The sequence below is a fragment of the Tympanuchus pallidicinctus genome, unplaced genomic scaffold (assembly GCF_026119805.1).
Source record: "Tympanuchus pallidicinctus isolate F22 unplaced genomic scaffold, pur_lepc_1.0 scaffold3, whole genome shotgun sequence".
NCBI lineage: Eukaryota > Metazoa > Chordata > Aves > Galliformes > Phasianidae > Tympanuchus > Tympanuchus pallidicinctus.
Genome location: NW_026294747.1, coordinates 1,250,782 through 1,481,801, shown reverse-complemented (window position 1 = coordinate 1,481,801; position 231,020 = coordinate 1,250,782). Strand labels below are relative to the sequence as shown.

Sequence of the window (231,020 nt, the reverse complement as noted above, 5' to 3'; positions counted from 1 at the left end):
CAGGGAAGAACTTCTTTACTGACAGTGTGACGGAGCAGTGGAGCAGGCTGCCCACAGAGGTTGTGGAGTCTCCTTCTCTGGAGATCTTCAAGACCTACTTGGACACCTACCTGTGTCCAAGAACCTGTTTTAGCAAGGAGTTGAACTCGATGAGCCCCAGAGGTGCCTTCCAACCCCCGTGGTTCTGTGATTCTGTAATAACTGACACACTGACAAATGACTTAATGGTCAAAAGCTTTTGCAGTCAGCCATTTGAAAGGCACGTCTATTCTTAAATTGCTATTTAAATTTCTCTTAGGAAAACATTGCAAAATTATTTATTATGTATGTGATGTTTTTAATCAATAGGATAAAAAAATGCACTTTGCATTTTAGTTGTATGTAACAGAAGTATTGTTTATATACCATGGAAAAAGTTGGCTGTAAAGAATAAGTTAAATACATTGTTTCACATACTGTTTGCAGGACTGTTACCTTTTGACCTTCCTTTTGAGACTTTTTAGAACATTTGATGCTTCTGACAATAATTTAATATTACTTTCTTCACATTGATTAAGTGCATTTCATACATCACTGAACAATGAGTAACATTCAAATAAGGCTGTCCACTGAACTGCCTGCAAAAATGATAAAGTAAAAAATTAATCTCCAAAGTAAAGTCAAGCCTGAAATTGAAATCTTTGACGCATACATTTCATAATTAGTTCATTCTACTATATCTAAAATGCAAATACAGTGCTCTTAAGATAATTCCTCTTACATGGAGCATTAATGAATTGTTCTAGCCTCTGCACCTCTGCCTTCTATGTATTCTGGAGTCATCTGACTTTTTTTTTCCTTGTAAAGTTGTTGAATTTTGTTTCATGTTAAAATTCCTAGAATAGTTGCCTTTATCTCTTGTGTTTCTCTGCTTTTTGTTTCAGTCAACAGATACACTTAATGTCAAGGGAAAAGAACCTCAAGAACGTATCCAGTAGACTCAAGGCATGAAGGTACAGTCCTATAGTGGTTTCTCCTTCAACAAAGCCAGCAGAAAAAGTCTCCCATTGCTCTGTCATCAGCTACTTCTGTCACGGTAACAGCCCAGCTGTCAGTGCAGCTATTCTATAGATTTGAGCAGTGGCATTATTCTGCTACTTTTTGGTTTCATTTGTTGCTTAGTTTATTGGTTCTACTGTTTGTTTTTACATAATTTTATCTGGGTTCAATTTTTCTGAAACGATGTACTTGAAAACCACAGGGCTGTTCATCAAGTAGAAGGTGGGGTTTGAGAATGGGCAGCTCCCTTGTGTTCAGAATTCTTCTGGAGGTGCAATGTTCTGTCTGTGCTCCCAAGACAGCGATCACGAAGGTTGTTTCCTCTGTTGTTTTAAAGTGAACACTGTACCACTTCAAATGTGATTCACTTTATATGACCTTTTCACTGACTTCAAGCGCTTTATATTCTTTAATAAAAGCACTGTTAATGTCACTTACACCTTAATACATCAGCGTACTCAGATTCTGTGGTGAGAAGGTTCCTGATTGCTTTTCTGGAATCAAAAGATCATCCTTCTTTTCTCAAAGAGAAACACAAACTTCTCAAGGTGAATATTTCTGAAAGAAGTTTAAACACAGTTTGACTGTGATTACAGATTTTGTAATAAATCAAAAACAAGAGAATCCCATGTTGCCTCATGTACATCATCTGAATGCTGCCAATACTGTACCTAAACAAAAGATTGCTGTTGTCGTTCCTAGAGCAGATAGATACCTTCTCATGTTAAGTAGCATCATGGTCTTCAAAAATATTTTTTTTTACATTTAGTAATAAATGCATGACCTCCCCAGCCTCTTCAAATACTAGCAGGAACTTGCATGATGTGTGTCGTAGATTTTATACCATGTTTATATAAAACCTGTAATACAACTTTATATACAGAATTAGCCTCCCAGAAAGGGCTGAGCATGCCTAAATTCAGTTTCTCTTACCAGAACAGTTTTCAGAAAATATATACCAAGGTTTCTGAGAGGAGGAACTTGGATCTGTGTTTCCCATCTGCAGTTGTGCAACCACAATGTATTTCTAATTTGTGTCATTTCCTTTGGTATGGTGAACTGGGGTAGCACTTCTTCAGCAAGACAGCTGGGCACTCCCAAGTGGCAGCAGGTGGTGTTCCACCCTCTGAACAAGAACTCTTTTGAATATCATATGCAGACAGCAATTCCTCCAGCCATTCTTAAGAGCCAGAATGTTCTCTGTTGTGTAGTCTGATAGTGTCCCTGTGCTCTAACAATAGCTGCTCGGAGCCCGTAGTCATGGGAAATGTAGAGTGGGGTGCATTGGCCCAGAGCATTGTTTTGCATTCATCTACATCTGCTTAGTTATGGATAATTCTGGGATCTTCAGGTGCCAAAAATTAAAAAAGCTGAGATGCATAAAATAGATTCAAATCTCCTATGATGTGCATCTAGAATAATGCCGTAGTGTTGCTAGTATATTTGTCTCAGATCTGGATATTAGGATTTAGATAGAGAAAAAAAGTCATAACTGTATCTTAGAAGTTAAAGAATATTCTGAAGAATGGAAAGTTGGGATAAATGTTTAAAATCACCAAGCTTCCTTAAAACAAAACAAAACAAAAGGATTCTCAGTAATTTTTTACAGTAATACAAGATCATTTCAGTCAATGCTTTAGCAGTGTTTTGTAACTGAATCATTACAGTGGTAACAAAAGAGATTTAGTACATAATAACTTCATGTGTCTTTGTGTTCGTAGTGTGTGTCAAATACAGTTGTATGCCAACTTCCTGCTTCTGAAGAAGAAAATGAATAAGGAACTGGAGGAGAAAAAAGGGACAACAGACAGTGCAGAAGATAATTTAGATTATTATCTGTAAGTAACCCAGAACAGTCGTATTGGCAACCACGATTCATAAATTTTAGCATAGCATGCAGATAGAGGTAGCTCTCACTGTGGTGGAATTTCTACAGTGACTGTTACACATTATTAATGAAAAGTGCCAAGAGTAAGCTGGCATCATTGTTGAAGTATTTGTACCTCTTCTTTTCTGTCATTTTCACATGCTAAGTGATAACTTGTCAAGTTTTCAAGAAGATCTACACCAAGACCAGAGGGAGTAAAATAGAGACCACAGCAAAAGATAAAGAATAGCAAAGGTGAGGATGGTGAAATTAAAGCAGAAGATATTTAATCAGAAAGGTGGAAGCAAAATAATTTTGAAAAATACTGTTGGTAGACGGTGTTAAATTTCCACTGATCACAGATTTTTGCTCTTCTCTTGAGAACTGTAATTTGCACCACAACCGTTCCCATCAGATGTGTCTATGAGAAGGGAAAGGCAAAGTATCAAATGCAGACAGCTACAGTAAAAGAGTCATGGTTCTCTGGATTGCAATCCAATTTTTTTTTAGCACTCTGTACCTTCATGTGCTAATTGTATGTGACTTTTATTAGTCAAAGAAAAATGCAATACAGCTACAGTGAATAAAGTAGAAGACTGTAGATGCCATGCATATTATTTGGGGTTAAAGGATTTTTGTTTTGCATGGATCTTTTGTTTTTATTTTCTTGGTCAGTAAGAGATTAAATGCTGACTTTGAAAGGAAAAAAAATCAGGAAAATTTTAATATATAAATATAAAATCCTTTGTTAGACATTTCATGTTAGAAGTTTAGAAAAAGCGTATGTTAGAGAAAGGTCATCATTCTTCAGATTCTTCTGTATTGCAGATTACAAACTGTTTCCACAACAGGCCATTTGCTTCCATTTAGTATCCAGGTAAGAGTCAAGGCCTTTAAGTGGCAGCGGCAGCATTGAATGCACTGATTTTTCTCAGCAGCCAAGTGATTAGCCACCTTAACAGTTAATCTCTACCAGTTATAGAAATCACCCTTTGTTCAATGACATGGTTCCCATAAATCCTTTACCAAGTCCACTGCTGGAAAGTTAAAGCATTATGCTCGTTTCAACATTTAACTGCCTAAGTTCATTGGAATTCATTAACCTACTTTAATGTGAAGTAAGAATAGCCCGGCATTTCCTGAAAACAGTTGAACAGTCAGCTGTTAAATCAGCAGAGGCAGGCAGAGGGCTGTGAGGTTCGTTGTAGAAATACTGATCGTAGAAAATAGCTGCAGTTACTGCATGGAACAACAGATGGCGGTGTATTCTTACATGTTCACAGCGTCATCGAATCGTTTGAGTTTGAAGGAACCCTTAAAGGCCGTCTATGTCAGCTCCCCTGCCATGAACAGAGGCACCCACAGCTCCATCAGGCGCTCAGAGCCCCGTCCAGCCTGACCTGAATTGTCTCCAAGGGTATGGAGCATCCACCACCTCTCTGGGCAGCCCATTCCAGTGCCTCCCTACCCTTACTGTAAAAAACTTCTTCCTTACATCCAGTCTAAATCTCCCCTCCTTGAGTTTAAAACCAATTTCCCCTGTCCTATCACAGCAGAGCCTGCTAACGAGTCTGTCACCTTCCTGCTTTATAGCACCTCTTTGGAGCCTGAAAAGCTGCTCTCAGGTCTACCTGGAGTTTTCTCTAAACTGAACAACCTCAGTTCTCTCAGCCTGATCTCACAGGGAAGATGTTCTGTCCCTTGGATCATTTTTGTGGCCCTCCCCTGGATGCAGTCCAACAGATCCACATCTCCTCTGTACTGAGAACTCCATAACTGGACACAGTGGTGCAAGTAAGGTCTCCCCAGTGCAGAGTAGAGGGGCAGGATCACGTCCCTCCACCTACTGGCCAGACTTCTTTTGATGCAGCCCAGGATGTTGTTGGCTTTCTGGGCTGTGAGGGCACACTGCTGGCTCATGTTCATCTTACCATCCACCAGTCCTTTTTGGCAGCGCTGTGCTGCATCCTTGCATCCTCCAGCTTGTACTGATAGTGGGGGTTTACCACAACCAAGGTGCAAGACCTTGCACCTGGATTTGTTGAACGTCATGAGGTTCACCTGGAGGCACTGCTAGGGCATGTCTAGGTCTCTCTGAGTGACATCCCATGGAGCATGACTAATAGAAGGGATTTTACCTGCTAAGGAAAGATGCAACACACAGTTCTATGAAGGCTGAAGAGGATAATCCATCCTTCCTGATCTACCTTCTTGTCCAGGAATATACATTATATTTACTTTTCTAATTTATCTCTCAGGAAGAAGTTAGAAACCTGGGCCATAAAATGGAGAGGCACTGAAGACTAATGTTGATATATAACACTTTGCAGAGTGTTTTATCAGTGTAAAATTCAGCTCTTTATCCAGCCCTCCACCAAAGCTCTCTGCAGGATTTAACAAAGTGCAAGATAGGAGTTTGAGTTTGACCTGTGCTTTAAAAATCATGCATTCCCAGGCCTTGTTTTTGGAATATAAGATTCTGCACTCTTGAGACTGAGGTTGTATTGGAAAAGACACCTGATGGGAATCAGTCACACCAGCTTTGAAAGAATGACAACTGAAGTTTGTATGTTAGCTTATGTTTTACAACTCAACGTTTATGAAGGCAGACTTTCTTATTTCTTAAAATATAAATGCAACTTCATAGGCTGTTGTCTAACTGTTCAAAGCCTTTATTGTATCTGAGAAACAATTAGGTTTAATGATTTAATAGGGCCTCAATATTCTTCTATCATTTCCTTACTTTATTAGTCACTATTTCCTGCAAAGAATCTCACAAAGGAATTTGAACAAGGCTAATGTGCCTATCTAATGACAGATTGCTTTCAAGACTAATATCAAGGAAATTTCTTCCTATCCTGTGAATGAATCATAGTTATTTCACTATGGCCTGTTGGACAGATACATGAAGTGCACTTTGCTTTAAAGCTTTCCCAACATTAGGAGTGATCTTAGGATCAAGATGTCAAGTACAAATACTGTACTGTTAACAGATGCTCAGATTAGTTTCGAAGAATCCCAGGCACTGTGTTTTTCAAAAACAGAGAACAGATGTCAGAATGTGTGCATCATTTCCTTTTCTGAACATGCTTGAAGTGGCAGTAGTTTTGTGGTTTGCTACGACCTTTACTACTCTTTTACTACTACTTTTCTTGACTTTTTTTCCCCATAAGTAATACAGTCCACTGCAGCAGCAGACAGAATATGCATTCAACCACCACGTGGACTCGTGACATAGAAATGTTATCTTTCTGTAGTGGTCTTGAATAGAGAAAAGTGTCTGACTGCAATGGTGGCATTCTTTTTGAGTCTCCTGTAACTCAAAACAAGTCCACAGCACTGACGACTTACATAGCTAGGGCTATATTTTCAAAGTATTCTGTACTCTTCTGTTAATCTAACTTTTCTTTGTATCTCAACTTCTGCAACTATTTGCAGAAAAACTAAAATCCAAAGAAAACTCATCAGTGGCCACCAAAATCACCCTTTTTAAAGCACACCAATTTTACAAAGAAGGCAAAAAGGTGTTTTTACCTTCTTCAGTACCTTTTGATTTTGCTCCTTCTCAAAAACAGCCACATTCCCTTCTATTTTTTTTCTACCTTTTTTTTTCCTTGTTTTTTTTTTCCTTTTTTTTTTTTTTTTTTTTTTTTTTCCTGTGTAGCATCCAAAACCCCTTCTTTTTTTTTTTTTTTTTTTTTTTTTTTTCCTGTATGAAATCCTTTTGTTTTTCAGAGACAATAGTTTGGCTGTTATTGCAAAACTAAGAATCGTGTGTTGGTTGCAGCTGTACATGTTGGATGAGCTGCCTCACTGCCAAATTGCTACCACATCTCAGGCAAAATTTCATTTAGCTAAGCAAGTTTCTGCCATGCTATACTTGCATCCGTTGCAGTGGCTTCTTTTTGGGAAACGAAATATGGTTGGATGAGTTGTTGCTTATGATTAATCTAAGATGAATATGAATAAAAGTATTGGAATACAAAAATGAAAATGAAAATGTAGAGTATACTTGTACACATCAAGCAGAAGTTGTGATCTGAAGGCTTGTGAGAGAAATGTGAAGAACATGAACTTGGTTAAAGTCAATTTTCTCTTTAATACAGAAAACAATGCAGTCTTGCATTTTTATGTTGTGGCAAAATTTAGGCCTTTTTTTTTTTTTTTTTTTGAGCTTCAGAAATCCTTTCAGATTAAAATGTGTATGGATAGAATCCAAAATTAATACAAAGTACCTTGAAGGCATCAAAAGATGCAATACAGGACTGAAGTATCACTGCCTGGTTATCTAGACAAAGGGTTTTAATATTGTTTATGGTGGAACAACCAAAACTTTGCCCAACCAATGCAACTTTTTCCTCCTTTGTTTTTGCAACCACTTTTCAAGAGGCCAAGTAATTATTACCTTGTTTATAAGTTTTCTTCATGAAGAGAGGGAAAATTCTGAGATGGGTGCTTTTCAAAAAGCTCAGTAATTTGACAGGATTATTTAATGCAAAATGTACTAATGAGATGTAGATTACTGGACAAATCTGAAACTGGACACCCAGGATAACGGATGATGTGTTTGTCACTCTGCAGATAACCTTTTTCCAGAGCTTTCTGCATGAAAGTAAACTGGACAAAGCTTTTGCCCAAGTTCTTCAGCTGTAAAAAGCAGTTAAGAAAAGCATAATCCACCACATTGCCATAAAAAAAGGCCCAATATATGGTATTTTAACATAGCATCAGCTATTTTTTTGTTAGGAACTTTCACCAGATGAATGACTTAAACCTGTCATCAGCAACTGCAATGAGAGCCAACTGTGTGTGAAGGGACTGAAGTGAAAATTCAAGAGTGTCCTGTGGTCCTTCAGGTAAGATGGGTATATTTCATCGAGCCGAGAATGTCATGTATGATATATATTTACATACGAATTCTTGTCCCAGCTGTACTCACTGGACTCAGTATAATTCATACTAGTATGTGCATGCATTTTATAAATACTTTATATACGTAGGCTGCTCCAAAAGTAATGCCTCCAGTTCTGTTATGCTGGCCCATGACATCAGAAGCAGATGCTGGTGTTATGGCAGTTGAGGCCGAACCTTCCCACCGATATGCAGTTACATTTTGTTGCCATGTGACAGATGGCAGCAGAGGGGCACTCTGACAAAATGGAGTCTGGCATGGAAGTGCAGATGAAGAGAAGTGTGTCATTGAATTCCTCCATGTGGAAAAAATGGCATCTACTGACATTCATCACTACTTGCTGAATGTTTGTGGAGATCAAACAGCAGATGTCAGCACAGGGAGGCGGTAGGTGGTGAGTTTCAGCAGAGGTGACAGTGACAGTGGGTCACCTCTGCTGGTGCAGATTGTCACACGCACAGCATGCAGGCTCTTGTTCATCTCTGGCAAAAAGGCATAGCTAATGGAGGTGACTGTAGAAAAGTAGTGCTGTGTAGCTAAGAACCTGCTCTGTCAAATAGTGTTATTGCCCTCTTTGCATCTATTGTAGCTTCCATGGAAATAAATACGAGGCATTACTTTTGGAGCGACCGCTGTACATTCTTTGACAGATTTTTGTATGCAGCATCTAAATGCTGGTTCTGTTATGAAAGTTTACATAGTTTTATAAAATAAATGATCTATCAAGGAGATTTAATTAACACTGTTAGGAAACAACGGGCTAAGGCATCACATGCAGTAGTTTTAAAATAAGGCACGTATGAAGTTCAGTGGGAAAAAGTGTATGGATGTCATTCTCATAAATTTGTAATCTGACTGATAAAAACACCCTGCCTTGTCTAGTTCTGTATGTATATGGTACCAATTACTTTTCTCAGTTTGGCAGTAGAATAAAGAGGGATACTGGAATCACAGAATGGCCTGGGTTGAAAAGGACCACAATGATCATCTGTTTTCAAACCCCCTGCTGTGTGCAGGTCACCAACCAGCAGCCCAGGCTGCCCGGAGCCACATCCAGCCTGGCCTTGATTGCCTGCAGGGATGGGGCATCCACAGCCTCCTTGGGCAACCTGTTCCAGTGCCTCACCTCCAACCTAAACCTCCCCTGTCTCAGTTTCAAATCATTCCCTCTTGTCCTATCACTATTCATCCTCACAAACAGCTGTTCCCCCTCCTGTTTATATGCTCCCTTCAAGCACTGGAAGGCCACAATGAGGTCTCCCCGGAGCCTTCTCTTCTCCAATCTAAACAAGCCCATTGTTTTTCAGGAATGTTGTACTTCATTTATGCTCCAAATGAAACAGGAAGGCTCACTTATTAGCCACATCTAGCTGTAAAATAGATCTAAGATGGCATAAAATATGTAGCATCAATTTCCTTATACTGTACTGGGTTCTTCAGAACAGCAGTCTGACAAAGGTGCTTAAATGAGTGAAACATCTTCATTTGTAAGTCCAAAAGAAAGCATGAGAAAATGAAACACAGGATGTATCCTGCCTTAACTTCTAACTTCACTCATCTTTTTGCTATCTGCTGCCTCCTGTAATAGCCATTTTCTGACATTTTTTATCTTGAAGTTCTATGAACTTCATTTACTTTAGAGTAGCAGTTTCGTTCCATAAGTGGCTTGCTGAATAACTTTGCTTCTTCTCTCCCTCCTGTCCAATCAGATTTTTATGACATACTGTCACTCTGGTCTAACTGAGAGAGCTGACTTCCTACCTTGTGCACCACATGGTACCATGTCTTAGATCTGTGACCAAAACTGTACTGATAAAGGACCAATGCTTTTGCTGCTGAACAGTGCTTGTACAGCACCAAGGACTTCTCTGTTTTTCACTCTACACCTGTAGCAAACTGGCTAGAGGGGGGCAAAGAGGCTGCACACAGCCAGGACAGCTGGCCTAAATTGACCACATTGATATTTCATGCTATGCAGCTTTTTGCTCAGCAATGACACTGGGGGAAATTTTCTGGAGCTGTAACTCTGGACCAGCTTCATTTTGCTCATAGGAATAGTGAGTGAGTGCTTTTGCATCACTTGTTGGAGTTTTTTCCTTCACATAGTATGTTGTCTTCATCTCAATCTGTAAGTTGTTCTTTTTGTCCCTTCAATTCTTTCCCTCACCTCACTGCATGGATGCAAAGCAACAGACTGGGCGGGTGTTAGCTGCTGGCTGTGGTGCAGCAGCACAGTGTGAGCTGCTACAGCTTAAATACCCTTTAGAGTAGCTTAGATTTACCTCAGAATTCAACCTGATGATTTTTAGTTACTTTTTTAATCCTGAAGAAGTAGGTTGCATTTTCCAGTCCCAAATTCCATGTGGCTACCTAGTCAAATTTCACAGAGCAAGCTGTGTGAAGGGTGGTGTTAATTAAGTGGCTATTTTATCCCTGCTGGGTTTGATGTTGTTTTAACATGTGAATTTCAATCCTTTTTTACACCAGTATTTTATTAATTTCTCTCATTATATAATATTTGTAGTATGCTTTCTAGAGTAGAGAGATTCCTCTGCTGCGTGTAAAATACTGTGTCTTAAAAAACGACATCTGAGAATATCAAGGAAAAAATAGCAAAGAGATGGGCCTTTTAGTATATTAATAGGATTTTGTCTCAGATATGGATCACATGTACTCAGTTCCATGTTTTTGCATTCGATACATCATGAAAGTTTCCTTTTCCTGCTGTCTGTGTAGATATCCAGTGCTTGGTAACTGTGAACAGCCCAGTCTCTGAAAACCTGTGACCTTCTGGGGAGATTCAAACAAGGAACATTTTAGGCTAGACTGTATTTCCTATATTTGTTTACTCCATCAGGAAATTTTAACTCCTCCTAATCCCTCAACTTTATAGCTTATTGACATTTTTACATTTTCTTTTTGTAATCAAAGTGTATTTGCTGTCAGTAAGAGAAGGAATGCTAATTAATTTGGGGTTGAACTGGGAAAGCTGTACATGTAGAGCCATTCCAGAACCGCTTAGAAACTCCTTTGTCTACTTAGAAAAATAATTCAGACTCTCCTGGGTCTGGCAATGAAGACAAAGACGACAAATAAAGCTCTTACACCTGGGGAGCAGATTCTCTTTAAGTCACCTTCTAGACATTAGTTCTGTCTACATCTAGTTGCCATTCGAAAGGCAAAAAAAAAAAGAGAAAGGAGCATGTGAGCGGGGACAATCTTATCTGATGTTAAAGACATTCAAAGTGAACCTGACGTGTTACCGCTCATCTTTGCACTAGGGACTGTGCTGCTGATGGCCCAAGCTGAGTGATTGTCCTTGACCACCCAGGGAATTAATGGATGCAGTATTACAAGTTATTTTTGCCTTCAAAAAAATGCAGCTGAACTGATGGGTGTTTCATTAGCTGAGCCAGTGCTGTTTTGAGCTACATGAAATTTGTTGTTTTCCACCTAGTTTTTGTTTTCCCCAGTATTAAAAAAAAGATTGTTAGAGGATATACCATCCCCTTTATTGCATGCATTTCATTCTTCTAGCACTACCTGTTTATTAATAGTAAGTTGATAGGAAGGACTGGGGGATTTTCCAGGAACTGAGCCAATTATTGCTCAAGTGATTCACAGTAACTTGCAATAATTCACAGTGACTTTAAGCTGTTTCCTGGTGGCCACGTGTCTCTCATCCATAACGTACATCTCCTAGTTCCTCATCACAAACACTGATTTTGTGGATTTAGTAATCATCTTCTAGCTGATAATTCACTGTAAACCTACCCAGGGATGTGTACCTGAAGATCAGGCAACTTGTATGAGATGTCCCGTGCTTTTCAACAGGTTACTGAATACTAGAGAGAGCACTTTGAGTGTCGGAATGTCAACTGAAGCAGTGCTAATCGCTGTGGCAAATAAGTGGCAATTGTGCTTCTGCTGGTTCATTAAATATGGAGACAGGTACTGAGCCGAGTAGGAAAAGCACTGGAATATCTAGTTATGGAAGTCTACAGAGTGGCAAAAGAATAGAATATGATTTCTCCTCTTCAAAGATAACTCCTTTCACAATCTAATAGGCTGGTAGTTCGTATCATTAATATGATTACACTTTCTCCAAAATTAATGATACTTAGTTATTCAACCCTTGAGATACATTATAAAAGTCAGTGTTAGAACAACAAAAAAAAGTAATCTAAGTGTAAATTAACAAAAAAAAAGGCTGGATTTTTACTTAATTTGTGGGCATGGAGTAGCAAGTAGCTTCCTCTCATCAGGATTTCTTGTGTTCTTCTGTCCATAGAGAGCAAAGCACAGCAGAACTCAAGTCTAGCATCAGACCTTGCTATTAAGATAAACATCTGGCATTTTGTTTAACCAGCAGCTATTCAGATGGGAAATTCATTAAAACAAACGAGACACTGTGTGGCATTGCATTTGACTGAACTCATCTCATGTCTTAACGCTAGGCTAGGTAAAATACAATTCATATTTACTTTGTGTCCATGTGCATGTATGAAAATAAATTCTTCATTTATGAAGTTCTAAAGTTATGAAAAAATAGCTTATGAGTGGAGGGCTGTGTGAAGTCTGGGTAAACTTCACGTGCAAGAGAAAGCAGAACCCTCTGTACTACCAAAGTGTGTTCAGAAGAAAAAGAGCTTAATAGCGTTTGTGTAATTAGTCATCTTCACCAGGCCCTTCTGTTTTTTTTCCCATGTGTGCAGAACAACTCGGATTTACCAGGAAGGCTTACAAACTGTGCACCAAATGTGGAACATCAGTCTGTTCTTTCACAGGTTTGTCACTGTGAGCTGTGAATGAGCATTGATTCCTTGGGGAAAGGTGTGTGAAGGAAGAGCTGAAGCCAGTGGCACTGCTGACAAAATGACTGTAACAGATATTACAGGTAAAAAGACAATTGAAAATAAGTCCTCGTTAAATCTTTTTTTTTTTTTTTTTAACGTGAGATACATTTTTGCCCCTCATCTTCAGCTTGTTACAGAGCTAGAAGAAATTGCTTTCCAAACAAATGCTCACATATATCTTTAGAAATCCATTGCCTTGCTTTTTGCCTTCTAACAGAAGAATTAACTGTTAGTAAAAGTACTAACACTGAACAAACTTTTGGATTGAATTTTCTTTTTCTTTTTCTGTTTTGTATTTTAGCAGGCTCTTTTTCACTTAATATTGTCTCCAGTAATCCCTCTTACAAACTAAGAATGAGCTGCACCGTGCATAGATGTTACTTTAAAACATTTGTGAACAGGTAGAGGAATGGACTTCAAAGGCCAGAATTCTATATTGTGAAAAGTAATGATGTGCCCAATTTGAGGGCTTAATTGATGTAATTGTATGTACAGATTATACTAGTTGCTGCCTAACTGACCATTACTTATACAATTTTTAAATCTATGTACGCAATTGCAGTCATTACACAGGTTAATTAAATGCTATCAAAAATCAGAGTTGGTGTAAAGGTTGAATTAAATAAATATGAAGCTGCTGCAAAATTACTAATTGGTCAGTTTTACATGCAAGCTGATGTGTATTTCATAATAAGTTTTTGAGGTATTTTTACGCTATTACTGTAAATCATTTTTACTTTGTTCACTTGATGTACCTGTGAGTATGTAAAGACTGATTATTCTTAATACATTTAAAATAATCAGAAAAAAAGACTGTAGGGACTGTGAAACCATTTTATATACTAGTTAGTGAAAAATAAGGAAAAATGATTTGAGATTAAAGGTTTAACAAACATTACAAATGCAAATGAATTTCCTATTCACTTGCACTTATATTTTTTAATATCATTAATTATTAAACAGATGCTAGTCGTTTATATTCTGATCCATTCAGACTTGTGACCCTCCCAAAATATTACTGTGGTTGGCTCCTGCACAGTAATTGGATTTGTGTCTAATAATTAAAACTTGTTGTGATTCAAACTGGAAAAATGTGTATGTTCATACATTGCAGTGATTTCCATCAGAATTCTCACAAAGCATAAATAGAAGTGAGCTTCTGACACAGCTTCCAGAGCATCCATTTGTGGTTGCAGAATGGCTAATGCCGTATCTGAAAATCACCTGCTGGCCACAGCAAGCTGATTGAACATTTAAAAACTGAATGCAGTCAGTGCCAGGAGCCAGGCAGTACAAGCAGGTGACTCAAAGCTCATCTATTTGCTCCCTGCTTCATATACTACACCAATTAATTAATTAATTAAGCTTAACACAGAATGACAGACGGTTTTGGCAAGGAGAGTTCAGAAGCAAAAATTTCCCATCTTTCTAAATGTATAACTGCTGTGGAGAAGATGCTTTATGGCTTTTGTCTTTGTCTGCATTAATTTTAAACATGTAATTAGCTTATTTCAGGGACCAGTGAAATTTCTGACCAACTGAGCTGTAGTTTGTATTTTAAGAGCCTCCTGAGAGTAGGATAAACTGGAGTCAGCCCTTCTCCTCAGTGAGTGCTTTGGCAGCTGAGCTACAAAGTAAAAACAGAGGAACAAAGCACCTGCCCTGGTTTAGAGTACAGGTCCGGTGTCTGATTTACTTCTGTTCACATATTGGAGCCTAATTGTAGGGACTTAGGAGAAAAATCTCTCTGAAGGATACACATGGAATTAAATCAAGTACCTACAAACAGAACTACTCAGAGCAATGTAAGCTACTTTTTCAGTGTGGGAGTCACTGCTGTATTGCTAAATGCCTTCATCTAAATCTCTGGGTTTTTTGCACAATTTCAGTTGAAGTGCAGACAAATGCATACCTGAATTCCTGCTGTACCTCTGACAGTCCCCACCAAAGTTATTTTTAAGCTTAGCAAACAATTTTTGATTCAAACTGTTTAGATCCATGCTTATCCTATTCTTTTTATTTTTTCATTTTTCCTCATTTTCTTCTTCCATTATTAATTCTTCCTTTCTTTGACAATCTTAATGCAGCCTTTTCCTGGTTCCAGCGACACTTGCACACTCAGATAATCAACACCATTTGCCCCTCTCTTAAACTTGATAATGTTCAGTGAAGAGTAGTTGTTGTTATGCAGATGTAACTGCAGGGGTTCCTTACAAAATGCCAGTGTCATTTCTTAATCTACTACTTCCATGCTTTACTACTTGTATGCTTTTGCCAGTAAAACTGAATTGATGATCTAAGAATGTATACTGTTAGCTAACTTTAAGGAGAGGCATTAATGCGAGATACTGCTTGGAGAAATAATTGATGGGAGAGAAGATAAAACAGATGCATCTCTTCTGCAAAGTTACGATACTGGGAAGAATGGTCATTCACTGTATCAAAAATAAATATGTGAGGGAAGTCTAGGAAGGGAAAGCCAAGCAAGATGAGGGGGGAAAAACCCCAAAATTATTGTAAGCAGTGGGGAAAAAAATATATCATTTTTTAAAATGTCCAAATTCTCTACAATTTCTGTCATTGGTTTACCATATTAATGAATGAAAGCCTCATCCAACAGCACCTCAAACAAAATGGCAGTACACTTTCTGAATTGCGAATTTAACAACTTCTGTACTTGGAATGCTTTTAAATGTTTTTCTGTGTATCAATAGGAGAGAGATTCTGTCAGTTTTGAAAACAGCTCGGCTTTGTTATTTAACCCTTTCAGTAGCAGTGGGAAATTTTTGGTCCCTAATGTGGCTCCTTAATAGTGTGCATTATTGAATTTTTAATTCCAGATCATTTTAAAATACCTTGCTAATGAGACAAAAGTTCCTGTGTTGATGTTCTTATTCAGATGAAATTCACTGTATCAGCATTGAGTGCGTGGGATTTGGTTACTTGGAAAGCTCTCTACTCTTTGTAAGTAAATCACTGTGATTCAGAAACAAGTTTCAAAAGGTTAGCCTCTAGTTAAACTACAGAGACATTGCACCTTTCAGTCTGCTTTTGTGGCGTTAAATTTGTTAAGTTTCATGAACATATGATGCATTCACATTTCAACATTGCACTCTGTGAACACAATTTGAGCTACACCATAACCCTGAATTATAATGCCAGAAAGCCATTTGTAGATTTAAAATCTGCCATCTTCATACTATAAATACTCACTGCTGTCACTGAAAAGCAGTAGATGAATGAGTGTCTTTTATCTCTCTCTTGTTAAAGCCAAGGTTTTAAAACAATGTATGCCTGGCATTGTGATATAAAATGTTCTGTTAAAAAAATAATAAATTGGGGGTTACTGAACATAATGTTTCCATCCTTTCTGTACTGAAGAGAATGGTAAGATATTAGTCTTTGTTGCTTGTTGTTACTGTTAATGCACTACATCCATGCACTGTGTTTGAAATAAGGTTGCTGTGACATCAAAAGTGAAATTTCATTCCACTGAAATCTGTGGAATCTTCAAAACCTAAAAAAGAAAACAAAAACCACCACCACCAACAAAAAACAGAAATGAAAAGATTTGACTATCAATAATAGTTTTTCTTCAATGCGTAATAGAGTCACAAACAGCTTATAAGGATCAAAAAAATATAGCAAAGGATAAGCTACAGAATTCACGGACTTGCTATTACATCCATATCACCACCCAAAAATCACGACTCTCTGTACGAACAGTCCTATTCCTGGATTACACAGCCCCATGCTTAGTAAGAGTGCATGTGCACTGCCTTTGTGAGCACACTGTGGAACATTCACAACTGTGGATTTGGGGTAATTACCAAGCTAGGACTCAGTGTCTAAGTACTGTATCACCTTATCGCTCAAACTGCCATCACCTGAGCAGAGATGTCTGTGTAATCAACCAGCTGCACAGACATGTGCTCATCTGAACTGTTATAAACCTGATCAACAAATCTATGCATCAAGAAGAGCAACTAGAGAAGTAAAGATACTAAAAAGGAGATCAAACTGCCAAAAGATGTTCCTGGTATCACAGTGCAGCTTATAGCACTGGAAATACATGGAGATTCAAGGATTGATTTCTTTACTAGATCAGTTCCACAGACTCCTGTAGCGCACTCACACAGTTGAGAATTTCAGTGGAGAATCTGTTGGTTGTTTTTTTGTTTGTTTGTTAACAGCAATCATGCAGTCCTGTCCCATTGAATCCAGAATGAAATGAATAATATGGACTGGAACGTGTAGACAATAAGGTATAGTTTGCTTGGTCATTCTAAGCCTCTAAGTTCTAAAACTCCCTTGCCAATGTGTATTTTTTTGGAGGCCGTTTTATCTGTATGGCTTTGTCTAGGACCATCTTGTTTCCTGCTTTGTCAGTTTCGTGGTCTTACAGCCTTCTGTCCTCCCTCATGCATTCATTAAGATATGGTCAGTAAAATTTCTCCCTGTAGCTGGAATTGTTCCTATTTCCAAAGAACTTCAACTGAGTGAGAGTCTCCTACTGCTTAAGAGGTACAATTCTACAAAGGAGCTTAATGAACGTATTCATGTGTCTCAGATGTATGCCAGGGCTCACACCTGTCCAAACCATTTCAGGGGGTTTGAAGTCATGCTCTCTGTTATAAAACATACTATTTTATATGTACACTTAAATATATGCTGTGAAAGGCTAAATAAATATATGCTGTGAAAAGCTAAAGGAGAGCGACAGCAACATCTTATAACTGTTAAAGAATTTAAGAAATTTGTTTTTGTTTTATGTGTGGGCAGGACTCATCCACATGATTTAAAAATAAGGTTGTGAAAAAAAAAAAAAAAAAAAAAAGTTGCCTGATAGAAGAAAATAAAGTAAAAAAAAGCAGTTATAATTCCCTTCCCATCTGGTAGATCACATCTAGTTACAATTCTTGAGTATTGGTTAGCTCCCAGAAATTGTGTTAGAAAGCAATTATGGCCTTGCTGGCTGAGTCTGCAAGATAAAGCTGCCTTCAATCAGCAGATCACTCTTGGTCTTATAGAGTGGAACAAGAACAAATACTTGTAGCTATGAATCTCATGTGTAAATCAGGTGAATTGTTCACCAGGTTAGCATCTTTTCTAATATTTGGATCATCTCTGTCTTTTACACTGCCATATCTGTGATTTTGTTCTATTTTATTTCTTCAGAAGATTTTTTAAGGGAAGTTTTTTTTCTCTATTGATAGTGTGAAGATTTTAAAATATGACTAAACTGCAGGAGCAAAGGTCAATTGTTTGTGTATGCATTAAAATGAAATATTATCTTCAATATTTGCTGAGTTATTACTGTATTTAATGCATAGATCTGAGACTTAGGTCACTGGGGTCACCTGCATTGTCAAGAGTCACATACAGCTACCCGTGAAATCACTGCTGTCTTTTCCTCCTATATATCTTATGGCCTCACCCTGACCTGCTGCTGTCACAGCTCCTCTCCTGAACTGCTGGATGCCTTTCCTGCCAGCCAGGTCCCGTCCATTGTCTGCTGATCCACAGAAAGCAGCTCCAGGGCAAGATGAAAGCTTTACTCCTTCTGCTCTGCTCCCAGGAGTTGAGGAGCACGCTGTCTCTCTTGGCTCACCCTGTGCAGCTCTGGGAGCCAAGGGAGCTCTGGCAGAGGCTGTGTGTGGAGCCCAGCTCAGGAATGGTTTCTGTCCAAGTCCGAAACAGTATTTCTGCATGTTTGGCAATCCGTGAATTAGATTGACTTCATGATTGAACACTTCACATCTAGTTAGGAATTCCTGTGCTAGGAATTACTGATAGCAATAATAGAAAACATGTTTGTTTTATCCTTTATGTAAATATATATGTCCATTCCTGTGCATATGCAGTTCAAGCATCTCTGCTTATCCATTCCTTGAATATCAGTTTCATTAATTTGGAGGGGGAGGAGATAATATGTGATGTTGCAAAAGCACAACAGAAGCTCTGTTCTTGAAATTTATCAAATAATGACCTACCCTCAACAAGGATGAACTATGCCAAAGTGTCCAAACTACTGCTCATGTTCATGTTGTTTGAGAAATACTTACTCTTAAGTGATGTTAGATGTCTGTTATAGAATCTCTCTGGTTATTTCTGCTAATGTCATACTGCATGGATCAAATCCCAACTATTTTCTTACTAAGCTCTCAATAACAACCAGCAAGGTTTGTGTAAGACCCAGAGTGTGGGCCTTGACTGAGAATCTGTAGCAAGAGGTATGTTAGCATTTCTTTGTCTGCAGTGACTTCTCCTATATTGCTATATGCCATTATTGTTTTAATTTTGTACTACTTAGAGACTTTAGATAGAAACCATATTTCGGGTGTCTACACCAGCACACATAATAATTATCTTTGTACTTTCTTTGTTTTATCTGCTAGGTGGCCACAACTTCCAGCTAAATGCACAGCAGCCTCTTAAAGCTGTTTGTACACCAGACAATGAACTGCATAAGAGATGTAGTTCTGTTTGCTTCTTCAGGAAACCTCCTATGAGCAGAAAAGGTAATTAATCAGATGCATCATTCTACAAAAATTATACAACTTGCCAAGTCTTGCCAGATGGCCAGTACATGTTATTGAAAAAGAAGGGACTATGATTTGAATGTACACAGTGAGTGAAATCCAAATCCTTTTGAAGGACTTCATCTCAATTTAAATTTAGACTTCAACTATATTTAAAATTATAGTAAAACTATCTTTTCTAACAAACTCTATTTTAAATAATAATTTGGCTTAAGCCAATGAACTCCTCACTTTTTATCTGAACTTCTGTCTCCCTGTAGTGGGATTTCTGGTATTATTAACTTTGAATTATAAAATAGCCTTATTGCGAGGAATTTGTCAGTTGCAGCTGGCTTCTAAACTCCTAAATTTCTGTTGTCTTCAACTGGAAAAAGCAAAGATTACAGATGAAGGAAGCTGTTTGTTCTGTGATTCTTTAGTTTTGAAAGGCAGTACCATCATTCATCAATTTGGATATTCCTGAATTATATTGTAATTTGACTTAACGGAGCAATACTGAGAGACTGAGTAGGAGAACAGGATTCATACTTATCTTGTGAAATAAAAAATAAACAGTAGGTATTAAATAGGAAGGGATGTAGAAATTACAGCAGATTTCATCGGTGTCTTATTCTGTAGCAAAATGAAATGTGCCTGTGGTAATTGGCGTCACCACTCATGTTTCAAAGGAGCACTGTATGAGATTTACCCGAAAAGAATACTGAATTAAATGACTGCATGTGAGGAGCACAGACAGAATTTCCCCCTCATTTGTTCAAGATTGAACATAATAACCAAGGAAAACTGATGTAGCTAACCACTTCTGACTTGTGTAAATTGATACGGGATGGAGCTGTCATCTCCTAATCAGATTAAGTCTTTTCTTTAGGCCGTTTTTTAATCCAGGTTCTTCCATGAGGTTTCACTTTAGGGAAGAATAAACTGCTTGATGTTCACCTACTAAATGCTGGTTTAATAAAATGAGCATAAGATAATTATTCACTGGTAACCAAGCATTTAATTGCGTGTGCTTTTGTGAATGCCTTTTCACATGTCCTTTACAATATTTTGGGTAGTGTAAGTAAAATAGGGTCCAATCGCTAATTTGCTTTGTACTTGGATGTAATACTAGAGCATGTTTGTTCTTTTGAATTGCTGCAATAAAAAGGAAAAGTTGGAATGCAGCCATTGATTTTCTAGCGATGTATCTTTTATATTAATTCTTACTAGTTGCCTTACAAGTTAGCCTCCAATTGGTGGAACGCTTACTAGAAAATGGAGGACATTGGAAAAATGGAGCCGTAATTCTTACAGCTCAGAGAATAGACTGACCTCTGCTATGGTCCTAAACTTCACTGAGCTCTACGTCGTGCTAAGACTCAATTATAAAATTTCCACTCATCCTAAATTATCAGTGATGGTTCCCAGTTACCATTCACATTACACTGAATTCATCTACATTCCTGGTGCATTATGGATGTCAGCATTTTTCTCAGTGTACTGCTTCATACTTCAATTGGGGGCTTACAGTTTTATATCTCCCTGGTTCTTCAGCCTCTATGGCTTATAATATTACAATTCCCCTTATGCTAACTTAAATCTACCTAATATCCTAATAATACTTGAATTCTAAAGCCTGATTATCCCTTCCACTTCTGCAAGGGATGAAATGATCCTCTTTTGAGAGGTGATGAAAGAGCAATAGCAATAATCCAAGCTTTTTGAGAACTCTGCCACGGCTTTGTGCAGTCAGAGGTCCCAAAGATTTTGGAAAAATAGACAAAACCAGAAGTAAATGTCAAAAATTACTTATTTCTGAAAGAGGTTTCAATACTAAAATGTTCAAACAGCAGGTATGATATTTGCTACATGAATCTCTGTGGTCCTTCCATTGTAGCTGCTCTGCAGAGGGGAGTAGTCTGTGGGAATGGCATCAGTGATCACATAGGAAGGAGGTGTTCCACTGTGCTGTAGGGAAGGGCTAAATACTGAATCCCTTTTCTCCTATATTTCAACTACTTTTCCATAATATTTGGGCCCAAGAGTTATGAATACGTGCATTCCTTTCCTTTTCAAGAACTTTTTATATGAGAATATAACAATCTGCAAATTCCAAGAGCCAATTTGATCCAGTTTTTTAGTCTTCTTTTTTACTATGATTTATTTCTCTTTATTTACCGCCTTATTTCTCTCTGCAGGCAGCTGTTAAAAAACACAAAATTGTAGGAGACACTGCCTGGCTGAAATTCTTCTTTGTTTTAAATTATGTAGCAGTCTTCAGTCTGTAATCTGTAGGCCAACTCAAGATATCTTGTTTCTCCTCCCAAGAAATGGAGATTTTTTGATACAAGCTTTATCCATACAGTCTAGGAAAGTTGTGTGGATACTATTTATTTATTTGGTGTTGTTAGGGGTGGTTTATTCCATGGCTGTGATCCGTCAGTAGTAGCTTTATACAGTTCATGTGCCATACACAGTTATTTCACAGCAATATGGAAGCAGTTAAAAGGGTTCGAGAAGTGTAATAAAGCCCATCTGAAAAGTTTGCACTAGAATAAAAGCAACAGGACACCTCAGAAACAAAGCTATTTTTTCCTTTCCCTTCTAGAGAACTAACAGGTGATTTAAAATGTTACATTATTGTTAACATTCAGTCAATAGAATCCGAAACAAATTTTGCTGACGCTGTCTTGGAATGAAGCAAACCTTGTGCAGCTCTGCCATTTGCTGTTGTACCAAGTAAGAGGGGAAGGTTGTGCATCTGTGGCCTGTCTCCCAGGGTCTTTTGTCATCTACTTTAGGACTGCAACTTCAAGGAACTGAAGCCATTCATAGTATTTTAATGCAGTATTTTACTTTTAATGCTTTCGGTTCAGTAGAAATTAGGCAAAAAATCTATTCAAAACAAAAACAACACAAAAATCACAGTAAGTGAATAAAAGAACCTGGTGTCAGTTTTTTAAGCCTACATTAAACTTGCTCTTCATGCTCTAATCCATTTCAAGAAACATGTAAATGGAGTTTCTTAATGAGCTAGGATTAATAATCAAAAGCTGACTATTACAAGTTCATTATTCTTCTAGTCCTTCATTTTTTCATCTCATCTGCAAATAAATTGCAGGACTGCTGAGGGGGTCCTGTCTAATCACTGTGCTCAGTTACAAATCTGATCTACTGTCTTCAGGTGCATTTTTTGGTAATGTTGTTTTCCAATGTGATTTAAGTAAGCTAAAATTTTATGTGTAAAGAAATCCCTAAATTACCCCTCCCTCTCCACTTGCCAAGACGTGAGCAGTGATAATTCCTATTGAACAACACGTATCTCTGGTTTTTAAGTCATAACATCCCAGATGTATGAAGCAATTCTTCTTTTTCTCCTAGATGGCAAAGAAGAAATCCCAGCTATTTGAAAACCACAGGTGAGATTTCAGTATTTTAGATGAACAAGAAACCATGTCGTTATTAAACTTGAAAGATACCAACATATCTGAGATTGACAGCAACCCATGGAAGACATATTTCCTGCTGCTACAGAAACATAATGGTGATCCAAAGGTAAATCAGCAGTGACAGATCAGTGACCATATTGCACACTCAGCATCCTCAAGAGAACTGTTTGTCTGAATAGCTCATACTTTTCTTATCTAAAGAGTTTTCTTATCCATAATGAACTTCAGGATTTGTTAGCCATAAAGTGTTTATTTGCAAGATGTTTTCAAGCAAAATAAAAAAAAAAATAGCTCATGCTAAGAGCTATCTCACTGCCTCCCTTTCTGTGAGAGGACTGCAGGTTTGGACAGAGTGGGGTATAAATTGAAGCCTGACACTTTAATGTCGCTGTAGCAGCTTCAAAACAAAATACACTGAAATCAATTATAGAAGGAGCCAAGATATGCACTGCAATATTGCAAAATATGTAAATACACCTCAGGAGCTGGTTGTATCTTTATCTTTATAGACTTCATGTGCTTACATTTCTAGAATAACTCAATTTTTATACTTATAAATAAGATCTAAAATATTCTCAATTTTAAATGCGAAGCCTTATGTCATGGCCTTCCTCCTTTGGGCTGTTTTTTAAAGACTGTCACAGAGAGGGAGAAATTGTTCTCCTATAAATAATTGTGTTTTGGAATGTTTGTAAATAAGGTGTTGGCATCTGCATGTCTGATGAAAGACGTTAAGAAAACAATTTTGTTCTGAACTACTGAATTTTCTTTTAAACAATGTCTATGAATATGGAAAATATCTATTACCATTACGATACAATTATGATCACTATCTTTTGCTACTAACGCCCAAACTCACAGTTCAATTTTAGATGATAGTAGCAGTAGCCATCTTCCTGTTTGAGACACTAGATAAGCAGTAAATGTGATCTCTGTTTTTGGCAGATTGCTCAATATGTGACTAGCCAAGCAACCAATAACTTTCAATGTCTGTGCATGTTCAGTAGTTTTTCACACCTGGTATCATGTTAGATTCAATGTTTTTGGGAAAAGAAGCTGAAGTGAATGTGAGCAAATGATTAGTGGATATTCAACAGCTATAACACATTCCAGGCCATGTAAATGATAGCAACAGCAGAACTGCTATATTCTCAAGGATTTATTTTCCATAAAATTGATAAAGAGGAAGACTCTCTGTGACTATCAAGCAGATTTGAACTTGAGAAGGGGAAAGAATTTGCTCAGTGCTGGCAGCATTATCTAGTGAAGTTACATATCCATGGTGCCACACAGTGAAGTTAAGCTCACGTACTTTGCTACATTGAAGTCTAAGCCTATTACCAAAAACTGAGCAAGTGAAAAGCATGGCATAAAGGATGGCAGCTCTAGTGTACCACTTATGCCCAGGGAAATAAATAAAAAGGGAAAACGCAAAAACAGGTACCATAAAACAGCTGTAGAAAACCAGGGGCAATTCACAGAACAGATCTTAGGAGAATTATTTTGCTGCTCTTGGGAGAATACGTCTCAGAATTGCATATGATGCTACAGGATTTATCCAGAGAAAGTTTTGCATTTAGGGACATGTGAGTCTTTAACAGTTTTTGGTGCCTATACACTACCATGGGATGGAGAACATGTTACACTGCAAGAAAAACTGATGGGCCAAGAGCCCATCAGTAAGCATCAGAAATTCTCTTTCAATTCCTGAGGAAATACTCTGTCTTTTCATGCTGAAACAAATTGTAGTACTCAGGGTCAAGGGTGATGCAACATTACCTTTTAAGATTGGCTGTATCTTTAGTCAGCTTGAAATTCCAATAGTCTTCTCTGGGACTCTTTCCTGCTAAAATTAAAGAATTTTTTAAGCACAGGAGAATCAAGAACTAATCTTAGCTGATAATATGATTTTCTTTACCATAATGATTAAGCACTTCATAGTTATAAAAGATAGCAGTTTTGCCCCAAGGCAGCTAACTGACCAGTGAGGCTTAGTAATTCAGTTAGTAACCTCTCTTTTTGCAGGGATATTGTGCTGTCATTGGTAGACTGACAGAAGTGGCCTGTGTATTTGGAGTACAAATAAAGTGAGCTCTATCCATGCTTTACCCAGCAATATTTCACTACTTCCTGACACAGCTGCATTCGAAGCAGGGTGTGCTTGAAATCTGCCCAGCTGAGGTACTCTGGGAGAAAAGGCAAAGCATCTGTACGTTCACTGTGAAAATAAATATGTAAATATCTGTAAGAATTCTTCTTATCTGAAGGTAATCTCCGTTTCTGATGGAAACTGCCATGAAAAATCTATACAATTCCTATGAATTCCCACCCAAATATTGGTAGTAGTATTAGAGAACAATTAGTTTGAGCATCATCTTTAATTAAAATCCCAAACCTTCTCATTATATTCTCTTGTAAAGGAAAAAATGATTCTAAGGTACATTCTATTTTCAAAAGATGTATAGAAAGAAAACGTAATGTTGTCTCCTCTAAAGATTATTCTTGTTCTTTTTCATTACTATTAGATCCCGAAAAAGGTAAGGATACTAAATTAGGTGACTTGAAAAGATCTAAAACACATCAGTAGTTTCTTCTTCAAAGATGAGACTGAAAAAGCTCCTATGATCATTACCTGCAAGAAAAAATGTTATAACACTAAAAAGGTACCAGATAGGATTTTTACTTGTCTTTCCTCCTTTGTTATTAAAAAAAAAAAAAATCTTTTAAGATGAATGTGGACCTAAAAACAGAGAAATTACTCAAGAAATAAAGTAGAAGACTTAACCTTTTGACTTCAGCCAAATGTCCCCAAATCTTCTGAAACTGTTCAAGGTGATTCAATGAACTGAGATGAAAGCTAACAGCTCATCCACAGCAGAGTTGAAATTGCCCTTTTGTCTGAAAAGTTTTCCTACTGCATTTCTATATTCCTTCTCTTCCTTTCTGTGACAGCCTCTTCTTTCTCTTCAGCTCGGTCTTCCCACAACTTTCCTATCTTTCAGTGTTGAAGTTCCTAGACTGCTGCCAGATGGCTTCTTTCTGAGCTGAGTCAGTCCTTTCTCAGCTCCAATTCCCAGCAATAAATAAGGAAATTCTGCTTGCAGAAATGCTCTCCTAGAATGCTGGAATCTTAGAAATACTGGTGCAGTAGAAGATGAAAGAAAAACACAATAAACAACACCCATAAAATAATGTTGTGATGTTTCATACCAGTTGTGAATGCTGAAATGAGTATTTAATATTGCAACTGGGCAAAAGCTTTAGAAATGGTTTGGAGATTTTTTGAGAGTTTTCTGATTAAGAATTTGACTTACGGAAAAAAAAAATCTCTATTAAAGGTTAGACCTTACTTTTGTGCAATGGAGTAAATATATTTCGGTTACCACAGTTACAAATAGTATCATAAAAATCTGCTCAGACTTCCAAGTAATGGCAGAGGGAAATAAGCTGCCTTGTGCTTCCATTCTAATTGAGTAACACCATTAATGAAATGGAAGTGGTGTTTGGAGATCAAAGATGAACAGAGATGTTGTTTAATGGTCATCAAATACTTGTGTATGCTTGTGCATTGAATCAGTTACCATAAGCTCTAAAATACACACATAGTTTCAGATATAATTGATTGTATTGCCACTGCTATCGCTTTCATGCTTTAAGCTAGTTCCCTGTAAAAGAAGTCCTCCTGGTAAAAAGCCCTCTAGCACGTATCAGACCACTCTGGCCTTTTATTGAATGTACAGGGCAGATCTTAGTCAGCAAAAGAATTAAGTAAAAACATCTGAAAGAAAATATTTTGGAGGAGCGGAAAAATGAAGTTCATTCTTGCAGAGGAAAAACGAACCAGCTCTGTAATTCAGGTGGATGCACGCTTCCTCGTCTTCACTCCCCGCGTCTATGGAGCTCTTCAGGTAACTCCTGTCTGGAGGTGCCATGCAGGTAACATCTGCAAAGCATGTTGTCATCACTAAAAAACAGCTATGGTGTTTTGTTGCGCACTAACTGCAAGGGTTTCCAATTCGAATTACAGCTCATCAATACTGCCAGCAGGCTTCTGAGAGGTTAAACCTCTGATTTTCATTCAGCTGCCTTTAGCTGGTAATAAAAGCTGTGTTTTGAAAAGGGGAAACTACATAGTATCAGTAGTTGGTTAAATTCAAGTTGGGCTTGCATTCAAGATAATTACATGGAGAGGGATCTAATTGATTTAGTTGAAATGTGTATTTTATTCACCAAAGTGCTGTAAAATCACAGAATCACAGAATGGCCACAGTTGGAAGGGACCTCAAGGAATGTCGTTCCTTTCCAGAGAGTTTCCTGGTTTTTTTTTCCATTTTCTATTCTATTCCTATTTTATTTTATTTTTATTTTTTTAATTTTTAAATAATGTTGTTCTTTTAAGAATAATTAACATGTAAGGAACAAGACAGAAGACGAGTTCGCTGGTTGGAAGCCAAGGAGCTTCAGAGTTTCCATACAAATGGAGAAGCTGTTTAAGAACTAAGCTAGATTCATAATATTCATCTTGTACTGCCAAAAATATTTAGCACGGTGTGAAATGTAGAGAAATATATTGCACTAATTTGTAAGACAGTCATACCAAAGGTCACTGGAATTTTTCCAGCTTCCTATGCCACAGAAGGAGCAAGGAATGAGCATATTTTTAAAAACATTAACCAAGCAAAGCATATTTTTTAGGACAAGCTGTCTCTGAGAACAACGTGGCAGTCTCTAAAGGTATGGAATCTTTCCAAAATAGTAAACACATCAGCCATGTCTAAGTGCAAGTATAAAATAATTTGGGGACGGAAGAGCTGTGGGGAAATGGAAACAATATATTCTTTAAATCTCATTGTATGATGAAGTTGTAAGTATTAATTAAATAAAATTATTAATTTAAATGGTAGTATAAGGGCACCTTTTAACTGTTTTTTTAATATTTGTATTTTAAACTCACAGGGTATCATAGGGGCAGTGTGAACCTGGCCTCAATTTTATGTGGTGTAGTGAACCTATCAGTGTTAAGAATTCAGACCATTGCTGTCCAGCAAAACAAGTAAGAACATTTAATACTTTAAATGCTCCAGCAGTCTCCTCGGTTACATTTGTTGTATTCATGATAACATGTAAAGGTGAGAAAAAAAGACTGCTTTGCCTCCTGTCTGCTTCATCATGCAGGCACGTCTGACAGCAAAATAATCTGCCTATTATGCCAAGCTTGCTTGTCCAAGGGGTGCCGTTTATCGAGAGGCCTAATTTGCAGCTGATCAAATATATGGACGTGTCATTATTTTTTGATGACGTGGAAAAAGTAATCATTGATCTCCAGTTGCAAAAGCAATATTCAGAGTGATAAAAGGAATTTTAAGACATTCGGCAACAGAAGTTACCAAATGCAGCAAAAATAATTCTATAAACTGTGCATGTTTAAAAACTTCTAAAAAAAGTAGATTTTTCTATTCAAAATAATCAGCAGTTGAAAACATGAGACATGATCCATCTTCCAACAAACTTACTGTAGTTTTCTCAGGACAGAAGTGTCTAGGGGAGGTCTGGAATACTGCTTGAGAGTTCGTGCTTTGGAATCACAGAATCGTTCAAAGTTTGTGTCTCAGATGGCAGAGTATCTGCCATGCAGGGTTACTGCAGCGTAAGTGTGGGTAGAGTGTTTTGACATCCCCCTCTGTGATGTTGGAGGAAGCCTAGGCTTCAGTTGCCAACTGTAGTAAGAAAGTAGAGAACAAACCACATAGAGAATATAATTAGAAATTACTGAACTTTTTCTTGACTACTTCAATCTCTTCTTTCTTTATGTTTGCCTTTTTCCGGTGTTCATTTTTGATGTTAATGGAAAATTCTTTTTTTTTAAAAAAAAAGATTATCCCATGAGGAAAAAGTAAATGCACTCAAGGGGAAAAGGCAAACATATTGATCAATATGCAGGTACACCTTACTTACCTGTCACCTCACAATGAAGAAATGCATTTTTATTACATGGCCAGACAGTTCCAAGTGCTGTTGATTCTTCTTTATAGCATTTATAAAATTTTAGTACAGTTATGAGAATAAAATTGGATCTCATAATTCACACAAGATCTTGAAGGGCACGAATCTATAAACTTGAAAATCATTATTTAACAGTGCATTCTGATAAAATGCGAGTTTCTTCTAATTTCTTTGAAATTTTTAACAGTATTTGTTCCTTCTTTGGACAGGTGAGAATTTCATCGGTATTCGTTTAAAAAGTAATTTGATTTATAAAACCAGAACTGATAATTAATTGGCATTATAAGTTAGTTAAAAGTTACAAGCACATTATTAGAAGAGACTTAAAAATTAAGGTAGATCTCTGTATAGCTGATGTCACCTGAACTCTCCTGTGCAATGGACAGCTTTCAGGAAGTTAGTTGCGTTCTAGTTAAGTGTATAGAAAGGAACTAGGAATAAATCTGTGTAATCCATGTAAAAAATTCGTTGTGAATTGGATATGTGCTGAATTGTGTACTGAGTTAATTGTAGAGATGTGAAAAGTCACTGGTAGTAAGAGACAGAAACACAGAAAGCGTTCGCAGCACTTGTGCATCTGCCTGCAGCACGGCTAACACTGCTGTCCAGAGGAATTCTGGCAGTGTGGAGCCCAGCTCAGACTTTCCGAATTAGCCCCAGGGGGTCCTGTCTCTGTTTGCTGTGATGCATCTGCAAAAGATCAGTCTCACAAGTGAGGGTTTTCAAATAGGTGCCTAGGTGGTGTGTGTGTGCTTACAGTGAAGTTCTGAAGTCTATCACAGCTCCTGTGCAGAGTTCTGAAGATTGCTATAATTGTTTTCATGTTCAAGAATACATGTTTTGTGAAAAACAAAAGGGGTATTCTCATTTGAAAAATGTAAGTGAAATAGGGTGAATTATGCCATTTACTACTATTAAGGAAACTTATTCGTTTTAATTTGGTCTTAAGTCCTTTGAACTCCTTTAGAACTACCTAACATTCATAGAGATAGCCTTAGGAGGAGAGGTACAATTTTTTTCCTGCTAGAATACATGAATGCCTCCCTCAAGCTAGCCAGAGAAAGCTAAATAGCTGAAGATTCATTGCCAAAAAAATAAAATAAAATAAAATAAAGTGAAGAAGCATTATAAAATCATCAGCATCACATCAAAGGCTACTTTCAACTTAGAGGTGCTAGGCACAGTCCTTGCCAAAAGTAGATCAGAAATGGCACAATTAAGTCAACTATACCATGACCTTGTAATGAAAACAAACCTGTTCTTTTTTCAAATTCAGATTCATGGCTCTGCCAACATCCTCCATTACAAATTTCAGGAACAAATAAAGAAAAAAAAGGCTAATCATGAAGAAACTTCTCTAGCCTCATTTTTATACCGGATGAAAATAAATACAGAAGGAGGGCATATCCAAAAGTAAGACCAAACACAGGAATTCGCAAAAACAAGATACTCGTTCACTGCAGTGGTGGATGCTCAGATACACCTGCCTGTAACTGCTTTCTAATCACAAATTTTCCAGTTTGGCAGTTCAACATTCTCAATCTGAATTATTTAACCATTTTTCTACCGTTTCATTTTCTTCTTTGATTATTAATTTTCTCAAAGTCTTTAATTATTATGAGAAAAAAAATAAATACGACATGGTGCATCCTTACACTAAACACTAAATAACTAATGAAATGTGGTAAGAGAATAACATAACTAATTTCACGTGTTAAGAAGATAAAATCCACATGGCTTAACACAGATTTTAATGTAGCCTCAATGAAGCTTTCCCAAATACACAAAAGACTTGGCTCAAAGCTATGGCTCTTTGGTTTATATTATTTAGTATGATTTCAGCAGATATGAACCCATAGTCTAGACAAGTAATGTTTGATTTTAAATAGTTTTGATCTCATTATTTTACATTTTGGTTAAAGTTTTGAGGGTATATCAGAAAAAAAAAAATAATAGAAAGGGAACAAATATGAAGTTCTTAAAAGTCCCTTTGATTCTTGCTATGTCAGATCCCATTATTAAAGTATTAAAGAGAAATCATTTCCTACAGAAAAAAAGCTACACTTGATGCCCACGGTGTTCTGTTGCGTAGATAGCAGCAAGCAGGCATTGCTACGTGCCTGATCTTTGAACTGGTACAAGATAATTGAAGTTGATGGGGTTATTCTAATGTACCTGAGAGGAGAGTGAGGCCCAGTCTACTGAATTGTCAGTTTTATAGATCTTGAATGAGAGCAGTTTTAATAACAGGACTTTCTGTAATGAAATATAATTTGGATTTTTCCAGGAGGCTGAGCTCTCTGATAGACAAGATATTTCCTGAAATTCCCCAGGCATTAAACTGGAAACGTTATATAGAGGTGGTAGGAGGAAACGTGGCTTCTCGTTTTGGAAAACTTTCTCTTGCATTCTTATTAAAACACTTAATTTCAAGATAATGATGTAGAGATTTGTACGCATTACAACATCCTGTTATTGGGCATTAACAGTTCTGTGAGGCTGATAGAACGTCGCACTACAGATATCTCTGCAGAAAATAAGAGCCATCAATACCTCTCAAATAACTTTTGAGTTGAAGCATAGATAAATTTTTAGAGCTACAGCCATGAGGTGTGGGCAGTGAAAACCTTGGCACATGTCTGTGCTTTTTCAAGGGTGTTCTCCATGTATTTTACCTACATCAGTTAAATAAAATGAATTAGTTAAAAGATTGACTTCCACCAGAAAGTGAATGCGAGTGTATGATTTGCTGTCAGTGGAATTGAACGAGGAGCATGCTTAAAAGTTTGGCTGAATCATGGTCTTACAACTTGATTTTTCGTGCGCATTAATTGAACGCTATCATTTAGCGACTTCTAAAGTAACCATACATGATATGTGCTGTTTAATTAATGAAGGAAAATGAATTGAATCTTTGGTATTTTTCATGTAACAATTCTGTAACCGTAGCTGTAATGTGAAGTCCAGTTCAGTAAATGGCAGGGTTTTTTCTTGGTTCACTGGGTTTAGATCTGGCTCTAGAAACAGTTTCACTGAAATTAGTTCATACTATGTAAAACACGTATGTATGTCCTTCCACAGTTAGTGCCTGTGCTAGTAGGCCAAATAATGAGTTAAACAAGCTTGGCATAGGTACTGAACATACAAAGAAATGTCAGTGTACATCTCAAAATCCCTTGTGTGCTGTGATTAATGCAGGAGTAGTGTTAAAATAGAGGAGTCAGTGTAGCCAGACAGCGAGGTGTTTGGCAGAACCTCTGGTGGGCTTTAATACACTGAGTGCTTTTACAGTACTGGACTGTTTTGAAGCAGTAATTTCATGGAAACCTTAAATACAAAGAAAAACCCCATGCCCTAGGAGGCCATGGCTTCTTGTACTTCTTTTTCTTTTCTTATTGAAATCATAAAAATAATTCATCAGGTTCAAGCAGAAATTGAACCTTTCTTCAGAGTTCCCGCTGCTCTGACTTGGGGTATGATTCTGTAGCTCTTTAAGTAAATACAAAACCTTAACATATCGGCACGTTTAAATCATGTGCAACAGAATATGTATAACATGAATTCTTTGTTTTATTTGATCTGTACAGTAGCTTTAGTTAATTAAATCTATTGCTTCAAAAATGCAATTAGAACTTGTTTTTGATACGAAGTAGTTTTTACTGTAAAAAAAAAGCATGCTCTTGATCCTAGCCACCTACCAGAAGTTGGTGAACTGTGCCAACTCCTTCCTATATTTTTGTTACTGCTTTGTTATGTTAATGATGCCCAAATTGGCAAAGATTAGTTTATTTCATTTCATTCCATTTCAGTTTAGAGGTTTCACCATAAGCTTATCTATAGTGCTATTCAGAAATACTTCAGTTATTAAGAACACAAGAAATGTACTCGTGCATTTCTGAAATGTTTATCTTATCAAGGCAGAATAGAACAGAATTCTACAAGCATATTACGTGTAAATATTTTTGAAAATAAGTATTGGGAAATAGTATTCTCCACTCCAGTATTTTAATTAATTTATTTTTTTTATAACAGCACACAAAAATGCCAAGAATGCTCAGAACTCAATAATGTGACACCAGTCCCTTCTTTCGTAGTCCTTAAGATACAAAATAATGATCATTATAGATTTTTGCCTTATGCTGACATCTAAGACTCGCACGGAAAATACAAAAGAGCAGCCTATGATAATAGCTTAAAGAAAAGAGGCTTTTAAAAGAAACCTTCTAAAACAAACAAACAAAAAAGCTACTGTTAGGAGCCAAAACAAATCCTTATTTTAATTGGCATGCAGAGAACAAGGAGGCTCTGCCATGCCGTGCTCCTTCTAGCTCAGGCAGCCACAGCGTTTCAGTAACCTTCACATTCGCCTGCTGTTGTAACAGGACGTGCTGTTGTAACACCACGCTCTGCTTGGTGGGATACACACAAAGCACAGCTCTGGAGAGCATCTCTTTGGAGTCCAGCAGAGGAACAGTGTGTATTCAGTACTGTATTGGTTATCGGGGCTCTCCAGGATCTTGTTCCCTTACTTGTCGTGTCTCAGGCCATCCCCCCACATCACAGCCTGATTTAGTGATGGGATGAGAGGGAATGGCCTCAGGTTGCACCAGGAGAGGTTCAGGTTGGATAGCAGGAAGAATTTCTTTGAAGAAGCAGTCAGGTGCTGGAATGGGCTGCCAGGGAGCTGGTGGGGTCACTGCCCAGGAGGCGTTCAAGGAACGTTTGGATGTTGTGCTGACGGTGCAGTGGGAAATACGGGTGATAGGTGAACAGTCGGACTGGAGCATCTTGGAAGTCTTGCTGTTTATTTGCTTTCTTCCCCATTTGCTCATCAAAAGTTCTCTGACCAACTTTTTGTTTCCCACTCTCGCCGTTCTGCTCCAGCCGAGTCCCTCGGACGGGAAGGAAGCGGGGAGCAGATGCAGGGCGGCAGCACGGGCACGAGGCGCAGCTCTGCTGGTGCACGGAAGGATTCGTGTTTTTCCCCGTTCACGAGAGTCGGTTCGGCAGCTCCGGGCACGAGCCGTCTGCCGCGCGGCCCGCCACGCGGGGTTCCCGCCGCCGCCGCCGGGTGGCGCCTCAGCAACGGCAGCCGCCGCCCCCGGTCCCCTCGGCGGCGCTGAGGCGGGGCGGCCCGCGGGGCTCAGGTGAGCCGGGCAGGGCAGGGCAGGGCAGGGCTGCCGCGAACCGCGGCCCCGCCTCGGCACCCCGGAAGGCGGCCCGAAAGGCGGGGCGGTGCCCTGGAGGAAGGCCGCTGAGGTTCCAGATGGAGTCCCGTGCGGCGCCCGGAGCTGGCACGCCGTAGCGGCGGCGGCGTCCCGTTTCCTGCTGCTCGTAGTGGCCGCCTTCTCTCACAGGTGAGTTGTGCGCCGTTACCTCGGCGGCGGCTTTGAATTCCGCTGTCTCCCGTTCCTGCAGCTCGGAGGGCTTCTCATGACTCGCTAATGCGTGTGTGCTTCTTGAGAGGTTGTCTGTAGTTCGGCCTGTGGAGTGCTGGGCTTCGCGTACCAGAGGTGCTGTGAAGGCTGGAAGGAGTCTGTAAGTGTTTCTAATTAATAGAAGGAAAAGAAGTCTGTATTAAAATTTCCGAATCAGCAACGCATTTGAAGCTGAGATAAATTTGATTCTGCTGGCTTCACCCAGGTGAAGTTGGGCTTTTTTTTTCATCCTTTGATGACACTTCGCAAAGCTTGAGGAGAAATTTTATACGCAGCTCTAGAATACTTCATTATTAAAAAAAAAAAAAGAAATCTGTGTATGTATGTATGTTCTCTAAAGGAAGAGAATAGTAAAGATGAAGAAACACAAAACTCTTTGCAGGCTGCACAGCTTGGGTGGAAGCACCTGAGTTGAAGTCACAAATGCTGTGCACAGTGTAATGTCAAATAATGTCTGTACTCTGCAGTAATGCATAGAGCTGGATCAACAGGGTGGGTATGAACACCTCCAGGTGAATGTTTCACTGTTCTCAAAGAAGTTTCTGTCCCTGTCAGGTGTTCCACAGCTGCTGTTGTATATGGCTGAGCTGTTCTTGCTAGATATGGTTGGATGAGGAAATCAGCTTTGGCCCGTGCCATGCAGACCTTTAGAAGAAAAGGCCTGAGGGGGAGATTTTATTTAACAACCCTTTGCATCCTTGCATAGCAAACTAGTGCTTCGTATATGCAAAAATGGGCTTGTGCAGCTCTGACATGTGTTGCTCACTTTGCCAAGGGAAGCCCTGCTCTGAGATGGGTTAATAGTGGCATATCCCTCTTGTCCTCAGGGGGTAGGAGTGGATGGAGAACCTGTGCAGCTCTTCTGATCTTGTTGCACACTGCAGCTACCTTTGCAGTCTTTTGTGGTTTGCCTACCATGCTTTATCTGTTGCGGGGCAACTAGCTGCTGTTTCACAACCTGTATGATAACAGGTGGGTGTCAGGAAGGGATGCTGTTCAGCGGAGTGTTAAGTGTAATGCGAGGTTCCTGTCTTTTACCTGTTTGTTTATGTATGTCCTCTGCTATTTCTTTATATTTGCTCAGTCCATTTGTCCCCAGTCATTGTAACTGACAAAGGGTATCTGGATGACAGTAATGGAGATTGTTTGCTTCACAGAAATGTGTCTCCTGTTGCTAGCACGGGTTACTGAACGTCAGCATAGTGAGTGTGAGTGATAAAAGAGGCTGAATGCACTCGCTTTTCGGATAGGTGGATTGTTGTGATGGCATTAGTACTCTTTAGAAGATCGGTTTTAGGATAAACATAGCAAGAGGATACTGTCTCCAAACATCTTGTCTGTGCGGAGATATTGGCATCAAATAAGGAAAGAATATGGAAGAGAATAAAGCGGGCGCTGCAAGCCTGTCCCAGGAAATAGCAGACAAGCATGCAAGCTATGCTAATTAGTACTCTGAGAGAGTCTATTTTTCCCCCTTTTACAGTAGCTGACGGCCAACAATGAGCCTAGTTCTGTTCCCTCACCCCAAGGGTTTGTATAAATATATCCACACAGCTTGACTCTGGTTTACTTTTCCCCCCTCTGTTCTTTATATTTAGTCTATTTGTAACTCTGACATTTCACTGGGACTTCTATTGCTTCTCTTCCATCTGTGTTTTTATTTGGAGTTATCTCCTTTTCCTCCCCTACATCCTCTATAAAGATTTTAATTACTGTCTTGCTAATTTTTGCACTGTTAGTTTCCTTCTCTTGTAGAGAGATAAGTTGGATGAAAAGAAAGCTACTGATTTGTCTTTGTGCCTTCTCCTATTTTGTGTCATTTTGTTCTGCTAGACAAGCTATCTTTGATTTAGTGGGGTTGGAGTATGAGTGCATAATAGATTATCTGTCACTGGACCAAATCAATCATGGTTAACAGTGTATTGACAAGAGCATATAGCAAGTATCCTTGACCTGAGGTTGAAAATACCTGTTATCAACGTCATGTGGCTCTTGCTGCTGCTTGGCCTGAACTCTGAGATAGAGTTTCCCGTATCAGCTTTTCTTATTCTCCTGTATTCTGCTGTATGTTCTTATTTTCCCATATTCTCCTTATTCTCCCTGTATTCTGGCTTTCTTTCTTCGAGCCTTTTTGAGCTATAATAGACCACCTCATTCCTGGGTGGAGCACAGAAGAACCCAACTCACATCCAGGAGTTCTTGAAAGAGAAACTCATGTGCTTTAGATACAAGTCCCCGTTTAAATGTTGAGGTTACGATGATATTTTCACTGTAGTTTGACTGCCGTTTAATTGCTCAGGTCAGGTTGGTTGGTTTTTTACATATTTATTTGTGGTAACTGATACTGTATGTTGTTGGAGGGAGGATGTTGAATCGGTCTTGCTATTACTGTGGTTCCTTTGTTCATTTTAAGCACTGATGCTTAAGCATTTCATTCACGTGGCCGTAGGCACTCCTAATAGCATATTTTTTTTAATGATGTTGCAAAATGTTCCTGCTGTTTGTTGTGTAACACTTGCTCTGTATTATTTCCTGCTGGAAGAGAAGCGTATTTTCCCTTCTTAATGGAGATGTTTAGTTCTTTGCCTTATGGCTCTGTGCAAATGAGAGTGCTGAGCTACTTGTAAAGCAGTCAGGAGATGGCAGGGTCAGCCTGAACCTTTGTTCTCCGTTGCAAACATACAGGTGAGATGTTCAGAGTGTTATTGTTGGTTACATCTGAATTCAGAAATCAGAACGTTGATTATACTTGAGCAAATATATAAAAAGCACAGCTGAATTTGTTGATGCTTAAGTTCAGTGTTGGCCGAAAAGCTTTCTGAAGAGCTTGTTTTGGGACTGCGTGTATCTTTACAAAGACAAAATGGTGATGCAGAGTAAGTAAAGTAATTACTGGCAAGTGAGAAATAAAAGACTTGGAGGAAGATTATTGATGTACTTTGCTACTTCAAGAAAAATGTGTTTGGTAAGCTTCCAGGCAAGCAATGTCTGTGCTCAGGTTTGGCTTGCAATTTATGGACAAATGAAAATATATTCTGCCTACAGTGTAACTAGATCATCTTTATCTTGCTTATCAAAACATGCATATATTCCAGCAAGAATGACAGAAATTCTACTGGAATGCATTTTTTTTCTTTGCTGCTTTTTAAAAATGAAAATATTTTATCATACTATCTCACAGGCCTGGCATCTGAGCGCCTTCTGGTAGCACAATCAACGGTGTGCTATCTTGCCTGCTTTTTATCTCTCGCAGAAGGACGATAAGCTTTTTGAGGAGCAAGGTGAAATGTTTTCCTGTGTGGGCCGAATTGTGAATACATGGTGTGAGAGGACAGGGTAATAGTTTGCTTTCCGGATGAGTCAGCACTGAGGAGATATATGATGACTCTTCATTGCTGCCTTTTTGTATTTGTTTCCATTATTTGTGTGGTCTATGCAACAGAGAGAAGCTTGGGCGTGAAGTGAGAAGCATGACACTCTTGGTCCACATACAGCTTCTTGTTTCTTTCATATTTCTTGTCACATCTCTTCCATGCACCATTTCTCCTTTTGAGAGTTCAAACGCTCTGCCTAGTCTATTCCTCAGGACTTGAGTTTGAACACATGCTCCTTTTCCAATTGCTATCCTGTAGGATCGTGTTGACATACAGCCGCTTTCTGTTACTACAGATATTTGATTCTGAAAGAAAAAGCTTAGAAAGATGAAATTTAGTCTAACCTTGGCTCAACTGAAATGCTACTAGGAAGCAAGTTGCTTGTTCCTGTCTGGGGCCAGCAGAGCCATACTGGAAAAAGAGCAGAATCAGATGATGAAAAAGCAGGACAGATGTGGGATGACTGCTGCCCACTCTGAACCACCACGTTTTAGAAAAAAAAGAATCATATGGTATGCGGGATTGAAAGCTTTGTCTCTTACCCACATACTCAACAAGTTCACCTAAGGCTAATGAAAAGTTTTCATCTCAGCCAAATTTAGTTAAAGTGAAGGTTAAAAAGATTAAAAGAAAAACTCTTTGTGTAACTCGTAGATGCAAAATGCTCATGTCATCAATGTGTCAGAGAAGCAAGATTGCCAAAGATATGAACAAATGCTGATTCTTCACTGACTTCACGGGCTGAACTCAAAGGGCAGTAACAAAGTAGTGCTCCTTTGCCATCCTTTGGGTTTGAGAGGGCTCCGAATTTTGGGGGAGTTTTTGTTTCATCAGAGTTTGGAGTGGGACGTGGCAGTATTGGAACTGAAAGAGTAATTGACATTTCCAGATTTTCTTTCTGTCTTCTGACCTAGAAAGAGAGCTACTTGATTAAGACACTAGCTTTCTTTAACCGCAAGTGTGAGGCTTGATTCTGGGTTTCATCTCCACTGATGCATTTTAAGCCGTGTTCTGCTTTGCCCCTTGCTGATTTCAGGCAAAATTGGGATTTAAAAATCAAGCGAAATGAAGCTCTAGATAGAGTGCAGCTACAGTAGGGATTTATAGCTATGTGTATTTTCCATTTTCTAACTGCTTTCCTTTACATGTTTCTGTGTAAATGTCTGGCATAGAATATATTGTATTACAAAGAGATGTAACTTCAGTTAAGAGAAAAACTTATATGAGATTTATGTCTATGGCTGTGGATACTCCCTCCCTGCAAGCAGTCAAGGCAAGGCTGAATGGGGCTGTGAGCAGCCTGGTCTAGAGGGAGGAGTCCCTTTCTGTAGTAGGGGGTTGGAACTGCATGATCTTAAAGGTCCCTTCCAACCCAAACCTTTCTGTATTTCTACAAACAACTTTAAACCAAAAGTCTTTCTGGCGGTGCAGGGGGGGAGAACGAAAATGAATGTGGTGAGCAAAAAAGAACCAAAGGACAACAGTGGGTGAACACAGGAGTTGTTATGAAGTCTCTGTACTTCTGTAAGCAGATGGCCACAGTGCCTACTAAAAACATTGCCTCCAAGTCCAGAGTTGCCTTTGCCTCCTTTGCCTGCCCAGCTGCTAGCATGTCCCATTGTTTTAAGCCTCTGCACTGCACTTGGCATTCGTGGGTTGTTTTTTTGCTGTTAGCTTTCCGTTAACGGTTCAGTGTTTTCTAGTGTTAACATCTGCTGAAGTCTCTGAAGTGTGAGGGTGGAAACAGCTGATTACGGAGAAGCAGTGTGGGCTGCTGGCATTCCCAGTGCAAGGTGTAGTGGCGAGGAGATGGTTGGCCTGGGGTCTCTTCTTGTGGTGGTTAAATGGCAAGACTTTCTACATCCTCATTTCCAGCTGGGTCGCTGGGATTCTGAACTATGTACTTCAGCATAGCTTATGGATTTTAAACCTGTCACACTGCACTTCTATTACAGATATGGCACTGTACTTGCAAGCTATTTTCTTGATCTTTTGCCAGCAAGGCTTTTGTAGCAGTCTTTGAAAGATATACTGTGGCAGTTCCCTTTTACAATATCTATCATTAACACCTCTTTGGCATCTGTAAGAGTTTCTTCTTTGCTGGAGATTGGAGCAGTTGATTAAGCGACCCTTTGCTGTCCGCAGGCAATTTCTCAGATTTCCACCGTGTTTCAAATCTCCCTTTCCTAGCAAAGGTCCTGGAGACAGGTTGTGGCAGGGCAACTGCTGCCCTTGCTTTCATGATAATAATAAACTGTTTGAAACATTTCAATCAGGCCAAAGCAGCGAGACAGCTTTAATGAGGATTTGTAGTGACCTTCTGTTTTATAGTAGGTGGATTCTGGCACGTTGTCAATTTTGATTCTTACTGATCTTCCAGTGGCTTTTGATACTAGAGATCATAAGTTTATCCTAAAATACCTGTAGAAGATTCAGAGCCCTCTGGGCATCGCTCTGGCTTTGCTTCGTTAGCATTTGCCTCGGCAGTGTCAGTTTGTCACAGTAAATATCTGCCTTTCTGATACTGCCCTGGTGAACCGCTGGGTTCTCAGGGCTATGAAGTGGGCGTACCCCAGGTCTCCTGTGTGTGCATGGCGGCAGCACCCTGCCCAAACTCTCACACGCCATGCGCGAAGGAGGCGCTTGGATGCATCTGTTCCATACAGATGTTTCTGTGTGTATGGCAGCAGCGCCCGCCTGCCAAAACTTTGCGTATTGCCGAAGTAAATGCAAACACAATGAGGTTATGACTCCCCGTCGTCTCCTTTTGATTGTATTGTTTTAGTCTTGATTCAGTATCTTAAATCACAGCGGCAGCCTGGGCATGGGGAGAAGTGTAGGCTGTTTCTGGTTACTCGTGTGATGCTGGGGAAGGTTTTCTGGATGCCAAGAGGCAACGTAAACAGACTGCTCTTGCTGTTTCAGGTAGTGGTGACAGTAAGTCTTCCTGATGCCAAAAGTCAGCTAAATCACCAGGTTTTCCTGTCTGAGAGGAACTTTACTCAGGGGACATCTGCTGGAGGCTTCTGCCTATTTCTTCAAAATCAAATGTTCAAGATATGCTATCTTCATATTTAGAAGGAAGGATAGTTTGTTGTTGTTGTTGTTTGTTTTTTAGAGTTTATCTGATGTAATTGTTCTGTTTTTCTTTACTTCCAGTTACTCTTCCAGTGATCTGAGGTAATCAGACTTAATTTTGTATTGAAGAAGCCAGTAGTTAGACAAAGAGCTACCTCTGGGCTGGATGTCTAGACTTTGGACTTCTGTCTGTAGAAAGACAGAATAAACCTGTATCGTGATTCATTTTATCTGTAAATGGGCTTGTATGGTGCAGATATTTCATAAGACTTCTCTGTATTTGTGAATTGCTGTGTTGTTTTGGTTGTTAAACACTTGGCCTCAGACGAGGAGCTGAACCATTGCAGTTTGAAGGGTGGGTGTAAATAGAAGGTTATGATCTGAACAGATGTAAGCTTGGGATGCAGAAGCAGAGAAAAAGGCAAAGTGCCAAAGAATCCCCAAGTAGGTTGTGCAACGTCTGTGTGTCACAGGCTCGTTAGCAGTGCTGCCTTCGGTAACCTTGCCCAGGCATGGCGTGCAGCACGGCTGTCAGGGGGATGTCCTGGCCCCAGCAGATGGGGTTGGGAGAAGAGATGAGAACTAGTTCCCCAAAGGGCTATTGTGTTGCAATGCAGAGGTCAGAACAAGCACCCAAAACGTGGAAGGTGCTTGTATTGTTGCTGACTGTCTCGGTTTCGTTTCTCCCTGCCACTCACGCAGTGGATTACTAACACTGTGTCTGAGCTGCTGGTTTGTTATGCTGTCCATTCAATTAAACTGTCTCTGTCCATCTTAGAAGAAGAGCTAGTTGATAATTTACCTTGTGATTTGGTGTATGTATCGTCAAATTGTACCTGCCTATTTGAATCATGTTTCACTTTGAAATGATTTCTAAGGTCTCTTATTCACAGCCTCTGTGGATTTCACTGTGGCAGCTAAATCTGACAGGAGTTATGAATTGGAGCCCTTCACCACCACAGTTCAGTCCAGGGTATTAAAGTGAACTGAAATCAATAGTGGTTTACATTATAATGCGCCTGGCTCTGAACTGGAAACTGCAGAATAGGTACATCACTTGTTTTGCTCTTCTGCTAGAAGGCAGCAGCCTCCAGCAGGAGAAAGGGTGGTCAACATCAAGAAAGATCTTGAACCTTGCTAATATGACTTGGAAGAGCTCACGTGGAAATGTTATTCCTTGATAGTTAGCTTTTTTTCTGCGTCGCTTGTTCTCTTTTTCCATCTGTGCTTTGGATTATATTTGCCACATGTATTAACTTTGCATGTGTTTCTAATTTACCTAGTTTCTTCAAATTTTGTAATCTCATGCATTTTTGCCATTTATCTCAAATTGTTACCAGCTGTAAAGATCACGAGTATGTTTTTTTCACACTGTAGTCCTAATTGCAAATGAAAATGCTAACTGAAACCAACAGGGCAACCCTCCTGTTGCTACAGGAGACAAGTTCTGCGTTTAATACCCTACTTCAAGTCGGTTGCTACACAGTGCTAGAGCTATGATCTGTGTAATTCACTGTTCTGTCTCCTCCGCTTGCTATGAGTAGTTGAGGATAGCAGCTTGCTTAAATGCAGTTTCTAGACTATAGTATAGACTAGCATAATGATTTCAAGTTACTCTTTGTTCCCAGTTTGATCTAGCTAGGTAGACTTCTAGTTCCTTTCGTCTAAACAGATGTAAAGGAGATGGTAGTATTGGAGGATTTGCTGAAGAACAAAAATAAAACTGAAAGGCTATGGTAGGCGAATGCAATCTCATCAGACAAAGAAAATGCGTTACTCATATAATTAGGCTTGAAGTAGTCCCTGTAAACCAGTGGTATCCAGTAAGTCCTGCTTCTTCCCTGGGTTCTTTTCAAGCTTGAAAGGCTATGAATGTTCTTCCTACGTAATGATGCTTTCATAATTGAAATTAGCAAGAGCACGCCTGTCTTTTTACTTTTGCCAAGCAATGCTTTATTGTCTTTTTTCTATTTTCTTGGTCTCTCTGATCTTTCTTTTCAAAAATTATTGTCAGTGCTGTGGTAAGTGTGGTGGCAGCTTTCTTCTAGAACCAGATGACATGGGTATCTGAACCAGTAGGTATGCTTATGCTCTGTTTTCAAGCATCACCTTACTTGCTCTTTAGTGTAGTTGCTTTTGATGAATCCAAGACACTGTGACTATCAGAACTGTGCAGTGATTTTATGTCCTATTTATTTCCACGAAGCAGAAAGACAGCAGCCAGCCTTATCTCCAGAACTAAGGGCTCACAGTGCTCACCCCCTCCCCCAAGGGCTACACTCACTTTGTGCTAAGTAGTGTATTGATTACAAGATTACAGCTCTTTGTATACAAAAAGTGCATGGTCATGGACCTTCAGCTTTCAATTGCCTATTTATCTCTGGAAAATGCCGTATGTTCACAGAACTGCTTGGGGTGGTGTGGCTTAAGGGAAATGACTTGGGCCTGAGAAGCAGATACGTGCTCTTCTGTGGACTCAGCTCTTTCGTAGCCCCCTGTGCCTCAGTGTGTGACAGCAGAAAAGGAGGCATGGCTTTGCCTCTCTTATCACTGATGCCCTGTGTGATGACGTTTCATTCCTTCCTTTCCTCTTCCTCTAAAATCATGTTTTACAAATGACAGAGTAAAACCATTTCCTATACAGCTTGACAAAGCCTGGGTTGTGGAGCATCTTATGTGTGGATCAGCACTGACACACAAAAAAAGTATGCATAATCTCAACAGGCTGTGGTCGACTTCATCTCTACTTACAATTTCAATTACTTGGCAGCTCGCTCTATGGATGAGTTAAGTATGGCTGTCTCTCAGGTGGTGTAATATTTTACACTATGGTGAATTAACGTAACATCCCATTATTGTTCTGAGAGTGCCTGCCTTGTATTCTTTGAAGTGTTCTGAGGTCTATCTGGCTACAGCAGTGTATCTATTTTACTTTAAAACAATAAATTAATTCCATATTTTGTGAGTAATGTTAGGCATTTTGGGTCAGTAATAACAATGCAATTCTTCACTCTAATTCTCAATTTGTAGCTAGTTGCTTATAGAACTGTAGAATGGCCTGGGTTGAAAAGGACCACAAAGGCCATCTTTTTTAATGCAGCCCAGAACACAGTTGGCCTTCCGTGGTGCAGGATATCCCTTTAGATAGTTGGAACCCTGAGCTGTGCAGCATCCAACGGGACTCTGACTGTAGTGCAGTGCATGATGCAGACCTATCTGTGAAAAGGGTTACTGCATTTTGATCATTCAAGCTGTGCAGGCTTGTCTAACAAGAAAGCAGCTCTATTAATCATTCTTTCTATCAAAAGGAAATCTGATCACATGAGAATTTCTTGCTATACTTTTAGATACAGACAAGGCTGTGCAGTGGTGTAATCACTGGTACCAGCTGCTCCTCTCTTGCCCTTAGCCGGTGACATTTATCCTGCAGCCAAGGGATGCACACAGCACGTCCCAGCCTGAAGGTCATGTCTGGAGGAAGCCTGGCCCCTATTCTGCTCAGGTGAGCTGTCCCATGGGCCACTAACTCCTCAGAGTCCAGCAGGCTGCTGCTCAGCATCATGGCAGGGACCATACCCGTTTTGTTCACAGCTCAAACGTTGCAGTACCAGAACAGGAAAGATAGCCTGCTGGCCAGATGCTGTCCATTGCTGCTCACCTTCCAAAAACCACAGTTTTGGTCTAGCTCAAATGCTTGCTCTTTCTTTTCTAGAAATTTGGGATCCAAGTGATGTTTGTAACTAGTTTACAAAATTGATTCCTAGTGAAATTAACACTAGGGATTATTAAAAAAAAAAAAATTACCTTTAGAATTTCGTATATATTATGGATGCAATACTTTTAAAGGAAAGGCAAGAATGTCACCAGCTATTGATATACCAGAAGTTAAAGCTTCATTAATGCATTTTATTAAGCAGAAGTATTTGAAGAATGTCCCACTGTGATGAATCTTAACACAGCTTGAATCGTGGAGAAAGAAGAATTAATTGAATCCAAAGTAGCTCTTTGGACAAAGTCATCAAGAGAGTTGTGCACGTTTAAAATCCTGACGCTGACTTGCCCAAGAATTTCAGCTGTTCAGTTTATGCTTTCTCTTCTCTGTATTGCCAAGCTCCTGCACAAAGGAGGTGCTGGAAAATTTGAAGTGGCAGCTCTTTGGGCAGTACGCGCTGCAGGACTCTAAGCTGTCCTGCAGGTCTCAGATTATCAGGTAACACAAACAGGCTGAACCATAAGGGTTCCTTCTGATTATGCTGATTTACCTGGATCTCAAAAAAGGTTTATTTTCTTAGTGTGAAGTATTGAAACAGATGAAATCCTTTTTCTTGTTCAAAGCGGTTAAGGATATTTATTTATCGAGGACTCCACAAAGTGATTATAACTGAATTCTACAACTGTTCCAGACTTGAGAAAACTCAGAGAGAGAAATTGATTCTTAAAATCTTAAATGAGAGCGGGTTGTACTTCTTTTTTTCCCCACCTTCTAGAAAATGTGGTTGTTTAAATGCCTATTAATTAGAGTAGGACTGTTCTACGTTAGATGAGTGCTTTCCTTCCCCATCCTGGTGTAGTCGGAGAGGTGTGTTTCAAGTTATTTACAATCTTAAATTGGTAAGATACTCCCAAATGTTTCACTGCATTCCTTTTCCTGTTGTTGTCTCAGAGTTAATGTAGGTTTCGTTAGGTCACTGGGGCTGATGAATATCCTGAAAGAAGTCTTTTAATCTCATGTGTAGTTACTACTTAGAACGTATTGAGCCCCACACAGTTAAGTAATGATATTTAACTTCATATTTTAAATTGCTATCATTTCAAATACATGGGTTACATTTTTAGTAATACTTAATGATTTTTATTTTTAACATTTTGCTTTGTGTTATTACATAGCAGTTTAATATCCCTTTAAGCTGTTTGGTTTTTTTTTTTTGTCATCTAGACAATGTGGTTTTAGACTCACTCCAAAAATGCACCCAAACCATGCACAGTGCTGTTGGATCTGTTTCTGTTTTCAAGAGATACGTGCAGCTTTGGATCCTGATTTGTTTGTTTTGTGAAGATTCTCTCTCTTCCTCCCTCCCTTGTCAGTCTGATTCCTTTCACTCCTCTTGGGGAGCGGGAATCATAGTATTAAAACTAGGATATAAGTTTTTTTTTTTTCCTTCCATGGTCGCATCAGTCTTCATCCAGGTGCTAAATGTTTTGTCTTGGTGTGACTCTATTGCTAGCCAGCTTATTAGGAAGTAGAATATAGTTTTGTTTTTTTTTTTTATGGTGAGATTTTTGAAGTTTGCCTAGAGGGTTGGGGTGTCCAATTAGGAATTAATGATCTAACGGCAGCTTTAAAAATCCCACCTGTAGGTTTGAAGCTTTTAAACGAGTCTGAAGTTAAGAGTGCAGGCATAATAAATGCGCAAATGGTGCGATATCTTGCTAGGATTGGAAGGAGTGTTACATGGCAGCTAGCTGGCGAATAGCTCAGGAAGTTGCCCAAAGTAGGCTTCAGTAAACTGCTCTGCTTTCTGTGTAACAGGGTCACAGGCAGTGACTTAAAAATACTAAGGCACAGTGCAGCCCCACTGTAATGACCAGTTTTGTCTAGGAAGATGTGTTGTATAAGTTTCTGGTGATGGGTAATCAGAATCTTTGAAATAAGCCTGCAGCAAAAATAAAAGCAGGAAATAGAGATTTTTTTATTTTCCAATGGAGTAAATGAAAAGTGGTTTTTAGTTATTTTAAAGAATTTCTAGCGGTAGAACATCAGCTGTGGGAATAAAATTAAAGCAAGGCTCTTGTGTGCCAAAGATTTTTTTTCTTTTTTTAATGATTCCAAGGGTATGGCAGGTGAATCCATTTAGCAAGTCTAATGACTGGAAAGTGGAATGTTTTTCAAATAGCATGGATGAAACGATCTGTAGCCCATCGGCTACAGCTGGAATGATGTCATACATGGTTATGCTTTAATTCTTCCTGCATTGCTAAAGGGGAGCGGGGTCTGTAATATCCGCAGACTGCCTCGCTGAATGCAATCCTCGTGCTGGAAATGGAGAGCCTTCTCTTTTTCAACATGACTAATGTTAATTTCTTTAGCAGAAAAAAAAAATTTATATGTCTCTCTAATGGTAAATTACCATTTATTGTAAATGTGCCACATAAAGGAAGTAATAAGTCATTATTATTGACCTATTACTGTTCCTTCTATTTTACCTCTAATTAAATAAAAATGTGCACTTGGAGTTAATATGCTTTTTGTTTGAATATTCTTTTATTAGTCCTTAGCCTTCAGCAACTGGTGCTGATACTCCAGCACACTGCAGTAATCAAAAGTTCTAGTTGGATTTTGTTTAATCTGGGGGTTATGTTTTTATCTTGGTTATCTCCTATCTAGCTGGTGTTCCTAGTCACTTGTGGGCTCTTCAAGCACAAAGGTGTGAGTCTTATTCTGAGGAGAAATCACCCTCCTGAGCAAATGATGCGAACTAGAATGCATTAGTGCTAAAAAAAAAAAGGTGGAATTCTAAGATAGAAAAATGTGTGAAAGTAATTATAAAACAAAGCCAGAAATTTGCAGGATGTGGACAACAATGCAGTGCAACTGCTAGAGCAGCCGCGTGATTGGGATAGTGAGGTAGAACAGTTCTGGGCAGCGCTAGAAAAGAGGCTCACTTCTCAAGACATTTACAGAAAACTGCCACTGGGGTGGAAACTGTCCCAGATGCACTCAGGAGCTGAGAGCATAACCAGAGAGCCTAGAGGCGAAGTGCCCTATCTTTATGGACGGCCACTTGCGCTCATTCTTTCTCATGCTTTTTTTCTTTGGTCAGTCTCCCTTTCTGCACAGAAGCACGAGGATAGCAGGAGGAATCGCAGGAATTTCTCTGTAGCTTTACGCGCACCCTGGAGGCAAGGCGCTTTTGGAGCTGGGAAGCATGGACTTGAGCTTTGTTTGGTAAGGAAGGCATTGAGCCTGACCTCCTACACCCTAAGCTATATGTGTTGTGGTGGGATGTGAAATGAAACGGACCAAAAAAACCCACCCCAAAACAAGAACAAAACACTAACCCTTATCAGAGCTTAGAGAGAGAAGTTGCAAAAGTCTGCCCTTGGGAGAAGGTCCAATACTCAGTGTGTTGGCAGTTGTCTGCCTGGCAGATTAAATGTACCAGCTTTGGCATGCAAGATGTTCTGAGAGTTCATATTTTTCGGGACTTCAGAGTGCTGGTTGTTTTGAATCCCACTCTGAAATGCTGCGTTCCTCCATGTATCGCAGACATCACACTCTAAAATCTGAATTCCCTCGCTGGCATCAGAAGCCTAGCAGTAAAATGTCATTGCTTGTTCTTTATGGAGCCCTGCGTCTTGCATTGGACATACCTAAACCAAGTGTAGGCAGAGTGGAAGGAAATATGTTACCTTGTGTGCCCTGAGCGATCCTGCAGCAGTAATTACGGGCAGGGTTACTCCACCCTGAATCAACTGAATGGTGATGGCAGTTCTGTAACTATGCTGGACTGGTATCTTTTGCCATGTATCTCTTGATGGATTAAAATGTGTTGATGTAAATGTAACAGTGGACCAAAATTATCATAGTATGATTTAAAAAAAATGCAGTTATTATTTGAGGGATGTTCAAGAGCTTAGCTAACTGAGGAATGTAAGTCTCCTTAGACTGTCACGACTGTTGATAGCTATGTCAGTCCGTGGCTGTTGCAGGAGGAGTAAGAAAACCTGTTGAACCACCTGTCATGCGTTTCTCCAGAAAAAATATCCATATGCAAGATCTGAAAAGTCTTCTGAAGTGCTGAATATATTTAAATTTATTTTTCTGGTATAGTTTCCTTTGTCACCTCTCCCAAATGCTCTGCAGCCTTTCTGTAGCTTTCCCAATCTTCGTGTACTTGTTCAGCTCCTTTTTTTTTCCTCTTAACCATGCTGTGACCTCAGTCTCTTCTCCCAGAGTTCAGCCTCTTCTTTTCACCAGTCCCCTGGTACTCTTCTCTGCATGCTTCTGGTTTCATTTGCTTTATTTTATTTTATTCATTTATTTATTTATTTTTCCATGATGCCTTTCTTACCTGAACTCTGTGAGGAGTGCTTTGAGGAACACAAGTACCTGAGGCCAGACAGTAATGAAATAATGCATTAAACTACTTGTTGTAAGAATTCTTAAAAGAAGACAAAGAAAAGGGAAAGAAAGATGTATTTTTCCTAGAACTCCTAAATGGTCAATCTATTCAGCTCAAACTTTAAATCTCTGATGATTATTGTTACTCTTCAGCAGTGTTCCTTAATAGGATGGAGAAGAAAAAAATACAAAATAGAATCTCTCTTTTAACGTTCTTTTGTATAAGAGTTCTGATGTAGAAAATCAATACCTGCTATTCGAAGGAAAGCCATTGAAACAAATAATATTACTAGTGGGCAGGCTTGCAAGGCTGCTGGCTTTGATTATGTCCCTCCTGACACAGAACTGTGCTGATGTTTAGAAAACCCAGGAAACAATGTTAAGTGATTATGTTATGAAACAGTTTAAGCAGTGTGGCGTTTGGGATATATCTGAAACGAAGGTCCAGCACAGATGAAAATGTTCTTGTATGTGCTTGAGAAAGATTATATTAATGAGCAGATAGGTTGTGCATGTCAAATGAAAGACAGCTACCGTCCCACAGGCACTTTATTTTGGTTGTTAATGGTTTAAATAAAAAACAACAACAACGACAAAAAACCCTCCTTGTGAAAGTCTTGAGAGACATATACAGTGCTTGGGCTTCTTAATTATTTTTTCAGATTTCTCTTACCCCATACTTGATCACAGGCATTTTCCTTGTTATATCTGGAACACAGATTACAGTCTTTCTTTGTCTGTGCCAGCTCATATAATTCACATTTTTATTACCTTGATCAATTGAAACATTTTATTAAAGGTCAAAAGAAAAGAAAAATTGTAAAATTAGAAATGGAAATGGATTTGATTAATGACTGAAAGCATAAATATGGAAGTAAATGATCCAATTTATTACCTTTTTCTGTTTAATAATTATCTTTGTCTTTGGTGCTAGTTCTGCATTTTATTCCAGCTGCTTTGACTATACAACTGGCTGTTCTTTTTCTATCTAATCATCTATAAACCTGGGAGAAATCTGCATTAACCTATGCATGTTTAAAATGGCTGCTAACAATGGCAGCACGAGACAGTCTTAAACTTGACCAGATGTCTTTTGATTTGCAAATTCACTGATACTGATTTTCATTCGCAAATCTAATTTTCCTGTTATTTAAACTGAAATTCTAATCATTTATTATAATTGAAAACCTGTTTTACAAACTATGTGTGTGTCCTGGGCTGGGCTGTGTGTGTGCTGTGGATCAACTACATTCAGTGGTGCACCGTGACTCCAGTGTTGGCTGCACGTGGTGGTGCAGGGGTTGGGACCTGTACTTGTAGCCACGGCTGATCTGAGCACACATCATCTTCCACTGCTCCTCCCAGAGGAGACAGAACCGTATGAGCACCAAGGGAACAGAACTGAAGAATGAATCTGATGATGAGGTGGCTGAGACAGTGGAGTTCTCTTGATGTCTGAATGCATTGCAGCACATCTGATCCACACTGCATACTGCATCTAGGTTATTTCACTCTGGTGCTGTACCTTCTGGGATCAGCAGTTGCAAAAGGTGCAAATGACTGTAACAGAGGAAAACAGAACTATTGTAGCTGAGCGTTAGGGGCATTCTCCCTGCTATTGCCCACATTCAGCAAAAATACTAGGCACTTGTTACTTTTTAAGTATGTCAGTAGTCTTTGTGAAGTTCATATCAGTTAAATGTGAGTGCATGTGACTTGCTGAACTAGATATTATTTTCCCTGATTAAAGCTACAGGGGCCCTTGAGTCCCTTGGATGGAACAAGGCAGCCCTCTCAGCAGTCAGAAATGTGGGCATCGAGCAGAAACACTTGCACTCTGTTCACAGTGCACTGCCTGAAGTGCAATTGGGTCATGTCAGAGTCTTGGCAGAGGACAGATGTAGAGGACGCTTTGTGCTTAGAGAGGGCAGCTGTGCTGCCAGTACAGATGGATGCTCCCCAGGAAGCTGATCTGACAAGGTTTCACTCCCCATCATCACCCAGCTGAGGTTTGGAGGGACAAAACCCCAGCCATCCTCAGGACAAGGACCGAGAGATCTCTCTTTGTAGATCTCCAAGGCACAGATCTCTCAGAAGTGGGCGTCCGTTGTTGTACTCCCTACACAAATAAGGGAGCAGTACCTGAAGTATCAAGTAAAGAATTTGCTGATAAGAACTTCCTGGCTTTTGAGTTGCACGCAACAAATTGACAGGTGTGGTAACATCAGTACTGACTAAAGACAAAAACAGACTGAACTCTGTTAGGAGTTATCCCAGGTGATGACAGTGTTCAAAAGAGCAGGGATTTTATTTATTTCTTTTCTCAGAGAATAGTAGTGGGTTATTTATCTTTATTATTTTAGGAATCATGATATGCCATTTTAAATTCTATTAACTCATGTTCCTTTTATAGTTCATATAAATATATTTGCACACAGTGCTTCATCTCCTAGTGTGAAGTTTTTGTCTTATTGCCTACTGCTTGTATTTTGCCCTGAGTTAATGTCTTTCTCGTAGGCTTTTGTTGATGATCACAGCATTATTTTCCCAACATAGCCGTGCCTCCAGCAGCGACTCGTCCTCCAGAGGTCATCTTTTGCTGCAGCAACAGCCCTGTTTATTCCCCAAGCCTCTGGGCTGTGGTCTGTCCTGGTGGCTAGGTGCTGTTGGTTTGGGTGAAGTGGAGGAGTGCAATGTGTCCAGTGGGAAAGGAGAACTGTTGGAAGTTGCAGGATGAGTAGGAAGAGAAGACAGTGCTTACAAGGGTTGTTCCAGAAGAGCTGGAAATTACTGCACTGATTTTCTTCTTAAACACTGAACGTAAGATGCCCAGGGAACCCACTTCAGAATACTTACTGACAACCGGCACTGTGAATGTTGAACGCTGCATTTTCACTGAGGTCGCTTTTGAAAGAGCTTCAATCACAAGCTGTATTCAGACTTTTGTAAATCAAACCCTACATCTCAAGTCAAATACTATCAGGAAAAAAAGAAAGAAAAAAAAATAAGAGGAACTAGGGACCGTCTGAAGGGGTAGAAGAGTGGTTTGAGTGATTATTTGAATAGCATTATATAGTTTCTGTGGCAGGTGATGAAGTTGTATATATTTTTCAGGATTTTTATCTTTGTCAGTGCATAAAGTGAGATTTTCTTTAGTTACAATTTCTTTTCTTCTCTAAGTTATCCACCATGTTCAATGGAGGAAGCAAAGAGACTTGATAAAACGTCATTGTAGTCTGTTGTACGTGCAAGGGAGCGAGTGGAATTGTTCACTCAGCCTTAGTCTGATGTGTCTCAGGTTTGGAATTCTTGATTTTTCCTAAACTCAATAGTACAACTGTAACTTAATGTTTTTTTCTGTATTTAGTTCTACAATACTTTGAATGTGCTAGTAGGCACTGGTTGAGAAGATTGATGGATACTAAACTTATCAACAGGAAATTAATAGAGAGTATCTCAAGGGATTATTTTAGACACAAACAAGAAAAGACAGTTACTTTGAGCGGCAATCATATAATTCTTTTACATACAGCCACTCTTTGAAACATGTCTGATTCACTGGTAATTAAAATTATAAATAACTCTTGTTTGGCCTGAGTGATTACGTTCATGCTCCAGTGACCGCGGCCTATAAGTACTAAGGCATATAATTAGACCCTCTTTTGACCTTTCAATATCATGTTGACCATATCTAGGCTATAACAGATCCATAGCCCACATACTTGTTTAGGGCCAGATGGTGTTTTCATGCAAAATTAACGCAAGAGGTTGCTTCAAAGCTCCTTGTTCCATGTGCAGTGCAAGAATAGATTATTGAAGCAGGATCTGGCATGATATGATGAACTGTAACTGAACTTACTGAGGATGGGTATCTTGTGTATCACCTGCCTTTCTGTCCATGGTTCTCTGTGTCCACGATTTAACTTGTAATTTTTAAAGAAAATTTTTCATTTAGAGTCAAGATGTAAACTTTAATCTGACCGTAGCAATAATTCATGTGTTTTACCAATAACAAGCTTTTATGTGTTTAGTTAATGATAATAACGTCCTTTTAGAATAGCATGCCAAGGTACATAATTCAAGGGAAGCATACATGTGCTTTTTACATCCAAAGTAAGCATTACATTACTGAACTGCAAGAAGAATACAGGATTTTCAGTCCGGTGTTATTATACAGCATGGCAGAATTTCACATATAAAACCCAATGACTAATTCCTTTTCCTGTAATTTTAGTTTGGACTATTTCCACTTCAAGCATTTTAGATTTTGAAGAAGGGTCACACTGAGGAAAATGACAAAAAACCACATGGTCACAAGTCTGTCACACACTGCTGAGAATTTCCTCAAGTTAGAAGATGACAACAAAGATAAGCATCGTTTTGAAATAGCCTTATGGGCCTGAACTTTCAGAAAGTAGTTAATGCTCAGTGTTTGAACATGGCACTTCTCAGTGCCAAGAATACAAACAATCCTTTCTGAAATTATGGACTGTGGCCATTGACCACAGTTACAAAGTTATAAAATTGAGAAGTGTGTATCAGCTCTACATCTTGACTGCAGCTGTTACTACACCTTACCTATTGATGAATTAATAAAAAATAATGAAACAATCCTTAATATTCCATGCAATCTTTAAATATGTGTGTAGGAAGGCAGAAGAGACATGATTTTTATACATTCATTGGTTTGATGCTAACAAGATACTGGGCTAAACTGTCCCTTCAGGCAGTGTTAGTATTGCTTTACCGAGAAGTAATTTTGCCAGTTGTGTCCAGACTCAGATGTAAGAATTTCTGTAGTGCACAGTTTCCTTTCAGTGCTTTCTGTAAGATTTTGGAAATGAGGTCCAGCAGTAATTTTTTTCTGGCAGCGTCTCTATTTTTCCACATATTCATTTAAATGATTTAGATCCCCTTGTACGCAGTCTGCAGCCAAAGCCTACGCTCTGCACCTTGCTTCAGATAATGGGCCCAAGATGTGTTTAGAATCCCAGATGGCAGGAGTTATTGAATTTACATACTTTGTGTATGAGGCACGCAAAAGTAACATAACATAATCTCTGTTGATAACCTAAAGGAGTATCTTAATCTCCAATTTTTGACTGTTTTTAACTTATTTTTAAATATGCCTTGTGGTGAATGTGTCTTCGGTTTTGATGTTCTGTGCTCTCAGTTGTAGAAGGGATCGTTGCTTTTTATCTGTTTGGGATTTAAAATAAAATACTACCGATCTCGTCTTTACAATGGCAGATCTTTTCCTTGTATTTATTTCAGGAGTAATGGTAGTAGTTGTAGTTAGAGTAGCTTTGTGTCGTTATAAAAAAGATGAAAACTTCGTTAAGCATCATCATTCTGTTTTCATAGAATGATAGAATCTCCAAGGTTGGAAAAGACCTCCAAGGTGACCCAGTCCAGCTGCCCACCTACCACCAATATTTCCCCACTAAACCACGTCCCTTAATGCACCTAAGTGTTTGTTGAACACTTCCAGGGACAGTGACTCAACCACCTCCCTGGGCAGCCCATTCCAGCACCTGACCACTCTTTCAGAGAAGAAATATCTCCTTATATCCAACCTGAACCTCACCTGGCGCAACTTGGGGTCATTCCCTCTTGTCCTATTGCCAGTTATGTGGGAGAAAAGGCTGACCAAAACCATAGAGAAGTTTGCTCTCTGTCGTTGGTTAATGGCATCTTTTTTTTTCCCATACATACTCTAAAGAGGTCCACTGCTTAGATTTAGCACTTATATGCTAGCAGCAAGAAAGGCAACTGGTAGTAGAAAGAAAAGAGATGACACTTTATGTAATAGTATCTTCTACTTCGGAGCTTTCCCTTCTTAGGAAAGATGACAGGAAAATGATGGATGCACAGCTGGATGGGGAAGGGCCTCCTATTGCCCAGTGGGAATCACCAGTGAGCTGGGTGTGCTGGGGAGCTGTGGCACACTGAGAGCTGCGCTTCCAGGGGCCGGCTGGGACCTGCGCTGCTCCAGAAGATGTCAAAGCAGTGAGTGCCCAGGAATTCACTCGGGGCTTGGGATCCTGTTCTGCATGAGGATGGATTTGATTGTGATACATTTCTTGTTCTCTTCCTGTCGCCTCTCACGAGTTCTGTGAACTCCCCAACTTCAGCTTTGAAATGGATATCTCCAGTTTGTTACTTGGTTATGCAGGGAATGAATGCAGTGTGATCTAGTAGCCCAGGAAAATCTGAAGGTCCTATTTGAGGAACTGAAATTAGTATGGGAAGTAATAGATGAAATGAATAGGGAGATTATGATATCATTCTCTAAGATCCTTTTTTTTGTTTTGTTTTGTTTTTTTTTTTTTTTTTTTTTTTTTTTTTTTTTTTTTTTTTTACCTGGTGCAGAATGTGCTTTAATTATCACGTGGTTTCTTTAATTCTGTTTTCTCTGGTTCACCTGTACTGTTGCTCAGTTCTTAAAATGTGAATATTCTCTTATTGTAAAAAGAAGTTAGAAAAAGACACTGTTCAAGTGAAGAATGCACACCTGCTGTGTTCAGACCTTGCCTTTTTTGTGGTTACTTTTCCTAAAATAACCCCTCTTGTAAGGTGAGTGTACCCGGAGCATCTCATCTGCACCGATCCTATTTTAACTATTGACTATGAAATCCTGTTTTAAATGTGAATAATGTGTTTTTGTTTGTTTGACGGCTTCTGTTTTGGTTTTGTTTTTCTGGAGTTAAATTCTTCTATTTGATTTTGTGTCTTTGTTTGCATGTTCTCATTTTGTAAGGCAGCTGTTTAGGCTTATGCAATGCAAGATAATGCAAACAAACACAGGAGGTTCAGTCAGCATTATGCTTTTGTTTTAGTCTGTACTTCCAAATGATAGGTTGCAGTAAGTATTCAATTTTCTGATGAGGCTTAAAAGAACTTAGGCTCTCCAGCGTATCAGCACAGAACTCCTGTTTCACCATGATAAGAAAGTGTTTGCCTTTAGGGAAAAGGAAAATGATTGAACGCGTGTGTTTTACATTACTTGAACCATGATCATTTTACTGAAACAGGCCAAGACATTAACAAGGGTTTGGCCATGAGGGAATTAAGAGTCAGCCATGTATCTAATATCCCAGGCTGATGTTGCTTTTTTCTTAAAAAAAAAAAAAAAAAAAGGCTGGAATTAAATGTGGTTGCTTATATGCAGACACACACAGATAAGAGCATGTGTGTGTCCATCCACATACACAGGTGGCCGATGCACAACATTTGTCTGAAAAGCCCAGCATTATCACTGTTAGTAGTGGTGATCAAATAACAAAACGCACGCCAAAAAGAAAATACCACTGCAGTGTTCACTTAATGGCCAGAAGTTACAAGGAACGCAGTTATACCGAGGTCAGTGTCATTATTCACAAAGAGCTGAAAGTGAATGAAAGGGGTGTGAAATACACATGTAAAGCTGTGCCTGGAAGCATTTAAGAGAATTGTTCAGAATTCCACATTTGCTCTTGCTGGGAAGACTGAGGAGCCACATGGGCGGCAGCCCAGGTGATAACCTGGATGCTATGCCAGTGTTGATGTTAGTCAGTCTGCTTCCATTCAAACAGAATCTGCACTGATACTGTCTTGAAGGGCATGATAAAGTGGCACTGGGCTACTAGCTTATATTTGGTAGGAAGAGATTTACTGAAACACGAGCATCATTTGCAGCAGTGGTCCCTAACCAAGTTGCATCATATACCAAAACACACCAATGAATGGGGCATGGAGAAGAAAATCCTGGCATCTACCTACTGAAAATGGAACGGTACAATTCATGATGCTTATTCATTTGGTGTTAGGCGAACTTTCTAACAGTGACATAGTAAAAAATAGGCTGAATTGAGTCCAGTGAAGGGTCATTTCCAGTAGCTGGTAGGGCAATAGTGGTTTATTCAATATTTAAAACTCTGCAAAGTGTCATCTGTTGTTTAGAGGAGATGCTGCAAGCTGTCAGAGGTACAAGCAGGCAGTCCTCTATGGCACACTGTCAGCCCCTGATGCTTGTGCCAGCTCCAAGTTCCTGGGCAGCTCTGCACTTAAGCTTAGCCAAGCCCTGGTATTTGGTGCATGCAGGCGAAACACATGGGGATGGTGAGTTTTAAAAGTGAAATGTTGCAATCTGCTTGTTTGCACTCATGAATTGCATGGACCAAACCCCTCGCTTGTTTAGATTGGTCCGTGCTGGTACGGTATGTGTGTCTGTTTATGCCTTTCCTATATACTTTTTCCAGTTCTAATGATAGACCTTATGAGAACATAGCTCTTTCTGTATAGCCAGAGATCAATGCTGATCTGCAGAATCAACTGCTGAGGCTCCAGGCAGGTTTCTGGTGGTGGGCTTGGGCAGCTTCCACTGCTTGCTATTCTCTCGGCGCTGCCAGCGTTTCCTGGTGGGACGTGGCATCTCTGGGCCTCATGGACATGTGGCACAAACCTGTGAAATCAAGATTTTCAGCGCAACGTAAGCTGTCACCCAGGAAAGCGGTGTACAATGCGTTTGTGAAATGTATGAAAAGAAGTCCAGGAATTCAGTTAATTAACCACATCAGTTTCTTAACGTGATCAATTTTAATTAAACTGAATTTTAATAGAGATCTGTGTAGTCTGTAGAGAGCAATTGCTAATTCTGCAAAGCATGTGCTGCTTTTCACTTCAGATTTGCTCCCATCTAATTAATATGGATAGGGCATTAAGCCTTTTTGGACTCTGGTGGTTTTCATTTCATGACTATTAATGATTTTAATGAACTGGACTAATTCAGTAGTTTTCATTCTAGTGTTTCAGAGCTTTGTTCATCACAATTTTCAGGTTTATAATTGGTTTCCAGGTCTTAACAGTGGTCATTGATCAGCTTCAGCAGTTTCTTTTACGACCCAGTAGGAACATAAGAAAAGTTTTTAACCCTTTGCTGGCACAAGGGCACACCAAAACTGCCTCAGTATCCAGAAAAAGAAGACATGATCTGGGAGTTCCTTGAAGTGCCAAATTGGGTCTGAAAGTGAGCTGTGTAGAATGTTGCCACTGCAGGTGTGAGAAAGATTGCAAACAGATGCACAAGGTGAAATTCTGTCGATCTTAAAGTATAGTTATGGCATGGAGTTTACAAAACAGAGAGCCTGCCTCTGTGCTGTTCCTCATGGTAGGTTTCATATCAATACTGAACTATTTTAAAGCGTTGCTACACTAAATATGTGTATTTATCCGCTGTATAAATCTGCTGCATATGTTCCAAGTGTCTGTGAAAAGATGGAGGTTATTTATTCGTAAAGTGCCAAGTGTACTCAAAACTTTGCATTAACATAACAACAGACCTCTGTTGGTACCTTATATATTTAGATTAGAATAAGTTCCTTTTGGACTGCACAAACTAGCACAAAGCATCTGTCTCTTAGTAGAGGTCTTCAGTGTGCTATTTATTATTACTAACAGTAAAAATTGTCTTTCTGTAGGATTTAATTCAACTGTTGAGAGAAATAAAAAAAAATATACCACAAAAAAATGAACAACACATATATTAGGTAATTTTAATGGGCTTTGAGCAAGAAAGTTTGTACTTATAGGGCAAGCTGTATTCTTGCTGCTTCTTGCACTGCCTTCGTGGTTTTTCAGAACCACAGGAACATGGATTCAGAGGAAACAAATAGTATCAGATTTTGTCTTTAAATTAATTGGCTGTCCTGGACCCAGGAAGTTGAGAAAAAATTGTGCTGTTTTGTTTTAGATGTAGACACTTTAATTTACAAGCTGTGTAGAATGCTTTGTTGTTGCTACAGACAACACGCTGAAGCATGGAAATAAGGAGCAGCTACATGTGTCCTGGTGTCACGATGATGCTACTCTGCTGAAAATATTGATCACTGATTGATGCTGAGCATACAGTATAGAAGGAGGTTAGCTCAGCACTGCCTGGCTACTGCTCATGGCCATGGGAAGGCAGCATGGACTCATCTCTGGGCTGCCTGTGCACACCGACTTCCTCTGAAGTGAGTCAGGAGGAAGCCGCACTTTCCACATCTCTTACTGAGTTACATGCCAACCTTTTTTCCTCTCTTTGTCATAGTCTGTGCAGAATCACAGAATCACACAGAATCACAGAATGGCCAGGGTTGGAAGGGACCTGAAGGATCATGAATCTCCAACCCCCTGCCTCATGCAGGGCCACCAACCTCCGCATTTCATACCAGCCCAGGCTGCCCAGGGCCCCATCCAACCTGGCCTTGAACACCTCCAGGGATGGACGGGGCATCACAGCCTCTCTGGGCAGCTGTTCCAGCACCTCACCACTCTCATAGCAAAGAACTTCCCCCTGACATCCAACCTCAATCTTCCCTCCCTCAACTTAAAACCATTTCTCCTTGTCCTGCAGGTTTGAAATCAGTGATGGTGAGGCATTTCACACCAGCAATTTCATAAATGCTTATACAACTTTTAAGCTCCAGTTAATTGGTTTCTAAGTGCTAATGACAGCTTGGAATTATTTTTCAGTCTTCAAAACCATAAAAGTAAGAAATGCTGCATATTTTATCCATAGGCAATTCAGTGACCCACGTGTGAACATTCAGCAAAATATCAGGAGGTGATGAATTAAGGCTGAAAAAAGGATTTATTTGTTTTTTAAATTTGAGTTTTCCTTTGAATTTTACCAAAGTAGGAGTGGTAGCTCTGGTGGAATGGTACTGAGTGGCAGTGTGTCTGTGCCACTTCGCTGCTATCGGTTGGCACCACTTGCCCATGGTCTACCACAATACATTGGGTGATTGTTCTCTAGTGCTGCACGGATAAGGAGAAAGTGCAAGAGACAGAGACTTGTGTGTGTTCACAAGATTAAATAATGATCATAGCTATCCCTTATGGTTCTGTAATCTCTGAAGGTATTAGCATAAAGTTCCCATTCCTTCAGACAGAAACCCCACTGTCTGACAGAAGGATCTGTTTCCTAATGCTGCCAGATGTAATCTGCTTGCTTGTACCTGAGATGAAAGCCTCCCATGCAGCTGCACTGTGGTTTGAAAATCTCTCAGTTCAGCATTAGTGCGGGAACAATCAGCTGCTTAGAGTTGCATCCTGCTTTCCAACTGTCCATTAATTCCCCTTCAGCCCTTGTCAGGGTTTGCTTTTAGCTAGTTCTGCTCTCAGACTGTCACTGCTGAAGAATATCACAAGGTTATAGCGTATGGATATGTAAGATTTGTTGAATTGTTAAACAGGAATGGTGAAAAAGATGTTAATGACTTGATTTATTCTCTGAAACAATGGTGTCTCCTTCAAGCTTGCTTTTCTTCCTCACCTAGCATTTTTAACACTTCTGACGTGTCTAAAACAGGGCTGCCTGGTGAGAGCTAAGCAGCATGGTGAAGTGAAAAGGGTAGTGAAGGCTTGGCTCAGTATTTCCTATGGAAAAGAGAATGGAGGCTCTTGTTTTATTTACTTGCTGTTTGTGAGGAATGAGATTATCTGTAGTCCAGCAAGCTTCTGTTATACAGTGCTGGGATGATTTCTTGGGTTGAAGGTAAATGAGAGATATAACCATATCAAGATTTCGAGAAAGAAGAGTTAACTTAGGTTTCTTCTCTGTTTTGAACATCTTTATGAGACTACTTGGATAAATGTGTGAGGAAGTACTTCTGGATGGTAAAATGCACCAAGTGGAATCCTTCTGACTCTTCATCCCTTCCCCTGCTTTCCTCCATCTGCCCTCCAGAGCAGAGCTGTGTGAGGGGGAGCAGGATCCTGACTTGGTGGTTGCTTGCAATGAGATCTGCATGACATTATCTGTGTCTGTGCCCCAGGCAGGATTTACTCATTTCCTGTAATTTACAGCTTGATGCAGTGGCTCTGTAAAGTCAGAAAACATTCTATATGAAGGGATTAAGAGCTAGGTTTACAGCTGCAAGAAATACAGATATGTAAAAATGTTTTGTAACCTGTTAATTCCCTTTAAAGTGATGAGCATTAAATATTAACATGGTGGTATAGGAATCTGCTGTCACTGAGATGCCACGATTGTGGGAACGGTAGAGATAAATGCAAGTTCTATAGTGAGTGTAAAGGAACTGACTAGAAGATGTTCCGTGGAGTCCATGTGTAAGGAAAGATGTTATTAGGAACAACTTGCCAACTGGCTGTTGTGTCAGCTGATACAACGGCATAAAGGTGTTAAGAAAACAGATGTCAGGTTATTCGGTTGGGTTGCAATAGATATGTATATATTGTTTGCATTTCTTCCCTTTGATATAGTACAAAAGAAGCTGAAGACAAGGAAAAGAATAAATAATGGGAAATAAAGACAAAATAACATGAAAATACAGCAAACTGCTATATATCTATGAATATAATTTTGTAAGCAGGAGTAAAAAGCACCAGAAATGGATATTAGAGTGCATATTCTATGCTTGATGTGCTCTTGAACATAACAAAAAAGCAGATGGGATTTAGAAAGTAGTCTCGTTTGAAATGTGAAGATCTTAGTTTTCCTTTTTCTTGCATCATTACAGTCAGTATGGTAACAAAAAATAGCTCTCATGATGTCATAAACTTTACTAAAGAAAGCTGTGTGTTTCTTGAATTATTTATTTTACATAAAGCATTTATTAAGTGCTACCAGACAACATGTACGAGCAGTATAATAAAATCAATGAGCATTAAAATCAGAATAAATTTGGGTACCTCATACATCCTGTAGGATTATTCTTTAATTGTGCTCTGTGTATGGCTAAAAACCACCTTTCCTGCCATCCTTGATCCTGCAGTGTCTGTAGGAGGTTGTAGGTGCTGGAGTCGCACAGCCGGGCTGCCCTCAGCCAGTTGTATTGCCAAGGGTCTGTCTCCCAGGTGGGAAGTGGATGTTGGTTTGTGTTGCTGGGCCTCTCGTCCCTTCCCCACTTGCTATTCTTTCTCATGTTGCTGAGCACCAGTGTTCTGCAGAGGTTTGAAATGTGGCACAGAGCTGACTGAATGAGCGCAGGAAGGACTGTCTCTGAGGAAGTGTGGCAACTGACATTAGATCACTTTCTCACACACAAAAAAAGTGTTTTGCAGCGTACATTCTGGTGTCATGTGTTCCATTACAAAATTTCCCTTTGCAATTGCGGAGTGACAGTTTTGCTGTGAGGTGATGCTGAGGCAGCCCAACACCTCCTTGGGATTGCAGCTTCATCCCTTCCCGGAGCTCTCGGCTCATCTCTTCGGTTCCCACTTGGACGAGGTCTGCAGCTCGGGAAGGCAGGTCTGTGCACTGCTGGCTATGCTGGGCTCAGGTCTTCTCATGTGCTCTCTCATCTGTTTGCTTCAGAGCAATTGTTCTGGGTGTCCTGGATTAGTACAGCATGGTTCTCCTGGGGCAATGTTGGCACTGTCTGCTGATAAGCTGTCGATATGTTTCCCAATAATAACCTGTCAGATGCTACGTGCTCTGATGTGATTTCCTGGCGTGTCATTTGTTGGTGGATGCAATAGTCCATCTAATTTCTAGACATCGTCTGCCAGCAGATGGGCCTCATACCCATACCTCTTCTCTTGGTAATCCTATCGGCTCCAGATCTCAGTCACAATTAAGTATCTGCACATAACTGATTTTTTTGGTTTGTTCAAGTCCTCAGGTCAGCAGCTGAAGAAACAAATTTGGCAGAAAACTTCTTTTGATTTTAAGCAAATCTCTACTATTTTTCATCTGAATGAAAGAAGGAGGCAAAACATAGAATTCTAACTGAACTAAGCAGATTTACCGCTTCTCCCACAAGAACTTGAACCTGCATCTCATAATGCTGACCCTGAGACCAGGCAGTACAGTTTCTTTCTTTCTTACATCTTTTTTCATTTGCTTTTGTCTCAGTAAATGTTTACATGTGTTGTACTAACTGAAGTTATATCAACAGTGCATACTGAAATCACATAGATATTGTGTATGGTCGTGTGGGGAGAAATGGAGGTTCAAGTTTTCCTAAGCAGAGAGATCTATGGCACCACCTGGCCTTGTAGTGCAGCTCCCAGACAGTGCTGCTGACAGCTCTGCTGACAGGTCAGTAAATTGGATTTTACACATCTCCTATTAATTCTGGCCCGTGTGGTCTTGGGGTGTCCCAAATGAAATCTTCCAGTAAACAACTTAAGTCATATTTTCCATTTTACGTGTGTAGTTGTCTAATTTCTGTTGTCCTGTTGTATTTTTTTTGAAGGATATTGTTTGTGCACGACGCTCCTCTCAGCAGTAGGCAGAAATAAGTGGTTAAAGCGATGTTTTGCCAAATTTTGCAATTCTTGACTGTATGAAATATTCAACAGATAGATGTTTTTAATTGTACAGAAGTTATTCACTTTTAAAATTGTACCAGTCTCTCATACTTATGAATGTGTTTTGCGCATTTTCATGAGACTAATCTGCTAATTTTTCCAGGGTGTGTTTTGCTATGCTGATCAAAGAGTACTGGTCTCATGACTGAACTGCTGGAGCATCTAAAAGGCCTATAAGGCTTCACAGAACAGCCAGTGTTGTGTGCAACTGCTGCAAGTTTTTGTGTACAGGCTCATCAAATGATGCAAATTCTAGTTTTTGCAACCTGACTACTCCATCTACAGCAGATCAGATGAGAAATCTGCTTATATTAGCTGTTGTGTTAGAGCAGCTTCTGTGCCACAGATCTCTGTGTGGCAGGAAGTACCCAGACAGCAACACGCAGTGACAGAGTTCTGAGACTTCAGCAGTGATCTTGTGCTCTCAAGTGACCGGAGGTATTTGAGATCTGCTCTGATGTAGAGAATTCAGTGCCTCCAGGTCTGCATTGCAGTCTCAAAAATAACAGACCTTCTCTGACTGAAGTGGTTTGTGGCAAAATGCCTCTTCTTTTTAAAAATCTCACACCACCAAGATGTCCGATGTGATGTGACAGTGAAGACTGGGTCAGATTCAGTGAATATTACATATCCTGTTGGAATCCTCAGCTTAGGAGTAGCAATTTTGACAGCTTCTTGTTGACAGAGAGCTGTTGGAGAGGGTCCAGAGGAGAGCCACAAAGATGATCAGGGTAATGAAGCACCTCCCCTACGAAGACAGGCTGAGGGAGCTGGGCTTGTTCAGCCTGGAGGAAAGAAGGCTGCGGGGTGACCTCACTGCAGCCTTTCAGTACCTAAAGGGAGCCTACAAACAGGAGGGGAATCAGCTCTTTGAAAGGGTAGATAACAGCAGGACAAGGTGAAGTGGTTTTAAGGGAGGGAGGGAAGATTTAGGTTGGATGTCAGGGGGAAGTTTTTTACTGTGAGAGTGGTGAGGTGCTGGAACAGCTGCCCAGAGAGGCTGTGATGCCTCGTCCATCCCTGGAGGTGTTCAAGGCCAGGTTGGATGGGGCCCTGGGCAGCCTGGGCTGCTATGAAATGGGGAGGTTGGTGACCCTGCATGAAGCAGGGGGTTGGAGATTCATCATCCTTGAGGTCCCTTCCAACCCAGGGCATTCTATGATACTGTGGTGCTCCCTTCCAGCATTCTGCTCACACAGGATGATGCCTGTTTTTCCCTTCTTGAAAAGTGCTGTGTGCTCTCAGTTTGCGTGGCAAGTACTGGGGTTAGGTGGTACCAAAATGGGTACCTAAGATTGTGTGAGAAAAATAATGTTAGTAAGTAGAACTGGAAGCGTGTGTCTGTTTCCTGTAGTACTCTGCTGCATGATACTCAGCTTTGTACAAGGCACACGGATAAACTAGACTGACCTTTCTGTAGGCTGTAGCATCGTACTGCTGTAATCTGTGCACTCAGCCTGTTCATGCCTCCACATTGCTATCTGTTCTTGCTACTGCCGAGCAGAACGTGGGAGTGCAAAATGGGATGACAAGCCAATGTTGTGAGCAAGGTCACCTGATGCCCATCTCTCACAGCTAAGTAGGTTTTTGCTCTTCACTGAATTCCTGGTGAGTTCTTTGCCTCAAAGTGTAGGTGGCCATGACAAAGATAAGCTTGGCTTGCTCGCTTATGGCAGGAGAGTAAAGGTGATGCTGGGTGCCTTAAAAGGAACTTGGAAAGCCTTATGCTTGTTGTTAAGGCGGTGAAATTCAGTTTTTCATGTACTATATGGAGCTGAGTGCATGACAGTCATTCTTCAGACATAATTCTAATAAAGAGTGAGGAACATGGAGATGATAACTTTGAAATAAGTGATCACGAATGATTCAGTTTAAGTAATGTGGAAAGATGTACGTAAATGCCAAAGAAATTTCAGAAGGGAAAAATTTGGGAAACTGATCAGTGGAGGATCAATCGTGACAACTGTAGTGCAAAATTGTAAGGAAAATTGCTCTGAAATCTCAGTTTAAAGAAATTCTGAAATGCAGTGTGAAATTTGCAACCAAGGACAGGGCTTCAGGATACAGTTGCTGAAGAGATTACCTAGGTTAAAAAGTGAGGTATGCAACCCATTTACAGTCAGGTTCTTTGCATGCCCTGAAACTGTCCTTAAACTAATGCAGATCTGGTGGGAGAACAAAAGCACATGATCTTGCTTTCAGGAAATTTTGATTGAAGAGTGGCTATTGAGATTCTGGCACGGCTCTCCAAAAGAAGCCATGGGGGACAGCGGGCCTAAATGGAATGGAGGTGGAGTCCAGCATGCTGTTCAGATGTGCTGCCTAAAGGGAGGGTGTAAAACAGACGTGAGCTGTGCGCTGCCTCTGGTGTTTTTCTGCACTGTGCTGTATTGCACAGTATGGGTTTGCCCTCAAAATTTGTCGGTTACAAACCTATTGTACTTTTTCAAAAGTCTCCCATTGACTGTAAATAGGCTTTAAATTACATCCCAAAGCAGCAAGTCGAGTTTAATTTGCGCAGTCCCTATTGCCTCAGCTCAAGGTATTTCTTATTTCCTTATTTTTGTTGCACAGTAAAGCCTAAAAGAAAGCAAAGTCTGATTACCAGTGTTTTACACATATCACCTGCAGGTGATACCTTTAAAGATAGGCAGGTGACTTTATGTGAAAAGTCTTAAGTGAATAGCCATACTTATACAGGGGTATTAAATATATATTAGGCACATATTTAATTTCAAAACCTGTCTAACGCTAAGCTAACGTAATGGTAGTTCCATTACAACCAGCAGGATTAGCTATTGGCTTAGATTAAGTAGTTTGCCTAGTTGACACAGAGAAATATCCAGTGTACCCAGTGCTGAAGCAATCAGTGTGATATCTCCTGTGTACCCTTCACATGTCAGGGACCCAGGAACTATTTTTTCATTGAACACATTTGAAATTAAATCTAGGAGCCTATTAGCAAAGCTATTATTCGGGATACGGTATTTAGGAGTCCAAGAACATTTGTTACTATTAAATTGCTGTCCACAATAGCTGTCTGTATTTACAGTAGTACCCCAAATATCTTCACCAGGTCTATCAGAGTTTTCAACTTTGCTTTCAGGTCTGTATAGTTAAACGCTTTTTAAATGCACTGCTTAATTTTTCCTCGCGCTGTAATTCATTGTTGGCCTTTTTTGCAATGAATTGTTGGGATTAGCCAATAAATCAACAGCAAAGACATGCCAATTTCCTCAGCAGCTGACAAATGACAGTGTGGACAAAGTACTGTTATGTTTTATTTATTTTTTTAATTCATTTCATAAGGAAGTCTAACATTCAGATGCCCCCCAAATGTGTTGTTTTGATTCGGCAGTACTACATTCAGCCCTGTTCCGCTGCTCCTCAAGTAGCACATGTAAATATATTGCTAATAGCCATTCCCAATATTTAAGTAATATTTTCCTCGATTTGTAAACATGCAGTTTAAAAGCAATGTTGTTAGAAACAGAAGATCTGTAATTACAACCTTTTTGTTTCTGTAACTTCCTTTTAAAAGAAGACCTTTGTCTCGGATGCAATTTCTTAGAATACATGAAAGGGAACTTTGAGTTTGAATACAGCAGTTGTGAATTATTTAAATACTTTCATTCTGATTTCCACCCATTCATTATTCCCTATTGTTCTGAGATTGTAGCTGTGCAGCCAAACTGGTACACGATCTGCACGTTCAGATCCTGTATCAGCCAGTAGAACTGGGCAATTAGCGAGCCAGCCGTAAGCCACACCTGATGTGTGTAACTGCTGAGAAATCTTGCCAATAAGCCCTTACTTGTACATTACCTTGGATTTCTTAAATCTTAAACAAATGTCGGTCTCTCTGAAAGTAATGCCTCCTATTTCTTTCCATAGAAACCACAACAAAAAGCACAATAACAATGTTTGAGAGAGCAAATTCTTAGTACAGACACTATTTCTTAACATTGTCACTGCTGTTAGCAATGCACTTTTGGCACCAATGAAGAAGAGCCTGCATGCCACTCCTGTAAAAGCCTGCATGGCTGTCTGGGATGTGGTTTGTCTTTCACACTGCTGTCCCCACTGCTGGAACTCACCACCCATCACTGTGCTCACATCCACTGTCTGTTTTGGTAGGACAAGGGGAAATAGTTTCAAACTAAAAGAGGGGAGATTTGAGTTGAGTACAAGGAAAGTTTGGTCTCCATATACACTCAGGAAGCATCCATGAATATCCGTGGGTCAAATGTTTCCCTCACAGAGGAATTCAGTGGCACACCTTTGCTTCACATGCACTTCCTTGTCAGATGCCATTCTGACAGACTGCCCCTCTACTGCCATTTTGTTGCATAACAACACAATGGAAAGGGGTATTGCTGGCAAGGTTGAGCCTCTTCTGCCCTACCAGCTGCATCTGCCTGTGATGTTGCGGGCCAGCATCATAAAATAGGAGGCGCTGCTTTCAGAACTGCCCTTGTAATAGCGTGCAACAGTTCAAACAAATATAATTGCTGGTTCAGAGCGTAGTGTCTTCTGTCTTTCTTGTAACAAAACTTTAAGACAAGGTTTTGGTAAGTGCTTAGAAAGTGCTGCAGCAGAGAGAGAACGTTCCCGACCTTGGCCCTGTACTACACTTCTGAAATTATCTTAGTTTTTATTCTGCATTTTATTCAGCCTTTTGAGATTTCGGTCTAGAATAGGTTGGTGGAAAATAAGCACTCGTGATCCATTCACTGTTTAAAGTTAAACATATGAAAAAGACAGGAAGGTTTTCCTCTATTGCAGTGTTCTGGGGCTTCTTACAAATGTAATTTCACCTGAATACCAGGTGAAGTATCAAAGTGACAGGGATACCACGATGCTTAAAAAACAAATGCAGCTTTATAAGATCCAGAATTGAAAAACAGCTTTTTAATTATTCTCATGGGAAAAGGTGCTGATCCCAAGTACCCGCGAAGGGAAATCCACCCTCTGTATGGATCTGTGATCTACTGCTCAAGGAAAAATGTTCGGACAGAGCATCGGCCAGGGCTGTGTATGCCTTCTGAGGGAGCCTCAGCTGTCCTTCTCTCTGTTACTCAGTTGGCATACATTTGTGCATACATCCAAGTGGGCTGGCATCGTAACTAAGACTCCATGGAAATCAAGGGAGCTCCCTTTTAAAATTTTTCTTATGTCCCTTTGCGGGTGCAGGTGCCTCCCCCATCCCTTGGGCAAGGGGCACCTGAAGGGCTGCAACTCCAGCAGGCAGCTGGCCAGGGCAGCCTTCACCCCATGCTGGCCAGTGTGCCTGTGGTGGAGACTGTCCCCTGGGAATGCTTTGGTCTTTTGTTAAAATGCTTTGGTATGCCGTTGTGAAATCCGCCAAAACTGGTGTATGTTCTGCGAGTTGACTCCATTAATGTGCGATAAAGTTCTTCAGCATGGAGACGTGTGATGATGACACTATGGGGGGCAAAATAGGGATAGGAACGAGGGGGACATATTTTAAAACCATCTAGAGAATATGTTAGGTATATCTGATTTTAGAAAGCGTAAATTATTTACCAAGCTGTGACAGGCATGCTTCTGATTGAAAACAAATTTGTGCTATTTGTTTAGGTACCAAGCAAAAATATTGTATATGTAGGAGGAAGTTTATACAATGAATTAATCAATGGTGCTATCGTGTGGTTTTGGGCAAGGGTTAATTGCTTCTGAAGCTACAAGACTTGGTGGTAAGATGCCAGCGGAGACTCTTAAATAGATGCAAAGCTATTTCTTGGGTATGGAGACACTGGCATTAACAAAAAGGTAGTGAACAAGAACATTATGAATTGACAACCCTTGTCTTTATATTCAAGCTTGAATGTGATTAGCTAAATTCTCTGTTCTAAGGAACTATACCTGCATTTCTGTATCATCATGACAAACCAAGACTGGTGTTTGGATGTAAGTATCACAACTGGTTAAACTCAGCCTCACAGACAACTGAGGGGACAATGAAGTGTGCTGCGTGGGATGGGGACAGGGAGAGAGCCTGAAGCTGCAGGACGTCATCCTCTGCGAGCATCTGCTCTAACTTGCATGTTTGCCATTGAAATGAAAGCTTATAAAAATGTTTTATTTGCTGCAAGACAGCAATTATTTATTTCTTTTTTTCCCCAGTGTTTTCAAAATCAAGTTTTAGAAAACTGTTAGGGAGGAAGATATAAAGATATAAAGGATATATATATATAAATATATATATAAAGATATATAAAGATATATATTAAGATAAGATAATATAATAATAATATAAGATATATAATATAATGAGATATATATGAATATATATGTATATAAAGATATAAAATAACTACGTTGGCAATACGTCGTTTCTTTTAGTCTGTAAACAAAATATGGCTCACAAAAGTATCGTACCAAGGAAATACACAAATATGCAATACAAAAAGCACATCTTTCTCCTCTGCACCAGTAGTAATATATGATGGGATATGTAATTAGTATAAACAGTCACAGATGGAGCTTTAGTTTTACTATTAGGACTCTCATAAGAGCGCTAATTACTTGGCATAAAGGAAAACACCGGGAAAAAACAGGGCTTAGTGAATTAGAAAGACAGAATCTGAAGTTTCTGTTTCAGAATTATCCATGACATTACGCTGGTGTGAGCCATGCCGTGACCCAACAATCTCTGAACACAAAACTTTTCGTTAGTAGGCTTCATAAAATAACCTGCCTGTGTGAAGGAAGTATTTGAGGGTTTTTTTTCTTGCTGAGTGTTACTGGCAGAAAAAAGTTCTTCCTTGTTCTTTTCTTCCCAACAGGCACATGTCAGAAATGACCTCCTGACAAAGTAAGTGTAGAGATTAACATGCAGACTTGCAGGGAAGTACAGTTAGGACAGGACCCAGAACTGCAGTTCCTAAGAGTAAACTCTAAGAGAATTCTATGTTTACTGCAATTTTTTAAGTCAGAGGTCTTTATAAATGCAAGCAATTTGAAATCTAAGTGATGAAAATTGTCTCAAACTGTGTGAGTTTCTTCCAGCTTGTTATGAGTTTTGCATAGACTAAAACCACCTTGCACCCCCCTGAAAGGCATGCACTCAAAGCCTGAGCTAAGCCACACGAGGGTTTGCCCACCGATCGTCCCCACACCTTGTCATTGTCTGAAAAGGGACTGAGATCACCTACACGGCCTGTGGCTTTTATTGCTACAAGAAATTCTTCTAAAACCAGTGATGCCACACTAAAGCGCTTCAGTTTCTTGCTTTTTTTTTCGTTTTCATAAATTTTACAGTAGCACATTGGTACTTGTTGGTAGAAGAAGCAAGTGACATTTTGGTTTCGAGGCTTAGCTGGATTCCCTCTGGCTGATGAACTTTGGCTACAGCTCTGTGCTCCAAGGGCTGCTTGCTTCTGATGTTTGCCCTGCTGTGCTTTCAATTCTGCTCTGTGACTCTTTGGATTAGAAAGAATGTGTATGTATGTGTGTTAATAATTATATCTAGAAATTAATAATGGCTGTGGAGATGCATTTAGGAGTGATGATCATTTGAAAAACATCAATTAACCAGTCAGGTTGAGAGCACTAGCCAGCTGCATTAGACCTACAGGCCTTTGATTTCTTACAAGTATTTCTATTCTGCGACTACATTTTTCTGCATCTCACTCTGGTTAATGTTTAATGAAATTTTCTCTAATTTCAGCCTCTTTGCTTTTGGAATTCGGTGGTCTTGTTCTGGTATATTAAGTAAAGGCTGTTTTCCAAATGCAGATGTATACTGAAAAGATAACACAACAAAGTGAATTTGCAATGCAAGGGAAATTAATTGATATGAGAACACTTGAAACAGTGACCTCAAATGGGTTTTGCTGTTGGGGTGGTTTATATTTTAGTTTTTGATACTATCCTGGTTCTCCTAAGGGGAAAGCATTTTTTGTTCTTAATCCAACATTTGTCTCAAGAATAAGCATAATGAGCATCTGAGAGTTGACTGTGGGTGAAATGATGTGACATGCCAATGACATTTTCATTAAAAAATATTTTAATGAGAACAGGAACCAGAAGGGGCAGAAAAACCCTGCAGGCTCTGATGGATTGTTAGCTACCCAAAAGTACAAATATTTACTTGGGAGTGCGGCTGTTGCATCTACATCTTACTTCTACATAATCATCTTTAAAGAGATGCCCAAGTTTCTTGTAATGGCGCACAAGTCATGCAGAGCATAGGCGTAAAGGGAGGCTTGGCTGAGTTTGGTGACGCTGCTGCTCCTGTTCCTCGCACTGCTGGAGTCAGGCTCTCAGCAGCGGCCATTTTAGCCATTGGCAGCGTGATGCCTGAGTGCGGAAAAGGGAAGGCAAAGAGAAAAATGTCGGACTGTTTAACCTACGCCTGACTGCTGGCTGCTACGTGTGCGCCTGAGCCTTTTTGTTTAAAATCGGTCAAGATGTTCTGTAAACCTTGGCGATGTTGTGTCAGCCAGTAAGAGGCTGAAAGGGTAACTCGAATCAGTGAATGATTTTGGTGTATCTCAGAACACTTATGCGGTTAGTAATTCCCTTGAAAAACATTTCTAATTTCTTGCCGGTGCTTATATTGGTATGAGGCCAGCACAGAAATCATTGAAAGGCCCTTATGTGTAAAACTATAATATGTAACAGAGTTTGGAAATGAGGGAAAGGTCTGGGCTCGTGTTTCAGTGATGTCATCCCAGATTTCAGATGCCAGGTGAGGGGGTGCGAACTGGAGCAAGGCCAGAGAACCAGCCCTGGCCCCCCATTTCCTCTCAGCCAGTGCCACGGTGCCAAAGCCTTTTCCTACAGGGTGGGAAAGTCCTGTTGAAATCTCCAGGTGCTCTTGTTCCAGTCTTTTAAAGCAACATGGAACTGTCTTGGTAGGAGTCTATTTAGACCAAAGTACTCATTCATATGTGGGTCAGATTCTAGTTCAGTGGCAGGCACATTTTCCTTCATTAATTTTCTTTCATTAGTATCCCTTCAGTGCCCAGTAGAGAGGGATCTTGAAGCGCCGGTATCAAAAACTAAGTGGAATCTGCCCACCAAGGTAGCAAGCTCCTTAAATAAGCGATGCCTTGCGTGACTCACTTCAAGCGCACAGAAAGGCAAGTTCCCTAGCAATGTCTGCGCATTATCTCAGCTTTACTTGCCACCTTTATGCTTTGAGTTCCCTGTCAACACCCCTCACGCTTCTGCTATAAGGTCTCTTAAAATGGAGACTTGCAAACTATGGCAGGCAAAAATTAGGACATGAATAATTTCACCCTGGAATATTTTTTACTTGTGCCTTTGGGTGAATATTTAATAATTAAATATCATGGAAGAATAGCCTCATAAAATCCGGAGTGAGCAGCATGTTGGTTACTCGTTTTAAAAGAAAGCCCTGGCTGCATTTTAACTATAGAGAGAGACAGAGAGAGCAGAAAGATGTACCTCATTTTTCATCTATTTAGTCTGATGTTTGGTTTCCATTTTTTAAAAACTCAGAAATTTATTTTAATGAAAATCCATTCTGTAGACCAGTTTCACAGCAGAAATAATGGCGTGTTTTCTTCAGTCTCTAACCTCCCAAGTGGAGCCACAGGGAGGCTTTACCTTTTTAGACAAACCAAGTATTTCTGTGTGATAAACTGGCAATGAAGGGCTGAAATTCATAATTGGTAATTGTAGTAGGAGACTTAAAGGCAACTTGTGTTCCCATCTTGACAAATCGATGCCAAGTTGCATTAAATGTATGCGGTGCACGGACATTGCTCTCCTATGGAGGAAATGGCAGACATCCTGCACCTTCCCAGGCACTGAACTTAGAAACAAAACCTGCCAAACAAGCTTTAGGATGAGGTGCTGCAGGAGTGCTTAAAAGAAGAGACAGGAGAAATGTAAAGCTTATAGCTTCTATGCTTATAGAGAGAAAGCTAAATATATAGAGGGATCGTAGAGTTTGGAGGGGGTTCACTGTACTGAAGAATTAGATTTTGATCCTTTTCCAGTCCTTAGGACTTGTGCTTATGTAAGGAAAATCAGTTCATCGTTCCAACTTTGACATTTAAGTTGGCTCAGACTTCAGAACCCAAAGGCTAAATTTCAGGCATAGCTGCTTTTCAAGAGGCTAGTTAGAAGTACCTCTGTGTGGGACTGAGTTTTTACTGCCTTTTTACTGTTGCTTTGTGAGTTTGGAGTTGGTATTGTCTGTAGACGTCATTCCACAAAGTCCTTGCAGATGAGGAAATGGGGCTTTATTATTATTATTTATAAAATAATTTTGTTTGATAGCTCTTTATGCATCTTGACGTATTAAGTTAGGGTATGTTTAAATGAATTGAATTAATTTCAATTCTAGAATTGAAATATTTTATTGACAACACTTCCAGTGCCATGAGTCAGCTGAGCTTTCATTTGCGGTGCAGGGAGTGTAACACTGATGGTGTGGCAGTGATGATCTGCCTGCAGGCAAGCAGAGCCCTTCGCTGCAAATCAGATCGCCGCTGAGCGCCCAAACTGCCCCTGTTTGTGCATGTAGAGGAGAAGATGGCTGCACATACACCAGACTAATGATGCTTTCCAGAAGAATTTTTTGGTTGTACCAAATGTTCAAGGAAGAATGATGTAAAAAAGAAATAATAAATATTTGATACTGCAACTTAGGTCTCATCTGAGAGCTGCAGAAGTGTGCGGATTCAGACTGAGATCAGTATGGTTGGCTTGGAGGCTGTCTGAATACAACTTGAATACCAATTTTCAGTAAATTGATTTAGAAACCAATTCATGTCTATAAACCACATCAAGCTAAATCAATTCAAGGTTCTCTTAAACTATTTTAAGAGACACTGCACCAGGAAGTTGCCAAGGTTTAACTAGATCTGTTTCTAAACTGCCTGAGTTATCAGTGCTCATCTAGTGTGTAAGTCAGCCTGGAGATGCAGAAGTTAAAGGGTCCCATACTTTATTGTTCTTCACCCACTTAATTAGACGTGTTTACAGAGGCTCACTGTAAAGAACTATTTCATTAGCAATAGTTAATTAGGGGTGCAACATGGAGTGGAAGCCATAATTTTATTTTAACTGAACTGATACTTGGAAAAGGAAGGATCTAAGATGCATATAACAGCTCTTACTGTTGAAACCTTCAGAAGGACGAAAAGATGCTGGATAATAATGAAATTGTATTTTGAGCTGTTTTCCATAAAATGAAGTAGTCATTCTAGTGTTTGAAGTGCTATAATTATAAAGCAATTTGCCACTCTTAATGGGAGGACTTTTATTTCATAAAATATTAACAAAATATAATATCGGTGCAATAGGTTAGGAACAGTCTTATTTTCTCCATAAAAAGTCAATTTGTAACCACTGCAGACTGTCTTTCTTAAGATGACTATATTAGAGTAACCGATGCTTTTGTAGAAGCATCAACATCTAAGCATTAAATTAATCACAGCAGATATCTCACCTTCCTATTTAGTAATCAAACATTTCTCACTCTCTCCAGTTTAGCTTAGGGGCTGGTGTTGCTTTCCCTTGGGCCCAACATCTGCAGAGAGATTGCTTGAAGTAGTAAAATCTGAGATGAAACTCCTTTCAATAAAAGATCATAATCTTGACAGAATGGAGCTTTGTCCCAGCGAGCCTAAAATAAACATTTCTCTTATTTCTTTCAGGCTAGCAAGTAAGGAAAAATCAAATATTTCTACAGTAAAATGAAGGGAAGGAAAGTGAAGGGGTTTGTGTAATTACGGGATTTCAGTTCTGATCTGGGCAGCTGTAGAACATATGTATCAGGGGATGAACAAAGGACTGGAGATGGCAGAATTAACTGAGCCTTAATGGATTCACTCTTTCTCTCTCTTTGTTACTATTTTTGATTATTCAGAAAATTTCTTTTTCTCTTTTCTTCTTTCTGTTGTGAGTGCTCCAGCGTGCATCCACTCAAGCAGATCACTGTCAGCTCCTAAGGAAGTTGTTAATCATAGTGCTTCAAAATCTGATAAGAATGGGATCTCTCTAAATAGTTGAGACAGAGATCATGGAGGAAACTACTTGAGCTGAATGATAAACACTTTTTTCTTAAAATAAAGGAGACCCTTCCCATCCCCCGGCCTCCCCAGCCTTTGTGCTCATATTAGCCAGGTTGGAAGGCAGAGAAGGAGGAATGCCACGAGGCACAGAACAAAACGTTTTGTTAGCAAAGGCAGAAAATAAAATATGAACCATAACATGTGGACCATCTCTTTCTCCAGCTTTCCAGTCTGCCTGGTCAGTCACTTAAAATGGGCTCAACAAACATTACTGCAACATATAATTGCTGCAGTGGGGTTGATGAGAGAGATTCGTCTGCCTCTGCTCTGTTCAGTATAAGGATCTGTCAGGGCTGCAGCCTGTGTGTGTTTGGCTGAAGCTGAAGGGCCAGAAATTGTCATTTCATTTTAGCAAGTCCTTTAGGTTTGGTGGCTTCAGTGCAATTACGCCAGTTTATACTCAAGGTGGTATGGGTCCTCTAGCTGACAAAACAGATTTTGGAATTTTCTCTTGTTCTCTCTATATGATTTGATGTTCTGATTTATTTATTTTTAATTAGTACTGTCTCTGTCGTAGTAGTAGAGTCCTCTGCTGCATTAAAAACTCACCAAAACATGAGCAGCCTGAGAGAACAGTCACCAAACTCTTGTTTTGAAATGTAGTCCCAAATCAGTTTGGCAAAATATATTGAGTATATTTGTAAACTTTTGTAGGCAGACTAAAACTTTGAATGCTGATATTTCAATGATGTTGTTTGTGTTTAAAAAACGAAGCAAATAATGATAATACCTATAGGAGTACCTAAACAGCACCACAACAACCAATCTTACATGTGTAGCTGCATTTTAAGAGTTTATTTTCCAAATGGAACAAAAATATCTTAAGGATATTGGGAAATTACAGCTTCCTGATCAAGCCTATAATAACAATCCTTGGTACATTAGCCACACCAGTGCCATGAGGTCCCATCTGAGTGTCCTTCATGTCAGCAAAGCTTCCATGGGTGTTAGATAGGCTCTAGTGGGACATTCATTAATGCAAAAGCTGGAGGCTGGGATCCCAGCAGTTCTGCTCAGCAGTGTGTTTGGCTGCTAGGAATTCAGAGTGCAGCCCAAACTCATTGATCAGTGAAGAGTCGCTGGGAGGTGAATGTTTAGTCAGCCTGCCTGTGCTGTTGATTGGAAAATCTGTGTCTAGCGGTGTCATTCACGCTGGAAACCCGTCCTGCATCTATTATCAGCAGGGTGGAAGCAATCTTGCTCACGTCTCTATGTATGTTCACAGCTGTCTGGCAATCAGGAGTGGTGGAAAACACGGAAGAAACATTGCCTGAACTGGTTGCTTGTGGGTTGAAAAAGCAGCGTGTTGCTATTCATCCCTGTCAGCAGCAGGCCCTATTAACTATTTTTAATGAATCACCACTGCTTTTACTTTTGCCAACAGCCATGACCTTCACCATTTAGAAACACACGGTCTCTCATAAACGATAGTCTATGACATATAAACTTGAGAAGGATTCTATCACGGCTCAAGCTACAATATCTATCACTAAAACAAACTGCTCGTTCCAGCTCAAGAGACACTCGTATATATCATGGAGCCAGCCTTCCATATTTTGAAATTTACTGCCCTGCATTGGTGCTTCTTTTTCTTAGCTTTCCTTTCTTTCTTTCTTTCTTTCTTTTTTTAGAAGAGGCCATGCAACCTTGCTCACTTAATACTTTTGATAAACTTCTACTGACAAGGAACTTGATTAATGATGGTTAAAAGAATTGAATCAAGAGTGGGAAAGACAGGGCCAAAAAAGCAGACTGCTGGGCTGATGGAAACTAACGTCTCTACAGAAATATATGATGGACCCTCCTTTTTGCCATGCCAAGTAATTACTCGCACAGGCCTGTTGTAATAATTCCTATTACAGCCAAAACGGAAAAGTCAGTAACTCACAGCCCAGGGACAAGGTGAAGGCAAGGCCAGAGTAGCGTGGATCAATATTTCATTTACTCACTGAAGTTAGCTTCTATCCCTGTATCAAATTCTTTTACAGAAAGCCATGAAAGAAATGAGGTTTGCTGAAAAACACCAATACAGGACCCTCATTTCCTTGGGGGTGCTCAGAGAGTACGCGGAGCAACAAAACCTTTCAGCAAAACAATATGCACTCAAGGTCGCTCATTACTTGCTACCGTTGGAAAATAAAGTGCTATTAGCCTGATATGAGTAATGTACATCAATCAGCTGCAGACCAGCAAAACTATGTTTTCAACGTGGTATTGCAGCTGAAAATGAATGAACCATGTTAATGCTTTCTGAACAGTTTGACAACAGTGAAGAATTTTTCCTTTGGCATTATCATTTATTTCAGAGTTTCACTGCAATACATCTCTGTGAAATCAAGCCAGAGCACTTCTGTTGTTTGCTGTGCTTTGGTACAATCTAATTAATTCTTACTAAGCAAAAGTTGTTATTTAGATGGGGACGGCTGGACGCTTTCCAGAAAGGTCCTGCCTGTGTCTTACAGGGCTCTCAGGCTAAGGGCAGATTAACAGATGTAAAAAAACGATCCATCATGTTAGCAATATTTGCTTAGAATATACACAGTGTACATTGTATACACAATACTGAGGTGCACATGCTTATACTTTACTGCATGCTAATCTTCTGCAAAGTGTTAAGTGTTGAGGAAAGGGAGGATTTGAATATCTCACTCAACAATTGCGTGCTGTGTTTAAGGCTACCGCTGTGCTGATCTGAAGGGCATGTGTGCTCCTGAAATAGCTAAACTACCCTGGGATGTATTTTTTGCTGCTTTCTTTCTCAGGCTTTGTTGCTTTCCCTGTAGCTGTGGGCTTTCTAGAGGAGATTGTGGGGGAAAGTGGTAAGCACTTGTATTCTGGAGCTGCGAGCAGACTTTCTGAAGCACAGACACAGTGGCATGGGTACTGTGCAAGAAATGTTCTTTATTTTTTTTCTTGGTTTCTGTCTAAACATAGGCTTTCCTTCTGGAGCTTTCTCATCTGTAAATATTTCCGTTAAAACTGGGGACAAAGCTCTTTTGGTTCTGTGTGCTGGTAGAGATACAGTAGTGGCTGCTTTTTGTAGAAATCATGTGTGAATTGCTCATATATTTGATGCAGATCTAAAATCTTCTTCTGTGTCATCTGTTTGGAGTGCTCTGTGTTTTGCTCGTTAGGCTATCTCCTTTGATTTTCTGTGCTATATTTTCCTTTGCCATATTTAGGGAACGAGTCTTATTAGAGGTTAGAATTCTCTGCTAAAAAAGTTGTGCTTGTCTTAAGGGAGTATGGCCCAAGAAATGCTGTGCCGTCCTGTCAAAACATGAATTATTATGAATTATTAGGAAAGAAACTGCTACAGAACTGTGAAAATGGCTGACAGTTGTCATTTCTTGCCATGGAATGTGCATCTTTTCCTTTTTTCCCCGTTTCTTTTATGTAGCATTCTCTAACTTCAGCTTTTAAAAATCATTTACTGAATAGAAATGTTAAATTTTTATTCTAAAATCTTATCTCAAAAACATTAGCATTTTGCACTCTTGGCATTCTGTAGTGGGAAATAGAAGGCAGTTTCTTTTTCTAGCACTCTATCCTGAGATCAGACACACAAAGCCAAGCACACAAGTCTGTAATGAGCACCGAGCTCCTTCCAGCACCTCAACTCTCTTAACCCATGTTAATTCCATGCAACACTGTAATGCACAGGTAAACAAAACCCCTAAGTGATGGGCCAAAGGGAAAATGAGTGGTTGAAGGTCATGTGCTAAGTTAAAAATGAGCATGCTCTTTCACGTTTGACATTTTGAAAGTTTCTGCTAAGTTTACTGCTGTTCAGTAGGGTCCAGGGACATCCAGTGAATTAATTTCAGCTCTTCTTTATAACTGTGTCCTCTCCATTCCTTGACTACTTGGGTAATGCTGTTAGATTTGTTGCAGTTGTGGTGTCCTGCTTTCTTACAGGAATTACTGGTGGTTTGGAAAACAGAATCGTGGTTCCTTGCAGATTTCTGTTCCAGTAAATCAGTTGTGTCACTGGTAAACATCGTATTGATGATGTTAACATCATATTGATGATGTCAGGGGCTTTTTCTTTTTTCTTTTTAAACTGTTCTTTAAAAGTGAAGGTAAATAGTACTGCAGAGCACTTGGCTCTGCTTCCTGTTGTTCTTCCTATCTGCTATTTCAAATATTTCATGTAAAGTAACGCACAGACAATGAGACCTGTTTCCTTCTTCACTTCTACAAGAAGGAAGACGGGCAAAGTTTAGAAGTGCCTATGAGATTGAAGAGAAGATAAGTCTGAAGACCGTCTTCTTTCTAGTCACGTAAAGGGGCTCTCTTGGATTAAAAAGGCCCACTACGTTTCATTTGCTCCACAGTTTAAATGTGGAGTCAACTCTATAAAGGGGGGATATTTCAGTTACAGAAACTCTAGTAGTTCCTCATGGAAATCTTCTTCAAGGCATAAAGGAGAATTAAAGAATCTGCCTCCTCTGCCTATAGGAGAGCTGGAATCGCAGATGCTTTTTATAAAATCCTGTTGCTGGCAATAAGTTACTTTAAAAAATGGCTTTCACTACAACTAGCAAGCCCACAACAGTGCCTGGGCTTACCTGTGCCCATGTTCCACTGGTCCCTGAGGCTCATCGCCATTATTTAGGTGGTCTTGTCTCGTTTGGTAATGCAGTCTTTTCAGTGCTTCCTTCTCCCAGACCTTCTCTGAGGCAGTGAGACAGCGTTACCTTCAGTTAGCTGGAGCATTTAGGTGCCTGTTTCCTTCTGGGTTTACTAGGTACCTTAATACCCATCAGAGGGCTAGGATTTACTTAGTATAAGTGAATTTGTACAGAGAAAATTTTAGAATATTAGAAATCTATGAGACTTCCTATGCTTACACGGTGCAATGAATAAATCTGTCAAGGATGTCTAAATCAGAGCAAGAAGACCTTGTGATTAGGAGGTGGAGTGCTTCAGTATGTTTTAATGAAGATACTCTAGCCTTATAACTTCCATTGCTGTAAAGCTGTTTGATTTGTTTGTTAGTTAGTTTGCAAACTAGCAGCCCAACTTCTGTCATTTTTTTCCCCCTAATTTTTGATTTCACAATACCCTCTGGATCTAGAGAAGGAGGAGGCATTGCTCTGTATTACCGAGCACTCTTGGGCAGCTTTCAGGCCAAGCAGGTTGCATGCTGCAGAATTACTCTTTGAACCAACGTGAACTGAGATGGGATTGCATCCCTCATACAGCGCTCTGCTGGTGCTCGTAGTGGTGAACTGCTTGGTCTGGAGGTCAGCACTTTTGGATTCACGGTGCACTTAGTTAGATCAAGGTCTGATCTGAGGTTAAAATCAATATCACAAATTGCAGATAAAATGACAAAGAATATGTTTCCATCTGTGTTATATTTTAGGTACAGCAGTCTTAATGTATAAGTAGGTCAATTTCATTAAGGTGTAATTTCGTTAAGGGACCATAACTGTAACTGGAATTTGGCCACTAAATGATTTTTTTTCTGTCCACAGTGAGTGTAGAGACATACACTGCTCCTGGATGCTGCTCACTTTGGTCATTTTATTTGAGAGCAGTGAAACCACTAAGTGTACTCTGAGAGGCTGAAGGAAATAAGTAAAAAGCTGCATACTGCAAACAGATTCTTTATTTGAACTGTCACGAGAATATCCATCAAAGCAGTATATTAAAACATTCGTGCACTTTAAAATAAATAAATAAATGATAATAATAATAGAATTGTTAGAAACAGAACTTTAACGCACCTGTACAGGTACACATGCAGCCGAGTTTTTAGCAGTAGAACCTTCAGGCTTGCACTTCTAATTTAGAAGGGCCATGAGGCAAAGCATCTGACTTGAGGAATTTTCACTCCAGTTTGTGTAATGTGGCAAATCTGATCACACGGTTAACCAGAAACACCATCACAGTCACGGCACACAGAGATGAAGATGCTCCGTTTGTGTGTTTGTGCTGGCTAAGGTAGAAGGTCTGTCCCCAGACAGGACACGACAAGGGTGGCATGTGGGGAGGAAGGGGGAAGTAGTCTGCAAATCCTGCACAATGAGGACGGTGAGATGGCTCTGTGAGAAGTGTAATTCCACGTGCCCAAAGCTGATGCAGAGCTCTATGGTTGGACCCTGGGGAGGGGGGAGTGAGAGGGGGATAAACATTGAGCTCACAGAACCTGCGCGTATTTTGCACAACCCAAAAAGCTCATTTGGGGTTTCAGCCCCCCTGCCTGTTCCCCTAGGGGCAGCGCACAGCGTCACCCAGCAGTCCCAGGCACAATGTGTTTTTTTCCAATTGCAGTGCGGAGTGGAGGGGAAACACAGCCAAAGCTGTCGCCAAAGAAAGAGCTGTGACTCATTGTGCTGTGGGGGCCCTAAGGAGCCCCAGCTTGTGGCCTCAGATCTGGTGGCACGTGGAGGAAGGCTGAGGAGAGAGGAGATCATGACTGGGCAGCAGCTGCTCTGTGTGACTTGCTTCCCTGGTAACCTGGCAGCGCTCCAAGCAGAAATCTGAATAGGAGTTAAAGCGCTTGAGGCGTTCGTTCCCTTGGAGTCTCCAGCCTTCCTTCTCCTCCCAGCTCCTGCTGGATCTCTGCTCAGCAGCAGTGGAGGCATCTTAAGGCCGTGCATGTTCGGCAGAGTTCCTGTTGGCAGTGGAGAGGCAGATGTGGCTGCGACTTGGCTCAGTGCTGCAAGGCACAGGAGAGCCAGGCTGCGGGCAAGTGGCTCTGCTGTCACCAGAGAGCCTGAGCTTAGGGGGATGGAAAGCTGCGTGGGAAAACCTCTGTGATTGCATCAGTATTTGGTGATTCCTGTTTACATGCACTGCTTTTCCGTGAATTTCCAGTCACAGGGGAGGTTCGTGGGATTGTTTGCTCCTGCCTCTGGTTTACTTGGACATCCTCCCCCAGCCCCCAGGTATCCTCTGTCAGCAGAGATTTCTTGGCGGCTTTTCAGGACTCTCCAAGTTGTTACTGGCTCCTCTTGAAGTTCAGAATGCTGCTCTGTAGCTACGGCTGATGCAGAAATGCAGTTTTATGTCCCTTGGATATTTATAGCAGTAATGTTTTAAATTTGCAGTTTTAATCTTTTCATGCGTTTCATAAATTGCTTTGTTGTTTTTGTTTTGTTTCGAAGTCCACTTTCCTTCCTGCTGCCTTTTTGGTAACAGTTTTGCCTTGAGTTTTCAGTTACTACGTAACATTAGTGAGTCATGTATTCCAGAATATTGCAAAAAGGAAAAAATAAATTTTCTACCAGTTGTGAACAGATGCAACTTTAAGCTAGATGCCAGTTGCTCCCTGTTGAAGAAATGCTGATCTTTCTTTTGTCCAGATAGATAATAGAAACAGTATAAATTAAAACTGGAGGAATGCAAACAGCTACTTTGTGCTTACCAGTAAGTTTTCTCTCTATGGAGGCAGTAACGACAGCAGCCCAGACAGTTTCTTAAGGCTTTTCCTGCTCTTCTGTGCCCTCTATTTGATCATCTGCCAAGGCCTATGAATAGTGCCAAATCAAACAGCACAGCATCTCTGTAAGTCTGCTCTTGGAAGCTAAGGAATTCAGCAGTTGGAGCGCAATGCCAGATATAAAAGAAGCAATTATAGTGGACTGCCAGGAGTTTAGGTTGAATAACTTCAATATTTGTGTAACAGATAATTTGAGGCTGCTTTTACTAACTGAACTTTTGGTTTCTGTGTGCTTTTTTTCCACCGGAATCTTAAGTGATGCAAATATAATCTTACCCAGATGCAAGAGAAATGTGTTTTCTTCTCTCTTTTTTTTTTTTTTTAGGTTCTGAAGTTCTGTAAAAACTTTGAAGCCTGTTTCTGCTAGCACTGGCAACTGAAGTTCATCTGTGAAACAGAACCATTGCAGGGAAGGAACTGCTGCAATTTTGGAATACAAGAGACCACCTTCATCTTTGCAGGTATCTCCATTTTGTCATGCCTTTGCACAATCCTTCCCTGAATTTATGTTCTCCGTGATTAGTAACAGTGAAGAAATATTTGATGTGATATTTCAAAGTTTATGCAATGAAAAGAAAAAATTATACAATGAAATGAAAAGATTTACACAGTGACAAGAGTTAGTGGAGTAGTTATATTGTTTAGGGTGAAAAAGAACTTAGATTTCGTACACTGAACTGCACTGTGCACACATGCCAGTCCTGACTGAAGTAAAATTCATCTTACTGTGATTGACCATCCAAAACCTGTTAACCATTTTTAATCTTCAGGAGCATGAAAGGGAGCTTTGCTTAAAATCAAGCTGTTGTTACATGCGCTAGCAAATAGTCATCCTGCTCTGGAGTCTAGAGAGCCAGAGTCCACTGATACCAATTTAACACAAACAGCATGCTTAAATTCCACACGAAGGGACAGGGAAAATCTAATTAAATCTGGAAGTTGATTGCTAATCTTTGCCAAGTTGAAAAGAAATGGGAAAATTCCGTCTGGATTTTACTACCTTTTCCCTGTAAAGATTCTTTTTGATTTTATGTGTAATTGCAAAATGCGTGTAAGATGAAGTTTAAAAATATGGTTAAATAAAGGATTTTGTTTCAGAAAAGGAATTATTAAGCTGTCATTGGCTGTATACAGAGTTGGATACAACACCATATTTGTAAAACAACAGAAGCTTAGTTTTGGGATGGAGTGCAATAAGGTGTTATTTTAGGAAGGGAACGATACTCAAAAATTGAAATTGAGTGACAGAAAACAAAACACGATGTGTGTGGCACTAAGTGAAGGTGGTGGAAACCAATGTCTGTCAGTAAAAAACATGAGCCTTTCATCTGCAAGAGGGCAAGATTAGAGCTGTGCATGTGAAGCAGTTGTGTAAATGCAAACGGTAATGTAAAGATAGCAGCAGGTCGTGCTGATCATTCTGTCAGATACCTCCCATTTCTCATTACGTGCCGTGTGATATCAGCTGTTCTGCTGCAAACTTGCAGCATTTTAAATGGTGGGAAAGAGGTTGTTTCATTGCGTGTGCAAGCGGTGCCGTCTCTCCACAATTCAGAAAGGGAGTCAGAAAGTTCCTCAGAGGCCAGTCAGTGTGCTTTAACTGCTTTACCTCCCAAGGGCCGTGCATTTATTTAGCTTCGTCTGGCAAAAGTTACAGATGGGTTTTCAAGAATCTCTTCTCCTAGCCGTAAAGATGAATAGAAGCCAAACTTTCTGATGTATCTTTGATATGTAATATGTTCCGGATTGCACAGGAGGATGACTAATTTTTATTCTAATGACCTTGGGTTTTTAAGCTTATCTCTTCAATACTTGGTGACGATGTCGTGTGCATTTGATCTGTAATCACAGTGAAGCCACAAATAGTGATTGATCCATCACCACCACAAGCAGGAAGTGGGAGCCCCGTCCCTGGAGACATTCCAGGTCAGGCTGGACGGGGCTCTGAGCACCTGGTCGAGCTGTAGGTCTCCCTGTTCATTGCAGCAGACCTGGGCTAGATGACCTTTAAAGGTCTCTTCCAACTCAAATGAGTCTATGATTCTTATTTTCTCATAGAGAAGCACTAGCTTATTTATTACTATTCCCATAACCCATATTATTATTACTACTCCCATAACCCAGACCTTCCTCACCGAGCCTATTACATTCACAACGCTGTTTTAAGGGGGTAAAATAATTTCTTTGTATAGCTTTAATGAGATAAACCTGAATTATGTACTGGAGCTTTTTGGTAATTTTTATTGCTTCCACCATTTGTACCTTGGAATACTTGGACCATTTGATAAAGGGGAAAATGGTTGAAGCCTTCCACTTTCACATGAAATTTATTGAAGTGACTTTTGATGAGCTTTAACAAATACTGAAACAAATGAATTTGTTTTTGTCGTACGTGGATTTTTCCCCTTGTTGTTTTTCCACGCAGGCTCAAGCATTCACTGCTTTAGATCAATAAAAGAACTTGTTTGGACTAGCTGGGATAACTTTGCGGTGATGTGGATGCCTGGCTGTGTGTACAGGTTGCTTGCACTGGAAATGCTGAAGAGAAATTATATCCCTTCCATCTGTTAGTTGAAACTAGAGATACCTTCAGTATGTAAAAAATTACTCCTTTTTCCTCCAGGGACTTAGTCCTTAATGGTAGTTGCTATAGCTCTGTTAGTCAAATTAATTTTCCAATTATTTCCAATTTTTCCTTCAGAAATACTTTGTAAATTTCCTCACTCGTGGCTTCGTTGCTACCTAAGCAGACATTTTCTATGGTAACTCCTCTCCCCTCCTCTTCATCCCCAGCAAAGGGTTCAAGCAGAAATGACGGTTATCAACCGACCAGACGTAGGTTTGAGCATATTTAGACATGAGGCTGACTCATATTCATTCAGAATGGAACGGGCTGTGTCACTCTTGTAAGCACTCAACTGATTACATGCGCTGTGTGTGAGTTACTTAGCACCCTTTCAGAGGGCAGTCTCTTTCAGAGCCAGTAGCTTGAAGGCTGGAGGAGGAGTGCATTGTGCAGTACAAAAGGCTCCACTGTAGGTTTGCGTGCCTGGCTTCGGGTTTCTGCGGAGCTGTGCCCAAGACAGGTGGAGAAAACGAGGAATAAGTGTGGTTAGCTTCTGAGATCACTTAAGTTCACAGCACATATTTAGTGCTTAAGATGCAGCTACTTGACTTAGGGTAAAACAGAGAGAATGAATTTTAACGTTTCATCTTCTAAGGCCTTTTGAAAAGTAGAGGAATAAACAGTGTTGTAAGGAATCTTTATGCTTTTGTGTGCGAATGTGTGCTGGGAAATTTTTTTAAGGAGAGGGTTTTTTTTCTTGGTTTTATTATTATTATTTTCCATTTAGTGATTTTATGGTTTAGGGAAACAAGTTTGCAGCTTTGTGTTTTCCTAGGAATTTAAATTCACACACACACATGTGGATGTGCTGCCCATTGGGTGGCATTTCCTTGTACCTTTTTCCTAGAAAAGAATTCCTTGGAGAGACATGCAGAAGGAAAACGATTCTGCTTTTCTTTGGAAAGCAACCTCTTGTAACGTGTAAACCCATGTTACCACTTCCTTGAAAAGCTTTCTTTTACCTAAAATAAACTTTCTGAAATACCTCTCACCATTTGGGCAGCTTTCAACACATGGTTGTTGAAAGGACAGAATTCTTTTCTCCCTTCCAATAACGCTTTGCTCTGTGCTACAGCTTGAACTTTATTTTCACATGTCGTGGGAGCATCTTAAATTCCTTGCCTCTTTATCTTGCTCTCCAAATCCTTGAATCAAAACGAAGATAAAAGGGTGCCCACATATACGCATCTTACAAATTCATGCATATGATAATTATTTTATAATGACAGTAGGCTGCAAGTGGAGCTTTGAAATCAATTCTGTGACAGACAGTAGTGGCACGTGCTACATGCATGCAGTTTGCAATAAACTGGTGCAGGGCCAGACCTGTGGTATTTTATGATATAAAACAATCTTTACAGAATGGATTTTAAAAAAGTTTCATTTAGTTGCAAATGAGGCAGGAACTCTTCTAGAGGAAAAAGAAAATAAAAGAGGTTGGTCTCTCTTACAGCAGGCTGTTCTAACTAGGCAGCTGCTGAGAAATGAAGGGCTGAACAAACCAGGCACGGCTGGTACGTGTGCTGTGGCACGGGTGCTTGGTCTGCTTGTCTGCCTTCTGCATGTTGAAAAACCCGTCGGCTTTGAGGGGATTGGTGATAAATAGTAATGGATTTTAAACTTTGTCTAGTTAGGTTTTTTGTTGTTGATGCCTTACTGAATGCAGTTGGTGTCTGTTTGCCAAAACCTGAAATGCAGTCAGAGCAATGCTTGTGAATTTGGTGTGTTTCTTGTGAGTAGCCCAAAATAAGCCTGCAAAATGGAAATGCTGTTAGAGCTTTCTCTGATGGATTTTTGACATGAAATTTAAATTCATATTAACCCGTATTATGTTCAAAGAGGGAAAAACACCCAACAAATGTAGGCCTGATCCTTACAGTCTTGGTTGAATTAAAGGCCATGTGATTGGGTTTTGATGCAGTAACAGTTAATGTTGCAGATTCTCGCATGCACCTTGAGCAATTATATGGTTTAAAGTTTATGCAGCAAATTATTAGGTTTGGCAATGACTCTGTCGTCAAGATTAGTTTTACACCAAATTGCTTTCAGATACCAAATGACAGGTTTTGTAATGAAAGGTTGCAATTATTTCTAATTTCTTCAGAGGTAGTCACAAATCACTGATGCTGATTCTGCCATTTGTGCGTGGCTTTCTAAAATAATATCTTGGTGCCTGCCATAGAACTCTTTTATTCTGTTCACAAAGTCGAATAAATCATGTAAAGTAACAAGGGTGCAAGAGGAGTTTTCAGATAGAATTGCTGCTGAATGGACAGAGTGGATGTTCTGCTCTTTGTCAGTATATTTGTTTCATATTTTTTATTTTCCATTCCTTGCAACGTGCGTTGCTTTTCCTCCTTCCGAATGGTTACAGTGAATTTCAAGCGGGGTAATTAACCGTGAGACAGCGTTGCATGGATGTGATTATTCTGCTCCTCGTTCTGCAGGTAGCATGCTCAGCTCTGGCTCGCAGATCTTTGCATTCTGCACTACTCAGAACAGCACAAACGCTTTCAGTCTTCCCAAGGCTCTGAAATTATTCAGCCCACAGAGACTTATCGCGTTGCCAAGCTCATATAATCTCCTTACCGTGGTCAGTTTCACACAAGTAAGAAGATGACTTATCCTTATGCTGGCCTGGCCAATATTAACGTGTTCTGTCCAAATAAAACAGCTTCTAATTGACTAAGCTGTGTGTGAGCTGTTGTCCACATGGGTACTACTGCAATCGCAAGGACGTAACGGCACTGTAACACCATGAGTATGAAAAACACCCTGCCAAAGAAATGGGTCTCTTTTCTGCCATGTTTCTACACCTTGCTGCAGCAGCACTAATGCAACTTCCTCCTTCATGCTTTTGGCTCTGGTGCAGGTGTAACTACTCTGTACCAGTGATGTGCAAGCTGCTATTGCCTCTTCTCTTGGGAAGGGAGGTGGATTATAAAACCCAAAGATATACATCCTGTCATTTCCCTGGGATGCAGTTTTTTCTCAAAGTTTTGGGATTCAAAACTTTGCATTTGCATTTGGGATTTTCTCAAAGATTTGGGAATAGATCATCTGAGATACTCAATTTCTTTGCATATGTGACCTTATCTTATAAGCAAGACATCTCTTCGTTACCAGAGAAATTTAATACCTGCAGTAGGATGCTGACACTGTGGAATAACAATGTCAGAAAACCAGTCAGTGCCCTAAAAATGTCAGTGGTAGGCCGTGACCATCAGACTAACGCAAAACTCTTCTGAGATATAACATTTCTGTGTGCTAATTATGGTAGAGTAAGCAATCTTCTGGCCATCTAGTGCAATACAGTCAATTTTAGGGATGCATTACAGAACCTAACTCTACCTGATGGCAAGATAATCTCTTACACTCCCTGGGAAGGGGTGGTAGCAAAGCTGTCTCACAGAATATTCTGGGGAGGCAGCAACCTTGTTTTCTCAGCATATTCTATTTGCTACAGACTTGCAATGGCGTTCTCACTCTGTGGCATCTTGATGCTGTACAGCTAACATGAAGCTTGACATTAAATGCAAAACGAGTAGGAAGACTTGAAACGACTTGCAGATGGGACATATCTTAGTGTATAATCTCTCTGACTTATAATTAGCAGGGCTTTGGCTAATGTTTTGGTCCCTTTGGTGTTTTGATTTTTTTTTTTTTTTTCCTTTTGCTCAGTTGTTTCTGGCTCCTAATTGCATTTAAATGGCTCTTGTATGACTTCTGTTGACAGTCAAGTTTGAGCATCTTTTTAACTGTGGTGAGAAAGGAATAATCTTACATTCTGATCACTGCCTAACAAGTAAGACTTTAAGCTGATGAAAGCTTTAAGTCCAGAGCTCTATTCCTTTTGTATTACTTAATTTTGTTTTAGGGCAACCACACTCATTTTCAATTCTCCCTGCAGACATGCTCTCCTAAGCTAAGCTGCAGTGAATATGAGCAGTGGGTGAAATGGTTTCTGTACGCCAAAAGCTTTCTAAGCTGTAATCAACAGAGATGGAAGCCTATTTATAAAAACATCAGTTAGTATTTAAAACGAACCTTTGAAATTTGCAGAACTTTTGATTACTCTTAATTCTCTTATTTAATGACACCACTTTCCAAACGTTACCATAACTTTTGTCAGATAGCCTTTTTGATATAGACTTGAGTAGATTCACGAAGGTGGCAGAACAGATCAAAGGAGGAAGCTGGCTATGTCTTTTCCCAACCTCTTCTTTTGTGCAGTTTCATACATAAGGATGAACACCTGTCACAGAACATGACTGTGGATGCTGCAGAATTTTCTCTCTTAAGCCTGGGTGGTTTCAAACGTATTATTTTGCTTGAGAAGTTCAATGGCAAGAGGGCTACGTCTCTGTAACGAGATTTCCTTTTAACACCTTTACTCATTTCCAGAAGTTGTCCCAAAAGCAGACTTTTCTTTTTAACCTAGAGATAGTTTCCTGAAAGACATGCAGCCTGCAATTAGCTTTCCTTCTTTACTTCTTTTTTTTTTCCTAATGTGTCTGTAAGAGTCACAGTGTAACGCACCCCTGACAGTCTGAGTTGTTTGATGGGGTCCTGCAAGGTAAAAGGGTCATGAAACATCACAGAAAAATGAGACTTCTTCAACAACTCCAGCCCTTAGCCTTTACTGTAACTTTGTTGCTTTTACTTCCTAAGAAGAAACACTGCTTCAAAACGAAGGTCTTCTATCATGTGGTAATAAACCAGGATCGAATGGGGAGCAGACATAAATTTTCTCCTCAGTTCTGCTCCTTTAAAGTCTGCACTGGGAAGAATAATTAGTACAAAGTCCACAAGGAAAAGGAATTAGTTTTTCCTATATCATATTCTCTCATCCAATCTCTTCCCAAATCATTTCTATTAGCTACTACTAGGAACTTCTGTACAAGTATTATTTAAAATACCAAGAGAATTTGCAAAGGTGGACTTAAGAACACAATGTGAGGATCCACCAGATGCCAACTAAACGGTACTTGGATCTCAAGCACTGAACCTTGCAGTGGCTCTACTGCTTGAATATATCACCAGCAGGAATGAAATCTTGATCCCAGAGCCACCAGTGGGGATTGGCTGCATTACTCAACGCCCAGGCTCCCAGCTGACCCTCAGCAGCCAGACTGTCACTTGCTTTTCAAGCTCGACAGTGACAGTAAGTTCTTTTTTTATAAAAGAAAATTATATAAAGAAAATCTCTGACAACTATGGCAACTTACCTGAGGGTGTTAAGATAGATATCTAGGTGGCCCTGCTAGGCAGGGGGGTTGGAACTACATGATCCTTGAGGTCCCTTCCAACCCGGGTGATTCTGTGATTCTGTGATTCTGTGAACTACTGGTGATCATGTAAAACACTTTTGCTCTTTAAGTGGAAACTAAGGAGATGCAAAATGCAGTAATCTATCATTAAAAGAAAATGAAACTTCAGGAGAATTTATGACAAAGCCCATGTCGGCATGCAGCCTCGTTATGAGCATTAATTAGGAAAGGCATAATGGTGGTAATAACAGCAGTCAGCTGTGCAGCAGGGCTGGTGAGAGAACTGTCTAATCTGGCTAGAAAACTAGCAGATGCTTTGAGAACATCTGAAGTGTTGATGGACTGAGGAGTGCTGTGGACCCCAATGCTGAAGATGCACTTAGCAGTGACTGGACACCAGGTGCTGTAGGGATTCTAAAGGCAAGCTGGATGAGCAGTGGTGTCTGAAACACAACTGTTGAAGAACGTGTTTTAGGCAGGAAGGACAGAAATTAAAGTGCTAAGTTATTTTCTATGGTATTGAGTTTGTGAAATAATGCAAAGGAATAGAGTGGCTTAAACAAGTGGTTTGGAAATAAACCACTCAGTTAGCTAATGGGAAAGCGTTAGCAGTGAGCTATGTGGGCAAGTTTTGTACAGGTTTGGGTTGGGAGTAAAGAACTTTGCCAAATAGTTTGAGTGAACATTGAGAATTGTGTCACTGTAGAAAGCTTTAATGTCCCACATAAAAAATGGGTGAAAAACTGAGAAACTGGTGGGAGGATCTAATTGGATCCATCCTAACTGGGTGTGACAGTTACGGCTTCACCAAGGTGTTACAGAATGAATAAATGGTAACATTGAGTTGTGTGCTTTTGGTAAGCACTAGGTACATAGGCAGTCCTTCAAAGGAAACTTCTTATATGCATACACTTCTCAAAGTGCAGGTGAGAACGGTCCTGGGTCTTTTGTACTAGCTTTAGCAGAATGCAGGGCTTTAAAACAGAAGTTAAAAGATGGCATTAAAAACAATGAAACAGAAAGCTCTGCAGATTGATATGAAATGGGATAAAAGAGACACAATGAATTTACCAAAGGTAAATTATACCATATCTGCCTCTCATATATTATATTATCCATGTATAGGATTTTTGTTTAAACTGACTTCAGTAAACCATTTCCTATGGATCCTGTGGGAAAAATTATGAAGGCTGTGGTAGAGAGAAAGAAGAGGAAAATATGTCAGGTGGTTGAAGAATTTTTTAAACCGTGCTCTACCAGGAGAAAAATTAGACTGGGAGGAGCTTGGATTCCAAGCTTGGCCAGCCTTGGAATCACTGTTATTTAATAACAGCAATAAAAAGCAGGTACAATATAATTAAATTATTGCAAAGCCCAGAATTATGAAGTCGTTGTTCTTAGCATAAATGAACTTCATAAAGGAAGAATTTTGTGACTGAGGATAATGGAAGGTGGCATTGAATACTGCAGAGGATGATGATGTACTTTCAAAAACTAGTAAGAATTTCTTTTACAAATCCAACCTAATCAATTGGAAATGACAGCACAGAGAACTCAAATATATTAGCATGTTACAGGATTAGGGTGAGTTACACTGTGACGTGGGTTGAAAAAAGCAATGGTTACATGCACCTGGAGAAGTATTCCCAGAAGGGAGAGCAAACTGCTAAGGTCACAATGTGACAATGCTACATGTCATTTAAATTACTGCATGCTGTTCTTGTCTCTGTGTCAGTATATAGTTCCAGCTGGAAATGGTGTAAGAAAAGGCTCCAAGGATTAGTGATGGGATGGAGTACCTCTCTGCAGAGAGCACAATGAAATAGCTTCATTTGTTTAGCCTAGCAAAGTGAAGCAGAAAGGTAGCTTGCTTGCTCTTCGCAAGTGTGTTAAAGAAGGAAACAACAGACAAAATATCTACTTCATAGAAAGGAAAATATTGGCACGAGAACAATTCACCTTCATATGCATACACTTGGGCTGGAAATCAGATGATTGCTCAAGGATCGGAGGAAGGAGATGCCAGAAGTTCTGCCTGGTAGTTAAAGTGGGAGGAAAACGCCAAGGTACTTCTAAGATGAAGTACAATTAACATATATAAACCAGATTCTATGATGAAGTGATTATGAGAGCAGGCAATTAATTTTGATTTAGAAGGTTCCTTCCTCTCCTGGGTTTGAGATTCATTATGTGATCTTCCCACATGGTGAGCAGGACAGCATGGCACTGAGGAAGCACCAACAATGTTGTTTCTGCCTGTCGTAAAAGCAGGGGTTTATCAGCTGAGATTGTTAAGGCTGTTCTCTTGATGTCTCACTCGCTAGATTGACATTTTTATACCTGCTTTCTATCTCTTAGCAGTCTTGCTATATCAACAGAGGTCAGAAGATATCTGGCCAGTTCTAGCCTTCTTTGTACAGCACCGAGGGACGAGTGAAAATCCACATTTCCTTCTCTAAGAGTAGGCCTGAGTTCCCTGCGTCTGTTCAGGTTATGGAGATGCCTGCTAGACACCCCCTAATGGAGTGGACATCTGAGTTGGAGGGTAATGGCTGAAGGGCCCTTGGGCTTTCCTGGTCAGTGAATGGTGGGGCATCCTTCGTGGGAAACACAGCGAGGTGATTCTGTAACTCCTGAGTCATGCTGGGACTTGGGCTGCTTTTCTCATCACGCCTAGAATTAAAAGGCAGTTGCCAGTTCCTTTTTGCAGTTTCCTTCTAGTGAGCTTCCTGTTTCTGTGCTATCACTGGCTGATAGTCAGCTGGTGAATAATTAATGCACTTTGTTGTTCGCATTAACAACTGGTGGCTGCATTCCTGTTCTGAAGTATATGTGATTTAACAGTGAAAGAAATTCCATTTATGAGTTAATATATCTTACACAAGCAGCAACTGATTTTTTACATAGCATTTAGTAAACTAAGAGTGTATATGATGCTGGTAGAATATTAACACAGCTCCAAGAAAAAAAATACACAGAAACAAGGTGTATGGTTTCTTAAAACAGAGATAGAATGATAATAGTAATAAGAATTGGATGTCTAACGGGATTTGTGAGTGAGGTTGGGTAGGAGCTAGGTACTGCCTTCAACAAGCCATGCAGCTGCATTGTTTACCAACATATCTTTGTGAGAAATCTTTAAAATAAGGAATCTATCTTCCAGAAAGTCTTTTCACGTTTCTTTCTATGAAATTGTCATGAAGCTTTGACTCTAGGTAAGGGAATTATAATGAAATAAAGGAAACATTGTTTAGTTGTCAAAACGAATTTGAAGTGTGACATGTGTGGGAAGAAAGAAACCACAGAAAATTGGATATTGGCTCCTTGAAATTTACGTATGTAATGTGATGACTGTGGGTGTCTAAAGAATCTCACTCTGCATAGTTGGTAGAATCAGCTATTCTATTGACCTTTTCTGATTTTATGTTTCAAAGAATATTGCTATTAAGGAAACAAATACCACAGGAAAGCTGAAGAAGTATTTACTTGTAATCAACTTAAAACTCAGTTTTCCTGTTTTTTTCCAGCTTTATAATCATGCTTGCTGAAAGCTCCCTGTAATGAAGAGGTAGATTTTAAATGAATGTAGTAGAATGTCCATGAAGCAAAACACTTCTTGCATCTGAAGCAGACTTTTGGGTTTACTACGATGATCAAGATTCAATTTTATACAGATATGAACTATTCACGTGCCATGCGCTGGAATCAAAAATCAACTGCTGTGGTGTAAAGAATGACTAATGTACTTCTTCCAGTCACTGCTCAGTGGCCTTCAGAAGGTTAAAGCACGCAGTGGTCAGGTATGAAGGCATACACAGAAATGCATCCTCTCTTTCTCCCTCTCTTCCCACCTAGATAGATCTATGTATGATATATATGAGAGTCAAATGATGAATGAGCATGTTTTAAAATACAGATACAAATCTGAGGCATTGTGCTGATCTTCTAATGGCCAAGCATTTGCATAATCACATCATATCGACTTCAAAAGAAATGTATAAAATCCCAAAGTCAGCTTTGACAGCTATAGTGAAGGGAGCTATCTTAGCCATTTGTTTTGGATGTGCCTTTATTACTGGAGTATGCAATAATGATGGCACAAATGAGCTTCTGTAAGAAAACTTGTTCTCCAAATGACACTGTACAATTCGGTATAGACCATCAGTCATTTTCTGAGCTTCTCTCCAATGCTCTAAAGCTTCTATAAAGTGGCCCAGAAAAATGCATATATTTTTATGTTGGTACAGCTGGGAATGTACAGTGAGGTGATGAGGGTCTGTTATCACTGCTCCCTGACAGAGGATACTGTAAAGCAGGAGATATTATCTGATGCCTGCTCTTTTGCCATTAATGCTATAAAGTGATGTTTGCAATCTAAGGATGGCACTGCTTTCCTTCGCAGATGCTAGTCTGAGTAAAATCTCGCTTTTCACTGGAGAAATGAATGTTGAAACTGTGGTTTATGCAGACGGGATCAGCAAACTGGAGCTCATTGAAATGAGAATTGTACTGAAACCATAACATTTAATGAATGCTGAGTATTTTGAGACTGGAAACAAACCCAGGACAGTGCGGAGAAAGGAAGCCCATGCCCAGCATAGGGATCCTGCAGTGGCTGCGGGCTGCGCTTCCCAGCTTGTGCCCTGCTGCTGCAGTGTGCCACATTAGAACAAAACACAGAGGATATTGAGTAAATAATATCCTGGACTTTGTGATTTTAGTTGTAAACAACCCTTTGCTTGTATCAGCTCTTATCAGTGAGGTGCCTACTGTAAAGATGCCTTTTTTAACATGTGAGGCCCTTCTGATGCTCTTGTTGGCATCGTTACACAGCGTTAGGAGTCATGTCTATTTCCTTCTGGCATCCGTAGGATTTAGCAGGCCTCTCGTTTTTGGGGTTGTTTTGTTTTGTCTCTGGAAAAACATGAATAATTTGGTATGTTCCTATTGTCTAAAGCTGTTGTGTCCTGCTGAAAGGCGTTTGAAGCAGGCACTGTTCTGGAACAGCACGTCTCTGATGTACTCAGTCTGCCTATAAAGCCTAAGTAAATCTTATCTATTAAATTAATGAGAATGTGAGGAGCAAGAAATATTTTTGATCAGCGGTAACCAAACTCCGAGACCAGGGAGGAAAAAAGATGTGCAAAAAGCTTCGACATACAGACGGGCATTGTTTGCAAAACGCCTGCTGCTTCCTTTATGTCTCGCTGATCCGTGCCAGAAGCCCTCTTGAATTTCTACAAGAATAGAGCTTCAGATCATCTGCATTCAGTGCCAGAGTCACGGCCCTGGAACCGATAATTGCCTCTGACAGGATTTAATTACCTTCTCCCGGACCTCTCCCGTCTGACGGCAGACCACCCCCTGCTCCGCGCCTCTCGCACAGCGCTCAAGCTGCGCAGCCAATGGGCGCCCGGCCCCGCGCGGTGACCTTGCCGAGCCGCAGCCCATTGGCGGCCCCGGCCCCTCCGCGCCAGGCGGCTGCCCGGTTCCCCGGCCCGCTTCGGGTGCGCGGCGCTGCTCGGCCCGCGGTGCGCGGCCGCCCGCTGTCCGGCGGCGTGCCACGAGCGTCCTCCGGGATCGGCGGTGCTTGGCGAGTCGGGGAGACTTCTCGGAAACCGGCGTGCCGACCCTCCGCCTTGGCTGGCTCCGCCGAGCGATCTGGCGGCAGAGCGGGCTCCGTAGCTGGGGAGATACTGCAAAGCAAAGGCGCAGGCGTGGCTTTATCTTGATTCCAAACTTCTCCGAGGGGCGTACAGGGGAGAGTGCGGGCCGCTGGTACGGCCCGAGGCGTCTGGTGGCCTCTGAGCTGCGGCTCGGGAGCTCTTCCATCTTCTGAAGTGGAGAACCTAGAGGTCAAATGCACGCTGAGCTGCAGAGCAGGTCCCTCCGGAAACAGGGAGGGAAAAGCACTCAGCTGACCTCTAAAGTAGAAGTAGAATGGACAAAACCACCCTATTTTTGATTGTCTCAGCTGCAGAACGAAGCTCGTGTGCTGGGGGGCGAGTGGGCTCAAGGGCAAGGAGCATTTGGTTTTGTCGGTGCCAGCCAAGACACGTGGGGTGGAGCAGCGCCTGGAGGAGGCAGGATGGATGGTTGCTTCGGGAGCGACCTGCTGCTGAGTGTCGGACTGCCACCGGCTTTTTTCACCTCCCTTAGACGTTAATCTAGAGCCCTAAAGGTTCTGTGCTAATGGGCATTAGGATTGGACGTGAGATGAGGAGAAAACTTAGAAATTATTCTTGCTGATTTCTGTTCAAGTAAAACTAGACGCCTCATTTATGTATTATAAAACAGAAGTAAAGTAAGACCTGGTAGTTGCCCGTGAAAGAGGCCATTGAGGAGCCAGACTGACTGGTGTTGTGATTATTTTTTTTCTGAAGAATTTAGTAGAAAACAAGTGAAACACCACCTTTAAAAAAAGTCAGATATAATTCTTTGTAAATTTTGTTAGAAACTTGTAGCGCATGTCTAATACAGCATTGCTTTTATAATTACCACTGCCTAAGTATGAGATGAATGACTGCTGCAGTACCCGCTAGTATTTGAGCTATGGATCCTTATGCTTTAGATTTGTCTTTCCAGGCGTTGGTGGTGGTGGTGGTTTACTGAAGATGAACTTCGTCTATTCCACGTGACACAGGTTGTTTAACAGGAAAATGTTTTTATTAGAAGAGCTGGGTAAAGGGCCCATCTGGAACCAATTGAATTCTCTAATGGCCCAAACTTCTATTTATGGATGGGAAGAGAAGAGAAAGCGGGGAGGAAATTCAGGCTAACAATGCAGATCTGCAGTGCGAATTTAAGAACGTTCCCTGCTGTCCTTCCTGCCTCCTGCTCCTGCACTCACAGGGATTTGCCACATCCTCAGCTTTGTACGTACAGACACTTCTCTGTCTTTCTGTAAATCAGTCCATTTGAATACCTGCTCTAAAAAGTCGTTGTCAGGGAGGTGTTAGGGGAGCACTCAAATAAAACAAATGTGAGAAAAACAAATTGTGCTATGGGAGGGAAAAAGAGCATGGGTCTATGACAGAAGGCAAGCACTCCTCAAGCTGCTCTCACTTGAGCCAGTTGTCACTAAAAGCCCACATGCTGTGGAAGTAGGACTTAGTTGTAGACTTTGCTCAACAACCCTTCTTAGGTTACTGAACTATCCCTGCATGCCTCCCAGGACTGCATGCGAGGGCTCTGTCAGTGACTGGAGGACTGTAAAAATGCAAGGCTACATATTGCAGCCTAATTCAAAGTCCAGTGAAGATCCCAGATGTCTTTTCTTTTGTTGTAAATGGCTTTGGACAGAACCTGTGCGTAGTATTTCCACATCAGATGGTAGGAATTCCACCCATCATGTGGTAGAAATCAGGCTGAGCTCATTAAAAAGTAAAAAGAAAAAAAAGGAAAGATGGAATAACTCTCTGCAGTTGCAGATAGATCTTTAAAGGACTTTTTCAGGTCAGAAATACATTGAGGCATCACTCATTCGATATGTTGCATTTATAACCCACAAGCTTAGCAAGCTCACCGTTTTGTAAACCTATCTCATATTCAGACACATCATTAAGTAATTTCTTTCTCAAATGCAGTCTGCCCATAAGAAAGCAAGCAATATCTACTTGTCCAGGACAAAAAGTGTTACGCTGCATATGCTAATATACATTGTGTGACTCCGAACTATTCTGATTGTGTTAGTTGTTTAGTTTCAAAGCCCAGTGTAGGAGTCAGTATTGATGTATCGCTGTATTTGCTGGTCTGTTTTTAGCAGTACAAAATAAGGTCTCTGCCCCAACCACCTTAAACACTGTTAGAAAGCTATGCAGAAGAATGTCTCCGTGAAGGAAGTACGTTTCCTTTTAGAAGGTGACAATTCTAAGCATTTTTTTGCAACTCATCTTGCACTATTAGCTCATAACAGGCTAGCAAAATGTATGAAAATATTACATTGTTAATCAAAACAAACAGCTGTGAACATTGAAGCTGTGAATTTTCTGTAGCTTCTGTTCCACAGCCCCGTATCTATGGCAGAAACATTGTAGAGCGTGTCTGGAGGCAATGAAGGTGAGAAGTGTTGCTTATAAAATGCTGGTGCATGTCTTTGTGCGTGTGTTTGGGGAGGCGATAACTGCGCAGTTTGTTGTAACCCCATCTGCTTAAGTGCACCGTGCAGTTGTTTGAAAAACCTTAGAAAAAAAGATAAAATCCTGAGTGCAGAGAGCCTAAAAATGCGTCTATGTTGAGAAAATGTCTCCAACTGATTATTCAGCTGGCAAAATGGAAATTTCAAGTTGCACAGACAGCTAATTGTGGCCTGCCTGTGGAATGACAGGTCTATAATTTTTAGTTTTGTGCACATTCAAAGCCAGTCACCTTGACACTTAACAGTCCATTATCTGCCGGCCACCGACCATATGATGATATTCAAAGAGTGACAGGTCTTTTCCATTAAAGAATGATAAAATGCACTATGCTTTATTTGGATAAAGCTGTCTTCACAGACAGAACAAGCCAGGTGCTTATCTGATCCTTGCATGCAACGATGACATTGGGACACCTCTTACTCTACAGGGCTAACCCTTCTTTGTTGTCATTGTTCTTTTGGGATTAAAATGAGGGAAATTGGTAATCCCTAGCATTGTTTTCTATTAGAGCAGGTAAGCTGGTATTCACATCTCTGCTTTGTTTCTGTATTAAATATGATAGATTGTAGGAAGAATTGCAACTCAGATCATGCAGCTGTGTGATTCACAATCAAGGAAGAAATAACTTGTTGTTGCTGTTGTTGTTTTCTTCTTCTTGATTTTGGTGTTGTTTTTCCATAAAATAGGCAGTTGTGTTTCCAGCATGAATACAAAGCAAGTTCTGGAAACAGGTCCTACAGTTTTTTGTGATCAAAGAATAAAAGTCAGAATCCCACCACAAAGGAGGCTGAGAGCTAGCATTTGAATTAGACTCAACCGAGGGGCTGGATGCAGGATTCTGTGAGTTCTGCTCTACCTTCCTGTGGTGAATCTGACCAGGGCTCTCACGAGGCTGCAGTAAGAATGCATGACAGAGGACGTCTCTCTTTGTGGGAAGAGCCTGGCTCAAAAAGGAGGTGGCTCTTACTGCTGAGCAGCTGGTCTTCTAGGCTAGGCTGAGTGTATCGTCCAGGCACCAGGGTATCCGCTGGGGAACATGAAGAAGCAGTACTGTGCACTGGAAGATTGAGCTGTGATGGACAGAGTGTCTCCTCCTCAGAGCTGTGAAGGGAAGGGCAGGCCTCCCTGCTGCAGGCGTTGTGAGTACAGGAGCCCAGCTGGGGATGGGCCCAGCCAGAGCCGTCAACTTCACTTTGGCCTCAGTGCTCGTTTCTGTGCTGAATGGTTTTCAGGGAATTGTGTTTACTTATTTTTTTTTCTAAATAGGAGGTTTTAGTAATGAATGTGGATGTGAATCTGAAAGTGCACTTAGAGAAACTATTTAAAAAATGTTTCTGAAGTTTTGTCAAGAGTCACTGGTGTTTTTCCCAGCAACATCAGTGCAGGCTGGCTGATTGGTGTGCAGGAGCAAGCATACAGGCAGCCATTCAGAGCAGGGAAAAAGTTTATCATGCTTCATTTTAGGATGATCTTCAAACGATAACAATCCCATGAATTGCAAATTTGCAAATGAATTTCTCGAGTTATTAGGGTTAGTGATAGTAACCTTTGCCTCTGCAAAAGGCGACTTGCAAATTTCCAAGCTGACACACTGCTGCCATTTCAGTACCACGCGTTATTCCTCTGGTCCTTATTCAGTTGGTAACGAGCAAATATAAATCTATGCTTTTTTTTTTTCCTTCAGAAATGCTGTGCATCTGCAAATGCAGTCTCCTATGCATGTATATGTGTGTGTATACCGTGTGTGTACAGAATATGAGGCATACTTATAGCTCTGGAGAAAAGGCTAATGAGGAGAGCATAGCCTGAAGTGAAGTCACGAGATTTCATTTGTTCCCTGCATGCTGCAGTAATACTAATAACACTACACCTTTTACTCTACAGAATGGCTTGTACTTGGGGAATTGTTTCATCCAATTTTCTTGCAAATAATGAATAAGTTCCCTCAGGTTTATTGGCACTATCTTGTGCACACTTTTTTGGTGTAAATTATTTATTCTACTAATTTAACAGCAAACAGTCCTGGATAGTGAGCTTAGTGAGGCAATTTCATACATATTGGTTGTAGGTTAATTATTTAGGGATTGAGATATCTCTGGTAATGCCAAACAAGTACAGACCTCATCAGAGAAAGCAATTGAATGTGTCTAGGTTTTCCAGATCTCAGATCGTGCAACCATTATATGATGGTCATTAAGTTTGGCATGTTATTGCAAAAGAACCCGAATGTGTTTTCCAGGTAGTCTATAAGTTAACCCTTAAAGTTCCCATCGTTTCCCAGGCAATCAATTCTGATCACTTGCAGCCAGCTATGCAGAGCGTGCAGATCCACATATGCTGTTACGGTGGAAATGGAGACGATTAAGGATGTTATTGGATATACATCTCGTGGGATAGCTCAGCGATTTGGGGGCTGTTGAAATATGGATGCAGAAGAATGAACAGATAAATCAAATTTGGGAACTAAAATAAAAATCCTCCATTCTTCGATATGCGTTTGTGCAGCCACAGAGAGGAGATAGTTTAACTGTTAGAATTTTTCCCAACTTCATAAAAGTAAAACAGAGAGAGATTTAGATGCTGATGGTTTGAAAAAAACATCACTGTCCAGTGTCACTTTAATGAAAGTGTGTTATTTTAAATTCAGTGAGGAAAACATTATTCTTAATTGATCGGAGGGGTTTTTTTTAGCTGGCATAAAAGCAGTTGGGCAGTTGGTTTGAGAGAACGGTAACCTCTGAACATGGGAAGACAGTGAATGAAAAGCAGAGTGAGGAGAAGCCTTGAGGAACGCTTGGTGTTTAGAAAATGTTGATGTTGAGGCATTTCCATTTTGTCATCTTTATTTCTATAATATAATTGGTGCTCTCTGGTATATTGTGCCTGGCTTCTTAAATGGCATTCAAACCAGGTCTCTGGAAGGGTTGAGAACTCTGCTACCCATGCTGTGCACCTTTTCCATAGCTTTGGGGTGGGGTGAAGGGCTGGTCTGGTTTTGAAGGTCACCGATGGAGTAATCTGCTCTGCAGAGCATTTGTTTTCAAAGGGTTTGGAAATGATCTTTCTCTTGAGTGTTGATTCATTGTAATGTTAAATATAAAGCAAGCTCCTAAACTTGTCTGCTGGTTAGAGCAGGTAGTGCAGAAGATTTTGATCATCATTTTTTTCCTAGGGCAGTTAATTCTACAGATTTAGGTCCACCTTCATGGCTGAGCCCTATCTGGCTGATTAAGGATCTGCTTTGTTGAAGGAGGAAAGTTGTTTAGTGCAAAGCTTTAGGATTCACAGGCTTTCTAATGTAGAGGGTTGAGGACATGGAGGTGAGATCATGATCATTTGCATTGTAGAAGGGATTTATTGAAGCATTCTGCACTAGTTGGATTTTCTTTAGCATGAAAGCCTTCGTGCCAGATGTACTGCACTGGTAGGAGAGGCAAATAACTGAAGCCAGATCATTAACAAGCACGGAAGGATGGAGTCACTTAGCTGAAGATTGAAGGAAACCTCTTTTGTTGCCACATAAGGGCATTCCACCCATAAAGATTTCAAGAGTGCAGCTAAATATGTTTCCTATTTCCTATTTGCCTGGTCTGAGATGCATCCTAACAGTATCTTTCCCTATTTCACTAAGTTAAAATAAATACTGTCCAATGAGGACGAGAAGTACAGATGTTTCACCTGTCTTCTGGTAGGAAGATGTGCTGATCTGACGGGTTCTCCAGTTGCAATGGGATTTTTGCATTTGTAAGGAGAGAGCTAATAAAACTCATGATGAGTGAAAGAAAGAGATCCTCCTTTGGACAGAATTTTAATGGCGGTGTTCCTTCAGGGAAGCAAGGTGGAGGCAGGAGCTAAAATCTAATGCTAGTCTGCTGCCTACGTTCTGAAAAGAAGTCCAGAAGATGGAGGTTAAAATGTGCCCAAGGTTCTAATGAAGCAGTGGGCTGGAATACACAGCTTAGGGATCATTCAGCAACTTATGTTTTATTGAAATATGGAAACTAAAAATTAAAAACATGAAAGGAAGACTGCAATTGTTATAAGAGCATACGAGGAATCTTGGCAAAAGTTTAAATAAAACTTACACAGCTGTGTTATGAAAAATACTTAATTCCATTTTAAATGCCATCAGTCTTTGTTTCAAAAGGCAAAAAAAAAAAAAAAAGAACAACAAAACCACCAAAGTTGTGGTGGAGAAGTCTTTAAAAGCATCCCAATTGGAGGAAAAAAATGAGGCATTTGTTTCACTAACGTAGATGGGAACGCTCTAGCTGGTCCTGTGCTTAGATTAGTTCAGTGAAGGGGCACCTGAGAGAGTGTACGTGAGCAAGCCATGTACTGGAAACAATCTTGCTGCTAGTAGTAAGGAACTCAACAAACCCTAATTTATCCTGTTTTAAGAAAACGCACGTTCATGAATTCTCCATTTTTCCTTTCTGCCCGTGCGTGTTAGATCATCAGTGTAGGGCGCAGGGAGGGAAACAGGCGATACAAGCGTTTTTGTTGGATGTGATCCACGTCTGGATGAATATTCGCTAACAAAACGCTGTACCCCACTCTGTCAGCTTCCTTGTTTCTGCTTTGCTGACCTGAGCTGAGCCGCTTGCTGTAACGCGACATGAGATCCTGCACTGATTGCTAGCAGCACACTTCTTCGTCTGCTCACAGATGGAGTTCCTCCTTCTCTTCATGGTACTGAGCAGAATTTTTGCAGAGACGATACTATAGACTGGCACAACAGGAAGGGTTTTTAATCTTTTTCCTAGCAAAACTCAGTGAAAATCTTCAGCAACTTAGCATGGCTTGTCTGCTAGGCTTTATGCGGTCGCTGCTTTTTATTTCTGCAGAGCAGCTCTTAAACGCAGTGCAAACCAGACCGTGCCAAACAGATGACACTTTCTGTTATGTTGTAAGCTGTTTCCCAGTTTACTTCTTGAATGGCACGAGAATGCAGCTCAGCCTATCTGCCTGGAAAGGAGAGCACAGTACTGCTTTGGACACAACCAAAATGATCAGGGAAGCTTGAAATAAGAAAGCCTGACAGTTTGGGGTTTTCTGGGTGGAATGTGGCCTTTAAAACTCTCTCAAGGGAGTTACATTTTCTCTTTCAATGACATATCTTCCAATAAGTCCTCTCATTTTCACATTGTTCTTCAATATGAATGTTCTTCAATGAAATGTTAAAAGGAGAAGCCACCTGCCTGATTCACGAGTAGTCAGCATTTGATGACCACATTAAGATTGGCCTTTGCTAAGTTGTCCTCCTCGCTGTAATACTTGCTGTCCCTTTCAGATTTCCTGTATTCTAGTACTCCATTATGGAGAAATAAGATGAGTCTTTGGATATGCATTTCCAAATCGTCACCTCATTGAAGTGTTTAGGTTTTGGTTTGGACTGTTTCTTCCCCAGAAGTTTGCAAGTTGATGTTACGGATACGACGCCGCATAGAAAAGGTGGTTTTCCATGCTAATGTGAAACTCTGTCTTCTTTTATTATCCTGCAAAAAATTCCAGCATTTTTGGCATGGGAAAATACCCTAAAGAATATATTGAGACTATGTAAGTGTATTTGGTAATGTAATTCTCAACCCTAACATCCAGTTCATTTTCAGTGTGGCCTAACACTTCTAGTGTGACATTACTGAAAACATTCTGATTAAAGCCAGCTCTCTTATGCATACTTTACCTCTGTGACCTATGAGTAGCTTGAAACCATTTGAACTCCATCTAAATTGGATCCCCCTGGTTGTAAGTGTTACTGTGTGTCAGTTCTGTGTCAGTTGGATGGAAATCTTGCTGCAGAGGATGAAAGTTCACAGCTCTGTATTAATCTACTGGGCACACTCTGTCTAATGCCTTCAGTTTCCTTGAAGTGCAGCTGCTGATGACCTCTGACAGGTAACACGCAATATAGGATTTTCTAATATTCATTTTCAGTGTAAGCATTTTAAAAGTGTCTTCTGGACAAAATAGATGATAGGAAAGATAAAATTAAGAATAGTGACAAGTAGGTTATCAGAAAAAGAGACTTCTGTTAATAAAACGTATCTGGGCCCATTGCTTCATAATTCTTTTTCTCAAAACAGAACATGCAGCCCCTGGCTTCAGTAAAGGAAGCTGTGCACCAATAAACTGCTGGCTGTGATTCTGTATGGCCCTGATGTCTGTAGGTTCAAACTGGTGTGTGAAGTGGAGTTTAGCAAATATCGTATATACATTCCTGAAGCTTCATGGCTTCTGGAGCAAACAGCATAAATCATTGCAAGGTAGTAGAATTTAACTCACAGATAGGAACTACTAATTCAGCACCAGCTCTGATTTAAAAGAGAATCTGTATACCTTTATCCAGCCTGAGTGCCACGGTTGTCAACATCCTCTGTTACAGTGCAACACAGCATCACAGAATGGTTGGGTTGGAAGGGACCTGAAGGATCATGAATCTCCAATCCCTCTGTCACAGGCAGGGCCAGCAACCTCCACATTTAACACCAGCCCAGGCTGCCCAGAGCCCCGTCCAACCTGGCCTTGAACACCTCTGCTGTCTCTCTGTTACAGAGTCTTAAATTGCAAGTACATTACATTTGGTCTTGCTTTTGAAGTGACTTTTTTTGTGCAGAAAATTCCAAGCTAAAACAAAGTCTAATGGGTTCCAGTCTGTAAGTTTGCAGCTTGATCTCATTTCCATTAAAACTACCATTAAGACCTATGTCTTTTTCAGTGGGAGCAGGATTTAAATATTGAGCAAGCATCTGAAAGGAAGCTAATCTTGCATTCCTTGCAAACCCCAGATTGTCTCTGAAAACAGTGATTTTTGGTAGGCGGAAGGAAGTCTGAGGTTAAGTGCTGGTTTGTGATGGGAAGATGATGACATTGGGAGGGATGCTTTTCAGGCACTAGGCATGAAGCAAATACAGCTTTCTCAAAGTCCTATGCCTGGAAGCATTCAAGGCCAGACTGGATGGGGCCCTGGGCAGCCTGATCTGGTGGGTGGCAACCAGCCCATGGCAGGGGGGTTGGGGGTTTATGCCCCTTGCAATCCAAGTCGTTCTGTGGTTCTGTACATGGGGTATTTTAAGACACTAGCTGTCAGATCACTTCTTACAATGGTTTGAGTGTGTTGTTTTTCTGTTCCTTCCACTTTAAAATCCAGACTTAGAAGATTTTGAGAGCCTCTTTTCCTGTGAATCACATGCAGAAATAGATTTTTGATGGCAACCCGTGAAGAGCTCTAGAGCCTTAGGGTTCCCCTTCCACCAGTGGCTCCTGGTGCCTGCAGGCTGAGTGGAAGGCAGGAGCCTGAGATCCTGCAGCAGCACTGCTACGCAGGTACGGACATGGCACATGCACACATTCTGATATAACAGTATAGGCATTATTGCAACTGTGTAGCAACAACAAAATTTAAGAATAAAGTAGCAGCAGCTTGCAGTCTGGCAGTCTTGCGGCTTGTGGTCTTTAAGCATTGATTTTTGCTTTGTTAATTTGGCAGTATTGAATGCAGGTAACTGGTGTTCTGACCCGACAAACATGGGAAAAGAGCACACGGGTGAAAATCCATCAGATGAGAGAATGCTTTGAAATCACATGGGTGTGTGCAGTTATTCAGATTTGGAACTGAAAGCATTCAAGTATGGACTGATAACGATAACCTCTTTCTTTTCCCTTCTTCTGAATTATAATAGAGAACCCGCGACCAGAAGAATAGTTCAGTCATTGAAGAACTTGTATATATGGCAAATTTTCATTGTAAGCCTTCAACTGTGCTGTAGGATAAACTAAATTTGAAAGAATAATAAGCATTATTGAAAAAAAAAGCCAGCAAGGCGTGAGGTGGTACAGTTTAGTAAACTTTGCTGCATCTGAAATAGCTGACTAAAAATCAGGTATACTTAGAGAAATTGTTCTATCAATAACAAATGTCTCATCTCAGATATAAGAGTCTGGTGTCAGAGCAGGACAAAGCATTTTCCAACTACATCACTTTAGCAAGAGCTAAAGCCAAGGACTCCCATGGAATGAAGATGATTCTATAGCTTCTGCTGTCTGATCCAGTAACACAAAGTATAGCCTCAGACTGAAGCTTGAGCAGAAACTCAAGTATATACTTGTTCATGTTTATTCTGGAATTTTACCTTCTTAAGGTTAACAACTGATTCTGAATGGTCGTTGTCTGACTGTTAGTTTATCTTGCATCTTGGCAGAGACATGAGCTAATCTCAGGAAGTCATCTGTCCAGATTTGACTTAAAAGCTACAGAGTTTTGTAGGTCTGGCCCATGGTGTGCCTGCCACAGGCCTTGTGGAAAGCTGGTGTCTAAATCCTTACTTCTTCCTTTGTCTTTTGCTCTGCTATTTCTGTATTTTAATTTTGTTTTTCTTTTCACTTCCCTTTTCCAGAGGTGACAGATCTCAATGGATGGGCCACTGTGACAGTGAGGGTGCTGCACATTGACACTGGGACTCTGCTTCTCTCAGCCACTGTCAAAGGCTATGGTGTGAGCAGATCAGAGAGCACAAGAAGAACCAGTGGGAATCTCGGATGGACGAAGAGGTACCCTGGTTACATTTTAAGTGAGATATATAATGATGTAAAAAAAATATACGTTTTTCTTTTAGAAGAGATCTTTTAAATCACAGTTGTGAATTTGCAGTAATGACATCACAAAAGATAGAATTTTGTCTAGCAAGTCAGAGGAGAATAAAGTATTAGCTCGGACAGAAGTCTCCTGAAGTCCATAGATTGGATTAACAGTAACTGACAGTGAAAGTGACTTTTTAACATGCAGATTTTGAGATCACCTCATGGGAAAGGATGATATCAAAACTCACGTAAATCATGCCTAGATTACTTTATAAACTTAATGTATTACCAGAAAATCCTCTCATGATGTCATTTACACTTTTTCTACTAAGCCTCCTATCTGTATATCCCCTAATAGAAGGAAGCCTTCTTGATATTTATTAACACAGCTTTCTAATTAGGCTTGTTGATAATTAATCTGGATACATCCATGTGCATGCAGAAGGATCTCATTATCATTCTTTTAAAGTTTGATGTAGGACCTTCAAGAGATGCTTGCTTATGGCTCTTCTCCATTTCATGTTTTCTGCTGCGTGCGTGCCATGGTGAGACTGTGGGTGTAGCTCCATTTTCAAATCAGAGCACACTTTAAAGAAATCAGCACTTGGTATCCACAGCTGCATTAATGTTGATGTTGCCTTTGGCACGTAGAGACCTTGTTATGGCTGTAATAAATATTTGGACACAAACATTTTCTTTTACAATAGCACACTTTCTATTATTTCTGGGTCTCCTCTGTTTGTTTGTTTGTTTTTCAATTTCTGTTACTTCCTGATTCTTGTCCAGCTCGACAAGCACTCTCTAGAGTGGCAGGAGGAATAATATAGAGCTTGCAGTCTATCATCTGCATTCCCTTTGCATTAGGTGTAACACTGGCATGAAAATTAGAGCCCTTGCTCCAATTTTTCCAGCTGTCTCTGTCTCTCTGTGATCTTTTCGTACGAATTTTCTGGCACGTCTTTGAATATGCAAGCTTATATCACTTTCTTAAGCATACATGTGTTCCTGTCTCAAAGCATGGGTACGACTGAATGGAATCTTTATTGATGGTTGTTGGCTCTTTTGTTTGTGGTTTTTTTTTCTTTTCAGTAATTCAAGTGTATTTACCCATCTTATCAAGTCAAGAAAACATTTGTTTTCTTCCCTTGTCCTCTTTTTTCCAGATTTCAGTGTAAGTTTGTCTGATTTTCATTCAAAATTGTATGAATAAAGCAATATCAGGATCTTTTCACTGCCATCTTCAGGTCTTTTTCTTTCACAGCTTCAGGAACTGTTGAATTTTGGGAAAGAAATGCCATCTTACTTCTGAGGTTACATTTCTTTTCTTTTCCTTAGCAATATTATCGCTTTAAAACTGTAGTATGTTTTCTATGTTGGTCTTTTCCTGTTGCCCCAAGAGATTACTAGGATTTGCACTGGCTGCAGTGCTGTTCTTATTCTGCACATGGTTACGGGTAGGCGGGCGAGAAACGCCAGGGCCAAACATGCTATGCTATTGGAAGAGCTTGTGCCAGCATTTGGGCTTCAGTAATCTGGGGGAGACACGATGTCACCGTCTCCATGAAGTGAATGAAAACAGGAATGTTTGGCTGTATTTTGGGTATGCATTTCAAAAATAACAATGAAAATAACTTCCTGTACGTTTCCTCAGTTTCTGCATTTCGTCTCTGGTTTCACAGTCCTTGCCCTGCATTTCTCATGTCCTAGAAGTATTTCTGTTTCATTATTTTTCAAGCAGAGTTTGATGACACTGATTTAGCAGTTTCTCACAGTTCACTGCTTCAGTTTTCATCAAATTATACTTCTAGTTATACTAGACACCTTCATCATCAATTTCCATATGCCTCAAAGACATGCAGGGACCGGTTTGCCAACACTGAATTCAAATGCTAGACAATAACTGGAATAGAGGATTTTTTTCTTAGGATATCCGAGACAAAGGATGTGGAATTGCTCAGCTCTTAGCATGTGGTTTCAGCCTGTATGCATTCAAAATCTAGACAATAACTGCTATGAAATATTGATTTTTACAGTGTCAAATCAAGGGATAAAGATGAATGCTAACCAGAGATTTCACCCCAAGATCTGACCCTTTTCTTCCCAGAGCAACGCTAGGGAACAACGCGTGTGAAATCTAACTTCTGTCTTTTGCCACAGAATGGAGGCTTCATAAACGTCTCGCGCTGTGTTTTCTGTGCAACAGAATTTGATAATTATGGTAGTTAACTAGTGAAGATTTTAGCTGTGGGCTTTCAGATGTACTTTCAGATCAGTGGTGTTGCTGGGGACATTCAAAGTGACAAGACTCTCAAAAACGACTGGGAAAAATCTTTTCCTTCCTTCAGGGAGTCTTGTTCTTAACTTCGTGCTCAAACTGAAAAGATGTCCATACTGGAATGCTTGACCTCTTTAAGGGCTTTTCATTATGTTCATCCTACAGTTCCCTGCAATTTTCTATAAAGGGAACATCACCTGGCCCAAAGGTAGTTTGGAGCCCACATACTGAAACTAGATGTAGATTTGCCATGACCATGACTCTTACATCTGTCAAAAGTTAATTATGCAAGGCATGAAGTGAAGCTCTGGTGCCTATTTGTTTAGAGGTAAGGACATTAACTCTGAGTAGCTGCTAACAAGCCAGCAGCAGCAGGTGAATTTGCAATTAAATGTATAGCTTTCCACAAACAAACAAGCAAACAAAACTTTCTGATACCACTGACTTCTCAGAACTCATGGGTATCCAGTTTGTCTTACATCCATGAGCAGAAATGTCTTGTGGACAGACTGCCATAGGATGAATTAATGCAGAAGGAAGGCAGTTGCTGCCTAAGTCAGAGGTCACACAGGGGAGAGGTTCGTGATACTGTGGTACTGCGTGCCTCTTTCCTGACAGAGTGTGAAGTTTTGAAATTTCTTAGCACAATGAGCTTTGTGTGGCTGAACTGCAGCTGAAGTAGACTGAAGGCTTTGGCTTTGGCTGGATGCATTGTAGATTAATGAGCTGGTAAAAAGATCACCTCAGAAAAAGGCATCTACCTTCTGCTGAATAGGCAAATTGATATGTAACAAATAGGATGTTTGACCACCTCATAGTACTTTCATAGTTGCTTATTCAGTACCACAGCTTGTTGACCAGGTGAACCCCAAACACCTTTCCTTGTCGCGTGTTCTGAACCTTCAGAATCTGGAAGCAAACCTTAACGTTCCTGCAGTAATGTCGTTGCAATAGCTGCCATGCATCAAACAATATCTGTATGTATGGACAAAACTGAAGTCCCTGCCTGTGCTGTTACGAAGAAATAAATCACCCAGACTTTGTTCTCCATTTTGAAACAAATCAGTCCTGTTCCCCAAGCCCCCATTTATTGGGAATGGTTTCTTCTCTAGGTACTTTGTCTAGCAGTTACATTGAGAGTTTCTAGAAGGGAAAATGATTCACCTGCTGCTTTTTTTGCATCAGTTTTTGTCTCTGCAGAGAAAGTTCCAATCAAATATTTTATTTAATGTAATGGGGGAAAAGCAGCAGTCATTATCCTGTGACAAGGTTCCTGTTCATCAAATAGAAAACAAACGCCCAGAGGAGAACTAGTGATACTTTCTTCAGCAGTCTTGCTTGATGCTCTACCAGCATTATAATTATGTGTTCCTCTCTGTCTGCAGATTCTGACAGAAGGCTTCAGTTTTGCTTCCCGAAGAGAATTGCCCTTCTTCCCAAAAAGCTGGGGTACTTGTGTGGAGAGGCCATGGATTCTTCCTGAAGACAGCGTGTTTGCTGGCGTGTTTGGCAGGTTAGTACATGGGCACATACTTGTGAGAGGAAAAAGTCAGAAAAAAAGTTGTTAACAGTGGAGGCTGCAAAAATTTGAAGCCGAGAGGTGATGTATTTTTTTAAATTCATTTTTTTAAGGTTTAATTAGCTGCTAGTTCCCATCTCTGATTTTTGGAAGGGAAAGACACTCTAAGAGCTGAAAGAACAGCTTGTATCTTCAAAACTGGTTTTGTTTGTTGGTTTTTATATCTAGTACCATGTTTTCCTGTTCTATATGCATTGTTGGCCACCAAATGCTTAGTGACTTCCAGGCTACAAATGAAGAAAGAGAGCATTGGAGAACTTTTCATCCATCCAACTACATTCTGCAAATTTGGAATGTGGTATTTGCTCAGTGGGGCATAAAGCCTTGACAAACAGAATGTTCCCAATTGTCTCTACTTCCACGGTTACTGAAGAATTTTTAGTTGAATGAGTGGAACACCCGTGTTAAGATACAGTTCTTGGCAGAATTGCAGTGGTGTGTGTTGAAATATGGTGAAGCTGGTGACTTAGTTTAGGTTATTAGCAGCAGCTAACTACTGGATCCAACTCTACGTACTTAATACTTTAACAAATCAAAATATGTGTGGTCTAGCACTGCAGGTGCTGCACACCAACACATCCCAATCTCTAAAAGCTGAAACTGAGTTCTCTGTGCAGTGCAAATGAGAACCCTCATTACCATGGTCTTAAATGGGTTAAAAATCCAGCTAAAACAAACAAATGAAAAAGCCTCCAAAGGGCAGAACAAAGCAATGAAAAACTCATAAAAACCTCCCTGAAACTGTGTCCAAACTAAAAGATAGTGTGAAACACTGGCCTGCCTTTTTCTGAAACTGTAACATCGTCTGTGCCAGCCTTGGTCCTGTGCTGCTGACCGCAGCATGGCACTGGGGAAGCAGAACTGCTTTAAAACCTTTTTGGCCTTCTCAATAGGAGGCATTTTTATAAAAAGGTTCTTTTTTCCCTGTGTGGTTTGTGTCCTTAAACAATGGAAGCAAAGAAATAAAAACGGATAGAGGAGTGGAAGAGTTGTAGGAACACCCTCAGGATAGCGTTGTTGATCATTCATTACTGTGAGGTATGGCCTTGCAGTCAAGTCTTGCCTCCTTGGGTCAGAGGATGGGGGATATTCCTGAGATGCCTTACTTTGAGAGTAGCTTTACAAGTCATGGAGCATGATAAGGCACCGAAAGATGTAGTGCATCCTAGCTGGGTAGGGTCTGTGTCAGGACAGTCCTTTATCACAGATCAGTGTCATGATGATACGCAGTTGCAAAATGTGCCTGTTTTATTTCCTTTTCTTTTTTATCCCTTTTATTTAAAAGATGACTCAAAAGTTTGTATTATAGAAGGAGCAAGATCTGAGGAACATGCTGTAAATGGTACCTTTCTTGTATTGCTTCACAAACAGGGAAGAGTTGGGGAAGAGTTTTTGCAATCAGGGCATGATAGACTTTGGAAAATCTCATGAGATTGTAGTATGTTCTAATTTTTAACATCCATCAGGTGCATCTGTGCATTTGATGATACCCGGCATGGATTTGTAAAAGTGAAAGAACAAAATCCAGGGCAAACTCTGACCATGACTGAGGCTTTGTGTACCATACACACCTTTAAGATTACAAGTAGGAAGTATTAAAGTAAGCAAAAGCTGCTTATTTTGGACTTCATCCAACTAGAAAAATCAGTCCTGTGACACTCACGGTAGGCAGCTTGGTTACTTTTTGATTTTTCGAATGTATCTCCAAAATCCTGTCAAACTTACATGAGTAGGTCTGCATCCCAGCCAAAATAAGGGTGTTTTCTTTGTCTGTACTCACATACTTGCATTTTGAGCTGCTCTTTTTATTTGAAAGTAAAGGTGGCGAATAGAACTCCTTTCCTCTGAACACCTTTCAATCAATGTAAGAAAGCTATTTTTCCCTCTGATAGCAACTCTAGGGCCAGTGCATTTCTAGAAGTAGGTGCTTGGAAAGCACTCTGTTCTCAGAGCAGAAGACAAGGAGTTTGCTGTGTTCTGTTACAAGTTATCACAGAGCTCTTTGAGCTTTCTCTCACCTACCAATACTTCTTCCATCTCTTTTCTGCTGTGCTAAGAGCTCTTTGGTTGTTACAGTGCTGGGGGCTCTAGACGTGCTAGAAAGGAAGGAAAAGCCTTGCTTCTGTGACTGTGGAGAAGGGATTCAGCAGGTTCTGGGTCAAACCCACTCACATCCCCTGGTATTTTTATATTTACCTGGCATCAGTAGCAGTGAAGCTCTCCTATCCTCTCTGTGTCCTTGGTTGCTCATCCCGTTCCCGGCTCTGTCCCAGCACAAGCATTAGTGCAGCTGGGAGGTGAATCAGAAGGGGAGGCTGTGCCCTGGCGCTGGCTGCGTGTCCCCAGAGGGGCTCAGTGCTCACACAGGCTGGCTGGGTGGGCAGAGTGCTGCGTTGCTGATTTTTCCTCGGTTTCAGTCAGCTAAAAATATGTGGCAAGCTACGGCCTCAGCCTTCATTGCATTCAAGGCTTCCCTGGAGATGTTCTTTGATTTGCGGACCATTCTGTCTGAAACAGGATTGTTCCTTTGGTCTGTGGTGCTTACTTCTGTAGCAAGGAAAAACAAAAGATCTAATAAAAATGAAAGATCGCTAATAAAAGATCAGAAAGATCTAACATAAAATTAGGAAAAAAAAAACCAACCCATGTGGTTCAGTTCCTTTCTCAGGTTGATTTTTCTTCTTGTCCTTCCAAACAGGACAACCCAGCCTGGTGGATTTCTGTCTGACAATGCCCGGACCCTTCTCATTGTTTTCAGCAACAAAGAAAATCCCCTCTAGTTGCCATGCATAGACGAAGGTTGGCCTGAGCTGAAATTATTTACTGGAAATTTATAGGACACAGCATGCTCTTAGAAGCCTGTTCCTACCAGGCTCTAATTTTTCTGCCCACTTCTTAGAATTTTTTTCTTCTTTGCACTATGGATATATGGCTGGAAGTCCTCTTCTCATTTGTTGTCTCGAAGCAAAGGAACAAACACATCTGCCTTCGCTTCTCTACTTTGTCACCATTGTGGCTGCTGACACAAATGCTGTAGCTTTTTTTTTAAAAAAAAAAAAGCCAAAAAAGCCAAAAAAGCCACAAGCAACCTCTCTGATTCTGCCTCCTTCGCTTCTGTGTAGAAAAGCCCCAGTTGCCCTAAGACAATGTTCAGCCTGAAATGACAAGCCCACGCTGCCGTTTCTGTTTTTCTCCCGGCTGCCGAGGTTAGCTCATCTCCGGCAGAACACAGCACTGCAGTGCTCTCCAGCCAGGAAAGGTGTGCAGCCTGTGGAAACCTTTTGGGGGGATTGTTTTTCTTTTTCTTTCTTTCTTTCTTTCTATTTTTTTTTTTTTTTTTTTTTTGGCGTGTGAATTGGCGACGTTGATGTTTTCTGTCTCCCCGAGCGGAGGAAAAGAGCCGCAGCGCCGCGAGATGCCGAGCTACGGGCAGAGCCGTGGGCAGGGGCCGCCCTGCGGGTCTCGGCCCCGGCCTCCCCGCCCTGACCCCGGCACGGAGCCGCCGCTCCCGGAGGCCTCTCCTCCCCTCCCGGCTCGGCGGAGGAGGCTTTGCCGCACTTGGGAAACGCAGCAGCGAATCCTCCCTCCCTCCGTGCCCGGGGGGGCGAAGTGCGAGGCAGCGGGAGGAGCTGTGTGTGCGAGTGTGTGTGTGCGTGTGTGTGTGTGAGCGAGCAGCTCCGCGGCCGCCGCGTTTCCTGGTGCCTGCTCCCTGACCCCAGTGGCAGCTCCGCTCACTGCACCGCGCCCAGGCCGCCGACACCGCAGCCGCCGCCGGGCACCGCCGCGGGTCGGGCGCAGGCTCTGCCCCGGCCGCGCCCCCGCCGCCCCATGGCGCGGCCCCGCCGCCCGCGCTGACGGCGTACCCGGGCCGCAGCGGGCGCCGCCGAGGGGAGGTGAGCGGGGGCCGGGATGCGGGCGGAGGGCTCCGGCGGGCGGCGGCGGAGCACAAAGCGGCGGTCGGCGGGGCCGTGCCACGGGCGAGCGCGGGGGGAGCGGGCGGCAGCTCGGCGGCGCTCACTCACAACAATACGGCACCGCCATCCCCCCTCCCGCCGTGACCGGGTCGGGTCGGGGCGGTGCGGAGCGGAGTCGCCCGCGGCGCGGTTTGCGGCGGCGCCGAGCGAGCGCGCCCTGCCCTGCCCTGCGCTGCTCTGCCCTCCTCCCCCGGCCGTGCCCCGCCGCCTCCCTCCGCGCCGGGGGCAGCGCGGGCCGGGCGGGTAGGCCGGGGAACGCCGTGCCGCGGCCGGGGGGCAGGGGGCGCGCCGCGAAAGTAGCGCTGGCGAGCGGCGGGCGGCCCCCGGGGCGGCGGAGTTCCCCGCTCGGGTAGAGAGCGGCCGCCTCTCGCGGCGAGCCGCGGATCGCCGACCCCGGAGGCCCGAGACGCTCGGGATCGGAGCGAAGCGGAGCGGACCTCCCGGGGGGGCGCGGGCTCGGGCGGCTCCTCCCGCGTCTCGCGCCGCTCAGCCCGGCTCGCGGGGGCCGCGCTGCAAAGTTGGCGCGCGGCGGCCCCTCCGCCGGCAGCCGGCGCCCGGGCGGGGGCAGGGCAGGGCCGGGCCGGGCGAGCGGGGCCGGGCCGGGGGCGCGGGGCGTGGCCTGCGGCACGCGCCGGGCCGCCGTCGGCCGGAGCGATTGGCCGCCCGCGGCCGTCAATCAGCGCGCGGGGGGGGGGGGGACGAGCCCGGCGCCCCGCGGGGCCGCGGCCGGGGCGGCCCGGGAGCCGGCGGCGGGCGGAGGTGGGCGGCCGGGGTCCGGTCGCGGGCTGCCGGCGGCTTCGGGCCTCCCGTGTTCGGCGGCGCGTGGACGTGGCTCGAAGGGAGCCCGGAGTCGTTCCGCGAAGCCGTCGTCGGAGCGAGCGGTAACGAGCGGTAACGAGCGGCGGGGGAAGGCGCGGGGCCGGGGCCGCGTCGGGAAGCGGTGCCGTGCGGTGCCGGCCGACGGGACGCTTTTTGCAATTGAAGTCAGGGAGCGTCAGCGTTTATATTTGAGGGAAGCGCGGGTTTTTTATGCATCGACGTGCGCGCGCGTGCCTAGAGCTTCTCCGCGCAGTTCTCCGTTCAGCGCAGCGCCGTGGTTTCATGACTTATCCGTGTTAGTTTTCTGATACTTCGGTGGCGCGTTCGATTTGAAAGAAGCCTCGTGTCGGCTCGTGCCAGAGCTCCTGTGCCAGGAGGCTCCCGGCGGTTTGGGGCGCGGCGGTGCCCGGCTCTGCACAGTGCGGCTTCGTGGCGGTGCGCGCAGCCGGCCGGGTTGCGCTGCTCCTGGGTTGCGGCTGTACGGCTGTACGGCTGTGCTCCGTGCCGGGCTGCACCTGCGGCAGCGCCTCTCCTAGGAACTGCCGTAGGGCGCGGGCGGAGCGGAGTCCCTTCACGGATAAGGGAGATAATGCAACTTCTGTTATTTTGTGCTCATCTCCTGCCTTAATCTTCGGAGAGTGAGTACGTTTAGAGAAAAAACGGGAGGGACTCAAAATAGCCTTAAATGAAAGAAGAAAACGGATGGCTTACGCTCCAGATGAACGTGTTTTTAAAGAGCAGGAGTGCTCAGCTCCTCCTCGGTGGTTGTTGTTTTGTTTTTTGTTTTTTTGCGAGGTCTCCGTTAAATAAGCACCCAGTTGGGCACTGGCAGTAGGTGAGAGGTGCTTCTCCAGCCCGGCGGTGTCTGCTGGGTTTCATTTCTCAAGGATGCTCCTCGGCTTTGTGTTAATTTAAGCACAGGGGTTCATTCTCAACATTAAAGGCTAGTGCAGTGGGAAGCAATTGTAGCTCCTATGCTTAAAATCATTCTGAAAGTCAACTTTGAAGTATTTAATGCAGCTATTCAAGTACCCCTTAATCATTTGTTTTATATCAGCTTGTTGTAATTTTTCTGCAATGTAGATTATTATGAACTTTATAAAAATGCTTATTGTCTTTATGTACAATTCCCTCTCGTGAACAAATTGGATTTTTTTTTTTTCTGTGAGCAAACTATAATATGGAATGTAATGCCCTGACCTTTCTTGTGCTAGATTACCTCAAACACTGTGAATTAGCTTTTCTAAATATCCAAGCATGTTTTCTATTGGTTTGGCGTGTTTTGTATGGTAGCTTTTAATTGCAAAAAAAATAACATTAGACATGTAATTTTCACTCGACTTAATTTATGCAAAAAGCAAAACTTGGTCTTTTTCCTCGGGGCCTGGATGGGGAGCCTGCTTGTTAATGACAGTCATTTTTCCAACAGGAAGATGTTTTCATTTGTATTTACTTTTCAGTGCAGGGCAATTATGCAGTTCTGTGTTGCGAGCACTTCGTAGTCTGTATCTCAAAAGAATTACAGTTCTTGGAACAGGGCTGCAATTTGAAGCAGGTGTTGTTTTTTTTTTTTTTTTTTATACTGTTATGCAAAATAACACCGAAATATAATTGTAGGGGAAATTAAGGAAACAGCTGCAAACTCGGGATGGTAACCATTTAAGCAGTCGTTGCATTATCTTAAAACATAGCAAAGATTTGGCCTAATAAAGCTCACCTTGCTGATTTTTACCCCTAAAACTCTTCTGCTTATCCTTGGGAGAGGGGGTTAATGCAAAGAGCAGAGCATAACCTCAGCTTCTGGGGAGTACTGTCTCACTGATTGCTCTGTTTAAATAGGAACTTTATGGTTTAGTTTCATCTGGCCTTTTTTTTTTTTTTTTTTTTTTTTTCTTTTTTCTCTCTAAGCAATGAAGGAGATGAGGAATAGAACCCAATTACTGGAATGGAGGTTGCCGAATGTCTTAACCCAGCTAACATATGGAAGCCTACGTAGGCCTGAGGTTGTAAAATAATAAAATAAATGGCCTATAGCAGGCCATCTGCCATTTGCAGGGCAGTTTTGTCGTACTTCATGCCAAACTGGAAATTAGTCTTTGTATTCAAAATATATTTTGAATGCAAATCAAAGGTTCGAAACGTTACACGTGGCAAACACGTTTTGGTCTGGAAGCTAAGAGAAGTCGGGAATATCACACTGGAAAAAACATTGCTCAGTTTGATGCTCGGGTGTCAGAAGTCTCCTCTTTCTTATCTCTTGCTGGTTCTGTAAATTGCACACCGGTGTGTGTAGAAACTGAAGAGTAAGTCAGCTGCTCCGGGGTATCAGCATTTCACTGAAGCGCTGCAGCTCTGGTAGTTTCCCCAGCTGAAGCTCTGCAACAGTGCTTTGAAGAGTTGCTCATCTTGAAAGTATTCTGCAGAAATCCGCTGAGCAATCTTCCCAAAGTCCTTCTGAAGGCAGGCGGGCCGTGGGGCATCCTGAGCTTATTGGTGCAGGAAACTGAGGCTCTGGTTCTGGGGGGAGCAGAGGGGAAACTCAGTGCAGATAGGATTTGGGAAATTTCTGGCTTTCTCCTCATTCTTGTGTCACAGGATGCTTCCAGCCTTAGTGCAAAAACGTATCTAAGAGCACTTTGAAGATGAGAAAGATAAGGACACGCATAGTGAGGAAAAACATTTCTTTCATCTTAGGCAGAAATATTTACGCATGAAATTGCACTTAAATCTATCCGATAAATCATTACTGCCTGCTGATGAATCCAAACCAGTTTCAGTGCTACTGGACCGTAATGTGGGTATTTTGTTAGGGTTCTCTACATGCTAGCCTTCTTCCAGGCAGATGCATACATCGTTTCAAAGGTATTTGTGTGTGTTTTTTGCCTCATAACTGTAGGACTTTCTGCCTGGTGTCTGCTTCCTGCAGTCCCTCAGCTATGGCTCCTTCTGTGAAGCCACAGGAACAATTCGTGTCCTTCAGGAAAATAGTCTGCTTGTTAGTTTTCATGTTTGCAATTAGGCGTCACTCAAAACAAAGAATTTTAAGTGTGGAGTGCTTAGCTGGGGCTTTCCACACAGTTTGTTCTCCGGAAAATAAAACCCGTTCTTAAGCATCCATGCTCCCAGCCCACGTAGTGGTGATGGTGTTCATGTGGTGAGCACAGCTGTGAGTAGCAACGAGGGGTACAGCGGCGACGGGGGCGGACGGACGGACGGACGGGGAAGGGAGATCTCTGTCTGGAAACGTGGAGAGGTGTCCGTGCGTGCCTCTATCTCCCCACAGCTGAGCATGTGCTGTTTCCTCACAGCTCGGGGCTGCTGGCGAGGAGCTGCTCGGCCTGGGGAGCTGCCAGGAACACGATGCCCTGCCCTGCTCTCGGCCTTGGGAAGCTGTGAGTTGCTCATGTCCATAAGGAGGAAGGATGGCTCATGGAATTCCTTCACAAGGCAAAGTTACCATAACGGTGGATGAGTACAGCTCCAACCCGACGCAGGCCTTCACGCACTACAACATCAACCAGAGCAGGTTCCAGCCTCCACACGTGCACATGTAAGTATTGCCGATGTCTGTCCGTCTGTCCGTCCGTCCGTTCCCGCAGACCCGGCTCTGCGCCGCTGCCCTGCTACCTGCCCGAGGCACCCGTGCCTTTAAAATCCAAGCTCCCTTCCCCCGGCCCTCCCGCTCCTTGCGAAATAGGTCTAATTGGGACTAATTGTCCCCCTCCCCCCGGTCACCGCATCCTTTGTCCTCGCGGCTGTGGGGATCGCGTGCCGCACTCCGCCGCGTAGCGCTAAGCGGAGCCACGACGGGTCGGAGCGCTGCTCGGAGCGGCGGGCACGGCCTGACCGCGGCCGGCCGAAGCTCGGCACCGCGGCTGCGTTTCTCAACCCAGCGTCGCCTTAACTCTCAATTTCCTTCCCATTGTTCGGGCGGGTCTGATCTTTATCGGTTAGCTCTGTTAAGGTTATTTTTCTTTCAAGGCTAATAGACTGAAAAGCACTTGAAACTAAAACAAAGAGGACATCTCTTGACCTGCTCTCTGCCATTGTGAGTCAGGATTCGGGGTGATGTCATGCTATTGAAGCTGATAAGGATTTTGCATAATAAGAGTGAAAAAGTTGTAGGCTACTTGGTTGCATTTTGTTATGTAGAAGCCTACCGGAAGGGACACAATGCGAGAGTTCAGCACCTTCTAATAGGATTTCATGTGGCTCCCATCTTCTGTAAAGCAACTTGCTGAGGAAGGATGCTGGAGTGGCTGCCGTGTTCGTGACCGTTGGCGTTTTTGTCAGTTACTTTTGGTTTATTTCTGCAGCGATGCTGTAATTCTGCTTCAACCTGCGTTTCCATTTCTTATTCGCTGTTCAGATCTTTTGTCAGCAAATTTCTGTTTTGCAAGTTTTGCACTCCAGACCGCGCTGCTGACTGACACTGAGCGTGAACTCAGGACAAACAATAGAGATTTGGAAAGCAGTTTTAAAGAGCCCTTGCTAACCGACTGGTTTGAATGGGAGCTGATTTTAGAACCAACGACAGCCAGTGTTCAGTGTCTTAAGAACTATTCTTCTCTTATGAAGAATTATTCATCCTTTGTTTCAAATGTGCGCAAATAATTGTGCTCCCCTAATAACTTGTGCATATCTTAAATGGTGCTGACTGACAGATATCCGAAGATATTTCACTTTTTTGGAGACATCATAAACTTGACAGAAATACTGACACAATAGGCTATGTCATAGTGACAGTATTTAAAAGACAAATAGCTGAAAGACTGCAGCATTCTTAAATTCATCTATGGATGTGTCATATGGAAAGGGGGCTCAGAATTTAAAAAAAAAAATTGGGAGAAGATTAGTCTGAGAAAGTCACAGCAGAACACAGATACAGCATTGCAGCACAAGGGATGAGTTGGGGCTGTAGTTGATAGCAAGTGATGGGTTTTGTAAGACCTGATGAGGAAAAGGTGATAGGATCCTAATAAGTGCCAGGAGCTGTGGGCAGAGCAGAGTGAGGAGTGAAGATGTGACAAAGTGGATGGCAGGAGAAGGGAATACTGTAACTTCAGAAGGGGGCTTTATTTCCTTATTTGTCAACCCAGTGTTTTTAATGGAAGCACTGTGTATGTTTCTGAAACTGTGTCTTCATGCAAGAAGTCCTGAACAGAAAACTGATAGAAGCAACATTAACAAGGAAACAGTGATTAATTTTTATGCTGTCGTCTTTGATAGTGCCCCGCTGCTGCAGCTGTCAGGGTTGTTACATGAGGTTTTGCAGTTCTGCTTTTCTGTTTTGCTGTCTGCATGCATTTTTATTTAAAGATGGTGTTTGAGGAGGTTTTCTTTTTTTTTTTTTTTTTTTCAGTGAAAAGTTAATATTAAAAAACTGTGGGCTGCTGAGTAATTTGCAAAGTAACACAGAAACTGAGCGTTATGACGTGTGTGAGTAGCTGGACAATCTGTTGCTCCAGGGCCCTGCTGCATGCCATCAGTCAGCGGCTGGACGCAGTTTCAGGACGTTGCTCTTCCCCAGAGGAACTAATTTGTAAATTAGTTATTTCTTTATGCATATGCATCTTCACGTGGAAAGTTAAGAGCTGTATTCTTGGCCCATATCGAGCCATTTCTGTTTGTGGTATTCGTCGGGTCGGATTCTCACCTCACATGGAGTAAATTAAGAGCCCTTGGAATTTCACCAGTGCAAAGATGATGTTTAAAGAAGTACTAGAATTACTTCTTTAAGTACTTCCTGCTCCCTGAGGCTTTATTTTTTTTCCCCCCTGCTTTTATTTTGTGCCTTTCACATAGCAGTGTTACGTAGTTTGATCATCATGGATGCAGTTCTCGTTAATTGTCTTAATACATGTTTTTACTCCAGTGCTTCTTAGTGTACCCATGTAAGTGTTCCATCAGGTAAATAACAGGGCATCAAAACTCCCTTCGCTTAGGCTGACTGATAGCAGTTTTGTCCATTGCTTCGATGTTGTGTGGTATGGATTCCATGACTTTGTTCAATCTTGGTGCTATTTCTCTGCTAATTAATGTTTGAGCAGGTGGACAGTTTTCACTGCAAGGTTATTTTGGATAAAGGGATAGAGTGCTGAGTTATTGGAGGCAATGAAACCCTTAGATCTCACCCATTTTCTGAAGATGTTATTGAATGTTTGCATTTGAATGTTCTGTACATAGAGTATTTATCTTTGCTTACTTTTAATTGACTACACCGCCTCAGTTCCCTGTTTTAAAGGGCAGCTGCAAAATGATGATGATGATGTGCATATATTTGCTTCTTAATGATGATAATTCTTCTGCAAATTGTAGCATTTTGTTAGGAATTATGATTTCCAGAGGCGATTGCTTCTTTGTTGCAGTGCTGCCCCCTCTGTTCTGCAGCACTATGGATTGAGGGGACTTTAGTATGAGACCCATCTGAGGGCTGGGAGGCTTTAAAGAGCAGGAAGGTGCTCTTTCTAGTAATGAGGTTTAGAAAGAAAACAAAAGGTGTGTAAGTTTGTTGGGACCCTTGATATGTTGTGCATGAGGCCGCGGCCAGTGGTGCCAGCAATGCAGGTGAGCAGCCATGGGATGCAGCCCTGGGGCAGCATCAGCACATGGAGAGGAGCTGGCAGCCCGTGATCCATCCAGAGGAGCAGTGATCATGCTCATCAGCTTTCCTTAGCCCTCACCAAAATGGCTGGGTAGCTGGCTTTTAGCATGCTGGGGGTACACAGCAGAACTCTGGTGTCTTTTAAATGCAGTACTAGTGAAGTAAGAAAGAGAAGAGGTTTCAGTGCAAGAGAAAATCTTCTAATGAGTTTATGCACACCTGGAGATACAATGAATGATCTGCAACTATATAATTTTACTGCCTTTTCTGTACTAGAGTAATTCCCCATGTGAATATTCTTATTTTAAAATAGAGTATAAACATTGAGTTTTATATAAGTAGAACTTTATGTACTTTATCCAACTATACATATATGTGTATGAGTGTGTGTAAAAGTGAATCTATATTAATAATGGTAACATAAAAATGCAGTTGTATACTCAGAAGAAAAAACATTTAACTCTGATAAAGCCTTAAATCCTTGAGACCCAAAGATCTTGTTAGGCTTCTCACCTTGACAAAGTGTCTGGTGTATTTTTTCTTTCAGGGAAGCCATCCTGCACATAATGGGTGAGATTAGTGGGACATTCGTGCATTTGATTTGTAACATTCTGTACTTGAGCTTCATGTAAGGTGTATGATATTTAGGGAGAAGGAGAAAGATTGGCAGTGGTAGAATACGGACTCACTTGACATTGAGAGAATAGAGGTGTTCGTACATTGAGGAATTTTGGTTGAGAGAATACAGAGATTGAGAGTGAGCTGGGTAGCTGTGACTGGATGAGGCATTTCAGGTGGTGCTGATGTGCTGAACAGTCACAGCTTTGGTGCCAGGTGTTGCTCTGTCAATTAAACAACATTTCTTAGAAGAGCAGACGGAGCTCGTGAGCATCTTAGTTGCTTTCACTCCTTCACTACAGAAATAATAATAAAAAAAAATAACAAACAGTACAACCCAAACCAAGTAAATTACATTGAAGTACATAGGAACAGGAGTACATTGAACAGCAGAAGTTCAAACTTGAGTCTTCCTTCTGTCTCAGGTGATGTTCACTGAGGGCTTCTGCTCACCTTCTGCAGTCTGAACTCCCGTCCCTCTGCTATCTCTGAGGCAAGCATGGCTGCTGAAATGCAACAGTTCCATCACACCACGAGTTACACAAAGCAAACCTGTTTCTCTACTCCCACTAAGCAGCCAGCAGCAGCCATTCAGCTGCCTCCAGAGCAGCTGAGCTGCCCATGGGAAGGGGGATTCCAGCAGAAAGGAGGGGAGGACAGCTGGAGGTGAGAATCCTTACAGCTGTCCCAGGATCGAGAGTCTCCCCTCAAGAAGAGGGCCACTAACAGACTGCTTTTTCTCATTCTTGTGCAATAGAACAATGGAAGCTGAGCTGCAATTGTCATTAAGAAAATATCTGTGCGTGTGTCTCTGTGGGTCTAAATAATGGAAGATTTCTATTTATCTTAATGATTTTAAATTGTGTACTTTGCAAAATCTAAGCATAAAATATGTTTTCAGTTTAGATTTCAAATGTAAAATGAGAGCTTTTTTTAATGAGGGTACACTTTAATTATATCTAAAGCCTTCTGAGATGCTTGAATGGAGCATGCTGGAAGTGAAACGTTTGTACAGTGGTGATATATGGCTCAGAGATTGCAGCCCTGTAATTAAAGCTCAAACTTAGTCCCCTTATATTGCGTTTATACAGTGTAGTCATATTGTGCTAATCTCTCTTGAAGAATTGATTAAGTTTCTGACCTTTCTTTTTGTCACTGTTAGAAGGAACAATGCCAACCTAGCTTTAAAAATATTTAGGCATCTCTGGAAGACTGATGCTCTAAAAGTGCCAATATTGTTATTATAACAAATGTAGGACAGGAGTAAAATAATGTTTTGTCACCTTTTCTCTGCTGATTACTCTATTTTCATCTTACATTGTCCTCAGATGGAAGCCACAGCTGGTTTAACTTGGTGATAGAGCCGTGCTGGCGGGAACAGGCTGACCCACACTTCCCACAGACCCATCAGCGTGTTGGTCAGACCCCAGGTATCATGTAAGGCCTCGTGCAGTTAGCCCTAGTGGTCAGAATGGAAGAACACAGCCCGTTGGGTGAAGCTGTATCACTATAATCAGTCACTGAGAACACACGGCTTCTTTGTTTAACGTATTAGGACAGTAGGGATGTCGTGGAGGCAGCAGATTCCAGATTTTCTTCAGCACGTGGAAGGTGAAGGTGTGATCTGGTATGCAAAACAACTTCTAGAATATAACTGGTTTCCAGACAGGGAGTTGATACTTTCTAGAATTTGCAGGCACCACATGGGGAAACCCATCCCTTTTTTCAGGCTCAAGATTTTTTTGCTAGTAGCAGAACAAGGACAGGCCTGCCTGCCTGCCTGTCAGAGGGGATGAGAGCTTGTTCCTTGTGATGCAGGGCGACTGCAAGCCCAAAGCCTGTGTGTGCCTACCTGTAACACATTTTATTTACAAACCCTTGTTTGACTATCGTGTTAGATAAATAAGAGAAAGGAAAGCCCTGCAAACAGTGTGGATTTAGAGGTCTGTGTTGTATGTCAAATGACCACGTGCAGCTTGCTTGCTTCTGTTTGATGTAGAACTGTTTTCAGATGTTAATGTTGAACGTCACTTTTGTTCTAAACGTTGCGCAGGAACATTGGAGTTTCCATTTCTGATGTTGAGCGTCTTCTGTTGGTGGCTCTAGTTGTACAGTCAGTTGCCTAGCATGACTTATCTACAGAAAAAAATGAGAAACAAAAGGACAAGCGCGTCTCCTTCCCAAAGGAGCACTTGAGGACTTTTGCTTAAGAACTCGGTAAAACATTTGGGTGTAGCTTGAGAAAATAGGCCATGCTTAGTTATAGCAGAAGTTCATGGGTGCAGGGAGATTTCTTTAAATCTGCATCTCTTACAGTGAGCTGTACAGTTATTTACTTGAAGAAATAATAAAAGCGTGGCCCATCTCTTCTCTTGTAGATCACAAACCCAACAGATAGCTCACCTGCCGTCTCTCTGCTGTCAGAGGAGTGTTTGCCCCTGGTTTTTATAATAGGCGTATTTTCTGGATACACATCATTATGTTCAGTAGAGAGACAAGCAGGAAAATTGCAACTCCTGCTTTCACCTAAAGATTGCTTAATTATTGTGCTGTGGCATATTGGAAGAAGCCTTTTTGTCCCAGATATTGGATTTCATATTCCGAGAGCCTCTATTCCCTGCACGCCGCTTGACATAGGTCTAGAAAGATTCCAGCAGATGTTGACAAGGCGAATTCAGGACTGGAGGCTTCCTCGCAGCAGAGTCCCCACTTACTGCACCGGGCATTAACTTCTATCAGCACATTAGAGGTAAAAGCACACGGCCATTAGCTAGCACTGCCTTCCCAGGAGGGAGCAGATGGAGAGAGGCTGGGGGAGGGAAGGAGTATGATAGAGGGACTTGATCTGATGTATCTGTAAGCCAGGAGACTGGCTATTTACCACGTTTACAATTTCTCTGGTATAAGGAATTGAATGTAGTGACTGGGAGCGCCGGGGTCAGCACATTACTCCTCAATGTTTAGCTATTGTATCAGTTTATGGAAAGGAAAAGGTGCTAGCCCAGTATATCTTCCCTCATGCTCACTTTCTATAGAGAGCACAAAGGAAAAAGTCATTACTTTTTAATTACTGTAAGCTTCTTTGTTTCTTAAAGCACATTTGCTTTTGGTTAGAATTACCAAAGGCTTCTTTTTCTCTCCCGTGAATGGTGAAGCAGTAGTTTTCAGGAAAATGAGAATTGTTCAGGATTGTAATTTCATGTGGGATGGCACATTTAAGAAATTGGAGCACTGTCCTATGCTCTTTGTAAACGCGGTGATTAGTGCCACTTACTGCTTGCAGTGGGACAGGGCTGGTTTCTAGGAGTTACCAAACTGAGTGGTTTCTTCAGTTTTAAGCTATGGTTCTTGATGGAGTTTCTTTCCTCTGGCTGTTGACAGTGTACACACAAGGTTATGATAATTAAATGATATTAAAGAAAAAGGGATTTTTGTCTTTGATTTGCTTGTTTTGTAAACTTCAGCCAGGCATTTGCTTTTCCTCCCTGATGTTAAGTAGAGAATAAATTAAAGCAAGTCAGTACAAACCTATTAGCATTTTATAAAGAATTCAAGAATTACCTTTGAAATTACTTGAAAATTGTTGAAATCAGTATTTTTCATTTTGATTGTGTTTCTCTTGACGTGTTTGATTTTCCGTCGTCTTTTGTTTGCTAAACAATAATGCTTGCAGCTCTGGAAGGGAGGCATGTTTATAATAGTAGCAGAACAGAATTAATTCTTTTTATTCTGTACCTTGGAACTAAACATATTTCCACTTGGGACACACGCTTTGGGTCACTGAGGGGGAATTATGGCTCATGTTACATTTTTGGATCTTTTTGATGGCATTTTAAGTGTTTGTGGAGATTTCTTCTATGGTTTCTCTGCTAGAACTGTTTCCAGTATAATGAGGCTGCACGGATCAAATCCTGCAATGCAAGTTTCAGACATCCTGGTAATGATAATCCTCTAGGGGTCGTATATGGTTTTTTGTTAGTGTGGTTTTTTGCTTTTGTTTTTGCGCTCTGACCTTTGACACGGTGTGCTGCTAGGCTGCTTTGCATTGCAGCTGAGTTTGTGGAAGGACCACGCATCCTATTTGTCTTGGAACCTGGTTCATCCTGGTAGCAAAATGAAGACCTTGAGCTCTTGAGGTTTTCATCGTTTGTTGTTACTTATCTGTCAGCATAAATGCTACACCTTCAAGAAAGCGGGGTGTTTTTAAACTGTACGTAAAGAAAGTGAGGCCTTTGTTTTCTGTGAACCAGAAAAGAGAGGAAATCCTGACATAACTTTCAAGGAAATTAAATGATCTTCGTTTAGGAGGGTTTTCTTTTTTCATTCCTTTTATATATATCTTTGCGTTCAGTCAAGATAGGCAAGAGGGGTGTTAATTTAAATTGAAAGTTAGCTTTGGATCGCCTGGCTTTCTTGGTCATCTGTTCATACCATCAGTTGATACTGTGATATGCATGAGTCATTATTTTGAGCGAGCAGTTCTCTTCAAAGGCTTTCAAAGCATCATTCTGCAGAATGGGGAGGACCTTTTGTGAATCATTTCAATCACTGTAAAGCTATAAGCTGTAAACTGAAACACTGAGTTGTATTGTAGTATTGTACAGTAGTGTTTTTGATTAATTAGATGAATCAGTTAAAAACAAATGAAGTGAAGGTCTGTCGAAGATTTGGTATAAGAAATGACAGTTTTCTGAATATCTAGTCCAAAAAAGACAATTCAGTTTCTTTAGGGTCCAGGCACTTGTCCAATAAAGTGCGAGAAGAATGTACTGGAGGTGAATAATGCATGGTGGTAAGCAGGAGGCATTGGAAATGGAAAATGAGAAGTGGAGAACGGAGCCCAAATATGCAGAAATAACCAGAGGTAAGATGTTGGCCTGAAGTGTGCTTCCTGGCACACCTTGCACCTGCAGCTCTATCTCATTTGTTAGGATTTTACTATCTGCATATGTGCTTAAAGGCAAACTTGTTCTTGCATGCAGTTTGGAAATAACATATGACACATTACTGCTACAGCATCAGTATCAGTCTCTTTTGAGCCTTATAATTATACTTAATTTTTCTCCACGTATGCACACAGAGCTGTTGTAGTTACTTTCAAGCTTCCCACATAAGTTTCCCCACAGATGACTGTCCTGTACCTGTACCAGGGACCTGATGTGCAGCTGCCAGGGAGATGTCTGTTCAGACTGCAGCTGCTTCAGAGGGCACCCGTTACAGTCATGGGCTTTGTTATGTGAACATCTTTATAGGAGCTAAAGCAGAGTCAATGGGAGATTTTCTCACTGTTTAGGGTTGGATTAGCCAATAAGCTCTAAATGAAAATTGGGTATCCTGCAGTATCTGTCCTGTGAGTCACCTGATCTTACAGTATCCTGTATATTTGTAGTGCGTGAGCAGTGCTGACAAGTGCTTTCAAAGGATGTATGGATTTTCCCCTCTGTTTTCCAAGCAGAAAAGGGCAGAGAGTGGGAGTTAAACGTTGACTCACCTATGGCATAACTGAAGTATGTTATATATTAGCTGCAGCAGGTATCTGCTTGGAGCTGTCATGCCCAGGAGTTGCATTAGGCAGCACTTAAACAGGAGTTCCTAAAGGCTGATCTCACTTCTGCAGTCATTTTGGTCCAGTGCAATAGGAAGGTTGTTACTACACGTGACATCAGATATGACTGCATGCGTTCTTTGAGCACGCTGGAGTTAAAGTCTGTTCTTGTCCTCTTTGGGAACACGATGTGTTTCACCCATTGCTATCTTGCAGCAGTCATACCACGTCTCCTAGATGCAGAAGTAATCGTGGATACGGCACTAGTTGCAAGCTGAGGTTTTAGTGATGTTGGTTCAGTGGCTCTTGCAGCTCTCGTTAATGAAAGGATGTTTAAAAACAGGTGGGTATAGTATTAAACCAATGACTGCATATGGCACACCTAAAAAAAGGTCTTCTATTTGTGTTCCTAATGCTGCTGCCTGTGTTTTTGTAATAACAGAGTGACCTGGCAGTTTAAGCAAGTTAGGAGTTCAGCTGTACAAAGCAAACATTAACCCCCACGTATCTTTTGGTAATTAGCAAAGGTGACCTGTAATCACCAGAAGTCTTGAAGCTGAAGTGAGACACATTAGTAGGTATTTCCCTCACAGTGAGAATCTTAATTTGAGATGGGATGGGGGGACACCGATCCACATGCGCTATTTAAATAGCTCTGTACTCTGCATTATAAATATGCACCGGATGCAGGGGAGAAAACCAGCACCATTCTCTCAGGATGCTGTTAGGGCCAAGCAGAATCTCATTAGGGACAACTTCAAAGATCGGTTCCTCATGTCCATAAAAAACAAGTGTAAATTATCTTCTGTGAGCCTGCTGTTAGCAGTTGCACTGTTACATTATGCATGATTCTAGACTGCACATAGTATGAACAAGCTGCACTATGCTCCATTAGTGCGTTTCTTTTTTGTGCTAAGCCTTGCAGTTTTGCTATTTATTGCTGTTATTTTGGCTAATACGCTGTTTGACTTAAAATCTCCTCTTCCGTTAGCTTTTAGTAGTGACACAGTGTCTGGGAAGGGCATTCAGGTTCTACAGCACTTGTATTTTTACATGGGTTAGCATGCAGACGGCTCTCTATCCACAGCTTTACCTGCTTTCTCATCCTGCTCTCTGCACTTGTGAGGAAGTGAATGCTCCTGAGCTTCCCGTGATGCTGCGCTGCAGCACTTGACCTCAATACTTATGAAAATAAAATGGTAGCAGGTCGAACTTCATTAACGTGCCCATTCACAAAGCTGAATGCTCCACTGTATGCATCCAAAAGGCCAGTTTGTTATCATTGCTGGGGGAATATTTCAAAATAGTGAAATGCAACTTCTGTGCAGGGAAGTTTTGTCGCTAGCTTCAGTGGGGTTGAGACTGGAGTTGAAGACTTCGTTACCTTTGCAGAAGCAGTAAGATGTTGCAGAATGCACTCTTAAACTGAGCTACGTTTCTAAAAAGGATGGAACACTTTTTTTTTTTAATATCACGTTTCTGCCTTTCTTGTTTAGCTTAAGTACTGAAGTTTAATACAAGCACAGACAAGACCAGTGCCACAGAACACTAGGTACAGTGATGGAGCCAAGCTAGGGAAGCGTTTGCACGTGTCCTCTTTGCATCCCTGGTGGGTTCAGTGCTTCCTTCTCTCGTGATGCTGATCCCCTGAGCAGCCAGCAGTCTGACTTACAAGTGGGCACATGAACAGGGGCACAGGATTGAAAGGAAATGCCCTCTTGGAGCTGGGGCTGCTTCCCTGGGGTGCTGTGTGAGCACAGCCAACATTGTCCCACCTAAGGCTGAGCTGAAGATTTGGGCAAGATGGGAAAACAAAGCCACCTAATCGAGGACAGATTGTACTGGTAACAAAGCTTTACTGTGACAGCAAGCACTAGATGGAGGAGAACTGTGGAAGCAAAAGTCTTGCTCCTTCCAGAGCTGAGGGTTTTAGTTCTCTGTTTCACGTGTACCAGACTTTTTACTGTGGTAAAACATTGCAGAAATAATTTTCTCTGACATCACCTTCTAATGCATGGTTGTCTAATTCTTAGCAAAATTATCAAAGACCAAGTTCTTTACTCCAGAAGACTTCTGGCCACTTCAGCTGCCTTTTAAAATCTAGGAGCCAAAAAAAGCACCTCCTTCAATTTTAATTTTTTTTCCCTCAGAGGAAAAGGCAACTCTGCTTACTTTCTGTTATTAATAAGTCAGGAAGGAATGAAAAACACAACGTATGTTTGTTTCTGTATTTTTACGTGTTGTTTACGTATCGTTGCTGCTGACTGTCACCCAGAATGTCTGTGTGCAGCAATACCTCAGCAGTTTGCTGGGAGCTTGCTTCCCCATGACTTTCTTTTGACTTTGTTTTTAAAGCCTGTGAAATCCCGCTGTGGTTCATTATCTCACGAGGGAGTGATCAGTTTCATTAGGAGTTCAAGACTGCCGTGGGAGGAAGTCTGCATTTAACATCATTGTTCAGGTCTGACTTGTTGTCCGACAATAGCAGACAATGTTTGAAATGGCGATAAGATAAGAAGTGGCAGTGATAACCGTGCTGTAGGGTGACTGGAAGGGCATGAAGCAGCGGCTGGCCATGGGACTTGAAGGTCTGATTCTCGGTTGTGATGGTTGATTGAAATGCTCTTCTCGTGGAGTTGGCAGTTAATGTGGCGTTCACGTCAGCGTGTCCCCCAGGAGAAAATGAAGCGGTCATAAGAAAACAACAAAAAGCAAAGGCTGCAGAGCTGAGCAGAGCACAGCCATTTTTCATGTGCAATAAGGCCATTGCCGATTTTCAAGTTCAGATAAATACACGAGACTGAATAAAGACACGGTTTAGTTCAAAGAAGATAAAGGTGGAGCATGAATGGTTAGGGTGGAGAAGGCTGGAAAAGTAACATGTGAAGAGGGTTACGGAGTACAGTACAGTGAAGAAACTCCAGTCAGAGTTCCTGTTATCTTGCTATGTTGAAGTTAATTGCCTTTCTTTTTTCATTCATTTTGTTTGCTATTAATTGTTCTGTTTAGGAAGTCTGTTTCCTATCCAAGCCAAATACTGTCTCTAACAAAATGAGTTGTCTAGCATTTGAACATGCAATGCAAGATTAAACTGCGTCTGGAAATGGAGAAAATTCTCATTAGATCAAGGAGTTTCCTATTTGTCTCTCAGTAGGAAGAAAAAACCAATTGATTAACACTTCAGAAAATTACTGTGTCAGTTCAACATGTTGCTTCTGCTGAGGGGAGCGGCTCCCAGCCCTCATTCCTGCTGTGCCCAAGTGCTCTTACTGCTGGTTCTTTTGCCAGCCCAGTGAGCTGAATTGGTTGGTGGTGGGGTCACAGCTTCCAGGGCTAGATCCAGGCAGTGCTCGTGTCCCTAAAGGTGGCAAGGCAGGCACAGGAGAACAACTAGGTACGGGTCTGGGTATGCTGAGCTGTCCTGTGAGTGCTCTCTTCTGGGCTGTGATTCCTGAATGTGAAGCCTTCACTTATGGTAATGGTTTCAGTTAGAACTGCACTGGGAGTAGGACTGGGTAGAGGTTTGCCTGAAAACGTGCCTGGTTCTAAGAAGCATCAGAGAGGACATGACCAGCTGGCTGCCTGTAGGGTCACAGTGTAGGTTCTGAGTTAATGGGACAGAAAAAAAAAAGATCTTTTTTTTCCTGAGTTAGTGATGTGAAAAACAGCCCATGACTTCTCAAACTACTTTTCAGACTGACTTTTAAGGAGGGCTGAGATGTGAGCTTATACGTTCTAATCTTTTTGCGTTAGAATTCTTAACCAGATCTGTGAAAGGGATGAATTGCAAAGGCAATAATCTCAATGGGTTTGCTGGCAGAAGTGGTCACCTCCTGCGATTCAGAGCTTGGTGGGGCCTCATGAAAGAGAGGATCACGGGCTGGGAGCCTTCAGGGAGAATCCAGGAGGAGGTAACACTTCACTCTGTTTTGCTTAGTGGTGTGAAAATCACAGTGTAGTTCGTGCAGTCAGCAGCACTTCCCTGTGCTTACTTCCAGATACAGAACAGGCTGCATGTTGCGTTATCTGCAGTGTGCAGCTTTGACATCTTGTTAAACTCGTGGCAGGCCATACTGAATGTCCCAAGGCTGAATTCCCTTTGTAACACGCTGCAGTTGTCCCTGCACATACAACGTGTAGCCATCGTGCTTGGACTGGAATTGCATTTTTGCCACCAGGGTGGGAACTGCAGAGTGAGTGGCACGTGCCACTCAGGGGGCTTGCTAAATTCCTGCGAGGTTAGATTCCCTTCCAGCAGTTGTTCTATCGGAGCTGAGCGCTGCCAGGCAAATACCCATACGTAGGGCAGTCTTGGGCTTGAAGGTGCATCTGGCAGGCTGCCCCTACTAAGAAATGGTTAAATGGCAGTGCGAGCTGTTCTCTGGGCATGGCTGTTTAGCAAAGGTCAAGGGCAAAGGGACGTATGGTTCGTGCTTTGTGTACGTGCGCTTGTGGATGCATGCATAGGGAATGTCTTCATCACTGACCTGCATGGGGTGGTTGCCAGCTGCTCTCACAAGCTGGTCAACAAAAAGGGCATGTAATTGGAGTTGTGTTTGCAGCTCTTCTGGTGGCACACCTAGAAGGGCATACAAGTGTGGGATCGTAGCAGCGAGCTATTACTGCTGTGAGAAATGGTCTTTGGGAGATTGTGATGGTTTGGACAAGAAAATATCATTTCTGAGGACGAGAAAGGTCTGGGTGTGTTACCATTTGGTTTCTGCAGCAGCCTTCAGATGAAGCCATGCTGGAAGCTCTTGACCAGAGCCTCTTAATTCCAGAGCCGGTGTTGCCCCACATTAAGGGTGTTGTTACTCTGAAATCTTCACAGCCAGCAGCAGGTGAGGGAGCTCAGTACTTGGTAGGTCAGGGTAAACCAGTGGAGTAGAATTTGGTTGAATAATCAATTGCAGAAGGGATTTCTGGAACAGGCTGAAGTATCTCACCAGATTTGCCCTCAGGGGCAGTATTTGTTGTGAGTCAGACTGTAAGTCTGTTCTTGATTGCCAGAAAGTTTGGAGGGGAGAAGGAGGAGAAGGCTTGCAGGAAATTAGTCACTTCAGTCAGAGAACTAAGAACCCTAACTGCCGATTTTGTTTAGTATGTATGACTGTTAAAGTACTGATGTGAAGAGAGAAGCTCACATTCCTGTACCATTACAGTCACTGTGAACTTTGACTTCAGTGACTTCGGTAAGCACAGGCGCTTCGTGCTGTTCAACTGGAGATTTCAGTGGCAGTGCTGCAATACAGAAATGTAAAGAAACCCCCCCAAAAAAGGAGGGGGGAGGAAGGGGAGAAATGAATCCAGATGTAGGGGAGAAAGTGGTTAAAAGACAGCTGTTCCCAGATTTGAACACCTTATGCTTTTGTCTCCTTGAGCAACTTAGAAAAACACCCGTTCTGAGGCTGTGGGGATGGTGGAAAATTTTAGTCAATTACTTTTTACAGAATGTTTAGTAATGCTTTCTTTATTTATTTATTTTGCTGAAAACTCACAGAGTTTTTTAATTACTAATTTTTTTATTAGCAATTTCCTGTAACTTTGCAAAGCTGTCATGGAATTCTGTCATAGGCTGTCCCTAAAGATATCTCTTCCTGCTCCAGAATGGCAAGAGAACTAATATTTCATTTGCGTGCTGAGCAGAAATTGCTGTGTATGGGTAGGTGGGTCCAATTTTATTATTGCTCTTAGTTCGATCAAAAATCGGTTTGACTGTATAAAAAAAATCCCCCCCAAAAACCATAATGAAATGCCCATTAGTATAGCTGATGGTGACTGCACCCTGATGCACTTTGTAGGTTATGCAGTTTTGCCTTTGACTACTTCTGCAGTTTTATTGTGGATTTTAAAGCAGTCAGAGATTTCCTGAAAACCAAAATACATACGTGTGTGTGTGTGTGTGTCTTTATCTCATAAATGCTAAGAGGACAATAAAAAATGGAAAGCAAGGAGTGTGACCGCATAGGATGACTGGTTCTAGGAGTTTCTACAGAGAAGACAGTCCTGCAGCTGCTGTTCTGGAATTTCTCTTGGTGTGGATGCTCATATTCTCTAAGGAAAGAGCTTAAGCTAAATCAGAAAACAGAACTGTGCCTAATAAATAGTCTCCCTCAGGACTCATGTAGGAAAAGCTATGGTACTTTGGATTCACACACTCTTTTACTTCAGGGATACCTCCTCATATTCTCAAGCTTTAAGAATCCGGAAGGTCAAGTAAGACAGTGAAGATGCTCTTGCATTTTTGTTTAAGCTCATGGTTTGGCGGGCCTAAGGTCTAAATGTCTCTGTCTTTGGCTTGTTAGTGACAAGGCTGGTGGAACTCGTTTCTGTGTATGAGGCCTATTGTAAGAACTGACTGCGTGACCTGAAATGTTCCGTGATCCAGTTCATGCATGAGTTACACCTACCTAGGTTATTCCCATCTTAGTGTGAAATGATGCCTTCTATTTGTTTCCGTGTGGTTTGGAAGTGAAGATTTTAATGTGGCCAATCCTATGGCTGAAACAATGAAATTCCCTCTTCTGTTTTAAAGTGCAATCAGTGAGATTGCATTTGCATTGCTTGCAACTGAATTGCATAAGAGAATTTACATTGTCACATCTCATTCTGTGTCATAAAACGTTATGTGGTGCAGCCTGTTTCCTTCCTTCCCGGCCATTTTCGTGGTGATATCCTTTCTCTAAATTTCAAAGCTACTAAACGTTTGCTTTTTGGATTTGGTGTAGAAATCACTTTCTGCACATGCCACAGGGACCAACGTTTGGTATTGCACTGCATGTGGGTTTGGAAAGTAGTTAAGATTTCAAAGTTTTCAAGGTCTTGTGTTCAGTTGCATATTGAGCAGTTACCAAGCATGTTTGTTCAATTAACAATGCCTCAGAGTCAGGCAGAATAACTTTCCAACTATTCAGGTGTAGAAGCAACACAGGGAGTTGTTTCGGCTTATTTGGCTTTGGAAATGACTCGAGGAAAATACTGAATTCAGAGTGATTCTGTAGTGCTTTCCTCATTCCCCTGCTTTTGTTACTGCCATAGAAGTGACAGTAAATTATTTTTAAATTGAGTTTTCTAAAAGTATTCGTAAGGTAGATTTATGCCTTGACTGTAATTTCTTTTTACTTGTGATTTTTTTTTTGGAGGGCAGAGGGGAGTGCACTTTTGCAAGTAGATGGTATAACTCAGAAAGTAATTGCTAACTGCAGAAGTCAGTAAGCATTCTGATAAATGTGATGTCCAAGTATTCCCACTGAGGACACTTAATTCCTTATTTTTCTATGATAAAAGTAGAAGCTGAAAAAAATTGCTCTTAAATAACCCGTGACACTGTGGTTCCCCACAAAACCTTTGCTTGTTAACTACATTATTGATGAAGCCTCCTGGTGGTACATGCAGCAGTTCTTCTCCCAGTATTCCTTGTTTAAATGTGATACGTGACAAACAAGTGCCATAGACAAGTTACAGTGCTGAAGAAACAAAAATGCTCTGCTGGATTTTATCCATAAGAATTGTTTTTGCTTTGCATAAGAAGGCATTGCTGCTGAGTTCGAGGACATGTAGCTTTGCCTGAGAAGCATTTCTAAATAATGAGTGAGGTTTGAAAAGGAATGGAGGAAGAAAGAACGCACCATGCAGTTGTAAGACCTCCAGCTGAAGTTCGTTCATGCAGTGTTCTGCTCATGCACACTTGAGATTTTATTTTCCTCTCCCTCTGCTGCAACTTTTATCTACCAAGCTTTCTCTCCTTCATACTAATGTTTGCATCTTGAAACATTCTGGAATGTGTACTATTTGACCTCCAGTTTCCTTGTCATAGGTTGTTTAATACTGGAGAGGAAGAAAAGAGGGACAGAGCTATCTGGTATAAGCTTTTTTAGCTGGGAAAATGTTTGGAACAGTAAAAGAAAAGAACCTGCTTTTAGTATCTACAGCCCTCCGTTGCACTCACCCAGGAACTGCAGTATTGTTTGATTGAATCCAGTTCTGTCTGCAATTGGGTTTCATTTCAGACACGTATGACAGGAAGATGATGTTAGCTGTAATGAAGACGATGGCCCTGGGAAGTTAAGGATAGTTAAAAGTACAAAAATCTGTCGAGTAGAATTTGTCCTTTTTCATGTTCCTGTGTCTCCAGCATAGGCGCCATAAAGTTGGAGAACACACTTAGGAGCAGAACCTGATGCTGGTGTTTTCATCCTATTTGGGAGGAAAAAAAAAAAGCCACCAAAAACATGCTTTTCTCTAAGGCTAGTTCAGATCTGCCCCAAAATCTAAATCTGGAGTTGAAGTTGAGACTAAGATGAGTGATTGGTGTCAGAATTTGTAGCCGTGGAATTAGCGGCAGGAGAGAGATATTGGGCCAGCTGTGTGAGCATGTAACATGAAAGCTTATGTCACCTCAGTCAACCATTGCGTATGTGCAGCTTTTGGCATCCAGGATGCTCAGTGGGAGCTTGTTCTTTGAGGTTGTATAGGTGTTGGTAGAAGCTAGCTATTAAATCGCCCCTCTCGTCCTGTTGAGAAGAAAGGACTTCAGGGGAGCTGAATTGCAGTCTATATTGCATTGTCTTCCCTGCAGAAGAATTCTTAAAACTGAAGAGAATCTGGGAATTGAGACATTTGACAAGGGCCAAAGTACTTCATATACATGAATATAAGTGGCAAAAAGCCTTTTAAGACAGCATAGCTGTTATGAAGGCTTTTCCTTAGTAGGAATATGGGTGTTAGATACCCAGATTTAAGTGGAAGCATTTTATTACTAAAATCTTTAAAAAGATTTTTAAAGCCTAGTTGCAAGGGAGGGAATATTCATCCTCGTAGAGACACATTTTTGTACTGGTTCAGATTCACAAATGGACTTTGTAGGTAATTGTCTGCCAATTTATTTCCTTAATGTAATATCTCAGGCCTGGAGGAGGATGAAGAAAATTCTTTTCTTTTGGTTTGACTTCTGCAGTTTGCTTACAGGTTACTAACGTTGGTAGCTATTTTATAGGCATGCTGAAGGCACTCTGTGTTACGCAGTAACTTAAAAATGGGAACCAGTGATGCTTGCCCAGCATGAATTGTCCTTCCTTTGAACAGATTTTTTGGGCTCAGCTCCATCATCCCAATGGAAATGAAATTACAAGGAAGAGCAGAAGAGAGATTCTCATGATTAGCATTGCATTTAAGGGAAGGCCTAATTTCATTGAGGTTGGATTGGAGAGGGAGGGTTCTGCCTTCAGGTCAGAAAGCAAAATGACTGGGAAGGCTTGAGAAGTTTCTTACTTGCACAATGTACTTACCTGTGGTTTAAAGGATAATCCCTGAGCTGAGTGTCAGCAGAATTTCAGGTAGTTCCTATGCTTCAGACCAAGCATTCATTGGAATAAATAAGTAGATCAGAACCAGCATCAAATGCTTTCTGCAAGCACTCTAGCCTCAGTCCTCCCAGATCTCTGCTTATGAGTTCTGTACGGTTTTAGGATATTCCAGATTTCATTCTTGATACGAATGACCATCAAAACCTGGGTATATATTGCAGTAATTAATCTTTTAAAAAAAATCTTTTTTTAAAAAAAATAGAATTTTGTAATTATAGATGATGGTGGTAGTTTTATGCATCTGTCCGTCTGGCCAAAATCATCCGAGTTTGTGAGAGAAATGGCATTTCTGATGTCTCAAGGTAGAGCAAAACCAATTAAATTTCCTCCATCTTGGACATCTGGTTCATTTTGGTTTTGGCATTACTGTTTGAAAACCTATTTTACCATTGCATCAAGGGCTAAAGCCACCTCTGTGTTTTCCACCCCAGAGGTAAATCCACTCCATTTTATGACTCATGCTGTTTAAATAATACACTTTATTTCAGCATCACTCTTGTTGTGATACATAAATGTGAATCTTTCAAATCCCATTGTCCTTAAAATTGGAACCTAATTTGTATCTTCGTGGAGGTTGGGATTCCAGATTATGCCTTCTGAATGCATTGAATGAGTCGGTGCTTGTAGACCTTATAGCAGGGAAACAAAAACTTGCCTTCTACACAGACAACTTACTGACCTTCCTTGCTAGTGCATGTTCAGATCATCAGCAATTGAGTTCTTGCAGGGTGTACAGAGGGTAGAATTTATTGCAGTCCCCCAACAACAAAAGAATGTGGGAAAAATTCTTCTTAATGACTTCTAATTGAAACCATACTTGCATAAAAATAGCGTTTTACTGTTTTATTTAAAGCACAAACTTTTGAGCCTTAGAGTGATGCCGATACTGATGTTGATATTTTTTGAGTTTTGGTTTGCTTTTGTTACCTTTCGGAAGCCACTTATACACAAAATTTTAGAAAAGTATTTCCTTGACCAAAAATAAATTTTTATCTGCAAAGTGTTCTTTAACAGGATTTTCAAAAGCGCTTAAGTAATTCAGTTTCTGAATTTCCATTAATATCATAAGCACTTCAGAAAAAAACACCAGACTGCTGTTTGCACCCCAAGCACACCATAGCAGATCTGAATTTTATCTCCTCCTGGTTTTGTTACTGACCAGCATTTGGGGTTAACAGAGTTTGGAGTCGTTGTTTGTCGAGGTTTATATCAGGCTGAGAAGATGTATTTGTGCAAATACACATTTGTGTCTTTGCCCTTACGCAGAGGGTTTTCTTAGTTTGCCCAAATTCTGACAGTGGATAATGTAAGCCTTTTCTGTTTAATCTCATAAATCTCACTAGAAGTAAACCAGCCCCAACCTGTAATAAAAAGATCCATCGTTTCCCTTCAGCTCTAATTGTTGGAAACATGAGCAGTAAGCTGCTGAAGCGTGCATTGGATCCTCGTGTGGCTTTGGAAATGTACTTTTTTCTTTTCATATTGCACCAAGTCACAATTAATGACATCTCTGAAAGGAATATCAGACCTCTGCTTTAGTTTCCAGAGCTCTCTCTAAGGTTTTGGGGGGTGACACATGTACATAGATGTTTCCAGCAAAGGTGTAACTTTTAAACTGTTTTGTGGCAGTCTGCTCTTAGATTTGTGTGCTTGTACAAATAAGGCTTACCCACGAGAATGCTGAAAGGTGTTTTGCATCTCATTTCTTTTAGTCAGAGGATGTTTTCTCAGTGTTTGACCATACTGGAAGATGGAGTCAAGCTAACAAAAGCACTCATACATATAATTTAAACAATCTATGACTGACAGTGGCCAAGCACATAATACTGTGTTTTGACATTCATTGTGTTTATTGAGAGGAAATGAATATTTAGCTTAGTTTCGTTCAGCACGTGTTGTATCACAAAATCAGCTCTGTCTGTGCGTGCACATACGTTTCTGACTGGAGATGCCAGGGTGTGCACGTGATGCACTGAACTTCTGTAAAACCTTGTCATCTTTCCTTCCATTGGAGCTTGCATTGGAGGTCAGTCAGCAAATCCACCTTTCCCTTCATCAAAGTTTCCATCTTTCCCCTTTCAAAATCAGAAGATCGGTTTGAAATATTGAGGAATTTACTCATTCCCCAAACGATGCAGTAAAATAGTTACTACAACTTGAAAATATTTGTCTGAAGCCTGTTCTGCATACATAGCATGCGATGGGACAAAATCTGGGAAGGACGTGGGCTCATGCGTCGCTGTTTATTCATCTGTCTGGTATGTCTGGGAAAGTGTGGAATTACATGGTCCTCTGATTTGTTCACCTGTAGCAAAGCCAGTGGCACCCAGTCAGCTCATAGTGGACTGTAAGCAGTGGCAGTGCTGGGTTGAGCTGTAGGGCTCTGAGGAGAGGGATGTCTGTGCATCTGTGAGTGTTTTATCCACTAAAGGTGCTGCATTATGAGTGATTTATTGTGATTTAGGAACTAGAAATTCTTCCTGGCTTAATGTTTAAGGCTTTTATTTCATCTTGGTGGATGAATTAGATTCTTGGGAATTGTTCCGTAGGAGGGATTTGGGGCCTGCATACCTCAAACCCCAAGAGAGTGGGAAAGCAAAGAGGCTGCGGGTTCAGCTCTGAGGCACAGGCCTTCCAGGGGACCAGGGAGTCGAACCAGAGCCTGGTGGTGTTGGCTTTTGAAGTCATCCATGCAGAATTATGCTTTGGAATCAAAACTTGTCTCTCTCCCAGAGAAATGGTGCCAGTGTCTTCGCTGAGTTTGCTTTGAAAACAGGTTCCCAGCGTAGTCCTCCCTGCAGCGATGTCTCCTGGAGGGCTGCGCTGCCCTCGCTGTCCCTGAGGTACTTGCTAATGCTTCTGATTTATAAGACGTCATTTTAAGTAGCTAGTGTATGGCTGAGCCGAAATACACAGCTAATGCATTTGTTCTGTAGCTTGGTGTCCTAAATCATGACCTTTCCCTTCATGCATGTGAAAGACCCGGTGTTTTCCTTCTCTGTGAGCTGTGGAATTCAGCCCTTCTGTCTTGCCATTAGAGTCTCCTCGATAATGTCAATGTTGAGGGTTGTTGCTTAATTATTTAACTTCCTGTCATTACATGCTTTTAGAATGTGAAACAGTGGTAAAAGTTACTGTATGCTGGAGGAGAGCAGTGCAAACCTCCATGTGTCTGTGGTACCAGCAGCAGCCTGGGCAGCACTGGTTGCAGGCTGCTGGCATGGGGCTGGTGGGATGCAGGGCAGCACGGGGCTCTTAAACTCCCTCATTCATTTTGATACTAGTCCATATCTTATTAGGTTGCTTTTCATTTCCTGGCTGTTGTTTTAGTCATTTAAATTGCTGGAGTATAACTGTATCTTTCTATGAGCGTTCTTTTTCAAATGTGGTGATAATCTATAAAGCGTTGCTGTCGGCCAGCTTGAGAAATCAGAAGAATTAGTGTTGTTAGTGATGGAATTTTGTCACAGCTGCTTGTATGCACATTGTTAAGACAAAATGGTAGACTGTGTGTGTGTGTGTGTGTGTGTGTGTGTGTGTGTGCTGATTCGGTAAAGACTGTGGGGTTGTGGGCAGAGGTGAAATAATTATCTTGTTTCCTGTTGGGTGGCAGGGAGGATTGGGCACGTAACAGTTACAGAGCTTTTAGAGATGCCAGGCTGTTATCCCTGTGGCTGGGACCGGAGGTGAGTTGACCCCACAGAAACAGATGATGATACATACTGTGATAGGTGATCTCACAAAGGCAGAGGCCAGTCCTCTCAAGATGCAGTGATAAAGACAAGTCTTCCATTAGTGTTTCCTGTACTGTACCTGCAAGTAGAAAGCAAACTTGAGCCTTTAGGACTGGCAATAACACTGCTTTTATTAAGTTTCTTTTGAAGGACTGTTTTTAGTAAGATAAATTGATGGGCTGAACACAATAACCTTCAGTATCTCACTTTCCAATACTTAGTGGGCAAACACTACTGAATAAGAGAAGAAATTAAGCTAAGATATATTTAAAAAAAAAAGGTTACTTGGCAACATCCCAGTGTATGCGAAGAAATGAAAGAAGGGTCAGGAACTTAATGAATTTCAATTATAGAATCTTGCGTTAGTAAGTCGTTACATGAATAAAAAAATTCTAAACCAGATTTGGGTGCTACAGTCTGGGAGGCATTGCCTAGAGCAAAAGGAGGGTTGTTAGGAAATAAAGTGCAGAGAATGGCAAAGCAGAGCTGCTGTGTGTGAACAAACTGGGCTCCCCAGAGGCACTGGTCGTGGCTCATGCAGAGACAGTCTGAGCAGGGTATGTGGCAGCGATGAAAGCTGGTGTTCGTGTTGTGTGTGATCTGAAGAAAACATGCTGGGAAGAGTGGAAATGTTGATTCAGGGACCCTCATGTTTAACGTGTGATCTATTTCTAAAATGCTTCAAATTGACCTAGAGCGAAGGGGGGTTTGTCTGGGAATAAACTACAGAGAATAGCAAAGCAGATACCAAAATGCTGTGGCCTATAGTTATTTCTGCCCAGCTTAGTAGTGTAATTTCAATGGATAAGTGAGTTTTCCTCTATAATAATGATTTTATTATTTTCTAACTCTTGTAGAAAAGATGAATCCATCGATTGCTTTAGCTCATGTTTTGCAGTGAGGCGTTTCAGTAGTGATAACTGGTTCTGTGACTCAACTAATCGTGTGTGGCTCTCTGGGAGGAAAAGGAGGTGCAGTACCAAAAAGGCAAAGAGTTCTCTGCTGAACTGCCCCTTCCCATACCGTCCAGCCCACAGCAATTTTGTTTTTAAATAAAGACCATATCTAAGTAAACACAGTCTTGTCGAGCCTGAATTCTACAAAAAAAAGTTCAGCGACCCAGTGGCAACCAAATGTGAGGCATGCATGGGAAATACAGTTTGAATGGAACTACTTATTCATGGTACCTAGGAAAATGCAGTCCGATCAGTAGCTCTCTCTGCACGCACAGTTTTCTCATATGCTGGAATTTTAGCTGTGTGTAAGCATTCTCCCAAATCTAAAATAGATTCAGTAAGGCCTTGTTAGGAAGTGCATTCACGTGGCCATTTTTCCATTGAAGCCCAACAAGCGCGTGTCCGCTTGGAGATTTCACTGTAAGCTCCTCAAAGTAGGGAGCTTTCTCACCTTCCTAGGGAGCTGGAGTTGAGCACATCAGCAGAAGTTATCACACAGTTCAGTGTGTAGTAAATAGTAATTCAATGTACTGACTTTCATAAGGTAAAGAAAAACTTACGAAGTTTGTATTTCCTTGTTTTTCATGCAGTACGAAGAGCAAAACTAACAAATTCTGTCAAATATTCTGTTCTACTTTCATGCACGTTCTACTTTGAATGCACGTCGTTGTGTTGGTTTGTTCCAATATACACCTATTGAATAAAATCATTTTAAGTGCTTTAAAATACTTGGTTTGTTTGCAGTGCTGCAATGATTAGGGATGGTAGTGGACCATAATAATTCCTGCAGCTCTTAGAATTAAGCTGAGCTCTGTCCATGATCAAAGTAGCACATCAGAGGAATGGATTGAAATTCTATATAGCTGCAGCAGGGTTTGATTCAATGTTAGGCCAGGTTCTGTGCTATTCCAATGTTGAATTATAGTGACGGATGAGCTCAGGATTTTTGAGAGTAAGGAGTTGACACTACGCTCAATTCTGCAATTTCCAGGCCTCATCAAAGCATTGTAGCTGAGTGTGTGAACAAACACCCTTGCTGGGAATGGTAGGAGTGCCTGTGCCCTTGAACAAAATCATATACTGAGCTCAGCTCAAGTGAGAGCCTTTTGCTGGCCCACCTGCAGGACTTGTTACCTAAAACCTGTGCACCTGTTTATTTACAAGGCAGATGTTGAAAAAAAATCTATATAAATTCTAAGTCCCCCAAACCTCTTTTTCCCTCCAGTGTTTAATTTTGGTATCAGGAGCAGAAACTGGTCATATCCTACATATTTTCTTAATTTTCCTTCCTTACCAGGTAAGTATTTGAGAATGCGGTCCCTCCTTGATTTTTGGCAGCGTTACTTTACAGTCGTTTCTTTCAGCGTGGTGTGTGCAAATGGGTGTGCATGCGTACTGATGTCTACTTGGATTTGTGTTGATGTTTGAAATTATAGATGTGAGGCTTTTAACCTTGTAACTGTTACGAGATCTTTGTGTCTGCTTTAGGGTCGACCCTATCCCATATGATACTCCAAAACCAGCGGGCCACACGCGATTTGTCTGCATCTCAGACACACACTCCAGAACAGATGGCATCCAGATGCCTTATGGGGACATCCTTCTCCACACGGGCGATTTCACCGAGCTGGGACTGCCCTCAGAGGTTAAGAAGTTTAATGACTGGTTAGGTAAGGAATTACTGCGTTTTGGTGACCCCAATTAACCTCTCCTGTCCAAGTGTCAGTCACTGCTTCCTAATTGAATTAGAGCACATGAGAATCCACCCCCCTACCTTTGCTTCACTTGTCCTCATGTGATGTGCTGTTTCTAGCTCAGTATGATTCTGTTGATTAAGACAAATAAAAGGACTTCACTTCATTTCTGCGTTATCTTGGGGAAACATTCTATCACTCCCGAGCAAGGACTGTGCAACATTCTGTGTGCCCTGAGGGAATGGTGGCACCTAATGTGAGTGCATTCAGCGTCCATGACGCTATGGGCTTTTATGTCCACATCCAAAACTAGTGCTTGCTCTGCCTTTTTTGGCTGACTATAATTTCAAGCAGGACTAAAAGCTATAAACTATAAGCAGAAATAGTGAAAGTCCTTTTTCTGAATGATACAGGATATTAAAATTTGAAGGAGGAAACTTTTACTAGGATAGTAACGTGATTAGTGCTTTGAGCTAGAGAACTGCTTTGCACACAGATGCTCAACGCCTCCTAAGCAGGAGGTGTTTTGTATTCTGCTGTATTGTGGCAGTGTCTTGCTATTGTGTAGCTACAGATGAAGACAATTAGCTTGCAACAGCAGAAGTCCGAAAGGTAGAAGGAGAACTTGTCTGTGGTGCTCCTGTTGCAAATGCAGCTGGTAGGCTTGCTGGGCACTGCTGTGTTACCAGTTACACTAGAAATCCTCAGAGGCGAAAGTGACTCAAGCCAGCTGATCCTCCAGAAATGTTAGATGAGTTTAGAGCAGTGCATAAAAACCTTTGAAAGCATGGCTTTGTCATCATGCTTTAACTCATCTCTACACCTCGTGATAGCATCATTTTATTCCATTGGAGAACACTGGCTGACCATTCAAGGGATAAGTAAAGAATATTAAGATTTGCAAAAGTAATTTTTAAATAAAAGAGCTTTTATAGTCTCAGTTTTTTCACCTGCCTTTGCACTTTGTCCATACTGTTCTTTCAAACCATCTGCCCTCTGATCTTAGGTTTTTCTGGTGCGATTTTAAAGAATGCTTTTCTGCCTTTTATGTGGTTGTGCATGCAGGATTGGAGCTTTGGGGTACTGCTGTATTACTGAAATTTGGTTTTATTGTTCATATTTCTAGAAAACAGCTCTAGATTTAATGGCTTCAAAAACTGTTTGGTTTTTGTTTTTTTTTCCCTCTAGGCTTCACTAGGCTAGGAATTCAGAAATGGTATGAGAAGTAGTTGTACATAAGTTGAGGGAAAACACATAATAGGAATCGTCCTCCTCAGTTTATATGCTTTGTTGCTTATGTACTTATGTCCAGGTTTGTGATGACGTGTACATGTTCAAGTACTGCAAAGAAGGAAGAGGATGAGAAAGCAGTGTAAGGGCTGGGTAGGCTGCAGGGCTCCCCTGAGCTCAGGAGGTGTGGTCCCACTCAGTTCCAGTCCTTGTGGACAAGTTAGGCAGCGCTGCTCTTCAGTGAGGTTCAGTTGTCACAAATGCCTTTGGTATCAGGCAGCTCCAGGCAAGGAATTGCTTTCTGGAGTGTGTTGATCTCCAAAGTGAATCCCTGTGGAAGTTCTTTGGCTATCAGGTCATTACACAAGTATTATTTTGTTACAACCAGAGCCTGTGTCCAGTGTTTTGTTGTTGGAAAATTCTGACTCAGTACTTACTGCTGAAAGCCAAAGCAAGTAAGTTGATACTGTGTTCCCAGATTTCTGCAGGGACTCTTACAGCATAAGCATTAGCATTTCCCTTGTGTATAACAGGCATTTCATGATGGCATTATTTTATCACATACATCCTTTGTTTAACAATTACAACAGACAAATCTTAACTCTTTGAATAGATTTTGTTCCAGCCTGAATAATATATCGTGGGGCTTTCTTAACATACATAGTTCTTGTAGATGTCAGCATGGTATTTATCTGAGAAAGCAGCTTTTGCATTCTTTGGCACTTGTTGTCACTGAAGCTAACTGGAAGCTATGGCTGCGAGAGGACCTGCTGGTTTTGTCCTCAGCCTTTTATATTTCAGGTGCAGAGAAAACCTCTTTTGGTGTTTAGTTGGTTTTTTTTGTTTGTTTGTTTGTTTTTTGACAAGCACTGAGTTTACCTGCTTCTCCATATATACAACAACACTGGTTATTAGGTTTCTAGCATGAAGTGAAGCTGCAAATTGATTCCTCCATGGAATCACATGAATATTGGCTCCAGTGCTGCCCTCTCCTCATTTGGAATCAAAACAGAATGAATTCATGGATGTTTTTTTGCCCTGTGTCTTCACTGGCAATCCTGTTGTAAAGCAGTGGTGGAGTCAAAGCATCTGTATCTCTTCTACCTTGAGGAAACAAAACAAGAACTTGACTTCCTTCTACATCTTAGTTTGCTTTCTTTGTGGTAAAACAACACTTATCTCCACTAGGATTATATAATGGAATAATTTTAAGATGCAATGCCAGTCAAGTAATTTTCGTAGTTGATAAGCCAAGGGAAAATTAAAAGATGATTATAATGAATTCCTGTATCACTTTTTCTTCTCTGTGTGTTACATGTGTCAGAGTTGCACAAGACTGAAGGCAGTTCTTGTGACTTTAAAGTTTGTTGGTCCCACACACCGTTGCAAGTCTTCAGTGATTTCACTGAAACAAAACGTTCGGCACCTTGAGTGTTACTGAAATGGGTGGATGCTTTTACTCCGTGTCTCTGCATTTGGATCACAGAGCATGCTTTCTACATCTTCTTTTCTGATCTTTCTAGCTCTCAACCCATCGTGCAGCTTTTACAGATTCTTAGGTTTTTTTTCCCCTTCAGCTGATAAATTTTCATTGTTGGTTTTCCATGAAAAGTCATCTAGGCTCATATGCTGAATAACCTCTGTGGTCACTTAGTGATTGCATACAATGGCTGAGTTAATTTATTCTCTTTGTTTTGGTGTGAACACGTCCCTCGGGTCTTGTAACTGCTGTAATCACTTGACCTCAGTGACTATTAAATGCTTTAAACACAGTTATTTTAAATTTATAATTGTTTTCATTAAAAATCTCTTATAGTAACTTAACTGACCTTGCAGTAAACACAACATTTTTTGCCGAGGAAGAATGAAGACATTATTCTGTGCCCAGTATAAGCCTCACTGAATGTACTCAACATATTGCTGTTACCAGCGTTCCTGTTTTCCCCGGCCTTTCTCATTCAGTCATATATGGGAAATGAGATGCAGGAGTGTCTTAATTATAGCTCTGTCTCTGTAATATAATGCTTCCTTTTCTGTGTGATGGAAAGTGATTGAGTAATTGAAATGAAGAGAAAGCAAAGATAAATTCAGGCAGATATATCTTTAATGAATGATAATATGCACGTGGTGCTCAATTAGTATGGGCCTGATTGTGCATAGCCTTACTTGTGTAAATAACTCACAACCATTCCAGTCATTTTCTCAAAAGTTTTTTTTGTTGTTGCTATTCGGATGGTTCTTTCATATTGTTGATTTTTTTTCAGTCATTTTTTAATTAAGTTTTCTACTATGAGATGTATTATTGGACAAAGCTGGCAAAGTTTTGTAGTGGTGGATATCACAGTATCCTTGGAATCGGAAGGGACCTTGAAAGGCCATCGAGTCCAGCTCCCCTGCAGAGAACGGGCACACAGCTGGGTCAGGTTGCTCAGAGCCCTGTCCAGCCTGGATATGGATGGATCCAAGTAGGTGAAATGACTGCCAGCAGAGTTAGTGCTGGGGGACAATTAAGGCATTATTCTGTGCCCAGTATTTTTCTCACTGAATGTATTCAAAAATAGATTTTAGTAGATTTAATGGATTTAGTAGGGTTGGTTTGTTGTTTTTTTTTTTTTTTCCTGAGTTATTTTGGGATTTGGCAGCTTGCTTATTTTATGGGGTTTTTTTCTTCCATGTTTTTTGTTTTGAATGCGTGTTCCAGTATTTTCCTTATTATTCTAGATTATTACTCGAGGAGTTGAGGAACTTTGTGAATGATGCTGTGAACAAATAAATATGGGTCTGGACTGTAACAATTTTATTTTTCTAAATTGCAATCTATTGTTGCCTTTGATATAAATGGTCTTGATATAGATAAAATTAAAATTGAGCTTTTCCCTGCTGTTTAGTTTCTCCGTCATGCTACTTAAAGTGAAAAGAAAATATTGATTGTACTATTTTAATGCGGTGTTTTTCTTGCTACTTTATACATATATGGGTATGGTTCTCAGAAATGTGTCATTGGCTCTTTTAAAGTTTATTTTTGTATTAGTTGGACTGATGTTAAGTAGCTCCTGCTCATTTATGAGTGTTTAGTTCTAGAAAATAGAAAATAGCTGCTTCAGATTGCAGCTGCTGCCTGTAACAGAACAAATGACAAAAGAAATGTACTGGAAATGTGATAGGTAAGGACAGTCAGTTAATTCTAGTCTACTCTTGGATTTGTGTATTTAGCACCTTAGAAACTGGAAATTATATCCAAAACTGCCAAAATAATCTTCAGAAAATAAGACCTAAGCTGGAAACAGACAAAGAGCTGTAACAAAATGGTGTACCACGTTCAAGCTCTTATCACCATTTAAAAATTTGTGATTACAGTCCTCGTGTGTTCTTCCTCAGTCTGGCTCAGTTGTTCCCTCATGCTATCCAAGCTTGATCTCTTATCAAGAAATATTTCATTTAGAGCTTTGTATGACTGTATTCCTTTTGCTTCTGTGCACTGAAAACAATGTCAGTATGACCAACTATTTGTCCTTCAGAGCTGTTGCTGCAGACCGGTGTGCTTCAGATGTGAGTTATCTCAGCATCTGACACGAAAGTTTTTCTATTGAGACAAGCCAGTAAGCTCTAGATTTCTCAAAATTCAGAGGGATATTAGCTCAAAGTATTCTGCACTAATTTAGATCCAAAAGGAAGCTTATGCATAATTTAGAGTAGCATTATGGCAATAAAAACAAATGTATTCCTATTTTTATAAAATGATTTATTTCTGATTTGTGTTTTTACCATCTGGAACATATTTTGAACCTTATATTGCTCTACTTGTTTTAGCCAGAATGAATAATTAAGTGACTAAACATAAAATACCACTTTGAACAAAACTCTTAACTGTTAGAAAAAAAAAATATTGCATTCATTGCGAGTGAAAGAAAATGCTGAGGTGGCTTTAATCCTGTAAGCGTGGGTTTTGCACAGCTGTTCTGGGAGGAAGGGAAGCGACTTCGTGCAAAACCTCCTAGCGTAGTTTTGAAGACTGCTATGTCTTCTGCGGGTGGCTTTGGTGAGGAGCTGAGCTGGGCTTCAGGCACCGGAATGGGAAATGTGTGTTTTAATAACAGGTCAGTGCTGGCATTTTGCTTTCCGTCTGCAGCTTTTACGAGCTCTGTGTTATTTGTAGGGCCAGACCACATTGGCTGTATACTTCAGAGGTTCTTACTGATTCCTCTTGGTATTACATGCAGAGTTGTTTTGGGTTTTTTTTAGCAATCCTGGATTATATTCATAGACTGGGAGAATAACTCATTGAGAACAGCCCCGAGGAGAAGAACTTGGGGGGTCCTGCTGGACAAAAAGCTGGACGTGAGCCAGTAGTGTGCTCTTGCCACCCAGAAGGCCAGGGGTGGCCTTCATCAACACAGGGGTGGCCAGCAGGGAGAGGGAGGTGATCGTCCCCCTCTGCTCTGCCCTTGTGAGGCCCCATCTGCAGCACTGCATCCAGGCCTGGGGCCCCCAGCACAGGAAGGACGTGGAGCTCTGGGAGCGGGTCCAGAGGAGGGCACTGAGATGATTGAAGGGCTGCAGCAGCTCTCCTATGAAGGCAGGTTGAGCAATTGGGGCTTGTTGAGCTTGGAGAAGAGAAGGCTCCGGGGAGACCGCATGGCAGCCTTCTAGTACTTGAAAGGAGGTTACTAGCAGAGGGGGACCAACTTTTTTATGTGGTCTGGTAGTGACAGGATAAGGGGAATGGCTTTAAACTAAAAGAGGGGAGATAAAAGTTAGGTATTAGGGAAATTATTTTACTCAGAGGTGGTGAGGTGCTGGTACAGTTTGCCCAGATGAATGTCCCATCTCTGGAGGCCTTTGAGGCCAGGTCGAGTGAGGCCCTGGGCACCCTGATCCAGTGGATTGCAATCCTACACATGGCAAGAGTTTGGATCCAGATGATCTTTAAAGTCCTCTCCAACCTAAGCCATTCTGTGATTATGAGCGTGGAATATTGATGAGTTTTTTAAAATGTTTATATGATGGAATCTGGAGTCTTAAGTTTTAGTGTTCCTTTATTTATTTAGCTTCCTGGGACATGCACGTCATCCCAACTTTATTTAGATTTTATTGCAGTGTTGCTTCTTGTGTTTAATGTCACAGTTAAACTCTCATTGGTACTTCTAAATTCTCATATGTCTTGAACAAATTAATTATTGATGCTTAGCTTTTGTTTGCATTCACCTTTTTTGGGCATACTGATTTATTTTTCTTAGAGGAAAAGAAAAATAATTTCAAGATTGCGTCTTAAAACTGCAGAAAAATACAGCCGTGTACATTTTTTTCATTGGTTGAATAGTGCTTTCCTCATGTAGTCATCTACACTGAAAAGGATATAAAATCCAAAAGCCCTACCTGTATCTTTCTTTCTAGTTTTATGCAACTGTTATTTCCGTTGTTTCCTTATATTCATCCTTTCCTCTGTGTCAGATATATATACTTTGTGGAAAACAGAACCCTGAAGGTGTAACATAAAAGGTAAAAGAAATCACTACCTAATACCCACTTCCATACAGGATTTCCACTGACTGACACTGCTCTCTTGATTTGTTCATTATTCCTGGCAACTTTTCATAAAGAAATTTCACAAGAGACTATTTTTATAATCTGTTAACGGCATGGAGAGAAACTTTGAGCTTTTCTTCTTATACTGTAGTCACCTAATTACTGGAGATGGTGCAGAATTCCCAATACAGGCTGTGTACTGCCAATCCCAAGCAGCCAAACCAAAGCCTGAAGTGTGAACAGCCACTAGAAAACAGCTCACGTTAGATATACTTTCAAGAAGAATGATATTCTAGGTTGGTTAGTTCTTCATGTGTCCTAATCTAGCATGTTCTTCTGGTAATTTTCAATGAAAGAAGGGAGCCACAGCACCGAGTATTGCACAGTTCTTGGACAGGACTGTTAATAATGATAATTGTTGGATCATTTCTTGGATTTGTTTCCCTGGACTACATGAAAAATGCAGGGAATGACTAGGTTTTAAATAGCAAACCGTTGTGAAAACAAATATTTAAAGTAATCAAAACAATTCTTTCACTTCCCTCTTTCTCCCAAATACACAGTAAAAGAGAAGATAGATGTATGGTTGTTGCACTGATGGGATATCAAACAAGTAGCACTATCCAAATAGAGAGTTTTATGGGTGTCGTCATCAGATTCTTTAGCTGTATATCAGCTCTGGGAATGATTTCAATAGCCTGCAGTCCAAGTATGTATTCACTGTATGCCACTGGTTTGTCACTTCGAAATTAAATCTTGCATCCGAATATACGGAGCGCAGGAACTCCCATCTCTCAAGTTTTCACATCATGCACACCATATTAACTACATCTAATTAAAATGAGAAATCTTCCTTTTTGCAGATCATCGCGTTCCTGCTTAGAAAGAACAATGGTTTCAGGGATGGAGGAGTTGCTTTGAGCCAGAGAGAGGCTGGGACTAGGGGCAGAAAGCACTGCAGATTTTAGTATAATGTGCAGTGTTCAAAGAAATTTTATTTCATCATAAAGATTAGCAGGCTGTGTAATTCAATTTAAAGCTGGTTGGCAGTGTCCTGCGTATTACGGAGCCTGTGGGTGGGTTTGTTTGTTTGTTTTTAAGTCACCACTCTATTTTTTAAAGTTGTATGTGACTGTAGAACATAGCAGACAGCAGGAATGGTTTCTGGGTTTTGTGCCTCCTCCTTTCAGTTTGGCACGTTGAGGAGTGTGTGAGATTACCTTAACCAGAGCTATAAAGCCAGTGAAATGCCAGATTGCTTTTTTTGGTTTGTAGATTTTTGTCTTTGTTTTCTTTTGTGGCCAGTCACTGAGAGTGAAGGTCTGCTACAAACATCAGATTGAGAGGTTGATTCAAGCTTAAAACCAAAATGATAGCATTTATTCACAGTACTGTGGACATTACTATGCAGTAGAAAAGCAACATGCAGCAATTTACTTTAATGCAAGACTGGCAGACCTTTATCTTACAGTAATTGCCTATACTGGGGGAGTTAATAAATGTTCCAAGAATTACTGACTTTTTTTTTTTATTAAAGGACAAAATAGACCGTTGCTTCTTGCTAGCTATAACCAGCCTCTGTAGCCTGTTAATTAATCCTTGTTCCAGCGGGCTGAAGCTGAGGATTCGCGCTCTGACAAATTCTGTGTGGATTTTATGTATGGGGAACGCTCCAGTCGTGGCACAAAAGGGCTGCAAAGGAAAAAGCTGTGCAATGCCACCTCTTCCCCTCTGCAGCATGTCTCATAGAAGAGCCTGAAATCTCTGTTGGCAATACTGGGAAACCATGCTGATTTCAGAGGATGGCCGCTGTGTTTGTGGGCGATCTGATACGACTGCAGGGAGAGAAAGGGGAGGAGAACTCCCGTTTCTGAACTTTCGTTGGAGAAGGAATTTGTATGTTCTTTGTCCTGTCAGTCACCCTGAGCACGGCAGGGGAAAGCAGCTGCTTGTTCCAAGGGGCTGTCTCTGTGGGGTGGGTGTGAGACCCTCGGGCTGCTTCTGTCAGCTCCCCTTGGTGCAGCTGGGAGCAACCATTTATTTGTCTGTGGGGAAATTTCTTGTCAGCATCCCGTGTAGGGGCTGATGGCAGCGCTGGGCCTGCACATGGCATGCTTAGAGATGGGCTGTCCACATGCTGCACCGAGCTTCTCCCTGAGCCAGGCCGGTCTCTGTTCTCCAGCATGCTGTGAGGTGATGGCTCTGGGAGCCTCACTTGCTATTGACAGCGCATTTAGCAGAGAAGGAACAAAGCAGCACAACAGGGGCTGGTGCTGCAAGGAGAGAGGCAAGGAGATGCAAGAGCAGCACAGAAGAGAGCGAAATCACATCAAACTGGGGGAGGGACGGCGTCTCCGAAGAAGAGAGACAAATGAGCGCATGGGGATATAAAGCAGTGAAGATTCACCTGCTTTTCCAGAGCTTGAATTTCTTTCCAAGTTAATACAATTAACAGATGAGAGCTCAGAAACAATTTGTACTTTTGAATTTCCTATGACTTTTGATGAGCGAAACGTCAGGGCCCCGGGGTTATGTATGTCTTCTCTAATGAACCAGAGTCTGTAATATTGCAGGCCAGGCATTGGGCATCATAGCTCCTTTTCTCCTGAATGCTGCTTTTTATTGTTCTGGGTAGCTACCAACAGAAACGTGGAGAGTTTTAGATTAAAACAGAGCTACAATTGCTAAAAAATTACCCACACTTCCTTACTTTCTCTGAACTGCCCTTCCTCATGTGATCCCCTTGCATCTCTGCACTCCCTCAGCAGCATTTGCTATTTGCAGTCCCCACTGTGAACGAGCAGCAAAGCTACGAGGCAGCCTTGAAATTTTCTGCTGCCTTCTGCAGGAGATTTCTCCATAGTGTTGTCAGGAGTTCATCCCTCATGTCCTCTGTGGAAGCAGTGCTGGTTGCTAGGAATAAAACAGCGTTGGCCATACTTGTTTTCCTGAGGAAAGGTTCCAGAATAGCAACCCTCCCCAACTGCTGGTGAAGGAATTACTGGGAGAGCACTGGGCTCTGTAGGGTTTACCATGGGGAAAGGCATTCCTCACGTGCAGTCACCTGGCTATAAATTATAGCTCCATGTCATTGGCTACACATGGAGAGCAGGGAGGGACTGAGCAAGTGAGGATGGCTCAGGAGGTGCTGTGCTGGGCCCTCACCTGGGCAGCCCTGCTACTCAGCACTGGGGCAGAGGGCAGGAAAAGCAACGGCTTTGGTGACAGGCAGCGCTGGTTATGTATGCTAAAATGTGGGCTGGCAACAGACTGAGTTCCTAGAGAGGATGTGCGTACAGTTATAGTGGAAGCAATATAGCCATTCATAAACAAATGTTTCCGTCAAGCCAGCTGTAAAAACAATGATGGTTGCCTTTGAGGTGAAAGGGCAAAACCTTAGCAGAAAGGAGTATAAATAAGACATAAATTGTTACCTTTGTGTAAGTGACTGAAATAGCAGTTCTGTTCGTGCTTTGTCTTAATGGCCAGCTGTGACTATGATCTCCTCTTTATTCAGCAAAAATTAAGGTCTGTGTATCATGCCTTCTTATGGCTTTTTTTTTTTTTTTTTAAGTCTGGAAATGGGGTCTAAAATGGTTAAGTCAAGAGAGACTCAAAAGAAAGCAAAGTAGATGCAAAATAAGAAATGCTGCATATTCCAATGGTTAATGATAGCATTTAATTGCAGAGGAACATTAGTTCACCTACTAGGGATTTTGGTGTGTTTCTTTACACAAAAGGAAACTACTGATGCTGCATCACAGAGGTTTTGCAGCATCTCACAAAACGGTTACTATAAATTCAAGTGCACAGACAGAAGAAGTATCACACGCACCCTGTAGCTTGCTTTAAAGGCATTTTAGTACCTCAGTAGGTTGGGCACTGTTACCCTTGTTTTAATAAGGAGCAGCGATGGCTGCAGCAGAGGGCCAATGGATTTGTTGTAGCAAGAGTAAAAGAGGCAGGTTTTACCTCAGTTCTGTTACAGAGAAAGCACGTGAACTTATATTGCAGAATGGAGTTATATTTTACACGGTATTTTCCATTCATCTGTTATGTTCACTTTGCTTTGTGAGGGTCACTAGGAGGTACTTCAGCACACTGGTTTGTCTGCTGAAAGCTGACAAGCAGCACGTTGGATTTCTAGAAAACTTTTGTCTAGACTTTCTTCCACGGGGTCCTGGGATGCTGTAGCATAAATAGTTTGGTGATGGAAATTCTGCAAAGCCTGAGGAAGAGAGGAGGTGGCAAAACTAGTTACAGAGGTGAGATTTGGAAATCAGAACTCGCTGGCTCTTAATTTCCACGGTTAATACTTTCAGACTTGAGTTTCCACCTTTGTCTTTTAGTATTTAGGGTTAGTATACGTTAAGGAAAATATCTGAGACTATGTGCCGTTCTGCTCAGACAACTGTAGATGGCTAGGGAAAAAAGCCTGGGTGTAAGAAATTCAGTTCCTTGTAATAAGATGGTGCAGCTGGAGTGACTTGGTTGTATCCTTTAGCAGCTAAGAAGTCTCTCTGTGGGCTGGATTATTAAAAGGAATTTCCTTAAAGGACTCAGGAGATTCCTGGTATCCAAGTTCATTGTGAAAGACTGTAATGGAATGTTTAGGTTTATTTAGAATAATAAATTTAGGCATGGAATTCAGAAAACGGTGCTGGAGGTTCACAGAGACCTGCCTGTGTATTTTTAGTTGTCTGTAATTTCTGTTTGCGTTCTCTCAGTACTTTGTCTTTGTTTTTTTATCCTCTGAAAAAATGTCAGGGAGGGACATTGAATGAAGGTAATTCTGAAATACAGTGCATACTGCTGTCAGATGTGAACTGGTCTCCTTCTAGAAATGGAGTTTAGTTCAGGTTTTAGATGTTTTCCTCTTCTGACTTGAAAGAGGAAGAAGCAATTCCCAGCCAACATCAGCATCGCCATCCAAAAACCTGTGTAAAAAATATCCCTGAAAATCAGACTTGCTTCCTATGCTATGTGTTTATAAGTAAAATCACAACAAATGAGCGCAGGATAGAACTTCCAAAGCAGCTAATTGCTTTAGCACATTGGAAAATGTTATGTTTTCAGAATTGCTGTAAAGCTGATGCCCTGCTTTTAGACAGCAGTCCACGCTTTTAAAGCCGTTAAGGTACTTTAAAAGGATGTTACCTTGTTTCTCTTTTCCCTTTCAGTTTATTTTACTTGGGGTAATTCTTGCTGCTCCTGCTTACTAGTTTTGCCTTGCCTTAATTGGAATCTGCCCATATTACATTAATGTTTGGTGGTCAGATCCGAGCCCTAGGATTTTTTGCAGTTTATCAGCACTGTACTCAAAAATCATTGTTTTGCCAGGAAAGATTTCAATTCCGCAACAGAAGCGGAGAAGGTGTGTAACAGATTCCTTATTCCAGAGAGAAAAGTAAAATAGTTTATCAAACGTTTCACTTACGTATTTGAAAAAGAGGTTTTTGGAGGAATACTCAGGACTGGTGGTGAGGCTTCCCAGGCTGCGAGGCAGAGGGAAGTGCCTGCTTATGCTTTGTGAGCCACACAGACGGCACCTTTTCTTTAAGGATGAGAATGCAAATAACAGGAACACATTCACTGAGGTGAGAAACAGGAGAGTGTTTCCTACAATTCCTCATTTATTTATGTATTTATTTTAAGGTTGTTTGCTGGCATTGGAGATGCTATGGCACACGTCAATTTCTTGATCATGCTGTTCACACAGAGCTCCCTGCTGAAAAGGCAGAATGATTTGGAGCAGGGTCTAGTTCTGGGTCTTGTGTCCGTAGTTCTCACTGATTTGTGGCAAGTTTTCTTTCAGCATTTGATGTCCAGAGCTTTATCTTTCTTAAATGATCTTTCAAAAAAATGATCTTATTTTATGTAGTGCCTTTAGCACTGTCTGGCCTTCGATGGTGTGAAAATATAAGTACATGAAAATTCCAAGCCTCTGTCTGTGATAATTATGAGTAGCTTAATTACTTGCTGTATAATTGTTCTCAAGCTGACCTCCTTATGGATGACTTTTATTCATTTATTTTATATACTAACAGAAAGACTTAATTGGAATTGTAAATTACAGAAACAAAGGGTATATTGTGAGAAGTAGGTCCAGAACTGTTTGTGTCAGGGACTGCTGGTTTTGATGCTCTTAAGATTCAGAGAGAAAAATCATTTAAATTAATACAATATGTCTGCGCTCGAGGTTCGTAATATCAACTACCGATGTATTATTTCAAAATCTGGAGAGTTTCCTTATAGAAGATGAGGTTATATAGCGTGGGGGGACTTTGGAAAGAAAATAGAATTGGGTATTGATGCCTTTAGAAATATTATTTGATGGCAATAAAATGTTCCCTGGAATTCCCTCCTGAATGAAGAAAATGGAGTTTGTTTGCAGTAATTGCATTTTCCGGTATTTGCTTTTGCACTTTCCAATATGAGTTAAGCCAATTGGAACTTGTGATTTCGTTTTGCTTATTGGCAAAAGTACCATGTAAATTGATCTGTGATGCGTTTATGGAGAATGCTTTGAAATTTTTGAAATAGAGATGGCTTTTTCTTATTAGATTTAGATAGTATTAGGTTTCGTTTCTATATTTTAGCCTAATACAATAGCAATCAAAAGTGTTCCTTTTCAATTTTGCCTTGATCGTGTTCAATAAGAACATTTCTCCGTAGCCCCACTGGTACTGAGAAGGCAGTGTTTGGTTCCGTTCTCAGCTTTGATACTCAGAGCTCAAGAGACTGAGCTCACAGTGAAAGGACAAGTAGTTCAGTGAGCCCTGGTGCAGTATTTCTTAGTGTACTGATGCTCGTGGTCACAGGACCTTTACAGACCTGAAACTACGGGCAGTTAGATGCAGATCGAAATGTAAATATGAGGTACACTCTTCAAACTGACACAACTGAAGAGGTTTTTGCCTGAAAACCCTATACGTTGTCCCACATGACCTCTGCTTCACTTACAGGATCTCTCTAAAAGTGTGCACACAGCCCCAAAGCAGTCATGCTGGTCCTTTACGTGTTGCTTTGTTTGTAGGAAACAGAACAGTAGGAGGAACTACCATTTCTGCAAGAATCGTTTGCAAAGATGAAAAGGCAGAACTAGGCGTGTGGTTTGCAGTGAGGATGCTGCTTTCAGAATTTGCTAAATTTAGAGGGAAGCTCCATAGCTGCAGCTTTTTTGATTTTAAGTTACGCGATTTTATTTATTTGTATTTTTAAAAGCTTCATCCTTTAGGTTGCATAATTACGAGCCTGCAAAGAAAGCCTTACCGGGGGCTCGTGAGCAGAGAAATCTGTGCTACTTATGTTCCAAATTTCCCTTTTTTTAAGTCAATTCTGGGAACTTTTTACACCTACAGCTGGCAGTGCTGTGAGCTGCAAAATCCTGAGGATTTCTTTCTTTGAGCTTAGACTAAACAAATCCTCCAGGTTCTGTTTCAAAACAAATAATTGCCATGTATTAATGGCTAAAAAAACTAATAGTGAAGCCTTCTGTTTCAAGGAAAGAAGTTTTGGTGACAGTACTCCAATGGAATTCAAAGTTTCTTTGAGATTAAGAAAAACCAACAAAAACAACTCTGTACTGCTGTAATCGTGCTAAAGAAGCTGCGCAGCATTCAAGTGAAACAGAAGGTTGCCGTTTATATGATGGTACTTTTTGTCTGTTAAAGAGAAGAGAATGATATTAATCACAAATGGTTACATTAGAATAATGTTACGGTTGAGACATAAATACATAAAAGCAAGGAACCGTTCCCCATGTCAGAGTGTGATTCAGTCAGACCACAGCTGACTGGTTTGGCACTGTGTACATGGCCCTGGCTCGGGGTTTGAGCTGCACTTGGCGATGTTGTGGCCCAGCATTGTGACAAACTCACTCCGTTTGCCTAGATGGGAGAGAGAACGAATGGAAGCACTTGGTGGTAGGTTTGTTGGTTCTGCAGTGTCAGACAGCTAGGCTGAGCAGTGCCAGTACCTGAGTTGCTCAGAGAAGATGTTACAGGCTGCAATATCTTGGCTTTGCACAGCTGAGTTGTAGGAGCTGAGGCAACATTCACTCCATACTTCCTTGCTTTCATGGGTTTATGACTCAACCTTGGCATTATTGTAACGTAGTTTTTTGTGTTTAATGTTTCTTAGACTTGGTTTTCCATTGCCAGCATGGAAGAAATCCTAATGCATGAGTTTCAGAGGAGAAGGTAGCAGTCTGAACCTGCTGTGTGGCTCGATCAGCAAGTGTGAGTATTAACGCTAGAGCTGTCAGGCCTTGTGAAAATTAATGAAGCCTGACGGTTACAGAGTGAAAGGTCAGAGGCAGAGCTTGCACTTACGTAACATTTCTGTTTTGTTGTGTCTAACAGCATTTTCAACAAAGGGGAGCTTTAATGTGCAAGCTTTAGATTTATCACTGGAACTCAAGGGTCTCAGCCTTTGCTTCTCCCTGTGCTGTGGTCTGTTTTCCTTGCAAAAAGGCAAAACATTTAAACTTCCATTCATCGACTTGCCTTGCTGCATTGCCTGTGTGTGTTTTGCCTTAGTTTTCCTTCTCCAAATGTTCTTTTAGAGTGGAAAAAAAAAAAAAGGCGTCTGAACTGATGCAATTTTAAAAGCTGGTGGAATATTTTCATCGTGAAGACTTTGCGAGCTCTTGTACTTTAGCTCTTTCTCCTTCTTTAGAATCTTGTTTTATTTTTGTGCATGTTTTATAATTTTTCCACTCTTTTTATTTATTTCAGTCTTTAAACTTGTACAGATACAAGGGGAAGATGCATTGGCATACGTGGTTTAGGCTTTCAATCCGTGTATCAGTTGGTGTCAGTATTAGCTTTTCCATTGAGGACTTTCTTTGCAAGCTGTTTGATCAAAACAGCCAGAAAATTTTTACAATCCATCTTATCCTAGACGTTTGATGTTTGTTTTTCTTACCCAATTTTGAATCCCTTTACCTACAGTGAGTGGGCTGTTACCCTTTTTGGTGAGAGAAGTCTAGTGTTTCATGAGAGCTCAAGCCTTCCTAACTGTACTTGTGCAGATTGCATTTGTTGCTGCTGAAGGATTAATCGGAGCCTTTCAAATGCTCTTTTAAAATGCTGGACAGAGTTTGTGTGTGTTGGGGTTGTACTGTAAATGCTGAGAAGAAAGTAGTTACTGTCTGGACATTCAGTGGGCTTCCCACAAGAAACCTGTGGGGAGTTACAGTGCTGCTGGACGGCACTGCTATTCTGTTCAGTGATGTTCGCTGGCTGCCTTGGGCACTTGTGCAGCTGTGGCTGGACAACTGATGGCACCCTGCAGTCACTGGAAGTCCATAGGAACAGCACAGAATCAGCTCATTCCGTATTTATCTCTGGAGGTGTATACAGTTGCTTACAGGTTTCATGGCCAGTTATGACTTTGAAGCATGTATGGCACACTGAATTGGAGGGAATTGACTTGTGCAGACATCTCACTTGTAGAGATTTTCCTTCTTTTTGAAGGGACAAAGATTTGTACTTCAAGGTTTCTAAGCCCAGTTCTTAGCGTATGGCCAAAGGGTCTACGAGTCTGTGAAACGCACATGAAAGCACTTAACCTTTCATAAAAGTGTTGTGTGGTTTGAATAGTTAATGCATGCATATAGTTATTCAGAGCTTCACTTCAAAAGTATTTATGTAGTAAATACAGGCTTCTACCACTATTTAGACAATTAGTATCACATTACCTACAAAATGCAGTGTTTAGTAGACTGTTTGTGTAGACACAGTGCTCTAATCATTTTTAGTACCTTATTGATTTCTCATGGAAAACAGGTAAGTATTTTTAATTTAAATCTAGATCTTACTTGGGGAGTTGAGGTTTCTGAAGAGTGTATCCCATCAAACACATCAACTCTTTTTCTAGCTTGAAAAGTACCTTTTCTAGGTTCACGGTATAATATGCAATGAATGATACTACTGATACGTGATGGAAAAATAATTGTTGGGAAAATAACGAAGACCAAGCTGGCAGAAATGCAGTCAAGAAAAGTCAGAGAATACCTTTCATCCTGTGTATTGTGCTGCAGTGGCTCTCTTACTGAACAGCGTGGAAGTAGTAATGCAGAGATTAATCTAGTCAAGATGGAAACTGAAATACCACAGAGTAGGAGACTTTGTGTAGCTGTTCATGCTCCTGTATGAAGCACAAAAGGTCAGCAGATTATAGACAAAGGGCAGAACTGTCAAAGGAAGAAACACCAAAATGTTTCATAAATTGTATCAGAGAGGATGAATGTTGTGCACTGCCAGCAGGTCTTTCTGGAAGGGAAAACCTAAATGCGATGAACAAATAGCTAATCCAATTGCAGGTAATTTATTACTGTGATTAGTACTAGATAGTCTTTCCTCTGGGAAGAGGAAAGAAATGGATGAGACTTCCTCTGGCTTCTCCTTTGCTTGGGCCTGGCCTTGGTACATTTGTGTTGTTGTCAGTTGTGTGTCTCATCTCTGTCCCTTGAGCCAGCACCAGTGGCTGTCACTCCAGAAAAGGAGAGTGTTTTAAACAGTCAGGGCATGGAGCAAGGGAGCCAGGTCAAAGCTTTGTCCCCATCCTGTGCTAAATATGTACAGCTATGGAAAGAAGCACGTCTTGTCTTCCCCCTGCCTGGGGACGTGGACCTGCAGCAAACACATCTCCAGCCAGCACTGCTTGCTTGTCAGGTGTTTGTGCTCTTCACTGTATGTGAACTACAGCAGAGCTGGAGCTCACAGGCAGGCACTGACACATTTGGTCACAATTGGGATTTCTCCTCGAGGACCATGTTTCTCAGGCTGTGCTGTTGATCCGTAGGGTTCATCGGTACAGCTCTGCCCTGAGCTCCATGCTTTTACCTGGCTCAAAACCTGAGGCTCCTTTTCCATTGCTGGCACTCACAACCTGACCAAGCAGGGCCACGTTCAGTAAAAATGAACAGCTTTTTGGACATCAACTGCAGCAAGTATTGTTAGATTACTCTCTGCTGAATTCAGGTGTTTATATAACATTTATATAACGAAATATTACATTTGCACCTTTCAGTACTCACTGATCCCACAACTGGTCTGTCTTTTCATGTCCTACATCTTCAAAGTAAGCCCTGTTTTTAACACAGCAGGATAGAAAGCACTGGCTTCAAACACAGCGGCCCAGGTTTAATTGAACATAATATCAGGAAAATGCACCAATTTTGAAATCTCTTACCAAAACAAACTGGAGAGAGCGTAAAATGCAGACATTTATCTAGTAAGACGAGAAGTTTTCTCTGCTAAAGCTGGCAAATGTTGATAACGTGGCAGAAACTTGAATCTGACATATTCATCCTACTTTTCTGTGAATGTAATCACATTGAGCATGTTTTAGGGGACTGGCAGCTCTGATGGGCCATATCACATTGCGTGCCAGTTGTCTCTTTTGTGTTTCCTGAGAAAAGAAAGCAGGGATTTTTCTTGTGCCCAGGATTGTCAGAGAGCAGGAATTGTAGCTACTTGCCACTTCTGGTGTTTCAATAAAAATGAATTGCAGAGATGCACGTAGCAGACATGGGGAAGGGAATAAGGTAGAGGAGCGTTTATTGCATCTCCCCCAGCCTTTAGTCCAATGTAGAAGTGCAGAGTTACGACTGTATATGACCTGCATTTTGTTCAGTCTTGAAATCTATGAAATTGTGTGTTTTTCTTTTTTTTCCAAGGGATTTATAACTTCTAGTTATTCTGTCCAGAATTAGCTGATTTTTGTGAAGATGATGCTTGTGTTCCGTGCATAGTTTCTGTGTAAATATTGAAGAGCAGAGTTTGGACTAGTTTTCTGTGAGCTTTTCTTAGGGGAAGGCTAATCTTACTATATAGGTGCTTACAGGTACTGTTAAAAGCTTCTTTTTAACAGAAGAAAAAACACTTTCAGAAGCTGCTTGAAATACAGTGTTTAAACTGTCAAAGCTGTGAAAGAGCAAATGCTCATGAATAGGGGAAGAATATTCAAGAGGAATACATAGCATCCAGGTCCTTGCTCCTCTGAGGCAGATGTTGAAGTTGCAGAACAGGAAGATGTACACATGAATTTCCACGTGTTTTGAGGACCTGTGTTTTACTTCCAAATTAGTGGATGGTAACATCTACTAACATCTACGTCTGTGTGTGTTTGTGTGTGTATGTGAGATCTGGGCTAACAGCACTAACGATTATGGTGGGTCCATTGTTGCTTTTGTGGTTTGTGTAAATAACAATGGACCTGTGAGCAGTACAGGAAGTGAACACAGAACGATATATTGAATCCATCTGCTTGTGCCTTTGTGGAAGAAAGAAAAATCAGTTTCTAAATGATTGTTAGGAATATGCACCAAAATAAAAGATTGGTTAAAAGACAAGAAAACGACTTGCAGTGATGGCAGAGGGGGGATGTTAGACTACTTTTAGCTTTGATGCAAACTTGCATGTGATTTTTGGCAAGTCTCAGTGAGACAGAATCTGTGAAAGCACACACTTTTTATTAGGATGTTTCTTTGTGGCATTATTTTACATTTAAACGGTTCAATTCAATGTTAATGACTTCTGCTCAAAACGGAGGTGCGCACAGATTTTGGGTATTTCATTCTGTCACTGCTAGCTGTCTACTTATTGTGCTGGCAATGAGGTGTGGAGAAGAATGTGCTAATTAAGTCCTCTCTTTTTGTTATTTCAGGAAACCTGCCATATGAATATAAAATAGTGATTGCTGGGAATCATGAACTGACATTTGATAAGGAATTCATGGCAGACCTTGTTAAACAAGATTACTACCGCTTTCCTTCTGTGTCCAAATTGAAACCAGAGGACTTTGACAATGTTCAGTCACTCCTGACAAATAGTATTTACTTACAAGATTCAGAAGTAACAGTTAAAGGATTCCGGATATACGGTGCCCCATGGTAAGTCTGAATTTAAACTTTATTTGCTCTTGATTACTTAAACCACACCAGGAATGATTCCTGCTGAAAATGCACGAAGCTGCTTTGTTGCTTTGCCCTGCAGAATTGTATAAAACCTAGCTGTCAACCGCTCTGAAGCAGTGGCTGTATTCTTTGTGTGCATAAGCATGCTGCGTGTGGCCATCTGCGTGAAATACGGGGAGAAGGTTGTCATCTCTCTATTCTGCCTGCTGGACACAGTTGAAAAATAGTGGACGCAGTATCTGTTCCGTGCTTGTGGATTAACTGAAAGGGCATCTTAATGTGTATTAGGGAAGGAAGTTCCATTATATTGTATGCTATTTAGATGTTTGTATCTGCTGCTCTCATAGATTGGTATGGTAGCATTTAGCACCACGTAGCACAAAGTACAAGGCAGCAGGTGCTTTGAGTGCTATTTCAGATCAGTTACAGGCAGTGTTCTCTTCTGCTTGTCAAGTTATAATAATATGATATTGAGACAGTTTCGATTTCAATTCCTGAACCAACTATATGCAAGAGGAAAATTACTGTCCATTGTTGTTCTAAGGAGACCCTGTCTTGTTTTTTCCACGTGTTGAATTGCAGTGCCTGTTATCTCTCTGTGGAGCCTTTGAAATCATCTTAGCTTAGTCAATATGGTTTTCATAGAATCACTGCGGTTGCAAAAACCTTCAGGGTCGTTTGGTAGCACTCATTTTGAATTCTTACACTAGCTACAATCACGGCTCCTCGAGTTTCCACTGGAAAACTGATCTGCAGTGGTGGTGATCATTATGCTACCTGGCATTCTTAATTGTCAGTTGAAGTGTTTAGATGCTGATTTGTGCACGCCTGTAAAGAGGGCTTATTTTAAGCTTGTAACTTATATTTTTGGTGTCAGGCGTGTTTTACAGGTGAATGTAGAGGAAGAGGAAAGAGAGACTATTAAGCCAAAGAATGGGGCAAATGCATGAGGACCTGAGAAATTTTCCCCTTTTCTTGTACTTGTCTTTTTCGTATTTCTCCTTACTGTTCACTTACCTCTCAGTCTTTGGTAGTTCATGTACACGGTGATGTTTCTGACAATGCTTTGTAGATAATGTTTTTACACTGGTGCTGGCTACAAAACAGTCATGGAGCTCTATTTGAAATTCTTCATTTAAACTAGCTTAAATCAACCTGACATTGCTTAACTTAACCCTCTAAATCCTGTAATATCATCTAATTGGGAAAGATGGTCTTAATTCAGCATAGGAACCATCTTGTAAAGATATTTCACAGTGTTTCTTTTCACTATAGCAACATAAAACGCACAGAAGACAGAGTCCATAAAAGCCCTACAGAGGATACCGTGGATTTGAGACTTGCTGCAGGATGATCAGCTGTATGAGCAGCAACCTAAGATTAAGATTGTGCTCAGTTTATTTCACGTGTATGTATGAGACAGAGGGCAGCTTGCATTCTGCAGGCATCCAGTGATTGCAGTGTGTGGGCATCTTTGCAGATTTATTTGAGACAGATTTCCTGGAGGGCTTTTTATTAAACAGTTCCTGAAAGTGGTCTGGATGAGAATGTAGAACCCAAGTCTTGGAAAAGGTATTTTTGTGAAAGAGAGAACTTGGAATTCTGAAATGGGGGAACCGTGTGAAATGCCTTTCATATGTGTTAATGTTTGTGTACTGGCAAAATGTGGCAATGTTTTCTGCCCTGTGGTTTCCAAATTCATAATGACAATTTGTTACCCTTCAACTTCCACCTGCATCTGAAGTGTTTCATTTTGCACGTGTGCACGGGAATTTAGAATATTTGTTCTGAAATATCAAGGGTCAAGTCGTCAGAGTTGATTTTAACCATAATGAACGAGTGACATACATATTCTGACCTTTTCATGGCAGACAAATCTTAATTATTCCTCCCTATCAATTCGTTCATAGAATCATAGAATCACAAGCATTGATTGATAACTGAGCTTTCCCAATTAATGATTGCTGGGAGATTAAGCTGGATTGCTAGAAAGACAAGCTGAGCTCTGCCCAAGTCCTGCTTTTGTTCTCTTTTGGAGGATGTTTCATCTGTGGTCAGCTGAAAAAACTTGTCAAACCATGTTCTGAAGCAACTGGTGATGAGAATTTGATTTGGGGCTATCACTTAGGGTGCAGCTTTTTAGATGAGTACATGGAGTCTCTTCAGAGGATAGATATGTTTGCTTTTAGCCTTAGAAAGTGTAAAAAGTAAGCGTTCCCTGCATTTTAATTGGTTCTTGAGAGGAAGGAAAAGTCACATCAGATACTGGAAAAATGTTTCAAATCTGATCTGTGCCTGGAAACTGAGACAGAATAATCAGACGAGCATTTTGGCACTTTTTTTTTCCCCTTCTTCTCCAATGACGTCTCACTCTACTACCTATAAATCTTTAGATTACCCCAAAGGAAGAGAATTTGTGGTGGAGTTGTATGTATTTATGGCCTCCTTACCCCAATTAGTTCTGTCACAGATGTGGAACAGTGGTCGTTAACCCAGAAGATGCTCCAACCCTAAAATGAGATAAGTTGGCACGTTCAATTTATGTGCATTTTTGTATTTCCAGAGGGAAAAAAATCTCATTTGCTGATAAAGCTACTGGTTTTAATTTAAAAAGGGGGATCAACCCAAGAATAACAGCTGTGATTCTGGAGGCTTCAGCCTGTCGGAGGATTCTAAGAAGTAATTGCCAGAAGACTGGGAAAACTGGCTATAAGTCATCTATCTGTTTAGAAAATGTGAATTGCTAACTCAGTGTAACTACAGAAAAGAAATATCAGTCCATATTCATTACGTCTTATTGCTCCTGGTGCATCTGAAAGCTTCCTAAAGACCTGAGAGAATTCAAGTAGTGCCTCCTAACTTACAATTTAGTAGAATTTGTGCGTAGAAAATAACTTAGAATACACAGGAGCATTCATGTGTATTTGCAATTGGAATGTGCAGCGGTGCATATCAACAGCCTCTAAGGAGCAGAAAATTTGAATTTAGCCTGATGGTTCTGAGAGTATTAAATGGCATTAGCTGAAGGGGACTTGGAAACAGAGCAACAGCCTCTAGCAGAGGAAAGGGCAGGGTGGGATGTGAGGCACGCTCTGGGCTCTGCTTGCTTTCAGAGGAGGAAAATCTAACAGATGTTTTCACACCTTGGGAAGGAGATGCTTGGATGTGCCCTGAAAGGAGTAAAGTGGCTGAAGGTTGTGCATTTAGTTTGCAGGTTATCCACCAAATGTTTCTCTCCTTTCCAGTCCTTCTGACTTTGCCCTAATAGTTTATACCTCATGTGGTCAAAACTCTTTCAGGACAATAGAAAGATTTTACCCTTCGTGTATGTGAGATTAAGGCTAGTTACTAAATAAGACAAAATTACAAACAGTGATGGATAACTGAAGTTTAAATTGTGAGGCTCTGTATGTCAAGGTCACATAAGCACAGCTCGTATGCTGCTGTATCTTCAGGAGGGCAAGCAGAGGCCGTGTGCTTTCATGCATCTTCAGGTACTGAATATGTCTGAAGTGATCACATATTTTACTTAAATTCAAATGTTGTTACTTTAAATTACATGTGTTTAAATAATGTTTGCAATTGTTGATCCGCGCTGAGGTCTGCATTTAATGTAGTGTGCTACTGACATTTGAATGCAAATATTCTAGCAATGTCTGGATTTGGATAAGGCTTTAAAGCAGTCAAACCACTGGAGAGCTGCAGTTAACAGGAGCCAGAGCTTTTTAAACCACATTTTGACAGAAACAATTGTTGAGGGAAAATATTTTCTGTCTTCTTTTGTCCATCTCCTCAGCTAGCTGTTTCTTGGTTTGTTTAAAAGACACGAGAAGTTGTAATGAGAAAATGTCGTGTTAAACTTGTGTGTGCTTAGAGCTGCGTGGTATGTAACTTCATGAACAGTTAGATGATAGGTTCATTTGCCAGTTTTAAATTCTGTTCTCCATAATGTTTCATAAGAAGCATCACGAGTGTGAAATCTCATAAAGCAATCAGTTACATTGTTTTTTTTGCTATTAAAATATGTGGGCAAATTCTACCCGTATGCAAAGTGAAACTGAAGACCAAAGACTTTCAGCATAAATATTTGTTTAAATTGCTGTAGAGATGAATCTTTTTGAGGAGCAGAAATGTTTTGCATAAAAGCTAATTTGGTATAAATGAATGCATTTTAATGGTTAATTGAATCAACTTCCTGGTAATAGTGGAAAAGCACAAACCTAAAAGGCAAAAATGGATGATTTAAATAATGGCTCAAAACCTGTGATTTGCATCACTGTGCATAAAGTGGCTTTGTTTTGAGTGAAGCTGGGGATAAAGCTCTTCCCTTCTGACAGGAGCAGTGCCATTGTCAGGCAATATCCTGCACCTTTGTCAGGTTGCAGCTCGCTCTGCTCTCAAGAAGCGAAGCACAAAGCTGGCCTCCCAGTTGCTTTTAATGAATACTGGTGGGTTTTTCCTATGTCCAAGAATTTGATCTGTAGGGTGATGCAGGGGTCAAGAACAAACGAGTGGCTGTCGCTCACCTCTGCGGAGCCAAGGCTTTCATTTGCTTTTTTTAGTAACTCTAGAGGAAGTGCCTGAACTTCTTTTTCAGAAGCACAATTTTAATTGGCATAGATAATGCAGCCTTAAGAAAGCCTTAAGAGAGAGACATTTGTTCATCTGCTTTAGAAATAACAATTTTTGCACTTCTCTTTTTAGAACCGTGTAAATATTGTGGGTTTCATCAAAAGGCTTTGCATAAGTTTCAACTTTCTTCTGAAACTGTTTCTTTCTCTGCTCCGTTTGCAATTATATTTTAATTCAAGCTGCTCTAAGTTAGCACATCTCCCTCGTTCTGATCAGCCTCCTCAGACTTTCTGTTTATCCTGTCAGAAAAGCATCAGATGTTGGTGTTTTTTTTTCCCCTTTTCAATTATAAGTTTTGTAATGCATCATGGATTTTGCTGACAGTCTTTAAGTTCTTGCAATAGCAAGCAAATTAACAGCAGATATTGAGTGTGAGGACTGGAAAACCGATTGGCAGCTCGTGTGGTAGGATTCAGATATACTGATGGGTTGGAATGGATCTCATTTCTTTTATTTCATAGTCTTAGCTGGCAATTAACTTGTGCCTGGAAAAGAAAAAAAAAAAAGAGGAATAGAGATTGAACTACTCAGCAATAAAGTTCTTCTTTGCTGTTTAGTGGTGAGGAAATCACGAGGGGACTGGGCAGCAGGCTTGGTGATGTCCCAGTTTTTCACAAGTTCTAGTTTACTCAGTAGAAGTCAGCAACCCAGCAAAGCGTTGGCAAAGACTGAAGTCTTCTGTCTGCGTGTTGAACAAACGCCCCGCCGCTGCAGCGTGCTCGTGTTAAAAGGTGCAGGCTTCTGTTTCGTTTTTCTTGGCATTTGTCCCTCAAGCTTCTCATTTTAAGATGGAAGAATGCGTTCCCCCAGGTCCAGATTGCTGTGTTTTGTTTACATTTTTTGCCTGGTTGGGAACTGATTTTTCTTCAGTCTGCTTGATACCAGATTTGCTCTAAGCTAAACGTTTTCCTGTTTGCTTCTAAAGGCTTTTTGATTTTATTTTTCTTTAAAGAAATATTGGAACGCCTGTAATTTGAAATAGGTTATTGCCTAAGTGATTTTGAATTCTGGAGTGCTAACCTCTCCTGGCTTATTTTGGAAAGCTCTGCACCCCAGCACAGGAACAAATGATAAAGCCTCAAGCTGTCCTTTGAGCTCGGCTTCAACACAAGTAAGAGCTTTAGGGTATTCATTGCTGGTTTAACATGCAAGCTGCTGATTTATGAGTGGAAGTCTAGCCAGTTCAAACAAACAGGCATAAAATAGTGGCTCTCCTAACTCTTGAATTTTCTCTATTGTGGAAGCAGGGATTTGAGCTTCTTCAGTGTAGTATCAAACTGACTGAGGCAACCTATGCTGTGTCTCTTAATTCCTGGAACATTTTCAGTTCAGTAGCTGCTAGGCAAAACTGCAGAGGTCCAGAACAAGTATCACCTATGCTTTTCAGAGGCTAGTTAATGCTGGTGATCTCCTGCTCATAGGTTAAACTTAATTTGCTCAATGGCAACATAATTTTGATGTGTAAGTTGTGCGTGCAACATCTACAAGTCGTGTGCGTGTTTCTAGACCAGGTGGAAGAATTTCCATTGCTGAGGCGATGGTGACGATGAGGCTCCATGCTGTGATGGTGATCAAAGTAGAAGAGAAATGGAAGAGCAATCAAATTTGAAAAGCAGTATATGAATGTAATAAAAGTAAGTCATATAGCAAGTGACTAGATTTTGTTAGCTCCCAATGAAGGCTGAGATTTCTCATGACTATCTTGAAGATTATTTGGGTTGTATTTATCTAATATTTATTGATCAGAATGCTAACTTTAACCAGTTTAAAATGCTTAATGGAGCTCACAGAAGCTATGAGATAAAGCAGAAATTGCAATGGCACTCCAAATAAGAGAACACTGATTGTGAATCTGAGCGTAGATGGAAAGGTCAGGAGTGACAACTACATTCATCAGATTTTCATGAGAATCCTTGCAGTAGAATAGATTCAGCATTTAATTTCACAAATGGTCAAGACTCATGGATTCAGCTGAAAATCAATGAGACCACTGGGTATTTACCACCTCTAAAATGTGTAGGTGCTAGTTAATTTTTTGGCCTGTTGTTTCTCAACTATGGGAGCCGCTGCCATTCCTGACTTTACCAGTTAAGCTTCCTCTGAGCAGGATGTTAATGTGGTCAGAAGGACTGGTTCTGGTACCTGCTGTAGTTGTGCACAAACAAGAGCACGCTGGGTGCATGCACAGAGTGCAGGGAGAAAGTAATCAGTTACCACCTAGTAACTCCATTCCTTGTCTGCAGTAATTTGGTTGAAGTATCTCTGTAAACAAGGCAGGGACCTTTAATAGATGTGCTTCGTGTGTCATGCCTGGGTAGCAATGGCAGAAAGCTGTGTGGTCTGCTTCCTTAGAAAGACAGTTTATTTCTGCACATGCACATCAGTGTCTCACAGTTGCTAACTGTAGTGCCTCATTGGGAAAGGCTTGTGAGTCTGTACCCTGACAATATACTCACAGACCATGCATTGCCTCAAAATCTGTATGGGAAAAAAGAAGAAAAAGCTTTTTGTAAGAAGGAATCTTTGTCTCTTTTTCCTGGCACAGATTTTAATGCATCTTGTTTCCAAATCTGGGAATGTAATAAAAAGAAACTCCAAGAAAAATGCTCTCTGTAACACCTCTGCTGGTGCTCCATCTGGGCTGCTGGGGACACTTCCACGTCCTGCATAGCAGGAAGATGTAGGAGAAATGGAAACTAAGCAGTAACCTGCTGCAAGCTGCACTCCTACAGGTTTCCAACGTGGGATGCCCTGGTACAGTGACTGATGCAGTGACCAGGAGTATGTGCATCAAAACTTGTTTTTTCAGCTCTTAGTGATTCCTCTCCTTCTGCTTGTGAACCCAATATAGGTTTTACATTTGCTGAAAAACTCAGAAAAGGCAATGTCTTCCATTGTCTAGCTTGAAGATGCTTTTTAATTAACTCCTAGATTTAAAAGTTTGAGAATGATACTGCTGGTGTCTGTGTGATTATAACACTGAAAGAGGCTGAGTTTAGGGAAAGCCTAGAAAATGTGGAAATGAGCATAAATCATTCTGGTAGGGCTTGATTTATCGTTTAATCTTTCTGTCAATAAAGAGATCCTTTGAAACATGAATGATGAATTGTATCCTCTTCGAAGTTAAAGGATTTCCTTAGTTCATCCAGGGTTTTGGATACCAGATTCCATGTGTGCTCAGCATCTCTGCTGGGCCTTAGCAGCTGCTGCTGTACTGCAGTGGCAACGGAGCTTGAGCCTTTGTATGCCAGCACTGTAATTGCTGAGCTATGTTATATAACTGAAAATTTTATAGCAGCTTTCTGCAAATTTTCTAATAACCTCATCTCAACAAAAAACAAAAGATATTTAAGAACAAAATAGCCTTTACTTCAGAGAGAAGTTTTGATTGTGTTGCATGAGTTTGGAGTTAAAATATAGGTTAGCCATTGTGAGATGCATACAAAGCTTGCCCATCCAGACATGAGCTGCTTTATCACAGAAGTTGAGATCTCCCTGTAAGGATGTGTCTTTAGCTGGTAATTACTAGCAAGCAGGCTACCCAGAGTTGTACACCTTTTCTTATTTATATTCCGATCCAGTAACCTTCCCTATTCTCATGTGCCTGTGTTCTATTAATCTGCAAAACAGGGCTTGACTTGTGATTAGTCCTTAGAGGTTGTTTCTATTAATCAGGCTGCAAAACAGGTCTACTTGGATGCTCTGCTGCAAGTGCTTAATGTGCTTTCCTCACCAGTCCATGGTGCAGGGCTGCTGGGCTTCTCTTAAATAGCAGTGAAATCAGAGATGTCTGCTGCACTTGTTTTTGCATCTTCATTGCATTGCTGTGGGCTGGGGAGAATGGAAAAAGGAAAATAATTGTGGTCCTATGGAAAACTGCTCAAGTTGGTGCCATTTGTGGCTCTGTGTGTTTGCTAGAGAGGTGAGCACAGCTGCAGGAAGGAGCTGGCACTGCAGAGTGCTTGCTGGGCACCCAGCTTTGTGTGTTAGAACTACAATCTAAGCTTTGATTGCAGAAGGAAGGTGAAGTTCGTAGCTCTGCTTAGAGAGTTTTAAAGAAGCACCTGGCCCTGTAATAGACAGAGTTGTTTAAGACACTCTATTTTTCTGGAGGAGGTAGAGGCTATGCAGATTTCTACTGATCTCAACTAAATAAAAATCAAGGCGTTGGTGGAATATAAATGGAAAAATCAACCCCACAAGCTAAACTGATCTATAACACTTCCAGTATTAGAACATATTGTAAAATTTGAACAATAAACAACATACGTGGCGAGAAACTAATTTAGTTTCATTATACATCACTAACTATAAAAGCTTAACAATTTATGATTCTAATTAAATATAGTATTTCCTCCTGATAGCATTAAAGCATCTATTTTCAAAATGTATTAGAGAGACAAAACAGATTCCTAGCTATCTCTTGCTGTATTGTTCATTTGGCTGGACTGCTGTTGCCTTTAAGTTTGTGCTACAAGTACCTATTTCCGTGTCAGATGGAGACTGTCACTGACCTGAAGAAATAGGACTGTGTGCTGCAGGGCAAGCAGGAGGAGAGGCAGCAGGGTTTGTCTGAGCACAGTGCTGCTCTCACTGCCTGCACGGGCATTTTTTTTTCATTTCCACAGCACGTGCCTCAGTTTCACCAGTGCCCGGGTTGGGCCCAGTGAAGTACACACCTGAATTGTTGGCTGTGGAGCAGCGCAGGTCCTTCATGGCGTCAGCTGCAGACTGTCTGCTGACTGACACGGCCTTGTGCTGCCTCCCCCCGACACACACTGCTCCATTGGGCTGTTTGTCTGCCGTGACCTCTTGGGACCCCCAGAGCAGAGGTAAATGCCGGACCGTGCCTCTTTCCTGGTGCTGACACAGTGCAGGTGTAATTCTTGAGGCTGCATCGCAGCACCGACGTGGTGCTGACGTGCAGAGCTGAGCGAGTGCCTTCTGCACACCCCAGTAACCTGTGTCAGAGCACTGAGGGCAAACGGGTCCCCAGTTGTACCATGCTTTGCAAACACTTTGTGTCCAGGCCTGTTTGCTTCTGTGCCTCGAGGAAGGGCTGCAGGGATTCTAGGTTACCTTGTTCTTTTCCCCGTGGCAGGTTGGAGGCGTTCCAGCACACTAATAACCCTTTGAAGGTACCACGCAACAAAGCTGGCTTTTGCAGGTTTGCAGAGCAGTGATAACAGTCATTTAAACCAACAAATTAGGAGTGGTTTATAGCATGGAAAGTGTTTTTCTTTGTGCTTCTAACCAGCTTTAGGTAAGGCTCTTTAAAGCCACCGTTGTGAAGGATCACATACATTGTCCTTACTAGGAATTCAGGAAGAAATAGAGCCTAAATGGTTTTCTATAGTCCCTTTCTGGTCATTTCATTTTCACCATCTCTTTCTGCTGATATTTTTTCCTTATCGTCTCCTCAGTTATCAGAGAAATCACTCTTCCTGCATTGATTCATTTCGACTGGAGTCTGGAAGGCACAGAGAATCAAATTAACTAATATTTTACTTTTGCATGTGATTAATGCTAATGCTTACAAAGAAGAAAATACTTTACTGTGATTTAATTTTCGTTCTCTAGTTGATTCCCAGTGATTTAATTTTGCAGAAGGTTGTCTCCCTGCTTATTGTCCCTTATGGAATCGTTGAAGTTAGAGATGGAAAAGGCCTATTAAGTCGTTCTGCTGTTGCAGGGTTGTCCCTGCACTGTGTTTTTGAATGTCTCGCTGCAGTTCAATGAGCGAAGAAAAAGACTTTTTAGAAACTTCCCTTCAAGATTATTCCTTCGTTTGGTAGGGGTTATGTGTGGGGACTAATGTTCCACTTACTTTCTTCCCGCATTTATTTTCTTCCTTTAAAGATCCAGGTTGTCTCACATTTGAACTGCCTAAAGGCTTCTTTCCCTTTCCCGATGTTTGTCTTCTCGTGCCTTTCAGCTCCTGTTTCAATTACAATCTTTGTAATCCTTCCAGGTTTATCTTTCTTGCTCTACCTTAATTTCTGGTAAGGTGGTCAGTATATTATACATGTATTTTTTATACACACATTTTCCCCAGATGGTCGTATTCTTATTCTTTCTACTTCTGTAAATCTTCACAAGAGGCTGAAAACCTAAGGCCCAGTGTTTTGCAGGACCATCACTGCTGCCATAATGGATGTTGAGTGGGGACTCTTGGCTAGTTGGAACGCTGATGTAGTGTGGCAACTGTGTGTGTCATTGCTTCTGCAGGAAGTCCAGTCTTGCATTGTGTTGTCTTTTTGATGTCTTGTGATACATCCGTGTTCATGTTGCAAGCTCATACATAATTTGCTGTCAGCTGCTGCCCTTAGGTCTTTTGTTTCAGCCTAACGACTTTCAGGTTTCTCCTTCTCTCTGGTTATTTACATTTTAAAATTCTTCTCAGTTGTATTAGCCTTTATTTTTTCAGAAGGAATCCTGTTTTCTGTGCTTCTAACCTCCTTTTACATGAATTTTTCTCCTCTGTCATGTTTATAACACCTCTCACTCTACTGAAATCTGTTAATTCAATTAGCGTTTTGTTTACCCATTCTTCCAAATCATTAATAAAGATGTTAAATAAAACTGATCCTAATACCAGTCCCTGTAGCGTTCTGCTAGCACCTCCCTTGTGCTGCTGCCCTCTATTTGTTTACAGCCCTCCAGCCACCTTGCATCTATGGGATGCTTCTAGCAGGCAAGCCAATTCTAGAGTTTTTCCTAAGGACTATATTGCGTTTTGATGAAGTCTAGGGTGATATCATCTACCATATTATTTTTGCACTTGAATTTAATTTTTGCAATTTCCCTGCTAGTGCTCTATATACAATTCTTCCACCAGCATTTAAAGCTTTGGACTGTCTTTTGTTTTGTTCGGCAGGCATTGTGGGCAGAGCTTTGTTATGCTGTATTTATGTATCTGCACATCTGAATTTTCATTCACGTGTTTGCAAAAACAACAGGAAACTCCTGACTTCATTTCCAGTGCATGCATCAATCCTTCTGAAATTCTGAAGATTTATGTATCTGCTTAAGTTTAATTTGGGCTTAAGTGCTTTCCTGCTCTGCAGCTTGAGGGAATCGCTGGGCAGTTCACTGAATTTATGTCCCATTTGAAATCCAAGATATTCTAAGTTGCAATAGGAAGAATCTTTTGCTTCATTTTTCCCTCTTACATGGTGTGCGTCTGTATGAATTTGAACAAGTTGCATCATCAGCAATTGAAAAATAACAATCTTGGGAAATTTCAGCTTCTTTTATGTGTTTTAGGCTTTAGTTTACAAGCACAGTACACAAATTTATTTTTACATTCTGAAGTGTAGTGTGGAGAGTTTATTTGTTGCAGCTCGGTTGGAGTGGCGTGCTGTTCAAATCAGAGCTGAGTTGTAATAACTGGAAGCAGAAAAGGTATTAAAATATGGGTCGCAGCCCTGATTTACGACTGTGCTAATCCAGAACTACAGTAACATAAAACCAGAGCGCTTGTTGTTACGTTTGGGCTGGGGGGCAGAGCAGTCTGAGCAGAGAAATCCCCCTCACCACTCACAGCGCTCATAAATCACTGCCGCCCCTGCGCCAGGACGCGCTGCTCCCCACACTGAGCCAAGCGGCCTCTCCAGTGACACCAGGCAGGGAGGTGCTGTGTTAAATGACTTTAAACACAGGGATTTTGATGTCACCCTGCCAGCATTAAATGCCGGTGGAATTGAGGAAGGGGAGGGAGGCTGAGGCGCAGAGATCGCAGGCCACAGGTCTGCAGTCGGTAGTGCTGGCCCTGAGATCTGCTTTATTTTACCTGCCGGTACAGGCTGCCCTCCGTCAGATGTCTCTCTGACTCACTGTGCAGAGTACAAAACAGGGAGATCTGCTGGCTGCAGGGGAGACGGGGCTATTCCTTTGGTTGCATTTAACAGTCTGAACTGGCTGAGCTTATGCTGCTTTGCTGTTTGGTGCTGCGGTGCCTTGTTTTAGGGTTTGTTTGGGGTTTTGATCTAGTTCTGGTCTGGTTCTTCCCTGGAATGGAGTTTACTGGCTTGTCGAACCATGGATCTGGACAGAGTGCTGCAGTGAGATCTGCTGATAATGAACGGTGAGAGCTGCAGGGGCAGGTCTGGTGTCTGCTTGTACTTGGAACGTAAGGCTGTTTCATTTAAACTGAAGTGCTCTGTGCATAAAGCAGGCATTAGGAGCTGGCCATGATATATTTTTAAACAGCATTGTTTGTCTGGCTTACATTTTTAGCGAGTTGAACTCGAGGAGAAATCCATTAGGAAGTTACAACACCCTCACATCAAAAATCCACGTGATTTGCTCTTATGCCATGTTATGCATCTCTGAGAGCCAGTTGTACACAGGTCACCTGTGAAATGATTTCAATTCAGACAGTTTTCAGAAAGGTAAGTAGGTGAGAGGGAGATGCAAAAAAAGCATCGGTTTATTCAGGAGATGAACTGCTGCGCCGCAGGCTCCTGGAGCAGAGGAGAGCAGGTTGCAGGAACATGCATTCCCTACAGTACTGGGAACCATGGTGCTGTCCAGGAAAACTGTGTTTGTCACTGCTTAGCAGTGTGTTGCCTTTATGCAGTGTTAAGTTGTAGTGCTCCAAAGGCAAGCTCTGTAGGAGCTATGACTAGAAACTAACATCTCTTCCTGCAGTTAGGCCCATCGGTGCCTTTAGTTAATGGGTGGTTTTCTGCAGCCTCACAACAAAGACAGTGCACACATCCATGTCAGAAATGCCTACGAATTCAATAGTTAGCCTTCCAAGTTACTATACAAGTAAGAGAAGAAGTATCTTCAAGGAGACCCGATCCTCCTGAGCATCTCTTGAATGATGCTGGGTTGGTTTGCATTGTGCTAATGATATGCCTATTTTTATTTTTCCTATTTCATCTGTATTAATTGTTGCAAACTGCAGCAATTGGTGGAACTGAATCTTTCAAGATTGTTTGTAGAGCTGCAGACTGCCAGGCAGCTGCCACATATGCTCACCATGCTCCCAGCTAAAGGGCTGCTTGGACGCCAGAAGGGCTGAGCATATGGGGAGGGTTCTGGCACTGCCTGGCTGCACAGGAACGGGAGGGAACTTGGTTCTTTGTCTCCGTTTCTTGAGCTGCAAACCAGGGCTATTCATGTTTGTTTACACACTTCTCTACTTGCTGCTTGGACAGTGGCATTAACACTGGAAGTACTGTGAAAATGCCAAGTGTTACTGTTCCTTATTTTTAGTAAGATGACCCAGCAAGGTACTGAGCAGGTGCAGAATTTCATGAATGATTTCAAAGAATCCGGTGGCCCTCCTTTTTGAAGTTTGTGTACTTGCTTGAGCACATTGCTGGATTGTGCCACTGAAAGCTAAGTAGGTGTCTATTTCTTGCAGGATAAGGGCAGATTTGAGAAGAGGAAGAGATAGCTGTGGTGCTTGAAGTGGGAACTGATAATGTGTTGTTTCAGGACGCTTGAAGCCCTCTTCTGCCAAAAAAGGAAGATTAATAAAAGTCAAGTGTTGAGTTTGCTTCCTGAAAATTTTGTTTGGGATGATAAAGGCACCAGTGAATAATAATTTACCAAGAATGATTAAAAGAATACAGACGTGAGTCTGTACTGCAGTACAGTGAAAGGATAACAGCTGGAAATGTGATGCCCTCTAGTTGGCTCCTGTGTGGCCCAAGGACCCACAATGCCTGAAGAATAGCCCTGCAGCTGTGGTTGAGGGCACGGTGCTCCAGGCCTGGCTTGCCTTCCTAGGTAATAGGGAAAAACAGAAGGCTGGCCCTGCCTTCAGCCATGCCCAGAGCAAGGTCTGTACCTGAATGCCTGTTGAGAACTTCTCTGAGCAGTTGGTGAGCTCACAACAACCACAGCAGCCCATCTCTGTGCTCCCAGTCTTGCTCCAAATCCAAGCCGCCCAGTGCTGCTTCATGCTGCCTGCTTCTCCTGTGGAGGATCTGGAAAGGGGAGCTGGACTTCAAAGGGATGTAGACTTGTATTCAGGCTTGGATCTCACATGCAAGCACCTGTGGGAAGCAACACAGCTTTGTAACTTACCATAATTGCCATAATACAAATACTCGCTGCTGTCTACTAATGCTACCTCCTGCTCTTTATTTAAAATCGAAGCAGGAGATTCAGTCTTCTGTGAAAGGCCCTTCCCAGGTATTTGTGAAAAGAAAGCTGCAATCCAGGCAGTGAAAACTGACACTTCTTCCTACCTTCTTTCAAAAGCCATGATGAAATGTAGGGCCTGTTATTGTATATTTATTCAGGCATCAATCACAATCAAGCCTCCTGCTTGTTCATCTGTAAGGGCATTGTAAGCCTATTTTTATCAGTTCCTTCCTGTACAACAGCCAGTTAAAATAGCATGAGTAGGGGGCAGAAATATCTTAATGGATTCGGTTCCCAGAGATATCAGTGACCAGAGGAAGAGTTCTGCCGAAATTTCTTCCTGAGCTGATAAGGCAGACAAGCAGTGGCGGGGTGCAGGAGGAGGGCATGCTGAGGAGGGAGCAGGGCTGGGGAGGATGAAGCACTGCTGGTACTGGGGAGGCCCATGGGAGGCTTGGCGTTGCTGCTCGCCCACCTACCTGTTTGTACAGGGCTGTTGAGTTGATTTAGAGGGTGAGTTGGCTTGAATGGAGCTAGGCTTTCTAATTAGACTTAATCTGGTTTTACCTTGGTGCTTTTTAAACTATAAATGACTGTTTGAAGCAGGTTTGTTTGCTGATTTGCCATGTTGCGTTCTTAGTAACTTGAGTGTTAACTCTCCTTACTCTTATTTGAGTAACAGATTAGCTTGCTGTGCCTTGGCCATTACGTCTTTATTTTACCACTATGTTGGTGAATGCATTTTACATTATTCTGGCTAAAGAATGGTTAATTATGCTTTTTTACTCTTTGGCATTCATTCAAGCAACTTTTGAGTGCAAATTAGAATGAATTTATGAATAAACACAGAACACTTAAACTTTTGCTAGAATGAAACTGCCCTACAGCTGCTGAACGTACAAAGTAAATTTGTCTCAACAATTTTTTTGCGTGTCTTCTAGACAGAGTATTACCTCTGTCTCAGTTTCTAACTGGGCTATTGTTCCTGGTCAAGCTAGTCTTTCCAGATTGCAGAGATAGTGGCCCTAGTCTTTCATTCTGAGGTTTTATTCATAAATTGCTGGTGGCGCCTTTACTTTTCCCATTCCCAGCCTATTTTTTTTCATTTTAGCTAAATATTAATATGAATTTGTGTAGGCTAAAGCTAAAAATGTATTCTCTGTGCACCAGAAGCAGAGACTAATTCAGTATAATCTTCCTCAGCAAACTGTTTTAAGAGTTTATTTGGGAACTTCTCCCAGTTCAGTGGTTGGACTTCTAAGTTTAGCAATGATTAAACAGTGCTCACTTCTTAGAATATTAATTATTTTTATATTGGAAGTTTAGTCTTCATATGGATAGCTACAGATTGCAGTTAAATGTTGAAAGTAAATAGATATCCAAAACAGCAATAAAAATGTACGTAATATAGGATAGAACTCATTATGTAAAAACTCTAAAATGAAATTAAGTAAGCCAGAAATGTAAGTTCATCTCTCCCCCACCATTTAGTGTTGTGAATCTTGGTAATTTTTGCTGCGTATCTGTGATAAACAGCACAGAGAAGCCACATGTCAAACGATTTGGTAAATTTATTTTGAATGCGTGGTCTGTAAGTTAATTGAAGGTTGGTCAGCCACAACAATTTTCTCTCTTTTAATGACAAGGAGGTAAGCGTTGGTGTGAACAGAAGATAATATCCTAGCCACAATAATAGTGGAGGTGGTGGGGATTTTACATATCGTAGCTTTCACGTCTTGCTTTTGAATGTAGTTACATACTGCACTTTCCTCTTGCCCCACTGTGATGGTAACGTTGCAGGCAAATCCATTTTACTTCAGCAAACACTGACAGGAAAAGGCAAAATTGGCAAATTTATCAAACCTCCTTGATTTGATACTCTGTTCCAGAAACTGAACTTTTTCAATAGTGTGGGGATTGTTAGAATGGCAGCAAGAAGTCCGTGGATTGTGCTTTCACAGAATCGCAAGGGTTTTGGAAGAGACCTCAAGACCATCGAGTCCAGCCCCCTGCTGAAGCAGGTCCCCTACAATAGGTCACACAGGTAGGTGTCCAGACAGGTCTTGAATATCTCCACGGAAGGAGACTTCACAAGATCTCTGGACAGTCTGTTCTGATGCTCCGTCACCCTTACCATAAAGAAGTTCTTCCACACGTTAGTACAGAACTTCCTGCGTACACGTTTCAGGCCGTTACTCCTTGTGCTATCAATGGATGTTGCTTCTAGGCTCGGTTTGTGAAATAGGCAGTCAGGCTTCTGAAAGTAAGCAGAGCAGCACGTCCTGCAGATTGCTGTGTGAGAGATTGCGTTTGTTAGAAACAGCCCCCTGAAGGTGTGTCAGTGATTGTACTTACTTAAGCACTTGTGGAAATAAAATCTTCCTGCTGTTCTTGCTTTCTCACTGTGTTTTCAGCATTCTTATATTTTCTTTTATGGTTTATTTGTTTGTTTTTTAATGGGGAACTCATATGGATAGTCAGTAACATGGCTGTAATTCCTTGTGTGAGATTTTGTTAGCTGTAAGGAAGATGGTGCTTTGTAAATGAGGTGATATCCAGAGCTGACTTCATCTTTCACTGAATTCTGTGAGTGTTTGGTCTCAGCCTTCTGACTGCGCCTTCATAGATTTCAAACGTTTCCATAGCATTACCATCAGCAAAATATGTTTGCAACAACCCTGCAGGAAGTGATTAGGCCTAGTCCGTATGTGCATGAAGAGCAGCAGGGAAATACAAAATGCTTTGCCAGTTGTCACCTGGAATTAAATCTGGGGCAAACTTCTGGTTTCAGTGGGATCTGTCATTGTACATAAGTGTCAAATCAAGGCATTGTTCTTATAGGGATTTTAGCAAACATATGCATAAAGGGTAAATGTTAGGTTATTAAACATACACACCGACAGATCACATTTACGAATGTGCAGCTCTTGTCTTGCAAGTCAGCAGGCTGGCCTGAGTGGGCTTTGCACGAGAAAATTGGCTGTGGTGGCTGTGCAGCATTGATGCAGCAAAGAGAAGTGTGTCTGTGGCTTTTAATGAGGTGTCCAGAGGGTGAGGTTACAGTCATTTTTAATCTGCCAGAACTGTAGAAGGCTTTCTTGGCTATGTAGTAGTACCTGATTGTGGTGCCATGTTATAAAACACAGCACTTAATATGAGTAAGTTTCCTGTAGTCATCACAGTGAACACTCAAATAATTATCTCTGCTAGTTACCCTGCGTGAAATGATTTCAGAATTTAGTATCTTTAAATATGCTACAAAAGAATATCTGTTTCCATGAATAGTGTGAATAAAAGACCTTGATAATTAAATCATTTTCTCTTCGAGAAGAATAGAATTACCATCTAAAATATTTATAGGAAGTATCTCAGAGACCATATCATGTATCAAGTCAAGTTTGAAATCACCATTTCCTATAGCTTGAGTTCAACAGAAGTTAAAATATCTTTACATAACGTGAGTAGAAGTTAAAAGTGTTCTTAGTCTCTATTTTATCATGAAGTTGTTGGAGAAAAAGAATCAGAAAACAGGTACCCAATTTCCAATGACACACAGCATAAATAAAATGTCAGATTGGTATGGTTCCATGTAGAAAGCTAAGATAACTGGGAGATTTCATGCTGAGCTGGCAGAATTGGTGTAGTTCAACTGAGAATCTGTTTGTTTTCAAAATCCATGCTGAAAGTGCTTGGTCATAGAGGAGTTTTCAGCATCTGCATTGGTTCTCTGGAGAACTTGCTAGATGCCAGCTTGCATTTTAGGTCCTGTGTAACTTTCTGCCTGTGGTTCTCTGAGGCTGAGCCAAAGCTTATCAAAGCCAGTAGGATCTCTTCCATTGATCTCAGTAGGCATTGAATTATGTGCTTGATCTGAAGATCTCAGTCAGACAACAGATAAGGAAGATTTAAATGCTGCACTTGAATTTTTGCTTGACTAAGGACTACAGATTTACATTATGAAGAGCAGGGGTCCAGTTCACCCGTATCTCCATCCCAGTGCCAGCTTTGGCATCTAAATAACTTAGAAGTCTATTTTCTGAATATGACTTTCGTTTTTTGCTAGCAAAAGTGTCTTATTTTAAAAACTGTTGCTTCGAGAAGGTATCAGTTTATTATGTAGGTGATAATGAAAGATTAGGGATGAAAGCCAGCTCCCTCTGAAATCAATATCATTGGCTCCTCAGTTCTACAAAGCCAGAGTTTCATTTCAAAAATTAATTTGGAAGACAAAAGCCTCCCCAGGAAAAAGCATAGCCAATAAATAGAGGACCCTTACAGTCCCTCTGCTTGTCGGCTGTGCCTTACATACTGGAGAGGGAAACATAGATATTTGAAGCTATATCTGAAATAGCTCCATAGCAGTTTTCTTATAAACTACTTCAACTTTTACCAAATAATTGTAATTTTTACAAGAGGAAAAAAAAGCTTTGAATTTTTAGCGTGTGTTTGTGATGGGGTTCAATGCTAATATACTTGAGAAAGGCAGATGGAAAGGGTAAAGGAAAACATCTAATCCACACAACACCTTCATAATAACCCCATTCATAATGTGGGCTGAAGATGGAGAGCTTTTTAACTTAAATTGTGTGGACCTGAAAGCACCAATGCTGAATATTTTATGTGAAGCTTGTCAAGGTCCTTTACTAAAATAGCTTAAAAGCAGTATCACAGTTGCCTTCATATAAGCATTGCACATTTGAAAGATGAAACATGCCAAAGGGTTTTCAGTTTTGCTAGTAGTTGGTGTATCAATGCATGGTTTTTTTAGGCTTCAAATGTTATATGCTGCATATATATATACACGCACACACACACAAACACTCTTATGCAAACAAACACCTTTCTTACCACTTTTTCTGTGGAAGTTTTATTGCATATATTCATGATGTTCCTTAAGGTAAAGTCAGTGGGATTGTTGAGGTTGTTTTGGTTTTGGTTTTTTGGTTTTTTTTACATTTAAAAGCTGAGAATGTAAAACAAACTGAGTTGCTCAGCTGCCCCTTTAGTTAAAGGGAAAAGAAAGCAGCCCCTGCATTCCTTCCCAGTCTCTTCAGAGATCAGCCTGTAGACAAGTTGAATTGCTCTTGGCAAGGGTTGGTGCTCTCCATTGCCTCTAAAGGAGCCCCAGAAGCTAGCTTGGACCAAATGTGTTAGCAGGCGTGCATTCACTTTACCTAGCAATAATAGCTTGTGTTTGTTCCTGATGCACTGTAAGAAATAAAGCTGCAGCAGGGGTAAAAGCACTTTGATAAGGAAAAGGTGCTGCAGGCACACAGCAGTTCTGAGCACTGTGGAAAACTTGCTCCTGATGACAAGCAGCAGCAGCTTATATTTTAAACACTTTGCTGATACATCTGATTGAATACAAGTTACAGCATTGAAACAGGAAGTGTAACTTTTCTTAAAGGAGAGTGGTATTTTCAGGCAGCAGTTCTACCGATCTGTCATTTGACAACCAAGATCAATGAGGGCTCTGGTGTTTTGATATGCAAGTATTTCAAACTGCTTTAGCATCATATGAAATCATACTCAATTTCTTTGTACTCTGTTTCTATTTGATTGCAGTTGCTTAGCATGTAACATAGAGTGTTTTTTGAAATACTTATATTTGATTGCGTAGACTTAATTGCCTTGCCTACAGGTGATGATGAAACTCTTCCTTTCTTTTTTTGTTTTTGTTTTTTCTCATCTGCTGCTTTCTGAGGAAATTATTTAACCACCAGTGTATTGTGTAAACTGAAGTCATCACCCCTAGCCTTCTGTTTCCCTCCTCCCTTCCACCTCCCAGCAGTAGCAAAGGGATGGTAAGTTTGGGCAGTGTATCTCCTAGGGCAGGCAACCTGCATCCCAGGAAGAGAAAGTTTTGAGATGCATCTCACATTAACTCTGAAAATAATGCTCCTGATACTTTGTGTATCTGACTCGTAGAAGATTCTACTCATCTGGGGCCTCACTTGTACTACACTCCTTACACGGCTGTACAATTTCTGTCTTCTGAGGAATTTATTCAAAATGTGCTGGTGAACTCTATTTTTACTCTATCTCTACCACTCAAAAGTTCATTTCCTAATGCTTATGAGAGTCCATGCTGACCTGTGGTTTTTTCAGCGCAGTTGGATATTGTCATAGTCAGAATGATCTCTTGAAGATAAAGGCAGATGAAGGCTGAAAAACCTCTTGCATCAGAGAATGGATGATAGCAGAGCCTTACATAGAGGGTGAAAAGTGAGGTTTTAAAGTGGATGTCGCTAGTGGAAATGCACCTTTTCATATCTCGTTTGCTCTCAGAAGCAAAGCACTAGAAAAGAGCAGAACAGCGAGACACTGCTTATTGAAAATTAGATCATGGGTGAAATTTTAAGTGTTGACTTCGATGAGACCAGCATTTCCCACGTATTGATACAGGTCCTGGATGTTTCTAGGTGGAGCATGCTGCATACAAATGCTCGCTGCTCCTTAAGCATTGCTCAAATAGAGTGATTGCCACAAGTCCCCTTACCTCTCTGAGGGAAATGGGAGTGTTGTTACTCACCTGGAAGAGAGAATAAGCAACTTCTAGGTGTTCACTGGTAGTGTTACCCCACCTCTTTTTCTTCTGGTAGTTCTGTGGCATGGACAAGCCTGTGGAGAGGGGCATTCATCTCAAACACATTTTTCTGAAGGATGCTCTAAGTTTTCCATCAATGCCATCCATTGCTATCAGCCTATTAATCCACATAAGGTATGCATTGCGGCTTCACTCCTCAAGCCTCATAGTCTAGGGGGTTTATTGCTGTCAGTTTCTTATTAACCTTACTGAAATACCTTGTGGTAGTGAAGCAAAAACTTTGCAAGGTGTGGCCCTATGTGCTGTTTTTAAAGATGTGTGTATGTATATAAATACATACAAAGCATTCTTAATTGCTGATCTATATTTCAGTCTGCATAAAGTTGCATTCCAAACCTCTGGTGCCATTAGCACCTGGGTGTGTGAACCAAGAAGCAGAGCAAAAGTAAATTTTTGCATTTGCCATGCAGAATCCATCGGAGAAACCAGCTAGGTTGCTTTCTTGTGCTTTTACTCATCTGTCACTGTGGCAATATGTAGTGACATTTCAAACTGCTAGCATGGAAATAAGATAAAAAGTGTTTGGGACAACTGGGAAATTTCATTTAGACAGAATGTCAGACCCCAGTCTCCAGTGTAAATGCTGTAGTTTACCATGTCCAGCTTTGTGATATCATTTGATGTGAAATTAAATCAGAGGCCAGCCTTGAAGAGGAAAGCAATTGAGCCTGTTCAGTTACAATTGGTAGCTGTTGTAAAGTATTTGGAAACCAGTTCCCTTAGAAATAGCTTTAAATTTTCTGCACTCCCTTTGAGAAGTTTGTTAAGTTTCTGAAAAGCTTGCCTAGCCCTCATTGTTCTTGTGAATCAAGTTCATGCTGGCTAACAGTTCTGTTGATTTGCACAGTAACCCAACACTGATATTTCAGGACAAATAGGCACCAGAGTGGCTCCTGAATGGGGTGAGTTGCATGTATTCATAAGCCATTCCATTCATTTCTCTGACATGGAAAAAAGGGCAGGGCTGCTTTCATCCTGCTGCCAACCCTTTTATCTCTAAAGAATCAAATTTCAGGAAACCTTTCTGCCTAGGTCAAAATTTCAAAGAGATGGGGTAATATTTAAAAACTTTAGCTTCTAAATTCTCATAATTTTAAGGGGGAGATTACTTTTCCCACTGGGAAGACAAAACAAAGCAATTGCTTCAAACAAAACAGAAACCAATGGGGGAGACAACTAAAGCAAAGAGCAGGTTTGGTCAGTAAGAATGCATTTAGTGTTACTTCACTTCCTACTATTCAGGACGGATCATTGTTAAAACTGATGCAGTGTTTATACACACTGAAGTTATGAGTATCGTGGCTATTGTTGGAGGATGTTATACAGACATTTATCATCGTATGTCACTAAACCCATTGTAAAAATGTCCTAGTAGTTAATTGAGACTTAGATTTAATGAGTCTGTAAGAAAAAACCTTTTTTTTTTTTTTTTTGTCATACCATAAATAAGGTTCCTATAGCAATGTCACTGGGATTAACATGCAGATTTTCCTTTGTTTCAAATTAACAGCAATTTCTCTGTTAGGCAAGCAGTTTTAAGAATGCACTTTTACAGAGCTGTTGAAGAAACATTTTCTAGCCCATACTTGGACTACACCAGCATCGCAAATAAAGGTGTGAGATTATAAAAAGTGCAAGCATGGCCCTCCCAGCCCAGTAATAATGTAACAGTACGATCTAGCTAATAAAATCCTGACACTAATAAAATACTGTGCTAATGGTAAAGTAATAATTGTCAACAGCAGAAAAAAAACACAGGCAGTACTTTTTTTTTCTAATGTTACTCAATTAACACAGTTCTGAGTTGATGCTACTTTCTGCTTTGCATGCTAATGCTGAAACAAATGTCAAACATAAATATAATTTGGAAAAACAGTGCTGTCCCTAAGGAATGCAAAAGTGATGCTCACAGCCATTAAGGTTTTACACAAAGTCGTTCTTGTAGCTGTAAGAGCAGCCGTTTAAGTTTCCAAAAGGTGGTCATTTGGACTAGACTTTATCTTTGTGTGTTTGTTTTCAACCTGACACGCTTACTGTGAAGTACAGAGTTGTGCCTCAATTTGTTTAAATTAGGAACTGTAAGGAAAAGTCAATATGATTTTAACCATTTGAAAGGGCATTATCAACAACAGAATGTTAGGAAATGTCCTAACTCCTCTTTGTTATTTTTCTGCTCTCGGAGGGGTGAACTGTTATCTTTAAAGCTGTTGTTTGATGGTATGGCTTCAAGTGGGCTTTGCTACCAAAGGAGCAGTTCCTGCCCTGAGTACCCCGTGCTGTGTGCAGTGCTACCAGTCCCTTATCTGTGCAGCTGAAGATCTGAATGCTGTAACTGAAAAGATATTCCTTTAAACAAACAATGCAAAACATGGGTTATGTGGTAGTTCACATCTCAGTCTTGGCACCAAAAAAAGGCAGCGGTGCCCCTAGCTGGAAAAGCAGGGGACGGGTTGGGAGAAAGGCAGACAGTTTTCAAAATGAGTTTACCACCAAAGAAGGAATTGTTATACACCTTAATGCTCAGCAGTCTAAAATCCAGCTGAGATCAGTGACCTTAGTGCATATCTTTCTGGTCTCTGTGCTAGGCCACTCAACAGGACAGCCATCCACACGACAAAGGCTCAGCTGCCCTGGACAGTGGCTCGTGCCTCTGTGTCAGCCTCCTGAGAGCTCGGGGCTGGAGCGTGGCTGCCCTGGAGGCTGAGCCAGGGTGGTCAGTGGCCACACATTTCAGTTCTGCAACATTTGCTTCCAATTTTAGTATTGCTGGCTCTAAGAGGAAGACCCAGACAAGGGAATGTTCTCAGGGAAAATAAAAACAAGAAGATAACTCAGGATGAGGTTATTTGGCTCCATAGCAGCAGCCGTAAACACAACAGCCTTCTTCCACCAAGAAAGATTTTGCCTTATCAGGTCACTCGTGTGTCCCATCAGTGTTCGAGGTTCCCCTTAGCAGCTCATTTCCTTTCCCTGCTTACGCCTTCCCAGGGGCATTACCAATTCTGAGTGCTTTATCCTACAGGAGTACATTCCTGCAGAACTCTATTTAGAAGGCTATTTAATGTTAGCTCTCTCTTCATTTGGAAATAATGGTGTTGGAAAAAAATTTAATTAAAATGGCTTGAGAAAGTAGTTAATTATAAAACTTACCATGGCCTGAAGTATAAAATGCATTGCAGACTGAGAAATTGTGTAGAGGCACATTACTAAAATAATTAATGTAAGGTTTTACATATATCACCCACACAGCAAATGCTGTGGCTGCTGCTAAAATGAGTCCAATGCCCTTCAAAAACTGTGAGCATCTCTTCTGTCTCCCACTCACTCCCTTTTAGATGCGCTTCCTTTATTCTTTACTACGGGTGTGCAATTTGTTTAAGATCATCCATTTTGTGGGAAGGCCACGTTTATGTTAGCAGTATTATGATGTGTAGCGGAGCCAGGGGTTAACTCTCTGAGTACACAAGCTAACAGAGTGAGAGGTGCGTGGACCTACCTGTTTCATCTGCTGCAGCCTCTGCACGGGCCTCAATTCAGTGTTAGCTGGTCCATGCTGAATCTCTGGCCAGTTCTCTCTAAGACTGCACCTGCATGCCAGCCTTATGCTAACATGGGCTCCCATCCAGGCGATCCCTTTGAGTTCTGCACTGCTGTACCAAGTTCAGGGATCTCTTCTGCCAATGTGACTACATTAGCTAATGTATTATGTACTCCAGTATCAAACTGGAGTGCAAGAAAACGAAACAAAACCCTCACCTTTAAGTCCAGGAAAATAGCTGTAGTTTGTTTGCTTGCTTGTTTTGTTGTTTGGTTTTGTTTTTGTCGTTTGGGGGTGGGGTTGCTTCTTTTTTGAAGAACTGAGAGTGCAGCCTGTGCAGATTCCCATTCTGTGATGATATCCAACCTGCCTCTCCTCTCGGTAGCTATCAATACACCGAGATTCCTGCCTCTTGTCAGTCTAATTTCTAGTTGGTGCAGGTTCTTGACATTCAGCACTTTATCAAACATAAGCTGCTTGGCACCTATTACCACTGATCTCAGCGTTGCTAATAAACAGCAACATCAAGGCCATATTTTCTGGTTCCTGTCAGACCACTGCTTTCCTGGGTGAAATAAAAGTCCTATTAACATGCTCCTCCTCATTGGCTCTGACAGTTTGATTAATTAGGCCCCCTCTTTAGATGACCTCTGCACTGACACGACAAGGAGGTGAATATAAAATGAATAGTTTGCCCACATAATGGCCTACTGCAAGTTCCAGATTTTTATCAGATCCGACTGAAGTCCAGGGCCTGTATTAAAATGGAGAGTACAGCAATATATGGCTGTGGGTTGTGAACCTCAGGCCTTCCGACATGGTTAAGGAATTCAAAACAAACCAATCCCAGCTATCCTGATATACTGACTTCTTTAAGAATTAATCTTTCCTTTACTCTCGTGACCATACAGTACAAATCTAATTCATTTGCATTATCAAATAAAATGACCTTTTGTTTTCAGTAGATTTTTTATTGCTAGAAAATACAGTATGTTAACTTTGTGGTTATTCATCCTCCCATAAAATACTAATGCAAAACCATTATTCCAGTGCCACTCTATTTAAATGTCAGTCTGACTTTCTATTATAAACCACCAGTTCATAGGCTTGTAACTCATCGCTAAAAACTCACTTCAGGTGGAAACGTGGAGTATGAGCTCACAGCTTTTCTTTGGAAATGAGTTTTTTGAAAAACACGAGTGTGTATCATGTAGAGGGATTTGAATATGTTGTTGTGAAGCTCTAACAGCAAAGGAGAACATCTGACGATGCCAGGACTTTGGCTACTGCAGAATGCCCCTGGCTAGAAGAGAGCGAGATCAGATCTTACTTGCCTCTTCTTTTTCTTTTTTTTTTTCTTTCTTTCCCTCTCCTGCTGCTTGCTTGCACTTATTTATGTGCCATTAAACCTCTTCTGAGGGAAATCAGGTGTTGCATGTTGCCTTGGAGGGATATGCAATGAAAATCCTCTCAGTCAAGATGAGAGCTGGGTAGAGCCTGAGGACCATTTTGTTGATCAGGTGGAGTCCCTGATATTGAGGTAAAGATTCTACTACATTGGTTTCTAATTAAAGTTTTCATGTTAGGTTTTTGGGTGTTTTTTTTTTTTCCCAAACAGTCAAATGAATCCTCGTTCGGTCTGTGGTAATCGGCATCTCCCACAAACCTCTTTGTAGGGACATCGTGAGGGTGGGTGAGCCTAAAATTAAATGTTGCATAAATTGCTCTGCATGTAACCTGAGCTCTTTGCTTAATGGTCTCAGAGATAACAAAAGCGAGTGACCCATGCTTAAACAGATCCTTTTCAATTAAAGTAATGCTGCTGCTGCTACCTCTGCAATGCTGAATGCTCTGCAGTCCTTTTAGCAGCTTCTGCTTCTTTTATGATCCTCATACGTTGTGTGTTTTTTTTTTTTCTCAGCCTTTGCCTTTTTTTTTCCTTCGTGTTCATCTGTTGATCAAGTAACTGCATTACTTTAATTGATTTGCTAAATTGACTCATTCATAAGACAGCTCCTCCAGGTAATAACCCGAAAATGTTAACTCATATTCCTGCTCTCATGCTTGAGTGTTGTTGTAGTACAAGTTTTCATTGACTTGGGAGTACAGTCTTCCATCTCCTCAAGTTATTTGCTGGACTCCTTGTCACAGGCAGAGCAACAGAAGATATATGTATTTATACTCATATATATCATACCCACACATAATATATTGTGTGTATATACATGCAGTATGCACCCATGTGTATTTACACAAGTTGCATGTAATGTCAACCACAGAATTTCTGTGTGTGCATGCAAAGCAAATAACCAGAGGTTGCACTTTTCCCCTGGTGACTTTTTTTGGTGGTTTCTTGGTTGACAGAATTTGGCAAGTATGTTGGTGGGGTGTGACTGGACAGAAGCTATTAACTGTCCCTTCCTGCATACTCCAGTGCAAGATCACAGCTTTTGGTGAAACTTAAGAGTGTTTCATGGCACTTATAGTTGAACGGTAAAACATTATTACCAGTTCAAGTCTAGCCATGATGATGCAGTGCCTACATGCCAAACAAATGTGTATTGTGACCCTGGAAACTTCTTGATTGTTTTGGTTGTTTTTATCAAGTTATGAAGGCTAAATGACTTTCCATCCAGCTGAAAATAGTGCAGACTTCAAACAAACAAAAAGTGCTGGTAGCATCCAGTGGTACTAGCAGATGAGTGTTTACCAGCGATGCCTAAAAACCTCACCTCTTCTCATATCCTTGTGGTTGTCTGTGTTCTTTTGTTAGCTTGTTTTTTTTTTGTTTTTTTTTTTCCTACTCTTTTTAGTTAGTTTTCTGCTGTTTTAGTGAGTTGGATCAGCTCATAAAGAACTGCAAGAGCTGGAGCTGCTGTAAGGAGTTGTAGCAGGGTAATATGGAGACCTCTCTGGCAGCAATGAGCTGCTCCCTTGGCTTAGGGGATCTTAAGGAGTCCCCAACCAGTGCTATTCCCCCCTAATGGGGGACAATTCTGTTTTCATGGTGCTGTCATTAAGTTACGTATATTAATAGCAAGGAGTACAGACATAAAGTTATTTAAGATTCTGAAGCACTGCGTAAATACACGCACAGAAATATATGTGGAACAAATCCAGTTTGTGTTTCCAGCACTTATTAGTAAATAAGCAATCATGCTTTTCTATGGCCAGTACAGCCTTTCAGAGGAACTGTGGAGACTCTAGTGATGGTAAAGAATTCTGATTTAAGTATCATCCAAAACCACGAAGTTTCTGGAGCCTGTTTCCTAGGAAAACAAACCAAATTTACCAATAGGACAGGCAGGAATAGCTTCTTTTCAGAGTGGTAATTGTTATAAACCCTTGTATCTGACAGTGTTTGTTTAATGGTTCACTTGCAATGTAGCTTGTTTGTGTTATAGATAGTATTTTGTAAATGCAACTTTGATTTTTACATGTATATATTCAACAGAAGCTACTAGAAGCAATTACATAAATGGAAAATATGCAGAAATATGTATGGATTGTGAGGGGAGGCAATTACTTCCCTTCTGTCTTCACTGTACCTGTTGTCAGTGCAGAAAAACAGCTACTAATAAAACCCTCTTTCAGCTCTGCCTGGGATTGAAGCTCTGTCCATTTACACTTCCTGCACGGATAGTAAGAGGCACGCGGAACATAAATTCGAGGTAACATATAAATAGCATACAATCATGTTTCCTAGGAGAAGCTGGACATCCAAGCATCATTCCAGAACACGCAAAGTCAGTGAGAAAAATCAGATCAAAATTTCAGCCAACTGCTGCTGGTTTTTCTGCTTCCTTCTTCCCTCTGTCCTTTCCTTCAGGGCAGGTGTTCACTTTGTGCTGTGGGAAGCTTCTGAGCCAGACAATCCATCCTCTCTTTCTACAAAGATCATGAAATTCTACCATTTAAATACTGAGAATTTCCAGCTCCTTTGAATACTGCAGCATTCTTTGACACGTAAGGGGATGTACCCTGCACAGAGAAGAAGTATGGGATGAAGGGGACAAGGTGCCCACTCTGGAAGAAGAACCAGTTCTGCAAATCAGGCTGCATGCTGCTTTGTTTCCCCATTGCAGTTGGGGCAGTGCAGTGTCCTGTATGGGCCCAACTGAGGCTGCCCCTAACTTACAGCCAGGTGTATCCTTCAAGCCCTTCTCAGTCATACACAATGCAGAAACATGCAAGGTCTAATAAATGCCTTTGTTAGTAGGTCTTTGTAGTCCCGTTCGTTTTAAAAGTGGAATGAAATTAGCCCTTGAGTCAAGTTTGAATTATTTTCATATTTTTGGGATATTAAAATATCTCCCAGATCTCATTAAGTAAAGCCCTAAATAAAATAATTGCAATACATCTAGAGATTGGGAAGCCTCAGAAGATTTGGAGATTTCCTCTTTGATGAGCAGTTCAGTTACTTATCCAAAATTTCTCTGAGGCAAAGTTGAAAATCTCAGCTATTGCCATTCCCTCCTGTATCACTGCCTTGCTTTTGTTGCCCCCACCTCTGCTTCACTGCGTGTTCTTTCTTCCCGTCCTCAGGGAGCCCCATGCTCTGTGTCCTGCTGTCCGTCATATCCTATGATCCTCCAGGACACTGCTGGCATTTTAACCTCCCATTAGCCAGCACTTTTGGCCTTATGCTTCTCAAACCCTTGCAGGTTTTTGTTTTCCTTTACATGACTGCCTTCTGCGCAGGAGTAGATTTCGGGACCAGAGCTCAGTCATTTGTCAAGAAAAGGTGGAGCAGCCTTGAGGCATCACAGGCAGAGAGATGTGAAGAGAATGAGACAGGGAAGAACTGCAAGATGAAGAATGGAATTCTTTTCACGCAGCATTTTCCAATCAGACAGACAGCTAATGCTGCGCTTATGCCCGCGTCTGTCTTGTTTTAGGAGATAATCTGGTCCAGATCAGCACATCTAAAGAACTTGCTAAATAGCAGCAGCTGAAGACCTTGTTTTTATTTCTTACCTCTCAAAGATCCAAGCACAGGTCTCTTTCTGCAAGGAGACCAAGTGAAAACCTCCTTCTATCGCTGTACAATCGAGGGTGGAAATTCAGAACAGCTTAATGCAAGGCATACACTAATTCACACTAGTTCTGTGGTAGCAGGGTGCTTACTGCCACTTTGTGGAAGACTGCTTTGTGGAAAAAGGTACTGCGAAAAAAACTTGGGGGATGTGCGTTGGTTGTTTCTCTCAAATGTTTGATCATTTAGAGAAGCAGTGAATGTTTAGAAATCGTAGTGTGTGAGTTGAAAGAGACAGAGAAAACCTGCCAACGTGCCAACAGCTGTTGTAGCTTCAGTTAGTTTTTTTTTTTTTGTAATGTTGAAAACGTAGCTCTGCTGTTTTTCAAACACTTGCATAGGTGCCTAAAATCTGTGCTTCACTAACAAGAAGATGCATACCATTACATCATCACAGTGCTGGTAACCCACTTTCATAAGAGCTGCCCCAGGAGAGCTTCAATTGATTAAAGATGCCTGATAAGCAAAATCCCAAGGATCCGGACTCTGATACTTCTTTAGGTTGTATATTAGCATCCCCACATTCCCAGTGAGACAGTTAGGCACAGTAGGTACATGCTAGTGGAAATGAGCTCAGACAGCTAGAATCACCAGACTTTGTCCTTTTCAGATGCCACAACATTATGAGCAAAATCACAATGTTATAATGAGCACATTTAGGAAATTATTTGGCCTTTAAGATTTCCTCGTTCCATTATATTTTATTAAAAAAAAAAGTGTTTTAATACCCACTATGAGAAAGTGCTTAATGAAAAATGCTTTTGTAGCGCTGAAAGCAAGTGTCACGGTCTTTATAGCAGCTCTTACCTTATAAAACGTAAAATGTGCTTATGTAGTGCATGGTGCGCTTGCCCTGCTGTGTATTGCTTTCCTGGCTACATGCACTCTGCAGATCCCCTTCTCCTGTTGCCCACTGCAGTCACTTGATGCATTTCAGCAGGCAGTTCTCCATTCAGCAGGCAGGTGTGGAGGGAGGACTTGGTGTTGGTTCTGCTTGTTGATTTTTTGCAGTTTCTCTTCTACTAATGCACTGCCCTGCTGTCCCATTCATGTAGGGCTGTAACAGGCACCTTGGAGATACGTGTGTAAGTTAGTCCTGTAACTGAGCAACTCTAGGAGCGCACATTCAGTGCCCTGTCCCATCCTTTCTCTTCTGCTGAAGAAGGGCCACCAATCCCTCTTCTAAGCCAGGCTTGTGAGTTCCCATCCAATGCAGACCAAAATACAGCACGTATTGTTGTTGGTTTTGTGGAAGTTTCCCTGCTGTGATGCGTGTTAGGCATTCCTTCAACTCTGTCTTGCAGAAGGAAGCAGCCTGAGATTTCTGTCTCTTGTGTACTTTAGACACTGGACTAAAGAAAGAACTGAAGCTTTCTGAGGAGATTGGTTAGTCTTAAAACGAATTAATACTGCGAATTAAAAGCTGGGAATGTGTTCCTGTTAAGAAGTAACTATTGAAATAATTGCATTTAAGAGTTAAAACCAGAAGTAAAAGAAAACCCTTTATCTAGACTTTTTCTCACTGTACCCCTTCTGAGTTGTTGCTCTGAGGATTGCAGAATTAAATTCATGTGCCCCTAGCCAAAGAAGAATGAAAGAGCACAGTGGAAGATACCATCCCTTAAAGACACAGGCGTTCCAGAAGTAGGCAAGTTCCTGTATAATTGGGATGAACTTGGCCATGGCCTTATGTCATTTGTTTCCCTGTGTGACTGTGGCTTTCTGGCTTCTGAAATCTGCGCACCAAGGAGCGGTTGTGACTTTATTTTCCAAAACTTACATAATAAATCAATGCTTTCTCACTTCTTTTTTTTTCTTTTTAATTGTAAAATAGTAAAGACCAGTAAAGTCTCTTGGGGAAAGGGAGACGTGATCAGCAGGTGAAGAACAAGCTCTCTGCTTCTAAGGGCAGGGATTTGCCTTTCTCATCAAACAGTTCTTGCAGTGCACCTGTGCAGGGAGGGGAAGTCTTGCCTTGGAGCTTAAGATCCTCTCCTTGGTGTTGTGGCAGGTGAGGTGCGTGTCTCGTGGCACAAGGTGTGAGGCAGTATGCGGCCTGCTGCATAGGCGTTCTTCTAACTGTGGAAAATGTGAGTTCTGAAATGCCAGGTGGACAGGGATCTGTGGGGAATGCTGCATGGAGATGAGGAACTGCAGAGGGCAGTGATGGGGCCAGTGTCTGCTTTTCATTAGGTTATTCCCTGAGACACATCTGGTGCCAGCAGAGCTGCTATTCCTAAACGATAAGGGAGCTTTGCAGGCAGGGGAGGGCTGTGCTGTCAGGTGAGCCAGGGATCAAGAATTACCGTGACGGTTTCATGGCACATGAAAGATGCTATGAAGTGCATCGTGGCTGCAAAGAGCAGGGGCTCAATTAGGTTTTCCCAGCCATGGGCTGACACGGATTGTGAGCAGGGCCTGTGTCGTGCCATGCGGTGTGTACCAGGAAGTGTTCTGGTCCATCAAACGTAAAATGACAAAATCATTTGTAATCTCTCATTCCTGACTCCCATGGTTTTACGTCTGTGCCTCCCCTGTAGCATTCCTACAGCTGATTGCTTTCTTTTCTTTGAGCTGCTTAAAAATGAACTATGCAACTCTAGTTTCTAGTAGCTAACTGAACCCTCTTACCTAAAATACGGAATAGGAAAGAAAAATACGCATGTATAAATGCTTAATTAGCCTTTGCCTATCTATTTGCAGTGGATTGCAGCTTATCGCAGGCGGGTGCAGCCAAAGGACCTTAGAGTCATGCCCTCCTAGAGCTGAGGTGCTCTGTGCCAGCGAGCACTCAGCTCAAAAGATGCTGCAGGAGCTTCGCAACTATGTGCGCATTTTCTTTCCCCTAGATTATTTAGAAGTTGCATTTGACAATATTTAACCTTGCGTAATCAAAGAGAGGCAGCAACTGGAGTGGAATATCCAATATCTGCTGAGAGGAACCTGCCTGCCTGCAGTGCAGGCCTTGTCTCCACATGTCCAAAGCTCGCTGGGGGAGCAGCCGCTCCTGCACACTCCAGGGATTCACAGCACATCAACTCCGTTTTGCCTGCACGGCAACACAGCACAGTGCAAACGCGGGGTGACCTTCCTTGTGATCTCATCTCGGGCTGAACCTGTGCCACGAAGCTGTTCTGCTCTTCCCTGCTGGCTCTCCTGCAAGGCCTGGAACTGTGCAGTGCCACCGGGGCCTGGCAGCTCTCTGGGTACGAGCCAGGGCATGGTGCTGTTCCGTTCCGAGCATCTGCTTCAGGCAGCAAAACCTAAGTCTGTGACCCAGGTGTTCTTCCACTCACACCCTCCCCGCTTTTTTTTTATTATTATTTTTATTTTTATTTCCTGTGAAAATATTTAGCATATTAAAGTATTTTACTGTCTTTTTTTTATGCACATGCTGCACAATGGTGAAGGCTTCTTGAAAGTTTTCTTACAAGTGAATTCCCACGTGGTAGCTGTTAGTCACAGCTAATTACAGAGACTGATGAAGGAAGAATATAGAGGAGCTCAGGTTCCCCTCCTCCTCCCTCAGTGCTTAAGAGTAACATAAAATAAAAAACCTGTAGATAAATGGAGGCTTTTCTGTGGTTGCAGTCTCCAAAGAGCTCCAAAGAGATCACAGATGTGGTTTCATGTTTCAGGTTTAACTATGGTTTAATAACTAAAGTACTATCTGCAGAAGAAATGCAAGTGGGGAAAGAATCATTAATTGATAGTGAAAAGTTCAATCTATGAGCTGTGTTTGTTTTTTTAAGCAGCTGAATGTTTAGCCAAACTGTATTTTAACTTTTAACTGCAGTCCTGAGGGCTACGATAATCTTGATGCGTTAAATCCTGGGAACATGATAGGAAAGGAAACATTTGTACCTAATTTGGGCTTGTTTCAGAAGGGTGAATCATAGAAAAGCAGGAACACCTGTAATTTAGCTGAAGTGAAGGCACATGCTTCAATTTTATTTCAGTTGTGTGTCAAGCTAGTCTGCAGCGTGCTTGCCTTACTACACAGCGTAAGAGCTTGCCTCAGCATTTCACTGGGTGCAGAACAAGCCAACAGTGAGAGCTGGAGCTGCTTTACTACAGATGAGGAACCCATAGCTTACCTAAAACACTTAATGACATTAGTTTTCCTGTCTTTGTTGCCATTCATCCAAGCCCAGGAAGTCTGCTAGGTTGAGCGAGTTCCTGTGTACGAGTAGCAGTGGCTGCATGGTGTCTATGGCTGGGGCACCAGTGTCCTTCTTGCACCTGTACTGCTATTGCCTGCTGTTTGCCTGTGCTGCTGACTTTCAGGCACTCAGAATATACTTATAAGTGTGCAAACTCCCCATTGGTCAAATGACTGTCTGTCACAAACAAAAACTTTAATTGCAAAAAAAGTAAAAATGAAGTAGAGACTGTCTCAACAGGAAATTTCCACTTGGATGCATGTTTGGTATTGAACGTTTGCATAATTCAGAGGGTGCAGGAGGCAGATTACATAATGAAGTGATGTAAAACTCATGATGGTCTCTTTCCTGTTTAACGTGTATGCTTTTCTGCAAGGTTTGTTTTTAAACTGAAAATTTTCTTTTCAGAACTACAGAACAAAGAAGGCTACAAGAGCAGCTTGAGCTCTCTAGGGCTGGAACAGGGCTATGCTAGGTAGAAAGTGAAGCAACCTAGTCTGTTACCTAGATTCTAGGAAGTAAAGCTTCCTAAATGAGAACTATCAAAAATATTGCAATTCTAACAGCTACACAGAATCTTGCTAGTAACAGCTGTGGACATCATTAGGAACGACTGCTATGGATGTACCTGATCAGAAGGGGCTTTGTTGTATTATACTTGCATCAAAACCACTTGCTTCACTGGTACATGTTGAAAAAACACTCCTTAAAAGTAAGCTTTTTATTATTACATGTCTGGCTTGATGGATAAACAAATGTCTCAGAGCAACGCTGTGCTGTGATGGGGAAAACTTAGGATCTCTGTTTTTCTCAGGAAATCCTAAATGAATTGTAAGTGATAAGATCTCCCTTAAAAAGTTACTGCGAGGCCAAGCATTGATCAGGATCTCTAGGAGGCTCAGGAGTTAAGCCAAGTTATGTGAAAGTGTTATGATACTGAAAGTGCTGGGCAAAGGAAGTTTGACTTTAGTGAAGTATCAGAGTGCTCATAACCACAATGTCACGTGGCCTTCCTAATGAACTCTTTTCTACTAGATGTTTTTTGCTTTAATTCTCCTTACCTCCAATACCTTGATTTTTGTTTGTTTTTATAGGTAAGATAAGGTGAGAGTTCTTACATTTAAACATCACTAAACTTAAAGTCTAGTTATACCTTTGTTACTTCAGTGTTTTTCTCTCTGGTATATAAAGGCCATGTACTCTTGAGATACAAAAAGAGCATAAGATATTAATTTTAATTCAGACATACAGATTTGTGTGTGTATGTATTTGAACTGGTTTGCTTGAGAGGCTTTCCTGTTGAAAAGGCTGTTTGCAAGTAGTCTCTGCAGTACAGAACTTGTTATAATCCAGAAAAAAAATGGAGAAGAGATTTTTATTTTGCACTGATGCAGTTCATCTTATTTTTTCCCAAAGGACACCGTGGTTTAATGGATGGGGCTTTAACCTACCCAGAGGTCAGTCTTTGCTAGACAAGTGGAACCTTATCCCTGAGGGCATTGATATACTAATGACACATGGACCTCCCCTTGGTAAGTGAAACAAAAGCTGTATGGGATTTTTTTCCCCTCTGAGAATTTTACCTTCAAAATAACCAAAATTATTAATGCTGTAAGATTTATTGTAACTGCGTGCGAACTCCGGGCTGTGAATTAAAGCCTTTTGGTAAGAAGAGCACAGAGATTATTAGGGTTAGCAGAACTGGTGAGCTTCCAGGTGTTTTTTTTCAATTACATTTTTTGTTTCGCTCAAACAAGGGAATATCAAATATCTGATTCCATGGCCGTGAGAGTTTGACATTTCACTTAAGAACATTATTCATCTTGCACTTTCCAATCCCATATGATTTTTCAGGGATTGACTAAAACTTCTAAAACATTTTCCCAACTACTGTGACATATTTCTTTAAGGTTTGAGAGTATGCAGTCAAAAGTTCAAGAGTATACAGTCACGTTCTCCTTGACTATTTCCTTTTAATCTTAATAATGTCTTTAAAACTACTCTTGCATATTCTAGCTGACTTATAGTAAACTCATGAAGCAATAAATTTAGGCCCTCAAATCAATCTGTGTTTGCATACTTCTTTTTTTCTTTTTTTTTTTTTTCATGAATTAGTTGAAGTCTTCATTTAGTTTAATTGTGCTCTCTGATCTCTGTGCTCATTCTGTGATAAACAGAACTCTCAAAAAGATGCTGAGATGCTTGCTCAGCAGAGGCAAGAGTGCTTGGTTTGGGACATATCTAAAGTAATTAACACCTACATTGAATGATTTGAATTTTTTTTTTTCCCCTATCCTGTAACCTCGTAAGATACTATTACACATTATTTACTGCTTTCCTTTAAAATGCATGTGGTGAGGACTCTGGAGTCATATCTTTCATATTTCAGTCAGTTTTAAAACAACTGAGCGCCTGCCTTTTCTAAATGTGGCTTCTGAGCATGAGGAAGCATCAGCCTCTTATTCATTATTGCTAATAGACTGTAATTTTGTCATAGTTCTAGTAAGTCCAAGGGGTCAGGTGTTCAGATGTAGTCACTCAATTCTGTGATGGTAATGACTTTAAAGAAAACAAAAAAGCCCCACCAGTAACCAGGATTGCGTGGTGCCATTATAAAGCAGCATTTAAATGCTACCTCGCTGGCTCTGTGTTCTTGCAGAGTTTCATGGTGACTCTGGAGTCAGGAATTAATGCATGGCTTATGCATTGTGTCACCACGAAGTTAATAGTCAGCAATCTATGCAGAGCTAAGGAAAAGAAGGGGAAAAAAAGACCTTTTTGACTAATAATGTACTCATGCTCTTCTGATATCTTGGTAACTAACAGCTCTTTTCATACTGTTAAGCCAACTAGGGCTACCTGTGTCCCACTGACAGTGGAACACACTGGGTATTGAAAGCCAACACCTTGAACGACCCTCTTTTAATCTGTTCATTTTCCCAAAGAAGCAAAAAAAAAACCAAAAAACAACCCACAACCACTTTTACAGTTTTTCATAGGTACTGTTTTAAAAGGATTGCTAATCCTTCTGCTCAGAATTGCTTTTGTATAGAAATACTTTGATGCTATGGGTGCTAATGTTTTAATTGAATACTCATTGCCTATTGCTGGTGACTGGGGATTCAGAACAAGACTGGCACTTGCACTTGGAAGTTGTTGGGAGACTGTATTTTAAATCTCTCAGGTGGCAGCAGCTATCAGGCTGTACAACAGCCAGTCTTCCTCAGGTATTTTGTTCTGCAGTAGCCACCTTGCTGACTTGGGAAGGTGACTGCTGTGAGAGCCAGGGGAAAGGGAAGAAAAATCAGCAGCAATGCCGGGAATAAACGTTCCAAGGTTTCAAGGTGGAAGATGAGTTTAAGCCCATAGTTTAAAAAAACAAATCACATCCAGAAAAATATCAATGCAGATGGAGGAGGGTGATCTTGAGGAAGACAAAGTGACAGTGAAACGCTTCTTAAAAGCCATTGTGTGCTTTAATGGAGAGGTTATGACTGCAGATAATGTAATAAACCTTCAGTGAATTATGACTTCCTGAAAGACTGTGTGAAACCTTACCTGAATAGAGAAAATTAATAGTATTGATTGCATTTTTTGCCTGCAGGTTTTCGAGACTGGGTTCCAAAAGAGCTGCAGAGAGTTGGTTGTGTGGAACTGCTAAACACAGTGCAAAGGCGAGTAAGGCCCAAACTCCATGTCTTTGGTGGGATCCATGAAGGTAAGCAGCACTGCTTCTCTGCTCTTTGATCTGAGCCTGGTTCCAAAGAAGCACACGTCAGTTGTGCATTGCAAAGGGTGGGTAATGACATGTTGGACTAAAGTAGAGAGGGAACTGAGGGAAGTGATTGCACACACGGCACTTTGTGAATTTATGCCAGAATTAAAACAGGCTGTTTCAGGAACGTGTGCTGCATTTTTCCACCTACATCTCTCACTGTGCAAAGGTTGTTCTATACAGGTTATTTGAAAGCAATTTAAATTTTGACAAACTTAGTTAGAGAAACAGATGAGATACCCCACACATGCAAGCCAAAATGAAACTTAGTCCAATTATTCCAAGTGCAAGAGCCAAGAAAGGTGCTAGAAAAAAAGAAAACTGAAGACAACTTAGTGTCTCAGCTCACCTCCCTCAGCGTGTAAAGAAAAGCAGAAAGGAGGGCAAATATCATTGCCAGAACTCACTTTGCATGCATTTCTAAAAGTATCCTGGGATACGGTTCATAATATGTGTTACCTTACAGCAGTCTCACATATAAAAAGAGATATGCTCATAATCAGTTCCAGATCAGAAACAAAAAGCTGTTTGTTGGCAGTGGGAGGGAATGAGATAATTTTGGAGACATTTAAATATTTAAACCAATTTTGTAGCTTTTACATGCCTGTGAGACAAATATTAGGAAGTTTGCTTGAGAGAGTGTAAGTCTGTGTGACCCTAGGACTCAAAGTGATGCAGTAAATGCTTTATATCCCCTCCCATCTGCAGATTTCTGCACTGTTTCTAATTAGGTTCTCCATCAGCTCACAGATTTGGAGAACTTCACAAAAGAGAAATGGGGAAAAAAAAAAAAAAAAGGACAGCTTTGTCAACTAGTACCATTGGTTTTACTTAAGCCCTTGTGACATTATGAAATTGATTTTATTCCTGGTTTATAAAGATCTGTCAATAGTTTTTAAGGGAAATACTGATGTGACTTCAAGTAGCGTGTTCTCTGTGTTAGAATGCTCCCAGGAAACCACTGGATATTTTGTAAAAATACCAATCCTTGCATACTGAGAGTAAGTGAACACAGCAAGAGTTCCAGCTAAAACACAGAAATGGTCTGCAGCTTTTGTAAGCACACTGGATACTGAAATTTTCAATTGCAATAGGAGAGAAAGGTATTTTAATGTACCTGAGGTACCATAATGCAGCATCTTACATTTAAATCTCACATGAAAGGTGGTAGCACATGTTGAAAGTGAACATTCAAATACATTCTTAGAAGAATACTAAAAAAGTTTACAACCTGTTTTAGTATTTATGCAGAAGACATAAGAGTGGCCTGTTTTGGTACAGAAAGAAATAGCCGATTGTTCAGAGCATTATCCTGCAATACAATTAATTCTCATTCATCTCTAGCTTAGATGAACACAGACTGCATTCCATTAAATCGAGGGAGGCTACACACATTCTGATCATGCCTGTTTTTTTTCTGGTTGATAAGTAAAAACAGCCACAAACAATGTTTTTCCCACCACGAGATGATCTAAATCAAAATTGCTAGTCCAAATAAATAAAGTGCAGCAATTCTGAAGTGATTATTCTTTGTGATAGAAACTGTGGGTAGCTGGATTTATCTTAGCTTTCAGACAGCAGTGATCTGTACTGTATCATAATGGTTTAAAAGAAAAACATTTTTCCCCTGTGGGTTAGCGGTGGGAAGTTCTCTTCCTCTATGAACCTCTAATAAAAAAAAAGTGCATTTTATGCCAAATTCTTCCCAGACCTGTTCTAGTTTCTTTGCAAGCTCTCAGTGGATGTCAGCTGAAAACAATGGATCTTATGCACCGATGGGACTGGAGCTCTATCTCCCTGTCCTTGAGAGAATGTCTGCAAGAAGAGAACTTCTGTGCTTTTGCACAGTGAGAAATTCTTGTTCTCATGTCACAGTATCACACACTGGCTTAATGAAGATTCAGGTGTGAGTGTTCACAAGGCACACAGAGTTTGTTCCACTTGCCCAGAATTCTACACATGTGCAGGCCGCTCTTCTATCCCATCTTGTTCCTGTGTGGCAGGTGGAAGAGATGGTGCAGGCTAGGAGAGAGGAGGCATTACTGCTGGTTCCTCAGATCTGTCCGAAACAAGAGCACTGCTGGCCAGATGTTTAGCAGGCTGAGAAGCATCCAGCCTCCTGAAACTGATGCTGTGGTGTTACTTTGGAGTCAAATCCTTGACATGTTGAAAAATCCTGTGATCAAAATTCACTAATTCTTGCTTTATTTGGGAACAAGTTGTCAACATCCCTTCACGAAAAGCAGTCATCTATGTAACTCTCACCTCAGTTTTCTGCTTAAGCCAGTAGTTGTTCATTGACCTCCTGCGCTCTACTGTGCTTACAGCAAGAGATTCCTTTGCTTAGTCATGATTTTCGCTGGTCTTTTTGTGAAGAATTTAATCTCTCTGTGTTCTTGTTAAGTCTATTCTTACATTTGAATTCTCTTGCCTGTTAGGCTGCTGTAACTGCAGCCTCCTTTTGAATCAGCCAGTCTCAGCTCTGTGTGAAAGCCTCTTAGAAGCAAACCATACCTGAATTTTACACCACTGGTTAGATCCAGTTATTCATTCAAAGTAGTACTTTGCAGCAGCATTTATGAGTGGGACTGTATCATAGAACCTCCGAGTAACCTGAGTTGGAAGAGAGCTACAAGGATCACGGATTCCAACTCCTGGCTCCGCACAGAACCACCCCAAATCCAAGCCCTACATCCGAGCGCTCCCTGAACTCTGGCAGCGTGGGGCCATGCCCTGTGCAGAGTGTTCCAGTGTCTGACCACCCTCTGGTGCAGACCCTTTCCCTAACGCTCCTAACAGCTCCATGCCATTCCCTGGGGCCCTGTCGCTGTCAGAGAGCAGAGCTGGGCGCTGCCCTCCACCCCCTGTGAGGAGCTGCAGCCACCATGGGGCGACCCTCAGCCTGCTCTGCTCTGCGCTGAGCAAACCCAGGGCCCTCAGCTGCTCATGCTAATAGATTTCTGAGGTTTCGTGAGCCAGTGTGAACACAAGCTTGGCAGTCGTGCAGTGAGGACCTGTATGATAAAGGCTATCATGGGAAAAGCTTACGAGGTTTCCTTTATTGCCCAGAGAGGGCAATGATTTTTGTAGATTAAATGGAAGTGACTTCTAAATCTCTTGTTCCTTACTGTTTCTTTTATTATCTGACAGGCTTTACAAGCTTGCAAAGTACAACACGCTAATTAAGTAATTAGAAATAGTGCATGTGTGGTTTTGTTTCTGGTTTTCTGTAACAAATTGCAGCAGAGGATTTTCTGTGAGAAAATGTGTGCATAAAACAAAAGCTTCAGTTCTTATTTCAAATGCGGTATATTGTGCTTTTTCAATCAAGTCTTTCTGGCAGCTTTCAAGAGCTCATGTCGTTTTGAAGGGATTAATATAATTTTATTCCAAAGCATTGATCCCACAACAGGCTTTGCTGCCGCTGCCCATGGGCAGCATCGTTTGTTTATATTACAGTAAGTGTGACACATTGTCCCTACAGGTTATGGCATTATGACAGACGGTTACACAACGTACATCAATGCTTCAACGTGTACAGTCAGCTTTCAACCAACCAACCCTCCAATTATATTTGACCTTCCAACCCCTCAAGGATCATGAAGCACTGCTGCACGTTTGGAACTGAGGAAGGTCTATAAACTGCCATTTTCTAATTACAATACTTGCATTCTGTTACATGTTTATTTCAAAGGTTTTTGTGGGGGGCATTTGGGGAGGGAGAGTGGAGGGGTTTTTGTTTTGGGGCGGGGGTTTTTTTTAGTAAATTGCTGGTGCAACGAAACAAGACGAAAAGTTAGAGGTTGTGCTTTTTGGAAATGCAGCGTTCATTTGAAATTGGAAGAGCATTGTGAATTTGTAAAATTAATTTTGTTTTTCAATAAACTGCCATTGTAAATTGTTATAGTGTTCTCAAAAGGACAGCCAAGCTTTCTTTTAAGAAGTGAGAGACCTTATTTTAATATTATATGATAAGCTAAAAAAAATAGGCAGCATTTAAAAACACCCAAATTTGCACAACTTTTGTTAATGTCGTGTTTTTTTTTTAATGTCTTTTCCCTATGGTCTAAATGTTAGCTTTTCATCTCTCCATTTATATTCTTTTTTCTTCCTGCCTTTCTTTTTTACTTTTTTTTTTATAGCACAGACAAGGCTTTGGGGTCCATTTGCCTCTTGATATGTGTGCGTGTGCTGAAACTTGTTTCTGTTCACAGTAAAATGCAGCGAGGGGAGAATAGGCTTCTCAGTTGTTTGTTTGTCCACTACCTGCTTTGTATGGTAAAGAATGGTATAGATAGCCACGGTCTGTATGTGATATCTGCCTTTTATTGTTTGTTTTTAAATTATTTTAGCTTTAAAAAACTGGGAATGAAAGCTGCAAAGAGCAGGCGTTTCATGCAGTAAAAAAAATAATGTAAATGCGGACTCCTTTTAAATATGAATTTATATATATATGTATTTTTTGTGCATTATAACTAAGCTAGGATTTAATATTGCCAGTATAGCATCTGCAAAATTATGCTGTACAGCACATCTAAATTATGAAGGATGTGACACATTTTCCAAGTGCTCAAGGCCTTCCAGAGCCTGAGTTCAATCTTTGTTGTAGTTCAGGCATGTATAGAGTCATATGGATACAATCGAGCCTAACTAAAATAAGGCTTAGTTGTCCTTTATATTTAAATATTCTTCTTGTCTTTTTATTTCCTTCTTCTTATTTTGCACTGTGTGTAAATGCAATCTTGCTAGCACAAAATACTGTTGCAGATAGTTATTTCTGTTCTACCACTGTAAATGCTATTGAGCTTTGTTCTGTTTTATGTTAACTTGTTAATGGAATTTAGAAAGCAGTTGTTTCTTTAAATTTATTGTGATATATCTAGCGGCCTTTATATGCAAATAAAATTGCAAGATTTTTAAATATGTGGTTTAAGGGAATTTTACATTTTTGTGTGGCATGAACAGCTGGGGGTGCAGCAGTAAGTAAGAACTTTTCTAATCCTCAATAAATTTTTATGGCTTACCATTCTTAGGATATCAGCTGGGTCGATAAGGCACTCGGAATTTTTCTCTCACTTCTCTGCCATCCATCCTTTTCATTCCTGTTAGACAGAAGAGATTTTGTCTTCAGGTTACATAATTCAGTGCAACCAGGATTGCACAGTTAAGTCTTGCAGGATATTGTTTTAGGTGACACAAGGAAAAATGGATTAGGTGCTAACCTGTGTACTTGTTCATTAGTACTGAGCTGCAGGGGCTTTAGGCTTATCCAGCGTGGGTTAAGAAATGAATGGTCATAGAGAAACATAGATAAATAAAATGGATTTTTATTTGAATCTGTTCTCAGTTGTGTGGCTGCAGCAGAATCCATAGATGGCAGGAGAACTTCTTGAGATTATGGTTCAATGTATGCCTATAGAATGACAAACACAACGGAACCTGCTGGTATTGTGGCAATACAGTTAAGTATTTAATAGCAGAGTCTTCTTTTCAAAAAGCATTTACTGCTGTGAAAATGTAGTTTCAAAAAAATAAAATGAGGTGTTTCCGTGATTCTGCACCTGCAGTAGTGTGAATACAGGAAATGAGGAGATAAACAGCCTTCCCATTTGTCTTAATAAGTTGACAACTATTAAGCCTCCTGGTGCTATTGAAATCTTATTGTAACCAAAGATCAGTTCTTCATTTTGGGTGTCAGTTCAGTTTTCTTTTTTCAGTCAGCAATGGGTGGTAGACTAGAGAATTGGTTTTGTCAGCCACACCTGTTTGCTGACAAAGAACTGTATATTTAAGAACAACTATATTTAACATGGCTGTCCTTCCTCAGATAAAGCTTCTTGGAGGACAAGAAAAACCAAGCACAACCTTACATATAATGCACCCTGCGTTATTCTCACTCACTGGTATTTTGTTTGTTCTTATCACATAAGGAGGAAGGATCCATTTCCTGGGATACTTCATTGTGCCATGAGCTTCTAGAACATTCCAGCCATTGCACCTGGATTGCTCTCCAGCCTCCTGACGGACCTGGCAACTCTTCACTGCATGCATGTAGCTAGGACAGATGCAGTCTGTGATACAGGTCTACATTCACTGCTGCAGGTATTTGTAGCGAAAACTGAGTTATTACCCCTAAAACTAAATTTTGAGTCAGCAGGTTTGCTCAAGGATTTGAGCAGCCTGAAGCCTTCTGGCAACACTCAGATAAATGAAGGCTGGCAGAAGTGCAGCCAGGAATATGTCTTGAGGAAGGCTGGTAGTGAGGAAATTCCAGGCAATTCCTTGCAGACATAAAAGTCTGTACCAGGCTCTGCAATAGGCAAGCTGCATATGTTGCAAAGGTTTGTATCTTTTGGTTTGCCTTGCAGCTTTTTGACCGTGGTGCGTAGCAGATAGAATCAAGTTGTCCTGCACTGGAATAGGAGGGCCTTTATTTGTAACAGCCTGAGACTTTTCCCACTTAGACGAGCATCAAGAACAGTCACTGCTTCATCATCAAGAGATGTTGATGGTGAATGCACATGTCCATTTAGAGAAATGTGTATTCTTCAGAGGTACTTTCAAAGCGTTTTTTCCTCTTGTATGTTCTTTCTCTGGCTCTATCAGCTTTACCATCCTTGCAGCTGTTTTTCGTCACTTGTTCTTCTCCATGCCAGGATCTCCTCAATTTTATTTTCTCCTTTTGCTTCATGATTTTAGAAGTTGATCTAGCTTTTCTCAAAAAGGCAGCATTCTGGTTCTGAGCAGTTACAAAAAGGCCAGAAAAACATTTGCAGAGATATTTTGGTGTTTTTTTTCTTCCTGTACTCTTTAGAGTCTTTGAAATGTATATGTGTCTATCTACTGTCAGAGGCAGGTAATTTTCCTTTGCTGGATGTCAGCCTTATCTGACAATCAGTGTAAATAGGGCACAGTATGATTTGAAGAAGTACTGTTTCACAGGGAGGCAAAACTGCAATGAATCTGCTTCTTTTCAAGGATTCCTCACTACTAAAAGTAGCTCAGTATCCATACGCAATATAAAACTTGGATAATAAGTCTTCCTCTGAGATCTGATCCAAGTCCATTGAACTTGCTGGGAGTCATTCTATAGACTTCAGCTGGCTTTGGATCATACACCTGGCATCTATCTGGATTGTTTCTGTCTATTACTCATCCTTCATACAGGAGGAAATGGTGTGTCCCTGGTTAACATGCAAGAACCTCTTGGCAGGAAGAGGGGCCTACCTATTGTAAGTGCTGAATCTTTCCAAGTGATTGATTAATGGCAGTGTAGTCGATTAACCTTTCTTCTTTTGAGAGCAGCTTCCATCTAGTCATCTCGCTAAGGCTGAAAGCAGTCAAGGCCTTTATCAGGGGAGGGCTGTGGAACTGTATGCTCCCCTGAGGTGATTGGTTCCCAATTCACTCTGCATAGTGAATTTAGTGAATTCAGCAGACCTTGAGGTCAAGCATTTATTAGGCTAAGAGACTGTCAAATCAATCTGGGCTACTCCAGGCAAGTTCTACCAGGAGAATGGGTTCTGCCAAGACTGTGTCTAAGAAATAGATTGATGGCTAACTCCTGGTTGAAGCTGCCTTTCTCTTTTCCATTTTCCGTGAATCAGAATTTTTTCCCCTCGCTGACACCAATATTTTCTCTCTAGACAAATTTTATTAAGGAAACTCCTGGAAATCATCCACAATTTAAGGTGGAGGGAGACATCCAAACTCTGCAGTCCTTCTGTTTGGTGTTAAATTGACACAAGGGCTGAGACCTTGCTTTTGACCACACCTGATTGAATTACATTCTGGAATATTCTTCCCTTACCAACAACCGCCCCCCTTTTTTCTTTCTTTTTTATTTTTCCTTTTTCTTTCTTTTTTTTTTTTTTCCCAGCATGCTGTCTAGTAGTTTAAGTCAGGTAGGGATTCTTATTCTCCCTGCCTGCCATGACTAACTTATTATTAGAAGTGCATCAATTTAGGTGTGTGCAGGAAAGCCTGCAACAAAAGCAGTGCGTTTTGTCTTGCCCCTGGCTTGAGGTATAGATCCTGTCTTCCTTACAGATTCCTCATTTGAAGTAACCAGCCTTATATGCACTGTCTTTGTTGCTAATTGACGTTTACCCCCTAAGCAGATTGAATCTTCTTATGACCAGGTGTAGACACCTGCTTCAGCTATTTCAGCCCTCACAGGACACCCTATGCACTTCTGCAGAAAGTCCTAGCCATCAAAGCACTGTCTGCCCTCCCAAGGCGCAGAGAAAAGGACTCTAATAAATCACTGTACCTAAGTGCAACATGGAAGACTAAAGTTGGGATTTAACATTTTCAGCTTCAGTTCCTGTCAGCCTAATTAAGAGAAAATGCAAGAGAAATCTGAGGGAGTTTTAGTGCACTGAATCGGATTTCAGTCATCCATATTGATTTATTTTTCTCCATCTCTCTATCACTTTCCATGCCTTCATCTCTGGTTTAAGCCAGCCAACTCTGTAATGATTCATTCATGACCTGGCTCTAAGGCTGCATCTTGTTTTATTCTACTCTCAGTTTTGCTGAGGACATTTTCCGCAGGCTCAGTTTGCTTTCTGTTGGTTATGGCACAGAACTGGAGAGGTCCTTCATTTCTTCTAGGGAACGTTTTTCTGCAATTCTTATTGCTCAGTTACAGCCACTTGCTTTGAACCTGAAGTTTGCATTCGCAGGAGGGGTTCTGACAAGAGCGTTTGCCTCAGTATAGGATAACTGAGTGAATGTCTTCCTCAAGGTGAGGTTAGTGTTTACCTAGGCTCTGTGGTAGAGTAGGATTTGTCAGCTGAGGAGTTTGGACTGAAAGGCTTCTAGGCATTTAGGACTTTTATTCTACAAAATATTCAAAAGCAGGCTTGAAAATGTGGAGTTAAATGTCTGAAATAAAAGACTTGGTCTTCCTCAAATCTCAATAAAATCTATTCTTCTATTAATGTTAGTTACTATTGCTGTGACTCAAACGTGTAAGTGTTGAGAGGAGCATTCTGGGATGATTTTTCTGTTAGAAAAGAACCAACACAAAATATTTAATTTTTTTTGCATACAGTGTACAATCTTCTTCAGTGTTCACTGCCATGCAAGTATTTCAGCAAAATGTTTCTACTGGCTGCAGGGGGTCGGTCACTCTGCAATTGGAGGAAGAGTGTAATTTTTCTCTTTTGTTGTTGCTGATTGTGGATACCTTGTGTCAGCATGGATCTGATTTGTTTGGGAGCTCATAATACACACAGCAGGAGGTCGCCCATGCTGTAAGGCTGAATCTCAGAGGACAGGTTGCTGTAAAGGTAGGAGAAAAGGAATATATTGACTTCACAAGTGGAAAACTGACTTGCCTAAGATCACACAGCAGATCTCACGTTCTTAACCAAGTCTGCATCTCTCAAACTGTTTCGATGACAGTTTTCCATTTTTTACTTTGGAAATAGGTGGAGAACCCAATTCCTTTGTTTCCCCAACAACAAAGCTGCTGCTGTGATAATCATCCCTGGATCCTGGAACACAGAATGACAGGGGAGCCTTCTTTCAGCTAGATGGAAAACAAAAGTCAAAGCCAATTCCTGCATTTTTAATCAAGCCAGGATACAATGAGGATAAACGGGTAAAACCAGGCTCCTGGTAATAGAGCAAGCAATCTTTGTTAGATGCACAGCAAAAACCCTTATCAATCATCTTAAAGTGCATCTTGTGTTTTTTCTTCAGCAGGCAAATAAGTGATGAATTAGCTTACTTCAAACTCTCTGAAGATCAGCACTAGCATAGATTCTTTGAAAGAACTGAAGCAGGTACAAAATCTTTACGTTACTTTAAGACAGAGACTACAGCTCTGTCAGTAAGACCACCTTGTTATTGGCTTTATGTTATGAGGTATCTAGAGGGTTTTGAAGACTGCATATTTGAACATCATATTGACACTGAGGCTTCTGGCTGAAGTCCAACTCAGACTGGGGGAGAGTAGCAGCTCCTAAGAGGAGCTAAATTGTATTGATTAAGGCTTCCTAATCAGCAGAACTTCTAGTACAAAGTGCTGCTGAATTTACTGGATACGTAAAACTACAAAATACATGGACTTATTATCCATGATCAATTGTACTAGACATAAAACTTTGAAATTCAATAGCTACAGCTGCTTAAAATGAAACTCAGTGTATTTCTGTCTCTGATTGCGGTTTCTGTTACTGAGGCCAGATTTTCAGGTATCTTTAGGTTACCAGCAGCATTTGTAATACCTTATTAGATACTGCATCTTTGGTGGCATTGAAATCCATCACCTTACAGTATCTGGAAGTATGGAAAAAATCTGTTTTTGTGTCACTTCCTGTGCAAAAAAAAGCGAATTGATTGCTCCAAGATTACTTTTTGTCAAATTTTACTAAGTTACCAGTTAGATTTAAGCACAGTGGATAGCTGCAGATTAAAATTTACCATTCTTACTATAATGTCCTGCAGCAAATAGCAGATTATGCAAGGACTCTCCCAGGAAAACCTCAGCTTCATCTCTGTGATAGCGGTGTTCAACCAAGGCTGCAACCTGCTTGATTTGGTGTTACGTGTCCAACGTGAGAGTCCTTTTAGAGTGAAGCACACAGCAAGCAAGAATCAGGGAGAGCAGGAACCAGGTAACAGGGTGCTGTTCTTACTGTTGGAGGAGCTATGGGACAGAAATTAAGCAAAAGCAGTTACATAAATAACCTGTGGCCAAACTAAGCATGGAATCCTTATTTTCTGAACATGCAGTTTGCAGCTGTTTCATTCCTCCAGCTTTTTGTTTTTAAAGGTCTAAGAGTGAGAATTAACTGGTTCCCTGATCCTAACTTGTAGGAACTAATTAAAAATAATTATTTACATACGTTACTTGCTTATACTTTTCATAATTAGTAGTGTTCCCATGCTTCAGGCAAGATGCATGCTGGTTTATTTAGACAGGCAGTATTTTATTCCTTGTTTACTGAAATCTTTCTTTATTTTCTGATAAATGTTACAAGGGTATGTAGCAAAGTGACCAGGGTAAGAACAGTTTTAAGGCCATCACAGCTCAGATGTTTCTGTGCATCTGTGAAGTGTTTCACAAAGTTCAATTCCTTGGGTAGGAGTTGTTCTCTGTTGAAACATTAATCCCAGTTTATTTTTTTCAGACCAGTCAGTAGGACTTCTATACACCATGCAATAATATATTTTTTCTTAAGCTACATGTTGATAGACTTAGCTCCCTGATGTAAAAGACATGCTTGAACAGTGAGGGAAGGTGAACAGCATGATTGCTCTGATGATTTAGCTTGCTGGCTTTTATATGGAACGAGAGGAAAGCTGGTCGGGTGTCAGCAGTCATTACATTTTGTCTGTGATGTGCTTTCCCAGCACATTGGCACATGTGAGGCTGCCTTCTAACTACTAAAACAGACTTTGTTCCAAGGAACAAATTATCTATCAGGAGTGTAGTAACCCTGTGCAGACAACCACAGCTGTAGCCTTCAGTGACTTCAGTGGGATCATGTGTCCTGGCCAGAATATAGATGTGAAGGCCATTTAAGCTGTGGTAGCATTATTCATCGTGAAAAGCTTGGCCAAATAACAAAAATACCTCTGGTTTTGTTGCTAGACAATTTTAAGAGGATTTTTATTGCAGTGAATTAGTCTTGCATGGTTACAGAACTGCAGTACATAGTTTCAGCATTTCTATGGATTTGATTGTGTGAATTTAGTGACACGGTCACGTGGGTTAGGGATGTAGGGCTGGGTGCTGTGCTGAAATGGCTGATGAAAGAGGAACACTTCTGCTTCAGTCTAACAAACCTACAGCCAAGAATGAAGCCCTGGTATTACACTGGTAATATTTAAAGGGAGGCAACACAAAATTTAATCCTTCTTACAAATACATTTTCATTTATATATATAATTTTTAATGTATCGTTTGTAAAGTAAATTTGACGAGCAGCAAGTACGTTGAATTTAGAAATGAACATGAAACATGGTACCTGTGCATTTGCATATTTAGTTATTGAAATACTTGTTTATCTTTTTTCTGGCCTCTAACAATCATTATGTAGCTGTGCTGCTGTTTGTTACTATGCCCATAGGCCGATGCTGTGGTGGTAATAGGATACATCCAGAGAAAGAGGCTCTGCCATCTAGGTCAGCTGGTTCTTTTTCCTTTGAGACAAGGTAGTAGCTCTTCGTAGCAAATGAAGCCTCTCTAATCTTCAACCATTGTCCATTTACACATGAGTAAATAGGTTAAACTGTTCATAAAACGATAGAATCATACTAAAGAGTAATACAGAGTGGCAGCAGCAAAACTGAAAAGCAGTCCCTTATATTCTGCTCTGGCTTAGTACCTGCCACCACACCGAAGACGGAGTACGGTATTAGATAACGATCAGGTTAATGGATATGGGGAAATAGGGTAATTCAGAGAAGAGCATTGCCTTCATTCCTCCTGCCAGGGGACCTGAGTGCTCTCGCAATGGCCCTCCAGAGCTCAGCCCAGCAATTGGCCAGGTTCCTGCAGGTGAGGGGTGACCAGCACAGCACAGGACCCTGCCCAAACAGCTAAGCGACCTGATTGCGTGACATACGTCTGATGCACCATGATTGCATCTCTGCGTAAAGGAGCAGTGAGTTTCATTACATTAGTAGTTTTTCTGCCTACTTATTTGCACTCCAGAAGTACGGTATCCTTTTAATCCTCCAGTATTCAGTGCTACAGCCCATTTGCTCCTCCTCAGCTGAACCTGCAGGTCTGCTCGTGACGGCCACTGGCTGAGCACTGGGACTGCCCTGCCCCTGGGGCTGCCTGCCAGCACTGAGAAAAGGCTTCTGGGATGAGAGGCAACAAGTGTTCTCTGATGGCAACATGTTTTAGAGGATGTTTGCACCCAAAACAAAACGTTATAGAATATAAATAAGCATGAACAGGTAACAGTACTGCTCTGTCAACCAGGAATGAGTAGCTGAGCTAGGCAATTTCCCAAGCCCATCATAGTCCCTTACACTCTAGAAAGCTGCTATGATCCCATAATAATCACTGGATGTTAGCTTTCTATTCGGGTAGTTTGTCCAATATAATTCAGCCAGGACTTATGGCTCATCCTTACAATAATAGGTCACCATATGTTTCACATCTGGTCCTCCAGAAAAGCCATATTGCACACGATACCAACTATTTTAGGGTACAGTCTCCAGAGATCCTTAAGTGTGACTAGCAGTCTTCACAGTTTATCAGTTTCATTAATCAGCATTAAAACCTCATTTTACTATTAACAAGCATAATTAATTAGTACTAGTCCGAATGACAACTAAAATAAGCAACTTCACTAGTTTTGTTTTTAGCAAGCTGATAAAGCTGGTTTGGTTTTGGTTTTGTTTTTTTCCAAAATGAAGGCACCTAAAAAGCTAAGTCCACCAAAGTCCACATTTTGCTACCAAAACTCATTTGTCCAGATTAACCTAAGTTCTCCAGTGATGATGGAGCAGAATTGTGTTTAGTCAGACAACAAAGTTAAGATTGTGGACTTCTTCATGTTTGTATCTCTCAGAAATCAGATATCTGTAGTTTGCCATAGGAGAGGGGGCTGTGTTAGCATTGTCTGCAATATCTGAATATTCACTGTTAGCTGAAGGCTTCAGTCTGCAGTCAGGATCTTACTAGTTTTTATGCGGGAGAAAAAAGGCAAAAATAATGCCATTTACAGACAACAGTATGCAGAGAAAATGTCTTCTCTTGCCCCACACACCACATCCTGGGACCTGCTGGTATTTATAGCTTGAAACACTTCATTTTCTATAGGTTTCCTGTAGAGGATTGAAACTTGATACAAATTCTTTATGTGAAAAGTATTTCACATGAAATTTTCCTGTGAGAATAAAACACAGGAGCCTCCATTACTCACTGACTGCCTTGCACAGTTTTGTGCACATCTTTTGTTCTTAGCCTGTGTCCTAACAGCTCTTTCTCAACATACTATCCCCTAAGATATTAATAAGAGGAGAGTATGCAGAGTGCAGACGTACTTTCTAACTTTCAGTAGTCTGTGAGACTGTTCTCTGCAAGAAGTCAGCCAGGCAAGCTGTGAAAAATCTTTACAGAGAGCCAGAATGCAATAATTTGGTTCTCTTCTCCATTACTCACCAAGTGAAAATTCTCCTTGTGCTCCACACAGTGCAGTCTGGCAGCTTTTTAACATCACCAGCTTGGGGGATGCTGTTGGAAGGACTCCCTTGTGTGCCACTGCTGAATGGGCAGGCACAGCAGGCCTCATGCTCTTCAAGTAAAATGCTTTTTTCTTCCCTATTTAAAGAAGAGTTTCTTTCCATCACGTTTAGTGAACATTTGGGATTTCTGGACCCCAGGTGGAATGTAACAGGAAGGTATACGTGCTGCCTTAAAACCTTTGGGGGATAAGGGCTAATTTCCAGGTGGCTCATTATAACAGGAAATTGTCTAAAAGTGTTGTGAAATTCTGGACATGCCTTTGCTCTGCATATGCCCTTCTTCCAAGAGCAAAGAATTCCTTCAGTACGTACAGTCAAAATTTCCCCTTTTCTTTTTGATGGGCAGAAAGCTGTTTGATCCTTCCAGCACGAGGTGGGCTGGGTGAGCATGGGTTTGGTGAGCAGCTTTGGGCACTTTGCATCACAGCGGATGACACAGACTACTTCCTTTGTAGCCACTGCTGTGTCATAGCTACAGAGGGAGGAAAGGCATTTATTCCCATAGCTGCAATAAGACTGGATTTATTCCCTATCTCAGCTTCAGATAAATACTGGGGTACGCAGTGTGTGTCCTGAGCCAGAGCCACGCTGTGATGTTGCTTTCCAGGCCACTGCTGTCGGTGCAGGCTGGCTCCCTGTCAGGCTGGGAGTGGAGCAGGAGGCAGTGGAAGTGGTTTGAAAGCTGTCACTTCTGCGAGCACCCAGAGCTGTGATGCTAATCAAGAACAACGCGGGAGATGGACGGGGCTCTTTACATGAGCAGGGCTCCAGGGTTGAAATTTATTTTAAGCTTATGCTTATTTTTAGAGCGTTTCTTGCTGTTGTTGTCAAACCTATGCTAAAACAATTACTGTTGCTGAGGGTCACCAGGAGTTCAGCCGTGCTGAAAACCTCCCAGCACCACTCCAAGGGCCTGCATGGCCAGGCAGGGCAGCCCTCGCAGACACCGTCGCTTAAAGAAGCAGCAGCTTCTGCCTTCCCTCTTCCTAGATGTGAATGAAAAGCATCTTTGAGCCCTTTTAGCTAATGTCATCAAGGCACATTGCCAAAATCCAGTTCCAGGTACCGTAGCACCAGCCCTGCTGTGCCCTTGCATGACCTGGCTGCTCCGTTCTTGGCCGGGGGGAGGGACGGCCAGGTGTCAAACTGGCTGCTGCTTCCTTCCAGTGCATCCCACGAGACAGGCTCTCCCATAAAGCAAAACAGTGAGAAGCTAAAGCCATAACAAGAACAAAACTCAAGTCTTCCAAGGGAGCCACTCAAACACGTTCCCCCCATGCTCAGCTGTGGGCCGCAAACCACTGCGTTTCTGTCTGGCAAGACTGTGTGCAAAGAGACGGACTGCTGTCTGCACACCACTTGGTTTAATTCTCCCATTTCCTAACTGATACACAAAATCATTTCTTAAGTAACATCATTTTTACATTTAGAAGAGTTAAGATACTGATTTTTCTGGTCAGTCAATTGGCTGTGGAATCACTAAGTGATGCAAGGCAGCTGTTTCTCCATTGTTAAAGTGTTACTGCTGAGAACTTGTGGCAGAAACAGTAGAGATCCTGGGCTGTCTGTTCAAGACAAAGACAAGAACTTTCTGAAGATGTGACAGAGCACCATGGCTCTCCTCTCCACCACTCGAAGGACTCAACAATCCAAGTAAGCACTATATTCCTTGTATTTAAACCACATTTATTCTTTTCACGGCCATGAAAAGCAGGACACATGGGAGGCCGTATCTTCCTCCAAATGGTTTATGTTTTGGCAGCTATGCTCCAAATGAGAGCGGGACAAAAGTTGTTGCTCTGGGGAGGGAAAAAAAGATTTAAACAACAACAAAAAATTTGAAACTGCCTGCTTTCACTTACCTGATGCACTTTCTGCAGTAGAGCATTGACTGCTGTAAATCTGCACGCACTGCTGAGGAGCTGTACTGTTTCAGATGGAAAGCTACTTCACATGTTTTTGTGCATTTGTGTATGTGTTTTATATATAAATGTAAAATGACATAGTTTTCACTTTTTGTGTGTGTGTGTCTATATATGCATATATATATATACACACACACCAAAATATGAAAGAATGTGCTGATATTTTGTACCTTGACATGCTTGCACAGCAGCTAAAGCACCTGGTTTCATGTGATATGTGCATACACATGCAAAGACAGTTACTTCAGAACTGTTTTTGTTGTACCCAACTAGGAGGATTTTTAATAGCAGTACTCAAAAAGCTGCAAGAGAGATTTGTTTTCAGTTTCTCAGCCATTCATGAAAAATATTTGCTCGTGAACTAACTTGCTTATAAAGCCAGAGCTCTGGTTGTAAGCAATCTTCAGCACAGGCCTCTTATACGATATAGAAAAGTTGCACTTCTCACCACAAACAGATTTTATTGGGTACGAGGGAACTGCAGTTAAACAGGTGCAAGCCTGATCCTGCAGCCCATGGAGTCAAAGTTTTTGCCACAAATCTCAAATCTGAAGACAACCCCAGCTTCTGGTGGAAATAGAGGATGTTTTGTTCTGTGATCAACATGCTTATACTTAGTAATGCAAAGTGTGGGTACCAGACAAGCACAGCAGATTCAAAGTAAATTCTTGATGGAGAGACTGGCGCGTTCGGGAAAGGGTCAGTCTTTATTGCCTGTGAGGGTGCTGTCAGCATAAATAATTATCATGAACTTCAACTTCAAGCAATCAAACTTCATTGTATTGAAGGAGCCCCATTAAATGCTTAGATTGTTCTTAATTTGATCTAGTGCGGTCAATTCCCTCGGGAAAGAGAGGCTGAAAAAAATCAATATGCCATCGGAAAGGAAGCAGAGGTGTTCTGTCTCATCTAGCACAGGAAGGAGAACCGTCTGAGGAGCAGGAGCCTATCTCATCCTGCTGAAACAAAAGAGTGATGCATCTTTCTGCATGTGGAAGATGCTCATCAGAAGCGCTGGAACCACTTGGAGCAGATTTTGTTTTGAAGGTAACTTATCAGCTGAGATAAATCAGACTCAAAGTAGTATTTCTTCCACAGTAGTGCTCAGATTACATGTAAGCCTCCTCTCTTCCTTTCCCAGTTCTTCTTATCTGGCTTGTCTGACTGATGTGCCCTGCCAGTGCTCTCCCACTTGCTGCGTGCAGCTGGCGACTGCTGGGACAGGCGCTGCTGCTTCTGTCCTTGGGGAGAGGCACAGAGCAGAGAGGCTTCAGTGCATCCTCCCTTTATTTATAGTACTGCAAGTCACATTAAGCTACTGGTTCCAATTTATTTGTTTTAATTTCTACTTTCTCAGCAGAGATAATGGAATAAGTGCATGTTGAAAGGGATCCTGGCTTCATGGACAAAACTATGAATTGCATAGAACCATCCTTACTATTCATCATACTTAGGCCAGTTAACTGTCCTGCTTTGACCTGCATAAGCTCCCCTAATTGAGCTCCATTTTCTACCTTAAGTACCTTTCACTGTGAACTTTGCTGTGGTACTTGTTGCAACTATGCTAGAGGACGTTTAAAAAGTTGAAATAATTGGCACAGTTTTGTTTTTTTAATTAAATCTGCTTTTATTTCTTCTCCATTAAATATTAGCCCCGGTCACTTTGTAGTTACTCTTTTAAGCACAGTTCACACTGAAATGTTTTTGACCAAAAGAACAGCTTGCGGTAAGCAGATTTTTGGCCTAACAGTTTGAAAGCTGTAGGTGAAAAACTGACTTTAAAAAAAAGCAACCACATAACAGAGAAATATTAATAAATCCAAGGCCATTTATAAAATAAAATTATTTTTTATTTGCAAGCTTGCCTTACCTGCCTGATTGCAGGATTGTGGATTGCAAGTGCACATGGAATTCTGAGATCTGAGTTTTCTGCCAAAAAGAAAATTCTTCTGGATTGTGTTATGGATAACCAAATTAATGTTATGTCAGAGATATTGCAAGTGGCACATATGGAGATTATGCAGAAAAATATCGTATTTCTCTTCCTTTCTCATCATTGGTTGAATATTGGAAAACATTACTTTGTTCAGAGCAGGCATAACAACCCTGCTCTTTCCAGTTGGCTTCAGCAGACAAAAGATGGCTTGCTTCTACTCCTCTATGGTGAGGAAAGACAGCAGGCTTTTACAGGACTTCAGCCTTTCCCCTAGAAGTGAGTTCAGAGTGCATGCTTAAATCCACAGTGAGCAGATAGCCAGCTTTCTTTGGCCTTTTCAAAAGAGATGAACAAAACTTGTAGCTTGCTTGTAGCAAACAGCCACCTTTTTGTGTGGGAGAAGATGGCTTTTGACTGACTGACACGGCAGGTGCCACGGGAGCCGAGACAATTCTGCATTTCAACCGATTGTTGTCACTACCAAAGCCTATTATCTAGGGTAATAAAGTTTAAGATTAAGGGGATTCTGCATGTTTGTGTTATTCCCCACAAAGCTTATCTTCTAATAGACCAGCTGCTTTATTGCACTTCGCCCACCCCTTCTCATTGTACGGAGAAGCCGCGTGCACAAATGGGAATGCACTGAGGCAGGCCTTGGCTACCAGCTGGGAATATCGTATCGCCCCCAGCCTCCATCTGGGGGTATTAAGTTACCATCAGTTGCCAGCTGGGAACATCGTGTCTTGCACCTCACCCAGCAAAGCACATCGCATTGCTCTCGGCTCCTGCTGAGGTCAGAACCAGGTTGCATTCCCACTCTTCCTCTCTGGGACTTGGGTGCTCAGCATGCAGCATTTCTTGCTCTGCTGGCCTGCAGCGAGTGCGCCCGCTTCCTGCTGGAGATGCAAGTATTCAGATGAAGAAGCCTTCTCATTCTTTTCTCTGGCATGTGCCCTTGGAAAAAAATGTCAAATTTCTGTAGCAGCAAGTATTCAGATGAAACTGCCAGCCGTTCATCACTCTGAGAATGTATGCGTTTCTTTCCCTCAAGTCTTAAATCTTGCATTCTCTGAAGGCCACAACATTAAAATAGTATTGCCACATGTCTTATACCAAACAGGCAATTAGCTAACCTCAGGTCGGGATGCAGTGGGATACTCTGTGCATCTCCCTCACTTCTATATTGTTTTTCCTCTCTGGATATACCCAAATGCGCTGTAAGAAACAGCATCTGCTAGTGTAACACCTTGCCTTCCTCATAGCGCCCAGGAGATCATTAAAATAATGTTAGCATTTCACTTCCAGTCCAGAGATCTCTCAGTATTTGAAAGGGACATAAACGGGAAGAGCAGGCCAACAGGAGCCTCCTGAAATTCAGCAAGTACATGTGCAAAGCTTTGAGCCTAGAAGGAACTTCTAGCACTCTGACTCTGGAAGCAGGTGTGGGGAGCACCAGGTGGAAGAAAATGTGGGGACTTGGAGAGACTTCCAGCACAAGATAGGATGAAGTGAGGATGGCTGACATGATCCAGGGCTGGAGCACCTGCCTTGAGTGGAGAAGCTGCTCTTGTTGGAACTGGAGAAGAGGCAGATGTGATGGAATCTAGCAGCAGCTCCCCAAGAAATCAAATAAGTGGTGCCTGGCTGTTCAAAGAGGTGCACGGTGGAAGGACAAGAACTGTCTTAAATTGAAATCTGAGTGGTTCTGAGTGGCAGAAAAATAGTCTTTTTCACCACGAAAACAGGGTAGTGGTACAAGTTACTCAGAGATGTTGTACATTTCCATTTGTGGAGTCTGTCAAGATCCAGCTGAATAGAGCAGCTGTACAGCAGTAGGTGCCTTTGCCTTTGCGTGGATAAGGCAATGGGTTTCTACTGGCAGCTCCATTGCCTGCTTTCCACTTGCAACTCTGCGCCCTCTCACACTGGCTGCCAAGGCTGTGCTTCCCAGCCTGCCTATGGCAGTGTTTATTGCTTGTTCCCACACTCCTGTTCTTATCCTACTGTGCTCATGGCAAAGCCCAATACTGCTGTCGTAGCTGCTTCTCATGGGCTGTGGTTGCCACCAGCATGAGCATCACTCCTTTCCCACCTTTTCTCCTACTTTTCTCATTCGGTTGTAGCTTTAGGATTGCTCTGAGAGCTCAAATAATACACAGACATGAAGCCAGCAAGGAATTTGAGTAGGTATGGATGAAAACTTAGAGGCACAAAAAGGCCCTAACAGCCCCCAATTGTAACATATGGGGAGGAATACTATAGCCTGTCAGTGTCTGTTGTACATCTCAAGGCATTCAGTATCAGCTCTTCTGATACTTTATAGTTTCAAAATGAAGACTAGGGATGACACGTTTGGTCTTTGGGGATAATATTACCTTTAATTAACAGGTAAGACTACCTCTAATTTAGAAACTGCAGCATCTTTGGGATTGAATCACAGTGTATGGATAAACTGGAGTTTCAGAACAGCTTCAGACATCACTTATTTCTGTCCCTGATTCAGACACACTTTCTTGATACTGGCTCAAGAAAATAAGCACTTTAGGGGACAAGTTGGAGGAAGGGAGAGTAATGGTGAGATGATTTTTTTGATATTACCTTGGTCACAAAATGCAGACCTAAGCTTCAGAATAAGGTAGATCTTTGCAGCAAAATGCATAACACTTATGAGCTAGGAGGCCCTGTGAGTGTCATTTGTTGGGAAAAAAGGGAAGAAAGAGTGGCAGTTGTGAGCCAAAGTGACTCTGCATGGTGTGGAGGACTTGGGTTCTTCTATTCTGAGACATCTGCATCAGTAACACTCTATTAAACATAGATAATAAGGTACACCACCCTCAAAACTCAGAGACACAGATAAAAATACTAGGTAAGGATTAATCAAGTATCAACCAAATGTGAGATGAAATCAGACAGGAAATTTTCCCTTTGGTGATTCACTTTTGGGAAAGATCTAGTCTGTCTAACCAGAACTTGAGCTCAGGGCACCGGCTGTAAATACACTATAGTGACAACACTGCAGCTCACACTCCTGTAAGCTGCTTTATCAGAAGGCAACAGCACTTAATTTAGCTCTTAATAAAAAGTGTCAGAAGATTAAGACCAAGCTGAAAATTTCTACCGCCATCCTGAGATTTAGAGGTTATTTTGAAATCATTAATACAGCCACTATTTGAACTCTTGATCGTCGAGTATTAAATTCATCCATAAGTACATAAATCATAAGACATAGGAAAGCAGGGCTATGCAGCACGGGCAGGCCTTTTAAACTTGCTTTTCTCATCTTTGCCAGCAGTTGTAATGTATTTTGTCATCTGCTGAACTGCATAAAGAAGCAGTGCTGTGGCCCTCCTTATGCAAGTCTCTCTCTTCATGCACTGAATTCCCAGGTGACTTATTTCCCTCCCTATGGCTCCCTGGCTTGATTTGTACCACTCCTGAGCACAGAGGAGCAGGCCTGGCTTTGCCCCCTGCTCTTTGCAGCAAGCAGCTGTTTCTGAAGTACCTTTAGATGATCTGGATGATTCTTGGCACATTTGTAGTGTCCTCTAGTTGTGGTACCCTGGAAAATCAAGCGAACTGTGTGCTGAAAGAGGGTGAGTTACGTTTCTTGGCTCAGTGTAGTTACGTACTTCCTCATTCCACAGGGGGGTTTGGGTGCATTATGTATTCCTGCATTGATGTTGGGCTGTGCATTAGGGGTGACAGAGCCATCAGGCATTCTCATCCTTCCTTCCTTTGCACTGGCAGCAGCAGATGAGGTGGTTCAAAGTGGCAACGTCAGTTCTACTCTGAGGTTTTTGTTGACCATCAGGCTTATTTTTTGTCATGCTGTGGTCTTGCTCATTGTACATAGCTGTTGGATTTCTCCATCAAGATTGTATTCTGTATTTTATTATGCTGTTGTTGAGTCCATGGCTATGAGTGCTTGTCCACACTGACACAGCAGAGCAGTTCTGACTTGCACACGTGATAGTAATAGGTTTAATGACCTGATCCTTGGGCTGTGGCGATAAAGAGGACAACTTTGTTTTACTTTTTAAATGAGTGGCTAATGAAAAATCACCCTCTAAATTCAGAAAGCTCAACTGCTTATTAAACTGTTTATTCAAAATATAGTCTGTATTGGAAGTAGACAAGCCAGCACAGCTGTCAGGGAACTCTAACAGCAATTGTTTTGTTCTGGAAGTTCCTAACAAAAAGCAGTAGATCAGATGAAAGATTATGCTGATGAGCATGTTTAGTTGATGCTGCTTTCTGACAGCCGCAGCCTTTAAGACAATGGCCATGTTTTCTCCTAGAAACAGCTCATCAGAACAATGACCCTCACAACACAGATTCCCATAGAGAAATTAATGTTTTCCATTCCACTCTAGAGAGTATTTGGATAAAACCGTCACTCTACAATATTATTCCACTGTTTCATATTTTTTTTTTATTTTTTTTCCTTCACATAATATTTTTCTACCCTTAAAATAAGGATTCCTATGAAATCCCTGCTTGCCATTGCAGAAAACTGTTGTTTTGGGGTTTTTTTCCAAGCATTCCTTGCCACAGCACTGACAGCTCAGGTTACATTAGAGATCTCTTAGGAGGTGAAGTGGACTTAGTAATGCATCCGACTTTCATTACTCAGCCAGATTGTGGAGTCTATCAATTATCCCCACATTGACAGTGTAGTGAATTAATTGGTGCGTTTGACAAGGACAGCTATTACCCCGTGTTGTTCTGACAGCTGGGTTTGATATCAGAAATTTGTCAACCTTTGCTTCCACGTAAGCTGCTGGATGAACAGATCAGCCCAGGACATATCAAGATTTCTTTTTTTCCCTGTGCAATCTCAACATCTGGCGATAACCTAAACCCTAAATAAAATCACAGACATTCATAACATCCATAAGCAAACAGCCCACCAGACCTGGGCCATAAAACAACCCACTGTCCTCGCTGACAAAATGTTTGAGGAGTCAGAAAACTAATTTATTATCAGAAAAGTTAGCACCCTTCAGTAATGACTTTCCATGTGTCCTTCAGGTTCCATTCATACTTGCAGGGTGGGAGTATTTTCAGTTTCTCTGAGTTCAGAGGTGACAAGGCAGCTGATGACTTAAACTTCACCTCACTCAGGTGGCAGGATTTGGGTGGTAGCTCCGTGTAAGTTGGATCTGTGCTGTGCTCTGATTGCTGCTACCCCTGTTTGAGACAGCCAGTGCTGACAGTTTCTAATCTTCTGTCTTCTCCATGGCTGCTCACAAGAGCTTCTCCCCTGCCTTTTCAGACCAGATTAGAGAATGACTCAGAACTTTAACAAAGAAAACAACACGCAGGAGTTGGCTGTGGCTCAGTGGCCTCACAGCGGCTGTCGGTCTCCATCCCTCCTTCCTCCAGAGGAAAACACGTGGCTGTTCTCCAGCTCTGCCTTGGTGACTGCCATGCCCCCATCTTTCCCCTCCAGCAGAATTGCCCCCGCAGGTAAAGGCAAACAGACTCACCCTGCAGCCTAAAGTATCTCAGGTAGGAGCACTCCGATGTGGAAATTCTTAGGCCTAAGATACAGCAGCGGTCATGCTTGGAGGTTAATTTGTAAACAATTAGTGTGTGTTAAAGCTATTAGAGAGTCAGGGCTTACAGCAGCTCTGTAAAACAGCTAAGAAAAACTTCTTATTCCCAGCTCAAGCAATCAAGCAGCAGCTAATTGGCTTTTTCAAGGCCATGTGGCAAACTGCACGTGTACCAGCAAAGGGAGCCAAATACTTCTGTGCAGTACTGCAGCCCCAAAGCAAGCATCTTTTCCTTGGAATAAAATGATTTCACTTTTTAAATAATAATCTGGAGAACAGGTTGTCAGCAACTATTATCCAGATTATCCTGAGGATGAGGTCAGACACGAGTGGATGTTGATCTGGGCTCAAAAGCTGTCAAGGAACAGCTGTGTCTGACAGACAGCACCCCAAAACCCCCATTGGCAGGGCTCCAGGGGCCACTGGTCCCATGGGTTGTAGGCCAGCGCAGTCAACATGGAGCTCCCCAAGCTGGCAGGAGACAAAACACTGAGTCCCAGTCTCAGCATTTTCCTCTGGAGAGCTAAGCATCTGTCTCCACATAGATTGCAACCAGGCAGCCTTTCTCCTCTAACTGTATTTCCCTTTCTTGAGAAAGCAAAGAAGAGATCACTCCTCCTTCCACCAGCAGTCTGTGGCTTAACATGGCTCTTGGTGGAAGTTCAGCACAAGCCTGTATTGGAGTGCTCAGCTCTAAAGTTCCCAGCTAACTCTGACCCAGCAGCATTTAGCTAGATTTATTGATAGACACCTAAGGAATTAAAGCATGGTGGCTCAGAGGCAGCTGAGCAGGGGGCTGAGGTCTCATTCCCTCCTAGGCAGTTAGGTGCTCAGCCTGTCATGCACTGCCCACCCTCCCACATTGCAGAGGCTTTAAATCTGTTTCCTGATATCCCACACTGCTCAGAGGGCCTGTAAAGGACTCGAGTTTTAAATACTGCCAAAACTGTGGTGTGGTGAAGTGTTACTGCCAGGAATAGCAGTTAGCTGAAAGCTTCAAAATGTTGAATGACCACATTATCATTAGATCTGGAAATTGCAGGTCTTTTCAAAAGATAGCAATGCAATTATTTATACCATACTAGTTCTGATAGCACGTGGTATAAAGACTCAGTCATTTGATGCTTGGTGAAAAGATACTTAAGAATGGCTTGTGACTCTTTGGCAGGAAAATAGCTGTAATCGGTTCTGTTTTCTTTGACCAGGTTACATGTTGGTGGATCACAGGTTCGTTTAACCCAGTAGGCAGACACACAGTTAAAGCTGAACTTCTTCAGCAGCTACTCCAAGGAAAGTGAATGGTAAGAGGTTATGGCTGTGGCATGTTCAGAAAATGAGCAGTAGGTGATCTGGCAGGCTCAGTCCCACGGATCCTTGTAGGAAAACTTTACCTCATGCAAGTCAGTTCAACTCCCCAAGACAAGGGGCTGCTTGCATCTGCAAGAATTTCCAGTGCTGAGCTGCAGGGCATTTTTCTTTCCATTGGAACAAAAACTGTGATACTGCCTCAGCCTCATACCATAAAAAAATGGACTGGTGATTTTTTGTTCTGCATTTTGTCCCCCCAGAAATGAGAAGTGGAGAGATTGCAAGGGAAACAGATTGCTTATTCTTTCTGCATCTGGCTGCTAGCTTGATATGAACTGTACACCAAGAGCTGGAAATGTCCCATGGGCAGAACATATCAGAATCTCCTGCAGGTATTATGTGGCACATTTGGTGACATCACCTTTGAATTAAGTGGCAATTTTAAGGATAATTAGATCAACAAGCAGAGAATGTTACAAAAATTAAAAGCAGTCTGATGGTGAAATGTTTACATTTTGGAGGCACTGCATTAAATTATGCAGCCATACATCAAATGAATTTTCAAGTCAGAGTGACCTCTGGTTAATGCATATTGAAATAATATTTATGAATATAAGTTTATATAATTTTTATATAATATTTTAATAGTTATTTATAATATTTTTATATAATATTTAAATAGTTAATATAGTTTATGAAATATTTGTTGGTGCAAAAAAAAACAAAAAAGTGATATGCTTCGATTTTGCCTTTTAAAATACTTACTGTAGTATATTAAAAATACAGCCTGGTAAGCATTCATTAGCTGCAAAAGAAGCACGGGGATGCATACAGTTATTGCAACAAACCGAAGTGTTAAATTACCTGAGCTAGAACAGCAGTAGTAGATTTCTTTCAGAAAAAAAAGGCTGCTCAAATAGACACGGGCTGTAAGATTACCTTTAAAATGTTTTACTGTGGACCTAAAATAGCTACCCAGCTTTAAAAAAAAAAAAAAAGAGAGAGAAGGGGAAGGAAAAAAAAAGAGGGTGAGAAAGAGAACATAATTTCAAAACCCTTAGCTTATTTTTAATTTATAGTCCTTGGAAAAAAAATAAGTGGATAGCCCAATCATTTATATGCCTGGGCAAAAGCAATACATCTATATAAAAGTACAGTGATATATTTCTGTTGCTAGTTTAATGTGCTGCTCTGTGCCCTGCGTGTTCTGATTCATTGGAGAGCAGCAATCATGTCGACAGGAGCTGTTCTTCAGTTCCCATCAGCGACAACTAAAGGCCAATTCAAGGTTGTGGTGGGGTCATGAATCTAACACAGTCACTGATAGAACAATTTCCCTTCCACATGACACCGTCAGTGGGACACAGAGGGAATATACAGCCAGGACTGCAGCAGGTATGTCTTGTTATTCTCATCCCTCCTCTCCCCCCTTCCTTTTTTACTTTTAATTTTTGATGCTGGGCTCTGCTGTTAAAAAGCCTCTGGGGCATACACAGTCAGGAAATAAGAAGAGGGGAAACTTCTCAGCCTTTCTAGCATCCTCCTTGACTCTGTGCAGAGCAGCTCAGCAATATGAGCTCAGTTTGAGAGCCAGATCCACCCAAGACGATGCGCGCTGTACAACCATGCCAGCCTTTTAAATGAGGAGCTCTGCAAGCTCTGCAATGACTTCACTTCTGGTACTGTTCCTTTTGAATTAATAGAAAGGGCATTTTTATTTGGATTGAACCCCACCAGAGTCACTAGCCTTTCGCAGCATGAAGCTTGGACCTGAATTTTGCCTGACACATTCTTTTCACAGTTCTGTAGCTTATCCTTCCAAGGGACTTGGCACAAGCCTGGAACAAGCCCCAAGAAAGGAGCCAGCTCCTGCTATTGTTTCTGCCATACATGTCCCAGGGAGAGCAGATTTTGGACCAGATGAGTAATATTTCATTCTCATACCACTATTAGTCATGGTGGGTATACAGCATCTGACACGTTAACACAGTATAGCTGAGAACTTTCAGTTAGAACCACAAATTCTAATCTCTAGCAGTGGGGCCCGCATGGAGGAGCATTTTTTATTGCACTGACAGAAACAGTGAACACAGTAAGCACCACATTTTGAAAAGTTACTTCCAGTACCTAAAGTCTTAAGGCTATGCAGATTTCTGCCATCCATGTTAAAAAAACCCAACATAACGAAACACAAAAAACAGACCTGTAAAATCATGGAATCATCGGATGGCTAAGGTTGGTGGAGTTTAGTTCATTTAGTTCAAACACCCTGCTGTGTGTAGGGTTGCCATCCACTGGATCAGTCTGCCTAGGGCCCCATCCAACCCCTCCACTGTACTCCAGACAGGGCTTCATGAGGGCAGAGAGGGACAATTCCTTCTCTTTTGCTGCTGGCCACTGCCCTTTTGATGCAGCCCAGGATATCATTGGCCTTCCGAGCTGCAAGAGCATATCTCTGGCTCACCTCCAGCTTTCTGTCCATCAGGACCCCCACGTCCTTCTCCACCAGGCTGGTCTCAAAGTCTTCCTCTCACAGACTGTACTCAGATCTAGGATCGCTTCAACCCAAGTGCAACACCGTGCACTTGGCTTTGTTGAACCTCACTAGATTCTCATATGCTCACTTTTCAAACCTGTCCAGGTCCCTCTGGATGCCATCCTTTTCTTCTACTTTATCAACTGTACCACTCAGCTTTGTGTCATCAGCAGATTTGCTGAGGGTACACAATCCCATGGTTTATGTCATTGACAAAGATGTAAGTATACCTATTCCAAGGTAGACCCCTAGGGGACACCACTCGTGACCAGCTTCACCTGGATATAGAACCATTGTCATCAACCCTCTGGCTACAGCCATCCAACCAGTTCTTTATCCTCTCAATAGTCCATCCTTCAAATCCATCTCTCTTCATTTTAGAGATAAAGATGTCAAAGGCCTTGTGCAAGTCCAGGTAGATGTCAGTTGTCCTTCCTTTGTCCACTGATGCTGTCCACCAGATTGGTCAGGCATGATCTGCCATTGGTGAAGCAGTGCTGGCTGTCTCAGATCACCTCCTCATTTTGCATGCGCCTTAGCATCTCTTCCAGGCAGATAAGATCCATGATCTTCCCAGGAAAATGTGTCCATGTGTCCATGGAGGTTCAGATAACTTTCTCAGCCACAGAGACGGCCCCTTCAGGCTGGGACTCCCTGAAAATCTATTACAAATTCTGTCATTATAATTCTATAATCTATTAAATTCTATCATTGTAATTCTATCAATTCCATCATTATAAAATCTATTCTATAATTCTGTTACAAATTCTAGGATTCTGCAATTCTGTGAAAAGCAAAACTGGGACAGCAGTGGTGGGCCTATGTCTGTGCAGGGCTATAAATGTAGGGCTTGGACACCCAGTGTGTCACACCCTTACCAGCTGCAACTACTGAAATCACTGTGTTCCTGGGAAACACTGAAACAAAATTAGCAAAAAGTGCAAAAAGCTCAGATCTAAAAATATAGCTGCAATTCACAATTCCCTTTAATGGAACTATATTCCTGCACTTGGTGTAACTGAAGGTATTTATAGACAGGGCAAAAAGATGGAATGGAGATGTGTGTTTATGAATAATAAAGCAGCGCTGTGAATGGGAAGAAGCAAGGTTGTGTAACACCACCTTCTGCAGTGATGTCCCAACAAGGACGGGAGCTCCAGTTCTGGTTCAGGCCTGGCAGCTGTACACAGCTGTGTCGAAATACACAACGGTTTTACTGTTTATCCCCTTTTAGCTGACAGTGACCAAGAGCCCTGCAGGCATTACCACAGCATGGAGCTGGGAGGTGACCACGCGCTCCTTGGGGCACCGTGTTGCTGTGAGCAGTGGCCTTGGGCAGCACGGTCACACATGGTCCCTGGCCTCGGGGCAGAGAGCTGCACCAGTCTGATTTCACTTGTGTTAAAAGTTCTCTAAAAATGGAGACCTGGGTCTCTCTCATTATGTTAGATCTGTGCTGGCAACTGGATTAATATTAAAACGGCGTACACCGTACACACGCAACTCACATTTCCTAGGTTACAAATAACTGGAGCAAAGCAAATATGCCAGCATTAATAATTCACCGCAAGAGTTTAGCTTGTTTTTCTTTTATGGAACTTCTACAAGCAGATTGCAATTTCCTCAGATTTATTCATTATTCACATTCAGTCAACAATTTAAAAGAAATGTTTACCTACTAGATAGCCTGTGTTTTGCTTCCTGTGTCACTTGTCAGTCTTGTAACTTGAACTGGTAGT

The 231,020-nt window shown here is 41.2% G+C and overlaps 1 protein-coding gene across 3 annotated transcripts; it reads left to right on the top strand.

Moving 5' to 3' along the window:
* Window positions 1–33,984: 33,984 nt before the first annotated feature.
* MPPED2 (metallophosphoesterase domain containing 2) lies at window positions 33,985–207,134 on the top strand. 3 transcript variants are annotated; one of them, XM_052692483.1, is made up of 10 exons: window positions 33,985–34,003; window positions 82,812–82,947; window positions 106,917–107,070; window positions 110,761–110,888; window positions 119,056–119,297; window positions 144,058–144,239; window positions 163,695–163,920; window positions 199,440–199,555; window positions 201,628–201,741; window positions 205,283–207,134. In XM_052692483.1, exons 5-10 carry the CDS (start codon window positions 119,170–119,172, stop codon window positions 205,399–205,401), a joined length of 885 nt encoding a protein of 294 aa, XP_052548443.1. In that variant the 5' UTR covers window positions 33,985–34,003; window positions 82,812–82,947; window positions 106,917–107,070; window positions 110,761–110,888; window positions 119,056–119,169; the 3' UTR covers window positions 205,402–207,134. The 3 variants fall into 3 exon arrangements, with proteins under 3 accessions (XP_052548443.1, XP_052548445.1, XP_052548442.1); XM_052692485.1 differs by lacking the exons at window positions 33,985–34,003; window positions 82,812–82,947; window positions 106,917–107,070; window positions 110,761–110,888 and adding an exon at window positions 114,779–114,847; XM_052692482.1 differs by lacking the exons at window positions 33,985–34,003; window positions 82,812–82,947; window positions 106,917–107,070; window positions 110,761–110,888 and adding an exon at window positions 115,672–115,809.
* The last annotated feature ends 23,886 nt before the right edge of the window (window positions 207,135–231,020 follow it).

Excerpts from the sequence above, each read along its gene's own strand:
- MPPED2 (XM_052692483.1), top strand. The coding sequence starts at position 119,170 with ATGGCTCATGGAATTCCTTCACAAGGCAAAGTTACCATAACGGTGGAT. Across the intron at positions 119,298-144,057 it reads CAGCCTCCACACGTGCACAT|GGTCGACCCTATCCCATATG; the intron begins GTAAGTATTGCC and ends TGTCTGCTTTAG. Across the intron at positions 199,556-201,627 it reads GACACATGGACCTCCCCTTG|GTTTTCGAGACTGGGTTCCA; the intron begins GTAAGTGAAACA and ends TTTTGCCTGCAG.